The sequence below is a fragment of the Tenrec ecaudatus genome, chromosome 11 (genome assembly GCF_050624435.1).
Source record: "Tenrec ecaudatus isolate mTenEca1 chromosome 11, mTenEca1.hap1, whole genome shotgun sequence".
In the NCBI taxonomy this organism is placed as follows: domain Eukaryota; kingdom Metazoa; phylum Chordata; class Mammalia; order Afrosoricida; family Tenrecidae; genus Tenrec; species Tenrec ecaudatus.
This window is the reverse complement of record NC_134540.1, coordinates 57088768-57377125: the sequence shown is the minus strand read 5'-3', so window position 1 is coordinate 57377125 and position 288358 is coordinate 57088768. Positions and strand designations below refer to the sequence as shown.

General features: G+C 39.6%; 1 non-coding gene and 1 pseudogene across 1 annotated transcript; both read right to left on the bottom strand.

Moving 5' to 3' along the window:
• Positions 1-86523: 86523 nt before the first annotated feature.
• On the bottom strand, positions 86524-88430 carry LOC142460724 (eukaryotic translation initiation factor 4B pseudogene; annotated as a pseudogene).
• A 453-nt stretch (positions 88431-88883) lies between these two features.
• LOC142461850 (U2 spliceosomal RNA) lies at positions 88884-89074 on the bottom strand. The gene has a single exon (XR_012787030.1). It is a non-coding gene; the product is annotated as a U2 spliceosomal RNA (small nuclear RNA).
• Positions 89075-288358: the final 199284 nt, after the last annotated feature.

Sequence of the window (288358 nt, the reverse complement as noted above, 5' to 3'; positions counted from 1 at the left end):
CTTTTGATACATCTAAGAGTAGGTGTTGAAATAAAACCTAAATAGTGCAAAGTAAAATATAACCTTTTATGAAAACAAATAATACAGAACTGATTTTTTTCACTTTCTGATGATGAATGGTCTCAAAGCTAATTCAACTTTTCCATTGGTGTAAACCCAAACACCTTCGCACAATATGGTTTTCCTACCATCCGATAAGGAGGATGAGAAGAGATACGGATATTTGATTGATTGCAGAAAATGCGATCAAAACGGCGTATTTACAAGCCTGTGGAGAAGAAAAACCTCTTTTCGCCCCAAACTGTCTAACCATGAACCTCCTTCAGAAGTTAACCCATGATGAACAAAAGTATCTCACTGCCACGCTTCAGCTTCCTATCTTCCGAACCAATGTTTTGTATGCAGATGAAAACATTCCAAAACCAATGGAGGTGCACATTCATTAAAGTTTACCGAGTTTCTGCCTGAGAGGTGGTGGTTAGAGGCCAAGGACACGGGGGTTCAAATGCAAGCCCAATATTAGGCGGGTGGTTTGAAAATGTCAATCCGGAGAGGCCTAGAGAAAAAGGACAGCAGCTTCCACTGCCACCACCCTCCAGTCCCTTCCCTCTTTCTCTCCTGTTCCCTTTCTCGCTCACTCTTTTCCCAGTGGTTTCTCCTGGAAACCATCAAAGCAAAGAAAGCAGGATTTTACATTAGTGTGGCACACGCTGGGGATATGCAATACCCTGGAGAGAAAAAAGAAACTGCTTGGTGGAGAGGGGTGAGGGGGGTTGCTGGCAACATGTCTAAGTGACAACCCTCCCCCACCCCCACCCTAATACAACACAAATCCATAGCTTCTTCCTCATCCTTCATCGCCCAGGTCTGAGCACTCTATTCAACTTGACCCTTAATCTCAATAATTTAGGAACCTGGAGGGCGTCCGCTGTGCAAGAGCGTCTCTAAGTCTGTGTGCCCAATTTCGGGAAGACCCCGAATCCGGATAGTAGTAGCAGGCAAGAGATGCTCCCACCACGGAAGGGGTGCATAAAACAGGGAGGGGTGGGGGGCCGGCAGATAGAGACAAGAGGAAAGGGATGCGCTCTGGGGCGAGTGACAAAAAAGAAGAGGAAGAAAGAAAGATGGGAAGGAAGTGTGCCTGGGAGAGAGGAAGAAAGGGATGAAAGAAAGGCTGGAAGGGAGAAAGGAGGGGAGAGGAGAGAGGAATGTTGGGAAGGATGAGGGCGGGAGGGTTCGGGAGCCGAGAGGGCGGGAGGATGGAGAGGATGGGAGGGAGGGAGGAGGGTGGCAAGCAAGGATGGAGGATGCTCTGCCCGGCACTCACCTCTGTGGGTCGGTGGGAGTTTCTCGCCTCCTCCTCTTTCCCGTCCGTTCCCAGCAGCTGGAAGGGTAATCAGAGAAGGGACTGGCCGGGCGGTGGCAGGCACGAGGGCAGCAACTGCTGCAGCCGCCTCTGGCCGAGGTGCGGTGCCGCCTGCTCCGCCCGCCTGCCCGGGTCTCCGCCTCACTCAGGGCTGGAAGCGAAGCCGCTCCCCCGTCCCCCCGCCCGCCCCGCGTCCTGCCCAAGCGCGAGCGGCAGCGGCCCGGATCGCCGCTAGGGGAGGCGGCCAGTGCGCAGGCGCGGCCGCTCGCTGGCTCGCGCGCCCCCGCGGCCCCCACCGCTCCAAGGGGCTGACAGAGGCAAAGCAGGGGCGCGGACGCGCGCGGACGGGGAGCGTCTGAGCGGGCGGGGCGGGGGCGGGGCTGGGGAAACGCCGCCGGCACCGCGCCGCAGGTGGGGGGAGGGGACGGCGGCAAAGGGGCACCGCCGAAGGGCGCAGGTGCCGTGTCCATGACAACCGCGTTCCCTGGCGGGCCCGGGACCAGGAGCCCAGCCTTAGGCAGTGGGGAAGGCCAACTGGGAGAGATGGAGTGGGGATGGGTCGTCTGGAGAGAGAGAAGGGGATGGAGACGCAAAGTAGAGGGAAAGGTGAACCCAGATTGGATGCAGACTCGTTCCAGGAGCTGGACAAGATCTTTCTGCAGTGAAGATTGTAATTGACCTGCGAGAAATGTATGTTGGGACCTGGAGCCCTGCTAGAAGGGATTGGCTGGGCCTCAAAAGGACCTGGGAGAGGATGAAATTATTAAATCGAACATTTGCTCATCCAACAAGCCTTTGTTCACTGCTGTCTCTTCAGATAGCATTGCGATTCTTTTGTTAAATCAAAGAATATTATTGAGACTTGTGATTCTTTTGTTAATTCAAAGAATATTATTGAGACTCTCATTTGCACGCAGCACTCTACTTAGGGACTTTGCGATATCGGAAGTGTTTAAGCCAGATATTTGCCCTCGTGGAGTTTACACTCTCTTTGGGAAATTTACATGGCCGGAGCAGGGAATCGATGCCCTGCCCACAAGCAGCAAGTAAGGCTTGATGGCGATGCAGTGTCACTGTCACTGAAGCGCTATAGGACCCAAATGAGATACAGGGTTACATAAAACGTGAACCACAGCTAAGCTACCTTTGTTCTCCCACGGTGTGAGAAAAGAAGAAAGAAAATAAAAGCAAACAATAACAACGCTGGCATTTTGGCATGACTCACTTAGGCCGCATTCCCAATGACTACCTGTTTGCCCTTCCCTCAACCATCAGCATTAATATGTTTAGTCATGTCAACGTTTCACGGGTTTCTATTACTTGACGCACTTTTTTTTTTACTCTCTTTCTTCATTGTGTATCTCAACTTTCTTAGCTGCCCCCAACTTTTTGGCAAGTGAGTCTCTGCCATTGATTGAAAAATGCCAAACCTTGGTGTCTTTATTTCATCCCAGCTAGTTACTTGAAAATACTGAACGCAGTAGATTACTTAGTTTTTAATCTACCAATAGCGTCTTGCCGTTCTTTTATCTTGCCTCCCTCACTTCAGCAATTTAACAATTCCTGGGAAAGTGGACAGGAGTCACCTAGAGAAAGGATTACGCAGTCAGTGGTAGTTCAGGACCACGGACAGTAACACCCTTGCTCTTCCCACCAAATGTTTTCCTTGGCGCTCCCTATAGAAAAAAGCAGACTTAAGGTACCGCACGTGTATTTCAAGAAGTATATTGAGCAGCAAACGATTTTTTCCAAAAGATATTAACAGAATGAAAACAATGAACTGGTAGATTATGGGCTGGAACTGATAAAAATCAATTAAGTCTTCAGTGAGACTTTAAAGAAAAACTAGGTAAGACAGAGAGGCATAGTTGAGCCTTGAAAATTGTAAAAGAGGGGTCGTTTAGCAAGCAAGGAACTCCAATACAAGCTCTCTCTCTAATGTCTTCCAGGATACGTAGAGAAGAAACCTCTGATTTTAGAAGGTCCAAAAGTTTGGGGATGGCAAAGTAGCCTAAATTAAGTAGGGTAGAAAACTCACCTAAGAATTGGCTGTTGAATTATTTTACTGTTAATTTTCTTATCTAGTCAGGCTGGCCCAAAAATAGAACAAAGCAGAAAAATACAGGCCAAACAGTTATGGGGAAAATGTGTCTCTATTAATATCAAAAAAAGTAAATTTAACTATATGCAATGTTTTTAATTTGGGTTGAATTTGCCATTTAAATTTAATGTTTGCATTTTCATTGGCAGCAGATTGCCAAAAAAATGTAGAAAAAAAGTGATGTGCTATCAAATGAGATCCTCCTGTTTCTGTTTTGTAGTGATTTTCAAGCATATGCGGTATTATTGAGATATATTTTAAATCATTTGTAAAATATTTGTAAGGTTTTTTTCCTCTGTGCATTTTGTTTAACTTAGAGTTAATAAATAACAGTATAAAAGATATGCTCCTTTTTCTCAGAACCTTGAACACCCTCACTCTCATCAAAATTCACTAAACTGGTTTTTGTCGGTCAGGTAGTGATAAGAAAGTGCTCAGGCAATTCATTTGAGTTCCCAGCAGGTGATTAGCAGCTAACATTTTTGTTCCGTGCTTTCAAGGAATGCATTAATTATTTTATGTCTTAAATAAAATGAAATCATACCCCTGCCTGCTCTATACCCATTACCAGTTACCACAGATTCTGTCTCATAGTGACCTGGAACACTGCAGAATGACCGCCATAGAGTTTCCTTTTAAGAAAGCAGACTGCTGCATCTTTCTTACCTCTAGAAACTGGCAAGATCAAGCTCCCAACCTTTTGGTTAGCAGGAAAGCACTTTATACCTACTCCATTAGTGCTCTCTTTTTACTCTATAAATATATTCAACTTTATTATTTTAGCCATGTATATTTCTCTCTGATAAAACTCTAGATATCCTTGTGTAACTAATGTTTATAATAGCTATCATTTTATTTGTCTCATTCTAATCCAAGGGAATAAATTTTAACTTTATTTCTTTTGTTTTGAGATTGCTGGTGAATCTTTTCAATTTTCTTGACTTAAGCAGTGTCCTTCATTTCAGTGCAATAAAAATACTTACACTTGGAAAAATAGTGTTCTCCTTCCTATACTCCTACATGTTAAAGATTTATACCAAAGTAAATAATATACAAAAATAGTATTGTTAACAGTATAATGTCTTCAAAATAGAAAATATGTATTTAATTGTATAGACCTCAGACAAATACTGAAATACTTAAGTAGAATTATGCTGAGTGCATATATGTATATGTCAGATCTGTACACACAGGGTTCCTCAGTTATTCTACCAGCCACAAATTTATTTTTCAAGCTCTCCAAAGCAATTTCCTTTTGTAAGAACCCCCTCAATATGCCAAGTTCTGTCCTGATATTAGTAGCATATTAGTAGTGCTACCATATTTCTACTTACATATATCAACTTGTCTTTTTGCAAATCCAACATTGGGTCTCTTCTCATTTCTAAAAAAAAAAGAAGCAAGTGTAAGCCAATGAAACCCTAATTTTTCATTCTTTTTCAGTACTCTTTGCCACATTAAAACACTCCCCCCCTCCACATACACATAAATAACTTAGGGTATCATTTTTTTCTCCCTACTCCATCAGCTCTTGTTTGTTCCTACATCTCTAGCATTTATAGTCCCAGGTAATAAAATTTATTTTGCCACAGTTTAAGAGGCTTGAAATCTGACTTAGGGAAAAACCTTTATCCTTTTCAACATCTGAAGTTACTGTTACTTGGAGAACTCATGTGTTTTGACATCAAGCTTCCTGTGGGCTTAAGGGGTTCTCAGCAGAGGAACTCTGAGTCCAAAGGATGTTCTCTACTCTCGAATATTCTTTCTACGTCCACCTCCCTAATCTTGTCTCCCTTTTTATCTCTTGTAAGATAATGGATGTGACCGAAGCAAGGATTTTATCTGTTTATTAAGGGTGTTGACGTATATAGACCTTAAAATTAAATAAAGGTGGAACTTACATCTTGCATCTCAAGGCATACCACTGATGATCTCTCTCAGTAACATATATAGGTTAGGATTTACAACACATCACAAATGAAGAATGATCAAACATTAATGGAGACCACAACCTTGTCAAATTGACACATATAGGGGGTACACACAATTTAATACATGAAAAATGGTGTGTGTGTGTGTGTAAATGTAAAGAAATACATTTGTTTATTTATTTATTTGTTCATTTTTTAAGGAGCCCTGGTGAGTTAGAGGTGATGCATGGGGCTGCTAAATGCAAACTGAGGAACTCAAAGCCACCTGTAGGTCTACAGGAGAAAGACAGGGCTGGCTCTGACCCTCAGAGAGGTGCACTCTCAAAATGCAAGGGGTTGTTTTACCCTGTCCTACAGGGTCACTGTGGGCTGGCATCAACATGATGGCACTGAGTTTCATGTTTTCAAGTAAACTTAATAGATGATTTAGGAATCTTTTGTGTAAAATGCCATCCTTTTGCTTTCTGAAACATTTCAACTACAGCTTTTTATAGGCAGAGTATAGCTGGTCGAATAAACTCTTCCTAAAGAACTCCTATCACTAGAGTTGTAAGGAACATTCATTACAGAAACCTCATGGTGTTAGTCTGGGTAGACTAGAGAAACAAATCCATGGACATACATATGTGTATAAGAAATAAATTTATATAAAAGATCAATTGAACATTGAGAAAACATCCCAGTCTAGTCTCGATCAAGTCCATAAGTCCGATATTAGCCCATATGTCTGATACTAATCTATAAAGCCCTCTTCAGACTCATGAAACACATGCAATGATGCTGAACGCAGGATGATCACTGGCCAGTGGTTAGAAAGTCTTTGGATCCAGTGGTGTTATGAACATCTTAGCTTCTCCAGCTTTAGAGGTCTGGTTGCATCAGGGTAGGTCCATGTGGCTTCTCCAACTTAGGGCACTAGCTAGGTTCCATCTGTCTTGTCAGCTACTATGTCTCCCAGGATATGATACTGAGAGTCTCCCACCTCCAAGAAGGAAATACTGGAATTTCTCAGAATCCTTAGAGGAAGGCCGCACCGTGATCTCATTGGCCATATCCTGATTGACAGCCTAAACTCCACCCCTACATTCTTAATCCTCAAATTTACCCTAGATTATGTAACCACCACACTGATCTTAGTTTTTATCTTTCTCTGCTGCTCTTTATTCTCACACCTCATTAATAAGGTTTTTCTTCTCATTAATTAAAAAAAAAAAGATGCTCTGGTCCTTACCACAAGTTTTATACTTATCAAAAAATATATAATTCTGAAACTCAAGGAGACCTTAGTGGTAATTTTTTCCTAGCCAGTAGCCATACTTTACAGATAGAGAAAATGAAACTCAATATAATTTCCCCCCTTAATCACTGCCATTGAGTCGATGCAAACTCATAGCAATGCTGGAGGACTGGGCAGAACTACCAATGTGAGTTTCTGAGAAAGTTACTCTACTGGAGCAGACTACCCTGTCTTTCTCCTGCAAAGTGGTTAATAGTTTCAAACTGCTTACCTTTTAGATGGCAACCCAATGTGTAGCCATTATTCCACTATTGCTAGTCATGAAACTAGTCAAGTGTTAGGTGACTCCTGAGGACTAGATCATGGTGAGATTTAAAAAAAAATAGCCCCGCTTTTCATAGAATTTAGCCAAAGAAGATGGTGAATTGAGGGTAAGCATGTAGCTCTATTTTTCAAGATCCTCTTTTTGTCCCAAGCTAAGTCTACCACCATGACATGAAATCTAAATCATTGCCCTTGCGCAAGGAAAGAAAGTAATTAATTGGCCTGGTCCACTTGTGTAATCAGACCAAACTAGTCACCTAATTAGCCCATCGAAGTACATGGGCCTTTGAAGTGTGAAATTACCATGTGCCTGCAAGGCAAAATACCAAAAATATTTGGCAAACAGTCCTAACAACCACAGTGATGAAAGTTGGTACAAAATCTCCTGGCTTGCACTTTATAGCATTTTCCTTCACCACTTTTAATTGCCAAATATGATTTGATGCTGAATGCTAATAACATGCATTCTGTGCAGAGCATTTCTTTGTGCTGTAGATTATATCAAGAGTGTCCAAAAGATTAATTTATGAAGAAGATGAATAATATTACTCACATGTTTATGATGAGGAATTTGAAGCACAGTATTTGTCAATCATGGGTGCCCTCAGACTAAAGGTACCTTAAAGCTCTACTAGGTCATAGAGTTGGCAGGTAGTCTAAGTGGGTGCTTATGCCAGGCAGTTTGGCTCCAGGGAGAAATGACTTGCAAACAAGAGGAGGGGAAATCATAGCCAGTTTTATCAACTGACTTAGGTAAAACAGACTGATCCCCACTACCTTCCCGTACCCCATTCTAACACATTCACCAAAGAATTTTACAAAGCATCTTTCCAGATCAAATCAAATCTATTGTCATTGAACAAATTATTACCCTAAGAGACAAGGTAGGACTACATCATATGAATTTCAAGGCTGAAAATCTTCCTGAAAGCAGACTGTCAAAATTCTCTTCTGTGAAGCAGCTCCTGGAATCAAATTGCAGACCTTTCAGTTAGCAGCTGAGTGCTTAACCACTGCACCACCAAAGCTCATTAAAGATACCTTGAAACCAAGCCCAGTGTCATTGATCAATTTGGACTCATTGAAAGCCGATAGTGAGTTTCTGAAACTGTAAGTGCTGTGAAAGACAGCCTTTCCTTTCTCCCACAGAGTGACCGTGGGTTCACAGCCCAGACCTGTAGGTCAGGAGCCCACCACAGCAGCACCAGGAATCCCTAAAGAAGCATAAGGGGCTTTAAAATGAAAATAACAAATGATTTGTCAACATTTCAACTATCTGAATTTTAAACTACCAGAGTAATGTCTATATTTTTATTTGCTACATACACATGTAAATGAAAACATTCTTCTCTGTAATATTTTGTTTGACAAAGTTCCCGATGATTAAAAAACATAAAACCCACTTAGCAATCAGATCAGTTTCTCAGTCGACAATACAGTTGTCCCTAATTCCAGTTTCCATTGTACTCTCATAGAATCCTTATCCTTATTCAAAAGCCCTGGCACATTCATTCATTCATAAATTTAAGAAACTTTGGACACTTGCCTATTAGGTGACAGTCCCAATTCTCAAAGTTGAAGACAGATAAAAGACATAGTGGGTGTCATCAATGAGCTCATAATTTAGTGAGGCAAACTGACAAGTAAAAAGCTAAGTGCAATGTCATGAAATGAAAGACACTGTTACTTATCCAGTATCCAATCTTTCCTACTCTTTCTTAATAACTACCTACCTCTCCAGCATGCAGTTCAATAAACTTAAAGATACAATAACAATATTTCTTTCTCTAGGACTCTTCTGTGTAGAAGATCATACACCATTTAACAGGGATTGGTCCATGACCTCAGACATAAGGTTATTATTACATTCCATCCCTTGAAAATAGGACTTGATTTAGAAATTGACATATAGTTGAATTTTGTTACATAGCACAGAAAAGAAAATTTGCAGCTTCTGAGAAATAACTTTCTTGTACAGAGAGATGACAGAATTAAAATAATATGAATAAAATATTAGGAAATTATATATTGATTCTGTGTAAGACTAGGTAAGAGAAAAGAAACTGCTACTGAGAGTTCAAAGAGATAGGATTTAATTGCCTACATACTGGAAAAGTTGACAAAATTAAAGAGATAATGGAGTAAGGGAAAGGTTAGAAATTTCATGATACATCTACTAATGTTGGATAGAGATAAAAAAGATAGAAGATGTCCATTACCAATATGAGGCAGGAGAGAAGCATATCCTCTGGACCAGACATCCCTGGATCCAGAACATCCTGAAGCAAGAAGAGAAGCAACTGAAGAATCAGGAGTCAGAACACGGAATAGAGTAGTGGACTTCCCAATCCACAGAGCAATTCATGCTGAGTGCTTTTGTGCAGGAGGCTGGCTTGTGAGGTGGGGTACCTCTGGCATTTCATTGGGGAAGCTGTGCCTACTGACCCAGTGAAGTGGAGCTTAGAGTTGTCAAGCAGCAGCTTACTGGAGTGGGATACCTCTGGGCACTCCATCCAAGGAGCTGAGTCACACTGACTTGAACTGAGTGCATTTAGGTTGAGGCTACTAGCAGAGGGTTGTGTCTCTTCCAGAACTTATTAGCAGCCTGAAAGAGCTTTGTAATCTGTCTTGATAACAATTCAATTGTGAGCATTTCTCATTGACCTTACAACCTGTTAACTTCTTTAATAAACCATTTAATCACGAAAAATAAGAGGAGATAGTCTTAACCATTTGGGGGAATGACACTAAGGAAGAACATTGTGGGTCAGTGCATGAACATTTTCTTTGAAGGCATTATTTTCTTCTAGCGGTGCTGCCAGAAAGAGAGACTAATAATAACTTTTTCCCATAGCTTGCCTTCTGATCTCTCATATTGTCTCCTCTAGACATAACTTAATAAAACACTTGTCAGAAATAGACTAGAGAAATTAATACACATATACCCCAGTCACAGAAACTATAAGAAAAGTAAAGAATGGTTTTTGAAGGTGAAAGAAAGCAGAAGTATAATCAACAGTCTACCTATTAGCTATTTAAAATTCACATATAACACATTTTATCTATGCTAAATTACTAATACAGCAATATGAAAAACATGCTCATATCCATTTTCTCATATCCTTTGTATAATGAGGGATACTCTTACCTGAATCCATTCAATAATAGCATGCTCAAAATGCCATCATTTACCATACTCATTTGTGAGTTCTTGCTGTCACAGGTCCATGTGGATATTTTCTTCTCTAAATTTATAATCTAATCTAGTTGGAGGGAGGGCAGGCCACATATAGGGAGGTACATGAGAGTCCAACATAAAGAAGGGGAAAGGGGGCAGGTGGAGGGAGAAGCGGGGTGGGGAGAAACTGACTGAGATGGCACGGGGGAAACAGGGCACTAACCCACCCAGGGGGAGAGTATTGGTTGTGTTCCCACAGAACTGGAACATGCATACGGACCCAACCATGACACACGCCAAACTAGGAGGGCAACGTAATATGCAGAGGAATCCACAAAGAGACTGGACCATACATCAGTCCTAACCAGAATTAGCCCAACCCTTACCATCAAAGGGAGTACCACAGAAAATGAAAAATAGATCGTCTGGTGATGGGCAGGAACTGACCTACCACACCAACCCAGAAGGAAGCTGAAGCAAAGGAAGGAGGAAGAACGGGGTGGAGCACACCTGGACCCACCAAGCTCAGAGGACAATAGCCCGGCTCAGCGGGCCCATTGTACAGAGAGGACCATATAGCCAGACCTATGGCGAGATGCGACATCCTGCACTGACCCATGGCCCTACATGGGACAGCACCTGAGACAGTGGGGGATGTGCGACTGAGCTGACCCCACCACACTGAAGTAAAACACTGAGAGCATGCAATGGAGTGGCAGGGGAAGCAGAGCAAGGAGGTCTTGAGGAAGTATAAAGGATGGACTTTGGGGCCAGCACATGGCACCCCATCAGACTTGTCTAGAAAACACTCCTAAAGGTCAACAAACAGACCTTGAACTACTAACAGGCTTTTTTGTTGTTGTTTGTTTGCTGTCTTTTTATTTTTTTTCTTCTTTTCTCTTCTTTAAAATTTTGTTTCTTTAAATTTCTCTTCTTTAAAATTTTGTTTGTCAGTGACTTTTTTGTTTATTAGCTTGTCGATGTTGCTGCCATTGATGCCATGTTCTTATGTGCCACTTTGGTGCTGTCAAAGTCATCCGCAATTTTATGCACATATTATTATATCTGCAGGTCCACCTAGAGAAGATAGGCTGGACCAACAATATGAGAAGAAAATAACGGAACCATTGGACCTGCAGGGACATGATAGTGTGGGAGGTTGGGGAAGGGAGGAGGTGTTGGCCAACCCAGGGGCAAGGGAACAACGAGTGGTTCAAAATCAGTGGAGGGAGGGGATGGGAGGATGGATAGGGAGTGATCAAGGGCAAGGTAGCTGAGAGGAATTACTGAAACCAGAATGAAGGCTGAACATGGTAGTGGGACAGGAGGAAAGCATAAGGAAATAGAGGAAAGGAGTAGGAGGCAAAGGGCATACAGATAAGCCTAAATACAGATATGAACATATTTATGATTATGGAGGAAATAGACCTATGTGCATATATTTATAGGTTCAGTAGTAGTGTAGCAGGTGGACATTGGGCCTCCTCATGCTCATTCCCTCAATACAAGAGCACCTTGCTCAGCTAAACTGTCATTTCATGATATACACCTTCCCGACATGATCACTGAAGACAGACGTGTGCATAAGCAAATGTGGTGAAGAAAGCTGATGGTGCCTGGCTATCAAAAGATATAGCACCTAGGGTCTTAAAGGCTTGAAGGAAAACAAGCAGCCACCTAGCTCAGAAGCAACAAAGCCCACAAAGAAGAAGCACACAAGTCTAAGTGAACAAGAGGTGTTGAAGGGATCAGGTAGCAGACACCAAAGAACAAAAACCATCATTGTGTGATCACCATCCCCACATAAACGCTAAAGACGAATATGTGTGCATAAGTAAGTATGGTGAAGAAGGCTGATGGTGCCCGGCTATCGAGAGATATAGTGTCTGGGGACTTAAAGGCTTGAAAGTAAATAAGCGGCCATCTAGCCCAGAAGCAAGAAAGCCCACATGGAAGCAGCACACCAACATGTGTGATCATGAAGGGCTGAGGGCACCAGGTTTCAAGCAACAAAGGCGGGGGGAGGGGTATAAAAATCATATCATCATGAATGAGGGGGTCGCATGATGGGGACCCAATGCCCATCTGTAGACAGCTTGACATCCTTTGCAGAGGAGTCGTGGGGAGGAGATGAGTCACTTGGGGTTCAGTGTAGCAATAATGAAACTCAAAACCGCCCTCTAGTTCTTAAATGCTTCCTCCCCACAACTATCATGATCCCAGTGCTACCTGGCAAACCTGGTTAGGCCAGAGGATGCATAGTGGTACAGATGGGATCTGGAAACACAGGGAATCTAGGACAGATGAACCCCTCAGGACCAACGGTGAGAGTGGCGATACCAGGAGGGAATGGGGGGGTAGAAAAGGGAAACCGATCTCGGGGATCTACATATAACCTCCTCTCTGGGGGATGGGCAACAGGAAAGTGGGTGAAGGGAGACACCGGCAGTGTAAGATAAGATAAAACAATAATTTATAAATTATTAAGGGTTCATGAGGGAGGGGGCAGCGGAGAGGGAGGGGGAGGGAAAAAGGAAAATGAGGAGCTGATTCCAGGAACCCAAGCAGAAGGCTAATTTTTAGAATGATGAGGGCAACGGATATGTAAGTGTGCTTTACAAAGTTGATGATTGTATGGATTGTGATAAGAGTTGTATGAGTCCCTATAAAATGATTTTTTAAATTTATAATCTAATCACTATCATCATTCAGTATAGTTAAAAGATAATGCAGGAAAGCTTACTTGTTGTTGATATTAAGCACCATCAAGTTGGCTCCCCCCATAGTGAGCCTGTGCACAACAGAATGAAACACTGCATAGTCCTGTGCCGTCCTTGAAATCTTTCCTATGCCTGAGCCCATTGTTGTGGTCACTGTGTAAATCCATTTCTTTGAGGGCCTTACACTTTTTAAACACCCTTCCACTTGGTCAAGTGGAAGGAAGGACATTCTTCTCCAGGAATTGGTCTCTTCCGACAATATTTCCAAAGGAATTGGTCTCTTCTAACAATATTTCTAAAGGATTTGGTCTCTTCTGACAATATTTCCAAAGAAGTCTTGCCATCCTTGCCACCAAGGACCCTCTGGCCTTACTTTTTCTAGGACAAATCAGCATGTCCTTTAGCAGTCCATGCCATTTTCAATATTCTTTTCAGCACCAAAATTCACATGCATCATTCTTCGTAGGTCTTCTTTAACCAATGTCCAACATTTATATGCATATAAAGCAATGGAAAAATACCATGGCTTAAGTCAAACGCAACCTAGTTATAAAAGTAACATGAATGCTTTTTATAATCTCTAAAGAGAGCTTATGCAGCAGATTTACCCAATGAAATGCATCCTTTGATCTCTTGACTGCTGCTTTCAGAAGCATTGATTGGGAATCTTACCAAGAGCAACTCCTCGATAACTTCAATCTTCTCCATTTATCGTGATGTTATCTCTGGTCCAGTTGTGAAGAGTTTAGTCGTCTTTACACTGAGTTTTAATTCATGCTGAAGGCTGCAATCCTTTGTCTGTATCAACAAGAGCTTCAAGTTCTCCTCACTTTCAGTAAGCAAATTTGTGTCATCTGCATAATTGAGGTTGATAATAAACCTTCCTTCAATCTTGAAGCCACATTCTTCTTCATATAAACTGATGATTTGCTCAGCATAAAAAGCTGATGATTTGCTCAGCATAAAGATTGAACAAGTATGGTGAGGGGATACAATTCGGATGCACACCTTTCTTGATTTTAAACCATGCAGTATGCCTTTGTTCTGTTAGCATGATTGCTTCATCCATGTACAATGAAGTCTTCTAAAATTCCCATTATTTTCAAGGTTGTTTGTTTTTATGAACACAGTCAAATGCCTTTGTATAGTCACTAAAACACAAGTAAACATAAACATACATTCAAGGTAAGGAAAAATCACTTCCCTCATCAAGCTGAAAGGAATCCAAAGCAATCAATCTGATTTCATTTTGTTGGCTCTTCTCCTCAAGGAATGAATGATGCCGCATCAGGGTGTAAATTTGACCTCTGCTGTTAAGTCTTGTGTACTCAGCAATGATGGTAGTGAAATATTGTTGCACCTTACTTAGAGAATCCCCAGATCTGTCACTGGGTTCACGTTGACGATGAGCCATTGACAAAGCACTGGAAAGATTGGAAAAGAGCTACCGGGATGGTATCAGTGAGCCATGTCACAGTGTAAACCCTTTTCCCTGGGAGCCAAGCACTTCCACCTGGTTTCTTTCACTCAGATAGACAATCATTCTTTGTCAAGGACTTGCACATAAGTTTTGTCATTCATGAAGTCTATTATTCCCATGGAAATAATGGAGACTATTTCAAGATAGGCTTCTCATGCCATCTCTATCCAAAAATATGTTTTATTTAAATTTTATTCTGATTATTCCAACACATTTAAAAGAGAAAAACTAATAAATTTATAAATTCACCATTCTGTATCAATCAACTTCACAAGTTTCAGTCCATATGCAATCTTCTGCCATCAATACTCATTGAACTTGTTCAGTCCATGAGTTTTTGAGGAATCTGGTACTTCCCTTACCAATGTATTTCTTAACGAAGGAGAAAGCTCTGGGTTCACTTGTGGTACCTACTTAGTTGTGGAGATAATCAAACTTCAAATAATAGATGTGCTCACTTTGTTGCTTTTGCCTCTCTATGACTTTGAATATTCTTTCAACTTTATGCTAAAGACATTGTGCACACTCAATGCCATTGACTACAGACTATGATAGAGTAGTGTAGAATCCACTGTTAAGTCAGTCCTAACTCCTCAAAATAGCTAACTACAAAGAGAATCTCTGAAAAGTGTCACATTTTTCACCAAACCTTTAGGATGCAATCCAACAAATAGTTTCCAAATTTAATTCCAGATTATTTGAAAAACATACTGTTATATTTTGGCTAGATGCCATGACACACTAAGTAAGACTTTGTTTATTTCCACAAGCTGTACACCAAAAGCTGACAAGCTATACATCTGGAGAAAAAGATACATCATTGGAGTAAGTCAGAATAGGTATCTACCTGCAAAGTAACTATTTTGGCAGATCTTATTAGAGGGTCTAGGAATAGACAAACAAAATAACAGCAACAAAAAATGCCCTTAGTTATGGGAAATTATTTTTGTCAAGCATGGAAGTTCCAAACGATTTGTGGTAGAACCTTTGGCAAGGTGGTGTATGATAGCCTTGTGAAATCAAATTTCAGAGGAAAGGATAGTAGAGTAAATTGAATACCCATTAGAACAAGAAGTTGAACAAAAGTGGTGAAAGGAAATGAATGGCATCAATAAACTATCAACTTCTTTGGCACAATCCAAGCATTCTGAACTTTGCAAGTAGCACTAAAACTGAACAGCAGCCTAATCACACAAACATCCATACTGGTAGCTGGAAACCTGAAAAATGTGATATTCTTCTTGTTCCCCATACACTCACGGTGATTAAAAACATGGCCAGACACTTACCTGCCTAGTGGCCATCGGCATGCTTCGCATTCCCACAAATATGGACACACACGTACAAAACACTTGCTACTACAGAAATTGAAGCTTAGTCCTGTTACATTGAGAGCCTGAAAAACAGTCCTCTGGACGCTCGTGAACTTTGCCCCATCGATTTAGCACATCACCACTGGGTGGGTAAGAACTCCTACATAATCAACCAGTCTGCCTTTCAGGTGCCTCTGGACTCCAGAGAATTCTTTCCATGAACAATCGTCCTGATTTTAGTCATTCTTTGAGCAAGCACAAACTATTTCTGGATTAGGTGCGCTGACCCTAGGCACAATCTAGGCCGGCAAGAACACCATCAAGATATCTTACATCCACACACCCGCCTACCTACCCACCCAGTGAATGCCAACTGATAGCAGCACCGATGGATACTAGATGTCTTGCCACCCACAATTAACCCCTTCTGGATTGTACCAATGCCATGTCTCTCCTTTCTTGTTGCTTTGTTTTATTTAATTTAATTCACTCCCTTGTTTTTATGCGTGCCTTCTTTGCTTTTCCTTTTTCTTTCTTTAATTCTGTTTCTACTTTCTTGTATCTACTGTCTCCTTTATTTTTCCTTAGTTTTTAAACTTTACTTGTCTGGTCCTTCCATTGTCCTTTCTTCATATTGCTCATTATAATTTGGCTTTGATTTTTCCCGTTTGTTTTTTTACTTATTTTTAATTAAAATATAATTTATTGGGAGCACTTGCAACTCTTGTAACAATCTATACATCAATTGTATCAAGCATATTTGCAACTATGTTGCCATCATTCTTTTCTAGACATTTATTTTCTATTGAGCCCTCTTTCCCCCTCCCCTTTGTACCATTTCATAAATTATTATCTTCAAATCTTACACCAACCACTGTCTCCCTTCCCCCGTGGTTTCTGGTGTTCCTCCCCCTGGAAGGAGTGGGGGTGGTTATGTGTTGAAAATCCCAATCAGTTCTCCTTTCCTCACCTTCTCTTCCCACATTCCCTGGTATCACTATTTCCATTCTTATTCTTGAATTCCAGGTGTCCTGAGCTCTTATTTCTTCGCTGTAGCTGTGCACATGCTCCGTTCTAGCCCACTGTGAAAGGCAGTACAGTGGTCATGATAGTGGGACGTGAGGAAGCCTCAAGGAACCAGAAGAATATTATGAGCTTCATCTGTGCTTTACTATGCCCTGGTTGACTAATCCCTTCCCTTTGACCCCTCTGTGAGGGGATGTCTGATTGTTAGTTTAGGGTTAGGGCTAGACCTAGGGTTAGGGTTAGGTTTAGGGTTAGATTTGAGTCAGGGTTATGGTTAGGGTTAGTTTAGGGTTAGGATTAGGGTTAGGGTTAGACCTTGGATTAGGGTTAGGGTTAGACATAGGGTTAGGGTTAAGGTTAAAGCTGGGTTAGAGTTAGGGTTAGACCTAGGGTTAGAGTTAGGGTTAGGGTTAGGGTTAGACATAGGGTTGGGGTTATGGTTAGGGTTAGTTTAGGGTTAGGATTAGGGTTAGGGTTAGGTTAGACCTAGGATTAGGGTTAGAGTTAGTGTTTGGTTTAGGGTTAGGCTTAGACATAGGGTTAGGGTTAAATTTAGGGCTGGGTTAGGGTTAAGGTTAGGGTTAGACCTAGGGTTAGGATTAGGGTTATGGTTATGGTTAGGGTTAGGGTTAGGGTTTGGGATAGACCAAGGGTTAGCATTTGCGTTAGGGTTAGAGTTAGACCTAGGGTTAGGATTAGGGTTAGACCTAGGGTTAGGGTTTGGGTTAGGATTAGGTTTAGGATTAGGTTTAGAATTAGGGTTAAGGATAGGGTGAGGATTAGGGTTAAGGTTAGGGTTATTTTTGGGTCTCTGGTCCATTCTCAACAATATGGTTTTGTTTGTTTATTTGTTTTGATTGTTCTGATACCTGTTACCTGGTCCCAATGACACCTCATGATCACCCAGGCTGGTGTGCTTCCAGGTTGTCCAGTTGCTTCTCTGCTAAATGGCTGCTTGTTTAACTTCAAGTCTTTAAGACCCCACTGTATGATAGCCAAGCACCATCAGCTTTCTTCACCACATTTGCTTTTGTACCCATTTTGTCTTCAGTGATTATTCTGGGAGGGTGAGCATCACAGAATGCCAGTTTGTTAGAACAAAGTGTTCTTGCATTGAGGGAGGGTATGAGCAAAGGCCGGATGTCAGTCCACTAACTCAGTGTATTGCCATATGCACCTAGGCCCAAGACCTCTATGCTTATGAATTAATGTATTTACATACATACACACCTATGCTTATACCTCCATCCATAGCTTTGCTTCCTAGATCATTGCTCTTTCCTTTTACCTTCTTTCTACCCCACCTTTATGCTCAACCTGCTTCTCCCTTTTAGTGTTCTTCTTGGGTATATTACCGTTGCCCCAGGATCTCTACATTCTCCTTGTTGTTGATTTTAATTCCCTAGTTCTTCCCATGTCTATGGCAGTTTGCTCACCGTTCCCTTCCCTAGGCTCCTCCTCCCCCAAGTCACTCCAGGATTGTTGGTCCCATAGCTTGCTTTCTATGCCTATCTTATCTAAGTAGGCAAACCAACAATAACAGAGACCAAACACAAAGAAAACAAAAGATTGAAAAAAAAAACAGAAAAAAAACATATATAATTCCAGGTCAATTCACTGATCTTTATGACTGTCTCCCCACTTGTCCTGGGAGAATTCCAGGAGCTTTCTTCCCTAGCCTGGTCTATTTTGGGGGCTTCTCAGGGCAGTGTGGCTTTGCTTTGCTCCAGTAGCTGATCTGCTATATTCCTTTCTTGGTTCACCCCACTGTGGGGGTTTAGACTGGACTTACTCCCGGATGTGTGTCCCTAGTACTGTCCTCTGATGCGATATGGTCCAATAAGGGGACAGCATATCTTGAGCTGGTGTCAGCCCTACTGTCCTCTCTGTGCCTTAGCAGCTCCATGCAGGGACTTGTTTGGATATAGGGTCTAGACCATCCCTTTCTCTTTTTCCTCCTTGGTTTGCTTCCGTATGGGCAATGTGCTGGCCCTCTCCCCAGCCTGCAGGTTTAGTGTTGTTCTCTGTCACACATACTTCTACACCACCAATAGCAGTGGAGAGGAGTTCCTATCTCACTACATCCCCTCAACATTTGTTGCTCTCTCATTTTCTGATTTGGCTTATCCTCAAGGGTGTTAGATGTTATCTCATGGTTGTTTTAATTTTCATTTCTCTGATGGCTATTGATTGAGACCAGCTTCTCACATGTTTATTGGCCATTTTGGTCTCCCACCTAGTGAAACTTATTTTCAGGTGTTTTGGCCACTTCCTCAGGAGGTTAACTGTTTTCTTCTTTTTTGCAGGTTAATGGGATATTGTAAATTTTAGTAATAAGCCCTTTGTCTGTTGTTGCATTGCTAAAAATACTCTCCCACTCTGTGGGTTCTGTTGTTACCTTCTTGGTGAAATCTTCTGATCCACGCAGGTGTTTTATCCTTAGTATATCCCACTTGTTGATTTCAGGTTCTCCTGTGTGTGTACACTTCCCTATTACAGTTATCCTATGTATTCCCTGAGCCAAGGTTCTTAGGATTGTCCTGATTCTTTCAATGAGGGTTCTGATAGTTTGGGGTTTTACTTCTCGGTTTGTGATCCACCTTGCGTTTGCTCTTGTGCGCGGGGGTGCGGAGGAGGGGAGGGGAATACACATCTTGTTTCATTTTTCTCCAGGTGAATATCCATTGCTTTCAGCACCACTTGTTAAAGAGGGCATCCTCCATCCACTTGATGCTTTTTGGGCCCTTGTCAAAATCAGTTGCCTACGTACTGATGGTTTTATTTCTGGGGGTTCTGTTTTTTTTCCATTGGTCTGAATATATGTTATTATACCAGTACAATGCTGTTTTGACCACTGTGGCTGTGTAGTAGGTGCCAAAGTCAGGTAAAGTGAGCCCTCTGACTTTGGCAGTCTTCTTAAGTTCTTTATTCATTCTTGGCTTCTTCCTTCTCCGTATCAAATTGGAGGTCAGTTTTTCCAATTATTTGAAGAAGGTTGTTGATATTTTAATCCAGACAGTGTTGAAATTATACAGTGCCATGGGTAATATTGACATCTTTACTACAATAAGTCTTCCAATCCATAAGCATGGGATATTATTCCATTTGTGGAGGTTACATTTTGTTTCCTGTAGTATGGTCCTGTAGTTATCCTTGTATACGTCTTTTGGTTTGGGGTTAAATATATCCTTAGATATTTACATTTACTCTTGGCTATTGTGAAGCGTACTGCTTGCTTTATTTCCTCTTCCATGGTGTTGTACCACATATATAGCAAACCAATAGACTTCTGCTTGTTGATCTTGTATACTGCCACTCTTCCATATTTCTCTATTGCTGTCAGTATTCCTATTGTGGAGTTTTGGGGATTTTCAATGTATAGAATCATGTTGTCTTCAAATAGCAATAGTTTCATCTTCTTTTCTCTCAGTTGGATACTTAAATGGACTTCCACTCTTGTATGTTGTTAGCTAAGACCTCCAGTACAATATTGAATAGAAGTGGGGACAAGGGGCATCCTTGTCTGGACCTCTTTTTCAATGGGATTATTTTGTCTTTTCTCCATTAACTATGATGCTGGCTATTGGCTTTTCATAGGTAGCTTCTCTTAAGAATTTTTTCTTCTATTCCTATCTTCTTTAGTGTCTTAATTAGAAATGGGTGTTGGATGTTGTCAAATACTTACTCAGTGTCTATTGATATCATCATGTGACTCATATACCTTTTCTTATCAATCTGGTGTATAATATTGATGGATTTTTGGATGTTAAACCATCCCTGCATCACTGGGATGAATCCCACTTAATCATGGAATGATATGTTTTAGATACTTTTGTATTCTATTGGCCAATATTTTGTTAAGGATTTTTGTATCTGTTTTCATTGAAGATTTTGTCTGTATTTATCTATTCAGTGGGATCCTTGCCCTGTTTGGATACCAAAGTTGTACTGGCTTTGTAGAATGAGTTTGAGAGTGTGCCAATCTTTGCTAGGCTCTGGCATAATTTGTGGAGGATTGGTGTCAGCTCTTCCCTGAATGCTTGGTAGAATTTGCTTTTAAAGCCATCTGGTCTTGGAGCTTTTTTTTTTTTTTTGCTGGTAGTTTTTTGATAGCCATATCTATTACTTCCTTTTCTGTAGGTCTGTTCTTGACCATTATTTGGATAATCTATGGAGGTGTGTTAGTCTGGGTAGACTAGATAAACAAATCCAGGTAAGCTCATATGTGTATAAAAAGAGCTTTATATAAAAGAACAGTTGAATACTGAGAAAACATCCGAGCCCAGTCCAGATAAAGTCCAATATTAGCACATATGTCCAATAACAATCTATAGTCCTTTTCAAACTCATGAAACACATGCAATGATGCCAAATGCAGGAAGATCACAGGCCAGTGGGTGGAAAGTCTTGTGGATCCATTGATGGTGTAAGCATCTCAGGGCTGGCAGGGGTTTCCACATGGCTCCTCAGGCTCAGGGTACTAGTGTAGATCCACATGACTTATCAGCTGAGATATCTTCCTGGGAGTGACCCTGTGTACCACCTCAAGTGTGCTTTTAACTCCTGAGCACCTCCAAATGAGGTCATCAAGCTTCTACCTAATTGACAGGCTAAACTCCACCCCTTCACTCTTAATCCTCTTAAATTGACAACAGATTACATAACTACCACAGGACGAATTGCTTTTCCAAGTATTTGTCCATGTCTTCTACAATGTTGGATTCATCTGAATAAAAGCTTTCATAGTATTTTGTGATTATCCTTTTTACCTCATTGGAGTCCATTGTGATTTCCCCTGTTTCTTCCCTCACCCTGGCTATTGTTGTTTGCTCTTTCCCTTTTTTTTTTAATGCTTGCCAGCAGTCTGTCGATTCTGTTGTTCCTTTCAAAGAGCCAGCTTTTTGCTTTATAGGTTTCTTTTTGCATTGCCCTCTTGTCTTCCCACTGGTTTAAATCTTCCCTTTTAGTTTTTCTTTTCTTTTGCTATTGGAGGAGTTGTTCTGTCAACTCTGTTCTAGTTGCCGGAGGTTTTTTAATAGTGTATCAGTCATAAGTCTCTCTGTCTTTTTCATATACACGCTTATGGCTATAAAGCTACATGTGATAACGATTCTGCGTATCTCATAGCTTTTGATACATGTATTCTCATACTCATTGGTTCCTAGAGATTTCCTAAACTCCTCTCTAATCTGGGCCAGTACACATTTGTGTCAGAGAAGATCATTATTTACCCTCCAATTGTTTACCTTTGTTTTTCTGGTTGTCCTTTTATTGTTCTATAGCTTTATGGCATAATGATCTTAAAAGGACATTTGAGTAATCTCGATGCATTTGAATTTACACAGGCTCAAGTTGTCACCAAGCATGTGGTCTATTTTAAAAACTGAGCCATGTGTATTTCAAAAGAATGTGAATTTTTTGCTATATATGTCTCTCAGGTCTAGTTGCCTAATTATAGAGTTTTGCTGTGTAGCCTTCTTCCTGGGCTCCCTTCCTGGTGATCGATCTTTCTCTGACAGTGCTGTATTAAAGTCACCCACCATGGTTGTTGGATCTTTTCTTTTTTTATCTTTTGAATAGTTTGTTTGATGAATTTCATGGGTCTTTCGTTAGGCACATATATATTTAGTATGCTCCCTGGTCCTGGTCTACTGATCCTTTGATCATTACATAGTACCCTTCCTTGTCACTGGTTATGGTTTGCATCTTGAGGTAAATTTCATCAGAGATTAGCATTGCAACCCGTGCTTTCTTTAAATTGATGTTTGCCTGGTGTATTTTCTGCCAGCCTTTTATTCTTATTTTTATCTGCAAGCTTAAGATGTGTCATTGAGTCCTTATTCTAAGTTGCTTCCCTCATGTATTATATTACTCCAAGCAGCCTTCTGAAGATTCCTTTTTGTGGAAGATCCATGTCTAATTTTTCTGATCATCATTAGCTCCTCTGTTGTGTTTTGTCTTTCTTCGTTTCTTGTTGAGGGTGTTGTTGTATGTTGCTGCTTGCATGTCATTTTGGTAGAACTGAGTTCCATGTTTCTGGGAGACCAAGGGGCCTTGAGCTCTTTCTCTGTGTGACTGGTAAGAGTGTTTTAAAGGCTGCTTGTGGGCTACTATGGTGGTGGGTCAGACTGCTATATAGACAGTTTCCTGTGGCAACTCAGTTTCCAACAGCAGTGGGGTGGCTCAGAAACTGTATGTATGCCCCTGGGCCAAGTTAGGGCAAGTCCGCAGCTTGGTAGCGAGTTTGGTATGGGCTGTCAAGCCATGATTTACAGACTTTCACAGAGTGGTAGGGCCTGTTGGCTTTTCCCATTTTGTGGTATTAAAAACCATATGCTGTGCTCTCCAGATTAGCCCTGGCCACCTTATTGTGTCAATGGATGCTAATGGGCAGAGCTCTTCAGGCATACATTCAAAGTTACACAAAGGACCACAGTCTGGACCTGAAAGTGTTTTTACAAAGAAAATTAAAATTTCCCCTTTTATAATGGGCTTGTGGGGTGCCCTGTTATTAGGTCTGTGCCACACTGTTACCTAGGGGAGGAGATCAGCTGAGCAGAGAGGGTTTGGGGGCCACTGGATCTGAATTCACTCCCAAAACTGTCATCCTGTGTCCCTCCCCTCTATCTGGTTGTGAAAATGAGTTCTGTCAGAGATAAATATCTCAGAAGCTCTTCATTTGCTGCAAATCATTGTCTTATATCTATCATTGTTATCCATGCTGGCCGATGTGGAGCTGGGGAAAAGCAGGAAGGGGATGGCCGATGTAGTCACTCCATTCCTTGCTAGGAAGGGCAGTTACACAGTGGTATTGGCATCCTTATCTCTTAATTTTCTTTCCTGGCACCAGGATCTCTGAATGGGTGATTCTACCTGGATGCCACATTGACTCCACTCCAGCACTTAAAAAAAAATTTAGTTATTAAGTTAATTTATCTCTTGTTGTTATTTATATGATTTTCCTTGCTTGTTCCAGTCTTTTAGTCTGTTTTCTTTTGCTATTGCTTGTTTTATTTCTTTCTCTTTTCCCCCCTCCTTTCTTTTACTATATTCTTGTATCTTTCCAATACCATCAGGTGTTAGAGTCTTGGAAACACACAGATGGTGTTTGACCCTGTCTTGTAGTGTTGCTATGTGTCACAATCAACTTAATGGCAGTGAGTTTGATTTTATTGTTGTTCAATTCGATGAGAGAGATTGTGTCCATATGACTTAGGCACATCTGTACCTCATGACACCACACCAACTGGGAAAAGACAATTACCCACTCCTGAATCACCTGATCATTGATATACAGTAACTGACATTAACCAAATCCATCCTCAAGAGCCCTGCATGAACAGTGGACAGAGAATGTTGCATGCACTCACATTCTCTATTACACTTACCACCAAGAAGACATGGGACTACTGCCAAAGAATATACCAAAATACAATCATCAATTAAAAGTAATTACATCACCACAATGTTTTAGGCACGAGACAATTTCGTTCACATGCAAACTAAAAAAGAGTAAATAAGATAAAATAAGATTTACAAGATAAAATAGTACAAACAGTTAATCAAAACACAGCAAACATTTCTGAGAAAGAAATTTTATTGGAACTACCTGAATAGGATTTCAAAAAACTATATAGGTACTTCATCCATGACAAATGGAGAAAAATGAGAGATGGAGAAAAGGTTGAAGTTGTCAAGAATTTTTTCTTACTTAGATCCATAATCAATGCAGATGGAAACAGCAGTCAAAAGATCAAAAAGACAATTTTCATTAGGTAAATCTGATTCACAAGACCTTTTTAGAGTATTGAAGAACATGGATATTTCTTTGAGGACTAAAGTGAGTTTGACCCAAGCTATGGTATTCTCCATTGCATCAGATGCATATCATAGTTGGATACTAAATAAGGGATACCACATAAGAATAGACACATTTTAATTTGTGATGCTAGAGAAGAATATTGAAAGTATCACAAACTGCTAAAAATCCAAACAGTTTTGTATTGAATAAATGCAGCCATAGTCCTACTTAGGGGCAAGGATGTCAAGATTTCATTTTACATATATTGGACATGTTACACGGAGAAATGAGTCCCTGGAGAAAGACATCATGTTTGGTAAAGTGGAGGGGTGACACAAAGAAGGCCTTGTCGAGATAAATTGACAGACTAGCTGCATGCAGGGGAAGAATTGTCAGGATAGACTAGGACGATGCTTTGATTTGTTTTGATGTACACAGGGTCCCAATGGGTGGGAGCCAACTCAATGGCACCTAACAATTATATGTAGATGCTATAACTGGCTTGAGCAAAAGAGCAAGTAGACTGTGAATGAAATATAGGATAATACAGAAAAATAGACAACAACAACAAAAGAATAATTGATAAAAACACTACAAAATGATGACATACAATGAAAAACTGGAAATAATTTATAAACTACAGATATAAATCTAGAAGATTAATATTAAGATTTCAGAAATGAATAATATATTAAAGGACAAAATAATAGACCCAAATCAATGGAAGACCAAACTAGTAAGTCTGGACTCAAATTTCTCATTACTAATAAGCTATAGGAAAAAACCAGGGGGGGTGGGAATAAACATAAGAATTTTTCTGGACACCATCAAAAGGAATTACATGTGTTCCAAATTCCAGAATGAAGAGAGTCAAAAACCAAAACCGAATAACAAAAATTCAGAAAGAAAATTGCTGAAGATGTGTTGAAAATAATATTCCCTGTCATCATGAAAGACATTAAGCAAGGAATTTAAGTAGCTGAACGAAAGTCAAACAGAATAGGACCCACAAGAAAACCACCAAGCTATATAATGCACAATATTTCCAAATCCCAAATGAAGGGACAAATCTTGAAAGCAGCTGGGAAATTTGAGAAGTTATCTCCAAAGAGAACCAATAAGACTAAGCTTTGATTCCCAGTAGAAACAAACCTCTGATTTCCCAGTAAAAACTATGCAGGAATTTGAGACAATGGATGCCATATATAAAACTCTAATAAAAATAATTGGCAATTAATAATCAGATATGCAGCACAAATTCAAATTCAATCATAAAGTTATATTTCAAGAAAAACAAAAATCAAGGAACTGATCACCTTTACAAGTAAATACTAAGGGAGTTCTATGACCACATAAACAAGTGCAGACAACTTGATAGTAACATAGCAACATTTTCCAAATTTTAAAAGACAGCAATTTCCAACTAAGAATCCTATATCTAGCACAGCTATCCATGATATATGGAGACATAAAAGAATGATCAAAATGTGAAATTTTTAGATAATTCATAAAAATAAAGCAGCATTAAAGAATATGTCAACTGGATCTCTGTGGTCATAAAATCAACAACTGCAGTGTGTAACACTACCCAGAAGTCAACACACTGAAAACAGTACCCAAACCACTACAGACCTATAGGGGAACCAAATACAGGATTATAACATGCCCACCCCTCCCCCACTGCCTGATGTCCCAGAAAAAATAAAAGTGAAAATAGCAAACACAAATAATATAAGATGATAGCAACTAAAGTACTTTTAGAATTGATAGCATTGCATGTCAATGTACTAAATGCACCAACCAAAAGACAAAGAGTGGCAGACATAATTAGGAAACAAGATCTATCAATCCAGTGCCTTCAAGAAACACACCTCAAACTCACAGACAAAAAATATTGAAAAATCAAAGGATGACAAAAAATTTACCAAGGTAATGGCAATAAAAATTAAAACAACAGGAGTGGCAATATCAATCTATGAGAAAATAGACTTCTCATGACATAATGAGAGAGAAGAGTGGACATTATATAAGGATCAAAGGATCAATAGACCAAGAAGACATAACCATAATAAACATATATGTACCCAAAGAAATATCCTTGAAATACATCAACCAAATCCTTAAAGATATGAATAAAAAACCACCAGATCAAAACTAATAATATGACACTTCAATACACCACTCTCAATGAAAGATATATCAACAAGAAAGAAGCTCAGCAATGAAACCAAAAGCTGAATAACATAATCAAACCACTTGACCTCCTGGTGAAAGGCTGCTAAGGCCTGAAAAGCTCATCTGTACCATTCCAGAGGAAAGAAAACCCCCAAACTAAGTTCATGCAGTCTATGCCTATTCACAGCGACCCTGTAGGGCAGGGTAGAACTGACCCACTGAATGTCCCAGAGTGCAACTCTTTACAGTAGTAGAATGCTCTTTTTTTCTCAGAGAAGCTGGTGCTTTCAAAATGCCGACCTTGAAGATCACAGCCCAACACATTATTACCATACTACTCAACCAGGGCATATGAAGAGTAAAGAAAATCAAGGATTTTAGACCATGAGAAAAATAAGGCCCTATGACCCTGAGATCAGAAAAATGATATGAGTAGCTATCAGCCTCCCAGAAAGATATTTATTTTTGCTTCATTAACTAAGCAAATTCACTTGATTTTGTGGATCATAGCAAACTATGGATAGCTTTGAGAAGAATGGGATTTCCATAACAATTCATTGGGCTCCTGAGAAACTTGTATACAGCTTAAAAGGCAGTTGTGCTAATAGAAGAGGGGCATAATGCATAGTTTAAAATTGGGGAGGTGTGTATCAGGGTGGTAACCTCCCACCATACTTGTTCAATCTTTATGCTGAGCAAATCACCAGAGAAGCTGGCTTCAGAAGAATGTGGCATCCAGTTTGGAGAAAGGCTTACTAACAACCTGCAATATGCAGATGACTCAACCTTTCTTGCTGAAAGTGAAGAGATCTTGAAGCACTTGTTGATGATTATCAAGGATTGCAGCCATCAGTACGGACTACAACTCAATGTAAAGAAAATAAAAATTCTCACAACTGGTCCAATAGGTAGCATGATTTTGGAGTTGTCAAAGATTTTGTCTTTCTGGGATCCACAACCAATGCTCCTGGATGCAGCAGTCAAAAGGTCAAAGAGTGCATTGCCCAAATATGCTGCACAAGACCTCTTTAAAATGTTTAAAAGCAAGGATGTTATTGTGAGGACTAAGTTGTGCCTAAACTAAGTCATGGTATTTTCCATTGTCTCATGCATGTGAATGATGTACATTGAATAAGGAAGAACATGGTAGAATCAATGCTTTTTGAATTATGTTGCTAGGAAAGAATTGTGACAGCATTATGTACTATCAAAAGAACAAACTAATCTGTCTTGAAAGACCTACCACCATAGAAACCAAGATGGTGTGACTTTGTCTCGTGTACTTTGGACATGTTGTTATAAGATGTTGACTGGAGATGTTGTTCTCCAGTCCTTGTAGAAGGATATTTTCCTTGGTTAAATAGTAGGTCAATGAAAAAGAGAAAGGCCCTTTAAAAGATGGCTTGATACAGTGGCCACAATAATGGACTCAAACATAAGAACAATTATGAGGATGTTGAAGTGTTTTGTTTTGTTTTTAATTTTTTCTGTTGTACCTTGGGCAGCTTTGAGTCAGAACTGACTTGATGGCCTGTGTTAGTCTGGGTAGATTAGAGAAACAAATTTATAGACACTTATATGTGTATAAAGAAGAGCTTTATATATAAGAGCAATCGAATAGTGAGAGAACATCCCAGCCCAGTCCAGAGCAAGTCCATAAATCTGATATTAGCCCATATGTCTGATATCAATCTACAAAGTCCTCTTCAGACTCATGAAACAGACAATGATGCCGAATGCAGGAAGTTCACAGGCCAGTGAGTAGGAAGTCTTGTGGATCCAGTGGTTTTGTAAGCATTTCAGCACTGGATGGGGTCTACATATGGCTCCTCTAGCTCAGGGCGCAAGCACAGCTCCATGTGTCTTGCCAGCTGTAATATCTCCCAGGGAATAAGCTTTGTCATTAGAGAGTCTTCAAGGAGTGAGCATGTGTCCCACCTCCAACGAGCTGTTTATCTCCTCCAAATGAGGTCATCAAGCTTATACCTGATTGACAGACTAAACTCCACCCCTGAACTCATAAATCTCAAATTGACAGTAGAGTATGTAACTACTCCAGACTCTTTTTGTCAATTTGACACTTTCACACAACTCTTTAGCCATATATAATTTTCAAGCAATAATAAAATCATATCTGTACCTAACAGGATAAAACTGAAATGCATTCAATTTAACACGTGTCACCCTCATTTAAATACAACATTCTAAAAGTGAAATTAACTAAAATATCCTATGCCTAACATTTGCAGTTAAGTAACACCTACACCTTAATCCTATAATTCTATGACTATATTCCCCCACCTATGAAAGTTTGTGAGTCAGCCACTTTATGCCTTTATCTGCCCAATTTTTGGTGTCCAGTTTCTAATCTGCCCAATTACATCAACCCAGTGCTCAGAGACGACAATCATATTCTTTGACATGAAGAATCTTTATTCCAATTGGAACCTTGTGAAGTCCACATCCATAAGTAAAATCAAATCAGGGCAGGGCATCCATAAAGTCTACAGCAATATGTGCCAGATCACAGGCTCAAAAATCTTCTCTTCATCTGGTTGGGTTATGGTCAACTCAATGTGACTGTCTCATTTAGTTTCACAAGAGTATCCATTGGTCACCTTTAGATCATGGGCACTGTCACAGATTTTCAACAAGCCTAGCCTCCTTGTGCTAGGTCATGAACTTCAAACCAGTCAACCCACTGTCTTCTTCTCTAGTTCCTGTAAACAAGGTCCAGGAGAGTCAGTGGCCTGACTCAACCCATCTCTTTATTGCTGCATTTCTCCCACTCCAGTCAACGAGTGGATCCAGGTGGTCACCCTAGTAAGCATTTCAACTTGCCCACAGGTTCCCTTTAACATTCAGTTCTAGATATTTTTTTCCAGCTTCTGACAAAACCACTAGTTCAAAATTCAAAAAGACAAACAGTTCCTATTTCATCAATCTGTCAATAGGCCCCACGTAAGTTTCTTGGAAGGCAAATGTCCTGAGTACTCCAAAGCACTGGGTGGGGCTTACCCTTTCAGAGGCTTCTTGGCAGGTGTGTCCTAAACCCATATAAAGATCAAATTTTAATGTCTCAAGGTAAGTGGGCTTACAAACTCTATTTTCATAATTCTCGATAATCATTTCTATCAATCATTATATCAACAAGTAGAATAACAGTATATACAAAGTAGAATCGGATCCTAAACTCATTTTTTAAGAGAGTCAAGTTCAATCCTTATCTAGCATATCTTAATACTTATCTAAACTATTCTATTGGGATTAAGTCTCTGACAGCATCAAGCTAGAACCAGCCATTCTGTCAGCCATTTTCTGTAAGTAGCTCTGAGAAATTTAAAGATGGATTGTGTCCCTTAAGCTCAAAATATATAACTACAACATTCATTTTCTCAATTTCAAACAGGAATAATCACAAATAAAATCACAAATAAAATATTGAAAATTTTAACTTCCCATATTCTTTCCAGAAAACAACCCAGAAAACCACACGGGCATATTTGACCTCTGACTAGCCAGAGACAAAACACTATCATGAGGTGGAAGTCAAATAAATATCTACTCTCCATCTTTATGATTTCTTTCTCTAGTACCCAACTCCCAGGTACCATAATGTGTTAGTCTGGGTAGACTAGAGAGACAAATTCATAGACACTCATTTGTGTATAAGAAAGAGTTTTACATACAAGAGTAATTGAATATTGAGAAAACATCCCAGCCCAGATCAAGTCCATAAGTCTGATATTAGCCCTTATATCTGATACCACTCTGTAAAGTCCTCTTCAGAATCTTGAAGCACAGGCAATGATGGTGAATCCAGGACGTTCACAGGGCAGTGGGTAGGAAATCTTGTGGATCCAGTGGCGTTGTAAGCATCTCAGCACTGGCATGCATTTCCATGTGGCCCCTTCAGCTCAAGGCACTAGCATAGCTTCATGTGTTTTGTCAGCTGCAATATCTCCAAGGGAGTGAGTGTGTGTCTCATATATAATGAGCTATTTATCTCTTTTGTAGTACTTCTAAATGAGGTCACAAAGCTTCTACCTGATTGACAGGCTAAATTCCATCCCATTCATTCATAAATCTCATATTGTCAACAGATTATGGAACTATCACTTGCCCTCTAACAACCGTTACTACTACCAATTGCTCTGAAAGGAATAACATTAGAAGGTCTTGAATGGAATAGTAGAACATGTGGAATAATACATAAAATCATTCAATATACAAAAGCAAAATTGCTAAGAAACTTACAAACAATAAAAAACTCCGCAGAGAAAATTAAGATGAACCTAAAGAACACACAAATAAGACAACAAAGCTATGCTTTTAGATAACAATGGTACATGTAAATGTCTCAAACTCACAAGTTAAGAAATAGTGAATGTCAGAAAGAACAAAAAATCTTAAATTGTAAATATTTTGCTTAAAAGAAACACACTTCACATGTTAAGTGAACAATCAATAAAATTCAAAAGATGGGAAAATTATATCAAGTTAATGCCAATCAAAAAGATCAGGAGTAGCAATAATTGTTTCTGATTAAATAGATTTCAAAGTAAGACAGCATGAGACACAAGAAAGACCAATATATATTGCTGAAATTCACAATTGAAAAGATAGATATAACCATAAGCATCTCAGCACTCAATGAAAGACCACAAAAATGCATTACACAAATTCTTAATGCATTGAAGAGGCAAACGGGCAACTTCATAATAATGGTAGACATAATACACCACTCTCAAGAGATGACAAAACAACTGTAGGGAGATCAATAAAGATACACTAAAACTAAACAATGCAATTAATCTAATTGATTTCTGATGCATATACACAACAATGCACCCCAAATCAACACAGTATACATTATTTTCCAGTTCACATGGAATGTACCCCAGAACAATGATATCATGAATTACATGCACACAAATGAAACACATAGTAATTGGACAACATCTTTCTTGAGAACCATTTTGTGATTGAAGAATTTTCTAAAATAAATGAGAGTAAAAATATAACATCTCAAAACGTTTGGGACACATCAGAGGTAAAATTCATAGCAATAATTGCATATATATAACTAAAATCAATACCTTAACTCAATGGCTTCCACAATTAGAACAAAAAATCAAAGCAAACTCTTAGCCAGAGGAAAATAAATAATAAAGATCATAGCAGAGTTAAATGAATTGGAAAACAGAAAAAAGGCATTAGTTTTATGAAATGATTAACAAAATTGCCAAACCACAGACAAATTTAATGAAGTAAAAGCAGGAAAATAAGCAATGATCATAAATATGAAATGGAATGAAGGGAATCACAGCAGAACCAGCAGAAATAAAAAGATAGTTTCAGAGTATTCAGAAAAATTTGAAGATTTAGAATATATGAACAAATTTCTAGAAGACATAAATTAATATGTACTGTTGTAGAAAATTTTAACACATATAGAAAATATAATACGAGAGGAAGTTTATCAGGATATTACAAAATGTTCCCTCTTATCCACCCCCAGAACCCCCCAAAAGAAAAAAATATCCAAATCTAGATAGTTTTGCTGAGGAATTCTATCAAACCTTCAGGGAAGAATTGGCACAAAAAGCATTACCCTTCTGAGTTGAAACCAGATAGGGATGCCATTTTATCAGAATTCTCATTTAATATAATTCTAAAAGTCTTAGAGCTATTAGACATCAAAAGGAAATCAAAAGCATCCATATTGTTAAGGAGATTTAAAACTCTCTGTTTGCAGACATTGTGATCTTGCTCTCCTGGGACCAATTAAAAAATGTCACAATGTGGAAATCTGTAAGATCAACATTCAAAAATCAATAAGATTCTTGAATATCAATTCTGAAAAGGGAATTAAAAAAACTAATTCATAATAATCATCCCCAAAATGAAATTCTTCGGAATAAATCTATGCAGAGTAAAAAAAAACTTGTACAATGAAACTACTAATACAGGAAACCAAAGTGACAAATAAATGTAAGATTTTCCTGTGTTCATTAACAAGAAAGACAATATTGAGAAAATACCAATACTACCTCTGTTACTCTAGGTACTTTAGAGAAACAAATCCACAGAAACTCATGTATAAGAGAGAGTTTTATATAAAGGGTAAGTGTTTGTCAAGAAAACATCTCAACCCAGTGCTACCCAAGACCACAATTCCAACATTAACCATATGTCCAAAATTAATCCACAAAGTCCTCCCCTATCTCAAAAAGCACACTCAATGATGCCTACCACAGGAGGGAAGCCTACTCAGTGAATGTTTAAACATCTCAGCCCTGGTAGGGGTTTCCAGAGGGGTTCTCCAGCACCCAGGGCTGCATTGGGGTAGGTCCATGTGGCTTTTCCTCTGGGATGTCTTGCAGGAAGTGAGCCTTGCCAGTTAAAACAGGGAACTGGCTAAGGCAGCTGCACGCTAGTCCAACCATCACAAAGCAAGACACCTGAGAACTAGAAGGGCGAGGCTCACTAAGTTATTTATCTCTCAGCCCTTTAATTAACTCAACATGTGTTTATCAGCCAGGTTGGCACAATAAACTAACTACCTCACTACCTGAAGCAATATATAAATATAACACAATCCTCATCCAAATTCCAGCATAATTCTCTAAAGGGACAGTGAAAGTCATAAAATTTACATGGAAAAGAAAGAAACCCTGGACACCGAATTTGCTACCGAAAAATAAAAACCAAAATCCAAAGCTTCTCATTCACTGATTTCAAAATTTATTACATAGTTGCATTAGTCCAAATAGTTTTGTATTGGTATTGGTTGAATTGATATGGGCCGATGGATCAGAATTGAGAAACTAGAAATAAACCCAAGTACATATGGACATTTTGATAAGGGACTGTATCGTGTTAAATGGGAGAGAGTGTTTGCAACAGCGATGCTGGCCAAATTGAATCTCCACTTGCAGAAGAATGAAACAGGACTCATATCCCACCAGATATAAAATTGGACTCTCAAGACCAATGAAAAATCTAGATATAAATTCTAGAACTTCAGAGAGTATTAATGAAAAAATAGGGACACACTTAAAGACCCTCTACAAGAGTCTTTTAAGACATAACATGCTACCAAACAAAATAACACTTGCATAAAAAATAAAAAACAATTGCCTTATTAGTTGGATAGAAATTGGTAGATCTCTAGAGATTGTGGCCCTTATTTACCCTCCAAATGTGCAATGAATTCATTCCCATTTATCAATTTTTCAGCCAGATAATACACAAATCTATAAGGGGAACAATAACTGTAGGGAGATAGACACACTTTAGAAGAACCATTTCATTTAAAGAGTAAAAGGACAAAGTCAGACAGCTTAGGAAAGACACAACAATAACAACAAGAAACAGAGAGAAGCAGTGAAATATGTGAAGTTACCTTGTGAGAGCTGCAATCAAATAGTAAAAAGGAAATAATACACAGATTTATACATCTGTGTATTATTTTCTTTTTACTGTTTAGTTAGTTTGTTTTATGAAGCAGAGAAGGAATAGATAGATGCATCACGACAATAATGACTGCAATGGATTTTCAGGTCGGGGCTGGGGGGGAGGGGGATTGTGGAGGAAACAATGAAAGCAGGAAGGAGCACTAGACCGGATTGTGATGATGCACATACCATTATTTTAAGAAGTAATTTAACTATTAGAATCTATGACAGCTGAATATTACATCAAGAAAACTACTAAAAAAAAACCCAAAAAACTAAACTTGAAGAATGGTTATCATGGGTAAAGGAAAAAGAGTGTTTGCTTAGTCTTTGCTTAAATTTGATTTGAATGGTGGTGGGATAATGTGGAAAAGGATGCCAATAATAATACAACATGAAGAGTATATTTAATGACACTGCGTTATACATGTAGGAATTGTTGAGCTGCAGAATGTTTTAATGTGTATATTTTTGCCACAATAATATCTTAAAAATTAATAGCCCACTAAAATTTATTTGTGGTACAACTCTTCTTGATAGAATTGAATGATTGAATTATATGATATGTGGATGAAATGCCAATAACTATTAAAAATAGTGTTGGAATTGTCTAATGGAAAAGTAATCTTCTCTGTAAACCTTCAACCAATTCACAATAAAAAGTGAGAAAAAAAGTTTGTGAAGCTAAGATCCTGAGATTCATCTATAACTAACAAATGTCCCCATTTTACATGTCAGGGTTGTATTCTTCCCAATAAATACAGTAACTTCTACTGAAAATCTTGTGGTCTCAATTTTACATAAGATTTTTGGTGAGGCTGTGAATTTAATTTTCATTATAATCCTAGAATTTTTACTTTTCTAATTGAGAATTGATTTGGAATCTCCCTGCATCTATAGTGAATGAGACAATCTTTAGAGCTTTAATAAAACTACCCAAGGCTTCTGATTTGGCGAAACCCAATAGTTTAAAAGCCTAGCCTTGTCCAATTATCTCCATATTCCACCCAGAAAGGTCTTAAACAGACAAAAACTATTATAGCAATTGTATCCAGTAACCACTTCACTTCTCACAGCTTTATTTTTTCCCCGAATTTGATGTAAATAAAAAACAGGAAACAATTTAAGTGCATTTGATACTACTGCCAACTATGGATTAGCAGTAATCTTTCTTCAAATGTAATGAGCTCATTGATATAAACTGAGAATTCCATTGTTGAAGTTTATTTCTTGGAAATCAGTAATACCTGAAACACCCAAATATTTCAAACACTGAGTTTTAATTTGGAGACTCTAATTCAGGTAAGTATTGCTTAATTAGAAGATTAGATGGAAATTAAAAAAGAAAAGAAGAAACACATGAGGGTAGGAACATCAGAGTTTGGTAATTACTGAAAGCCACTACTTCATATAGTTCTTAGAGAGCAACACAAGTGAGATCATGTAATCAGAACCCGGAAAGCACTTCTTACCTGTCTAAAGATGGCATGGAAGCCATGAGGAAAGAGACCTTGAAAGGAGGGCCAGTAAAATGGACACTGGGTTGACGATGGATGCACAGGGCACAACTAGCGTCAGAAATGTTCTAAGAGAAGAAGAAAAAAGAAAATTACCTGTGCTACTATTTCAACTTTTAAGTCCCCACCAATCTTCTCTCTTGCAAGAATCCATAATGAAGCCATCTTGCAAAATGAGAAATGCAGTTACAAGCTGTCATTCTTAGCGCTTCAGAGCAGAAAATGTATGGGAGGAGAGAATAGACAAATAATACCGTGCAACTGATATGATTCAGAAAATATAAGTATATTTTACAAATATATCTAAGTGTAAGCGATCTCCTTCTGGGTATGACTTAGTAGTACTTGTCTGCAGGTGGATATTAAAATTTTACCCAAGGTTGTTAAGCACCTTCTATATGTGTATAAAAGACATGGTTTATATATTCTATATATACTGTGATAAACAATGATAATACTTATATTCTAGAAACAGAATAAATAAGATATATATATGTGAATTTATAAAATATATTTTTAAGTGGGACAAAGGGTTAGAGATAACAGAAGGCAGATAGTACAATCTTTTTGGAAGGGCTGGAAAAGTTTTGTCTAAGGGTAATATTTGAATTAGATATATGAGTAATACTTAGAAGGCATTCTGGGCATATGCTGTAGTAAGTGTCAAGGTATGAAAGTTTTAAGGGAGGAACTAGCTTGTCACATTGAAATAACATAAAAGGGGCATGATATAGCTGGAGTTAGAGAACAGAAATAGGAGATGAAACTGGAGAATTCTAGAGGTCCCCTATGACACAGAGGCTCCAAGATGATTGGAAGATTTAGAATTTTACTCTTACTATTACAAGAGTCAATTTGATCATTCTTTTTAGGTGACTGGCATAATCTGCTTTCAATTTTCAATAGCACACTGAGATAGATTTATATGGAAAATTGATTTAGAAGACCTGCTTTGAAATATAGAGACAAGGGAGCAGCTAATTGCAACAGACCAGCTAAGCAAGACATACATCATGGTAGCCTTTTGACCCTGCACCCCGCCGATCTCTGTATTCCAGTAATGTAGGACAATTTTTTATCACCATTTAATATTTCCTATTACTTGAAGTTACACTTGTCTTAGCTATCGCAAAATTTGATACCAAGTGTGTGGCATTGAAGCAAGACTGAAGGAGGTCAGTGAAATGGATCTTTTTCTCCTGATCTGTGATACTTTGGCAGTTGTAGATAAGTTGGTTGATAAGTGACACCCTTACTACATTAGGAACTGAACCAGGTACTTATAGACTGTAAAGTATTAAGTGAAATTGAGTATGTCACACTGCGTTAGATCAGTCTCCCAGACTTTAATGAGATCTAAAGAAAATTAAAAAAACACTTGCTTGTCTTACATTGAACTTTATTAACACAGGGAAGAGGGAGAAGGAAGGGAAAACTTAACCGTTGCTTTTTCACCACTCAAATATTTGGGTACATGAAAAAGTATCATTACAAAATCATAAAAATATTCAATAAACAAAACATCAAGATGTGAATCTACTGTTTCTCAAGATATACTCCATCTAGGTTTATCATGATCAAACTTTTCTGAAGGCAGTGTTTCCCTCTCTGGAGCCCTTCTGCAAGGTCTGTAGTTCAAAACTACCATCTACCCCTTGGGAGAAAGAAGAGACTTTCCACTCTCACACAGAGTTGGAACACCCACAGGGGAAATTCTACTTTATGCTTTAGGGTAGCTATAATTCAGAATCTATTTAATGGCAATGAGATTGAATTGTGCTTAGTTTAGCCCTTCTAGGAAGAATTCTTAGTTCTTTCTACAGCTATTCACTTATCTGAGAGATATGCTTAAATACAATCTATTTGGAATAAATCCACACATGTATGAACTTGGACAAAAATAGAAATATTTTTGACATCACCATACAAATTATTTCAAATATAGTAAAATGAACAGTTTTTTAAATGATATGCATCGGTTTCTTTTTTAAAAATCATTTTATTATGGGCTTGTACTATTCTTATCACAATCAATACATCCATCCAATGTGTCAAGCACATTTGTACATTTATTGCCACCATCATTCTCAAAACTTTTGCTTTCTACTTGAGCCCTTTATATCAGCTCCTCATTTCCCCCCTCCCTCATAGCTTCCCCCCTTCCTCAGGAATCCTTCATAATTCATAAATTATTATTATTTTGTCATATCTTACACTGTCTGACATCTCCTTTCACCGACTTTTCTGTTGTCCATTCCCCAGGGAGGAGGTTCTATGTAGATCCTTGTAATCAGTTCTCCCTTTGTACCCCACCTCCCCTCCACCCTTCAGATATCGCCACTCTCACCACTGGTCCTGAAGGGGTCATCTGTCCTGGATTCCCTGTGTTTTCAGTTCCTATCTTTACCAATGTACATCCTCTGGTCTAGCCAGATTCGTAGGGTAGAATTGCAATCATGATAGTGGGGGAAGGAAGCATTTAAGAACTAGAGGAAAGTTGTATGTTTCCTTGTTGCTACCCTGTACCCTAAATGGTTAATATCCTAACCACAATCCTTTAATAAGGGGATGTCCAGTTGCCTACAGATTAGCTTTGGGTCTCCATTCTGCACTCACCTTCATTTACAATGGTATGAGTTTTTGCTCTTTGATGCCTGATACCTGATCTCTTCGACACCTCATGATCTCACAGGTTGGTGTACTTCTTCCATGTGGGCTTTGTTGCTACAGCTAGATGGCCACTTGTTTATCTTCAAGCCTTTAAGACCCTAGACTCTGTATCTTTTCATAGCTAGGTACCATCAGCTTTCTTCAATACATTTGCTTATGCAAATATTTGTCTTCAATGATTATATCGGGAAGGTGGCCACCCACTGATATGACTTTTTGTTTTTCAATGTCTGATGCCTGGTCTCTTCTACTCCTCATGATCACGCAGGCTGGTTTGCCTTTTCCATGTGAGCTTTGATGCTTCTCTAGATGGCCACTTGTTTATTTTCAAGCCTTTCAGACCCCAGACAGCCGGGCACCATCAGTTTTCTTCACCACATTTGCTTATGCACACATTTGACTTCAGAAATCGTGTAGGGAAGGTGTTATGATTCTGTTTCTAAGTCAAATTTTTGTCACCAATGGAAAGCAATCTAGATCTAGAATAAGGCAAGAATGGACTCAAGTTGAGCTTAATGCTTACATCAAAAGTGATGAAATGAAACCACACCTTTAAGAAAGTGACGTTATGGTCCAGTCATCATGAAAGCTCTTTTACCTAAGGGTTTGTTTTTGCTTTTATTGTTTCACTAATTTATCTGAGATGATATCAAAGTGAAAGTAGATGCTACTGGACCAAAATATAATGGATATTCAGTGTTTAAAACATTTGGTTTTGAGTATAAAATGATCAAAACTAAGCTATGTTCAGGTAAACTAATAAGGCTATTCTGCATCCAAATTATTAAAAGGAAAAGCCTACTAAGTTTCTTTTACATTAGGCTTCTTATCTTTTAAAAATTATTAAAATGTATATATGTTGGCATCATTCTTTTCTAGACTTTTAATTTCTATTGAACCCTTGGTATGAGCTCCTTTATTTTTCCCCTGCTCTCCCCCACAACCTCATGGCCCATTGATAGATTATAAATTATTATTATATCTCACACTGACCACTGTCTTCCTTCCCCCATGGTTTCTGTTGTTCTTCCCCCTGGAGGGGTGCGTGCAGTTATGTGTCAATCATTGTGATTGGTTCCCCCTTCCTCCTCTCCTATCTCCCATCATCCCCCTACCCTTTTGGAATCACTTTTCCAATTCCTGTCCCTGGATTCCATGTGTCGTGAGCATTATCTCTTATCTATACCTGTGTATCTGTTCTTGTCTAGTCTAGAGGGAGAAACAGCACTGGGGTCATGACAGTGGGGAGTGAGGAAGCCTCAAGGAACCAGAGGAATATTGTGTGATCCCTCAGTGCTCTATTGTACCCTGGTTGACTCATGTCTCCTCTGCCATCCCTCTGTGGGGGGATGTTCCATTGTCTACAGATGGGCTTTGGGTGTCTGCTCTGACCCCCCTCATTCTCAACAGTTTTTTGTTTGTTATGAATCTTTTGATGCCTGTTACCAGGTCGTAATGCCGCCTCATGATTGCGCCACCTGGTGGGCTTCTTCCTCGTTGGTTTGTGAAGTCACTGTTGGATGGCTGCTTGTTTACCTTCAAGCCTTTAAGACCCCAGATGCTACATCTTTTCATATCCAGACACCATCTGCTTTCTTCACCACATTTGCTTATACACCCATAAGCCTACTACATTTTTAAGGTTGCTAGTTCACCAACATTTTCTTGTTTGATAAGAAATATATCTGCTCAGACCCAGGGCCAGCTAGAGAACCTCAATTTTACACCAACTGGAATTTCAAAAGCCACTCTGCCACTAGAAAGGATACATCCTTCAATATCCACCTTATATGTTGTTATGGAAGCATATGGACAGAAGACACTCACCTCACAGTAGAATTAGGAAGGGATAACTTGGTTGACAAAAAGAGCTTACTGTTCCAGAGGATTTGATATATGCTACTGCCCTGTGACTCTTTGGATTTTTATCTCACTTTTCTTTTCTTTTGTTTTATTCTTAACTAGTATAATTGTTTCATTAAAGGCTTACAATTCTCCTCCTACCGCACAATGCTAACCTGCAATAACAGATGGGTCTACAGGTTGTCTCTTTTGGGCATAGATACTTTTTAAAGTACACATATAGGAGGAAGGGTATGTATAAAAATTTGGTGGCTAAAACTTTGAATATGTTAAGCATTGAGTATTTACTGTATACAAATCTTTCTCCCTCCTTCTGAACAGCATGCCAATGTTAATTCAGTTCTCCATCTTTTTCCACCTAATCTGTGTGCTCGAGGTAACTTTTCCACCCCCTAATCCATTATCGCCCAAAGAAGAGGAGTTAAGAATCCCTTACTTGAACAACTGATATAAGTAGGTAGGCCTAAAAGTACATAATGTGGCATTCCTCAAATCTGAGAACTTTGTTCCTTAGTTAGTTGCCTTCACGCAGGGTATGATGAGACTGAGAAAAAGTGGAGAATTACTGCAGACTTTTTCTTTAGAAATAAGATTTCTGATGTTTAAAATGATCTGTCTTACCATTCTCTTCATAGTTATAATGGTATAATGAGGTAAAATGAGAAACTTCCACAGAAATTTTGCCACCATGCACAATATCCAGGAAAAAAATCAAAAAATTAAAAAGGAAACATAGTTTAAAGAACTAAACAACAACAAACAACTAAACAAAAGTAGAACTGAAGACACATTTCTTTTTTCTTTAAGCAAGTTTAAAGTGGGTTTTATATTTCTTATAGGCAAATTCACCTTGAAAGCAAAACAGGATGACATGCAATTTTAGATATGAGAGTGATTCTTAGAGGATGAACTATCCGAGATAAATGTAGAAGATAAAAGGAGATTAGTCATTTGCCAATGACAAGGCAGTGGTACAGTAGACAAGGAAGAGGCATAGGAGACAGACTAAGTGGTGTGGGGCGAGTTAGTCCATGTGGGGTCTTCTAGTGGAGGGTCGGGCAGAGTCTACTCGTGTAAAAGAGCAGTCAGTGGCATGATGCATGGAGGTTCACTGTCCCCCACTGACATGAGAACACTCAGAATGCATGGAGGAATTTAACGGCATGCGGAGACTGGCTGACATAACTGATGAACCATTCTTCTGTATAAAGTAGAGAAATGGAAGTGCAGCGACTAAAAAGCCAGACGATGACTCGATAATAGGTGATACAGAGGCCGCCGCAACAAGAAGTACTAAGAACAAGTGGAGCAGTAACAACATGGCGAGAAGAAGCCCACATTTGAGCCCACAACTGTGGAAACAAAATAAAAAATGAGAGGTAATTGAATCAAGAAGACCAGAATGTACAAAACAATCAACACCAACAACTGACACCTAACATCCAGCATTGGTGTTGGGAAACCAGGCTGAGCTTGAGGCCATGCTGAACAAGGAACACGTGCATCCTCAGCCCCCACAGGCTCACGCCATGTCTGACTGCAGGTGGTGCTGCCAGAGCTGCTGATTGATGACTGACTCAGCAACAGCAACATTTTTTAAGGAAACTTCCTATTTTAAAAATGGTGACAACTAATTCAAATTTAAGACACTATGTAGGCCTATGCTGGGCCAATGAAAAACAAAACAAAACAAAACCACCTGTAACGACAAACTGGCCTTGGCCCCAAGGCCATCAGTTTTCAAGGAAACAGATGACTAAGGAAAACTTGCTTCGAGGGTCTTTTTCTCACTGTGAAGAGATTATTTTCTGAAGTTCAGCAAGTCTTCCAGCTTTATTTACTTCTTGTGTTGCCCTTAAATTGCAGGAGATTTAAGTTTAATGGTTTTCCTTTAAGATTTTAGGTTGAATTTGAAGCATTTTAAGTAAAATTGTATGTCTTCACATAGATGGATAGATATGTAGATGTAGCTAGATCTATGAGATACATGATCTGCACATATCTATGAGGGGGAACTTCCAAAAAATTCTATTTTTCCCCAAAGCTTTATACTTATTTATTTTTGACAAAACAACCTTATCACCTTCAAAGTACTCTCCATGATACTTAGTCATACATTAGTCAAATCTGCAATTCCATTCTTGGAATTTGTTTAGATGGCTGACAGCACCTTTCTTGTTTTTTTCCCCTTCACCACTTACACATCATCAAATTGCTGTCCTTTCATGTTTCTCTTCATTCACAGAAACTAAAAGAAGTCAGGCCAAGTGAGTCATGTGCATGGGGCAAGAGAGGAATGCTGTTTATTTGCTAAAAACTGGTGCCCTGAGTTGGCTATGTGAGCCGGTGCATTGTTGTGGTGGCAAAACTAGTCCCCCTTCTGCCACAAATGAGGCCTCTTTTTGTCACACACTGTTACACAATCATTTCAGAACCTCTAAATAGAAAATTTGATTAACAGTTTGCCTTGGTGTAATGAACCTCAATTGCACTTTGAGTCGACATTTATTTGTTCCAACTTGGGAAGTTGATGGACATCTAGAATATAATCTATCATCAATCAACATTTTATCTTTTGTTCAATGAGAAAGTCAGCATACTTGATGTTTTCCCCATTGTGCTGTACTTGTAAGCTGTGTTCAACATCACAACCATTTCTGCAGCATTTTTCCTGAGCAGGAAACAAACTTTCAGCCACCACAATAAAACAAGTTCCGAGAGAAGAGCTTTTATGACAAATTTCAATGTGACCAGAGCGAACCTTCCAAGAGACCCGCTGAGTGCACTACATCAAGGGAGTTGCATGATATTTGCTTAGTGGTTGAAATGCACACTATGAAAGCTCTGTTCCACCCAGTGTGAAGGGTGGTTCCCCTTCACATGCAAAATAAACTATAAAATATATGCTAATTAGAATACAATCTTGAAGATGGAACTTATTTTATAAACAAAAAGATGAGACTTGTGCTCAAATAGGGTAAATTAAAAAAATTCCTGCAAAATCATAGAAAGTTTTATTAAAATATTGAAAATGTGAAGCTATTGTGTCTTCACTTATTCTCCATCTGGATCTATATACTTTTAAAGGGGTGTTTTCATCGATGTAACCGTTCTGAGGACAATTCTGCATTTGGGAATTTGCATTACATTAACACAACAGTCAGGGAATCCTCAGGGACTCAAATTCAAGTTCTTTTTAAATATTCTGAAAACTGGGAACCAAAATGTCTGCAGGGGCATACCGCCTACAGAGTGAGTCTTCTAACAGGACAACCCTTGGTACTGCGTATGGTGAGAGGCCACAACCCTGCCCTATACCTCTCATGATTTCAAACCATGCAGTACTCTTGCTCCTTTCATCCACTGCCTCGGAATCCATGTGCAAGTTCCCCAAGAAGACAATGAAGCGTTCCAGAGTTCTCATTCTTCTCAAGTTTGTTATGATTCACACAATCAAACAAAACACAAGTAAATATCTTTCAATCTACTTAGATGTCTAAATATCTTTCTGGTATTCTCTGTGCTCAGCCAAGATTCATCTGACGTCAGCAATAATATCCCTTGTTCCATGTGCTCTTCTGAATCCAGCCTGGACCTCTGGCAGTTCCCTGTCAATGCAACTGTTGTCCAATGATCGTCAGTAAAATGTTGCTTGCATGTGATACCACTGGTATTGTTCTACAATTTGAGCATTCTGTTGGGTCACTTTTCTTTAGATTGGATACAAATACAGACTTTTCTAGTCAGTTTGCCAAATTGCTCTCTTCCAAAGTTTCTGGCATAGAAGAGTGAGTGCTTCCAGTGCTCCATCTGCTTGCTGAAACATTTCAATTAATATTTCATTATTTCCTGGAGCCTTATTTTTGCCTAATGCTTTCTTTCCATGGAGCTTGGACTTCTTCCTTCAGTGCTGTAGATTCTTCCTTATATGATACCTCCTGGAAGGATGGAATGTTGACTAATTCTTTTTGGGACAGTGACTCTGTTTTCTTACCATCTTCCTTTGATGCTTCCTGCATCATTCAATAATTTGATCATAGATTTTTTTCAATATTGCAACTCAAGCTTGAATCCTTTTGAGTTCTTTCAGTCTGAGGTTTGTTGAACATGTTTTTGCCTTTTGGGTTACTAAGCCTAGGTTTTTGCCCATTTCATTACACTATCTGGCTTTCTCCTCTCACGCTGCCCTTTGAAATTTTCTGCTCAGATTTTTGACTTCATCCTTTCTTCCATCTGCTCCAGTGACCCCACTGTTATGAGCAAATTTGAGAGTCTCTTAATCTAACATCCACTTTGATCTTTTCTTCTTTTCCTATCTTTCAAATGACCCATCCTTTTATTGCTTTGCGGATGATGTTCTTCAGCAGCTCCTGGGTTCTCTCTCATTCGCGTTCAGTGCTGCAAGTTCTTTATTCAGAACTTCGATATGAGCAGTTGATGATCTGTTCACAGGCAGACCCTGGTCTACTTTTAGCTGCTGATATTGAGCTTCTCCATCATCTCTTCCCACCGATTTAATCAGTTTTTTCCTATGTCTTCCATTTGGGAAAGTCCACATTTATTTCTATGAACAATTTGTTGATTTTTCAAAATTCTATCATGCAATCTCCAGCATGATTTCTATTACCAAGGCCATATATTCCAACTACTGTTCCTTTCTCTTTATATCCACATTTTGTATTCCAAACGTCAACAATTATCAATGCATTTTGATTGCATGTTTGATCAATTTAGGACTGAAAATGTGGGTGGCATTTTAAAATTCCTTCCTCATTAGCTTTTTTGGCTGGTGCATAAATTTGAATAATAGTTGCATTAGTTAGCTTTCCTTGAAAGTTGATAGATATAATACCGCCACACTCAGAATTGCACTTTGCCCTGTCCTTTAGAAATTCCTCCTTAATATGCTATTCCTGGCATAGTAAACCATGTGCTTTTCTGATTCAGAATGGTAAATACCAGTCCAACTAACACCTAAGATTCGGACCTCTTTGCATTCCATTTCATTTTTGATTACTTCTAATTTTCCTACATTCATACTTCATTCATTCCAAGTTCTCATAACTTTGGATTTTTTTCTGAGTAATTGTAGTGGCTAGTGGACTAGCTATAAGTTCAGGCAAGTGAGCACTGGAAAAACACACTGTTAAAGGAACATGTGTGGGGCAAGCATCTACGGAAAGGTCTATGGGGATAAAGGGACCCACAGTCTAGGCATGCAGATGCCCATCAGAAGAAGCCCTGCTTGGATCAGAAGGCAAGTGGAATCAGTAAGTGGGCATCTTGCATGCTTTCTTGAAGTGGCCGGCTGGGTCCATGAGATGAGTGCACATGGGAATGTTGCAACAATGCATAGATGGACTAATATAGACACATCCCTCTTACATCCTCTGAGTTACAAAATGCCAATAAGGAACACCCTGTCTGCCATTTGCAAATGGAAATAGGACAGATTTTCCAGAGGGAGGGCCCTGAGCATAGTTGGCAAATCAATGACACCTTCCCGATACCAGTGGCACCAGGTGGCTGCAGGTGGATCCTCAGTGGAATAATAGATACTTCCATTGTACTGATTGGCAGTTCGAGATTACCATCGGTTCTGCAAGAGAAAGGCAGCTATAGCAGTTTCCTCTCATAAACAGCTGTGATCTTGGAAACCCATCGTAGTTGCTATGTCAGTAGTAACTCAATGGCAGTGAGTGTGTTCGTCTGAGCTGGGGTGGGGACACTGCACTGGGCCTTGACTATCCAGGAACACATAAAGATGCTAACAACACAATCAAAGGCTTAGAACAAAAGATCCTGTACCAATTTTGAATACCACGTCACATCTTCTCACACTAAGACACACACTTTATAGCCATAGCATGTAGCAGTGGTCAGGAAGCATCATGTTAGATGGACATACCAGGTTGCATGCCGCCCTCACAGTAATGGTTTGGAATGGGCAGTTTAAACATTTGTAATCCACCCTGGGGGAAGATAAAGGCACTCGTGACTAACTTACAAGCCTATATGAGTGTGTCCCCACACTCAACCCGAGGAGGACAAAGGGAGGACCACCACCAGAGAGATTCAAATGTTTCTCAGGAGAGTCTGAGGAAGAAGGAATATGCAAGGATGCTGGTGTCCTGTACAGTTTTCCCATTATTACCTGAATTTTCCTTTCTGCTGAATGCTGGGAGCTCCGAATCAAGAGTGCACCCGTGTCAGAAGCAAGGGTGATCTCTTAGCAAGAGGCTACAGCTATACCCCAGAGTCTGTGTGCCAGAATTCCCATGGGCCAAATCACCCCTTCATCTGGAAACTCTGGAGTTGAATAGTATCATGTTGCTTAAGGGAAGAGATAATTCACTAATCTTGAACCTATGTAAGCTCATCAAACAAGAAAGGGAATGGTTTGAGAAGGAAGCACTTTGAGCAATCTAGATGGGCACCGCAGCTGAGCCAGGTATTCATTCCCAAGGAGGGGGAAACAGTGCAAACATACATGACAAATGGAAGCATGGGGAAATAATAATTAAAGATAAAAAACGAGTAAATGAATTATGCAGAGGGGAAATCTAATATTATATTTATTCCATGAAAGAGACTCAGAACAAGGGAATACTCTTGTCTCAGCTGAATTATGAATGGGTTAAAAACTGGAGGAGCTAGGGAGTGGCTTGAGGTAGTTGATAACTTAATATGTTCTTTTATCCACATTCTCATTTGCCATAATCCATGTTGTGAAGTGTTGTAGATTCTAGCCTTTATGCTTGTGGTTACGATCCATTCTCTCTTATAGGATTAGGGTGGATGCATCTAGTCACCATCCATGGTTTCCCTTATCAGTGTACTTGGCTAAAAGATAAATGCCACCTTCCCTTTTGTGAGTCTTCCCTTTTGTGACCTCTGTTTCTTCACTGGTAAAGATCCCTGGTGACAGAGTGGGGATGCACTGGGCTGGAACCCACAGGGCCAGCAGTCTGAAACCAGCAGCAGCTCCTCTGAAGAAAGCATGGGGTTTCTACTTCAGTAAACAGTTACAGGCTCAGAAATCCACAGGGAGGTGCTGGGAGTCAGCCATAGCTTGGTAGCAGGGGACTTGGTTGTTCTGGTTTGGTTTCTTGATTGAGATTTCATAGCAGCAAAAGGACCAACTATGACTTTAGGACCTTTTTGTTTCTAGCTCTGGATCCCACATTTGGAGCACCTTGGCCACCTACCCTTTGAATTTGAGATCTAACCGCACTGACAGTCACAGCAGACAACCCCTTAAAGTTTCCTGAGTTTCCGTGAGATGTTGCAGTGAATGGAATAATCCAGGGACGTGAAGAAGTACACTCAAGGGAGGAGTAAGGGAAAAATAGAACATAATAATATTTTGGAAGTGTTGAACATTTGAGGCATCTTTAATCTCCAACTGCTTGTGACTAGACTGGTAGTAAATTTTCCAGACAACGTCATTACCATACTTACAAGAGTTCCTAAGTCGCCTAGTTCTGCAATTCTTTTTCTCTTTTTTCTAAGGGATCATAAAATCTTCTCCAAACTAAATGGAAAATCAGAGACTGTGAATAAACATTTCACCTTCAGCATGCATTATTTCCAGTACAAATTTTAAAGGCTAAGGCCTGAATCTGAGAAGTTTTAAAGCCCAAATTTTGAACCTCAAAAGTTAAGAGCCAAGAATTCTACTCCTCGCCGCCCCCGCGCCCCCAAATTCTGTGATAATAGCTCTCTCATGAGATGACAGATGCTTCATTTTTTTAGATGCCTGCATGGTAGATGACCAGGCTGTCAGCATAAAATACAGGGAATGGGAGAGGGACATAAAGTGAAGTCTCAAAGCACTAAATGTTTAACATAGTGATGCAACATTTCATTGGGAATCCCCAGAGCCCTGTGGACTCATATTGAGTTTGTCATCAGATGCGGCACTAGATCCAAAGCATCCAATGACTAGTGATAGAGATGAACATCAGAGGCAGCCTCACTAGGGGAATTAAGAATGCAATCTATGGATAGTTACCTACAGAAAGAGTAGATAAGTTACTTAATGTGGGGTCCAAAGAATATACTATAATTTTGCACTTTAAGAATATTCTATAATTTGGCAAGTCTGAATAAATTCTGCTTTTATAAGTAGAACAGTATTATATGAAGTTGTGTTGTGTACTTTTGTATATGAGTATATAGTATCTATAGAGAGGGCGAGGTTGAGGGAAAGAGATCTGGGGCTATCATGGCATGTTTCCAGAGAGTGATCAGAAATATTGGAGATATGATACATTATACTTTAATGACAAATTTGGCAAGAATTGGCCCACCAGATGAGTAATCTGGGCTCCAGTCCTAGAATATTCAGGAAACTAACAGCTGAGTGTTGAGTAGAAATCATTGGATAAATTGAAGAGTATGCTCATGATAAGATGGGAAGCATGGGCATTCCCTACAGAGGAAAGATCTTACTCTCTTTTTCATGCCCGATATCTACCTACCCTCAATTCTTGAGTCCAGGGAATGCTGATAAGATCGGGTCATATCATAAGATAATAAACCTCTGGAGTCATAATGGGCTGTGAGTTGGACCGCTAACCACAGGGTTAGTAATGTGAACTCCTACATTGCATCTCAGGAGAAAGATGAAGCTTTTGGCTCTCCTAAGATTTACAGCCTTGGAAGCCCAAAGTGACAGTCTACTATGTTCTATAGGGTTGCTGTAAGTCAGAACTGAATTGAAGGCAGTAAATGAGATATAAGGTAATGATATAGCACAATTACTTATAAATTGAGTCACAGTGAATTAAAAGGTCATATACATAGTTTGATGGTTCCCCCCTTTTCTCTAATTCTGTGGCCTTTCATTATGCATATGCAACGGGAGCAGCGATCTGAATCAGCGTGAGCCCTTGAGATCAATGATATTTCCTTTCTTTGACGTATTGGAAACATTTCTTAAAAGGTGCTGTTGTTTGATGTTAAGAGTTTCCTGGGACTTTGAAGCCATACTGATTGTAGAGCTTAGCATTGACTATAGACACTCCCCTTGTCCTTGAGTGAATACAACTTCCCTTCAAGACTCTTGACTCGCAAAAATTTGTTATAGCTGGTTGTTATTGAGTCATCTCCTACTCATGGCGACCTTGTATATAGCAGAGGGCACCACTGCAGAGTCCTGAATCATCTTCATGATCATTGAAGAAGTATGACTGGGGTAAAATCAGATTCAGACATCTTAGTTTCCCATTACTGCATAAATGGAAGAATGATGAGTCAGTCTGCCCCGTTAAAATGTACAGTTTTAGACACCCTATATAGCGTTACTATAAATTGGAATTGCCTCCTTGACAGTGGGTTTTGTTTGGTTGATTTAGGATTCAGAGAAGATCACAGAGCAGAGGTAGGCAGAGTAATACAAAGAGGACCTAAAGTGCCTGGGAGGCCCCTAAGGAAAAACAGATGAAGAACTAGGGAACCCTCCACATGGTTAAAGGCTACACAGAGAAAAAGAAGAATGCAAGAGAAAACTAATTAAATATAGAAACTACATTATTATGAATATGTTTGAATATGCAATCTCAGGCTAACAGTGAAGACAAAAACAATGGATCAGAAACATAATGGGTAGGTTCCATTCACTGGTTGGCAAACTGGGTTGAAGTCTGGTCCCTCTCTCCCACTCTGGTGGAGATATAAACAATATCCTCCCCTTGGGTGGGTTATTGTCCTGTGTTTCCCCGCTACCCATGCGCCCCCCCTTTCAAAGCAGAGAACTAATAGAGAGGTCTGCAGGACCGGCCCCAATCCCAACTACATGCACCCCATCTCCCCTCACCACCTCCCCCCAAAAAAAGAATGCACTTCAGAGAAGCTCTGGATGAGGGGCTACAGTTGTGGGTGAGGGGCATGTCTGATCAGAGCACACAGGAGTAAACTAAGAGGGAAGGAGAGAGAGACAAAGTAGACCACATCCTGGCCGACCAAGCACCTATGGTAATATTCCTGCTCAGAGCAGCCAATGCACAGAGAGGACTATAAGTCCAGCATGAGACAGGACGTCTCTCACTGACCCATAGCACTATGGGGGACAACACTGGAGACACAGTGTGGGAATTGTGCTTAATCTGGCCCCATCACCCAGGGTAAAGCATGAAGGGTATGCCACAGAGCAGCAAGGGGAGCAAAGCAATGGCGTCTTCAAGGAATACCAAAAATAGACTTTAAGGCCAAGGCATGGCACCAGTCAGACTCGATCAGAAAACAATCCTAAAGGTCAACACACAGACTTGGAACTATTTACAGGCTTTTCTTTGTTGTTGTCCTTGTTGTTGTTTGCTTTGTTTTGTTATTTTACTTTGCCTTGTTTTTGCATGTATTATCGTCTCTGCATGTCTATGTAAACAAGATAGGCAGGGCAATCTGGAGGAGAAAAGAACAGGACTGACAGCAGGGGATGGGAGAGAGGGACAACCAGTGATCTGAAATCGATGGCGAGGAGGGCATAGGGTGCCTGGTGGGGCTTGATCAAAGGCAATGTAACAGAGAGGAATTATTGAAACCTGAATGAAGGCCGAACATGATAGTGGGACAAGAGAAACATAAAAGGAAATAGAGGAAAGAACTAGAAGGCAAAGGATATTTCTAGAGGTCTAAATACAGGCATGTATATATGTAAATATAGTTATATATAATGATAGGGACATATATATGTATATTTATATGTTAGTAGTAAGATAACAGATGGACTTTGGGCCTCTGCTCAAGTACTTAGTGCAAGAACACTTTGTTCTAGTAACTTAGCATTCTGTGAAGCTCACCTTTCCTGACACAATTGCTGAAGACAAATGGATGCATAAGCAAATGTGGTGAAGAAAGCTGATGGTGCCTGGTTATCAAAAGATATAAAGCCTGGGGTTTCAAAGGCATGAAGATAAACAAGTGCCCATCTAACTAAGAAACAACAAAGTCCACGTGGAAGAAGCACACCAGCCTGCTTGATCATGAAGTCGTGATTGGATCAGGTGTAAGGCATTAAAACCCAGAACAAAATATCCTATTGATATGAATGAGAGGGAGGGCAGAGTGGAGATCCAAAACCTATCTGTAGACAATTGGATATCCCCTTACAGAAGAATCACAAAGAAGAGACAAGAAAGTCAGCGTGCAGCATAGCACCAATGAGACATACAACTTTCCTCTAGCTCTTTAATGCTTCCCCCCCCCCACTATCATGACCCCAATTCTACTTTACCAATCCAGCTAGACTAGAGCATGTACACTGGTACAGATAAGAGCTCATAATACAGGAAATCCAGGACAGATAAACCCCTCAGGACCAATATTGAGAGAAGTGATACCAGGAGGGTAGGGGGAAGTTGGGGGAAGAAAGTGGGAACCAATCACAATGATCAACATAAAAGACCCTCCCAGGGGGACAGACAAAATAAAAATGGATGAAGGCAGGCAGCGGTCCTTGTAAGACATGGAAAAGGCAATAATTTATCGATTATCAAGGGTTAATGAAGAAGGGAGGGTGTGGGAGGAGGAAAAATGAATAGCTGATACCAAGGGTTCAAGTAGCAAGAAAATGCTTTGAAAATGATGATGGCAACAAATGTACAAATGTGCTTGACACAATGGATGTATGTATGGATTATAATAAGAGTTGTAAGAGCCCCCAATAAAATGGTTTATTAAAAAGAAAGACACATGGGAATAAAGAAGTGGAGGTCAAAAAGCAGAGGAGTGGGGTGGTGAAAATGTATTTTTGAGGAACTATGAAAATTTTATGAAGCTAATAGGATGAAAGTGTGAAATGTCTTTAAGCAATTAAAAATGATTTCAAGAAATTGTTGAGAAAGAAGAGCTCAGTGCATAAACTGGTAGATGAATTTGAATAATAGTTGTGCTGATTCTATTTACTTGAATGTGAGTAGATATAATCCTATCATAGACAGCACTGTACTTCAATCTAACACGCGAATGCCCTTGGTGACAATGAATGCAAACCATTCCTCTGGATTGTTTCATTCTCAGCACAGGAAACCTTAGGATTTTCTGATTCAAAATAACTACTACTTATCAATTTCTGCTCACTAATGTTTATAATGTTTATTTTATATGTTCCATTTCATTTTCTCAACGTTCATTTCATATTTCACAATTTCCCAGGTTATTATCTTTATATTCTAAGCTCTGATAATTTATTATCTTTACATTCTAAGTTCTGATGATTTTCAGTTTCTTATTCTCATTTTGAGGTATGCTTCATCAGAAAATAAAGGTCCCAAAGGCTTTAGTCTTTAAGATTTTGCTCCAGTCACATGATTAGGGTGCACTCTACTATGGGTCGGTTGCTATTCCAAAGTCATATTCTGAGTGCCTTCTGACCAGAGTGACTCCAATATTCTGCTTCATTTCATGAGGTTTTCAGTACCTGACAATGCTTCAATTCTGCCTGTAAGGTTTTGTGGGGCTAATTCCTCAGAACTGGATAGCCAGCATCGTAGCAACACTTGAACTACCAAAGTATGACAAATGGACAGACAAGTGGTACAAAGTGATATTTAACAGTTTCAAATCAGGAAATGTATTGCACCATCTTAAGACCTGTGTCTGAATAAAAAACTAAGAAGGTTATGAGATATATGAAAAAGAACACGAGGACAGCTTATTAATAGTTTTGATAAGCAGATGGTACAACTTTGCTTACTGAAACTGGAGAGAACTTGAAGCCTTGCTAATGAAGATTAAAGTCTGCAGCCTTCAGTATGAATTACAACTCAATATCAAAAAATACAGCTCACAACTAGACCCATGAGGACATCAAGGTTGCTTTGGATGGAATTCATAAGGAATTTCTGCTTACTCGAATACTCAATCAACACCCCTAGATGCAAAAATCTATGAATCATGAAGGAATAAAATGGTGACTGAGAAAATCTTTTGAACAAGACCGCTTTAACGTTCTACAAACCCAGCACACCACTTTAAGGACTGAGGAGCCCCCGAAGTAAGCTATAATATTTCAATCACCCCGTGTACATTTGAAAACTGGATTAAAAATAAAGAAAACTGGAGAACAATTGCTGCATTTGAATCACGATGTTGGCAAAACCACTCTGACGGCCAGAAGAACAGCTTTTCCTTGGAGGAAGGGCAGCTGAAACGCTCCACAGAGATATGTCCCGACGCTGAGACTTCCTCTCCCATACTCCGCGCGCTCCCAGAAGAAGCCCAGTCGCTGAAGAAGGACATCAGACTTGCTGAGGGGGAAACTCAGTTACAAAAGATGGTGCTGTCTTATGAGATGGATAGACACAGTGACTGTAACATTGAGATCAAGTAGAAATAAATTGAGAATGTTAAACCAGGGTCAAATTATGTTCTATTGCATATAGTGTCACGAGTTGAGACTGGCTCGATGCCATCTCACAACAAAAGTCACCCTTGCTTATGTGAGGAGCATCATGTGCAAATAGGGGGGAAAATTACTGGAGCCTATTTTTGGCTACTGTTTACCTAATTCTTTTGCAATTAAGGGAATGGATGTAGTCATTTTGCAATTTAAAGATGATCTCCACACTATGTTTCTCCTAGACTTGCTGAACTGAAAGCTGTCCTTTTTTAAACAGTGGGTGAGCCTTGACAAGTTATTGAGCCTAGACAAGCATATCGGACAGTTCCGCTCTCTCCTTCAGGGTTTCTGTGAGTCAGGACAGACTAGAAGGCACACAGAAATGACATCAAACAATACATGAATGACTGCTTTCCATATGAACTCCGTGACTCAAAGCTGCCCTAAAGTGGCTGGAGTTATGTGAACGTCCTAATGTGGGAGTCATGAGGCCTGGAGAGTCCGGCAGACTTCCTGGCAGTACACACAGGCTATACAAACTAACGTAGTCTTAACTAAGAGGAAGTGTTGTACGTGGCAGGTGAATCCTGGAAACGGAACAGGTAAGGAAGCTGAGATTTCCCTCGCCCTGCTTGATACCACACATTCTTGTCAACATAAGTAGGATCCAATCCATGTCTCCTAACTCAAGCAAACAAGTCATTTTGGGGATAAACAAGTGAAGAATTCTGGATAGTTATTAGATCTTTCATACCTGGATTGTTATTTTGAGTTTTGATTTTTAAAAGATGGTGTTTTTCCCCCTATAGTTTTTATGCCTCATGTGTGCAAGTTAATTTGACTAGATGGATGTAGAGCACACGTAGTGATTAATGCCGCTGGGGAAAATCCACATCCTAGGAGTCTTGTGGTTATCTGAGATTATAGGTCTGCCTCTGCAACAACTTGTATGTGTCAAGCATCAATGCAAAAATAGTTATTTTAAAACATTTTGTTTCAGAAAATGAATCTTAATGATTCTACTTTCATCCTTCTACTTTCCATGCCCTCCTCAACTCCATTTCCACCCTCCATTTGAAATATGGTCACCAAAAAGAATTCATTTGATTTTCTGAGTTCTGTTATTTTTTTTCCTTCCTGAGAATTAGTAATTTATGAGATGCACAGAACAAACAAAACTGTTAACTTCATATTTGGGGGTAAATGACTGTATGACTCTTTGCCTAAGAGATATTACATTTCAGAACCCGAAAAGAGATCCACAGGCATGAATGAAGATGAGACTGTGCTGTCTGTACTGAGGGGTGAGACTCTACTTAAGATCCCAGTGAATCCTTTCTCCCCTACTGACACTGTCAATGATGCACAAGAGAAAAGTCAGGGTCATAAAGGGAAATGAACAATGACTTAAAAGTCCAGAGTTCTAGATCTGCCCTATCCATGTCGTTCCTTAAATTTTCTGTATTTGTTTCCTTCGTTCAAGTAGAGTTAATAAAATCTGACTTTAAATACATACCTTCTTTGGGATCCTCAAATGAAATCAGATGCCATAGCTATTTGCAAATGCAAAGGCACATTTAAATATACTTTATTTAGACTGTCCCCAAATAAGAACGGACGGTACACAATGTATAGTACTTTCACTTGGTAGGTAGAAGCAGTTTTGTTAAGCATGAGTGGCAAGACTTTAAAGTGACTCATCAAAGCTGCTGACTTCCTGTAGTTCTCTTATTTTGAAATGATCCTCTATTAGATGTACATTCCCCAGAAACATTGCATGCTGTGATTCTATTATTTCTTTAAATTAGAAGACAAAATTTATAGTTTTCCCCTCATTATAAAAGCAATATATGGCCATAATAGGAAAATTTAAATATAATAATAAATGAAAAAGTGTTTCATTCCACTATACAAAGTTACAGCTACTAACCTCTGTAAATGTAGCTATAAGCATCCATCTATAATATTTGAAAAGTTAAATATGCAGAAAGAGAAGGCGATATAACAGAGTCTAAGAAAGAAAGGGAGTGGTCTAAAACAAAGCTTAGGTGTTTCTGCTTTCTGACATTCCTTTTAAGATCATCCAGGTAATGGAGAGAGACATTTGTCTTCATTAATAAAAACCAAAGAGGGTTCCAACCAAGTAACAAAAATCTCACTTTTCAAGGAAAAGGGAAAGAAGGGGAGGAAATGTGCCACAGGCTCATCTTGGCCTGCCAATCTCCTAGAAAAGTTAGATGAGGGCACTCTGCTTAGGGCATCAAAAAGAGGAAGCTCCCTCCCAAGATGGATTGCCTCAGGGCTGCCACAGTGGTATGAAACATTACCATGTGGAGGCGGTGCAGGATTCGGCATTGGTTCATTCTGTTGGATGTAGGGTCTCTATGGGATAGAACTGATTCTATGGCTTGTACAACAGTGTGCTTAGGAGAGCCCGTAGTCACCAGCCAGACTCAAGAGAGCTCATCTGTAGAAGAAATTCTGTCCATCTGGGAAGAAACTTTTCCATCTAATGTCTTAGGAAACTTCTCCAAGGTGTTATAAAAAAGGCAGACTGACTATATGAAACCAGATGTATGACATGGATTATTGTTTCTATCTACACACAGGGAAGGATCCTACGTCTAGTTTCTATCAATTTTGTAGGTTAGAGGTGGAAGGCGCCGATTTCAAATCAGCATGTTCTAATATTAAGCTGAGATTTGCAAAGAGGGGTCTATAATATGCATAAATGCTGTTACAAAGTCATACCGGCTACCATTTCTAAACAATTGGGTATGCATTTTTTAATGTATGAGTCCTTTGCTTGCTTTCCTTGTCATTATCATATTTTATGTTGACATTTCTCAAAATAACTCCTATGAAGAATGCATTAGCATTCCATTCAATGAGCTTCCATATGATTTTCACATGGCTCAGGGCTTTAATTCCCTTAGGGAGGTCTTTCTTCATACCTATCACCTCCATCTTCCTGTTTTTCTTAACTCCATAAAACATGCCACCATCTTGAACATTGCATGCTTAAATTATTTATTTTATGATATATTATTTCCCCAATTTGACATAATTTCCACAAAATCCCCGATGAAATATATGAGGACAGACTCCACCTCCCCCTTTCACTTGACTAGTTCCAGGTCTAGGATAATATGGCACAAAATAGGTAATCAAGACAAAGTTGCTGAAATAAATGAAGAATTGACAAGTGGGATATAATGTAACTTTCCCTTTCTTCTGCATTTATATTTCTTTTGCAAAGCTAATTTTCATCAAGAAACTTTGCTGGCGTAATAGGTTATGCATCGGACTGCCTACTACAAAGCCTGCTGGCCCAAACCCCCGGCCACTGTGTGGAAGAGAGATGAGATGTTCTACTCCAATAAAGGTGTGCAGTCTTGTAACTCCTCAGAGTTCTACTCTGCTATAGTGCTGCAGTGAATTAGTACTGACGCAATGGAAGTGAGTTTGTTTGTTTTTAATCATTTTATGGGGTCTCTTACAGCTTTTATAACATTCCATACTCCAATTGTATCAAACACATTTGTACATATGTTGTCATCATCATTTCCAAACATTTTCTACTTGAGTCCTTGGTATAAGCTCCTCTTTATTCCCCCCTCCCTCCCCTAACCTCCAACCTTTGTGAACACTTGATCAATTGTATATTGTTATTATTATTTTTATTTTAGTCTTTTCTTTTTTGTATTTCGATTTATTTAATCATTTTATCAGGGGCTCATACAACTCTTATCACAATCCATACATATATCAACTCTGTAAAGCACATTTGTACATTTATTGCCCTCATCATTCTCAAAATATTTGCTCTCCACTTAAGCCCCTGGCATCAGGTCCTCATTTTTCCCCTCCCTTCCTGTTCCCCCATCCTTCATGAATTTATAAATTATTTTGTCATATCTTTCCCTGTCCGACGACTCCCTTCACACACTTTTCTGTTGTCCATTCCCCAAGGAGGTCACATGTAGACCCTTGCAATAGGTTATCCCTTTCCATTATTTTGTATTTTACACTGCCTCTTGTCTCCCTTCATCCACATTTATGTTATTTGTCCCTTTTGGGGTGTGTGGGGCTATATATCCTAAGTGTTTCAGTTGTCACCCTAATTGTGGGTGAAATAGGGTGGAATCCCATCTGATTGCTTAGGTAGTACAGGTAATTTAGGACTTTACCCTATGTATTTGACCTACATAAATTACACTTAAGTCAGAAACCCCCCCTTCCATGCTCTGGTATATCTTGGCCTTAGTAATATGTATGTGTCTATGCATTATGATATAAAGGGGCTTCAAAAGTTTTGTGGAAAAATTCCATTATTTTTTAATTCCCCTTCACATATTAGTAAGTTTCTAAGTACAGCTTCCAACCCCAGAGACAAATAAAGATTAGATTTATCAAGGTACTGATTGTTGTTTTCTCTTCCTTTGCTTTGGTTCTCGCAGTGATCCTATGCACAGTCAAATGAAACACAGCCCCATGAGTACGAGCCCTACACACATGGTTCCCTTTGAAATTAGGGCTGTGCTCATGGTGTCAATTAATCTCACTGAGGATTTTTTTTATTACTAAATCTCTAATAAGCATAATATTCACCTCCCGTGATTGGGCTTTCCTATAAGCATGTCCATAGTGCACTATGATCACTTCTAAGGAGAACTATGAATGAACCTGTGTTAGTCTGGGTAGACTAGAGAAACAAATCCATGGACAGGCACATGTGTATAAGAAAGAAATTTATATACAAGAGGAATTGAACATTGAGAAACATCCCAACCAAATCCAGTCCAAATCCATAAATCTGATATTAGTCTATATGTCTGATACCAATTTATAAAGTCCTCTTCAGATTCACGATACACATGCAAAGTCAATGAAGCCAAATGCAGGATGATTACAAGCCAGTGGGTAGAAAGTCTTTGGGTCCAGTGGTGTTGTAAGCATCTCAGCGCCACCAGGGATCTCTGGCTTCCGAGGTCTGGTTGCGCCCATGTGGCTTGTCTTCTGCAATATCTCCCAGGGAGTAGCAGGGAAAAAAAGGTGTCTTCTGCCTCCAAGGAGGAAGTACCAGATTTCCCAGAATTCTCAGGAGAAGGCCACGCCCACACAGAAGTCTCATCTGCTAGCTCCAGATTGACAGCCTAGACTTCACCGCTGCACTCTTAATCCTTCAATTGACATCAGATTAGGTGACTCCCACACAGAACCAAAATAGATTTGTTCATTCTTCTGGCAGTCCATTGTCAATGTTCAAAAACACCAACTCTTCCCTCATTCAAATGCATGACTTCTTTCTTCATTGCATACATCAAAGTTATTGAAAACACCATGGTGCACCGAAGTTCTCTAAGTACATGTTTGCTTTTCACACTTGAAGTAAATCTTTTGCATCAGAATTTTTCCAACGCTATTTCCATAGGGGTAGATTGTGGATTGAAGCAAAATGAAATTCTTGAACACTTCAAATGTTTCCCATTTTATCATAATGTTGATTATGATAAATGGCGGGTCTTTGTCTTTTATTATTTTGAGGTTTAATGTGTATTAAGGCTGCAGTCTTTGATCTTCATCAATAAGTGCTTCAAATCCTCTTGACTTCCATTGAGCATGACTGTGTCATCTGTATAATACAATCCTGGTGTTACATTCATCTTGATATAGTCCTGTGTTTCCGATTCTTTCCTCATGACACTGATTGGATACATATGATGGAAGGATACAACCTTGACGGATTCCTTTCCTGAAGGTGACCCTGCAGCGTCTCCTTGTTCCCTGTGAAGATTGCCTGTGACCTATGTACGGGCTCTGCATGGGCTCAGGTAAGTGTTCCGGGATCCCGCGTTTGGAGCAATGTTATGCATAATTTGTTATGTTACACACATCTTTCTGATATTATTTTCTTAAAACAGAGATCCACTCTACAACATGTACATCCATATTTCCATATGCTCTTTTCAATGTGGGTTGACTTTCTGGCAGTTCCCTGCTAATGTACAGTCGCAACAATTTTTGACTTATCTTCAGTAAACTTTTTGTTTGTATGATATTAATGATATTGTTCTATAATTTCCACATTCTGGTAAATTTTCTTTCAGATGGAAACAGATAAGGATATTTTCCTGTCCATTGGCCAGGTAGCTGACTCCCAAAATTATTGACATAGACAAGAGAACTTTCCAGCACTATTGAAACATCTGAAATGGTACTCTGGCGTATCCGCAAGTCTTTTTTTTTTTTTTGTCATTATCTTCAGCAAAACTTGGATTTCTTTCTTAAGAATCATCAGTTCTTGAATATTGATGAATTATTTTTGGTAAAGTGACTGTCAACTCTTTCCATGCTTTCTGTGCTACTTAATAATTTATTCCTACAATCTGTAATCTTTTCTTCAGTTCGTTCAACTTGAAGTACATTGTGCAGACTCTTCCCTTGTGGTTTTCTAATGCCTGGTCTTTGGACACTTATTTCATTGTAATACTTTGTCTTCCTCAGCTGCACTTTGAAATCTTCCCTTCGTTCTTTCGCATCATCATTTAGTTCCCTGGTTTTAGTCACTCTACGTAAGAGCCAGTTTCACAGTCGCCCGTCCTTCTGACATTTACTTTCTTTCCTTCCCTAACCTCCTTTTTTCTAAATTTTAAGAGTTTTATTGGCTTGTAATTCACATGTCATGCAGTTCATTAGTTCAATCGCATCAAGAAGAGTTGTACAATCATCACCACAATCAACTTTAAAACATTTTCATTTTTATACTCACTGTTATTAGCTCTCCATTTTCTGTGTCATGCACCACCCACTTACCCCCACCCAGCCCCACAAGCTTCCCCTACTCTTAATGCCCTTTGATTCCTTTTGAAAATAATATCCTTGATGTCCTATTGTAACTGGTCTTTAGTCATTCGTGTTTAATAAGTCAAAACCATTCTTGCGATGGTCTGTAAATATACATGGGATATACTCATGGTTCTACTTTGGCTATTCTGAAATTATTTTAATTTTTGTTAACATGAACTTGAATTTGCATATAAGTGATTGATAGTTTGCTAGGCAATCAGTCTCTGGCCTTGTTCTGATGTATTATACTGTGATTCTCCATTGTGTCTTCCCACAGATGTAGCAGATTTCTGTACTTTCCGTCCTGCATTGCCCATGTTGTTAAAAAATATCTTTGCTGTGAACAAATCACTGGTTTTGCAAAATTTTATTATAGAATATCTGACATTGATTCTTTCACTGAGACCGTGATTTTCAATTATTGATCCTTCTTTGTTTCCAATGTTCTCATTTCAATCACCAGCCATTCTCAATATTTTTATTACATATTTGATAAATTTCAAACTATGAAAGTTGGTAAAGATCTTCAAATTCTTCATCTTTAGCATTAGTAGTTGTTGTGTAAATTTGAACAAAAATGTATTAATAATTTTTCTAATCAAAATAGTCCATTTCAGTTGACTTCAGCTCACTAATATCTATTCTAGGATATAGCTCTTTCTATGCTAGATTTCATTTTGACAATTTTAAATATTCCAATTTTTACACTTCATACATTCCAGGTTCTAATTATAAATGGATGTTTGTGGCCATTTTCTTCTTAGTTTGAGTCAGACTATCTAAAAAAATGAACTTTCTGAAAGTTTTGCCTCATCCGCACCATCAACGCCTGATCTACTTGATGAGGCAGTCCTTGCCCAGTCAAATGTATGGTGACTTCCAACTTGAAGACTTCATCTTCTTTTATTACATCTGATCAAGCTTCAATGTTATTCATGAGGATTTCTTTGAATTTTTTTCTCATTTTAATATTATATCACCAGAGTTTTATTTCCAGCATGTTTTGGTTCAGAGATGACTGAAAACTCCCCACCAAGGATGATCCTGCCAGTTTCTCAAATACGAGTGAGTTCGTTTCCAGGATCATAAAAACATACAAGTCATCACAGTACGTCAAACTGACAAAATAGAGGTGTAATTATCCTTTAATATTCAACTCCTACTCCTTTCAAAGCCGCACTGTCACCTAGTAATTAAAACATTCAAAATGTTTTCTTCCCCTACTTGCTTTACAAATCCTTCATGAATTTTCATTTGGAATATAATTTCTAGTTTTTTGAAATATCATTAATTTCCATATTGACACTAAAGCTTCCCAATCTATGCTACTCTAGCTCACTCAATCTGATTGAAAACCTCACTTTCACTTTGGATTTAATGTAGTATTGTTTTAAGAGTATTCTTTCCTTAACAACAAATTTTTCTAAGTAACATATTGTCATGTCGTGAGTTCAGCGAACAGAGAGAAATGGCAGAGGAACTTCAGAATTCTGCTTTCACCTGGTCTTTGTCATCTTTCACAACAACTCAGGAAAAGGAATGGTTCTCATTGTTTCTACTTACTGCCTTAGTGCAAAGTCTGATCTAACCTGTTTGTGATTTATCAAATATATCCTCTTCTGGATTACTTTAATTTCTAAAGTGAGAGAGCAAACAAGAGGAGGAAAGAGAATGAGAATGAAAGATAGAGTGATGTGTTTTCTTCTCAGTAATATGCAATTAGAGTAAACAGACTTTTAGGATAAATTTACTAATGGGAAAATTCAGAGGCACTTAATCCAGAAGGATTTTGTGTGGCCTATTTTTTTGTTAAATAGTTATAATTATATTTTAATCACTGGATGGTGGTCTTAAATTGAAATTACTCTTTAGTATTCACTTTATTCATAATTAAGATTTTTAAAGAAAATGTTTTATTCATGGAAAAACTAATGTGATCTTTACAGTTCTAGGAATTCATTATAATATTTCCATTGAACAATAATGGCTACTTCACATTGGGCATGCTTTAAAATTTTAAAATAAAATGCATTGGAGGCGTTAATTTGTAGGTATGTTAATAGACAATAAAATGTTTATCACAACACTTTCACAAAGGCACATAAGCTGAAAGCAAGTGAGCAATTGTGGGAGATCAAGTGCCCTATGCCAAACCAAAATGAATGCAGCAAACTAGGCAGATTTCAAGAGTACCAGAATTCAAATTATAAATACAATTTAAAAGGTTACAGTATGTGACCCTAAACAAATGAAGAATCAAAGAATAACAGTACTTAGTATAAAACATTGCTCCTGAAATTAACCAGAAGCAGGTACATACAGCTAACACAATCTACATCTCTAATAAATTGACTAGCAAATGAATTGGGGAGATTATCTAAGATTTCAAAGGAATAACAATACCTTTTAAAAATTAGTAAACAAGATAAGAAGCATAGAATATGTCCCATAATATTGATATCTACCTACTAGGATTTCTAGATAAATAGTGCAAGGCAAGTATAATAAATCCAATGATTTAAGGAATGATAGATGGTAATCTCTTGAATTAGATTGTAGAACTCCTAAATATATTTATAAAGCATCATATAATTTTTATTTTCTTAATTGTCTGAGTAAGAAAAAGAAAATAAGGAAAGAAAAAGAGAGGGAGCGAGAAAATGAGAAAGTAATCAACTTGAAACATGGAAAGTTTGCAATATGAAATTCAATGGTGTATTGAAAGTTCTTTGAGAATATTACTGATAGTCTATAATATCTATAGATAAGTATAGTGTTCTACCTTTCAAGTTTCTCCAAAAACAGTAGTAAACCCACTGCTATCCAGTTGATGCTGATTCATAGCAGTCTCCTATAGGAAAAGAAAGACCAGCCTCTTTTGAGTTTCTGAGAATGTGTAGGCAAGGAGAGCTCTGTCTTTTTCCTGTGGACGAGCTGGTGGACATGACCTGCCGATCTCTAACCGAAGCCCAATTTATAACCACTGTACTATAAGGGCCCCTTCAAGTCTCTTCAAGGTCATAAATTACAGTTGTAATTAATTACAAGGTCATAAATTACAGTATCCCAATGGAAGATGGCAGATGAAAAAATATTCAAAGGATTTGGCTAGAAAACTGTCCAATTTTTGAAACCTACTGACCACTGAGGCACCCTGCTGCCAATGCGGTCCCTTCATGGAGTGCATCGCCAATTCTAAGACTCAGAAGCTGAACTCCCACCTAGGCAAGTGTAAGGGGCAGACTATCTCTGTCTAGGAAAGTGGTGACAAACCTCCATCAGCACTGTCATCTGAGCCGACACACCTGCACTATTGAAAATGCCATTTTGTGTGATGTCCGTGACTGTGATCAGAAATTCAGCACAAAGTAAAACCAAAGGAACATTTTGAGAATAAATGTTAAAAGTATGTGTGTGAGTTTAAAGGTTGTAAGGTGACCTTTAAGAAACATCTGCAGCTGAAAGTCCATCAGCTCCAGCATGTCAATGAACCAGTGTAACCATGAAGGACATAGAAAACAATGTATCATGAGCAGGTTGAAGCCACATGAAAGGTCACGAAGACTATATATGCTAAATGGGATGTTCTTTTGTGGCAAAAACATGAACAGAGCTTCTGAAGATATAATGAAGATATCAGGTACAAGGTATGTGGGAAAGTATCCACATGCACATATTTTCTTAAGCAATCTACTGAAGTGCATATTCAAGGAAGAGATGGGTGTGTATGTCCACAGAAAGGTTATAGAAGTACCAGCATCCCAGTGTTTCACATCCAGAACTAGCTTCTTTCTATTTGTGAGAAAATCACTCATTTCTGTGTGAACAGTTGACTGTGGCAAACATTTTGCAATGGGACACAGTATCGCAAGGCAAGCCATTGAATGTCATCTTGACAGAATAAAATGAAGATCAAAGTAAAGTCAGCTTGTGAAAAATGAAGTTTGGCCTCTCATCTCAGTGGATATATCCCTACTACAAAGAAACAACAAGACTCTTCTCTACTTAAAACAGAGTCACTGAGCTGCAGTGGGCGAAAGATGCTTTTGACAGTTGCAGCCCCCAGCCTCAGTTCAAGGTCAGATAGACTGGTAGACCAGATAGAATGAACATAGGTTTGTTTTTCTCTTAGAACACATTCATTTTTATTAAACTTACTGATGCATAAAAAGGATGATAATATTGATATGAGTAGGAAATAATGAAAAAAGGAGAAATTGAAAACTACATACTCCCAGTCAAAAAAAAAAAGGACAAAATAAAGCAAACTCGCATATATGCATACCCAGAGAATTGAAGTTTCTCCTTCAGTAAGGTGAATCAGTTGACAAATGTCTGACTCTTGGGAAATCTAAAAGGCAACATAGGCTAGAAAGTTTCTCCGATGGTGTGATGGTGGGGCTGATGAGGCTGAAGGTGAGCTTTTCTTCTTTGCTCTCACACTTTTCTAGGTCCACGTCTCCAATGAATGAGAAATGCGTTATTCATGAAACGGCTGTCTTAGATATCCAGGCAAGAATTAGAAGCTAAATACAACCCCAAGTTCCAACATGCTGTAGGAGTGAGTCATTAGTATGTGGAGTCTACATTATCTGATTCAAGAGAAATTTTAGTGGAAGTTTGAAGCAATATTCAGGAATTTTCCATCCAAATGGGAAATACCAGTTCATTTCCACTCAGAATTGTTGATCTTTGTGTTTCATGTCTGTTTCTTTTTTTTTTTTTTGATGACTTCCAATTATCCTAGATTCATGCATTATATATTTGGGTCACCAGTGGATATTTTATAGATTATATCAAGGTCTATATATTATATATAACCTGTTTTTCATAGGCTCACAAAGCAGTATGTTTTGCAAAGAGACAGGAGTTGAGAATACAGAATGGCTATCGGAAATGTAAGCAAAATGGCTATTGGATCATGTAGTATTCTTTTTGATGACGAATGTGTCACCCTAAGTCTTCCCCAAAATATTATGTAATACCCTGTCAGGTTCATAATGATAAAGAGGAATAGGTCTCTAGATTTTTTAACTTCCTTCTTCACTTACCAGAGATCTTGAGTTTGTGTGAATATGTGTGCGTGTGAGTGCACATGGGAGAGAGAGAGAGACTAAGTGAGAGAGAAGACTAAGAATGGCAAAAGGTTATGCTGTGCTTTTTGATCCCTCTAGGTGCCTTGGCCATCCCAGAAATGATGAGTCTCTTATCTCTGATCATTAGCCTGTGAACTGACAACTCCCTCCGGAGTTAACAGAGATCCAGAACCTCTAGATAGGAGTGGAAGTTGCCCCAGGAGAGGAATATTCCAATATTTGCCACATAATTTATATAACCAGTATATTATATAATTTTTATGTAACCACTATATTAAACCAATCCAAAATCGACTCTAATCCATAATGACCTTCTGCACTACAGAACGAAACACTACACAGTCCTGCACCAGCCTGACAACAGTTCCTGTGCCTGAGCCCCTTGGTGCAGCTACTGTGTCAATCCATCTGGTCAAGGTCCCTCCTCTTTTTTGCTGCCCCTCCACTTTACCAAGGATGATGTTTTTCTCCAGGGCCTGGTTTCTCCTGACAGTATGTCCAAAGTATGTAAGATGAGGCCTTGCAACGCTGGCATCCACGGAGCCCTCTGGCCTAACTTATTTCAATACACATCTGTTTGTCCCTAAAACCATGCCAGGTGCTTTTAGTGTTCTCCAGCACCACAACACATGTGCATCTGTTCTCCAGCCTTCCTAAGTCCACATCCAACTTTCACATCCTTATGCGGTAATGGGGAATACGATCTCTTGGGTCGGACACACCTGAGTTCTCAAAGAAACATCCTTGCTCTTCAATGCTCTAAAGAGGACTTGTGCAGCAGAATTACCCAATGTCATACTTCTTTGGGGCTCTTGACTGCTGCTAACCTAAGCATTGATTTTAGATCAAAGTAGGACAAAATCATTGAAAACGTCAACCTTTTCTTCATTTATGATGCTGTTATCTGCTGGTCCAGTTGTGAGGATTTTCTTGTGGTAGTTATATCATTTCAGGTTCATTTGAAGATATGTAAAAGTGGAGGGGTGGAGGTTAAACTGTCAAACAGATCATAACCTGATGGTGAATCCTAATGGGAGTGGCCTTCTCATAAGCACTCCCTCACCTTCACCTTCCTGCTGGCGAGCCACTCTGAGACCTAACAGGGCCCTGTTATGCTTCCACCTTCATTGAATCTGCACCATTTAGCCCCACCGACCTGTGATCTTCCTGCATTCGGTATCACTGCTTGTGACTACTGTGAGTCTAAAGACGGACTTAAGGGCTAGTATTGGATTTAGGAATTTGAGTAGAAGTAGGCTGGGATGTTTTCTTGATATATAATTACTTCTTGATATAAAGCTCTTTCTTACATATATATGAGTTTCTCTTGATTTGTTCTCTGGTCAATCTGGCCTAACAAGATCTTCCTTTACATGGAGTTGAAATCCACACTGAAGGCAGCAATCCCTGAACTTCATCTGCAAATGCTTCAAGTCCTCCTCAATTTTAGCGAGTTGTGTCATTTAATTAGTATACATTAGAATTAAGATGCAGTTTGTTTATTTTATAACCTTTGATTTTAAATTTTAAAATACTAATATATGAATAAGACACAGAAAATTTCACCCCTCAGTGAATTCTCCTTTGTCCCTTGTAGTCGTCATCCCTACACCCTTTCTTAGGCAAGCACAGATCTATTCTCTACACCAAACTCACTGCTAGCAAGCCAACGCTCACTGATAGCGACCCCTGTGGGTTTCTGACACTGTAACTCTTTATGGGAGTAGAAAGTCCAGTCCTTTTCCCTCGGAGCTGCTGGTGGTTTTGAATTGCTGATCATGTAGATCACAGCCCAACGTGTAATCACTACACCACTAAGTCTCCCTTCTATCTTTTTCAGAAAATAATGAAAATGGAAACACAAAGTATGTAATATTTTTGTTCCACTTAACCTTTTATTTTTTAAGGCAACCTGGTCATGCAATGATTGAAATATTTATTTCTTTGCTTACCTAAAAGTCAGCAATTCAAATCCGTCAGCCCCTAGGGGAAGAAAGATGTGAAAATCTGCTTCCATGAAGATTGAAAACCTTGAAGATAATGTGGCTGGAATGGGTTTTAAGTTCCCACTTCATTCTTCGTTAATCTTTCACACCTTTATTGTGAGGAACTCTATCTTGGAGGGAGAGCAGGTAAAACCCTAGGGGACAGCTCTCATCTTTCCTACGGGGTCGCTGTAAGTGCACATCAACTCTAAGACATGGAGCGAGCAATCTTTATTAATGAAAAAGGAATGTATAGGTGTGTATATAATTAACACTTTTAAAGCATAATTAACCATTCATACACTGTGAGTGAAACAACGGCCTCTTTCTGGCTTTTAACTGTTTTATCACTACAGCAAACCACATTACATTCCTAAGCAATCACCTTCTGTTGACTGGCTGCCAGTCATCTGCTTTCTATCTCTATCAATTGACCTTTTCTGAATTTTCATACAAAAGGAATCATATAAATGTGACCTTTTTTTGGGCTTCATTTGCTTAGCATAACATTGGTATTCTTTTTGGGTCCAGGCAGAGTGTAGCATGTACTAAAACTCTATTCCCATTTCTTATTCCAATTGAGTAATATTCTATAGTAAAGATATGAGATATCTGTTTATCAATTCATCAGTTGATGCACTTAGATTATTTCTACCTCTTGGCAATTATGAATAATACTAGTAAGACTATTCATAAAATACCTACTTCCTCTTCATTTCCAGTGGAATTGCTAACTCTTACGGTGATTCTAAGGAGCCATTGTTATGTGAATGTTTAAGTATTGGCTTGTTTATCGAAAAGTCTAAGACTCCGAACAACATCAAGAATATGATAATACTCCATTACTTTCTGAGAAACTACAAAATAGTTTAACATAGTGGTATGGGCAGTTTACATAGCCACCAGCAATGTACAAGAATTCCTATTATCTCATATTACCCAGGGGCCCTGGTGGGAAAGTGGTTATACACTGGGCTGCTAGCCACAGGTCAGCATTTTGGAGCCAGCAGCCACTCTGCAGGAGAAAGACGGGACTTGCTACTGCCCGAACCAGTCACAGTCTCTGAAACTCACAGGTGCAATTCTACCCCGTCCTGTTGTGACACTGAGTCCGCATTGACTAGAGTTTGATTTTTGTCTTATCATTACCATTACTTGCTATTTTTGTATTTGTCTTTCTTTCTTTTCATGTTATACCAATTTTAGTTGGGGTAAAGTGGTATCTCACTGCTTGGATCTGCATTTTTTTATGGCCATTGAATAGCCATTCTCCTGTTCTTGGCCATTTGCTTCTTTTTTTGGAGAAATGCTAACTGGTGTCCTTCGCTCACTTTTCAAATTGGATATTTGGTTTGTCTGGTATATGTGTTTGTTTATTTGTTTCAGTGTTAAATGACAGCTTTAAAAAGCTTATCATATGTACAATTTACAAATATACCCACTCTTTAGTTAAGACATGGTTGGGTTCCAAAGATCAGTGTATTATGTGAAAATTGATGTTATGTGAAAATACAGAATGACATCATCAAATCATAAGATGGAGAATAATTATATCATCATAAGATCAAAACAGATTGCTACATAATTACAAAATTCTATCATTACATAAATTGCAAAATTTTATCACTGTATAACTTCCAAATTCAGCATTAAATAACTGTCAAAAGACTGAAAATCATGACCCAGTGAAGTTGATACATAACCTTAACCACCAGTTTTTTGTCTCACACCTTGGTGTAAATTATTGCTCAACATTTATTGTCAATGAACAAAATCTCCTAATAATATATTTTTTCTATTGTTATAAATGCATAATGTTGAATAACCAGATTGTTGATAAATGAGAAGTAGGCATATTTTTGTCTTGTCTTTTATGCTTTGAGAGTTATTTTTAAGTTTTATAATGAAATGTTATATATAAATGTATTTAATTTTTATAAAGTTCCATCATTCTTACTTTTTTATTGTTATTGCTCATTCTTTTGGTATCTCATTTAAGATTCCATCGCTAACCTCAATATCATGAATATTTACCCTTATATTTTCATCTAATATTTTTGTAATTTAAGCACTTATGCTGCATTATTACTACACTTCTATTAACTTTTGCACAATGGTACTTCAAAAGATTAACAGGAAAATAGATTAGAAGGACACTGAATATTTGGGGAGGAACTTTTTGCAGCCCCCTCATCTAAAGCTTTTGGTCAAAATCCAAGTTCATAATTTTGCATTTTTTAATCAAATATTCCTGCATCTGTTAATAAAATATTTTTATTAAGTAATAGTTGCCTCCTTGGATGGACTTGGCACATACATCAGTAAATAAGTAGCCCAAAGCTGTATGGGTTTACTTGTGAACTTTCCATTATATTCTACACATATTTCCGGTGGCGCTCTGGGGATGTTGTAGTTACGCACCGAGCTCATGGTCCAGAGTTTGAATCCACCAGTGGCACCGGGACAAAGATGAGGCTTTCTCCTCCTGGAAAGACCTAGTCTCCGTCTCAGAAACGCACAGGAGCAGTTCCGCTATGTCCCATTGAGTAACTATGGGTCAGCATTGACTCCATGACAGTGAGTTTGGTTTGGCTTGGTTTTTATATGTCTCTCTTTATGCCAATATCACAGTTTGTATTACTGTACATAATGTACCCATCACCCACTTTCATGAAGCCAATTCTGACTCATGTCAATGTTGCATAGGATTTTGGAGGCTCTAAATCTTTATGATAGCAGAGAGACTCATCTTGCTCCATTTATATGGAGCCCTGGTGTTGTAGTGCCATCTGGACAACTTCTAATTTTCCTAGATTCGTACTCATACATTATAAGTTCTGATTATTAATGGATGTTTCAATAGCTTCTTCTTAGTTTTATGAGTTCTCCATCAGCAGATGAAGGTTCTGCAGGCTTTGCTTCCAGACTCACTCCCATGTCATTATGGTCGACTCTACTGGGAGCAGACAGCCCTTCCTCAGTCATAGTTTGAGAGCCTTCTGACTTGGGGAGCTTGTCTTTGGCATTCTGACACTGCTGTGCTTCCTCTCCTGAGGTTTTCAGTATCTGACAATATTTCCGTGCTATTCACGAGGCTTTGAGAGGCTCGTTCCTCCAAAGGGGACCTCCTGTTCCTTCTTCATACTCTGTTCTTATCTTAGAAGCTCTGCTAAACCCGATCCCTTTGGGTGGCCCTGCTGGTGTTTGAAACTGCAGTGAAGAAGCTTCCAGCATCAAAGCCACACACAAGCCATGTCACAAAAGACAGAACTAGTGGATTAGTGCTGGATTTCTGGGTTTTTTTTTTACATTTTATTAGGGGCTCATACAACTCTTATTACAATCCATACATATACATACATCAATCATGTAAAGCACATTTGTACATTCTTTGTCCTAATCATTTTCTTTTTCTTCTTCTTCTTTTTTTTTTTTTTACAATGTCAGTACTGGATTTCATGGGTGATAATGCTGTGTTTTTTTAAAACTTTTTAGCACCAAGATTTTAAAAATTTGACACACTATATTCACACTTTACATTTCTACCCAATAGGACTTTTATAACACACACACACACACACACACACACGCACACGTGCACGCGCGTGGTTTTTAACCAAAATCTTTTTGCCTCTTGCATATCTGCATGTTGAATTCTGTCTTTCTTTACTTCAAGTCATCTTCTTCCTCACCCCCCACTATCATGACCCCAGCCCTGCCTTCCACTATGGCTAGACCAGAGCCTGTACACTGGTACAGAAGAGAGGCCACAACACACGGAATCCAGATCAGATAAACCCCGTAGGAACAGAAATGTGAGTAGCAATACCAGGAGGGTAGGGGTAAGGTGGGGAGAAAAGGGGATGAAGAGGGAACTGATCACAATGATTGACACACAGTCACATACCTAGCCCCACCCCACACCTCGGACATGGAGAAAAACAGAAACCATGGGGAAAGAGAGACTGTGGTTGGTGTAAGATATGAAAATAATAATAATTTATAATTTATTAAAGGATCATGAAGGTGGGAAGGTGGGGGATGGGGAGAGGTGCTGATACCAAGGGCGCAAATAGAAAGTAAATGTTTACAAAATAATGATGGATATGCTGGATAAGATTGATGTATGGATTTTTATAAGATCTAGGAGAGCCCCCCCAATAAAATGATCTTTTAAAAAATACTTTTTCTTATTTTCCTTAAATTCACATTTTAATAGTTTCCCTCTATTATGTTTATCCTATATATCACAAGCTGATCTTCTGCTATCTACTGTTTTCAGGGTGAATTTAAATTTAGTATCTGCATTTTCCTATTTCATGATTATCATATTTATTTGTGGCAATTAATAAATACCAAAAAAATAGAATTCCTTGTTCTTCTTGTCAGAAAGGTGTGTTAATCTCAATGAAAACATTTCTGGTAGGCATTTGTTTCTCCTCTGATCTTCATTACGGTAAATGAGCATCAGAGTGATGTAGTGCTGCTGCAATAGAAATAACACAAGCGAGCGGCTTTCACAGACAGAAATTTTCTTTCTGACGATTTAGAAGTCTGCAAATCTGAAGACAAGCTGCCAGGACCAGGGGAAGGCTTTCTCTCTGTGTCAGCTCTGGGGGAACTTCCTTGATATCCATCTTCTCCTGGGCCTGGGAATATCTCAACTCTGGGACTGTGTGTTCAAAGCACAGCCTCTGCTCCTGGATTTCTTTCTTGATCACGTGGTGCCTGTTCTCCTCTGCTGGCTTCTGTTGATCTTTCCTAAGCGAAAGATGATGCAGGCTGCTCCCTTACCTCGTCTCAGGTGTGTGGCCTGGTTACGGGTGCTGGATCCCATCCTAATACCAGTGGTGCGATCATTAAAATTGTTTAGCAACCTGTACAGTGTCCTAATGATCATTTAAAAAAATATATATGTATATATATGCCACAAGGTAACATTATTTTATACAGTTAATAATTAATAAGAACAATTGAAGAGGTACACTAAACTAAAAACAAAATAAAACAAAATCAAACTCACTGCCATGAGTTGATGGTGACTCAGAGCAAACCCCTGTGAGGAGTAGAAAGCCCAGTCTTGTTCCTGAGGAGTTGCTGGTGGTTTCGAACTGCTGACCATGCGGATAGAAACCCAACGCATAACCACAATACCACCAGAACTAGATTATATTATCAGAAAGAGTTTTAAAATGATAATGAAAACTATTAACTAATATTTGACAAAAGCAATAAATCATTTATTTAAGTTATTTCCATATTGCTTCTTGATTGGCATCTCTACTTGCAACATTCTTTGATTTTTTCCAAGCATCATCAGCTGTGTGATTTGTCCTTCATCGTCTATTCACTGTAGGAGTTGGCCACATTATTTTAGAAGTAGGCCAATTAGATAAGAATCATTGTGTTTGATATATTAGAAACTGTTAAGTAATTTCTCTTCTTTGAACACATTATGTTTTTCTTTGAAACCCCCTTTTACATTTGCTGAACTGACAGCAGTTGTCCTGACAATATTTTAGCTCTTTGGACACGTTAATAAATTTCATAATCACTCCATTATCGTGTGGGAATTTGGGGTGTACCCCAAAGCTGAAGCAATAGTGTGTCATTACCCTCTAGCTGTTTGGCCTTTTTTTCTCTTTATGTTATCTGTTGGATTACTGAAGTAACAAATACAAGAGGAAAACTATAGCAATTCATCAACAGTAGAACAAGTTTTATAAAATGAACAAATAAATCTTCCAAGCAGAGTTCCCTCTAATTTTTATACCTATGGAGAGAATGATCGTTGCAACAGGTACTCTGTTGGAGACACTCCTACTGCTTCTTGAACTACTTCCAAGCATGACATCACTGGAAACAGTATCTCAATTTTCCTGCCATATACTCATAAAAACATTTCAGGGCTATAACTGATAGCAGTTAGATAAGAAAAGTGATTCTACAGAAACATAGCATATACGTTCACATGTTGTTGTTAGGTGAAATCAAATTCATAGAAACTCTGTGCCCAGCAGAAGGAAACACCGCCCAGTCCTCTGCCAGCTTCACCATTGTGAAATCGTCATCTGTCGAGGATTTTCCTCTTTGTCACAGACCCTACACTTTATCAAGTGCAAGGTCCTGCTCCATATAACAAGTCCAAAGTCTGAGACGCAATCTCACCATCCTGGCTTCCAATACCATTCTGGTTGTACTTATTCCAGGACAGATTTATTTTTCTGGCAGGACATGGTACTCCCAATATTCTACTCTTAGCTAGTACCATCATTCAAATATAACCATTCTTCTCCATCTTCCTTATTCAGTGTCCAACATTAATATGGCTATGAGGCTATTGAAGATATCATGACTTTCATATGATTCTAAACAAAACTTCATCTAATCTATCTGAGTGACAAGCAACGCATGTGGGAGATTCTTAAATCTATAGTCACCTTTGAGAACCACTGTTTATTTCATTGTTAATCAGTTAATCATAGACAATTTTTGTATTGCTTTAAATTATTCACATAAAAGTCATAGGGTCATTTTAAAGATAATTCAGGAAGTTATAAAAATATATTTTCTCTCTGTAATTGTAGTTTTTACTTATTGCTAGCTCATAAGACAAAGGAAATGTTGGGGGAAACATAAGATACTGCAGCTTGAGTGCCTGGTGCATGAAGTGTATGGATATACAAAGGTACGTAAAACAGTAATGCTATTGGGGTACAAACCCGTAATTGGATGGGTGTATTCAAACCAAAATCTGTTTAAACAAGTTCTTTCAGTAATACACTTTTCTTAATTTCATTATACTTCCATGTTTAAAATATCTGGCAACTGGACTAAAAATAACACCATGATAAAAATAGAAAAAAGAATTGAAGTTGTCGAGGATTTCATTTGCTTGAATCCACAAGTGATGCCCATACAAGTAGTAATCAAGAAATAAAACAAGGTATTGTACTGGGTAACTCTTTGGCAAAATTGTTCTTTAAAAGTATTAAAGAGAAAAATGTCTCTTTGGGGATGAAGTTTCATCTGCTCTAAGGTATGGTATTTTCAATTGTCTCATCAGCCTATGAAATATAAACAACGAATAAAGAAGATCAAAGATGAATTGGTGCTTTGGGATTATGATGCTGGCAAAGAATAGTGAAAGTACCACGAACCAGCAGAAGAGCAAACACATCTGTCTGGGGAGAAGTACAGCCAGAATGCTCCTGAGAAGCAAGAGGGCAAGGCTTTGTCTCACTCACTTTGGACATGTTATCAGGTGGTTCCCGTCCTTGGGGAAGGTCATCATGCTCGGAAAAGTAGAGGGTAATCAAAAAGAGGAACCCTTTCAAGGAGATGAATTGACACAGAGGGTCCAATAATGGGCCCCAACGTAACAATTGTGAGGATGGCGCAGGATTGGACAGGGTTTTGTTATGTTGTATATGGGTGTTAGGAATCAAAACTAATTCCTTGATTTTTACCAATAATAGCAGGATGTCATTATGGTGCTTTCCAAAAAGGATATTGTTTTTGTGCGCCATGGGGAAAAAGGAAATCAACAAAAGGATTTTGAATTCAGTGGGGTGTGTTAATTTTTAACAAAACCCAAGTGGACATCTTCTGAGATCATTGAAACTTTGCAGCAAGTTTACGGGAATGCTGCCCACAAAACGGCTTTCAGATGAATCCAGGAATATAAGGGAATATTAGGGTGGGGAAGACCCTAAAAATGAATTTAAGTCATAGACGTCAGCTCAGAAATTATAGCCACTGATCTTTGGTGTTCTACTGGGGTAATCTTGACAGATTTTCTAGGACATTAGATGGTACCGAGGGTTTATTATGAAGAAAATTAAGAAGCAGGTTGCTTCGGAAAAAAACCCAGGAAAGTTGCAACACAGAATTTTTTTCATCGCGGCAAAGTAGCTTCTCCTTCTATGAGGGCAGGAAGTGCTGTCCTATAAAAATTACAGCGGGATTTTATCCATCCTTCAGTTGGGTGAAGTAGGGAGGGATTTGTAGTCTGCTCGTCAAATTTGTAGTCCGCTCTAGACCAAATGTACAGAGGGTAGAGAATGGGGAACTCCTCTAGTGATGGTGTGGAGAGCAGAAGTAATGGCAGAAGAGCAGGGACATAAACCTTATTTACGAAGCAGAAATATAAACAATGTTCTGGTCTATTGTGGTGTCCGTGTGGACAGAGACGAGAATGCTACTCATTTATCAATCAATTGACTTTAAAAGAAATAGGTTCTAGTTTCTGGCCAAAGTCACAGAGGAGATGGTAAGATCAAAAAGGCTATAGGACAAAAGAACACTTTGAAAAGAAAAAGTTAAGGGGGAGCTGAGGTAGATGGCAAGCAATAAATTCACTTTAGCACATAATGAGGTCAAGACAAAAACACATGATTTCTAAGTAATGCTATCTAATAACATATTAAATATATGGTTCTAGAGTTTCAGAGGAGGATTTAAATGAAGCATTGATTCGGAGGCCGTCGGTATAATTCATTGTACAAAGGCTGGGAGAGGGACTAAGGGAGGATAAGAGGCATTGCCATGGGCACATGGAATATAGAGTTGAATGAAAAGCAGGATATACTCCGGGAGGATTACTTTTACTGGAGGAAAAAAGCAACAATCAAATAGACAAACTTATAGGTAATATAATTTAGACTATTACTTGAAAGACTAGGAAGAGACTCCTGAAAGATGTTAAATTTTAAGAATTGATTGAAATGAATGAATGAATGAATGAATACATACACACATAAATAAGAGAATTAAATGAAAGGAAAAAAAATGTTTGCAAGGCACAGAGAAGAAAAGATTTGAATGAGGGAAAAAAATCAAGAGGCCAGAGAAGTCAGAGTTTCAAAGAGGAGTGTTAAAAAGTTGGACGCTAAAGCCATTGAACAGAGCATTTCATTTGGGGGCTTATCAAGGTGCTATGGCTCTGCCTTTGAAATCAGATAGGTCACAAGGAGCGGAGGGGCTCCTACATTTGCCATTCTCATAGCAGATTTTCAAATCTTACACTTTAAATCTCTCATCTCTAACCGTTTTCAATGAGTGAAATGGATTATCCCTACACAAATGGAAAACTCCTAGATGCTTTGTTCCAGCTAATTACTATTTGCTTCAGCAGGTTAGGGAGATAATTGGTATATTTTGCTGCTGTCTTTGATTAATGAAAATAAATTTCTGTCAATACTTACGTACTTTTTTCTCTCAAGCATTTTTATTTTGAGAATAATATTTGTGTACACACGTGCAATGATCTTAAAAGTAAATGAGATCACAGTGTTCTTACAAGCATGCGTAGGAGTTTATAATACAACCTTGTTTAACTATGCAATTGCTTGTTCTTTAAGGTGAACATAATATAGTGAAGAAAGGTTCTTCTGAGGTTTACGAACCTGTGCCTCAAATTCATTATTCGGTTGCTTTTCCCTGTTGCTTAGAAAAGATTCAATGTGAGAAGTTTTCATTTTGAATGCACTTGAGATGCAATTATATTCCAAGTTCTGTCAGGTTTTACTAGTACTGTTAATGCATTTAAGTGTGCATAAAATCTTAGTCTTCTTCCTCCATTTCTTTCTCATAGGCAAGAATCATAATTTCAGAATAGTTATTTTCTGAGTTAGCTCTATGACAAACAGAACTTTCTGTGACACGCACTTTTTCGAAATGGCAGGGGAACACGTTTCACAGTGGGAAGCATCACTTTGAAAACATGATTATTAATTCTTTTCTAAGAAAAAGTGCCATAGGTAAGGAAATCTGTTCAGTAGGAAAAGAATCTAAATGTTTTTGCGTTTGTTGCGTGGTGTGAGATTGAAAATAAAATCGGAAAGTTACAGTGAAATTCATTTTCTGTAGAAGTTATGACTCGATAGTAAGGGTAAATATATAAGCGACTGTATTCATGTCTCTGAATTTGAGGTGACACCAGCTGTTCACATTGCCAAGGAGAGGGAAAAGAAAAATGGGGTTCGATGGACTAGCGCCGGGCTGCATTGGAAAATACCCACATCTTTATTAACAACCTTACTAAAAAAAGACTCTCAGAGCTGTGAGAGAGCCCAGTCTGTCTAACAAAAAAATTCATTAATATCAGAGAACCCTCAGAAACAGAATCATGCCTAAGCGAATGCTTGGGCAAGTCCCACTCGCTCGCTCTGATCATGTCTATTATTAATTTTCTAGGGCTGCATTCGGGAATGATTTTACTTTTCCTCAAACTTATTCAAGTAATCAGCGTAGAAGACTATTCTGTAAAGAAATAAGATGATGCTATTTGGGTATATTTCCAGAAGACAGCAAGCTTTAAATCTTGTGAAGGCATGAGAAACTACATCCACATCCATAAGTTCAAGTATTGATAAGAAATTTGTCTTATGGGTCGTGTAATATTGTATTTTCTAATGACATTTTTAACTCCCAGCTTCAAAAGGAATCCCTACCATGCTGGCTGACCTCTGAGAGGAGGTTCTTTTCATACTTGGGGTAAACACGGGTTACCGTGGTGACCAGGCTGAGACAGAATCCAGGCTGCTTTCCAAAGTGAGGGAAGCCCAGTGATGCCACAGAAAAGCCCATCTGCCAGCATGATCCAATGGAAATGCTATGCTTCCAATGCACCAGACCTTTCAACCGAGGTGATAGCTCTTGGGCTCAGAGTGAAAAAATAAGAAAGACAAAAGATAAAATAAAAGAGGGAAAATTGAAAAGGAGGCAATAAAAAAAGAGGGAAGGGCTTATCATTGAATTTATGATCTTTAAATTTTGCATTGCGAATTCCTTCTCTAACTAAATCTATTGCACTATTTACTTTTGAAGAGACACATCAAGGTGCCTTAAAGGGATAGTTAGAAAATCCTCTTTCTTTCTTTCTTTCTTTCTTTCTTTCTTTCTTTCTTTCTTTCTTTCTTTCTTTCTTTCTTCCTCCTTTTATTTCTTGAGAGGCTAAGTTTCAACATGTATGTATTCATACTAATCTTTGAATTGAATTTTAATTTAGTAGCACAAAAAAGTAATATACAAGTTGTTGACCAACATATTGGAGATTCAAGCAGACCCAGACGTGTCTAGGGGAACAAAGGCCTGGCTGTCTACTTGTGGAAAAGCAGCCACTGAAGATGCTGTGGTGCATAGTTCCACTCTCGTGTACGGATTCAGTATGCGTTCACGTCAACTCTATGGCCCATTTATTTGGTTTGGAGTTAGTTTTACTGGAAAGATGCCTCAAGATTTGGTAGCATTCTATATACAGATGAACTATATAAAGAATATTTTTTCTGTGACTTCGGGTTATTTTTTTTAATAGTCACCTGAATGTTAGGCTTGGAAAGCAAGAATGTACTCATTTTATATAAAGAAAAATATCTCAGATATTTCTTCAAAAGTTTAAGAATTGAAATACCTGTCCCTTGCTTGGTATTTGTTGACATCTCCAAGAAGGACAAAATTAAATGCTATATCTATTTTTCCCCTCACTCAAGCAAATCAATTTGTTTTTTGAAAATAAATTCCACTACATGCTGTGGATTAAAACTATTTAACCTTCTGAAACTGTCCATCTGCTCGCAGTGGGCTCCTCTACAGACTCATATGTTTACACTTTTTTTCCTTCCCTTCCTTCTACAGAAAAGCATAAATAAATAAACTAACCAGCAAACAAAACAACACAAAAGAAAATGCTACCTTTCGTAGACAGAGCTGTGTTGCTGATATTACAGGCTTAGCAATTACAGTACCCTAAGTATGCTCTTTGGCTTCTCAGATTATAATTGTGCAAGAGTAGCCAAAATAATAATTTTTTTCAGAAACTTTGGTGAAAATTCAAGAAAATTGGAGTCCTATATTGTAAAGGTCGCATAACATACACATTATAAATTGATATTAATTTGCCTTGTAGAGACTTGGAAAAGTCAATTCTTCCCCAAATAGAACCAATACACAGTGTGACTATTTTACTAAAGCAGAAGTAAGATGTAATTTTAATTACTTATTTATTTATATTTAAGATATAATTTTTAAAGTGTCTAACAAAGATAACCACATGAACTATCACAATGATTTCATGTAGATTCTTTTTAATGTTTATGTGCTTGTTTGTTATAAAAATAGTTTTGCTTTGTTTTAAGGAATCTGTTGTTAAGGAGAGAAATTGAAATATCATCAGTAGTAAAAAAATAAACAACAAGCCTAGTTTTATGCTCGATATTGGATGCTAGATTTTCCTTAGTCATTAAGGGACATCGAATTTTAATAAGAAGATTACATCTGAGATGATTATATAATCAGACAGATTTGACTCATTCACCTTGAAAGGAAAAAAGAACAACATTTTTATTGAAATCACTTATGAAGAAATTTTTTTTCTTTGGCCAGGCATTTCTGAGCCCGGTGTTTTATATTTTAAGCAACTTCCTGAGGCTTATCTCTAACAAATGTTTGATACAAATCAATTTTTAACCTTGTTTTACATTTCAAAATTTAATAGTGAGATGATCGGCCATGAAATCTCAGCATACGAAATAATGTACATGGCAAAGCTATCCCTGAAATTATGTCCAGTTAAGTATATAGGTAGTCATAATGATCATTATCTACATGTAAACCTTATGGTGTGCATTGTTTCTTTGACCCTCAATGGGACAGGACACCAGCAGGAAATAGCACACGAAGTCATGATTCCTTGAAAGGAGCTTATTAAAACAGTCCATTTGAAAGTGTGTATGCAGCTTATAGTGGAAAGGAAAGAAGATGAAAGTCCTGTGGAACAGGTCAGGAAGGCTTGATGTGGGGTCTACATAGGAACGGAGATCATATCTGCTCAAACCCAGAAAGGAGGAAGAGAATAAAAGTGACAAGACGGGAGCTGAGATCATTGGCTGTAAAACAGTGCCCTCCTAGCTCCCTGCAGAGAGGAAGCTGAGGAATAAATCCGTTGGCCTCCCTCTTCTCTCTCCCTCCAACTGCAGTCCAGTTCTCTAGATTCCTACATGAAACGGGTGCAGTGCACCAGAGAATAGATGTGTGGGAGCATAGAGAAGAAATCCAGCACATCCCAATCTAAATATGCAGGGGTCTCTGGTGGACAAGATCTTGACTATAAATATGGAGTCAATATGTTTAAAGGATATCTTAGATTGAGGAATTCTTAGTTTCTTAGATATATAATAAATAAGCATAATTACTTTTATGTTTACTCTTCCACTTATTCTAACAGTGCTTTTATTCCTAAGTGTTTTATCTCTCAAGTGTACTCTTCCACAATAAATTCATCCCAGAAAATGTACTGAACACCGTCGAACTGAGGCATTCTAATCGGTACTGTAGCTCCAGAAATGGACATGACCATCTCTGTCACTGGAAAGCTGCCTGTAGAGCAGATTAGATAAATATGTGTATTGAATCTTCCAATACTGTGGAGCAATAACACAGTTATGAACAAATTATGCACATGTCTGGATCTATGGAGGTCTGATTTTACATAAGAAATAAGGAATGAATCTCCTTCAGACAATTTTGTTTATCCCTATTTAAGTGAATTTAACGGCAACCTGATCATAATTTAGACCCTTCCTATGAGTCTGAAATATAGATTTGAGAAGCCATAGGATTCAATTATTAAAACACCATGTTAAAATATTTTTAAATTAAATTACATTAATTCTTAGTTTGGTTAATGTGAATTTACACTGGAAAAATAGATTCAAAGGTAATATGTTAATAGTTTGAAACTTTATAACTGTGTCAGGATTCTGCAGTGGGGAAATTTCAATAGGATTATATAGCTATTTTCAGAGACATTTTAGTTTAACAAAAAAGGTGAACTTTCCAAATAAGAGCTTATCTACTCCCATATTGTAGCACATTTATATCTTCCTAAAATTATTATGCTCTCAGCACCATATGATAAAGAAGTCTTGGTGGTGCAGTGGTTAAGCTGGTGAGAGGTTTAAATTTACCAGCCAATTCCACAGCAGGAAGGACCTCATAGGATCACAACCTAAGAAGCCCTATGGAGGTAACAGTTCGATACCACTTTATGGAGTCACTACAAGTTGGAATCAACTTGAAAGCACACATCAACAACAATGAAATAAACATGGAGGAAGGATTACAGAACTGAAAGATGAGTGTTGACAAAATTTTGTGTTTGTGTAAATTATGAGAGAGAAAATGTGATAAAGTAGTCATGATATTACAAAATCAAATGCATTAATTATGAGTCGTAATCCAGAGTTCAATATATTTCCATTATAACATTCACAATGAATCATAGGATAAAATAGAAAAATATGCTGTAGACAGCGTGAGAATTTGCCCAGAAAAGACTATCGCCTTGGACCGCTGGTGTTTTAGTGGTTTTTTTTTCTTTTTTGAAACATTTTTAGGGGCTCATACAACTCTTATCATAATCCACACATATACATACATCAATTGTATAAAGCACATCTGTACATTCTTTAACTGCTAACTCAAAGCCAGGGCTTTGACACCATAAGTTGGTCCACTGAGAAAGATGAGGAGGTTTGCTCTGGCGAAGCTTTCAAAAGTCTTGGAAATCCAAGGGGCAGCTCTACTCTGTCCTAGAGGGTCATGATGCGTAGGACTGGAATCAGTGGCAGTGGGTTTGTGTGTGTGTTTGGTTGGTTTTGGTTTTGGTAGGAGCTGAAGGAACAATCTAGCAAGTGAAAGCTCAGATACGTGGAGAGCACATGGACCTTCTCCTTGCGTGGTCATCCTGATCTTCAGTTTCCAATTCTGCCCTTGAGAGCTTATTAGGTTTTGTGAAACTTTGTTTCTCTAGATATGAGAGTTTTATATATGAGTGAAAAGTGGATCTGTATATTTTAGTCTAAAAAATTTCAGGAGGAAAGCAGGAGTCACCAGAATGTATGGTCAGCTTGTCTCTACTCCTCGGACAATACAAGCTCCCCCACTCATTTGAAAACAGTGTTTATAACCAGTCACACATGGGGAAAGGAAGCAGCCATCCCAACTACTTATAGGGAACCAGCCACATTTCATATGCTAAAGAGTCTCAGATGACTTAGGCTGAGCAGATTTGCTACCTGGTTAAGTAAATACTCTTCTGCAGTATTACATAGGAGTGATCATTTTTAACTTATCTGACTGTACATATTTTTAGGAGCTTGTAAATTTGTATTGCTCTCATTTGCCCATTTAAGTACCACATTCATGGCATGTCAATTACTTGAATTAAATTACCAGGAGCAAAAGTCATATTTGAATTTTCCATTCATAAAAGTACTACCACCCGCATAATCATATCTTTTCAGAATAGCATTATTTATTTTTGTCCCCTGAATCATTTAGGATTAATACAGTTGCCTAAAAAACAACACTATATCTTAGGAAAATGCCTATATAACAAAGTACAAATTGTTTTTATATAGGGCATTAATTTCTAAAGCAAGCATTCTCATTGATGTATCATAAAGCAACAGCTACTCCTGAAACTTAGCTGATATACAAGAAAGATGAGAATTAACCTCAAATAATGACAGTGGAATACTCCGTAAAACAATCATTGTGTCAGGTATACATTGCTAAATTCCCTTCAATTTCCAAATTTTAATATTTCAGGAAGCTAATTCCTTAATCAATTACACATTTATTTGTATGTGGTAGGGGATGTTGGCCATTTTATTCCTACTTAAATGATTTCAAGTGACAGTGGTTATCCTTAAAAAACTACTTAATTACTTCTTTGTCTCCTTCCTTGATGCCTTCTGAAAATAGAATCAATATGTTATAATGGAACTCAATGAGTGACTAGAATCATGATGAAGAACGCATTAGGAATCTTTATAAATGGGACATGAATGCCGAGTTCAATCTAGTGAAGCCTCACTGTACTGCCCTTCAGATGTTTGAAGGCTCTATATTATTTAGCAGGACCATTAAATATGGCTTATCTTTTCAAAAAAGCTACAGAGATGAATGAAATACACCAAATGGCTGATGTAAATGATGATGTGCACTTTTATAAAATTGGTTCCAAATAGTTTCATGGAGCTAAATATATTGGGACAAGATGGTGATTTTCATTTTGAAACAAAAAAAAAAAATTCCCTTCTACCTGCCACATTTGGGTAATTATCTTAATGACACAAATAAATGTTGCACTATATTTACATTTTACCAACATACAAGTACTTTGGCAGTAAACCCTAATTTTTTAAAAACTCAATTATTACTTTGGCAGATAAGTTTATTTTCTTCATTCAGATATCCTGGATCCTGGAACAGTTATAATTGTGATGTTTTATTTGAGAACATGTTTAGTGGATGAGCTATGGAGAAATCCTGTGTACATGTTTTCAAAAAGAGTGGTTGTTGGTTTTAGAAAGTGACAGGAGCAGGGGCCAGGGAGAGGGGAGTTTTGAGGGGAGCTGTGAATTGAAAATTCTGCTATCTATTCACCTCTTCAGAGAATATAAAAATTTTACATTTTAAAACTCTGTGTTACCAACCAGTCAGGAAAAGAAAGGAAGGTGAAACAGTTTGAAGCACTCCCCGAGTGCTAGGCTGCCTCTCTGGAATAAGCCCAGAGAACGTTCAAAATACTTCCATACTGGGTGGATCAAAGAACATTTTGAAAGGCTGACGTTTTATTCATGAACTAGTGGACCATGATTGTGGTATTTTGATATATAGATAGATCCAAAATGTGATGTTTAAAGATATAAGAATGCAGTGGTTTGCAAGATATAATTTGATTCAGATAGAAAAGGCACCAACGGCTACCGTTGCCCAGCAAATTGAATTCTGGTCTGTGTCTTCCATGGACAAGTAAGATTCTTGTTCTTAAAATAATCACTCAGTTCTTTTGACTCCACTTCCTTTATCTGTGAAATGAAGTGGCGTAAAAAAGGGTGATTACGACCTTGTGAGCTACCAACTCCTGGAGATTGCAGACTTATTTTCAGGAATTCTCAATTCACAGAAACACATGTTCTCAATTCATAGAAACATCTGTCAATGGTTCAATGATTCCCATACTTAAGCACAACACCATTGATTATGATGAAACACCTAATAGCCATTCTCAGAATCACAGGAGCCATTTGCTCTACTGTAATTTCTGAACCAAAAGAAACCACTGCACGTCCAGGAGGTTATGTTGACCTTAGGAAAGCATCCTCAGAAAGGACACATTTGACAATCACTTCAACGAACTTCCTGTTATTCTGTGATTCCTTAATCATGTCACCATGTATATCATAGCTTTCTTTAAATAAACCTGGAAATGATGCACTTGAGGTAAATAAGCCTGGAAAATTGAAGTGTATCTTTTGAAATAACTTTTCCCTCTTTTATCTCTCTCTCTAAAATATATCCTCTGACATTAAAAATGTGACCCTGTTCTTATTCCTTATGAATGACCATGTTACACCGTGCCCTGAAATGTTAAATTTATAATGCCAGACATGAAGTACAATGATGCTTGTATTGGAAGCCTGAGAAGAGTGGCCCTACTAAATCTAGAGCATCCCTTTGGATATGCCTGATACACAGGAGTATTTCCTGTCACCATTCTTTAATGTTGAATCTGATACTTGTCCCCTATTTGGACTTTTATTATCCAAATAATAATCTGATTTTTCCAAGACCAGTATAAAGATTCTCTTCTGAAACTCAGGAAAATTTTGTTGTGGCCTTTCTCTGTTCTCACGCTCCACCTTTGTGGCTTGCGGTTTTCAGCGGTCATTGTTCTAAAATTCATAAACACATCACAATACGTGGTCAGCCACATAATATCTCCCACAAAATTGAAAAGCACGGCAATTCTTCCTACTCAATTATTTTTTCTCAACTAATTCTGGAAGGAACTCGATGCAGGAAATATCTGTGTGGTGAATCCTTTTTGCAATATCTGTACTCACAATGTCCATATTTCTAAGAACTATCCTTGCTCTGTACCTGCATCCTTGTATTTGTACTTGTGATGGATGGCCCAAATGCATCCTTATAGTACATTCTACCCGGGAAGACGAGAGCGCCTGATGCAGACTTGTCCCTTCTAGGGTTTCACTTGGAGCACCGAGATATTGGTGAGTTGGTTGCTCTGGAGCTGGACATTCACGTGAAGCAAGAAGATTGTGCTCACCCTTCCTTCCTTCCTTCCTTCCTTCCTTCCTTCCTTCCTTCCTTCCTTCCTTCCTTCCTTCCTTCCTTCCTTCCCATAATACTCCATAAAACATGAAGACTCCGAAGTGAGAATGACTTCAAAGTGTGGTGTGAGAAACAAAACAAAGCAATAAAGAGGAAAGCCATTTTCTAAATTCTTTTCTTTCCTTGATCCAGCACTTCTAATGGTTGTGGTCATGCTTTGAGTTTCACAAGCTATTTTTATATGTCAATGAACGTCTGTGTCACTTGCAATGAAAAAAGTAAAAAAAAGAACTGACCAGCACAGACTCTCATATGCTACAGGACAAGCAAGTCTCGGGCCTGTAGTGCTGCCTCCGTGTTGTTGCTTGCTTTCAGTGTCGCTTTGTGGTTCATTACCTCCAATTTCCTTAGGGAAAACTTTCCACCTGGGTACACAAGGTCTTCTCTCATTGTCTTCAATCTGCCTAGGGAAAGACTTCCATGTTCATGTACAGATCTCTGCCTTTTCTTTCTTTCTTTCTTTCTTTCTTTCTTTCTTTCTTTCTTTCTTTCTTTCTTTCTTTCTTTCTTTCTTTCTTTCTTCCTTCAATCCCTAAGGGAGCCACACATTCAAAGTTCCCTTCCTTCTGCTCATATTAAGGTAAGAAAAACTATTTCCCTTTCCCCTCGAGTAAAACATTTACAAAATCCTGATGTCTGGTACTATCAATTTCTTGTGGAGAATTTTATGTACTAGATCTTTCCATTTGAAATGATATTTTCATGCTTCCTTATTCTGACAGCAGATGATTCTTAAAACTCTGATGAATGAGTCACAGTAACTATAGTGAGCCAAAGTAAGGACTATGTATCATGCATTCTCAAAATAGACTTTTGGCATCAAACCGAATCCATTGACGGCGAATTAAATGTTTTTTTGTTTTTTTTTCAGGAGACGTCGCGTTTTATTGTGTGTGTGTGTGTGTGTCTGGGTAGAGGTTTGATTTGCCCCTCAGTGTCCTGGGTCGCGAGACGAGGAGGAAGCCCAGGATACGAGGTCTACGCGGTGTCATCCTCCCCCTCAGTTTCCTCGTCACCGTCCACAGAGAGGGCAGCGTTCTTTCTTGCAGAACTGAACTGGGAGGCTGGATTTTCTTCGGCTTTCTTTGGCTCAGGTGCAGATCCGGAGTCTTGATCCTTTTCGCCATCTGTCCTGTCCGACTCCTCCCTGTGTTCTCTGTTCCCTCCGTCTGCTGGGCCACGGCTCGAGCTCCCACTTTGGCCTCTTGGGAGACTCACCCCATCGACTTTTTCATTTTTCCTTGCTGGCCTTTCTTCCGATGGTGGAACTGGAGCCTCCAACACTTGTCCAACACTTGTCGGGGACTGCTGCTCGGTATCTGAGCTCGGAGACCGAGCAGGAGGGTTTGCACTTCGCTTCATCCAGGCATTCTCCTTTGGCAGAGGGGCGGCATGACTTTTAGAGGCTGATCCAGTTTGGGAGGCTTGGAAGTTGGAGAGTGACAGTCTTCCTCCTTACTGAAGGCTTCATTTTTCCAGAGACTTTTCACTCTCTCTCCTTCGTGTATTTCTGCCAGAAGTGGCCGAGGTCTCGGTCTGTGACGACTCACTTCCTGTTCTTGACCTTTCCCGTCCCTGAGTTTCTTCACGTCTCCAGCTTGGGCGTCTCTCCCGAGGCCGCCGTTCTAGTTTGGGCTCGTCCAGCTGCCGCTGCAACTTCTCCTGCTCCTTGTGCAGCCGCTCCTCCACTTCGCGCTCTCGAGCAGCCGTGTCCACAGGCTTGGCTCCTCCAAAGCTGGAAGCTGCTCGGCTGGACTGGGAGGTGCTAGCGGAGGAATCATCCTCCTTAGGAGCGCTCCGAGGCTTTAGATTCGGTTTGGGTCTTTGGGGGGGACCTCGGTCATCACGCCGATACTCCTGTCGAGAGTAGTCATCTCGGGAGCCCCACGACCGGTCGTCCCGTCTCTCGTAGCGGTCCCCACCTCCTCTGTAGTCGTCATCCCTTCGGTATCCTCTACCAAATGCTCTCTGCCGCTGCCTATCCTGGAGTCGTAGCCTCTCTCATAGTCTCTGCTACCTCGGTCGTCGTATCGATCCCGCCCCCCATATCGATCCATATCCCGGCGTGGGCCGTCACGGTAGCCATCACGAAACTGGTCGGAATCAAAGCGGTCCCGGTACTTGTCTCCAAAGCTGTCGTCACCTCTCCTGGACGGGTAGTCGTCAAAGCTGTCCGTGGTGGGACGGACCCTCCAGTCTGTGTCAGTTTTGTCAGAATCCCGATTTCTGTCTAGGCCAAAAGAACGATCATCCCTGTCTTTATCCTGTGCTTGATCAGCAACTTCCACTCGAATTCTCCTGTTACCTAGAGACTCTTCGTTGAGGCTCAGGGCGCTGAGCAGGGAGTCCAGGTCCTCAAACTCGGCATAGCAAAACCTTTTAATCTCTCTGGATTGCTGGGTTCCCGAGGTAAGCGCACAGCACTGATATTCAGTCCTCTGAAGAATTCCTTAATTGACTCTTCTGTCACATCGTAGGGCAGATTCCCTAGAAAAGCAGTGTAGGGAGGCGATTTGGGAAGACGGCTCCGGTCGATATTGGGTTCCCGAGCAGCCCGTGGAGCAGTGGGCAGGATGGAACGGTCAATCGGAGGGGCCCTATACGCGTCGTCGTCATTACTGTGCCAAGTGGTGGAAACATCTCCTTCCAGGTCATCTATCTCATCAGCCCAGGTGACTGGCTTGGGGACATAGGTGCTTCCTCCACCGTTCCCCGCCCCCCCAGTCCTCAGCCAGGAAGTCCATGAGGGAGATTGTCTCCCCCTTCTTGTTCTTTTTTGCTGAGGCCGCCATGTTGGGAGAGGGAGAGAGAACGCAAAAGTAAATGTGTTTTTTTGTTTGTTTATTTTTTACTATTTTCACCCAAGAAAACTTATTTTCCAAAAGTTACTTCTATTTTCCATGTACATATGTAGATTTCTTGTGGGCTCCTTTAAACATATTTTCAAAACATGCTCAGACAAACGTGGATTCACAAAGTCTATAGTCAGAAAGTGCACAAGCTTTGCCTTCCACTGAGTATATAAACACTTCATGACATAAGTTAGCCATATGTATCTTTAAGAGGCCAGAATAATTGTTATATGAACTAAAGCTGCCAACCGCTGCCCACTTCCAGTTATGAAGACTGTCCAGTTTTCGTGTACATATGAGGCACTTGAAAATACTTCGGGTGGGGTGAAATGTACCTTAGTCCTCAAAATATATTTTCACTCTGGATAACTTTTTTTTTTTTTTACTCCCCGAAGGGAGTGCACCGTTCCTGGAAGTACTGCAATACCAGGTCGATGCGTGGAGTGGACGGAGCAAGCTCCTATTCCATCTCCTAATTCCAAAAATCCATTTAATATATCGTCCTCGGATAGAGGACGTATTAGATATTAAACTGATAAGAACAGATACTACACTTGATCTTAACCAAAAGGCTGAGAAGCGATCACTCGGGATAACTTTTAAAAAGTCTTTCAAGGCAGATTTTCTCAACATAGTAAACTGTGTGCTCTCTTGGCTGCTGCTTCCATGAGCATTGATTGTGGGTTCCAGTAAAAGAAGTGTTGTCCATATCGGTTTTCTGCCGTAAATCAGAATGTGACTTATCGTTCAGTGGTGAGAATCTGGATTTTCTTTATGTTGAGGTACAGTCCGTACTACAGTATTTGATCTTAGTCAATTCTCTTCGCTTTCAGCAGCAACATTGTGTCATCTGTATATGGCAGGCCACTAGTCTTCCTCCAATCTAGATAGTTTTCATATAACCCAGCTTCTCATATTATTTGTGCAGCTATAAGATTGAATAAGTATGGTGAAAGGGTACAATCTTCACACATCTCTTTCCTGATTTCAAGCCATGCAGTAACCAACCCCTTGTCTATTTGAAATATGCTCTCTGAACCTGGCTTTCATTTCTGGCAGTGTCCTGTGCTACGATCATTGTTGAAACATCTTCAGCAAAATTTTACTTCCATATGACATTAATGATATTGTTTGATAATTTTTGCATTCTGTTGGAACATCTCTCATGGTAATATGCAGTAATTTGGATCTCTTCTAATCAATTAGCCAGAGAACTAATTTAGAAATTTCTTAGCATAACAAGTGAGCACTTCCAGCTTTGCATCAAACTATTGAAATATCTCAGTTGCCACTCTGCTTATTCCTAGAGACTTGTTTTTAATCAGTTCTTTCAATGCAGCTTAAACTTCTTCAATAGCTTCAGTTCTTGATAATATACTGTCTCCTCAAAGTTGACTGATTTTTTTGTTTCAGTAATAGTATATTTCTTCACTCTTACCTTGATGACTCTTCTCATGTCAAACAATATTTTACCCATATCACCATAAAACAGTGGTTCTCAACCTTCCTAATGCCGCGACCCTTTAGTATGGTTCCTCATGTTGTGGTGACCCCCCCCCCCCCCCGAAGCATAAAGTTATTTTCATTGCTACTTCATCACTGTAATTTTGCTATTGTTATTAATCAGGTGAACCGCTGTGAAAAGGTCGTTTGACCTCCAAAAGGGTCATAACCCAAGGTTGAGAATCGCTGGGGAAACTTCCCGTATGGATTATTTTCAACCAGTTTCTTAGTTTGGAAAACGTGGAGTGTGGCCTCCTTTCCAACACCAGGTCTTCGCAGATTCATCATACTGCTTTGTCTCCTCCGGCCACCCTTGGGCTCCTTTGTCCAGCTCCTTTACGTGATCATTTCCACCCAATCTCCAAGGGCAGGTTTCTGAGCCTCTTGACGTTCCTTTGGACCTTTTCTTTCTGTTCTGTCTTTGCAGTGACCATTTCCTTTATGCTTTTCTCCTGTTCCTGTTATGACAGCCTGGAGAGGATCCCACGACTTACCTGGGGTTTGGTCATCGGTGTTTGATATGTCACAATTGCTCTGCAATGGTTTATAAATACAAGGGAATATGACAAAAGTGTATTTTGGCTCTCACGGACTAGTTTTTTTCTTCTTCAGTTTTTGCTTGAACTTTAAGGCTTTGCACAATAAAAGAATTCACATTGAAGCCCGTTTTGTAACACAAGTGGGTTTGTATAAAGGACAGGACAAGTCACAGATTTTAAAGTCTCAAGGGGTTCACAACTAGGCATGAGAAACCTCGTGGAAAAGAACACCCACACGTGCAAAACTGTGGGGGTCCAGGGGTTTGCGGGGGAGTCCCAGACACTGAGGGGTTGAGGGAGCAAAGGATAAGAGGGTGCTGGGGCCAGAGCATAGGGCAAGAGCACAGGGGCAAGAGAGGTAGTGGGCCCCAAGTAGACCCAGAGTAGACCCTGAAGGTGGCTCACTCAGGCAGCCTGTGTGTGCACCCACCCTCTGACCTGCCACTTACCAGGAGCAGGTTACAAAGAGAATGGACTTCACACAACCAGGATATTTCAAGCTTCTGCCTGCAGAGGGGTGGCTGATGGTATTGATTGACGCCATTGGCTCATTGGCTGGGTTGAGCTCACTTGGGTGATGTCATGAGTGTGGGCCTAATTTGGACCGCCATAGACTTTTACCTGTCTCAGGGGTTTGGGTATGAGCATGCTCAGTTTGGGGTCTTTCACATTGACAATTAAGAATCTGTTCTGCAGTAACCCTTGGAATTTTTTTTGACAGGTGGTATTGAGTATCTCCCTACAGACATGGTAGATTTGAAAATAAGTGATGTTCCCTGATGAGATTCACATGCACAGTCACCATTTATGTTAGTGGGGAAAAAATAGGTTTTTTTAATGAATAAGCCAGACATTAGGCTTATCACATATTACCTAGAAGAAAATACAGTGGGGTACCCCTGGCCCCAATTTTTTGAAATTTGACATCAGTTAATTGAGATTTCAGAACTACTTTCCCCTTCTTACCCACCCACTTAGTGCAAATTTACCCTAAACTTGATGGGCTGGAAGATAATTTAGAAGGCTTTACATAAAGATTTAGTTTCATAGGCATTCTCAGAATAGATCAATGCTGCCAAAAAGACATATGGTAATGGAAATAGCGTTGCTTTAATTTACATTAAACAACATGGGTCTCCAGTGACCTGAGTACTCCTGTGTACACTGTGTAAGTTCGTAGATGACATGTGATACCAGCCCTCCTGGAACCCTGTGGGGTAGATTCCCTGCTCTCTTTTGAAGTGAAGCCATACAGCTGGATAGTGCCAATCGAGTTACTGAAACCCAGCATCTTGCGGGTCTACTCAGCTACTATTCAGAAGAAACATAATGCACAGCTGGTGGTAGGCTGCTGGAGAAACTCTGTAGGAGGCACTAAATCTTTAAGGAGTCAATGTTACGTCCAGTGGGTTAAGTGTTGGGTTACTAACAGAAAGTTCAGTTACTCTAGGGGAGCAAGCTGAGGCAGGCTGCTGCCATAGACTTTTACAGCTTTGGAAATATTGTAAGGCAGTTCTGATCTTTGCTTTCGCACAACTATGAGTTATAACAACTAGACAACAATACATTTTTAGGGGTTTCTTAAGCTTTGGAATCTGTGGGTGGTACAAAGTATTAAGTACCTAAATACTAACTAGGTTAGTTAATTAATAAGATCAAGTAACTAGATGAATTAATTAATTGAAAATTTAAGAGTTGGAGCCCATCCAGAGATACCTCAGAAGAAAGGCCTGGTATGTGGTTACTAAAGGTCACAGCATTGAAAATTTTATGGCACATAATTCCATTCGGCAACACACGGAATGGCTGTAATTGAAATCATCTGCTGACAATAGCTTGCTATTGCATTTGGTACTTAACCTGTGGTCCCCATTTGGAATCTCCTGATAACTGAAATATTGGCACTTTGGTTCTTCCCAGCATGGTTCAATTTTATACACATTGGGTCACCATGAATTGGAGCTGACTCAATGACAAGAGTTCATTCTTAAAAGATGAACCGATGGACAAAGAGCATCACACATTTTTTTGCTGGCTAGATCCTTCACACATGATTTAGGGTTCTTTCATTAGTTTTCCCCATCCTTCCTTTCTTCTTCATAGTCTGTAAGGCATCAGGATAACATTCTTAAAGTTGAAGAAACAAGATGTAATGTGAACTTGTATGAAAATAAATTTTTTTTTAGGCTGTGAAGGTTCAGTTTGTGTGTGAATGTGGCTGAACTACAACTTTTGGAAGCATGGCAGTAATGACGTAATCATCCCCCATGATTAGATTTGATATAATGCCATCACCTCCATGATTTTGGATTCAAGCAGGCCATCAATTAAAAAGGCATTTAATCCAATATATGTGGATGCCTTGTACAGACATGTTTTGCAATGTATCTGGATCCTTCACCTGGGCCATCATCTGACCTCTTGTTTTTTGAACTTGAGTCAGGAACCTGCCATATAATCTGTTGATCCTGGAAATCATTGGCAGACTGCCTCCTTACATGCCTTAGATTTCTTTTCCCTCAGCAGCCAGATATCTGATCTTGGGCTTGTCAGACCCTGTAGTTACCTTAGTCAGGAGAAGCCTCCAGCCTGACATCTAACCACAGATTTAGAACTTATTAGCTTCTAGAACTCTATGAGCCATTTCCTTGATCTATCTCCATCTGTCATCTATATTTATCTATAGATATACACACATCTCTATATTTATATCATCTACATCTATATCTACATATGGGTTTTATTGTTTTTGTTTCTTTAGAAGACCAGCCTAAGACAGAGATTGAAGGTTTGCAGGAAAGACTTGGGGAGAATAATTGTGGTAATCTGGTTAATACAAATTACAGTTAGTACAGCCTTTTAATTTTTCCTAGGGAAGAACACAGACCCAAAGCCTAGGAATGCACTTCCCAAAGTCACTTGTCTAAGAATGAAAATGTCACGAATGAACCCCTAATATCCAAACTGTCCTTCCAGACTTCTTATCTTTATTTTCCTTTGCTATTTTATGTGTTTGGGGCTAATGTACTGAATGAATTAGACATGACAATGATCCAGAAATTGATAAATTCCAATTGAAATGTTTCAGCAAGCTGAAGAAGCACTTTAAGCACTCATTCAATTACGAGGGGGTACCCTCAAAAAACCAGAATTGCACTGGGTGGAGTGGAAATTTCATGGTATACATTTTTGTCTCACTAGGCGAGCATCCACCAACTTGCTCTGTGTCAGTGCACACAGTGGCATCACCTAACACCTAAGAAGGTTCTCTCTGGTTGCAGTGAAATATTTTATAAAAGCAGAATCTGGTGTCCTTCATTGGAGACAGGAGAGACACTCTCTCTGCTGCTCCCTAGGAAACATTGCAGCTGACAAGACACATGGAACTACACTAGTGCCCTAGATTGGAGAAGCCACATGGACTTTCCCTGAAGCTGGAGAAGCCATGTAGAGACCCCTGCCAGTGCTGAGATGCTTACAACACAACTGGATCCAAAGACATTCTACCCACTGACCTGTGATTGTCCTGCATTTGGCATCATTGCATGTGTTTCTTATAAAGAATACAGACCAGCACATACACATGAGAACACATGAAGACTTACCCTGCTGAGAGAGAAACACCGTTGTGACTGCCGCCATAGAAGAAGCTTCCAGTTTGTAACCTCATCCACAGACTTGAACCAGATTGGGCTTAGCCTCTTTTAGCATGGTAGGAGCCATTTCTCTATCTATATGGACTTCCGGGAAAATGGCGACAGAATGACACATACCAGAGGGACATCGCGGAATCCAGCCCAAGAGAGTTGCTTAGAGGGAACTTTAACACAGCTGGAACTCAGGAGGAGCATCATAAAGATAAGTAGGCACAGACCCATGGGGTTTGGGGGGATGGTGGTGGGGACTTTTGGCTTACCCCAGTGGAAGCCAGCTGGGGCTTGACCTTGGCCTCGACACTGTCTCTGCCAGAGCTGGACCATTTGGAGCTCGTAGGGGTGCTGGTTCTCAATATAGCCACAGTTTACTACAGTTTACCTCAAACAATTGGAGAATGAATAACACTCTACAGACAAAGGAGGGCGTACTGGCAAAGATCAGAGATGAAACTGGGAAATTTGTAGAAAGCAATGAGAATGAGCACATGACGTACCAAAACACAGCAAAGGCAGTCATCAGAGGAAGTTTCAGAGCAATACATGCACACCTGAGAAAGGAAGAGAGACTCATGATTGACATGCTGGCACAAAATTTACAACAACTAGAGCAGAGTCAGCGGGACAATCCTACTAACAGCAAAAGAAAATAAATTATAAAAATCAGGGCTGAGATTCAGGAGAGGAAAAAAGAAAACTATGGAAAAAATTAATACTGCTAAAAATGGATTCTTTTGAAAGAATAAATAGAATTGATAGGTCACTGGCTAACCTAACCAAAGAAAGGAGAGAACACATTTCAATAGCAGGAATAAGGGATGAAAGGGGACATTACCCTAATGCACATATGCAAATATATGTATATATGAGGATGGGGAAATAGATCTATGTACTTATGTTTATAGGTTTAGTATTAAGGTAGCAGAAGGTCCTTGGGCCTCCACTCAAGTACTCCCTCAATGCACAAATACATTATTTTATTAAACTGGCATTCTATGATGCTCATCTTCCCGACACAACCGCTGAAGACAAAATGTGTGAAAAAGCAAATGTGTTGAAGAAAGCTGATGGTGCCCGGCTATCAAAAGATATAGCTTCTGGGGTCTTAAAAGCTTGAGGGTAAACAAGTGGCCACCTAGCTCAGAGGCAACAAAGCCCACATGGATGAACACACCAGCCTGTGTAATCATGAGATACCGAAGGGATCAGTTATCAGGCATCAAAGAACAAAAAAAAAAAATCATATCGTTTGGTGCACACATCTACTATAAGATATCTGAAGACAAATGGGTGAATAATGAGGTTTTGAAGGGATCAGGTATAATTTCATCATCAGAACAACAAATATCTTACCATAGTGAATGAGGGAGGCAAGTACGGAGTGGAGACCCAAAGCCCATTTGTCGGCCACTGGAGATCCCCTTGCAGAGGGGTTTAGGGGAGGAGACGAGCCAGTCAAGGTGCGATATAGCAATGATGAAAAATACAACTTTCCTCTAGTTCCTAAATGCTTCCCCCGTGCCCCCAGTATCATGATCCAAATTGTACTTAGCAAGTCTGGTTAGATCAGAGGATGTACACTGGTACAGATAGAAACCGGAAACACAGGGACGATCCCTTCAGGACCAGTGGCGTGAGTGGCGAAACTGGGAGGGTAGAGGGAGAGTGGGTTTGAAAAGGGGAACCAATTACAAGGATCTACATGTGACCTGCTACCTTGGGTACCGACAACAGAAAAGTGGGTGAAGGGAGACATCGGTCAGACAGGGAAAGATATGACAAAATAATAATTTATAAATTATCAAGGATTTATGAGGAAGGGGGAAGCGAAGTGAAAATAAGAGGACTGATGCCAAGGTCTTAAGTGGAGAGCAAATGTTTAGAGAATGATGAGGGCAATGAATGTACAAAAGTGCATTACACAATTAATGTATGTATAGATTGTGATAAGAATTGTATGAGCCCCTAATAAAATGATTAAAAATAATCCACATAAATAAATAAATATCTCTAATTGTTCGTAGGCACACGCGCACACACACAAACAAAGCAGTTTCACACAGACCTTGTTTTTTTTATGGTCAATGTAAGATAACAACATGCAACTATGAAATTTTGTTTCCTGCTTCCAAAACCTGCCATTGAAAGTGTTGTGATGTTGAACACAGTTTACAAGGACAGCACTATAGGAAAACCTTCAAGTGTACAAGTGGTTTTCTCATTTCAATAAGGTTAAATGTTGATTGATGACAAACCTAATCTGGACATCAGTCAACTTCTTGAACAGACAAAAATGTCAACCTGTAGTGCATTTGGAGTTGGTTCCACCAGGTCAGACTGTTAATCAAGAATTCTATTTAGAGATTCTGAAAAAATTCCATAACAGTGTGGGACAAAAAATGCCTGATTAAAAAAAGAGGCCTGGTTTATGGCAGAAGGGGGAATGGTTTTGCCACGTGACAATGCCCCTGCTCATGTTGTCATTTCAGTGCACGGCAAAAATAAAAGGATGCCTCAGGACTTTCAGCAAGATGGTGACAAAGTAACACATACAAGAGGTACTACACAGAAATCAGTGCAGGAGAGCCACTGAGAGGAAATTTCCAATTTGCTGGGTCACAGGAGGAGCATCATGAAGATCAGTAGACACAGATCAGCTAGGTTTTGAGAGCTGTGGACTTCTGGCTTACCACTGTGGAGGCGAGCTAAGGCTTACTTAACCTTAGCCCACCACAGTCACCGCCAGAGCCAGGCTCCTTCGGCCACCTCCTTCAACACAGCCACAGCTTGCCACCACCCCTGGGCAGGGTTTAAACACCTCCAGCACCATCGTCAGGTGATAGGGCTCAGCTATTTGTTTACTTTTGTTTCTCTCTCTTCTCTCTTTCTCCCCATAGTCTCAGCAGGCTCAGTCCTTCTTCTTCCCCCCCCCCCCTCTTCTCTTTCCTCTCACACACCACTGCCAGCCCCCAGGCCACTCTCCTTCACTTAGGGCAACTACACCCATGCTCCACACTCACCTGCCTGTTCTCTGCAGTGTAACACTGGCCTGGGGAAATCCAGCCTGCCTTCTGCTTCAGGTGAACTACCACCTACCCTTCAAGGCCCTTTAAGCAGCTGGGGGAATGCCCTCTGCCCTTTGGTGGCATGCTTAACTTGCTTGGGGGAACCTCGGCCCACCTTCAGTGCTCCATGTGGCTGAGCAAAGCCTCTGCCCCACCCTCCACAGCCCCACATGGCTGAGGGAACTTCCTCCCGCCTGCTGTAGTGCTTCACACCAAAGGCAGTTCTGTCTACCCTCTAAGCACTCCATGCTGCTGGGGGAACCTCTGCCTGACCTACCCGGTCATCTTGCTGACTAGGGCAATTCCACCCACCATCTACCGTGCTCTACAGCAAAGCGAGCACACCCTCCCGCCCTCCATGGTGAGCTTAGAGGAAGGATCACAGCAAGCCCTCAAATGGCGCTGTGGGTGAAAATTATAGGGATAGCACTGAGAAACAAACCTTAGCATGCTGGGATTCTATGTCTAGCACCTGCTTCCACAGTATTGGCCTCCTTACCTCTTAAGTTTTTGATATAACTATGGAAGCATCTGGTGTGTCATTCTACCTGGATGCCATCTTGAGATTAGACATTACTTCTTAAAGTGATTGCAGAGACATAGTGCAAATGGCATAAAACAATTTTTCAGATAAGTTATTGCTTATATTGATAAGTTAATGGGATTGTAAAAAATGAAACAATAGGTTAAAAGATGGAGGGAGGCAATTTAACATCATTGTCCAATTCTTGGTAAAGGACTGATATAGTTATAGTTTATTGTGCCAACCTGGGTGATAAACACATGTGGGATTAATTGAAGGACGGAGAGATAAATGGCTCTGTGAGCCTCGCCTTTCTAGTTCTCGGGTCTCTTGTTTTCTGATGGTCAGACCAGGGTGCAGCTGCCTTAACCAGTTCCTTGCTTCAACTGACAAGGCTCACTTCCAGCAAGACATCCCCAAGGAGAAGTCACATGGACTTACACTGATGCAGTGCTGAGTGCTGGAACAGCCATGTGTTCTCCCATGCCAGCACTGAGAAGCTTATACATTCACTGACTCGGCTTTCCTCCTGCAGTCAACACCACTGCGTGTGTTTTGTGAGATGGAGGAGGACTTTGTGTTGGACATATGGGTTAAGGTTGGACTTGTGGGTTTGCGAAGCTCTGGGTTGGGATGTTTTCTTGATGCGCACACTTTACTTTTATATAAAACTCTTTCTTATACATGAGTTTCTGTGGATTTGTTTATCTAAAGTACCCAGAGTAACACAGAACTATTTTGGGATTAGAGTTCTTTGTACGTGCCTCAATATTTTTTGGAAAATGTTTTCCTATTACTTTGACAATAATATACTTTTGTCAGATTTATTGTCTATGTGGCACTCTCTGTTTCCATGAAGCGTATTCTCTGGTCTTCTACTCAGTGTTGCTATTTTTTTTGAAAACTGAAAGCCAACCAGTGTACATCTATTACATCAGCATTATTGACACATTACTTTTTTTCTCCTCCATCCAAGGAACAGACCACCATAAGTCTCCAGACAAATGCTTAGCTTCTTGTGACACTGAGAACAATGGCTCATATTCTTCCTCTGCACAAGCTGATGTGTACTTCTCTAAACAAACTAACTTTAAAGGACCTACTGTGGTGTCTTCTAAGAGGGCACATGGCATCTTTACCAGCAATTCTGCATCTATTGCTTTGTTTTCTTTGTAGAGATGCCTTCTGATTCCAGTTGAATAAAAATCCTCAGAAAAATGTGTTGTGAATTTTGGAAACAATATAAAAAATCTGTAGGAAAGACATCTTTTCCATCGTTCAACTTTTCACCATGGTTCACTTCTTGGGGTAAAAAGTGTCCACTTTTTTCAAGATATATTTTGATGCAGCACAAGCCTTAATCAGTCAACTTAGTTGATCCCACCAATCATTGTCAAGCCCAAAGTATGCAGATAGCAAGTGTTTCAGATCGAACAGCAACAAGTCATGGTCTCTGGCCTCACGAAACTCTTTATAGAAGAAAACAGGGGACACTAAGAGTTCTCTTTGTCCCATAACACACTGCCAGCAACGGACTCATCTGATATTTGAACTCAAGCTGAGTCTAACTCTACAGCTTAACTGCCGTGCTAGAATGCCCTGAAGTGAGGCATGGCAGAACTGTGAGTTTCTCTCTAAGCCCTTTCCAGCCCCTTTGTGGATTTCTCTGTGGGTTGCTTTCTGGCATTCAAAAAAATTACTTGAATTACCAGGAAGTGATTATTTAACACTCTAAATAAAACAATTACTTGAAGAGAAATTGCTAATAGAAACATTACTGTTCTTGTCTTTTATGTTGTTCATGGAAATTTCAAAACAAATACTCTGCAATTGTCCCAAAGCAATGACATCACAGAGGGAAGAATATGTTAAATTGCCATTGAACTTCCTACCTGGACTCCCATCTTCTTGGAAAACAGGAAAGGCACCACGGAGGAGAGTGTCATCAAAAGCTAGATTTCCTCTTAAGCAACCCTCCTATCTGAATTTTCATTGTGGTCATTTATATCTGCAGTTTCAGATATCCCACAAGTGATATTTTAGAGCCATTAACTAACAAGTGACAAGATCAAAACTGAAGTCTGATAGATTTGAATTTTCACTTAAATGAAAAATTGCATAACATTTGACAGAAGCTAGTAGGAAAACTCATCACTTTGCCTCTTCAAAGGGCTTTAAACTATTATTTAATTCCCTGCAAGTCACTTTGAGGCTGAGAATTTTCATCTCCATTTCACAGATAAGAAAGAGAGGAAACCATGGGAGGTTCATCTGGCCTGGACCATGTAACAGATCAATATCAGAGTGGAGATCAGAACTTGGATCCCTTTGACATTTTTGCTTTGAGGACAATCCACTCTGGGAACTGAGCATCTCTAAAAAGCCAGACTTCATAGTACAGTCCCTGTGCCCTTTGCAAGTCAAACATCTTTTGACATTTACTTCAGGCTCTTTGGAAGCTCTCTGCTCTCCAAAAGACATCAACAAACAAACAAATCCCCCCACACCAGCCCCACAAAAACCCCACCAATGGCTCATTGTGGAGATTAAAGGGATACAAATCCCATGCATTATTTTCATTTACTAAACATGCCTCTAGTATTTTCAAAACCAATTTACTCTTATATTTGGTAGAGTTTTCAAACTGTATTTTAGGGTGCTTTCAGTTGAAGTGTGAGAAGGACTGAGTCAGAGAACTCATCAAACTAGATCCTTTCTGAGAAAATACGGTTATTTATTTTCTCTTTGCTAACGTAGCTACTCGGAGGCCAGGGTGAGTGAACAACTGTGACTCGCGGAACAAAGACACATTTAAGGCTGGTCATCAAGGTCGTGACCCGATTCCCTTTATCTCCCTTGGAGACACATACCTGCTCCGCTCCCTCATATTTGAACCAAATGCAGACCATGTGTATAAAACCTCATCGTTTGGACAGGGTCACGTTTGGAGTGACTGGGAAACAAAAGGGCACTATGACTAATTAGAGCAGAGAATACTGCTTGGAAATCACCAGGTTGTTCATGAGATAGGAGATGGCATGGAGAGCCAGGATAGGCAAAGTAGGCAGAAGGAGATAGAAAAAGGGACTTGTCGAGAATATGAATTGGCCCTTACTGAACACCTGAGGGAAAATTCCTCTTTAGCAGTACTCTGTCTGTCCCTGTGTCTACCACGCTTTATGTTCCATTTTATCTTGTCACATCAATTCTACCTACTTTATTGAATTGCATATGTTGTTATGGAATACTAAAACACATCAAGTCAACGTACATGTTTGACATTTTCCTACTGCATATTGATAAGATTTATTTCCTTTATTTTAAAAATTCCAAACACTCCACTGTTTATATACATATGCAGGCATTTAAAAAAGTGGAGTTAAAAAATCACGGACTTTAAAGAGAATTGTATTTTCAGGATGTTTTGAGGCCCTCTGATATAAGTTATCAACCCCAGCAGCCAGTCTATTGGAGGAAGATGAGGCCATCTACTCCAAGATGGACAGTTTGGGAAACACAGAAGGGCAGCTTGGCCAGAATCATTGTCCAGTACAATCAGTGTGGTTGGCTGATGCAATGGCAGTGGGCAGTATTACTTACCAATTGTTGTAGAACCTGATATTGTCAGATTCAGCAGCTTTAGATAGCACCAACTTATTATCTCACGGTTTTGTGGGTCAGGACTCTGAGAATAACTTTTTGAGTCTTTTATTAAGAGGAGTTGTCTATTCCTGTAAAGAGCTACAGTTTTGGAAACTCACAGGGGAAGGCTCTACCCTGTTTTTTAGGTCACCATGAGTCGGCACTGAGTCACTAGCAGTGAGTTTGAATGTTTGTGGCGTCAAGATAGTATTGGGTGCAACTATCGCCTCCTCTAGAGAAAGAATCCACTTAGAACCGGACTGGGTTTCCTCAGAGCGGGTGGAATGAGCGTTGTACTTCCATATTCATTGCAAAGTTCACGCCCTCGCCACCGGAGCCACTCCCCCTTGCTTCATCTGAGCAAGCACAGGAGAGGAGCCAAAGAGCAAGAAGAAGGGAGGGGAGACAGAGCAAACAAGTGGAAGGTCATGGTACTTTTTATATTCAGTTATGTAAGTAATGCATTGTAATTCGAATTAGGGTCTTGCTTTAAGCCAAGACATTTACTCTGACTAGATGTAGAGGCAACACTGGAGAAGTTTATTAGAGGCTGCTGGGAGGAAGAGTGCCACATCAACCCAGACAACAAAGTATATTTCTTGCCCAGGCATGCAGATCATGGCCTTTTTAAGGGTTCCCATGGACAAGATTCCTGGAACTTCAGTCCAGGCATATTCTGTTCCCCCTAGATGAAATCAGGTGTAAGGGGATATGGAGTGCCCAGGGAGAGGCGTCGTCCACAGGGTAGTGCCAGTTTTATTTAGACTCGCTTCAGGATTTGGGTCAGAAAGAAAGCACATATGAGGAAACAGCTCTTGCCTCTGTCTCTGACCGAGGTCTCGCCATTTGCTTGCCTGACTGGTCTCAAAGGCATTGCCTCAAGGGTTTCTATCCACTACAGGCAAACTCCTGGTTCTAGTCCACTCGCAAGAGTAGGATTGCTTGCAACAAACAAACAAAACACCAAACAAAAAAAACTTGTTACATGACACTTAAATAAGTTTGGGGTTAGGCAATGTTGAATATGGTTCCAATAATCCCTGCTTCCTCATGAAGTCTCAAATTCTCATTTGCAAAATAAATTAAACCTGAATTAATATCACATATGTCTTTGTAGCTGTCACCTGCCATAGAGGAAGCTTCAGCTCATGGTGATCTTGAAGCACAACAGAAAATAATATTGTCTGCTAATTTGTGATATTCAACTGTCAACATTTTCAAGTACATAATTGCAGATTTTTCACCAATTCTTCTCAACACAAGCCTCCCACAGCTTCCCTGATTTTACACTTTACCAAACATGATGCCTTCCTCCAGGGATTGATCCCTCCTGATGAGATGTTTAAAGAAAGTAGGTCAGATATTATTCTGTTATAATTAATAAGGTTTTTGATGACTAATTTTTAGAAATATATTGCCAGGCTTTTCTTTCTAGTTTGTGTTAGTCTGGAAGTTCTACTTTGGATATTTTTAGTCTGGAAGTTCTGCTGAAACCTATCCACTTTGGGTATTTTTGTTTCTTTGAAATTTATTATTAATTGAGAGTTAATAATACATATATCATTCCATAGTTATATCACGTCAAGTAGTAGTGTATAATTGCTACCTCAATCAGTTTCCATACATTATTTTCCTCCCTGGACTCCTTGACATGACCTCTTTTTTTCCTCCCTAGCCAACCATCATCATGGCAGCTCTGCTCCCCAAAACCATTATTCTACTTGCTGTCCCTATAGATTCATCAATCTTAGGTTTCATATACCGAGAAACAGAAAAATATATAACTCAACTTCAAGATGGTAACCCCAAGGACATACATATCTGAAACACACCCTAATATGAACAAACAAAAACAAAACAAAAAAGAGTACAGAAAATGTGGAAAACTAGATCAGTTTCAGCTTGCATCATAGCGGTGTGTTAGTCTGGGTAGACTAGAGAAACAAATTCATAAACATATATATACATATATACACATATAGGAGAGGTTTATATACAAGAGGAATGGAACATTGATAAAACATCCCAAGCCAGTCCAGTCCAAGGTCATAAACCTGATATTAGCCCATATGTCAGATACCAATTTATAAAGTCCTCTTCAGACTCATGAAACACATGCAATGAAGCCAAATGCAGGACGATCACAAGCCAGTGAGTAGAAAGTATTTGGGTCCAGTGGTGTTGTAAGCATCTCAGTGCTGGCAGGTGTGTCTCTGTGGCTTCTCCGGCTTCGAGGTCTGGTTGCGTCCACATGGCTTGTCTTCTGCAATGTCTCCCAGGGAGTAGCAGAGATAGAGAGAAGTGTTTCCTTCCTCCAAGGAGGAAGTACCAGATTTCCTAGAATTCTCAGAAGGCCATGCCCACACAGGAGCTTCATTGGCTATCTCCAGATTGACAGCCTAGACTCCACCTCTACACTCTTAATCCTTGAATTGACACTAGATTAGGTGACTGCCACAATGGGGGAGCAACTGACAAAGTTTTAACTGTTTAAGTGATCTATCCCTTTGATCTTCTATACTCATCTCTCCAGTGCACTCTGTTTAGTAACCACTTTCCTCTTATCCCTCAATTACAGAGGAGAGAGAGAGAGAGAGAGAGAGAGAGAGAGAGAGAGAGAGAGAGAGAGAGAGAGAGATCGCTGGAACTTTATTTCTTACAGAGTTCCCAGAAATGAATCTTGGGCTCCCACTGCTATCCATAGGCTTCTGCAAACTGGAGTCTCATAATTTAGGCTCTGACACTAATCCCTAATTCAACTTCAATTATATGATTCACAATCCTTTTGTGACTGATGATGGTGTGCTTCTTCATCTCACTTAGATGGCTGCTTGTTTAGAGACAAGCATTTAAGACCGCAGACGCTATTTTATTGGGTAGTCACGCACTATAAAATTTCTTCCCCATATTTTGATACTGATGGCACAGATTCCAACCTGAGAGTAATACACAATCCACGAGAGTACAACAAAATGAAACAAGGCTGGCGTCTAGTAAATGCAACCTCCCCCCAAACCTATTAGAGGGACTTCTGGTGAAATAAGAAAAAATAGAGCAAGGTCTCACTTCAGATATAGTAACATGATGAGAAAGGACCAGTGAAGAATCATGCATTTGATCATGATTGTCAGTGAGTATGCGAAGGGTAAAAGTTGAACTTCCTCAGGAGGATGATAGGAAAGTATCACAGTAAGATCAAACCTCTCAGTAGACATGACTACACAGCTTTGAGATCTAACACTACCTCTCACATCTGCCCCACAAATCTAAACATATCAATCAAATAGGGTCCAAAGGAATTTGCAATCATCACGCATAAAGCTGGCCATGAAAGTTACCACTTTTAAAATTTAACCCTGAGGTAGTTATTTTATTGTTCCAGCCTGGCCGGTAAACACATGTGGGATAAATTGAAGAGTGGAGAGATAAGTGGCTTGGCAAGCCTCATCTTTCTTGTCTCTTGTTCTTTGATCATCAGACCAGTGTGCAGCGACCTTGCTTGTTCTGTGCCTCAATTTGCAAGGTACACTACCTGTGAGACACCTAACCTGTGGACTGTGTCGCTATAATTTGAGGTTCCATCAAGACCTGCCACACAATTGGAATTTATATCTCTTAAGCTGGGGACTGACTGTTGGTGACCTGGCTGACAGTTGGTGGCCTGCCTTGATGTTTTCTAACCTGTGCTGGGAAAGCCTGAATCTCTCTACAGAGGACCACCTGGCAGCCCTCAAGACTTGAAGGAATGCCAGTGTCTCACAACTCTCAGAGAAGTGAGTTGCACCGAGTCATTTGTACTGCTTTATAATTTAACTCTTCATTTCTTGAATTATATATATATATGTTTGTAATTTAACAGTTCATTTCTTGTGCTATATACTTATCTGTGTAAATATATATATAAAATTTTTAGCAATCTGGTTTTGTCTCTATAGAGAACCCTGTCTAACACAAACTCCAAGTGATACCTCCTTGTTCTGTTTGCAAGACTGCTTGTTGATCTCTGTATAAGTACAGCTTGATCACAATGATTGTTCCAGAATTCCCATTCATTAAAATCTTATCCATAATTGGTTATTATTCACCCAGTTGAGTGAATTTATATACTACATAAAGCACCAAGAAAACATCTTTCTGGTATTCTCTGCTCAGAATCATCTGAGGTCAGTAATGGCACACCTTGTTTTACTTTCTCTTTTACATCCAGGTTAAACTAATTATAGTTTCCTGTTGATGACTTGCTGTAACTGCTTTTGGATTATCTTTAGAAAAATTTTACTTGTGTGTGATGTTAATAATGCTGTTTGACAATTCCTAAACTCTGGAGATGCACTATTTCTTGGAATGTGAAAAAATACAAATTATTTTTATCAGTATGGTGTCCAGGCTCATGTCTTCATATAAATGAGTGAGTGTCTCTGTCCTGCATCCCTTTCCTTTAATATTGCCATTGGCATTCCAAGAATTAATGAAGTCTTGGTTTTCACTGATACCTTCAGTCCAACTGGGATTTCTTCCTTCTATACCATCAGTTCCTAAAATGACTAAAGGTTGTTCAATTCTTTTCAGTACAGTGATTGTGTAATCTTTCCACTTTTGATGCTTTCTATATCGTCCAATAGTTTGCCCATAATATTTTCCAAAAATATTGAAATTTAAGGATTGAATTATTTTTTCGGTATGTTCAGGTTGTGAATATTAAGTGTATTATTAAGAGGTCTAAACAAAGGAATGTACATATGTAAATATATTTATATATGAAGATGTGGAAATAGATCTATGTACATGTATTTATAGGTTTAGTATTAAGGTAGTAGATAGACATTGGGCCTCCACTCAAGTACTCCCTCAATGCAATAATACTTTGTTCTATTAAATTGGCATTCCATGATGCTGACTTTCCCAGCACAATCGCTGAAGACAAAGCGGATGCCTAAGCAAACGTGGTGAAGAAAGCTGATGGTGCCCGGCTATCAAAAGATATAGCATCTGGCATCTTAAAGGTTTGAAGGTAAACAGGCAGCCATCTATCTCAGAAGCAACAAAGCCCACATGACAGAAGTACACCAGACTGCGTGATCATGAGGTGCTGAAGGGGTCAATTATCAGGCATCAAAAAACAAAAAAAAAAACATATCATTGTGTGCAATATGATTGCTGAAAACATATGGGTGCATAAGAAAATGTGTGAAGAAAGCTGATGGTGCCTGGCTATCACAAGATATAGAGTCTGGGGTCTTAAAGGCTTGAAGGTAAACAAGCAGCCATCTAGCTCAGAAGCAACAAAGCCCACATGGACGAAGCACACCAGCCTGCACACTCACGATATGTTGAAGGGATCAGGTATCAGGCATCATCATAATCAACCATCATCATAACAAACAATCATATCATTGTGAATGAGGGGGGAGTGCAGAGTGGAGACACAAAGCCCATATGTAGGCAATAGGACATCCCCTTACAGAAGGATTGTGAGGAGGAGACGAGCCTGTCAGGGTACAGTGTAGAAATGATGAAACATACAACTTTCCTCTGATTTTTAAATGCTTCCTCTCCCCCCACTGTCATGATCCCAATTCTACCTTACAAATCTGGTTAGACCAGAGGATTTTACTGGTACAGATTGGAACTGGAAACACAGAAAATCCAGGGCAGATGATCCCTTCAGGACCAGTGGTGTGAGTGGCAATACTAGGAGGGTGGAGGGAGGGTGGGTTGGAAAGGGGGGACCGATGACAAGGATCTATATGTGACCACCTCCCTGGGGGGTGGAAAACAGAAAAATGGGTGAAGGGAGATTTCAGACAGTACAAGATATGAAAAAATAATAGTTTATAAATTATCTAGGGTTCATGAGAAAAGGGGGATGACGGAGGCTGGGAAAAATGAGGAGCTAATGGCAAGGCCCTAAGTGCTGAGCAAATGTTTTGAGAATGCTGAGGGCAATGAATGCACAAATGTGTTGTGCACAATTGATGTGTGCATGGATTGTGATATAAGAGTTGTATGTGCCCCTAATCAAATGATTAAAAAAACAAAGAGTTGACATGTTGAATGATTAGGTGTTTTTTAACTTAATATTCCAGATGGAGATAGGCTTAAGGTAACATTCTGGAGGAGGAGGGGGATGTCTCACAGAGAGCAAGATAAACAGCCTTCCTCATGTGAGTCTTTATACTCAAAACTCTATATTCAAAATCTTTCTAGTTAAAACTCAGCTATCTCCTGGAACTCGGAAGCTTTGCTCAGAGAGAAAACAAGTGCATTCTTGGGTTTGTCAATACTTTTACTATGGCCAATGCCATAGACTCTTCTCCTGCCGAGATGGTCTGGGAAGGAGAATGTTGTCTAAAATTGATCTTGCCAAAACATCTACACATGATTTAGCCGAATGAATGAAATTAGACAGCTTCTACTTGGTAATAGAAGAAATTATGAAAATCTAAGTGGTGTTTCAAATGCCACGAGGATAGGAGGAAGGAAATTGGAGTTCTATCAGTGTTAAATGTTTAAATACCAACCTCTATGCCCATGTTTCTAACCCTATTTAGTAATAGGTTGTCTTGTTATGTTAAACAATGGGAATAGATATAAAGGAAAAGAGATGTCAAGTCACATTGAGATTGTCCAGGGGAAAAAGCTCAGAAATAATAAGGAACTAGCTCCAATGCCAATAGAGAGAGGATATCTTCCCCTAGGGCTGGGTTCCTGAATCTAGACTTCTGGCATTCTAAACAATGACAAAATAAATTTCTGTTTGTTAAAACCTCCTCCTACATGTGGCATTTTCGCTATACCAGCACAAGATAATTAAGACAATCAAATTCATGGGGTTCCCAGAGCCTTCTCAAACCCTTTCTGACGATAACTTAGGGAGGCAGGAGAGCACATTCCCTCTTCAGAGCAGGAGCAGCCTCGTTAGTGAATAAAGGACCTTGGATGGTGTAATGAAGTGCACCTTTAATTTAGACTGCGAGGGTACTCGGGTGTATAGATGGCTGTTATTGAGCCTCCAGGTGTGTTAATAGCTGTAGGAATGAATCCCCAAGGACTAGTGCTTTGTATTTCAGACTTAATCTTCTACAGAGAAACCGAAAAAAACAATCTATCAAAACCTTTTCCCTCTCTCTTTCCACAATTAAACCAACAGTGTACCTAGCATTAAACATAGGCATTATCTTTTACTCCCAAAAAAGAGATGTCAAATACAGAGCTACCACAAAAAAAGCCAGGAGATAAGATTATCCAAGTCACTGGTTCCTGAGCTTGTAATATATCCTGCCAGTTCTAGTCACTGCTCATTTTGCTTTCTCTGTAATCCAGTCTCTCTCGCTCGCTCTCTCTCTCTCTGTCTCCCTCTCTGTCCCTTCAAATCTGCAAATGTGGACCACAATTCAGAATTATAAGACTGATGTGAGAAGCCCTTAGTTATCACTCAGGTCTAGAAAGGAACTCACGTCCACTGTCAATTTTCAGCAAAGTAATATTTGTATAAGAGAAACAATAACATAAAGGAAGTATGAATGATCCACTGTGTTAACTTGACTGGATTATAGAAAAAAATTCATAGAGACATGTGTATAAGAAAGAGCTTTATATACAAGAGCAGTAGAATATTGAGAAAACATCTCAACCCAGTCCAGATCAAGTCCATAAGTCCGATATCAGCCCATATGTCTGATACCAATCTGTAAAGTCTTCTTCAGACTCATGAAACACATGCAATGACTCCAAATGCAGAAAGATCACCGGCCAGTGGGTGGGTAGTCTTGTGGATTCAGTGGCGTTGTAAGCATCTCAGCACTGGCAGGGGTTTCCATGTAACTTCTCCAGCTCCCGAGGTATGACTTCATCAGCCTTTCTCCACGTGTCTTCTCCATCGGGAGGTCTCTCAGGAATGAGCAGAGAGAGATTGGCTCCAGCCTTCATGGAAGAAATACCAGAGTTTCCAGAATCATCAGGAGAAAGCCATGGTTACACAGAGGCCTCATTGGCCATGACTTGATTGACAGGTAAACCCCACCCCTTCACTAGTAATCCTCTCAAATTGACAACAGATTGTGTAACTACCACATCCACCATTTGAAATCAGAAGAATAGCATTTACCCCAGGACACAGTTCAGAAAAGTTCAAGAAGGAGGAATGGAAAAGGATAACACATGAAGGAAGTGGGATATGTGATGCTACATTATGGTGATTGCAACCAATGGCATAAAACAAAATATATATGAGTAATTCCATGTAAAACTGATAATCTGCTAGTAAAGAGTCTTGAAAGAGATCAAAGTCAATAGGCATAACATGACCCACAAAGGCAATGTTCTACATCCGACTTTTGTGAGTGAAAATTGGGATCTTGAAAACCCATAAGCAGTGTCTATGGTGTCTGTGTTAGGCAGAGTTTTCTAGAGAAACAAAACCAGGTTCAGTACAATTTATTTCCATGGCGTAGTTAATATACTAGGCACCCTTCAACCCATGAGGGCTACTGGGTCTAAGGTCAAGGAAGCAGCCAGCTGAGTCTTCCCTTGGGCAATGCAGGCAGTCTGACCACAGGCAGCAAACAGGGTGGGTCACCAACAGTCAGCAGCTCAGGAGCTTAGTGAAACATGCTAGGATGGGATATCGAACTAAAGCAATACAAGATGACAGGATCTTCCAGCCTCAAGGTCAAGTGATGTATACACCAGTATCGTGGTGAAGCAGGTCTCAAAGGAACATCAAGCTCTAGCAACACAATCCATGGATTGGCTGTCCCACAGGCAATGTAGCACACAAGTTGAGGCAGAGAACTAGCTCCGATCACCAGAGAGCAAGAGACAGAGGGACCAGCTTTGCTGAGTCATTTATCTCTTTGCTCTCCAATCATACTGTGACCTTATTAATGTTACATGTTTCTATTGGCCAAATTGGCAAAATATACCTACCTATCACAGTGTCATTATTGATCTTTCTCTGTGCAGAGGAAAGAAGTGTGATAGAAATCAAAAGACATTTGTAAACAGTTAATATAATAGACTAAGGGACCACACAAATATCAGTCTCCACCCTTGAGACCAGAAGAACTAGTTAGCCCAGTTACCACTACCAACTGCTCCAAAAAGAGTAACAATAAAAGGTTCTGGTACAGAGCGGGAGAAAGATGTTGACCAAAACTGAAAATTAAAACAAAACCCAAACCCAAATCAAGCACTACTGATTGGGTAGAGACTAGTGAAACCCAAAAGACTATGGCCTTTCATTTCCATTCAGGTCTGGAAATAAGCTCATGCCCATGGCTCAGTTTTCAGCCAAACAATAAACAGGTCCATAAAGGAAGCAATGGCACTATTGTGCTATGCACATCTTAGTTGATGAGATCAAAAGCAGCATTTACCTAAGGATAAACTTAAACTTTAGAAAAGTTAAGAAAGAAGGCAGAAAGAAATAAGAAACAGCGGAAGTGGGTTAAATGATGTTACCTGGTGAGAGGAGATTGAAGTTAATGATATAAAACAAAATGTCCATGGATAGTTGAGTGGGAAATGGGTTTTCTCTGTAAACATGGACCTGATTCACCATGAAAACATTTTTTACAAGTGTGATTATCAGAAACACAGGCTTCACCTCAAATTTAAAATTTTTTATCTGTTTTTCAACAAGATAAACAATAATAAAAAAGAATTTTGGATATAACTCACATTACAAAATTCACCCCATTAGAGTGTAAATTTTGCTATTATTTAGTATAAAATTACAGAGGTATGAAGCCATCACCACTATCTAATCTCAGGACATTTTCATCTCCTAGACCCCAATTGTTTTTCAGCTTTTGATTCATCTTTCTATGAAGCCAATGATGTATTTTCTGTTTTGACAAGTTTGTCTGTTTTTAAATGGACTCATATATTTCTGTCTCCCTTCTTTCAATGTGACCCATGGACTCTTATGCATGTAGACTCACATATGTGTGGTGTTTTCTCTCTGACTTCTTTTACTTAGCATGCACTTTCAAGTTCATCTATGTAGTAGCTGCATGTCAGTATTTTATCCATTTTAGTGTTCAATTATATTATATTGTATGATTATAGTGCATTTATTTATCCATATCTTCAGTTGACAAGACATGTGTTTTTAAAATTTTCTTAACTAGTATGCATAATACTGCTTTAAACAGATGTGTGAACACACATGCTTTTGTGTGAACATTTTTCCCATTTATGTTTGCTTGTCTCTGTGACTATATTGCTCCTTATAACCCAGAAGCTGCTAGCTTTAGAACATATGGGTATGAAATCTTCAGTATAACAACAACAACAACAAAATATTGATTTCCAAAGAAGGGTCAGCATTTCAATACCTTTTAAAAAAATAGAGAGTTCACTTTAGCAGCATTTTTGTTGTATAGGACAACAGTGCTACTAAGTTTGATATGACACATTTGACATTTTTCTATAACAAAAAGGCATACAGAAGAAAGCATCAAATGTTTGCCTTAGGAATCCCCAATGTTGCATGACTGACCATCTCATTTGCCAGGTATTGATGGATTACCAGAATGCAAGACTTTCAGAACTGGTACTTGGTTCTTCAGAGGAAATTGGTAAAGCTAATACAATTACTTTTCCAGAGCTGTATGCCTACCCTAGACTCTCAGATTTGAAAACTCGTGGTTGAGAGTGGACAGTTTGAAACAAACACCGAGGAAATGAAAAGGCATTTTCGGAGAGACTCCCCCACATTTCTCTCTGTGACCTTCCGGGTACCTCTGGCCCACCAAGGCCCCCATGGAATCCATTTTCCTGCTGGCTTCTGCCTCTGCATTTTTGTGCACGTGAGAGAGTCCAACAGTGGGTGGTTATTGACTTTATAAGAACGGAATGACTGCTGCCCAGAATCTGAGGCTTATTGATGTCATTGCACACTGTTTTTTCTTTGTAGAAGGTGTAACAATAGCAGCAGTATGTGCTAAGTAGAGTCTAGGGACAGGGCCACAAAACCTTTCTGGTTGGTGAGAGGTGGGTTAACAGATTATCAGAAGCCTAGAGTAAGCAGGAAAAGCATACAACCTCTTCTTTTTATGGAGGCTTTGTGGTTTAGTGTTTGAATAAAGAGCAGTGAGCTGGATTCATTACCATTTGGGAACCATGTGGGAAAAATGGTCATTTAATTGTCAAGATAGAAAAAGAGAACCAAAAATTACCTTTTTAAATTCTAGAAGCCCGATAGAGAAAGGCTCAGCCCCATTCAGAGAAAAAAGTGCTCATGACCAAGCTCAGCCCCATGAAATACTGACAGATGGTTATTTTGTGAAGCGTGCCAGAAACTTTCAAATTGGAGCATACGTCAGAAGCACTTACAGATTTTGTTCAACACAGAATCTCCCCCTAAGCTCTTTGGTTTGATAGCTCTAGCACAGAATCTGAGATTTTGCATTTCAAGTTCCTAGCTATTCAAAGTGTGGTGAAAGGACCAGAGACACTAGGAACTCCTGGGAGAAATGCAGACTCTCAGGCCAACCCCAACCGACTTTGTTCTCTGACAAGATTCTGCACTGTGGAATTGCCTCGATCAAGATTATTTAATCAGGGTGCTTATGCTGTTGCTGATCTTTGAAATCAGAATTTATCAACCTCGACTGCACATTAGAATCTTTTGAAGAACTTGAGAAATCTCCTGCCTAGAACCTAGCCAAAGCCAATTAAATTCAGAAACTTTGGGGAGCAGTTTTCAGTGCTTTGAAATTTCCCAAATGAATTCAATATGAGAATTTCTGTTTTAAACACAGCCAGTTTTCATGTTGTTAGCTTAGCAAAATAAGTCAAAGCAAACTGATGGAAAGAACATCCCAGGCTTTAAGTGCTATACCAAAAAAAAAAAGAAAGAAAGAAAGAAAAAAGAAAAATCTGTTTACCTGCTCCACTTACTATATTAAGATTGAAATTTTGAATTATCTTGTATTGCTCCACTTAAATATTGTAAGAATATTTCCAAATTTCCAGAGATTTGCTTTCAATATTCACTATAACCATTTGCCTTTCTCTTGTTAATGGTCTGATCTGAGGCTTATGACTCCCCGGCTTGTGCTCTTACTTTAAATGCATGGAGGCATGTTATTATTTCTCATATTCATGAATAAAACCAGAAAAACTCATAAAAACCAAAAAGGAAAACATGCTGAGCACAGCTTACACTGAAAGAACTCAAGAACAAATTCATGCTTAAAGTTGCAATACTGAAAGGTTCTATGGACAAATGGTGAATGATCAGAAAGCATCAAAAGTAGCTGAAAAGAGCACACAGAGTCACTTTATCAAGAAGAACGAGCAGGCATTCCTTCATTTCAGGGGCAGCACGTGAACAAGCACCAATTGTGCTGAAAGAGAAGCTCAAGCTGCAATGGAAGCACTGGCTAAAAACAAGGCTCCTGGACTTGATGGAACACCAACTGAAGTGCTTCCATAAGACGACGAAGCCCTGAAAGCACACACTTCTCTGGGCCAGGACATTTGGATGATAACTGCTACTTGACCAACTGACTGGAAAAGATCCATATTTGTACCACTCCAAAGAAAGGTGACTCAACAGACACACAATGATAGAGCCATAACATTGATATCACATGCAAACGACATTTTACTGAAGAATGCCTCCTAAAAGATTGCAGCCATCCATTGAGGGGAGCTTCCAGAGATTCAAGGCCAGGTTCAGAAGAGGACATGAAACAAGTGATTTCATTAATGATGTCATAGATATCTTGGCTGTAAGCAGAAAATACACAAAAGGTGCTAATTTGTGTTTTGTTGACTATACAAAGGCATTCAACTCTGTGGATCCTAACAAACTACGAGTAACCTTGAGAGGAATGGGAATTCCAGAACACTTGACTGTCGTTATTCAGATCTTGTACATTGGTTGGGGGGAAGTTGTGTAAACAGAAAAAGGGAATACCATATGGTTTAAGAACAGGAAAGGTGTGCATCAGGGTGTCATGTTCACTCTGTATGCTGAGCATGTAATCAGAGAAGCTGGGTTGTACAAAGAAGAATGTGACATCGGAATTGGAGGAAGACGATTTCACCACCTTCTACGCAGATGACACACCTTGCTTGCTGTAAGTAAGGACTTGAAGCACTTGCTCATGAAAGCCAAGAATTGTAGCCTTCAATGTGGTTGCAGCTCACAACTGAACCGATAAGTAACATCATGATCAATGAAGAACAAGTTGAAGTCGTCAAGGATCTCTTTCTTGATGGATCCACAAGCAATGCTCCTGGTATCAGCAGTTATGGTTTCAAAAGATGTTTTCCTTTGAGAGCTAAGGTGTGTCTGCCACAAGCCATGGGATTTTCGATTGCTTTATAAGGACTCATAAATGAAAGTTTGACATAGATTAAGGAAAAGAAGAAATGCATTTGAATTGTGGTGCTAAGTATGAATATTGGAAGTCCGTTGACAGCTAAAAGGACAAAGCAATCTGTCTTGCAAAGAAGTGCAACCAGAATGCTATTTGGAGGCAAGGATGACAAGACTTGTCCTCTATACTTTGGAGATATTCTCAGGAGAAACCAGTCCCTGGAGAAGGACATAATATTTGGTAAAATAGATGGGCAGCGAAAAAGAGGAAGTCCTTCAAGGAGATGGATTGACACAGTGGCTGCAACACTGGGCTCAAGCATAAGAATATTTGTGAAGATGGTGCCGGACCAGGCAGTGTTTCCTTCAGTTGTGCATAATGCTGCTATTGGTTGGAATTTCCTTGATGGAACCTAACACCAGCAATAATAATATTTATTATCAGGGTTAATCAATCTTGATAGTACACAACCTGTATCAGAACCCCTTGTGGATCTTTTTAAAATTGTGGATTCCTCAAGACAACTCAGACTTACAGAGTCAGAACCTTTTGGTTCTGTCCATGGGCCTGTGTTATTTAACAAATAATCTAGATGATTTTGATGCATAATATAGTCAGGGAACTTCTGACTTAAAAATGCTGTTACATCCCCCTCACCAGCTTAGTTTAATTGCTATTAAACATAGTATATAAGAAATGTTTACTTCCGTCCCAAAATAAATAACATCTCAATGAATGAGCATTCAGCTCATGCTGGGGAATGAAATCCAGGCCCATATCAAGACCTATGTCAATACAAGACCATAGCTGCTCAGTCTTTCCCAGGCTCTGAGACACTGAACTGCTAACTGGAAGATCAGCCATTCAGCTGTTCAAACCTGCCAGTCATTCTCCAGGAAAAAGAATATCATGATCTTATACCAAATTTCAGCCTGGGAAACCTGGAGTGGTTCTCAACCTTCCTAATGACGTGACTCTTTAATACAGTTCCTCATGTTGTGGTGACCCCCCCAACCATAAAGTTATTTTCATTGATACTTTAGAACTGTAATTTTGCACTGTTATGAATTGGGCGACCCCTGTCAGAGGGTCACTCGACCTCAAAAGGGGTCGCAACCCACAGGTTGAGAATGGCTGCTGGGGACACCATGAATTGGAATCAACTTAGTGGCCCTGGGTTTGGAGTTGTTCAGACTTGGGCTTCTTGCCATCTCTGTAGTTAAGTCCATGGGGAAATAGGCCGTGTTATTTATCTTTCCTTTGATATGGGAGGGAAAACCCTAGAGAGCTCTATCTTTACAATTTATGTAGATTCTTGAGCTGTGTAATTTTTCCTCTTAGGGAAAAAAAGAGAGCCCCATTTTTGAAAGAAAATTTCCCCCCTTCACTGACCCCCAGTGCTAAAGGGGGTAGCATTGGACAAACAGTGCAGGAATTGTGTCCACTCTGATCCCCCGCACCCCCGACACACACACACACACACACACACACACACACACACACGGAGCAAAGCGACAAAGTTCCCAAGGAATCCTGAAAATGGACTTCAGACTCAGAGGGCAGGGCTCGGCACCTCATCAGACTCAAACAGAAAACAGACATAAGGGTCAGCAGACAGGTCTGGAGCTATTTATAAGCCCTTTTCTCTTTTTCTTCTTTTTCTTTCATGTCTACCTATGCAAGATAGGCAAGATGAACAATCCCAAGGATTGTTCAATGGGACCAACGGTGCAGAGAGGAAACAGGGCAGAGGGGAAAGTGGTGGAAAGGGAGGTGGGAGCTAAAAAAAACCAGGGATAAGGAAACAACAAAAGATCTCAAATCAATGGTGATGAGGGTATAAAATGCCTGGTGGTGTTCAATCAAGAGCAATGTAGTCGTGAGGAATTACTGAGAGATGAACGGTCGAACATGATAGTGGGACAGGAAGAAAGTAAAAGGAAATAGAGAAAAGAACTAGGAGACAGAAGACATTCATTGAGGTATAAATCTAGGAATGCATATATGTAAATGTATTAATATATAAAGATATGGATATAGGCATGTATAAATATATCTCAGTTTTAAGGTAGAAGACGGATATTGGGCGTCTAACTCAAGTCCTACTCCACGCAAGAACACATTGTTCTAATAACCTGATATTCTGTGATGCTCACCTTCCCGACGCAATCACTGAACAAAAAATGGGTGCATAAACTAAGGTGGTGAATAAAGCTGATGGTGCCTGACTATTAAAAGATATAGCATCTGGGGTCTTAACTTAAATGCTTGATGTGAACAAGTGGCCATCTAGTGGGGAAGCAACAAAGTCCACATGGAAGAAGTACCCCAGTCTGTGTAAACATGAGGTGTCAAAGGGATCAGGTATCAGGCATTAGAAAACCCAAAACAATCATACCAATACAAATGAGGGGGGTTGGGAGTAGAGATACAAAGCCCATCTGTTGACAATGGACAGCCCCTCATAGAAGATCACAAGGAAGGGATGAGTCAGCCAGGGTGCAGTAGAGCATCAACAAAACCCACAACATTCCTTTAGTTTTTTAATGCTTCCTCTCGGCTACTATTATGATCCCAGTTCTATCTTACAAATCAGGCTAGACAGTATCTACACTGGTATAGATAAAGGCTCTTGACACATGGAATCCAGATAACAAAACCCCACCCCCACCCCCCGGAACAGTAGTGGGAGTAGTGATACCGTGAGGGTAGGGAGAAGGAGGAGGAGAAGAGGGAGAAAGGGGAAATGATTGCAAGGTTCAATGTCTTCCCCACTCCATTCCCCCATCCCCACTCCAGGGGGATGAACAACAGGAACGTGGGTGAAGGGAGACAGTGAACAGTGTAAGACATGAAAACAATAATTTATAATTTAGCACGGGTTCTCCTGGGAGTGGGGGGATGGAAAGAAAGAGGAGTTGATACCAAGGGCTCAAGTAGAAAGACAAAGTTGATGGCAACATATGTACAAATGTGCTTGATACAATTAATGTGCAGATTGTTATAAGCTGTAAGAGCCCCCAATAAATCAATTTATTAAGCAAGCAAGAAAGAAAGACAATTTCACAGTAATTAGAAAAGAAACAAGCCACACAAATACAAAATTTGCTTCTTTTTTCACACATTTCGTAGGGGAGATTTTTTAATATAGCCCTGAAGTTTCAAATTAGCTCATCAGCAGTTGCAAGTAGTGACAGCACCCAACCACTTTTGTGCCTTCACATGGAAAGGTTCCCACTCTGGCTGTTGCCTTTGTCCTACTCCCTGTAGAGCAAGCTCCATGTGGAGCACAGGAGGCCTTCATCGCTCTGTCTGTGTCCCTTATTATAAAATGATCTAGCTTCACTAAGGACAGGTTCCTCTGTGAAACCCCAAACATGGCTTTGATAGGACTTTTCATTCTGCAAATGCCGTCAATGTGCGAAATCAGAGTAAGTTTGTATGAAAACATCAGGCGGCTGCTGAGGAGAGTGAGCTGTGAACTGGAGGATGGAATCCAGCCATTGGAACACTCTCAGGAAAGCTGGCTCCGTTTCCATCACACCACGTGCTGGTGGCAGCTTCTGTGGAAGCAGCAGCTGAAGCATTTGCTCCAGTTGCTATTTGAAAACAAGCCTGCTGACAAACAGGGACAGTCCAGTTTGCCTTTCTACAACTTTGACATTCAGCCAGTTAAGTTTGGCTAGGGGCCCATTTAAATAGTGATACAAATTTCACTGGAAGATTTAAGAGAACCTCTAATAAAGACCAAAAAGTGAGCCTCTGCTAACTAGGGAGATATACATAGCTATAGATATCAGAGACTAAAGCTCTGGCGGTCGAATGTTTGAGCTTTTAACAGTTAACTGAAGGGCGAACAGTTTGGCGTGGAGAGCAGTTCATACCCACCAACCACTCTGTGAGATTAAAACAACAATAAAAACATAACAAAATTCCCAGAGTCAGTGACTACTCATAGCGATGCTGTAGTAATTTCCCTGTGAGTTTCCGAGACCTCTTTAAGGTAGGAAAAACCCTGTCTTTCTCCTCCGTGGGATAAAGGTACAGCTATTTGCTTCTGTAAAGACTGACAGACTTAGAAAAACATTCTAGTTTGTCCTTTAAGTTTTCTCTGATGCCAAATTTACTACTCAAGGCCAATTGGCTTTTGGTTTGGGTTATTGGAGAGATGTGAGTGAGACAAGAGCTGGCCCCTGATAAAAGGTGACAGAAGATAAGGTTCTCTTAGACACTTTCCTGGCAATACCACACGCACCCGGAGGGAAATTTTCAAAGAATAACACTAAGAGCCAGAAGTAGAATAAAGGAGTAATAGTACCAATCTATATTATTGCAACTAACATTGCCCATGGGTCAATATCCAATATGTAGTTAAGCCCTGAGGACTCTAGGAAACTTTGGCCTTCATCTCCACTTGTTTTTCTCTATATAGTTGAGGGTTGAATCATTATGTAGTGAATGAACACATATTTTGGAATCAAATTTGGGTTGGACTCCTGCTTCTACCTACCTAAATGTGAAGGTGGCTGCTAACTTTTGTGTGTCACAATACCCTAAGCTATTAAATGGTCACAATAATGCTATCCACTCTATTTTAGTTGTAATAAATGGCATTGTGGTCTGTACATAGCCCATCTGGACTTCCATTCCACAATCGCTGATATTATTGAGCTTTGGAAATTTGAAATCATTATCCCTGAGCATAACTCAGTCTATGCTAACTAATACAGACAATGATATCCGAAGTTGGGGGCAATTATAAACAAAAACGAAAATACTGGAGTATTGATTACATATTAATAACACTTCCTACTTACAGTTTAGGGGCCTATCTTCCAAGTAAGATTTCAAGATTGATATGCAGCTCCGTGACAGATACAGAGCAAGTGCTCGGCTGCTAACCGTAGGGTCTACAGTTTGAATGCACCAACTATACTGCAGGAGGAGGTTGCAATCCATGTAAAGACTTACAACCTTAGCAAATCTATAGGCAGTTCAACTCTCACCTATAGGGGCACTATGAGTTGGAGTGGGCGTAACCTGGGTAGCAATGTGTTTGGGTTTGGGATTTTATTCACCTTATATTTTCTACCCATTTTTGTTTTGATAACCATATTATATTTGTTCTCTCTTTTTATACCACTGCATGCTTTGCATACTGGGTATATGAATAATAACTCCTCATAATTTCATCCGTTGAGGGGTAGCATGCAGCTTTACAGTGAGGAAAATCGCCCCGTTTTGACATTCTGTTGTGTAGAAAGAGACTGAATGGACTTCGGTCTGTCTGCCTTAGCTGGTGGTATGGACTGACTATTTCGTGAGTTGTCGCTTGTATTGCCTTTCACTGATTTTCTCTGCAGGAGGGTTATACACCATACAGTACTGAGGGTGAACATGTGCGTGACATTTGAGCTGAGTAATGCATGTTCTGCCTGAACAAAGCCAACAGATCACTGTCTATATCTCTATTCCCTCTACTATGTTCCAGCTAGACGGTTCCCTTTAAATCAAAATTCTGGAATGACTTAATATGCAGAAGATCCATAGATCACCTACACATTATCTATAACATAAGCAAAAAATATTTGTACCTAACAAAGCTTTGGTTCTTTTACTACTTCAGTGTTGCCTAGATTGTAATCATATAGCAGTTGAGGTAATTATGAATATTAAATACAATATTTAGCAGTACGGGTTCAATACATTTTATTAGGATCAAATGGTTGTTGTTAGGTGCCTTTGAGTCTGTTTTCATTCCTAATGACCCATGCATGACAGAATAAAACACTGCCTGTTTCCGTGGCATCCCCACAATTGTTCTTATGTTTGAGCTCATTGTAGTCACACCCACGGTGGCAATCCATCTTGTCAAAGGTCTTTCTCCTTTTTTGCTTACACTCTACTTTACCAAGTATGATCTTTCCTGATAGCATTCCCAAAGTACATGAGACAAAATCTCACCATCCTTGCCTCTAAGGAGCATTCTGGTGTTACCTCTTCCAAGACAGATGTGTTGATTCTTTTGGCCGTCCACGGTACTTTCACTAGACTTCCCCAGCACCATTGTTCAAGTGCACCAGGTCCTTCTTCAGTCTTCATAATCCAGTGTCCATTTTCAGATGCATCTGAGATGATTGGAAACACCATGGCTTAGATCAGACACACCTTAGTCCTCAAAGTAACATCCTTGCTTTTTGTGTTAGTCTGGGTTGACAAGAGAAACAAATTCATAAACATACAAATCTGTACAAGAAAGAGTTTTATATAAAGGTTAATTGTACATTGAGAAAGGATCCCAACCCAGTCTAGTACAAGGCCATAAGTCTGATATTAGCCCATATGTCTGATACCAATCTGTAAAGCCCTTTTCAGACTCACGAAACACATGCAATGTCACTGAATACAGGAGGATCACAGGCCAGTAGGTAGAAAGTCTTTGGATCCAGTGGCGTTGTAAGCATTTCAGCACTGGCAGGGGTCTTCATGTGGCTCATCAGTTCCGAGGCCATGGGGTCTTTCAGCATAGGGCCAAGTGTCTTGTCAGTGGTGTCTCCAAGGGATTGAGCAGAGAGAGTGAGAGAGAACCAGTCTCCTACCATCGAGGAGGAAATCCAGGAATTCTCAGAATTTTCAGGAGAAGGCCATGCCCACACCGATGCCTCACTGACTATGATCCGATTGACAGACTAGATTTCACCCCTTCACTCTTAATCCTATCAAGTCCCCAACTGACATCAGATTATGTAACTACCACACTTTTCAACCATTTAAAGAGGTCTTGCGCAGATTTACCCAATGAAATGTGTTGTTGGATCTCTTGACGCTGCTTCATGAGCATTGATTGTGGTTTCAAGCAAGATGAAATCCTTAACACTTTTTTTTTTGCTTATCGTTATCTTGGTTTCATTGTAAGACTTTTGGTTTTCTTCACATTGAGTTGTCATCCACATTGAAGGCAACCATCCCTGATCTTCATCAGCAAGGGCTTTAAGCCTCTCTCGCTTTCATCGGCATGTCCAATCCAGATGCCACATTCTTCTTCACATAATTCAGCTTCTCTGATGATTTGCTCAGCATACAGATTGAATAAGTATGATAAGAGGGCACAACCCTGATGCACACTTTTCCTAATTTTAATCCTTATAGTATTCCCTTGGTCTCTTTGAACAACTCCCTCCTGATACACATAGAAGTTCCACATGAATGCAATGAATTGTTCTAGAATTCCCATTTTTCTCAACATTGTCCACAGTTTGTTATGATCCACAGAATTGGATGTCTTTGCACAGTCAATAAAACACCAGTATCCATCTTTCGGGTATTATCTGCTTTCAGCCGAGAGCCATATGTCATCAGCAATGATATCACTTGTTCCATGTTCTCTTCTGAAATTGGCCTTCAATTCTAGTAATCCATGTTAATGTGCTGCTACAAACATTGTGGGATGATCTTCGGCAACATTTTACTTACATGCGATCTTAATTATGTTCTATAATTTTAAAATACTGTTAGGTCACTTCTCTTTGAAATGGATATAAATATGGATCTTTCCCTGTCAGTTGGCCATGTATCTGTCTTCCAATTTTCTAGAATGTATGCCTTCACTCATGTATGAGTGAAAGTTTCCAGTGTTTCATCAGCTGGTTGAAACATTTCAGTTAGTATCCCATCAATTCCTGGAGCCTTGTTTTGGCTAATGCTCTCAGTGCACCTTGAACTTATTCCTTTAGTACCACTAATTATTGATCATATACTGCCTCTTGAAAGGGTGGAATGCTGGCTAATGCATTTTGATACAGTAACTGCATTCTTTTCATCTTTAGATGCTTCCTGCATCATTCAATATTTTTCCCATAGAATATTTCATATTATAACTTGAGGCTTGAAAGTTTTCACTAGTTATTTCAGTTTAAAATGCTCTGAGAATATTCTTCCCTTTTGGTTTTCTAACCCTAGATTTGCACCTTTTACTATTATATTTTATTTTGTCTCCTCAAGCTGCCGTTAGAAAATTTCAGTCTCTGCTGACATCCACTCGATCTTTTCTTTTGTTCTCTCTTTTTAATGACTGTATGTTTCCTTCATGAATGATGTTCTTAATGTCATCCCACACCTCATCTGATCTTCCATCATGTGTATTCTACATGTCATCTATTCTTGAGATGGCCATGAAATTCAGGTGGGCTAGGCTCAGGGTTGTACTTTGGCTCTCATGGACATGCTTTCTTTCAGCCTCAACCTGAACTTACATAGAGAATTGATGGTCTGTTCCACAGTCATTCTTGAGCTGCTGCCATTGAGCTTCTCCACATTCTCTTCTCACAAATGTAGTCAGTTTGATTTCTGTGCATCCCGTCTGGAGAAGTCCACAGATTTTGTATTGTCGAGATGAAGACGTAGTAGATCTTGCAAAATTTTATCATGGGTGATTTCTGTCACTCGGGTCATATTTTCCAAACATAATCCAAATATAACCTTCATTTTCATTCCAAATGTCAATAATTAGTAATGTATCTTGATTATATGTTTGATCAATTTTAGATTGAAGATATTGATAGTCTTCTTTAATTTATTGCACTAGCTTTAGGGGTTAGTGCATAAACTTGGATAGTAATTGTATTGTTGGTTTCCTTGTAGATAGATAGGTAATATCCTATCACAGAGATCATTGTGCCTCCAGATTGATCTTGAAATGTCCTTTTTTGAAAATGAATGTTATGTCATTCTCTTGAATATTTCATTCATGGAATAGTAAAGTATGTAATTTTATGATTCAAAATGTCAATACCCATCCATTTGAGCTCACTAACACTTAGAATATAGATCTTTATGTGTTCTATTTAATTTTTAAACATCTATTTAATTTTTGACACCTTCAAATTTTCCTAGATTTATAGTTTGTTCATTATAAGTTCCAACTGTTAATTGATGTATGCTGTTTTTCCTCATGTTGAATCAGGCCTCATCAGCAAATGAAAGTCCCCCAAAGCTTTTTTCCACAAGTCACTCAAGCCACATCATTATGGTCAACTCTACTCTAGAATGCAACTCTTAGTCACATTCCGCGTGCCTTTTTACTTGGGAGTTCATCATCTGGCACTATCTGTGACAATGTTCTGCATTTATTCATGATGTTTCCTGTATCTGTCAATGTTTTGATATTATCTATATGGTATTCAGTGACTAATTCCTTTGAAATGAGCAGTCTATTCCTTCTTCATAGTCTGTTCTTAGCCTGAATAGAATTTAGTGCTGAAACCTGCTCACTTTGAATGACCCTCCTGATATCTGAGATACCAGTGACATAGCTTCCTGGATCACAGTTACAGTAATCAGCACAGTTCAAACTGACAGATAAGTGGGGGGAATAAATTGGAGGTGTCACTTTTAACCAGTCATGAGTGAGTATAAATCTATGTCATCTAAGCTTCTCAAATCCTCTTCATAATTTGCTTCTTATCTAAGACCTAAAAACAAATACACCCTTGGTAATTCATATTGAGAATATATGTATTCTTCAAGCAAAGTTTGGGTTATTTTTTTCAATCATGTTGGAAACAATGAAAATTTCATGGAAATGATAAAAACTATAGTAATGAATCATGGCGATTTTGCCTTATAATTTTAATGTACTAAACTAGGTGCATGAAATATCATGTACGTATAGCAAAAAGAAAATAATAATAAAATAAAAAAATTATAGGCTTTCCTCTGGAACATTAGTTTTTCTTTGAAATTTGGAAACTATCATGGATACAATTAGGTAAGTACCTGAGAATGGTTAATACGATTTAGAGGTATTTCTACATTAGGGGATCCCTAAGACCTTGACCAAACTGAATAGATTTCACATTCCTAATTGTCTCCATATCTAAAATGACAGTTAATGTATTGCTACTGGCAGAAATGTGATAAATAAGTGAGAATCTGTGTAAAGGGTCTAACAAAACAATTGGCATATAGTTAACACTCAATTAGACTATAAATTTTTAAACAACAAAAATAAATTTCTTATGTTGAATTGATAAATATTTTTGTTGCTGTTTTATTTATTTGTTGTGTCATTTATTTATTTAGCTTTGTTTTTTAATGTAAACCAATAATGAGCTCATTCTCCTTGCTCTGAAGGTCAGCCCTACTAGGGATTATAACATTTTCTCAAGACAAACTGTCCTGGATTTCTACAACTAAAAACAGCCTACCCTATAAAAATGAGAGTTTGTAAATGATTGGGTAATGATAAGAAGGCTTGATGTGTGATATTTCAATTTCAGGAAAAAAATTATTTTCACGTTGTCCCCTGGGTCTTTGAAGCAAGCATATTTGGACAACCTACCTGAGTTATAGCCCTTTTGATATAGTTTAAATCATCATCACTCACAAAGCCAGAAACCATGACTTACAGGATTCAGACTTGGACAAATAATGTCCCATTAAATTTGAAATGTTTGGCCTCCCTCATGCTCTGTGATCCTATATATGTCATTTAACTTCAGGATACTTTTATTTTATATATTTATTTTTTGCATCATCGGCTTTTCTTCCTCTCACATTTGTGTTTGGAAACAAAAGTAAGCAGGGAAAAAAAAGAACACAAAACATCTTGCAAAATCTTTAGTGAGTATTGACATTATTAAATACTTTAAATAATTCTTTAAAGAAACAGGATAATTAGTGTTCTAAATAGATGTAAAAATTAGTTTACTAAAAGGATGTGTACTTTTAAGGCACACAAATAGGAGTGTAGGTTGTGCAATGCTAGTTTGGTTGGACATTATAAATGTTCCATTATATTTTTACTTCTCCAGCCTGATTTTTGGATTATTATTTAATTATTTTTTCAGGTCCTCTTCTGGAGTATAAAACCACTTTATCTTCTGGCTTGATAAGATCTGTCTCATCACACCTTGCCTTTTGTTATTCTGTTTGATTTAGAGCCTTTGTGCCATTGCAGAGTGAATTTGGACTTTTCAGAGTTCACCGGGAATGGCCACGGATGGCTAGTTAAATTAAATGAAGGTTTCAGAGTTATGATATGATGATAATAATTCTGATGGTTGCTAATAGTTAATGACTGTAGATGATATATCAGCTCTGAACTGGCTCCAAGTTTATCTATTTCACTGAATTTCAAAAAGAAACTCTAAGATTGGTTTTGGATGAGATATTGTTGCAACAAACAGGGAAACTAGGGTCATAGAGTTTCTCACAGTTGGAGAAACCAGACTGTACAGCACATTTCTGGATTTAAAAATGGCCATTGGCCTGCAATAGTTTTTGCTTGAAATAATCAAGGAATATCCTCCCTCTCTCTCTCTTTTTAAGAAAAAGCAAAAATTTTGCTTCAATGTTACACACAATGACATTCTTTGTTGTCTTAAAATTGAATAGTTGCTCAACTCAGAGTCTACTGTGATAGGAATAATAAATAAGGGAGTTGGAGGCAAGTAAATGAAAATAGCTGAAATAATTAGACACTTGAGGTTGGAAGCACTGTCATAGGAATTGTGTTCACTACAGCCAGTCTTTGTCCCTGTCTGCCCAAGCTCTTCCCAGGCTGCTTAATGGGAGCACATTGCTCTCTACAAGAGGCCTGGCTTCTCTCTTTGACTAATGATAGGATATACTATACCAAATAAAATATTGGAGATGGTCTTTGTCATCAACATACCCCAAAATTATTGTTACATTTATTGGTACTTTGTCCATCATACCTAAAGATTACTATTATGTTTATCAGTACTAAAATTAGTCAACCACAAAAGGACAAAAATTGTATGAGACTGCTATTGCAAAAAGCCAAAAATATGTTTACACTAACGAACTATTCTTTGATTTTACTAGAGAGAAAAGTACATTGGAGCTAAATTTCAGACTGGAGGGTAGATGCATGTTAATAATGAAGGGCAGGGCAATGACTATACAATAAGAGGCAGATAAGCAAACATGATAGAAGCAAGGCACTTTGAAGAGCGCAAGAATAAAAGCTAACAGAGATAAATGTTGCTTTACACACAACCCTGCAAGTAGACACATGGACGTATGCAATAGAACATACAGTGGCAAATTCATAAAAATGTTTTAGACATAAGCAAACATTTTGAACAATGAGTAACTGGGTCTTGAGGACCAGAACATGTCTAGTCAAATAGCAGGTCAAAGTGGCATAATGTCGTCCTCAGAGACAATATTCTGTATCCTGCTTTGGTGAGTCGGATATAGCTCATGAGTGGCCATTCAAGGTGCAGTGATTGATCGCTCTCTTTTCCAAGTTAAGAAGAGTAAAGGAAGCTGAAGACCCATGCATATGTGTTCAACGGACTGGATTAATTAACCATGAGAACACCACACTCTATAGACCTAAACCCAGAAGAACTAGATGATAACCAGGTACCACTCTGAATTGCTCTGAAAGGAATCATTATCTTAAACTGTCCGGGATAAAGTGGGAGAACAAAGTGGGTAACAAAAACCAGGCTTACTAGTTTGGATAGAGACCTGTGCAAATGTAGAAGACGATGTCCCTTAATCATTCTTCATGTCTGGAAATGAACTAATCCCCTGCATCAGCTTTTAGCTAAACAATCATTCTATAAATGGAACAATAACATCAGGGAGGTCCACATTCCTTAGAAGAATCAACTTTAAAGATCAAAAGAACAACATTTATCCAGGGTTATTAAAGAAGGAGGAATAAAAACAGGAAACACGAAGGAAGTGGTATGAGATCAATGACATGCATTAAGATGTGTATGAATGTTTGATGGAAAGCAGATCTGATGTGGAAATTTTCACCAAATCACAATAAACAGTTTTAAATAAATAAATAACCCCACTATTGCACAATTTGAGGAAGAGTGCATTTATAAGGGCTGGGTCTTAGAAAAGTTATACCTTGTGTCTAATAAAATTTTGAATTGCTAGTGTCCTTCTCTATAATTCCCTTTTACCTTACCTTTTAAATATGCAGCAAATTATTCTTAGGCAATAATAATATTGAGATTGGGTTACTACTGCCTTTAGAAATTAAAAAGAGGATTCTATTTTGTGGGAATCCTTGCAGAGAGTTCTGGAGATTTGGAGACGAGGCAAAGAGATGGTGAGGAAATCTTGCAGGAGTCACACATGAACTCCCCTGGCTACACAAAGAGTGAGACTCCCCTTCCTTACCAACTCAAGGCCAATCGCCACAAGGCAGAGATCAGGCATGCCTTCAGCCTCCACCCCTCTCCAGGCTCTTTTCTTCTCTGCTGGGCTCCGTCAGTTGTGGCAAAGGCCACACAATTCAGATAATACTCCTGATGATGGGGATTTTTCCAGGGAAGCCCACAGGTACTGTTCTTTTGCCTGAAGCATCTCTTTGCTGCTATGCAAGGAAGCATGCCTCTCATGATTCTCAACTTGTCCTGGGGAAGAGAAGCCCATCACTCTTCCTCATGTCTCACTTATCCTCTGCTTGGCTTCATGACCTCAGCTCTGTTCGTTCTTGATTTAAATCATTTTATTGGGAGCTCATATAACATCAAAATACATACATAATCCATTGTGTCAAGCACATTTGTACATTTGTTTCCCTCCTCATTCTCAAAACATTTGCTTTCTGCTTGAGCCCTTGGTATCAGCTCCTCATTTCCCCCCTCCCTTCCCGCTCTCCCATAAACCCTTGATAATTTATAAATTATTATTTTGTCATATCTTATACCATCTGATGTCACCCTTCATTCACTTCTCCCCTGTCTGTCCCCCAGGGAGGTTATATGTAGATCCATGGAATCTGTTTCCCCTTTCTCCCTCATTTTCCCTCCACCCTCCCGGTATCGCTGCTCTCATCACTGGTCCTGAGGGATTCTGTCCTGGATTCCCTGTGTTTCCAGTTGCTATCTGTACCAGTGTACATCCTCTGCTCCAGCCAGTTTTGTAAGGTAGAATTGGGATCATGATAGTGGGGAGGGGGAGGAAGCATTCAAGAACTACAGGAAAATTGCATATTTCATCGTTACTACACTGCACTCTGACTGGCTCATCTCCCCCACCCTCCCGCACCCTTTCTGCAAGGGGATGTCCAATTGCCCACAGATGGGCCCCGGGTCCCCACTGTGTACTCTCCCTCCTTCACAATGATATGATTTTTTTTTTGTCTTCGATACTTGATACCTTATCCCTTCAACCCCTCATGATCTCACAGACTGGTGTGCTCCTTCCATGTGGGCTTTGTAGTTTCTGAGCTAGATTGTCACTTGTTCTGCCCCAGGATCTCAGTGTGATGCCCTCTAGTGCCTATGATGTTCCTCCCACTTCACCTGTGCATCACTGATTTCCATTCTTTCTTTATGGTAACAAGATTCCGCCCTCGCTTTTTGAAATGGCTCTCTTAAACCCAGAGGAATAGCAAAGTGAAAGAGAAAAAAATTCCTTTTATTATTGTTTTACATACCTTACATGCATGGTCCCATCCCACCATTTGAGAGGAGTTACAAAGACATTGATGGAAGAGTCACATTTAAACAATTTCACATTACCACAGGTGTGAAAAAGTGGATGAGAAGACACAGGAGCTGGAGCTTAGAGCATGAGTTGTCAGATGAACACCAAGATATATAAATCTTGGATCAGAAATTCCCAGAGAAACTGAATATATAAAGGTAAGTAAAAAAAACATTACTATAAAATTATAGAATCCTTTATTAAAAATATTTAAATGTGAAGCAATTGTTCCTTCAAATATTTTCTGTCCGGATTTCTCTACTTCTGAAGGTGGTGTTTCCATCTCTCCGAACCAGTGGTTCTCAACTTCCCTAATGCTGTGACTCTTTAATATAGTTCCTCATATGTGGTGACCCACAACCATAAAACTATTTTTGTTGCTACTTCATAACTGTCATTTTTCTACTGTTAATAATGATAATGTAAATATCTGACTTGCAGGATGTATTTTTTTGTTCTTTTTTTTAATTTTAACAATTTATTGGGGCTCATACAATTCTTTTCACAGTTCATACATATACATACATCAATTGTATAAAGCACATCTGTACAGTCTTTGCCCTAATCATTTTTTTCTCTTTTCTTCTTTTACATTTTATTAGTGACTCATACAACTCTTACCACAATCCATACATATACATACATCAATTGTATAAAGCACATCCATACATTCCCTGCCCCAATCATTCTCAAGGCATTTGCTCTCCACTTAAGCCCCTTGCATCCGGTCCTCTTTTTTTCCCCCCCTCCCTCCCCAGTCCCCCCTCCCTCATATGCCCTTGGTAATTTATACATCGTTATTTTGTCATATCTTGCCCTATCCGGAGTCTCCCTTCCCCCCTTCTCTGCTGTCCCTCTCCCAGGGAAGAGGTCACATGTGGATCCTTGTAATCAGTTCCCCCTTTCCAACCCACTCACCCTCCACTCTCCCAGCATCGTCCCTCACACCCTTGGTCCTGAAGGTATCATCCACCCTGGATTCCCTGTACCTCCAACCCTCATATGCACCAGTGTACAGCCTCTGTCCTATCCAGCCCTGCAAGGTAGAATTCGGATCATGGTAGTTGGGGGGAGGAAGCATCCAGGATCTGGGGGAAAGCTGCAGGATGTATTTTCATATTTACAAATTGAACATCATTAAACATAATTAAAGCATAGTGATTAATCACAAAACATTATATAATTATATATTGTGAAGTATTTATGTGTTTTCCGATAGTCTTAGGAGACTCTTGTGAAAGGTTGCGACCCACAGGTTGAGAACTGCTGCTCTAAACCTTCCTTTAAAAAATCTGTGCACCTTGATTGACACTAAATCAAACTATCCGGTTGGCATCATGTGGTAGTTGGTAGGTGCTGTTGAGTTGGTTCTGGCTCACAGTAACCGTGTGTACAACAAAATGAAATGGGACCCCACACCTGCTCACAGGGTTCACATCCTGCAGAGACTCCAAGTGTTCCTTTCAAAAGGTTGTTTGAGATTTGGGAGCAAAAAGAAGTCAGGGGGACAGGGCTGTAATGTGGATTGGGGGGGGGGGGGGTTTCAATGAACTTGTCAGAATGACCCTGGCTACCCTGGAAGAAGGAGCAGGTACATTGTGATGGGGGAAAAAAACTACTTGAAGCAACACTTTCCTGGTCTTTTTCTCACCAATACAGTTTTCAATTTTCTTAAAACCTTAAGCCCTTGTCATTGCCATGCTCTGAGTCCTTACAAAAAAATCTATCATGATTAATACTTTGGCCTCATCCCCAAAAAACAGCTGCCATAAACTTCTGAGCTAACTTCTCTGCCTTCAATTTAACTGGCTCCGCAAATCCCACAGAAGCCACCATTTTGATTGACTGTTTGCTGGAAGGTCCCTCACGAGATTAGGATGAGTGTATCACCGAATTTGTCTGCAGCCATCCACTGATCACAGAGATGTGTTTACATGTTATCAGTTTGGTATACTTTCTTGCATATATAAACCGGATCCCTAATAGAAATCCTTTATTACTTACCTTCAGATATAGTTTTCTCCTGCATATTATTTATATATTTTAACAAGTTGTGTATATACACATATTTCCCAACATTTCATATTAACAAATACATATTTTCTATAAATATTAATTGACTTGAATGAATGAAGTTAGAATTTTAAACAAAGTGTAGACCTTAAGCATGTTACTGTTATTTTATAGACATAATGACACATAGCGATGTTATAAACAGAAAGTGGAAAATTATTATACCACATATAAATATTATATTGAGATATATAATTTGGCACCAAGATTTATAATGCAATGGTTTATGCATTGAGCATAGTCTAAGCTAATGAATGGGTGACATATTACTTGTTTTTATTGATCTATGCCATCTGGCATGATAATATTTTCAATAGAGCTATATGGATTGGGTTCTAGCAATTATGAATCTGGAGTACTTAAGAAAATGCTAAAAAATAATGGGGATTTAAAAAAATTCACAATGGAGCCATATAAACTAACTTAATCCACCAAAGCAGTTCACATGCAGAGGATGTTTTTATTTGAGCATTTTTGACCTGCCTTTAGAATCAGCTGAAGAGTCACAGAGAAAAATACACTTCAGTAATTGTATCCTATGATTCTGACTCCAATTACCACCACTCAAGGCGATAGACTCTGTAATTTACCAAAAATCAACTCTAAAGGCTTTTGGGCCCTTTAAAGCATGTAATAAATGCCAAGACATTTCAGAAAATGTTTCAAGAGATGGTAGCATCATTGAATACAATTGGTAACATAAAAAGTTTAATAATGGACTTAAAGTATTTACTTTTAATGTCTGCTAAATGACTAATGTCACAACTTCATTAGCCATGAGTTAAACTAGCTCACATGATCAGTGAGCCCATTCATAAGTTGTGCCTGTATCCATACCCCCATGTCAACCCATTGATGTTTTGTTCATTAAAGACCTAGATATCCATTAGGAATTACATTATGATTATAACTATTGTAATAACTATTGTGATAACTGAAAGTGGTTTTCCCATCTCTCTAAAACATCCTGAAATATTTACAATTATTTTTTATTTCTTTGGCAATAGTTGCTTGTTAGCTCATTACATTACTTTATGAGGGAAAGTAAAAATTATTTCTACAAAAAATAGAAAATGTAATTAAATAAAAATATCAAAATATAAAACTATAGTTTCTCCCAACATAGTTTCCACCTTGTCTTCCAGCTTCTGCAGAAGGTGTTTGCATCTCTCTAACCCAGCCCCACAGAGTTCTGAGCTCTTCCAAGCAGCGGTTTGAGCAGGCTCAAGGAGCTCAAAGCGTGTTTCGGCCCCATTTCGACAGTTTGCTTAGATGTTTGGTTGCCAGTGAACATCAATTAATGGACATACCCACAAAACGTACTCACACCACACAGTAAATTGTCTTTTGTGTCTTCTACCAAGTGAGTATTGATTGGAACTTTTTCAGAAACAGCTAATCACCTATTTTTAGGAGAGCTAAACTTTTACTTTAAAATTTTCTCTCTTCTTTGGTCATGGAGTGAAAGCAGTAACAACAGGGTTTCTTGCCCTTTTTCTTCAGAAAAAAAATGAATAAGTGCCCGCCCACCCCCAGTAGAATTAAATTAGACAATAGAAAAAGACTTCATTTTTCTACCAGCTTCCCACTCCATTAAAGGCAAAAGGTGCTCATTTGCATGCATGCAAATCTCCTGATATTTACAAACCATACATGCCACTGTTTATTTTTTCTGAAAATTAAACCTTCACAAATAAACAATATTTTCTTTTTTATCACGTTTATTTATTAATGAATCAACTTTGAAAAATAACTATTGTTCCTCTGGATTTATTTTTTTCCCCGTATATTTAGATATTCCCTTAAATTTAAGACATCCATAAACCCTAATTTTCTTTCTCTTTCGAACTGTCTTTTTCTTGCTTTATCTCACTGTGAAGTCCTGGATCTGAAGACCTGCTCTCCTACCTGTCTCGTTGGTGCTCCCTCAGAGGCGTGCGTCGATGGCGGGCCCTGCTTTGCACGGTCCCAAGCCAGCTCTGATTGCCGAACAGGGTCCTCGGGACAGTTTTTTCACTTATCCAGATATGTTTTCAGATTTCTATATGCCTAATGGGAAACATACAAAGAATATAAAAGTACAAGGTAGCTTTCACTAATTATAGTTTTATAGCATGCACATTAAAAAAATGCCCAGGAAGTGCTGTGCATTAGAAGAGGAATCGTCAGGAAAGTTGTAGGCAATGACTCTGCTTTGTTGTCTACTGGTAGGCTCACTCCTGGAGTCTCACTTAGAAGAAAACCTGTCTTACCAGAAAGGAATCACCGTAATGTGAAAGATCTTAAAAGAATAACTCAACAGCTTGAGGGGTCTTAGAGAAGATAAATTCCGAGACTGGAGGAAAGAGGGTGGCCCGAGGGGCCAGTCCAAGCAACCTGAGTGTGACTGCAGTTTCCCCCAAAGCCTTCCTGAAGCTTCCGATTCTAGAGACTCTTCACCAGTAACTACCCTGTTGGGGGTTGAAGAAAATCATACATCCTTGCAAATGTTATCCGCTGAGCCCCTCCTCAGAGAAGGTCCTGGACAAGCAGGCCTGGAAGAACCCGTCCCAGAACTGCCCCAGTTCCAGCAAACTTCTACCTGTGATCTGAAACACGTACAAACTTCAGATTTCTTTTTAAATGAGTCCAGAGGCATACAATCTGAAGATTGTATGAAGGCAGACATTTAGCTCCATGCTCAACTGGGCAGTGACTGCGTGCCTCGCTTTTCTGCAGGACTTCTTGTTTTAGAACCCTCTGGCCTTGGTAACCTGGTTTTCCTTGCTCCCATTATAGGGGCTGGTGGGGGGAGGGTGAAGATTGTGGTTGCTATTTGACCGCAGGTTCAATAATACCCTTCTGACAGTGTGCCTTTGCACAGTGTATAAGCGATGTCCTTGTCTGTAAATAATTATATAGAATACTACCTTTAATCTATCCTCAATAGTAGAACCTAAAAGTAGAAAGGTGTGGGGAAGGATTATTTGTAATGTATCGAATTGGGAGTCTTCTGACTAAACAATTTACCGACGGGGGAAGGTTAAACCATAAGACACTTCATTGATTTCCTCTACCCTTCTGCTTTGTTTGAACTCTAAACCCTAGCTTGTTTCTTATTTGTATTCTGTTATTTTGTATTTTGCTGTGTCATCATCATAACTGTTCCAACATCACTGGTTGACTTCCAAATATTGGCACAACAAATAAAAAGAATATCCATTTTCCCATTAAAAAACCCTCAGACTATCTTCTGAATATTTACTAATTAGAAGTAAGCATACACTTTCTCTCCAGTTGAAAAGTATGAAGTTGTCAAAAGTTTGTCTTGCGTGGCTCCACAATCAACACTAATGGAAGCAGCAGTGAAGAGATCAACAATGCGTTGCATTAGGTAAATCCAGTGCATAAGACTTCTAAAGCAGTACTGAGATCCAAGGAATGTTACTTTGAGGACGAAGGTGTGCCTCACCCAAGCCATGGGGTTTTCCATCGCCTCATCCATGTGTGACAGGTGGACACTGAATATGGAGGGTCTTAGAAGAATAGATACTTCTAATGATGGAGTCCATTGCCTAATGGAATAAAAGTCAAAGACGATTGCAGCTATCTTTATTTCCCAGAGGCCTAAATGTGGAAATCGATAGGAAAATAAGCAAAGTTAAGATTTTCTTCAAAGTTATGAGCTACAGGGTACATTCTTGTCTCTGTCTTTGAAAGAACTGATGGTGATCTAGTCGGTTTTGTGTCTTTTCTTGCATTGTTAAATTTTTCAAATTTTCTGTCCCTTGCAGTACTTACTTCACACCTGCTTCTTATGCAATGTCCATTTATATCACAATGCATTTACTTTCAGACGGCTGTAATATCCCTTTACCTTTACTATACTTTTGAGGAGACATGTTTTTCCCATATATTCGATGAAATGCTGCTAGCTTCAAAATCCACTTCATTGAAGCTCTTTATAGTTGTGGGCTATTAACTTGGTGTTGTCGGAGGTTCTTTGCCAGGCAATTGCATGGAGGTGGTCAGGAATGCCATTGTTGGTTGATAGGTGCTCTCAAGTAGGTTCTCACACTGACCTCACCTACAGCAGAACAAAAGCACTGCCCTGATCCTGCATCCTTCTCACAACCATCCCTAGATTGGAGTCATTGTTGCCGCCACTGTATAGACAAGTCTCATGGAGGGCCTTCCCCTCTTTTTTTGTTTTTTTTGCCTTCTGAGGCCTAAGCATGATCTCCTTCTCCAGGGGACTTGATTAAGCTCTACTGTTTCCATCGGGTGCTCTGGAATACCCATCCTTTTCAGTATTAGCCAGAATTTGTTATGGTCTACATGGTAAAATGCTTTTGGACAGTCAACAAAGCACAGGCAAACTTCTTATTGGTGCTCTCTGCCTTCATCTAAGATTTACCTGACATCAATAATTATTTCATGTTTTATATTCTCTTGAAAATCTGGCTAGAATTCTGGGCACTTTTCACTCAGGGCAGCGCTGAAATGGCTTTTCAGTTATCTTCAGCAAACTTTACTTGTGTGTTGTAGCTATAGTGTAAGTATCAAATATGTGCTAATTATGCAGCCCGGTGAATCCCCTCACTTGGGAATGGGCGCCAATCGGGATCTTGTCCAGTGTGTTGCTTGGCCAGGTAGCTCTGCCCCAACTTACTTGTCAGACAAGTGAACACGTGCAGCATGGGCTCTGATGCTGACATGTTTTCACTGGTATTCCATCAGCTCTTGGAACCTTGTTTTTTGCCAGTTTTTTTTAGTGAAGTTGAGCTCTTTCCTTTCAGTACCATCAGACTGTGATCATATGCTACCTCGTTAAATGGCTGACTGTCAATCCATATTTTTGGGTCATCCCCCGAGTTCCTTCTTTCTACATTTTATGTGACCTATGCTATTCACTACTGTGGCCCTGAACACTTTGAACATTACAACTCCAGACTTTCATTTTTACCTTCAGTTCGCACAGGTTGAGTAATCCCAAGAGTGCTCTTCTTTTTTGCTTTCTAACTCCATTTCATTGCGCACATTACTATTACTGACTTTCGTCTTCTCCGTTTGGCCCTTGAACTGCATTTAGCTCTTTTATTTCATTATTTATTTTTGTGCCGTAACTATTACATATTGCGCAGCAAGTTTAAGAGTTTTGTCCAGCATCCACTTTGGTCCATCTTTCTGTCCTGTCTGCAGTAGGCTGGGTTCTCTAGAGAAGCAAAACCAGAACATTTATGAAAGTTATAACGGTAAATAAACCATTACTGCGGAGAGATGGCTAAGTTTGATTCACTTTCATGAGTCTTTCCAACTCATGTGGCTACCAGTCCCATGGACCAAAGAAGCAGGAGGGTGGAGGTGGATGTGCGCAGAGGTGATTGAAAATATCACCACTTTCCAAAATTCTAAGGAGTTCTTCTGCAGCAGATGTGCTCAAGGCAACGTGTCATTTGATCTCTTGACTGCTGCTTCCATGAGCCTTGATTGTGGATCCAAGGAAGATAAAATATGTATCAACTTCAATCATTTCTCCATTTAGAAAAGGAACACAGGAAGACAGAACATGATGCATGCAGCATTAGACAACAGGCCACATGGCTATACACTACAGCAGCCTTCCAGGTATGCGATATATGGTCAACTTTACAGAGAATAGAAATTATTTTGATTTACATTATGCTCAGGGTTGTGTCATCTCACGAACTTATTCAATCTGCATGCTGAACAGATAATAAGAGAAGTTGGATTATATGAAAAAGAATGGGCCCCTAGGATTACAGGAAGGATTCTTAGCAATATGAAATAGGCAGGTGACACAACTTTCTTCCTGAAAATGGGGTGGAGTTGAAGAACTTGCTGATGCAGATCAAGGATTTTAGCCTTCAGTAAGGATTGCAACTCAATGTAAATAAAACATAGTCACCTCATATGCATGTGAAAGTTGGAAATGAATAAAGAAAGCCAAATAATGCATTTGAATGATGTTGCTGCTGGAAAAGACTGCAAGTACCATGTACTGCTCACAGAACACACAGATCGGCCTTGGAAGAAGAATAACGGCTACTCCTGAGAAGCAACGATGGCAAGACTGCATCTCAAGTACTTTGATCATGTTGCCAGGAGAGCCTGTCCTCTAGAAAATTACAGCCAGTTTGGTAAAGTAGAGGGGCTGCAAACAAAGAGGAAAATTCTAAATAAAGAGACTAGACAGAGTGGATGCAACAATGGGCTCAAAAGTACGGACTACGGGTCGGATGGTGCGGGAACAGGCAGTGCTTCCATCTGTGGTCCATCAGGTTGCTATGGGTCAGGACAGGCTCGATGGTAACAAACAAAAGCCACATGCATAATGTAACACGTTTCTTACTGCTCTTTTACATGTGGTAGAGGAAAAAAGAACAACTTGCATCAAAATTATGTGCATAGGCTATGATCAACACTGTAAGGTATTTGACTGAGACCTTGCTTACATTGAAGTCCTGGTAAAGAACCATATGGGATTGAGTGGAAAACCAGCACCATGAGTTGAAACCACCTGCCCAGAGTACCAACTATGAGCCTACCTAAGTCCACATTTATCATCAATATGTTGCCCTCTATTTGTAATCCGGAAGAGAGTATTTCCTAAAACCAAAAGGCACTTGTGCTGTCCAAATTTGCATCCTGCAAACAGAGCTTTGTTTCCATCCTATCTCCTGACCCAGTCCCAAACCGCCTTGAGTATTCCACATATATTTCTAACCACTAAACTACAAAGGTAAGCTGGACACACCTTGGAGAAACAGGGAGAAATTGCATGCTTATAGCAAAAGACAGATAAGGCTACGTCAAAGAATTAAAGCGTACGCGCGCACGCACGCGCGGGAACACACACACAATTTGGAAGCATTTTAGATCTAGGACATGAAGGGGAAAAAGGTCATCTTTGTCCTTTTATTCTGGCCTGTTAGATAAACCAACAGACCCTTTCTGGACTGTAACTGTAGTCAAGATGACATTAAGAATGTCGAAATGACATTAAGCATCTTCGGAGGGGGAGAGAGGGAGCTTAGTCTGATGTACGGCTAGCCTTGGACTGTTCTGGGGCACATACAATGTCAAGGGGGCGTCAATCTGTTTCCTCTCCATCGTTTCTTTAGTCTCATTCTGACAGCGGTGAGGATTTTCTCCTGCGACAAGCTTCCGTGTGACTGTTGCCGGATTTTCTGAAGCAAAGAGCCATTCAAGCCGGAGGAACAGAGTCTGCAGAGCAGAAGCTGGCGAAAGAGAACATTTCCCCGGACCCCCACATATTTACACTCTATTTGCTTAGCTGAAACCTATAGGCATGAACAGGTCTCTCTCTGTCCACGAACAAAGGACAGCCTCAGTCCAAGCATCTCTTTACCTGGAAGAGTCCACTCCCCTTAATGTAGAGCACCCCAGGAAAGGTTTGTACTCACCTAGGTAGGGCGATGCTTCACTCCATATAAACAGGAAGCAGCCACAAAATGAGAGACTCTGCTCCTCATTCCATAAATCATTATGGATATGAACGAAATATTTCAAAGGGGAATGAAACTGAGTATAGGAGCAAAAGTAGAGGCCCAGACCAGAAACAGATGCTGGAGTGGTTCTCTTGTGGGACGAGAGCTCAGGGAGGCCACACCAGAGTGTGTGTGTATATATATATATATACACACTCGTGTTTATACATGGTGTTTATTATGTTATATATGTTTTGCTTTGTTTTCATAATGACAACTTTAAGCAATTTTACAGAGATACTGCCTCAGAGATTGAGAACTGGTGCCATCTTGTGGACTACATTTTGCTCCAGGACTACATTTCCCAGAATCCTGTGTACCCAATGTCATCTAGTGGGAACAGAGCATTTTTGAACTGCGGTTCCCTAAATGTTGTGTACTATAGGGGAAATTCTTGAAAAGCCTCCACATGCATATTCTTTGAGAGAAGTCAATATGTCAATGGCCCTAGCTATTACTTCTCCTTCCTGGAAGCCTCTAATAAAATTCCCCAGCATTGCCTCTAAAATAAAGTAGAAGAATGAAGAATCAGCCTAGTCCTAAATAGACATTACACGTTCAAGGTCTCATTGACATTTCATTTAAAAAAAACTAATTAATAGAGACTTTACATACACATTCTCCCCAAAATATCAGTACTTGTTATTGTTGCTAGGTGTCGTGGAGTTAGTGCTGTCCCACAGAGACCTTATGCACAGCACGAGGAGACGTTGAGGGGTCCCGCACCAACCTCGCAGCGGCTCCTAGGCTTGACCCCATTGTTGCCATCACTGGGTCCGTCCATCTCAGTGAGGGCCTTCTTTCCCACCGCCACGCTACTTGACCAAGCATGATGCTGGTCACCAGGGAGGAGTCTCTCCTGACAACATGTCCAAATGATGGTTACATATTTGCCTCTAAGGAACGCTCTGACAGCACTTCCTCCACGACAAATTTGTTTGTCTGTGTGGCAGTCTGTGGTATTTCAAGATTCTTCTCCAGAACCACAATTCAAACACAGCAATTCTTCACTTATTCGTGCTTTTGTAGTATGAAATGCTATTCTAAGTCACTCTTTCAACTATTTAATGCTACCACTAAATGCACAATTAATTGCTGTATTTTTTATTCAGAATCATAGAAGCTTCATGTTTTTGAAGTAGACTTGTGTGTCAAGCTTTTTTTCCTCTGAGGTACTTCTATATGGATTTGAACCATTAGGCTTTGGATTAGTAGCCAAATATGTAACCATCTGTGCCACAATAAAGCCACTACCACCCCCAAATCATCATTTAAATGGAACATCCTGAAGAACAAACATATCACAATTATTCCTATAAGAACCTTGCGTGGCAGTTAAGACAATATTTCCTTTGTGTTTGTGTGTTCTCTATGAGAGTTCTGAAGTGTGCAGACAGATTGTCTATCAACACCAAACTTATAACTAAAAAATACACTAAAATTTTCTGGGAAAATGGAATGAAGCAATAATGGAAAATGTCCATGAATTTTTTAATACTGGTATAATACTTCTAACATGACTTAAGTGTTTATTATGTGCCAAATTCTTTACTTCATTATTGTGTAATCCATAATTGACTCTAAGAGAGGTACTCTTCATTTTAGACAAAAATGAAGGCTCAGAGAGATTAAGGCATTGAGATTTTTCCAATGTCAATATCTAATAATTATAAAATCAGGATTTTGTTTAACATCAAAATTATACCTTTAATTTCTGTACTGTACTATCAATTCACCATGACATTGTTTTAGGCTGGGTGGACTAGAGAAACAAATCCAGTAACACTCATATATGGATAAGAAAGAGCTTTATATTAAAGAGTAATTATATATTAAGAAACCATCCCAGCCCAGTTCAGATCAATCCCATAAGTCCAATATTATCTCATAAATCCAATACTAGTCCATAAATTCTTCTTCAGACTCAAGGAACACATGCAATGATGCCAAATGCAGTAAGATCACAGGCTGTTGGTTGAAAAAATCTGGTGGATCCAGTGGCGGTGGAAGCAGCTCAGCACTGGTGAGTCTCCATGTGGCTCCTCCAGCTCTGAGTGTGGCTTTTCATCAGGAAGGTGATGCAGAGGGAGGGACTCCTTGCAAGGCCTCAACTAGTCTCCCTGGCTTTTCAAGAGGAAGATGAAGGCAGAAGTTCCTAGAATCTTCATGAGAAGGCCACACCCACAAGGAGGCATCCTGAGTCTGTGACCTGATTGACAGGCTAGACTCCACCCCTATACTTATTTATCAACTTGACATTAAATTATGTAACTACCACACGCACAGAATCTAGAAATAAGTTATCTCATGCATATTAACACTTTCTGTTTTATCAGTCTACTTTTATTTGACAACTATGGTGCTTATTTTGTCTTTTATCAAATGTCTGATATTAGTTTGGTCTTCTTGCAGACTCTTCCTAAGATTTGATTTTACATAGTTAGCATTAAATAATTGGGCAACCAACTGATTTTAGGTCCAGTCCAATTGGTGCCTGTATAGAGGTCTAGGTCCATGATAGTTTCCCCGGGAAAACAAAATTGTTGGTGACTATAGACACAGGGCAAGAAGAAAGATCAGTAGAAGAATAATGTACTTCATAGTCCTTTGAACTCTTGGGTCTTGCTCTCTTTTCCCCCTATTACAAGGCATGAACTCAGTGGTTTGCTAAGACTCTGATTCACATTTTAGGCTGGGTGGTAAGCCAGTAAGGAAGCGGAAGCTGGGAATGGGTTTCTGGGATGTCAGTCCCAACAGCATAAACCAAAATGAGAGGCAAGCCAGGCCCCACCCAGGAATTCATATCTAGTAAAAGCAAGTGCTGTTACAAGTGCCGCAGGCTCACTTCCAGCTGAGAGGCAGAGCGAAAACAATTTTAAAATAGTGATTCTTTATACTAGTATATTGCTTTGCAGTTCACAAAGTGCATTTATGATGTAAGTTGCCACATTTTATATTACAATAAGTTTAAACAACCTCACACATATGGTTATATATATGATGAAGCTATTGCTTTGAAATGGTAAATATCATCAATATCACACAGCTTATGAATCCAGGGGCAGGTTCAACTCTAGAAACACTGATGCAGAAGGAAGGAGAAGCTACTCCAGGCTGTCTGGGCTACAAGTTAGAGGAAAATACTTGAAAAGAAAATTAAGACAAGGACACTCAACCTCCTCCCTGTGGATTTCCTTGCTTATGCCAATTTGTCAGACACTCTTAGTTACCTTCACTCTGTGGTGATCTCACAAGTAAATGCTTTTTTATGTTTACATGATATGCTCTGGGGAATTCTCGTTTGAGATAGGAAGCCACATCTTTGATAGAAAAATAAATTACACAAATTTACACAGTTAGTAAGAGACCCAGCAAGTAGGGACTAGGGAGCAAGAAGCATACAGTAAGTCTGGGTGTAGAAAGTAATTGATAGTAAAGGGGGATTTCCTGTTGCATGAAGCTCTTGAAGTATAAGTACAATTCCACTCTAGTGTTCCCTCTGAGTGAGGATGGGGATTGTGAATAGTGTCCAGTTCTCTTGCCTAGGACTGAATATCCAATATTGTTCACTGTGTCATTAATGGCCTGTGTGTTATTAATCAGTCTTAATAATAACTGATGAATACTGATAAGCTTAATGGCTCAATATAATCTGTTCAGCATTAACATGTAATTTACATATAAAGTATCATTCCAGGGAGCAACAAGATTCCTCCACCAATCTTTTCGTAACTTCTTGGCATCTGACCTGCAAACAACACCTTCATCATGCAAATGCCTTATAGTTCATGAAGTAATTTTCACTCAAAATGTGATCCTTATGAGAAACTAGTGCAGGCAGAGAGCAGGGTTTCTGCTCATATTTTATGGAGGCCGAAATGGAAACAGACAGTTGGATTGGCCTGACTAAGTACACACAGGGGTTGTGTGGCAGTGAGGGGGCTTAAGCCCACACCGTCTGATGCCTGCACAATGGGCCCATTTCAACACACAATGAGTCTAGTGCACAGGGCATGTGCATACACACACACACACACACACACACACTAATGTAGACATGCAACATCTAGCTCATAACCACAGGATTGCTCATCCCAAGAGATGGGACTCGGGATATAAAACCCTTAATCCTGGGAATCACCAAAATGGGGTAGAAGAAGCACGGACTATGTGGGAATTGAGAGGAAAGAGGCCTGGATCAAGTTGAACTAAATGTTCACAGAAAACATTGTCCTGATGATTGCACTTGAAATAAAATGTGAAAGATTGACATCATTTGGATAGAGGACAGAGAACAAATCATTCCAGTAAACTAGGCTGCAGATGATCTTTCAATGTGTCCCAGTGGACTCTTTGGGAGAACTTTCTGATTCCTACCCCCCATGTGAACACTGAATGCTTCTCCTAGATCATTTACAGCCCCTTTTAATGCAATTACATCAATGAAAAATATAAAACTCCAACCTTATGGAGAAAAAGCTATATTTGCCTTTACACCCTTATTTTTAATCTCACAAAAGGATTTGCTTCCAATTGTGGTAATGTGTTATTTCTAGGCTCGTGGACTGAGCTGAGAACTTCTGTCTGTAGCACACAATCCAAATCCTACACTTACTTAGAAAGAGAACGCCAAGCTTTATTCTCATCTTCCCTACAAATCCTACACTTACTTAGAAAGAGAACGCCAAGCTTTATTCTCATCTTCCCTACAAATCCTACACTTACTTAGAAAGAGAACACCAAGCTTTATTCATTCTCATCTTCCCTAAGCACAAAATTGTAGCAGAAAATATTGTTTACACTTACAAGTTCATATTCTTCAAGTTTTCCTCCATGTTTTCATGATATCCAACACAAAATATTTTATAGCGTTTTGTCTAAAGCTTCTGGAACTTATTTACAGCAGAAACTTGGGTGATAAAAAGTGAACACGTGTGGATGTGTGTGCTTTGGACACAAAGTTCCACACTTGTGCCATCATCAGAGTTCGTATCAGAACTGCTTTCTGCTTAGGGCATATTTATTTTATAGTCTACTGTGAGGTCAGTTAGTGTGTGGTGGCAGAGTAGCTAAAGAATCCAGCAGCTGCTCCTTCAAGGAGCAATGCGGCAGTCTGCTTCCCTGAAGATGACAACCTTGTAAACACTATCTAACTGCCATGCAATCAGTCTAAAAAATACTTTTATTGTGGTCTTTTACATCTCTTATCACAATTCATATTCATCCAGTGTGCCAAGCGCATTTGCACATATGCCGCCATCATCATTTTCAAAGAATTCTCTTCTCACTTGAACCCCTGATATCAGCTCCCCATTTCTTCTCCCTCCCTACCTCCCCCACACTCCCTCATGAACCCTTGATAAATTATAGATTATTGTTTTCATATCGGACATCCTCCTCTGTCACCCCTCACCCACTTTTCCGTTATTCATCCTCCTGGGAGGGGATTCAAGGTTGATCCTTGTGATAAATTGCCCCCTTTTTACCCCATCCTCCCCTAATCCTCCTGGTATCTCTACTCTCCTTGTTGGCCCTGAGGGGTTTATCTATCCTGGATTCCCTGTGTTGTGGGCTCTTATCTGTAGCAGTGTGCTCTGGTCTAATCCAACTTGTAAAGTAGAATTGAGGTCATGATAATGGGGGAAGGAAGCACCAAAGAACTAGAGGAAAGTTGTGTGTTTCACCAGTGCTATACTGAATTCTGACGGGCTCATCTCTTCTCTCTGACCCCTCTGTCCAATTGTCTACAGATGGGCATTGGCTCTCCACTCTCTGCCCCTACACCATTCACATGGGGTATGATTTTGTTCTGAGTCTTAGATGCTTGATACCTGATCCCTAGAATCAGTTTTTGACTTATACTAAACTTGCTCCCTCACTCCCTCGCTCACTTGCTCACTCACTGTCATTGAGTTGATTTTGACTCATATTGACACTATAAGACAAAGCATTACCACCCCTGTGGTTTGCTGAGAAAGCCTCATACTTCACCCGCGGAGGAGCTGGTGGTTTTGAATTGCCGACCTTATGTTAAGCAGCTCGACTCTTAACCACTACCAAAGCTCTTAGCTAACCCTAGAAGGCAGTTTTATTCTGTTCTATAGGGTCATTCTGAGTCACAACTGATACGATGGTACGCAGTTTTGGCTTAGAGTTATGTAGAACTCTATTTAAGAATTCACATTTTAGGACACACTGGATAAGTTTTCAAGTAATATATGAATAAGAGGGCTGGGGTCAAGCAAAGAGGAATTGAGCTTCCTTAAAAAATCACTGGAAAAAAAAGATCTATGAGATTTTGTATTATGTATAACCTCTTCCTATCTGTGTTTTATTCCTAGAAACCTTTAATCTCTAGTGATTAGCAAATGCCTCCTTAGAGGTTAATCCAGGTGTTGGTTAACAATGATAAATCTCATCCAGTGGTAAACTTAAAGAACACATAGCCTTAAGCTTACCACTGTTACATTAAGCTTAAAGAACACAAAGCCTTACATTCCAATGAATGAGTCTCTGATGCCTAGAGTTACAGTGGGGTAGTACTGAGGTTTGGAAGCATCTTGCCCAGTGCCATATCAAATAATATTATTGAGATGGACAAATATACTGCTGATCTTTCCTGCCAGTCATGCTACAGAGATATTGACATGGTAAATTCATGTAAGTAGCAGTCTTACATTTGGAGAGATGAAGTAAAACTTTACAGTAAGACTTGAAATAAGCTTAGACTTTGGATTTGAAATGGAATACAAAATTATTGTTTTGAATTGGAAATTCCCCTAATTTGAAAGTATTCCTTTCTGTGGTCCAATAAAAGAAAAGAGGAAATATGGGAGACCAGGATATATCCATGTATATCCTTGCTCTTGATATGAAGAGAAATGACCAGGACAGTAGGAGACAGAAAATGTCAGTGCATAAGAGAAAGTGTCAATTAAATACAAAGCACTCCTGGAGAGCATGTTAATATCATCTGGGAGAGTGACTGTTCAAGCGTTGAATTAATAGCTGTCATACATATGAAACTCTCCCAATCACTCACTCAGGGCCTTCAAGCAGGAGCCCTGGTGGTGCAGTGGTTAAGCTCCTGACTGTTCAAACTCACCAGCCACTTGGCAAGAGGAGGGGGCGCAGCCTGTTTGTGGAGGGACTCCTCGCATTGACCTCGCTCTTGGGCAGCTCTTCTTTGTATGACAATGCTGATGTGCTTACAGATGACTCATTTCAGTGATTAACAATTTAAATTTTATCTAATTTAATGATGAATCACTTTTGATTATTGATAAAAATCAAATAAGATTTGAGCTTTATGACTTTTTAGTTGCTTACCATTTTGTAGTTCAGCAAATTGGGCTAGAGCTGCTGGTCTGTTCCATGGCTGGTCTTGTCTATGGCCACTTGTGTGGTCCATTCATTTGGAGCCTTGATTAAAGGTGGGTTTTCTAAGAAAGTCTCATGCACATAGCTAGTTCTCATCAGGAGTGCTCTTTCCATGGGGTCCCTCAAGTTTAAAGAGACTATCTGAATTCCTTCACTTAGTAACAAAGGTCAAAGGTCATGAGAGGAGAAGCTAAGCATGAAGTCATAGTTGTAAGTTTCATCTCTTTGGAATATGGAAGGTAAAGTTGGGATATAAAGTGTCCATTAGCCTTAGAGTTTTTCTCTTGGTCCAATAATTCATATAATATTAACAGAAAGACTTCAGGAAAGTATACCACATTTTAAATAAATAAGAACCTGACTGCCATAGTTAATGTTATATAGATAAAACAGAACATATGAAATATATTTTTGTGTATACGTATATGTATATGGCGTGTGGTATTCTATATATATAAATGCATACATATATACCATATATACTTGTGTATAAGCCGAGTGTTCCAGCACATTTAAAAAATCATTTTATTAGGGACTCATACAACTCTTATCACAATCCATACACCCATCAACTGTGCAAAGCACATATGTGCATTCATTGCCCTCATAATTCTCTAAACATTTGCTCTCCACTTCACTTAAGCCCCTGGCATCAGCTCCTCATTTTTCCCCTCCCTCCCCACTCCCCACTCCATGAACCCTTGATAATTTATAAATTATTATTTTGTCATCACATGCTCTGTCTGATGTCTCCCTTTACCGACTTTCCTGTTTTCCGTCCCCTAGGGAGGAGGTCACATGTAGATCCCTGTAATCGGTTGCCCCTTTCCAACCCACCCTCAGTCTACCCTCCCAGTATCGCCACTCAGACCACTGGTCCTGAAGGGATCATCCGTCTTGGATTCCCTGTGTTTCCAGTTCCTATCTGTACCTGGGTATATCCTCTGGTCTAGCCAGACTTGCAAGGTAGAATTGGGATGATGATAGTGGGGGGTGGAGAGGAAGCATTTAGGAACCAGAGGAAAGTTGTATATTTCATCATTGCTACATCGCACCCTGACTGGCTCATCTCCTCTCTGACACCCTTCTGTAAGGGGATGTCCAGTGGCCTACAAATGGGCTTGGGGTCTCCACTCCGGACTTCCCCCTTCATTCACTATGGTAAGATTTTTTGTTCTAATGATGCCTGATACCTGATCCCTTCAACACCCCATAATTGCATAGGCTGGTGCACTTCTTCCATGTGGGCTTTGCTGCTTCTGAGCTAGATGGCTGCTTGTTTATCTTCAAGCCTTTAAGACCCCAGATGCTATATCTTTTGATAGCCAGGCACCATCAGCTTTCTTCATCACATTTGCTTATTCACATTTGAATAGTACATGTGGTGAAGGAAGCTGATGGTGTCCAGCACATTTTTTAATGCAGTTTTTGTGGTAAAATTAGGTGCATCCGCTGATATTTGGTTAGCTTATACTGAAGTATATAGGTGTCAGTAATTAAAAGAAAAAATGTTGAGACATTATCTCAGGCACTTTTGACACATTATCAGGAGAGGCAAGTCCGTGGAAAATGACGTCATGCTTGGTAGAGTAGAGGCTTAGGGGAAGGGAAGGGCAGGCACTTACAGAAAGGGATTGATTTGATGCAGTGGCTGCAACAATGAGCTCAAACACAGCTAGTCTGATGATCGTTCCGGATCAGCGAGGGTTTTGTTCTGTTGTACACAGGGTCGCTATGCGTTGGCACCGTCTGGACAGCTCCTATGAATTCAAATGCATCTCCCTTCTTTGGCATTCATTGGGTGCTTCCAGCCAGCATACGTCTATGGGGTATTTGAAAATCCGGTGACTTGGATTAAGTGGATACTGTAGTCCTCCAAGTGACATTTTTGCTCTTTAACACTTTGAAGACATCTTGTGCAGTTTTGCCCAGTAAAATGTTTGATTTCTATGAACATTGTGGATGCAAATGAAATAAAACCCTTGCTACCTTAAATCTTTTCCCTATTCTTTGCAATATTTACCACTGGTTCAACTTAAGGGCATTTGTTTTTCACACTGAGTTGCAATCCACCCTGAAGGCTGTAGTCTTTGACCTTCATTAGTAATGCTTCAAGACATCTTTGCTTTTAGCACAGAGCCACTCATTACTGCGTTTCCTCCAGTTCTGATGCCTTGTTCTTCTTCACTTAGTCTAATTTCTCCAATGTGCTCAGCGTACAGATTGACTGACTACAGTGAAAAGATATAACCCTACTGCACAGCTTTGAATGTTCTAAAACATACAGTTTCCTCTTGCTCCATTCCAAGAACTCTTGTTTTTATACAGGTTTTCCATAAGCACAATCAAGTGTTCTGGAATTCCAAGCCTTTGAAATGTCATTCATAATTTCTTAAGATTCAGTATAGTTGGATGCATTTGCATAGTCAATAGTACACAAGTAAACTCTTTCTGGTATTTTCTGAGTTTACAAAGGTTTCAACTCAGATCAGCAATGATATCTATCATTTCAATTTTTTTTTCTGAATCAAATTTAAATTTCTGGCATACCCCTGCAAATATATTGCTGTAACAAATGTTCAATTATATTCTGGGAATGTTATTTTTGTGTTACATTAGTGATGTAGTTAGACAATTTCCAGATTCTATCAGATCACCTATGGAATGGAGGCAAATATTGACCTCTTCAAGTGGATTGGACAGGAGGCCGTTTCTCAAATGTCTTGGTTTCCAGGAGCACATCTATTTGTTAAACTATTTCAGTTGGTATTCTTGGAGCCTTATTTTTGCTAATCCCTTTGCTGTACCATGGACTTCTCCTTTAGTCTATCACCTCTTGGTCATATGTTATCTCTGAGGAGGGTTGCATTCCCCTTATTAATGATTATAAATAACCGTGTATCTTTGGTTCAGTGTCTATTCATTCCTTCACTCTGCTTTTGGTAATTCCTGCATTATTCATTACTTTGCCCAAAGAATCCTTCAATAATATTGTTATTAGAGGCTTAAGGTTTTTCTCCAGTTCTTTCAGTTTGTGAAATGTAGAGCATGTTTTCCCCCTTTGCTTTTCTGACTTTAAATCTTTATGTATTTCATGTGAATGTTTTGATTTGTCTTCTTGAGATGCATCTTAAAATTTTCTGTTCAGCAATTTTAACTCATAATTTCTTCCAATAGCTTTGGCTATTTGACACTTAAGGACACATAACAGAGTCTCTTCTATCAACTGACCTTTCCTTTCTTTCCTGTCCTTTTAATGACCGTTTGCTTTCTTCATGTAAGGCGTCCTTATGTCATCTCACAGTCCTCAGTTCTTCTTTAATTAATATGTAACTTTGTGTTTCTTGATTATACCCAACTTCCTTCAATGTTCATACTTTCAACAATTCTTTTCAGGACAGTGATTCCTCTTGTGACTCTTTTGATGTTACATCTTGTTCCACCCGATATTGGTGGTGGTGGTGTTAGTTCCCACTAATAGCAACTCCAGTAACCACCACCCTGTCTGCATTACCCTCACCACTGTTAGTTTGAGCTCACTCTTGCAGACACAGTATCAATCTATCTTGTTGAAGGACTTCCTCTTTTTCTCTGTCCCTCTACCAAGCGTGAGATTCTTTTCCAAGGAACTCTTCTCTCCTGATAACATGCTCAAAATGCTCACATTGAAGTCTCCCTATTTTTGCTTCTAAAGAACATGGCTGTACTTCTTCCAGGACATATTTGTTGTTGTTTTGGGAGTCCAAATTTTTTGGCTTGCACCATAATTCACCCAGTCCAATGCATTCTTTGATCTGTTGATTGCTTTTTCCATGAGCATTGATTGTAGATCCCAGGAAGACACATCCTTGATAATATCAACCCTTTCTCCATTTTTCATGGTGTTACCTATTGATCCAGGTGTAAGGATTTTTATTTTCTTTATATTGAGTTGTAATTTGTCCCATCCCGTGGGAACTTCAACGTGGATCCTGGAGGAGAGAGTGGGAATTGGGTACAAGAGGCACAGAGAATGAAGACAAGACAGTATCCTGATCAAGTCTTGTTTTAATGAACAAAGAGTAACAGTTTATATAGGCCAGCAAGGGGGAAGCATCCACCACACATGCAAATTAGGCTACTTTGGCAACAGGCCAATCAGGGAGTCCAGAGAAGTGTGCCCTGCCCATGAGTCACTAAGGGCTTACAGTCTTCAATTAGGTACCCTGCGGAGTGGCATGTTTATGCAAATCAAGCACTGGGAGGACAATCTTTTACCCAGTCAAGGGGCTGCAGGACACAGGTGCTTATCTAAAGAGCATCACACCTTGTTAGCTCAAGCTTTACAGCTGCAGTGCTGCAGGCTGGGGTGGAAGAATACCCAGAGCTCAGGCTAATGAATTCCAAGGAATGGCCGGGCCTCATGGCTCCGGACAGTAATTCATACTAAAGTCTGAAATCCTTGATCTTCATCAGCAAGTGCTTCAGGTCGGGCACATTCTCAGGCTATATTATGCTCAATAGTATACAAGAATCTGATTGATTTTTCTATATTAATCTTGTATCCTGCCACACTGCCAAATCTCTTATTTACCCCCAAATTTTATGTTGTGTCCTTAATAGTGTTAACTGTTAGGTTTGGGAGACTTCTTGGTCATGTGTGGGTACTTGTCTCTAACAAGTGGTGTTGGTTGTGGGTGCTTTTAAGTTACAAGGCTAATGTTCAGAAGTCTGCCTGGAAGATCCTCCTCATCCACAAGGCTACAGAATCTCATGAAATAAATTATGACAGACCAAAAATCAGATCCCAAGAACTGGAATCCAAGAAGAGGCAAGCCAAAATGACTCCAGGGTCAAGAGCCAGAAGTTCAAAATGTCCAAAAGTCAAAGCAAGTCTGCTCACATCTCTATCGTTGATTATCTTGACTAAGAGAGGAATTGATAAGGCATATAATAACTGTATGTTTAAAAGTCGAGAGAATGCAGACTGTTCCACAGTGATTCAAAATTTTGCAATCCAACTAGCATTAGTTGAAATTTCTAATTTCTCCACATCTTTTCCAGAACTTAATATTATTCAGCATTCAGCTTTTAGCTATTCTACTGAACTTGCGGCACACCGATGGTGCTGCCAAGTAAGCAGTGGACTGCTGTCTACAAGGTCAGCGATCCAAATCCATCAGCTTCTTCAAAGGAGAAAAGATAAGACTCTTTATTTCTGCAAATTGGAAACCTATATAGGGTCAGTATGAGTCAGAATAGACTGGACAGAGGAGGCTTGTGTGTGTGTGTGTACTTATGAACTATTATATGCAGAAAAGAGGGAGAAAAGACAAAAATAAATCTTAAAAGACACTCTAAAGCTAGCCCTTTAACATAGAATAGCTAAAGAAAATGGGAGAAATGATGAAGCAAAGCTGAAAAAAGATAGTCAATGGTAATTACAGAAGACAACATCAATATGAGAATGATTTGTGCAAAGCACTGGAGTTAGAAAAACAAAAGGGTAGAGCACACTGGACACTTCTCAAGTTGAAGGACTGAAGGAAACCCCCCACGCCTCAAGTGGCAATATTGAATTATACTACACAAGAACACAAAAAAAAGAGGGGGGGGATATGCACAGTCACTGCACCAAAAGTAATGATTTGCTCTTCAGCTAATTCAGGAAGTAGCAAGAACTAATAGTATTGAAACGAGAAGCTACACTGAGGACACAGAGAAAACATGGATAGGGCACTAATTGAGATTTTTTTAACAAATGGATACAATGCTGAACACACCCACTTATTTATGCCTAGTCCTTTGGAAGAATATTTCATGGCTAATAAGTGAAAGATATCTTTGTTAGTCCAGGTGAACTAGAAAAATAAATCTGGAGACACCTATATGTAGAGAAAAGAGCTTTTATCAAAGAGCAGTTGTACATTAAGAAACCACCCTAGCCCCATCCAGATCAAGTCCATAGGTCTGATATTAATCCATATGTCAATACTAGTCCATAAATTAGTCCATAGATTCCTTTTTAGACTCACACAACACAAGCAATAAGGCCAAATACAGGAAGATCACTAACCAGTGGGGGGAAAGGTTTGGGGATCCAGTGGTGTGTAAACACCTTAGCGCTGGTGTGGGTCTCCACGTGGGTTCTCCAAGTCCAAGGTTCTGGCTGCCATCAGCATAGCTCCATGTGGCTTGTCCACAGGAATGTCTCAAAGGGAGACAAGCAGAGGGAAGGTGTTCTAACCCCAAGAAGGAAGACATCAGTTCCCAAGAGACTCAGGAGAAGGCCCTGCCCACCCAGAGGTCTCATTGGCTGTGGCCTGATTGACAGGCTGTCCTCTACCCCTTCACAATTTGACAGATTCTGTAACCACCACATGCCCATTCAAGAGAAAGGTGATTAAATACTATTCATAAATTACTTAGCAATATAATTAATGTCACATAGAAGTGCAATTGCACTGGAGATAACTTAAAAAGTATACAGGAGCATACCAGTAGGCCAATGACAAAATTTGAGTTAAATAAGAAGATGCAGACTGAAGTTTATTATTGTTGATGTCTGATGGATTTAAATTTTCTTAGTATTGTCTCTTGAAACAGGTTTCTTTTCTAAATTTTGAAGAAGTACAGTATATCTATTTTATTCCTTTGTCATTTGGTGGTTAAACTATGGCTAAATTGAAGGTTATGAAGATTCATATTCTTTGCTCCTAAAAATTTCAAAATTGAAAACAATAAACAATACTATTCCAATACCCTTCTTTGTAATGGAGATTCAGTTTTCTCAGAACCATTTGTTGATGATTCTTTTTGATCAAATCATATTGATCCCTAGTCAAAAATTAATTGATCATAAATATGAGGGTTTATTTCTAGATCCTCAGTATTTTTATTATTTATTCTTGATATCATAACATTCCATAGTTCAATCACATCTAGCAGTATTGTAAAATTGCTACCACAGTCAGTTTCAAAATGTTTTCTCTCTTCTCGAGCTCCTTGATATCCCCTTCAGCCCCTCCCCGCCAAAGAGCACATGTATTTATTTGTTGTTGCATCTTACACGCTACAATATATACTTTCATTTACAATTCTGTTGTTCACGCCCCTCAAGTGGGATTATATTGTCATCTGTGCTATCAGCTCCTCATTTCCCCTACCTCACTTCTGTTCCCTCAGGGAATCATTGCTCCTGTTACTGTTTCTGAAGGGTTAGCTAACCTGGCTTTCATGTATCCAACAATCTTAATTATACAAATGAACATACACAAGTCTAACATGATTAATGAGGAAAAACATGGTAGTAGTGAGAGGAAACTTTAAAGAAGTAGAGGTTAATTACGTGTTTCATCAGACCTGGGTTTATCACTCCCTGGGTTTATCAGACCTTCTGTGTGGCCCTTCTGAAAGAGATTATCTAATTAGCTTGCACATGGGTTTTGGGTTTCCACTACATCCCCATCCATTCACATTAATTTGGTTGCTTGTTTTTGAACTTCTGATACCTTTTCCTGTCAGTCAGCACCTCATGATCACACAGGCTGGTGTGCATCTTCCACATGGACTTCGTGGCTTCCCTGCTACATGGCTGTTTGTTTAACTATAAGTCTTTAAGACCCCAGACACTATATCTTTTAATAGCTGGGCACCATTCTTCACCACATTCGCTTATGCACCCATTTTGTCAGTTATTGATATAAATGTAGTTTTTTGAGTATTGTATATTTGTAATAAGTTTTGAATAGTGAAGTGAGAGTTACTTAGCTTTATTCTTATTCTTCAAGTTCTATTTTTGGCTATTCTATTGCTACACACATTTTAGGAGCAAGTTAGCAATTTCACACACACACAAAACTGAAATTTTATTAAATTTGTAGATTAATTTGGAGAGTATTGTCATCTAGACTATAATGAATCTAATTTGTTTTTGTCTGGGTTGTCTAGAGAAACAAATTCATGACCCTCATCTATTCCCCAGAAAGAACCTTATATCAAGAAGCAACTTTGCATCAAGAAGGCACATGAGCCCAGTCTAAATCAAGTCCATCCTTCAGATGTTAGCACGGGCCCTTTTCTGACTCATTTAGCTGCAAGTGATGGCACACAAAGGTGAAGAAGGAAGCTGGGGAATCACAGGTTGGTGAGTACAGAGTCAGATGAATCCAAGATATATGGAAATATGAGAGTGTGCTGATAGCTCTCAGGGTTTGACAGGTCACTTAATTTTGCCCACGGAGACCAGTAGAAAGAAAGGGGCAGAGAGAAAAAGTAGCCAGATTCTCCCTTATAAAAAGGCTACACTCCCAAGGAGGCATAATCAGTCTTTGACTTGATTGACAAATTAGCCTCTAATACTACACTTTCATACAAATTCAAGTTGATAAAATCTAATTTTGAGGGGGAGGGCAGAGTGGAGACCCAAAGCCCATCTGTATACAATTGGACATGCCCTCACAGAGGATCATAAGGAAGAGATGGTCCAGCGAGGGTTCAGCTGAACATTGATGAACCATACAACTTTCTTCTAGTTCTTTAATGCTTCTTCCCCCACCCCCTGCCACTATCATGACCCCAATTCTACCTTACAAATCTGACTAGACCAGAGCATGTGCATTGGTACAGATAATAGCTCGCAAAACAGGGAATCCAAGACATATAAACCCCTCAGGCCTAATAATGAGAGTAGCAATACCAGGAGGGTAAGATCAAGTTGGGGGTAAAGGGGGAACCAATCACAATGATCTACATTTTAACACCCCACACTCTCCCAGGGAAATGAACAACAGAAAAGTGGGTGAATAGAGACAGTGTTTGGTGTAAGACATGAAAAACTTTATAATTTATAAATTATCAATGGAGGGAGGCTTGGGAAGGGAGGGGGGAAATGAGGAGCTGATATCAAGGGCTCAAGTAGAAAGAAAATGTTTGGAAAACGTTGATGGCAACATATGCACAAATGTGCTCGACACAATGGATGGATATATGGATTGCGATAAGAGTTGTAAGAGCCCCTAAGAAAATGATTTAAAAATCTAATTACCATAAAATCCGTGACTATAGAATATGTATATTTATATAAATCTTCTTTAATTTCTCTTTTCTGTTTTGTAATTCAGAAAGCACAAGTTTTATACTCCTTTTATTAAAGTTGTTCCTAAACATTTGATTCTTTTTGAGGATTTTATGACTATTTCTTTGTTTCATGTTTCTATTGTTCATTCTTAATGTATTAAAATAAAGTTGAGTTTCCAATAATCTCTGTCCTGTAAAATTCTTGGATTCAAATGTGCTTATTATAGTTTGCATATCGTCTGCACTCCTCCAATCTGGATCTTTGTTTCCTGTTTCTTATTCTCTTACCTTGGCTATATAAAATGTGAGCAGCAAGAGGAAATACCACATTTTTGTTTTTTACTTTAGGCAAAAAATCCTATCCCCTTCAAGTATGAGGTTAAGTGTGAGTACCCACATGCGACCTTTATAAAGTTGAGTATTCCCTTTCCTATTTCTAGATTGTTAAAAAATCTTCATTACAAAAATATATTGGACTTCATCAATTTTATTTCTTGAATTGATTGGTATGATCATAAGAATGTAGTTCATTTTATTAATATGATTGAATTTTAATAATTGACAGTAAACATTTGTCATTTAAATAAGCTCCAGATATATAGTTCAGTGATATTAATTATGATCATGTTATGGTAAACTAGCCATTTCATTTAACCATAGCAATTTGTAAAAACCATTTCTTAGCCATTCCTGAGTTGTTCCTAAGATTTTTCAGATTATCAGTGTTCACTAAGCATTGCTTCCTTCTTTTCTTTCCCCCTCCCCCTGGCTCTATGCACATGCCTATCGGAGACATTTCATGCAAATCAGATTATACAATATTTGTCATAAGTGATTGATTTATTTCACTTACTATAATTGTTTCTAGGTTTATCTATGCTATGCCATACATGCACTTTTATCTTAATGGCTGAGTAATAGTACATTGTATGGATGCACCAACATTTGTCCATTCATTTATCTACTGACAGCAATTTCCAATATTTCCATCTTTTGGTTCTTGTAAATAGAACTAGAATGCACAGTATTAGTTATTTGGGTATGTGCTTGGACTTGAATTGTTGGAGCACATGCTAATTCTATGTTTAACATTTCAAGAAACAATCAACTTCTTTTCCCCAGCGGTGTAATAGTTCAGATCCCACCAGCAACGGATGGATGCTCCAGTCCCTCCCTCTCTTCTTCAACACCTGCTATTTTCCATTGTTGCTGTTGTATTTAATCATAAACATGTGCTTGGATTTATTTTGATTTGCATTTCACTTATAACCAATGATGTCGAACATCTTTTGATGGCATTTAGGCTACTAGAATTTATTATTTGGAGAAATGTCTATTGGCTTATTGTGCCCATTTTTAAAATGTGTTGTTTATCTTTAAACTGAAAGTATTAGTAACACAAGGAAGAGAAAAACAGATACATTAGATTCATCAAAATTAAAACAGCAAAGAGAATGAAGAGATAACATAAAAACTAGCAGAAATGTGGGGAAACCTGTTAGATTAACATACTGAATATATAAGTAACTTTTAAAACATTGGTTACTTAAAATATTAAGCCCAAATTACATTCCAGATCTAAATCACGCTTGATGGTTGTATATTATAAATTTTTATGGTGTATAATTCTACTTGGCAATATTTTCTAGAGGAATTTTGCCTTCATATTTTATCATTTATTTTGGTCTTTATTGTGATACATTTGGTTTGATGTCAAAGCAATATGGAACTCACAAAGCAGGTTCTTGGCAGATTCGGAAAGCTACAGTGTCTATTACTGTTTAAATGTTTGAGAGAATTTGCCCTTCAAAAAGCCCAGCCTGAGTTTTAGTTAGATAAAGAATTCCAGTTATTCAACCCCTTTATAGGTTATATCAATATTTTGAATTTCTATTTTTCTCTTTTCAGGTAATTTCTTCTTAGGAGTTTGCCCATTTCTTCTTAGGATTTATCACAATCATCTAATTTGTTGACTGAATTTTTCAGAGTAATCTATTTTTAAAAAATTTTAAAGAAAAACTTGTGAAGATTTCTATTTCATTCATATTTTAGCAATCTGATATCTTTCTCTCTGTCATAACGTTGTCAGTTTTCTTTTACTTTAAAAAGTTACTTTGGTTTTGTTGCTTTTCTTCATTTTCTTTATTTATTTTTACCTTTATGAATTCTTTGAATTATAACTTCTTCCTTTATGATTTCTTTGAGTTATGCTTACTTCTCTATTTACTGTTTTATTAGGTGGATCATTAAATTCTTAATTTGAGTTAGTTTTACTTTTTAGTATAGATAGTTTTAGCTATAAATTATTTTTATACCATCATTTTGACTGTTTTTGATACATATTTAATTTTATTCATCTAAAAGTATTTTTAATTAAAATATTATTTTATTTGAGTCTGTTTTAAAATACTTCTATGGTAATAATAATCAGTATATTAAATATTATTATGTATGGAACATATTTAATATGACCAACAAAGCTAAGCTATATTTTAAGAATTCTGCATTTGGGTACCTTGCTTATTTTTAAAAATAATTTAGCTTGTGATTTTTCCCCCTATGATCTTGTTGTAATTTTGGAAAGGGTTACATAAATTTACATACCTTTTTACTTTGCCTGTTTTCTTGTGTTATTATTACTTAAGCTTATCCCACTGTGGTCAAGAATACACTTTTCTGATTTCAGTACAGTGAAATTTAGTATTTGTTACACTTGCTACTGTTCCATTCTCTGTCTTTATCTCAAAAGTCCTAGTTATCTTTCAATGTCAAAGCTTAGTTTCTTTTAAGACTAAAATTTCTATTTTGACAGTGTCTATCATTATGTTGCTTCCAGGAGAGGTATATCATCAGTCCTCATTCCTTTATACTATTCTTCTGCCTTCAGCCTTCTTTTTTACTCTGCAAAGAATACCATAACTCTTCAAAGATATGCTCTGCAAAGAATATCAGAATGAATCATTCTTTTAACATCAAATTAAAAATTCATCTTACACATTTTTGTGTGTGTATGTGTTCCTGCACCTTCATCAATATTGATGACATAAACAAGCCTACATTCTCCCATGGATTTTAAGGCACTTTGTCTCCGACTCCCCATCATACAGTCATTTTTGTAGGCTAGCCAATGACATAATTTTAAATGATTCTCATTGTCTTCTAATGGTGATATACCTTATCCTCTTCCTCCTTTTCGTGTTTCATTCTTTCCTGTCCTCTATATAGATTGAGATTCTGATGATTTTTCAAAGGTTCACTATCTATTCAGCCTTTCCCAAGAGCTACTCTAACATTTCTGGTCCATACACTCTCTTCCTCCTGTGAATGCTTATAAAGTTATAAATCATTATAACCCCTTTTTGACCCGTAATTGTGTTTAATTTTGTATTGTTTCTTTACTTCAGGTAGATTGAAAACTCTTTGAGTGTGCAGTTTGAATTTGTGCCACACCTACACGCGTGCGGTTTGATGATGTAAATTGAAAGTATAAACTATGAGCTTGTTTGAAAACTAGACCTTGTTCTTTAAACCACCAGAAGGATGGAGAGACGAAAGAACTGAGAGAAGAATCTATGGTTCTTGGGCCAGCGCAGATGCAATTATTCATCCATTTATTTTTGTTCGCAGTGTACATTTAGAAAAAATGTGCTAAGTTATAGATTTGGATTTTGAAGAAATGAAAGAATTAGAAATAGGAGTTGAAGAATTGATTGCATAGAGTTGAGCAATGCCGATGGAAATTGCCCTGTGAGACTGAGCAGAAGTAAAAAAAAAATGGCTTAAAAATGAGTATCAGTGAAAGTTCAGCATTAGTAGAATAAAAATTCTATAAAAACACACATCCCTGATTGTTACAAACTTGATGTCCCTGTGCACCACTTTGAGACCCTCCTCTGTGACAGCCTCACCTTGTAGAGCTGGTGATGTCCTAAGAGCCTGGACCCTGGGCCAGCAGTATCAGCCCTATTTGGAAGCATTTTCAAAATATGAAGTCTAACCACTTCCTAGTGAATAAGATTCCGGGTAAGGAGAATCCCAGACATATGTTTTAAGCAAGATTTCCAGGTTATTCTGATGCACAAGCAAGCTTCAGGACCACTGCTCTAATGAGCTACTTTTCCTGATCTATGAAGGGAATCCATGGGAATTAGCATGCTGATTGGGGATGAGATGACTAGTTTGACTCATAATTTAGTCATGTATTCTGAATGTTCTATTAATTTACTAATTGAGAGGAGTATCAATCTAAAGTAGGAGTTCTTCCATGCATAGATTATTTTTAATGTTATTATACATTATAATATTAGGATAGCCTAATACATAGAAAAACTCCTTAAATATCTGCTAAATTAGTACAAAATGGGAAAAAGTCAACTCTGAGATTTTAACCAGAAAAACAAATTTGAAATTTTATAAGCCTAACCATCTCTATCCTAATATGCAACAATAAAAAATAAGGAGGCTCAGATAAAAACTCCAAACACACTGCCTTCGATCCAATTCTGACTCATAGTGATCTCATAAAACAGGAAGAATTGCCCCTGTAGTTTCCTGAGGCTGAAAGTCTTGACCAGAGTAGAAAACCTCATCTTTCCCCCTGATGTCTTGTGATAAGCTCAGATAAAAAAAATATTTAATTATGTATTGCAATCATCATGCCAGAAAAAGAGTTCAAATATTTTAGGATAATCCTAAAAACAAAACAAACCCAAAATAATAAATAAATACACTAGAAAAGTAAAATCAAACAAGCAAAACAAAAATCACTTATCTTGTGAAGCCAGAAATTTGCACACACTCAAGGAGGATTTTTAAGGTTCATGGAAAGTGGATGAAAAAATAATATCTTTCTTCCACATAATTTAAACCACTTGTATTTTAGAAAATGAGAAAGAAATAATGTTAAAGTATACTGATCATGTGAAGTATACTAACTCACAATGGCGATGATTTAATGCATGGACACTCCGTGCTGGGTTTCATGTTCAGATATCTACATGTGGTTTCATGAGGACACCTGTCCTCATGTTTCATGATAACATCTGTCTGAAGATATTCACATATCCAATTTACAGAGAGGAAACTGGACAGTCAGGGAAATTAAGGGGATGCCCAAAGTCACTGAGATAATGAGCAATGTTATGATGCAAACAAATTATGAATCTAGTGACAAATCAAACCATACATAATTTACTATTTCAATATACTCTCGGGAATTTTGAAACATCAGAATCCTGACACTCTCTATACCTATTCTTTTAAATTTCTTGATATGTGTAGATAGTATGCCACCTGCATGGGCAGCAGCCCATGCCCGCTGCTCCACCCGGTAGATGCTCCTGGGAGAACACACTCCACCGTCCCTCCCTCAGGGAGCTGTACTGCAACTTGTCTGGAACTGATGGGATTTCCCCTTCCGATACCTATTTATTATTAGTAACCATGCAGTGGGAGAGATGGAAGGGACTCCCCTCTCTAAGTCTTATTCTTGATCTACTCATACAATTGAAATGTAAATAAAAAGTGTAGAAGTACATATCTGAAGTTTTATAGCATGCTGAGACAACATTGGAAAATCTCTTTTCCAGATATCTTAAATGAAAAAGTCAATATTATTGCTATAAAAGAAAGCCCCGGTTTATTTTTCTAAATCAATATAACCAAGTCCTCAGACACTCTTCAGTGTTCATTCCTCCTTTTATCCTCTATCACGATGTATTATTTTATTGCTAAATCCTGGTCATCTTGTCACTACTTAAGAAGTCTTGCAGTATAAAGGTAAAGTGCCTGCAACTAACACAGTGGTCAGCAGTTTGAATCCACCAGCTGTGTCACAGGATAAAGATGTGGAATTTTGCTTTCATAAAGCTCGCTGCCTTTGAAACCCAGTGGGGGCAGTGATACCCTGTCCTACATGGTCACTAGAATTCAGATGGACTTGATGGCTCACCACAATGTTTTATTCATGGAATTGCCTTGCTTTTACAGGCTTATTCTTTTGGTCCACAGACATTCACTGTTGATGCGCAACATCACATGACCATGCTGCCTGGAAGAAGTAGGTCCCTTGCCCAAGGCTTCCCTCTGGTCACAGCGAGTAAACAGAGAATAAGCTCAATGTTTGTCAGAGCGAAATGAAGAAAGAATGAATCATTATAGCTGTCCGGAGACTAGCCCTAAAGGCAGATTGTATTCCGCATTCACGGTCTGTTCAACCCCCATGTTAATCAGTTCAAAACCGGGTGCTTATACCTAAAGACCAAAATGGGACATTTGGATCTCAGAATTCCTAATCGCAATGATGCAGATCAGTGGTTTTCCTTTGTCAAATAGGTGCCTGGAGAAGGCTGACTGACCCAGAGCTGGGGAGGTGGCACCTGGAAGTCTAGTGGTCCTGCAGAGCTAGAGAGAAATCAGGAAAATAAAGGGGAACAAATTACCTGGAGGTGAACCTTCAAAAAGCAGGACTCGATGATAATGCATACAAACTTCTGATATCAAACTACCAGTCCGCGATTGAGGGCTGAGAGGGAGAACAAGTGAGCGGTCAAGACTATTAGCAAAGGACACATACACAGCTTGTTCATCACCTTCAGTCCGTTATAGGAAATGTTGGGTTTGGGAGAGCACCTTTTTGTTTGTAAGTATCTTTTATTCTCCCATTTTTACTGATTCGTGTATCTGATATAACTGGAAGTGTCTATTATAGATGAGAGGCCAGACAACTTTTTCTGTGAAAGGCTAGATAGTAAATATTTAAGGTTTTCTTTTTAGGTTAAACAGGCTCACTGTGAGAATTCAATTCTGCCATGGACAATGAAAAATCAAATGAACATGATTATGCAACCCATTTGCAATAGTTTGCGAACCTCTGACCTAGATACTGGTTTCATTTACCATGCATTTTTAGTGGTAAAAATAGAGCATTACTACTATGAGGTTGCTATGAGTTAGAGTTGACTTGGTGGCACCAAGGAAAAACAACAGCACGTAAATGAGCTCCCAAACCAAAAATCCCCTGCCATCAAGTTATTTCTGACTCATGGCAACCCTGAAGAACAGTGTGTAAGTACTTGTTAGGGTTCCTGAAACTGTACCTTTTGTGTGGTCAGACAGTCTCACCTTTCTCCCACAGAGTGGCTGATGGGCTAGCAATGACCCTGAGGTTAGCAGCCCAATGCACAATTCTCTACACAACTAGGGTGCTTTCAAAGAGCGCCAGATGGTGTAAATGGTTAACACATCCAGTTGAAAACCCCAAGATTGGAGATTATAGTTCACCAGCAAGCATCACCTGCAGAGAAAGGCCTGGTGCTCTATTTGTGTAAAATTAGTGATTGAAAAATCAATGAAACAGTTCTGCTCTGACACATACATGGTCACTATAAATTACACTCCACTCGACAGCAGCTGCTTTTATGTTAACCTTTAAGAATCCCTGATGCTTTTTGATGTTGCCGCTGCAACCTGGTCCCTTGGTCTCATAGGTGAGCTCTCTGATACACCTTAAGGAGAGCTGGGAGAATGTAATGTAGACTAATGACAATCTGCTTTCTCATTGATTCCAAGTTTAAATGTGAACTTTTGGCTCCTGCTGAGGCTTCTCCAATTTCTTATCAAATCCTTATGCAATACTCCCTCTTATAGTTCAAAGGACAGACTTGGATAAAGCCAAAGCAATATGTTCAAAACAGGTGATGTAGTCAGCTATGTGGAGATACCTCAAAATGACATGTCAGTAAGAAATATGTGCTTGGAGAAAACTTGATTTGTGATACTGATAATCTCATCTTTCCGAAGACCAGGGAAAGGAAGTCCAGAATTCACAGGTTACCAATAAAGGTAATATGGCAGAGTACACTGACCATGTGAGTGAGGGGAAAGGTGAGATGTGAATGGCATCTTAGACACCTGTGTGTTCAAGGAGAGCTCACCAGAGTCAATGCGATACATTGTGGAGCCAGATTTCTTCCTAAAGGGAAAAGTCTAGCCTTCCTGGAAAGAGAAGCTGAAATTTGGGGAAAATGCAGATAGTGAAAGATTTCCATTATTAAAATAAAGATATGAAAGATCAAGAAAAGTAACAAACAAAACAAAAGGCCTTATGTTTGATAGAAAGATGAAAGATCACTTAAAACCCAATCACTCTTTCTCAGCTTACTCAAATAAACATCACATAATTCAAGAAATATTAAGCCTGCCATTAAGTTATTCAAATTGTGCAAGAACTTTCACTGCCCTTTTCTGAATGGTCTCTTCCTCATTAACATAATTGCTGCGAACCCAGTGCTATTGCTGCTCTTCGTGTCTAGTGCATCCATCCCTCACCACACGAGGCCATGGCCCTTCGTCCATATAAAACTTCAAAGACATTAATTCCTACAAGTTTACTTGTAGTATAACATTCAATGAATACAACTAGTATTATATCTTCAGATGTAATATTTCTTAATTTAAATGAAAACTAACAATAACAAAAGAAATATTTTTCTGTTTCATTGACTATTCAAAGGCTGTATAAACCATAACAAACTATGGATATCCTTGAGAAGTAGAATTCCAAAACACTTCATTGTGTTCATGAAGAACTTGTGCAAGGGTCAAGAGGCCGTTGTACATCAGAACAAGGGAGTATTGCATGGTTTAAAATTTTAAAAGGTGTATAGTAGGGCTGTATCGGGTTCACCACACTTGGTCAACCTGTATGCAGAGCATACCCTCAGAGCGGCTGGCTTATATGAAGAAGAATGTGGCATCACGAGTGGAGGAATGCTTATTAAATACCATTGATGTGCAGATAACATCCTGCTGAAGGGGAACAGGGATGGGAGCACTTGCTGATGACGAACCAGGATTGCAGCCTTCAGTTTGGATCACAATTCAATGTAAGGAAGACGAAAACCCTTATCAATGGACAAATAGGTAACACCATGATAGAGAAAAGATAGGAGTTGTCAAGGATTTTGTCTTGCTTGGATCCACAATCAATTCTCGTGGAAGCAGCAGTGGAGATAAAAAGACGAGTTGCTTTGGGTGAATCTTCTGCAAAAGACCTCTTTAGGGATTTGACAAGCAAGGAGGTTACTGGGAGGACTAAGGGGCGCCTGACCCAAAGCCATGGTTCTTTCCGTTGCCTCATATGCATGCGAAGTTGGACAGACAATGGAGAAGGAAAGGTGAGGAAGAATCAAGCATTTCAATTGTGGTACTCGCCAAGAATATTGAAAGTACCCTGGACTGCCAACAAGACAAACAATCTGTCCTGTAAAAAGTACGGCCAGCGTGCCCCTGTGCTCCTTAGAGGCCAGGATGGAGAGCTTTGTTTTACATCTTATAGAGTTTGGACATGTTGTCTGGAGAGACCAGTTCCTGGAGAAGGACGCCATGCTTGGTGAGAAAAGGGGCAGAGGGAACTGGAGGGCCCTCAAGGAGATGGACTGACACAGTGGCTGCGACCATGAGCTCAAGCACGGGACCACTGCGAGGATGGCACAGGACTGAGCAGTGTTTCACGCTGTGCACACGGTCACTTTGCTTTGGACCAATTCGATGGCAACTGACAACAACATTATTTTGTGAAGTACTTGGTCTTTAAATTACAACACTCTTGGTTACAATATTGTTAGCAACTGAGAAGCCTTAGAGAACAAAACAAACACTTTCTCCTGTTTTAGAGATTATACCTCCTCAAAAAATTAGTGATATAGATTCACAAGTACTAATTGACACAATATTATACCCAATACAGTAGGAAAATTGACAAAATAAATGACTATAAACCACAAAATGTACTTATATCAAGTGCAAATGAAACCACATGCATCCGGGCAATTGAGTAATACTGATATATCTGACCAGAACACATTAGAAGGTTCAAAAGCAAATTAGTATAGAGTTCTAGCTTTGTGGGTATACTGGTACATCTAAGCTATGTTCATAAAAATTGCTCTTGCTGCTTTAATACGTACGCGGGGTTTTTTATTAAAAGAATATTTTTTTGATGAAACACTGCACAAATATTTTATAGTCAGGTTGGGATAACCTTCTCTGACAGTGGTACCTGGTACAGTATTGACCCCTTGACCCTCCCCACCACCTGTACTGACACCACCATCGAAGCTACATATCTAATCATTTGAGTTGTCAATTTGATTACATCTAGATAGTTCCATTAAAAAGTGCAATGCTTAATGAAGAAATTCTTAACTGATTAAGCTTTAGGACCAGGTGGTACTGGGAGATAACTCTTAGATGGCTGAGCACTAGATCGCGGACCAGCAAGATGGTCACACCACCGACCACCCTGAAGGAGAAGGATGAAGCTATCTCTTCCTGAAAGGTGACAGACCTAGATCCCTTTGTAGGACTTTCATATGTCAGCTTCACCTTAACAGGAACGTGCTTGCTTTGCTTTGGTATTGTTTGGTTTAAAGAAGGCTTCAAGAGATATACCGGGTTCAAAGTTTAAAGATTCACATATTTGTGCTTTTGATCAGGATCATTAGCTACAGAACTTGAATAATGTAATCAATGTCAACCAATGGCACACATGTAATTAGGTGAATTGGTGTATGCACTGCCATGTATTTTCAACAATTAGAAGCAAATGATTTAAAAAAAATCATAAGCCTGCATTTGGGGCAAGCAGTGTGAGCGTTTTTAGGTTTCATCTATGCTATATTTTAGGGTTTTTGGAGAGGACGGTTTGGTGATTTAAAAAAGATTCACTGCTTTGGGTACCAACAATTTATGAATTTTGTCCTTCACTGGAAATATACTAAGCTGGAATTTCTTGGGGTGGGATCATGGGTAGCCATAATATGAACATACACACAATATGAATCTTAGTGAGTTAAGCCAGGTCTAGAGAAACAAATCTAGTGACACTCACCCAGCTGTTACCTGGGTGCTGGGCCCACGTCATCACGAGCAGGGAATTCTTCTAGGATGCCCTAAGGATTTCTGGAGACGTAGCCATTTGAGGGGGTGTCAAATGTATTGCCACAAAATCATAGCCATCTCTACTGAACAAAAATAAAAATGCAAAGCTATCATTGCTTGCCATAGCATCCAGCTAGGTTGACACCGTTCTGAGGGAGTGTTTCTATTTCCCCAAGAATGTTTTTACGATGACATCCATCCCACTTCATGACAACAGTTTTCACATCATGAGGGATGCCAGTCATGCTCATTGTGGTTAGGGAACAAAACCAAGATGGGGGCAATGTCAAGGACGTATGATGGATAGGGTAAGCACTTCCAACAAAACTCTAAGAGGACAGCTATTGCTACCTTCAGACTCATGAGAAGGTGCATTATCCTGGCAGATGAAAAATAAATGCTTGGAGCAATTTTCCTGTCCTTTTCCTCAATAATACAGCTTTCAGTTTTCTTTAAATTTCATAAATCCCCCTGATAATCTTGTGGCCCTTGAGAAAGTCATCAACCCCATGGTTTGGGCCCTCTAAGACAGTTACCCTAGCTTTCGGAATTGACTTTTCAGTAGATGTCCTTGGAAATCCCTGTTTGGGTTGGACTCTGGGCAGTCTATTACTGAGAAAACTTCTGCAGCTATTCACTCTTTACAGAGACATTTTAAAACCGTTTTAAAAGAATTAATCCATGCTCATATGAACGGAGACCCTACTATGGCAGGGTGTAAACAGTCTGCAGAAAGTTCATGGTGACTGTAAATAATAACATCCAAATCTGTAGGAGGGAACAGTAGTCGAACTTAAATTCTGAACACCGGATTTGCAGAAGGCGAGGGATGACAGTGAACGTCCCAGCCCATTTGTAGGGTCCTCCAAGGGGATTAACCTTCTGCTGGATTCTTTCCGACTGAGACCCCGCCCGGCATGGGAAGAGCCTCGTTATCAGACGGAGGCATCATTGTAGTTGGATAATTGAGGTGTGGTTACGCTGAGATGTGACAACTTCTCATTTGATCTCTCTTTTGATCCAAGCTATACTGGTTGCCCTTTTGACAATTTTCTGGTTTCTTTTCTATTGAGATTTTTCTCTTTTAGTCTATCATTGTTATTGGTTTATTTATTTGTCTTTGTTTGGATTTTGTATATATTTTTTTGTATGTGAAATCAGGATAGGTAAATCTCTGGAGACATCAGCTGGGTTAAGAGTTTTTTGTGGGACAAGGTGAGGGAAGTTGTTTGGAACTGGAGCACTAACCACAATAAGGACAAGTAAGAGGTGTCCTCAAATTTATTATGGTGATTATTACATAAGTATTTTGAATATGATTGAACTATGAAAACATGTGATATATGAAATATCCGCCAATAAAACTGTAAAAAAGATAATGGAATTTTTCCAAGACATTTTTGAAATTATTTTGTCCTTTTGACTTACTGGATGATATGAAATATGAAAATTCTTATTGGAAGGGAAGAAAATTCTTTGGTTCTCTTATCTGAAAAATACAAATATTCCAAGTCTAAAGCTTGAATTAAAATACAAATTACATGAAAAACTAGACAAGTGATTGCTCAATGTATACATAATCATGTATTCTATTGCTGATAAATTGATAAAATTCAATACAATTATCAGCCAGGTTCTTCTTGGTTGGTTGTTTATTGCTATTTAGACAATCAGGTTTTAAATAAAACATGAAAAGAAAAATGCAAAGTGCTGCAAAAAAGAAATAAATCAGACTAAATTAGTTTCCAGGTACACATCTGTCATTCCAGGCCCCAGTAGGCCTCTCTTCTTGTCCCTGTCCACTTGAAGAACAAGGAGTAACCAAGTTAATGCAGAGATGCAGAGGGAAAAACCAAACAATTGTATGTCTTGGGAGCTGAGTGAAGAAAAGGAAGGTCCTGCAGATGGTTTGTAAAACCCGAGTTTGTGCATCTCGAGAGTGTGTGCGCAGTTTCCTCGAAGGCTTATTCTCAAGTAATCATAAAAATAATTAGCCACTTTACATAATCATTGTCACTTGATGATATAATTGTGTTCTAGTAAAACACACATTATTGGTTATTATCCTGTAGATAAAAAAACACATTTTTCTCTAAATTAGTCTCATTCAAAGCAGAAGAAAACTCAACATACATAGCTGAATCATGATGCAATTTAAAAAACATTTTAGACCATGCTGCTTTTTCTTTGATCTTTCAAAATTCTCACTCACCTATTCACCCTGCCTAATTATGGTGGCAGATCTCTACCAGCTTCCTCATCTTTGTCAGTGACACACATAAGTTTGGGAGCAAAGAAAACTTCATTGAATACGTGAGACCTTGTTACTTTCTCTATGAACTGAAGATGACAAGAATTCACCTTTAACAAAACATATACTTACTCGGCATAAATATGTTTTTAATTTGTAAAATGTGCAAAAGTCTTTCTTTTGTCTCATTTGTTTCTGAACATTGCTTAGAGCTGCAGATTTCCCTCCATCGTTTTTATCTGGGAATTGCAGTTGCTCATTTGCATACTTCCAGTCTCATTAACATTTAAGGGTACAAGACCTGAGTGACTGATGTTCCATTCTACTTGACATTCAGGATGCAAATTGCTCTTGAATCTATCAAATTAAAATTTTAATTTTTATCATATGATGGAACAAAATCATGTATCCAGTAGGAATACTTTATTACATGTTCTATTTGTATTAAAGAAAAATTATGCTGTCTGTCATGGCGATTTTTTAAAACAACATACAGTGTTGTTTCTTTTATTCTATTAATATCTTCTTCCAGACTCCTTTTTAAAATTGCATGACTTTATGACTGTTCTTTTTAATACAAACTGGAGGATTTCCAAGTGAGATTTTCCTTTGGTTCTGGGGTTTCTATGGATCTGTGAAACACATAATCCCAAACAATCAACCAGGTAAAGTGTGGTCATATCCAGGGAAGCTGGATTATAATTTAATACAGGTGGATTCTTATTCTGCAGGGAGAAGTGTTCTTGAGACAGAACTGCTTGGTGAGGTCTTTGTGTGAGAGTGTTTTCGGGTGGAGGATATGGCAGCATAATGAGGAAAGAGGAGGGCAGGATGGCTGTGTCCTAGGACAGAAAGCGCAGTCGGAAAGGTCAAGGAAGGAAGTAGCTATAGTATCTCCTCCACCTTTCCTGGATGTTTGCCTATTCCAGCACCCATCAATATGGGTAGCAGCGGCGTGGGCCTAGAGAAGCCTCCGGGGTTTGCTCTTCGGACACCACATGCTATGAGGCTATAGGTACATTGACATGATAATGAAAAGTGCAGTGTAAAACTTTATAAATGTGTTTGTCTTTGAAGCCTTGCATTTGTATTCCCTATTACTATTAATATATAAGAAATGTAAATAAATAGAGACTCAGATAGGTATCAATGCTATTCACTAAAGAGTTCTGATTCTGCGTCTTGCGGGAACATTGGGGTTTCCTGTGGCTGTTCTGGGGACACGCCCTGTAGGAGTTCTGCATGAACTCTAGGACGGACTATTAATTGCCAGCTCCTGACCTTCCGGGCACCTTTGACACAGGCGCCTGTTCTGTAAGCCTGATTCTGGAGAGGTTGCCAGTGTCCTTCCAGTATGTGACGAACACCTAATTTGTGTGACAAATCAGTCTTTGCTGGTATAAGCTATTGACACCATAGGGTTGCTTTCTAGCCATATAATCTCCTTAATCCTGATCTCACCCCACCAAAAAAAATCCCCTCAATTATGTTTTTATAGATTTTCCTCATTCTGATTTAGTTCTGATTGAGATAAGCTATACTCCAAGAAAATAATTATTCTCTCCAATAGTATTAAAGCTAAATTTGGGGTCAAAATGAAGAGTTTATATTCTTTTATCTCCCAGAGTATGACGTGACCATGTCGTGCATTACCGATATGGCTTTTCTATCCCAAATAGGGATAGGGAAGACTGTGCTTATGGTATAAGAAATTGATTGCCGGGCCAAGTACCTAGAAATATCACGAGATTTCAGATGTCTAGAAAACATAGGTCAGTCTGGTCCTCAAAATAAATGAATGAGACATGACTTTGTCCCAGGACCCTGAATCAAACAGGAGAAGAGTACAGTACATTATGAAATAAGTTGACATGGCTTTAGCAAATATGTATCTATGTGACTGCTTTCAATAGATATGAGAAAATAACTTCCAGAAGCATGTCTCATCCTATGGTTTTTAATTGGCCATACACACACAAAGTGCCCTGGAGTCCGTTCAGACTCATAGTGACCCGAAGGGTAACCGGAAAAAGCACGGCCCCATCCTGGGATATCCTCACAATTAATATTTTCTTCTCAAAGTCCACGATACTTTCAACATTCTTCACCAGCATTGTAATTCAAAGGCATCAATTCTTCGACCTTCCTTAATCATGGTCCAAATTTCAAATGCATATGAGATGATTGAAAATACCAGCACCTGGGTCAGTCCTTAAAGTGGTGCATTTGCTCCTTGAGATACTTGGAAGAGCTCGCATGCAACAGATTTTCCCAATGCAATGTGCTGTCGATTTCTTGACTGCTGCTTCAGTGAACATTGCCTGGGTCTCCAAACTATATGAAATTCTTAACAACTTCAATCCTTTCTCCACTAATCATTATGTCATCTATTGGTTCCATTGTGAGGGCTTTGGTTTACCTTGAAGGTTGATCCATACTGAAGGCTGCAGTCCTTGATCTTCATCGGCAAGACTTTGAAAAATCGGAAGGGTAACTTTTGTGAATACGCAGGCAGGGATATTTTAGAGAGAAGGGAATACTTTATGTTTATAGTAAGGAGGAAATGCAAGTTTGTGAGTTTTTTAGAGGAGAATATTGAGAGAAGGAAGTTTACAGTGGAGAAAAGATTATAATTAAAGACACCAATCACTAACCAGTAAAACCTGCAGCCATGGAGTAACTACGGACTCATAGCAAGCATCCATAGGCTTTTCAAGGATGACAAGACTGTCATCTTCTGCAGGAACAAACAGTCTCATCCTTCTTCCTTGGGGCCGCGAATTGGGTTGCGTTGCTGAGCATCTTGTGAGCAGCAGCACTTAAATCACCGCTTCACTGGGATTCGTAATTAAAAGCACAAATGTGTCGTGTTCTTAACCAAACCTAACTGAGTAGAACACCTTAAATAAATGAAAAATACAAATCAACTGCCATCTAGTCCATCCGGACTCATCGCCACCTTATTGGACAGAAGAGAAGATTACATGCTCGGATTTCTGAGGCTGTGAATCGTCACCCGAGGGAAGAGTTTGCCTTCCTGGGACAGCAGACGGAGCTGCGAACACTGCAGTTTCCAGCCCAACACACAGCTCATTAGGGCTCGCCATCTTAATTGGTGGATCCAGAAACTTGCCTTGTCGTGTTATGTCAGGCTTCTTTCTGACAGGTAGTTTATTAAAACATTCCTGGGTTCCGGGTGTGAGAATTTTGGCTTGGTAGTTGAAGTGAACCACACGGAATGGCTATTTTGAAGAGATCCTTGTATCTATCAGGGCTCTTTATTACAAGCAAGAGAAACAATTCCATAGGCTTTAAAATGGAATGTATTAAAAAGCCTTGGCCCATAGCAGCATCATTCATAGAAATCTAAAATTGGAAACAATATAAGTTGCCATCCCTCATAACTATTACATGAATAGACGAAAGACAGGAAGGCTATGCAATGGACTATATCTATCAATAAAGACCTGTAGTCCTAACATCCTGATACATGCTACAACATGAATAATCAACAAACTATTACGCTTAGTAAAAAAAAAGACAGGTGCAACAAACCATATATTTTTTTATTCCACTTACACAAAACATACACAAAAGGAAATCAATAGAGATGCAAAGATTGCTTGGAGCTGGGGAGGAAGAGAGGCAAGGTTTTCTACTCCCATAAAGAGCTACCATTCCAGAAATCCACAGGGCAGCTCTTCCCTGTCCTATATGGTCTCTGTGAGTTTGAATCTACTGGATGGCAGTGAGTTTTTTGAGGGATGGAAAGCAGATTTCATTGTAAATAGCCACAAGAGGTGTTTTGGGCGATGGAAATGCTCTAGCACTGGATTGCATAACAGGTTGTATAACTAAATGCAACCCCCCAGAAATTCCAATTGTATATTCAAAAAAAGGTTAATATTACGAAAGGTTACCCCTCAAGAGTGGCTTTACTCTGATGACACGCACAGCATCCCTCTGCTTCCTTGGGCTTCCTCACCCACAGCTATCATGACCCCAGTCCTGCCTTTCACTCAGGCTAAACCTGAGCATGTGTAGGTGCAGATAAGAGTTAAGAGCTCAGGACACATGGAGTTCAGAGACAGGGATGGGAGTAGCAAGATCAGGAGGGCTGGCAGAGTATGGGAAGAGGAGGGCAGGAAGGGGAAACTGATCACAATGATGGACAGATAACCACACATCCCTACCTACCAGGGGCCAAACAACAGAAACTGGGGGAAGGAAGACAGCTATCATTGTAAGATACGAAAATAATAATAATTATTACTTATCAAGGGGTCGCGAGGGTGGGGTGGGGGAGGGAAGGACAAAAGAGGAGCCGAATCCAAAGGCTCAATAAAAAAATAAATGTTTAGAAAATAATGATGGCAACATATGTACAAATGTTTAATATAATTGATGTATGGATTGTAAGAGCTGTAAGGGTCCCCAATAAAATGATCTTTGAATTAAAAATGAGTGGCTTTATAAAAGATACACTGTATATTAACAACAGTGGGGCTCAGAGAAGATCTCACAGCACAGTACTGCAGCCGCCACTGCCTCGCCCTGGACCCGGCAGTAGCACTGCCACTATGTCGTTCGTTGCCACTTGGAGCAGTCCACACGGACCTCACTTGTTTAACTCTGTGGCCCTGATTTAGCGTTTGGAGTGCTTCTGTTGATTGATATTGCCTGGGTTTGTGACCATGTTCGAGCAGCAAGGGAAGCTGGGAAAATGAACCCCTTGCTTTGCCCGCATCAGGCTGTCAAACCGTGTCTGTGTCGGGGTCAGCTCATCCATAGGAAGTAGGGAGGAACATAGTAGAAAAAAAATCTTAAAGTTTCTGAGGCTGTCTTTATGAAAGCAAACTGCTACATATTTTTTTCCTGCAGAGTGGCTGAGGGGTCATAACTGCTGAATGTCTCAGTTAGCAGCCCAGGATTTAATCACAGTGCCACCAGAGCTCCTTCAAACCTGATACTTTTAGGGATCCATTGATAATATTGCAGGCTCCTTCAGAGTTATCTTTTACTGTTTGGGTTTCCCATGCCAGCAGCTTGGTGTATTTAGAAAATGAATTCAAAAGGACATTTCACAGAGTGGATCCAAAAAAAAGGAAGAAAATAATTTATACACAAGAAGACTAAGGAATTCTATTAATAATTCAGTACTTGCTTTCCTCACCTGTTTATCGTTCATGAAGCCCTGACTCAGGCTTATGAGGACAATGCCTAACATACTACATACATGACTTGTCTGAATACTCCTTTCTCTTGAAGGCTACCACTCAGGATGATAGAAACAGGTGACACATTTAAGAAAGAGATAATAGAAGATCTCAGTAAAAAAGTATAATGTAAACTGATAACAAAAATCATCTGCATGTGTGAAGTAGACTCGGTTTTATACTAAATGCCATAGTTCATTCATGAAGACTTAATTATAAATGTTCCAAAGCAAACAAACAAATCTAAAAAGCCTAGATCTCAAGAGATGGGATCACTGTCTGGGTCCTGCTATCATCACTTTTTTTTTTTTAATATCGACTGGTGTCCTTAGCTGTGACTTTCTTCTGACCCTAGAACACATTTGTAGAACAAACATTTTTGTTGGGTCCTCTGGGTTTATCTTTAATAAGTAGTGAAACTTGGGATCATAGAGATGTACCTGGACTTAGGAAGTAGGTAGGAATTTTGACAAAGAAGAGTAGAGAAATAAGATTTTCAAGCAAAAAGAGGTGTTTACACTAAGGCCCCAAGGCAGTGCACAGCAAGTCAAGAAATGGGAAAGCAGCCTTGCTGTCCTATTTCTTCTGCCATGTAAGGACATCAGAGTAGTGTCCTCAAAGCCATCTCGAGTGCTTCACATCCTAAGTGCCTTTTAATGCACCCATTGTTTCTATTTATTCCACTTCATTCTAGCAGAGCCATTGTCACTTAGAGTTCTTATAACCTTTATTTCAAAGTACATGCCACCCTTGTTGGTTTCAAATATCAGAAAGAGCATGAAGTACTCTGAAGTGGAGACAGAAAGAGAAAAATATTCAAATGACTAGGGAATGTATATGAAATGCTTCCCTTGTACAGTCTGGGAATGAAAGCCAAATTTTCCTGACTACAAATGTGAAAGCATTAGAATATTCAACAGTTACTTTAAGACTAAGACAAGAGACATTTTACACTGGAAATGATGAAAGCCTTTTTAATTAAAGCAGCGTGAGCGATGGCCCTGCAATTACTCTGATTGTTTTCTGTCTTTCTTTCCTTAAGCATACACTCTTTTCCCCACGTCAGTAAATCCCGGGAGGCTTTGATGCTGAGGGCTGTGTTCCCTCTGCCTGCCTGGGTGGCTAAACGTTTCCCATTTGTTAAGATGCATCCCCTGTGAGGGTTCGCCAATGTCTCCATGTCCTTGCCACTCTTTGGATCACAGTGATTACGAATGGGCCTGCATGACAGTGCCTGTGCTCCTCTCAGACTGTGTCCTACTTTCAAAGATAACCATTTCTAGCCACCACTGTGAATAGGAATGCCATGCAAACCCCAGAAGGACTTTCTCAGGAACCATTTATTCTGATCTAGAAAAGTGGACAGCACCTTCGCACCCAATTTCAGCGACGAACTGGTAGTATTTGACAAGAAGCAACTTTCCAAATCACACAATTTAGGAAATGGCTCCCAATGTCAAATTGGGTATGATGCCATTATGGATGTTAAAACCCAGTTTATTTTCACTGCATAATAAAACCCCAATCAGCACCGGCAGCTTTCTTCACTGCATTTGCTTATGCACCCGCTTTGTTTTCAGCCTTTGTGTCAGGGTAGGCAGGTGTGCTTCTTCCATGTGGGCTTTGCTGTTTCTTAGCTAGACGGCTGCCTGTTTATCTTCAGTCCTTCAGGACCCCAGACATTACATCTTTTGATAGCTGGGCACCATCAGTTTTCCTTACCATCTCTGCTCATGCACCCACTTTGTCCTCAGCAATCAAGTTGGGACAGGCTGGTGTGCTTTATTCATGTAGGTTTTGTTGTTTCTCAGCTAGATGGCTGCTTGTTTATCTTCAGGTCTTTAAGACTTCAGATGCAATATCTTTTGGTAGCCAGACACCATCAGCTTTCTTCACTACATTAGCTTGTGTGCCCATTGTCTTCAGTGATCATGCCAGGAAGGTGAGCATCTCAGACTGCCGAATTGTTAAAACAAAGTACTCTGTGTTGAAGGAGTATTTGAGCAGGGGCCCACTATCTGTTTTCTTAATACTCAACCTATAAATATTTGTACATAGATCTGTTTCCCCCTTGTCATACATGAATATATTTACATCTGTATATGCCTGTACTTAAATCTCTATGACTACCCTTTGCCTCCTAGTTCTTTCCTCTATTTCTTTTTATTTTTCTCTTATCCCACTATCATGTTTGGCCTTCATTTGGGTTTTAGGAATTCATTGCAGGCATCAAAGACATCAACATCAACAAAAAGGTAATCATAGCACTGTGAATGAGGTGGAGTATGGAGTGGGTACCCAGGGCCCATCTTTGGAAAATTGGACATGCCTTTGCAAAAGGGCTGTGGGGAGGAGACAAGTCAGTTAGAGTGCAGTGTAGCAATGATGAAATATACAAATATTCTCTAGTTCTTGAATGCTTCCTACCCCCACTATCATGATCCCCATTCTACCTTATATATCTAGCTGGACCGGAGGATGTACACTGGCACAGATAGGAACTGAAAATACAGGGAATCCGGGACAGATGAACCCCTTAGGACCAGTGGTGAGGGTGGCGATACCAGGAGGGTAGAGGGAAGGTGAGGGAGAAAGGGGAAACAGATGACAAGGTCTAAATATAACCATCTCCTTGGGGGATGGACAGCGGAGAAGTGGGTGAGGGGAGACATAAGATATGACAAAATAATAATTTATAAATTATCAAGGGTTCATGGGGGAGGAGTGAGTGGGGAGGGAGGGAAAAATTGAGGAGCTGATACCAAGGGTTCAAGTAGAAAGCAGATTTTTGAGAATGATGATGGCAACATATGTACAAATGTGCTTGACCCAATTGATGTATGTATGGATTGTGATAAGAGTTGTATAAGCCCCTAATAAAATTAGTAAAAAAAATAACCCCAAAGGGTGAAAATCTGGTTCTTCCAACAAGTTAATAGAAGCAAACCAGGTTTAGAATGAGTTTGTTAACCTCTAATTACTTATGCACCATGCTAAATCAGGAAGCAAAGTTGTGAAAATTCTAAATGCATGCATATTCTAGAATATATGTAATAGTTCATCCCCGCGTGCTGTCCCCGCCCCTGCCCCCACTCCTTGTATGTCCTTCTTTCAGCATCATGCTACTACACTCCCTTCACATCAGGTTCATCCTAAAACCCAACTCTTTTCCAGGTATGCGCCTTCCTCCCCAGTATGCTAAATAATCTATTGCCCATTGCTATTGAACTGATTCTGATGCATTGCAACTCCGCAGAGCAGTCAAGTGTTCCATTGGGTTTTCAGGACTATAAATCTCTATAAGAGCTGACAACCCAATTTTTATCCCATGATGTGGCTAATAAGTTTGAACCATTCACTTTGTGGTTAGCAACTCAACTTTAACCCACAATGCAGCGAATCTGTTCATATGTTGATTATGGTATTATTAAGAACTTTTGTCTCCTTATCCTCAATGAAACCTCCACTGGGGGAGTAACTCTTGGAGGCTTTCACATCTAATCCCTATAACTGGGTTCACCAAGGGAGCTCCTCAAATACTTTAGCTACACTTCGTCCTTAACTTTTAAAAATATGAAATCTCGTCAAACATTAACAAATTAGCCTTGGGTAGTTGAAAGAAAACTCTCAATGAAGGGATCCTCCCTTTTGATCTCTACCGCATTCTCAACACATGGTCCTCCAGGCTCACCTGGAACATTCCCGGTGACTACAACGTCATTCAATTTCCAGACAGTCTGTTTCCTTTTTTGACAGTTTTAAATTTTATGGAACTCTGCCTAATGATGGCCTATAGTCCTCCTTCAGAAATTTCCCTTTGTTGGTCTACTCCAGCTTTCTGGTTGTTATAGATATCGCAGCCTTGTTTCCTCGGTGTAGCCTTTTAGATATCTGAGCACAAGCAAACCTGACCTGCAGGAATCAACCAACAGAGGGAGGTGCAATCATTTTTAAAACGAGGCAATGCCAACTCAAGATCCCCAACAAGCAGAGACCTCTGATCAGACAAAAAGATGCTTTTTGAACAATCTGTTGGTCCCAGAAGTCCGCAAATCCTGGTTGTTTACGTGTTGACAGGGAGAGAAGTTTTGCAGTGTTAAAAATTAAAAACAGAAACAAAGAAAAATGCATCAGGAAGTCTCATTCTATTTCTCAACCAAGGCATGAACTTCTTTGAACAAAACGGCCTCTTCTGCCCCACTTCGAAATCTTCACTGATGCAGGAAAATAGCTTTGATTTAACAATGAACCAATCACCTTAAAAGATTAGATTAAACTCAAATATATTAGCCATTGACTAGATACTTTTTGATAAATGAATCAAGTCTATGAAGACATAAATGCATGTATCAATGCCAATTACAAGGCAAATTATAATTCAAATCTTATCAGACATATTTTTTTTCATTGTCTAGGTGATTAGATGTGTTGAACGACTGCTAGCTTGTCACCCAGGGGATGTAGAATCTAGATTTTATTTTTGATTAACTGACCCGAATTCTTAGATCTCAATTTGTTGATATTGTCAGGTGCCAGCAAGTCAGTTCTGACACACACCGATCCTGTGCACAACGGAATGAAACACGGCTCAGCCCTGCGCCATTCTCACCATTGCTCTTCGGTTGGAGCCCACTGGGGTAGCCGCTGGGCCAATCCTTTCCTGCAGGCCCTTCCGCTCGTTCACTGCCCTTCCACTGTGTCTTCTCAGGTCCAAGTTGGCATGCCACACTTGTGTGTGCCAAAGCCATAGAATTTTCCATTTTCCTTAAGCGGAAGAGGCAAAAGCATAAATGGCAGAGACATGCTGCTGCTTTCAGGGTTATTGTGCTGAAGCCTCTCATCCCTGAATGACCTTGGTCTTGCTCATTCCCAGTCATGAGGGGTAAAAGAATGTAGCACACAATTCCAAGTCCTGTGGCAACATCATTTCCTGTGAGCCCCGACTTTCTCTACTGGACTGTGAGGCATAAGTGCCTGGGAGGTGCTTTCCAACCCCTCCACTGTGTCATTTCGCAACACGTTTTCTGTCGATTTCTGAGATTATGAGAAGTTGTTTGGTTCTTTCCCTGTGGGCAGAGAAAGCGATGCCATAATGATGAAGCAGGACATATGTACGAGCCACCTCAGCAACTGTCCTGACTGCCGAAATGACGGGATGCTGGGGATTCCAGGAGGTCGCTAGGTAGCATACATGGTGCCACACTGAACTGTTCATTGCAGGCCGACGAGTCCATTCAGGGACACCTAGAAAGAAAAGCCTGGAAATCTGCTTTTAAAAAGCAGGCTCTAAAATCCTGTGGAACACAGTTGTCACGCACATGGGGTTGCAATGAATCGGAACGAACTCAGTGACTACTAGTTGACTAGTTTTGCTGGAGTACCGAGATTTGACAGGTGGGTCCGGAAAGGCTCCAAACCCAAACCAAATCCACTGCCATCCAGTCGATTCAGACTTCTAATGACCCCATGGGATAGAGCAGAACAACTTCTGTGAGTTTCTGAGACCAGAACTCTTTCCAGGGGTCTAAAGCCCCATCTTTCTCCCCAACAGTTGCTGGTGGTTTGGAGCGGATGACCTTGTAAATAGCAGTCTACTGTTTAACCACTATGACACCTGTCTACCAATTTGACCTTGAGTTCTAAATTCACTTGGACGATTCAGCTGAGAAGGGGATTGAAGAAAGCTTCTGCTTCCTCACTCAGATCCATCCTTCTGAGCTTCCACATTCCTTTTTGACTTCATTGAATATTAAGGACAACAAATATAAAAAGAAAAGAAAGATAAAAAACCAAGCTGTGTGTGTTTCTCCCATTTCACTGAACAAATTTCGCTCCAGTGAATTGTTACACAAGATTGAAGACATGCATGCGGAAGACTCTTAATCATAATGGTTTTATGCAGTTCAGTTCAATAAAGACTTTAGAAAACATGTTATGTATCAGTAACTGGTTAGGTAGAATTTAAGAAAATCAAAGTACACAGGGGTAAACCCAAAAGGAACAGGTACTTATAATGAGTGATAAATGCTATGTTAGAAGCCCGTTAGCTACTACAAAGGCTTTAATCTAATGTAGATAAAAGGTGAATGTATGTATACTAAAGGTTTGTGTGTGTGTGTGTATCTATCTATCTATCTATCTATCTATCTATCTATCTATCTATTTATATATGATACTGGGAGGAGACATTATCTTTTATTTTTGTGATACTAGATAGCAAACCGATCTGCCATTTTCTCAGAAGAGGAATATTATTTCTGCCTCCCAACACTATCTGTGTACAAACATTCCCTAGTAAGCACAATTGGAAGATAATCATCTTGCTTGCAAGATCGCACTCTTTTTTCAGCATCTTTGCGTCTCTTCGGGTATTTGCTACATCTTCTTACATCAGACTGGCTTCTTTATCTCCTATGCCCATCTCTGTTTCATCTTCCACCCTCCTGACTCACAGATTTTGCTTCTTTCTAAGTGCAGGTCACTCAGAGACAAGCAGAGTCTCAAATCTCCTATAGGACGGCTCTTCCAAACATCCCATCAAGTTCAGGTTCTGATGTGAACTATTTCCCATCATTTCTCTTGATAGAATACTTAGCTTAGCTTTCATGAAAACTTTTGTTATGGGCTACAGGTAAGACAGCTTTTCAGCATTTTTGAAATATATTTGCTTCAAGGGATCACGCTGCCTCTACCATAGTATTTATGCCTTTATTTTGTATATTTCTTCTACTTGTTTCTTAAATTCCATGAGGCTGTAAGGCACTATGAAACAGTAACAGGCATTTCTATTTACAATCCATGTTTGGCACAGTAAATAGAACAATGCTGTGCAGCAGAAATATAATATGGATCACATACAAATTTCTATATATAATTTAAAATTTCCTCACATTAAATATGAAAAACATTAATTCGAATAATATACTGTGTTTAATGTATCATAAAGAAAACATTACCATGTCAGCATTCAACTAATATTCTAAAATTTTAATGCTATATTGAAATTCTCTTTTTATGCAAATCCTTCAAATTTAGTGGGTATTTCACATTTATTGCACATGGTAATTTTAGCAAGCCACATTTATTTATTTTTATTTATTTATTTATTAGTCTTTTTTTTTAATTTTAACAATTTATTGGGGCTCTTTTCACAGTTCATGCATATACATACATCAATTGTATAAAGCACATCTGTACAGTCTTTGCCCTAATCATTTTTTTCTCTTTTCTTCTTTTACATTTTATTAGGGACTCATACAACTCTTACCACAATCCATACATATACATACATCAATTGTATAAAGCACATCCATACATTCCCTGCCCCAATCATTCTCAAGGCATTTGCTCTCCACTTAAGCCCCTTGCATCAGGTCCTCTTTTTTTCCCCCCCTCCCTCCCCATTCCCCCCTCCCTCATATGCCCTTGGTAATTTATACATCGTTGTTTTGTCATATCTTGCCCTATCCGGAGTCTCCCTTCCCCCCTTCTCTGCTGTCCCTCTCCCAGGGAAGAGGTCACATGTGGATCCTTGTAATCAGTTCCCCCTTTCCAACCCACTCACCCTCCACTCTCCCAGCATCATCCCTCACACCCTTGGTCCTGAAGGTATCATCCACTCTGGATTCCCTGTACCTCCAACCCTCATATGCACCAGTGTACAGCCTCTGTCCTATCCAGCCCTGCAAGGTAGAATTCGGATCATGGTAGTTGGGGGGAGGAAGCATCCAGGATCCGGGGGAAAGCTGTGTTCTTCATCGATACTACCTCACACCCTAATTAACCCATCTCCTCTCCTAAACCCCTCTATGAGGGGATCTCCATTGGTCGACACTTGGGCCTTGGGTCTCCACTCTGTACTTCCCCCTTCATTTAATATGATATATATATATATACATATATATACATACATATATACATATACACATATATACACATGCATACACACACTTATATCTTTTTTTTTTGCATGATGCCTTATACCTGGTCCCTTGGGCACCTTGTGATCGCACTGGCCGGTGTGCTTCTTCCATGTGGGCTTATTTGCTTCTGAGCTAGATGGCCGCTTGTTCACCTTCAAGCCTTTAAGACCCCAGACACTATCTCTTTTGATAGCCGGGCACCATCAGCTTTCTTCACCACATTTGCTTATGCACCCATTTGTCTTCAGCGATCCTATCATGGAGGTGTGCAGTCAATGATATGATTTTTTGTTCTTTGATGCCTGGTAACTGATCCCTTTGGGACCACTCGATCACACAGGCTGGTGTGTTCTTCCATGTGGACTTTGTTGCTTCTGAGCTAGATGGCCGCTTGTTTATCTTCAAGCCTTTAAGACCCTAGTCACTATCTCTTTTGATAGCCGGGCACCATCAGCTTTCTTCACCACATTTACTTGTTCACCCACTTTAGCTCCAGCTGTTGTGTCGGGATATTTATTTTTATTTTTAATTAAAAATTAATTTTATTGGGGGCCCTTACATTTCTTATCACAATCTATACATTCATCCAGTGTGTCAAGCACATTTGCACATATGCTGCCATCATCATTTTCAGAGCATTCTCTTCCCACTTGAGCCTGAAATCAGCTCCCCATTTCTTCGCCCTCCCTCCCCATACACCATCCTCACAAACCTTTGATAACTTATAGACTATTATTTCCATATCTTACATCATCCAGCAAATCACATTTTAAAGGCAACAATAGCTACACGTAGTCAGTGAATTCTACTTTGGGCACTGCAGGTGATGCATGAATAGTGTAACGAAGTAATGTGTGCATTTGGGGGAAATGTTACGTGATTTGGCCCCTTTGAAAAGGCTGTAGACATGGCATGACTGATGTGCTCTATGCAGTTTTGCTAATCTCATTTCCAAAAGGCAGAACTGCAGACACTCAAAGGGTTTAGGTACAACACTCAAAAACACAAATAAAATACCTTATTGCTTTTTTAAAATTGCCTTCATAACCTGATTAGTAATATCATAATATCATTGTGTAGCAATATGAGTCTGTTTTCTTCTCTAGCCCATATTTTTTGTTTAGGCCTTGCTATTTTTTCAGACTCTTCCCGTGGAATTACCAGGCCCAGGGCAGCCACTTGGAGAAATGGTAGCTGATTGATCAATCAAATGATGGATTGCATTAAGTAATGCATGCCAACTGATCAAAATGTGCTCTCTTATCTAGATTATGTTTGGGGAAAGGGTAGAAAAAGGGAGACTAAAGAAGGAATGTGAAACCTATTAATTAGGAACTATTATATCCTAGGCTCTTTTAGAAAAAAAGACAGCCAACGTGCTCCTAAGGAACAAGACTTCCTCTCATGTCAGGAGAGACCCGTCTTTGTAGAAGCACATCATTCTTGGTAAACAGAGGGGCAGCTAAGGCCCTTGACAAGATGACAGGAGCCGAACAATGGACACAAACTTAAGAACAATTATGAGGATGGTGTCAGATTGGGCAGTGTTTCGTTCTATTGTTCAAAAGGTTGCTATGCACTCAGCAACAACAACATATGATTTGCTAGGCACTGCCAGAAGTATTTTCCCTTACAAAAAATCTGTCAAGGTAGCCACTCCTGACCTGCTCGAACAAGGTGAAATCCCTCCACAGCGATCACAATTCAAGTAAAGAAATCAGCATTTACATCCAGATAAGTCTGACTGTATAGCTAAAGTTGGTTTAGTAGTTTTGCTTGTCTGCTTTTTGGATTCTTTGTTTATTATTAAACTGCATCTCTATCCACAGCTGTCCTGACTGCTGATGCAGATGAGAATGAAATAGTAAAGAGAATTCAAAATAAGCCCAGGGAACACACAATTTGCAAGCTATAAAAGTGGTGCGGAATATGTATCTAGGATGTTCCAAAAATGAGTAACTCAGTTATGCTGGGAATCGTCACCTCATTATACATGTTTCCATTTTAATCTCCATCCCTCGCTCTCCGTTAATAATTCAAGCATTTCAAATTTTATTCGATTGCAAATTGGCACACAAGTCGTGAGCCTGACTACACAACTGTCACATTTAAAATTGAAGTGAAATAAATCTTTTTCTGCTCGCGGTCAGGTCACCCATTTGCTCTGCCCTAATGTGCCTAATGGGAAGGAGACACACACTGGTGGGAGGAAGTCTCATGACGCTAACATTGGCAGTGCAGTCAGATGAAATTTCCATCGGATCTGTTTAAAATCATGTTTGGCCGGCTGCTCCTGCTGCATCATCCTCTGAATTTCTACTTAACGGTATCAATGAAGATCCACAACCCCAAAATACAAAAATGTGTCTTACCCCCAGAAATGAACATTTGAAGGGAGCCTGTTGCCTGATCTTGGGAACTGTTGGATCAAGTTAGGGTCAAGTAAGGAGCGCAGGGAACTGCCATGTGTAGCCTAGTGATGCTGAGTCCCAGGAGACCAAGGCACTCATTTCTCTTGGAAAGAGCTCTCAACCATTTAATCCTGACAATCTGCACTGTCAGTCTGTGCGTCAGAACCTCCGACTGTGTGTCCACCAGCGTAAGCACGAAGCTACCTCCACGCAAGGTGTGCACTGCTTTAGATTAAGCAGTCCAAATGTGGAATGGCTGACTCCTTTATGGAGCCCCGGTGGCTCCGGCAACTCAGCCGTGGACTACTAAGCACCAGGTCCTGGATTCAGATTCACCAGCTGCTCTGCAGAAGAAAGATGAGGCTGTCTGCTCTCGTTAAAGTTTCACAGACTAGGGTTTCCTATAGGGTCGCTAGGAGACAGAATCAACTTGTTGGCAACGGGCTTAGTACCTCCTTCTGTATTCTTTTAGAAATGTGAATTCCAGAAGCAATCGCATCAGTAAATGGGAACAGTGGAAAATAATATATACTGGGATTCCATGTGATATTTTATTTGAACAAGAACTTTTACACATATTTGGCTGCTGCTATTGATGCTTATGATGATAAATATCAAGGACTTGGCAGACAGGGAAAATGGCAGATCCTTTCATGAGAATTAGGTAAAAGCAAGTAGAGTTAGTAAGAGAGAATGAAGAAAAGGGTTTAATAAAATGATGGTCGTGAAGTGTTGTGTTGTGGACAGGCTGTGTCTAAAGATGCTCTGGACTCCACACGCGCACTTCTGTGGACACTGATGCTGAGGCTGAAAACTGGGGACCCAGGCAAACTGCTCAGCTTCTCCGAGGCACATTTTCCTAATCTGCAGCACTCGCCTCAACAGATTATTGTAAGGAATCAACTACAATAATGGATAAGGGGAAACAGTAGAGCAAATGTAAGAATAATTATTATTATGCAAGTCTTCTCTTTAAAAATTCACTGGCATAGTTCCCTTTATATCTCAGCCTCATCTTGGGGAGTGTGCCTTCCTCCATACTCCCATAGCAACTAGGGTCTCACAGTAGTACAGGACTCAAAAAAAAAATGCTCCCATGACGTATTCACAGATCTTTTGGGATAGGTTCATGGCAACCTCCAGCCCCCAGAAGACTGTGTTTATTTCAAGCAGAGACCAATTTGCACACCACATGGAACCAAAACGTGTTGAATACCTGGCCCATATATATTAAAATAATTCTGTTTGGAAACGTAGCTTTCCCCTTTGATATAAAGAGATTGTGTTAGTATAGAAAGGATCCTAAACCTATTCAAATCCAAGTTAGAAGATGGCAAAAATGGACAGAGGCGATCAAGTTCCCTTCGGATTAAAGTATGACACTGGGCAGAAGAGTTGATGTACCCCTGGGGGAGAGTTGTGAAATTGTATTGCTGCCCTTGTCAACTGAAGGCAAACTGCTTCTGGTGGTCCTTCGAGACTGGTATTGAGAAGAAGGCATTGGCCAGATCAATAGCTGCATACCAAGTACCAGGAGAAGCATTAACTTGCTCAAGCAATGAAATCACATCAGGTACGGCAGCTGCAATTGGAGTCACCACCTGGTTAAGTTTACGATAATCCACTGTCCTTCTCCAGGATCCATCTGCCTTCCTTACAGGTCAAATAGGTGAGTTAAATGGGAATGTTGTAGGAATCACTACCCCTGCACTCTACAAGTCTTTGATGGTGGCACTGATCTCTGCAATCCCTCCAGGAATGTGGTACTGCTTTTGGTTTACTATTTTCCTAGGTGATGGCAGCTCTAATGGTGTCTGTCCACTTGGCCTTTCCTACCATGATAGCCCTTATTCCACATTTCAGGCATTCAATATAGGTTTCTGCCAGTTACTTAGTATGTCTATTTCACTGATGCATCTGGAACTGGGGAAATAACCACAGGATGGGTTTGATGTTCCACTAGACCCACGGAAAGGGGTACCTGAGCTAAACTCCATTGATAACTTGACCTCGCTAAGCCCCCACTCTCACTGGTGAACCTTTGAAACACTTTGGGTCTCCTGAGATTAGTGTCAGTTCTGAGCCAGTGTCCAGTGAACCCTCCCAAGTTTGATTATTTCCTATCCCCCCAAAAATAGTGACTCGTGTGAAAGGCTGCAGGTCCCTTTGGGGAAGGCTGGGAAAAGACTAACAGTACAGACCTTCAGTGATGTAGCAGGGTCCTTCTTCAAAGGTACCCGGCCTCCCCCTCATTCCAGGGGTTGTGGGTCTGTAAAATGACTCAGGTCTGGGAATTGATTGAGTGGTCACGAATCTCTATTCTGCTGTTCACCTGATCTAGCATGCTTCTGCCTACATAGATCATGTAAATATTTAGTAGGTTTCCCATCTGTTTCACTCCTAAGGACATCGTGGCTAAGTAGCCAATGCCATAAGTCCACACGAGACAGGTTACTTTGATTAGTATGGAAACCTTGTTGTCTATTATAACCATGCCCACCCTCTCTCTGTTGAGTCAGTACTGACACCTGCCTTCTACCATCACAGGGACCAGTCAGCCCCATTGTGGGCAAATGTCAGAGTTTGCTTAGGGCAGTGCCCACTGTTAAACCTAGTGCACATAAAATAGCAATTAGAGGAGTCTTAAGAGATACTGGGGCCCACTTCACAAACTTGCTTCTTATGGTTATTATGAAGGGTATGTCCTCAGAACACCCCCCTTTTGGGTCTATGGGAATATCCTGATAGATCCATTCCAACATACCAATTTCCCTAAGCTTTTGCATGCCTCCTTCTATAGTGAACCAAGGTAGATCAGGCAGCTCAAGTTGGTCTAATTTAGGCCATCTGGAAGCTCATGCTTCAGTGAATCAACCAAATAAGCAATTAGTTCCCTTGCTGGGACATTGAAGGAAAAACTGTGGTTAGGGGCCCTATATCAAGAAACTCAGACTGATCTAAAGTTACTTTCCTTGCACCAGTGGCCCAACCCCCCCCCCCCTTAGTAACCATTTCCATGGCTAACCACCGGGCTTCTGCTTGTATGTAGTAGAAACCTCAAGAAGATCTTTATAAGTATAGCACACATCTTCCTGAGTCATCATCTGAACCTCACCTTTAGGAGCTTTCTGAGCCTTAATTTTAGTTACAGGTCTAGATGAAATAATAGGTGGTGGGGTGTTTCCTGGTGCTCTCAGCAATATCATGTAAGACATCTGCCCCAGGCAATATTACAGAAGTAGCTCCACCATTTTAGCTGAAAGAGTTTGGTTAGTTTGCTCAGATGAGGGTTGTTTTTCTGAAAGTGGACTAATTCCCTCAGCTGAGAGGGGTGGATCTATTGATTAGGGTGGCTCAATCATTTCCAGGGGCTCAATATTCTCCTCTTTTGGATCATCAGTCCATATGGTCTCATCTCATGTTTCAGGGTCCCAATTCTTTCCAATGAATGCCCTTGCTTTAATATCAGACATTGTTCTAGACCTGCAATTCAGCTGACACTGTAATTCAGTGACTCATACGAGGAGACTCTGGATTTGGTTTTCGGCATTGTCAGCTCTATTACTGGAGGAGAGAAGACTCTCCCCTGTTATCTGGCACTTGAGACGTGCTTCTGTGGTTCTGAGATTGTCCCTTTCCTTGATCACATTTTCTGTTGTAAGGAGGACCAGCCAACCAGCCTCCCTATACTTCTCATCCTGACAAACCTGCTGGAAAATATCAAACACACGATCACCCAGAGCCTCTCCTCTCACCAGCACTTCATCTATTGGTGGTGGTACTGTAGATATTAGCTTTGCTACTTCACACCATGGATTAGCATGAGTGGCAGACTGATCCATGCCTTTAGGGGTAAGGATGGAATTATCAGAGCTGTTAAGCCTAATCAGGCTGGAAAGCCCAATTTACATAGCCCATATTTATGATCTTGATTCTCTAGAACCACTGTACTCTCAGCACCAATTTGTTTTAGAGAGGGTTCTTTAGAGAAACAAAGCCAGGACACTTACAGAGATAGATATAGATGATATAGGTATAGATAGAGATGATATAGCTACAGCATAAAAAATAAAATAGCTAATTAATCCACAGAACAGTACTCACTTCTGTGAGGTAGTTAATGCACTGGAAGTCCTTCAATTCATGAGGGCTGCTGGGTGCAAGTCAAGGAAGCAGACAGCTGAGCCTTCTGTAGAGCAATACAGGCCGTCTGGTCACAGGCAGCAAACAGCAGGACAGGTCACCAACAGTCAGCCAGATGGCAGGGTGCGACAGTTCCCAGCTCAAGCAATATATACACCAGCAGTGCTGCGAAGCTGGTCTCAAAGAAACCTCAAACTATAGGGACATGATCCGTGGGTTTGGTGTCCCACAGGTAGTGTAGCTTACAAGTTGAGGCAGAGAACTACTTAAGGCAGTTGTGCCCTGGTCCAATTATTAGAGAGCAAGACACAGAAAGGTGAGGCTTCACGAGTCATTTATCTCTTTGCCCTTCAATTAAACTGCAACCTTATTAATCCCACATGTGTTTATTGGCCAGGTTGCCACAGTAAACCTACCGATCACATTGGCTTACTGAATAAATTAGATAGAAATTACTTTGGTGATGAAGAAGACATTTTTATCAGGGAAGTGCCACACAAGCCTCAACTCTATTTAGTGCTTGTATTATGATAGCTTAAAAATCAAATAAGCACTCTATAACTATTTACTATTCTAATCAAAGTGCTGCCCCATGTGGTAACTCATAATAAAAATACTTTAATATTGCTATCTATTCTACCAAGGATGCCACTATCCTTTATATTAATCTGGTTATATTTTATTGGCTTTCTACACAATGTTGACATCTATTTTCAAGGAGCTGCATTTCCCAATTGCATAAACTGTGGTGTCATTTGTCCTCAGAAGGACAATTGTTAGTGAGAAGAAAGTAAAGCTTTGAGAAATGTTGGCAAACTTGCCCATCCTGATATGTTTTTTAAGAAGATGGTAAAATTTTGCAAGGTTCCTACCAACTTAACATACAATGACCTCACAACATTTTGCCATATTTGGCACCACAAAACATGTCCCTTCATTTTAGGCAAAATATCTCTTTTTGTCAATCTCTGCTGTTTTTCCTGTGAGTTTCTCTCTAAGGCTGGGTTTCTAGTAAGCTCCAATGTTTTGTGTATTAATACTGCCACCACAGCCATGGATAGACAATGCCTTCTTTACTCACAGAGGTGGAGTTATCACTGCCTTGAACGCTAATCAGACTTCAGAACTAATTGAGAAACCATTTCCTCACAATTTTGGTTCTCTAGAACCCTTTTGGTACCAAATGTTTTAAGCTGAGTTCTCTAGAAAAACAAAACCAGCAGACTTTATTATGGTAGATATATATTCGTTTTCCAATTTAAGAATTAAGAGTGTAGGGGTGGAGTCTAGCTTGTCAATCAGACCATAGTCAATGAGGCCTTTGTGTGGGCATGGCCTTTTCCTGAGAATTCTGAGAAAATTGGTACTCCCTCCTTGGAGGTGGGAGACACTTCTCTCTCTCTCTCTCTCTCTCTCTCTCTCTCTCTCTCTCTCTCTCTCTCTGCTGTCCCCCTGGGAGACATAGCAGCTGACAAGACACACAGACCCACCCTGAAGCAGCCCTGGAAAGCCATGCAGAGACCCCTGCCAGTGCCGAGATGTTTCCAGTGCCACTGAATCCAAAGATCGTCTACCCACTGACCTGTGATCTATATTTGTCATCATTGCATGCATTTCGTGAGTCTGAGGAGGACTTTATGGATTGGTGTCGGACATATGTGCTAATATCGGACTTACAGACTTGATCTGGACTGGGCTGGGGTGTTTTCTCAATGTTCAGTTGCTCTTGCTTTTAAACCTCTTTCTTGTATACATATGTGTGTCCATGGATTTGTTTCTCTAGTCTACCCAGACTAACACACTTCTGTATATAAATGTAGAGGTAAATGTATATTAAAAAAATAGCTCACATATTTGTAGACTCTGACAGGCCCAAGCCCATGACCAAGCTCAAATCCAAGTCCAAGCCCATACCCAAGTTGGTTACAAAGGTGTGGGTCAGATGTTGGGTTGAAGGCTTTCCTGTACAATTATATCTATGGAGCTGGACGAGCAGCATGGTTGGGTGGCTGTAGAGGCAAATGAATCCAAGGTCGACAGGTCAGGATGCAATGGTGAGTCGATCCTGACTGGCAGACCACTGGTGGTGACTCTCAGGATTGACAGGAAATATGGAAGGGAGTTGGTTCAAGTCCAAAGAACTTGATGAACTAGATGGCAAACTCAGAACAAAAAGCAAACAAGTTTCCCCAGCTCCCACACATCTTGGATGCAAGCCACACTTCAAGGAAACATCCTTTCAATGGATTACCTCAAGTCTATGATCTGAGTAAAGGCATTTCATTCTATCTTTATCATAGCTTACTATGGAGGCTTACCACCGATTGACTGTGATTACATTGTGTTAGGTCAGGGCATCAGGATTACCAGGTGTCAACTGCCAAACTTCTGAGTATCCTGGCCCGGTCAAGCTGATGCCAATTCTTAACTCTAGATTACAAACTAGTCTTGATACAGAGGCTTGGACTGAATAAGAGCTTTCTGTTGTATCGATGCCCCCTCCCTTTCTCTTCCTTTCCTTGCCATTGTCCCCCAATTTATTTCCCCTTTTCTTTCTTTTCTGAACTATTGTTTGTCTCTTTCTTACGAGCCAAAGGACAGAAAGCAGTAGACGTCTGTCCATTCATGTTTTCCTCCACAGCGTTGGTTGACACTGAAAAAGCCATGGCCTGTGCGTATGTTTGGCATCAAGAGAACCTTTTCCTACTCTCTGTAGAGCTTTATAAGGGGCTCCATTTTCTGCACTTCCTGAAGAGAACGATCAAATGTGAGTAGCTCCCCACCCTGCTGTCTGAGGCAGTCTGTCTCACTCCACAGCTTCTTTCCAAAAAAAAAAACCGCCTTTCTCCCATCAGACTGAGGGCCAGTGCTATTGGGTCCTGGTGTGGCCACTCAATCGTTCTCCTTGGCTTTGAGCTGCCTGGCACCAGATGTCATCACCCAAGCAATCAAGAATTTTCACTCCGGACAGTACTCAAGCCAACACTGACAGAACTGGATTCCACTGTGCAAGTGTGCTGCCAGTCACCCGCAGTTTTAATACCAGCCCATACGTTTCAAGAGGTTGAGGACACCAGGTATAGAAATGTTAGAAATCATCAACTCCATCCGTGTTACTTCACCATTGTTGTTTTTCTCTTCTGCAGGCTTCTTTGGCAAGTTGTACATGGGATTAAATGTGCAGTGATTTTATGGGTCACAATGTCTCTGTAGCTGAGCATTAGAATCACCTAGGGGTGCTGAAGCTAGAAGCAGATTTCCACATTCCACCTCATATTATGGGATCAGTCACTAGGAATATCATAATTCACAAGACAACTCACAGCCACTTGCATCAATTCTGACTCATAGCAACTCTCTATATTGTTGTTATGAGCCTCTAGTCGATTCTGACTCATAATGGCCCTATTTTCCACAGGACGGAGTACTTCCTGATCCTGTGCCATTCTCACAAGTGATCTCAGGTTTGAGGCCATCAATGCAGCTACAATTTCCACCATCTTGTCAAAGGCCTTTATCTCTTTCGCTGCTCTGCTACTCTACCATGCATGGCAGCTTTCTTTAGGGACCAGTTTTGAGACAAAGTCTCTCCCTCATTGCTTCTAAGCAGCATTCTGGTTATACTTCTTCCAAAATAGATCTGTCTATTCTTTTGGCAGTACATGGTTAGGCCTACACTAGAGAAACAAATCTATTTACTCATATAGAAATCTACACTCATAAGAAAGAGCTTCATATCAAGGAGTAATTATACATCAAGAAAGCATCCCAGCCCAGGGTAATTTAAGTCCATAAGTCTGTTATAAGTGCAGTAAGTCCCTTTTCAGACTCTGTGTTAGGCAGGGTTCTCTAGAGCAGTGGTTCTCAACCTTCCTAATAATGCCTCAACCCTTTAATGCAGTTCCTCATATTGTGGTGATCCCCAGCCATAAAATTATTTTTGTTGCTACTTCATAGCTATAATTTTGCTACTGTTATGAATCATAATGTAAATATCTGATATTCAGGATGCATTTTCATTGTTACAAATTGAATATAATTCAAGCATAGTGATTAATTACAAAACAATATGTTATTGTATATTGTGAAATATGTGTTTTCTGGTCTTAGGTGACCCCTGTGAAAGGGTTGTTTGAACCCCAAAAGGGTGGTGACCTACAGGTTGAGAACCACTGCTCTAGGGAAATGAAACATGTACAGTGATTAGATCTATATATCTAGATATAGATATATAGTTATATCTATATATACAGCGAGAAGAGATATAAGCGCTTATTAGTCCACACAGCAGTACGGAGGGTTCAGTTTAACTCACTTCCTTGGAAACGTTACTATACTGGAGGTCGTTTAACTCACGTGGGCTGCGAGGAAGCAGACAGCTGAGTCCTCCCTGGGGCAAAGCAAGCAGAGTCTGCCCACAGGCAGTGGGCAGCAGGGCGGGTCAGCAACAGTCAGTAGCTCAGGACCTTAGTGAAGCAGTCCCTGATGGGATAACAAACTCAAGCAATGTAAGGTGACAGAATCTGCCAGCCTCATACTTCATGGATTCTACACTCTATTAATTATGAAAATTGCAAAAGACCAGGCAATATTTTGCTCCATTGTATGTAACAGGGTCAGCACTGACTACAAAGTGACTTAACAATGGTCGAATCCACTTTGTCTTAGGGGACTCAGTGTGTGTCAGAGTATAACTGTGCTCTATTGGTTTTTCAATAGCTGATTTTCCAGATGTAGATTTACCAGGATTTTTGTTTTGTTTTTTCCCTTAACGATGCCTCTGGGTAGATTAGAATGTTCAAATTTTTTGTTAACATCTGGGTGTGGTGACCATTTACACCACACAAGGATTCCCCCAAGACTACTGTCCTAACTTCTTTCAGGTCAACTAATTCACCTTGGTGATGAAAGGAGTCTCTAGCAGACTCATCAGGTGGGGGAGTCTCTTGTTTCTGGGGTACAGAAACCGGTGCTTAGCTTCTGTGTCTTTGGCCTCCTCCCACGACGTTCCATACGCAGGCTGCAGAATGCCGGGCTCATCCCCTCTGGCTGCTGCTTTCCATGACTTCTCCAGCCTCCTCACACCCTCCCACTCAAGCTGAGTCCCCGTGGTGCATTTGCCTGTTCATCTCCATCTGTTTCCCACTTTTTTCCTGTCTGGAGCAGCTTCATGATATATGGCTACTGAGAGAAGTGCTTCTTCCATCGCATCGTTCATTCCAGAGTCACCACTTAAAACACCCCAAGGGCTTTGCTTCAGTGTGATCTATGGGCCATCCCCTCCCTCCCCCTCCCAATCTGCCAGCATAGAATGATATTATAACTGATTCTGCTCTCAGGCGCTCTAATGGGAGTGTGGATTTTCCAAACAGGCAGCGAGGCAAGGAAGAGTCTCTAGGTGGCAAGGGCAAGGCTCCGGAAAGCTGATCAGTGGGGTGTATGACCTGGGCCCTGCTGAGTCCGAAATGAACCATTCATGCGCTGTGACATCTGGAGCAGTGGAGTTGTGGCACCGGGAAGGGCTTATTTATTTAGGGAAGAGATGAGCCAGGATTGCAGGCTTCCCTCCAGTCACGTAAGAAGGAGGAGGGAAAGGGGAGGGATTGATTCTGGGGGATATAAATTATAAAACTCTAGCTCTATTTTCATAGCTGCTGAGAGATATCATTCCAAGGTTTCTGAAAAAGGGCTATAACCTAGGGGTCCAGGAGTTCTGCAGAACCCTAAAATTATACACAGTGTTTTGTTTGTGTGCATATACATTTTCCCTAGTCTATAACTTTAATTAGATTCTCAGTGGGTTCTATGACTCAGAAAATAAGAACATTGTCAAGAAGAAAGTAATGAGATTCTGAGGCCTTGAATGCAAACATGGGCTCATTTGATTTTTATAGTCTATTTTATAGCAAGGAATCCTAGTGGGACAGTTGGTTAAGTACTGGGCTGGTATCCTCAATGTCAACAGTTCGAATTCACCAGTCATTCTGAGGGAGAAAGATGAGACTTTCTGCTTCCATTAAGATTTTCAGCCTGAAAAACCCTATGCTATGCCCTATGCTGCCACTAGGATTTAGAGTCAACTTGATGGCAGTAGTTGGGTTCCTTCATGGCCCCAGAAGTACTGTCCCAGGAACATGGGCGAAGAAAATACTCAAAAAGAGCCTGTTGCATGATTACGAGTACCGGCATCTATAACCCCAAACACAGGATGTGAGGATTGGCTCCAGAATGGAATGCGGGGGTTCATAAATCTTTGGATCTGGTGCTACTTCTACCATCAATCTAGGCTGGTTCGAGGAAAGAAAAAAATGTGGGTTCTACTTCTGTGTATGGATGGAATCATCTCTAAGATACCTTTCAGTTCTTAAAGTTGAACCGTCCATCCTTATTCAGAAATGTATTGGAATTACGCCAGTAGTTTTAGCAAATCAAAATTCTAAACCAACCCAACCCAACCCAATCCACTGCCGTTGAGTCAATTCTGACACACAACCACATGGTGTAGAGGGTCTGATGCAAATCTTTATAGGGGAAAAAAGTCGTGTCTTTCTCTCAAAATCAAGGGGTGGGTTTAAACTGCTGACTTGACAGTTAGCAGTCCAATACTTACCCAACAAAGTGAGTGCCTAATGACTCCTTTCTGTGTGAAGAAATATGATTTTTGTTAGATTATGATATTCCCTGATAACTAAATGACACAAAATTGATCCCGACTCACTGAGATTTCCTATTTGTTAGAGTAAAACTGTGCTATGTAGGATTACCAATGGATGATATTTAGAAATAGATTTCTGTGCGTGTTTTTCTACAATACCTCTGGGTGGAATCAAAACCCCCACCCTTTAGTTAGCAGTTGAGCTCATTAACTTTTTCTAATCTCCCCAGGAATCAATATTCCCTGATATTGAGGTTAAATCTCTAGCCTCTTTTTTTGTTTTATGTAATAATTGTAGCCATATTATTTTGATAAAGTGTGTGAGTTCTCTCTGCCCACAACTAGGGTGATTGGTATTTTAGATCCATATATCTATTAAATATCTTGCCATGTTGTGTACATGATTCCGAAATGTAAATAGCGATGATAATTTTTCAAGGTAACAATTATAATTGTAATACACCCCACTTCCCCCAGGAATGGAATGATCACAGGTGTTTCATGGAGGACATGAGCTTTGAGTTGGGTCTTAAATGTAGAAGAAAATTTAAATAAGTAGCAAATGGAAGATGCTCACTTCTATTTGGTGGTGAATGAGAAGTCTATGAACAAAGGGTGGAATTGAAGTTAAAATAATAAGAGGAAAAGTAATTGGCTTACTTGACAAAAGCCAAAGTTGCTCTTGGGAAAATGTGATTGTATTTGTGTCTTTTGTGATATGTGTGAAATATGATGCCCACCTAATTTTCTCCCTTTCTACAATTTCAGGCTTCGTGGAAAGTTGCCAATCACACTTAGGGCCTACTACCATTTGGTGAGGGGCTGTGCTGTAGGGACCTGAAGAGATGCACTTACTCCCACCAACTCCAGCACCAGAGACACCAATGTTCTCATGTGTCTCACTAATTGCTTCAACAGTCCAAACAATTTTTAAAAAATGTTGTTTAAAAAAATCTTACTGTTGCAAACACCTGGTTTAAACAACAAATGTAAAGAAGAAACAGGTTTAGTCTTGATAGGGTAAAGTTAGGTTGTTCTTAACAATTTATAAGGAAGTTTGGGCCATATGACTATCTCGGGGGCTGGGGGGGGGGGGAGGAGTGCTCTCAGAGTTGGCCGAGAAGGCTATTCAAGAGAAAAGACACTGGGGTTGTCTCCGTTGCGAGTGTGAATTGATAGTGTCCAAGACAATACTTGCAGAACCTCCTTGTGTGTCTGCAAGCTTACACCCAGGGGTCCCAGCCAGGGAATGGAGCTTGGTGTGGATGTAACTTAGATTTCAGGCTATGATGTGCCTTACAGGACCCACAGTGTACTCTGAAATCTGGTTGGGGTGGTTTTGTTATCCCTAGGAGAATTTGAAATCTATAAATGCTTATATGAGGACCTTTCCCCAGGGAGTCCACTGCACACATGGCAATCCCTTGTGTGCAGGGCAGAGCCGCCCCCAGGACATGCCATGTGGCCTGTCTGCCCAGGTGCATTGGGTGGGCTCAGACCTCTAACTGAGAGTAGTTGAGAGCATTAGCTGTACCACCCAGTATTTCCAAATTGCTAATGATGTCAGTCTTCATTTCATTTGTCAGGCCAATATTACAGAGTAGAGGGAATAGCCTGGTCAGAGCCAGCCAGTCTTCCTTTCCACTCGCTGATTCCCAGCAGCCAACACCTGAGGCACACTGGGGCAGAGTGGGGGATGACGTGACCACGCTAGAGTTTGGTTTAGGTGGATTAGAGCCCATTCTCTATCCCAAGATTAGAGAAGAGTCTGTCAGACAGAATTTTTTCCATGTTTAATAAAATTATTTAGGGGAAAATGCTATTGTCTTTAGATGATTCAAATCTTATATAAAGCGATTGTCTGAATTACTTATTACCTGTATCATGCAGCGAGACATTAGTACTACATTTTGTTTTTCCTTTTGGCATGGTTATTTTATTTTTAATAGTGTTATTGGCATATGATTCATACATCATATAATTTAATCATTCAATCCGATTAAAAAGAGTTGCGCAATCATCACCACATCCAATTCGGCACATTTTCCTATTCCTCGTTCTCATGGTTGCTAGCTCCTCATTTCCCTACAACCCCACCCCCATGCCTTTAGATAACTATTAATCCATTTACTGACCCTATAGATTTACCTATCCTGGATTGCATATACAAAAATTTATACAAAACTCAAACAGGAAGCAAACAAAAAAAGCCAACAACAATGACAAAAGAAAATAGAGTAAAAAAGCTCATTTGAATAGAAATCAGAAAATATGAAAAACTGAATACACTTTAAAATAGGTCAAAACAAAGGTCATGTGATCAGGAGTTAGATTTTTACCAAATTCTACCTGCCATAATCGCCTATACAATGCTCTCTGCCTGACAACGAGGCTATTCACATGCCTGAATTATGATCAGAGGGGACTCACCAGAGCCTTATCCATGGGGGACCCTGCAAATGGATTTTGGGGCTTCCACTGTCATCGACAGCCTTCTGCAAACCAGGTGTTCAAATTTAAGCTTTGGTACTGTTCCCCCATATAGGTTTGGATTTTATTATTTACAATAATTGTATCACACCAGCTGGGATGTCCTTCCATGTGGATTTAGTTGGTTTCCATGTTTGATACATTTGCTGACACAAAGTTCTGTAAGGAGTCCAATAGAGGTCAATGTTATTTTTTTAATTATTACCCCAGAACTCGTGATTTCTCATGACTGGTACAAACGCCTACCGTGATAGTTGGGTTTTTATCAACTTGGTCAGGCTAGGATTCTCAGTGGTTTGGCATTTGAGATCATGTAGTCCCCTATGATCTGACCTAATGCAATGGAATCCACTCTATGAAAGAATAGACTGTGTGCTGTCAAGAAGTTGTAAGATTAGGATGGATGCAACTTCCTTACTCAGGTCACAGTCCTGATTCAATTGCAAGGAGGTTTCTTCTGGTATGTGGTTTACTTCCTATATAAATAGTTGATGTGGAAAGCTTCCTTGCTTTTGGCTGGATATGGATCCTGCATCTGAATCATTTTTTTTTTTTTACTTTAGCCGATATCCTGCCATGTTACCCAATGATCCTGGGAGCTATCACCAGGCTGCCAGCTGACTCACTCACCTTGGATTCACTAACTTCTGTCATAAGCCTCAGTTGCTAATCTTGAATTCATCTACCTCTGAAGTCTGTGCTGTACCTAAAGATTCTGGGTTCATCAGCCTCCAAGACTATGTGAGTTAGGAAAATCCTCCAGCATAACATCTGACCCATAGCCTTGAAAAAATATTGAACTTTCCCACAGCTACAACTGTTGGCCATTTTCTTTATATAAGTTTATGTATATAAAACAGTACTGCTTTGTTTCTCTAGAGAACCTAGCCTAACTCCCTTATCCTATCCTTTTGTCAATAAAGTCCATACATATGTCTCCCTTTAAAAAAGTCTTCCAAGTCTTTTGCTTCCTTTTGGATACTCCAGTCCAATGACTGGAGCAGTTAGGAGATCAGCTCTTGGAATTTCCTCTCCAGGAACTTGGCAGGGGTCTCACCAAAAATAAATTCATTTCCATCAATTCCATTCTGATGTTTAATGACCTTATAAGACAGACTAGAACCGACACTTTGAGCTGCAGAGGCTGTAAATCTTTTGAGAGTGAAAAGACTTATCTTTCTCCCATGGAGCAGTGGGTGGTTTTGAACTGATGATCCATGGAGGAACAGGCCAGTGCTATAACCTACTATGCTGTAAGGAAAGAGTTTGTTCTTTCTTCTCAGGAGTGACTGGTGGTTTCAAACTGCTAACCTTGAGGTTAGCAGCAGAACGTATAATCCACCATACTACCACCAGGCCTAGTGGGTTACAAGGTCTCAAATCAACTCTTCTCTCCATTTAGATATCACTGTCATCTCCTAGTACTGGACTCAGTGCTTAATGGGCTCCATCCACACAGAGCTTCTCATTGTACTTAAAAATGAGAGCCACGGTCATCTTGGAGTCTCTTTCCTGGTTATTTTCTTTGCCAGGAATACTTTCTCCTTTATTTGTTCTTCTTCTTTCTTTTCTCCCTTATCTCCTTCATGCCCTTATGCTTTATGGGCTCAGTGAAACCTAGCCATGCCGCCTCTATAAAATTGCACTGCATGCTCCATCAATGCTCCGTATCCCCACTTATAGACCTCCTTATGTCTAGAGACATCCTCCTCTCTGTATTTGATAGACTGTATTTCCTTGATAGTACAATGGCCAAATGTCGTGTTGATATCTGGAAGACTGGTGGTGTGCACCCAGCAGGCACTCTGTGGACAGAAGATGAGGACGGCTGTGCTGGTAAAGATGACAGGCTTGCAAACCATCTCCAGAAGCTCTGCCCTGAGGTGCCCTGGGGTTGAATGGACTCAGCAGCAGTGGGTTTATGAGCACATCTCTTGTGTATCTTTCCCAACAAAAACGGAACCTTCCTGAAAATAGAACACATCTCTCTGCATCTGGCACTGATTAGGTCCTCAGTTCATTCATTGAATGCTGGATGAATGAACTCTTATACCTGTTGTGATCTATCCTGAACTCAAAGACCAAATATTACTCTGATAAAACTTTCCTTGTTTAAAATGGCCCACCTTGTCCTACTATGCATAGTCACTAAGTCAGCTACATGCTTCGTACTCAAAGACATTACTTCCAGTTTTCCTCCCCAAACCCTCCTCAAATTAAACAAACCAGAATTAGTGCCCTGGGTTAGGGTCTAACCCATTACACCACCATCAGACCAAGCTGCTAGCTGCAAGGTTAGCAGCATGGAAACCACTGGCTAGTCCGCTTGGGAAAGATGAAGCTTTCTACTCCCATAAAGAGTTACAGTCTCAGAAACTATAGGGTCATGATGAATGAGTCAACTCAATGGCAATGAGTTTATTTGATTTTGTGACCCAAATGGGAGAAGATTAAAAGCCCAATTCCACTGAGAGGGGGGGGGGGTGTCCATTTTGTTTCTCCTTTGGGCATCACTCGGCCTGGCAGAGAGAAGCTCAATAAAAGAACATAATTAGGAAAAGACAGCACACATCAAAAATATAAAAGCTTCATAAAAACAGAAAACTAGGTCATTGCTCCTAACACAAGGAAGAAGATCTTGGTTTCCAGCCAGTCTGTGTGCCATTTGTGTGAAAGCATAATTAATCAGATCAATTTAATTCAGAGTGTAGTGGAAGATTTGTGCTTCTTAGAAATCTTTCCTTTTTTTTAAGATGGCCTATCTTGTTCCACTACTCATAACTACTAACTGAGCTCAATGTCTCTGGGACTCTCAAAAGGAGGCCCCCACGAGGCCCTTCAGGAGCCATATACTCAGCAGGATCTACTAACTATATTCAAAATGTAGCCCTGGCCTTCCAGCCACTGACACTAAGATTCTGAGAGCACAGATTTTAGCTTCTAATATTTAGTTAACACTTTAGAATACCTAATGGATATTTATTCTTCTACCTCATGAGTACTTTGAGTGAACTGAATATCAACCCTCACAGTGGGTAACCTTGGAACAGCCCTCTAAATATGCGGCAGTCATAATGCATCATACTTGTCAGGGCCCCAGGGCACAGCAAGGTGTGAGGTACAATGCCCACTACCGGAGCAGCGCACAATCTAGAACATGCTGCCTTCCTGGACCACTCTTGGCAGGGGACAAAGGGTGCAAAGCAGAACGAAGCGACGGCTGAAAGAACCACAAAGGAGTTTTCGCTTTTATTCCCAGTCACCAAGGGAACTGCACTCATCACCTCACTTCCTGAATTCTAAGGTGCAGATTGCAGCCCTTCATTCCAACGTTGTACACATGGAATTGGACCGTGTCAATACGACACCAGAGTCAAGAAACTGGGGTAATTTTTAAAGGCCAATTTTGAAATAGTGTATTTTATAATCCGTGAAACAAACAAAAAGGAACAAAAATACAAAATTTAAGTAAAAGTTAAGAATTGCTTCGTACTCCTCTTTAATCTAACCTTTGCTCACATCCCCCTTTCAAAAGCTCATTTCTTAGTTCACATGTTAAAACTACTTTTGATGTAAAGCTGAGTCTCTTGCAATGACTATACCTCCTTAGCCTCCCTGGTGGTCTAATCATGTCAGTAATTTTGTACCCAAAGCGGTACATTGTTTTGCATAAAATTTGTTGTTTTATATTGTAGGCCTGTAATTCTTAAGAAATTACTCATTTTAATCTCTCTAGTAGACATTCCAGGTATGATAAACTTCTTCTGACAGTTAACATTTACCCCAGCCACACTTGAGATTACCGCCACGGAGGTTAAGGGTTTTAGCTGAGCTTCTGTGACGTCTGATGCCGTTCATTGTTCAACTTGAAACCTGTAAGCATTCTCCAGCATCACTGACACAAAGCAAAGTCACACTAAGATTCTGAAACCGTTTGGTATATTACCAGCTGGATTTGGGTGAAAAGAATAATATTTCCCTCAAATAAACTAACATTAGACTCTTTAACAAAAGATAATTTTCTTAGTACACTATATTTTCTCAGAATTCTATAAATCTCAGTGTCCGTGGGTCTCCAAAATTTAAAGTGGCAGGTAGTGACACTAGGATTAAAGCAAACATGTTCATTGTTACAGCTCATTGAAACTGTACAGAGGAAGAAAACCAGCTTCTCATCAGTCAATCTATAAACCTAAGGGGATAAATAGTTATGGATCTTCACCAATACTGTCTTCGTGAGATTTCAGTTCTAATTGTCTTGCCAGGGGATAAGCTAAGGGCACTCCTACTTGGTTTCTGTCATCATAAATTAACTTAGCTCCTCTGCCTGCCCTTCAAAGTGCTTGATGGTTGTGTGTGTGCTCAAAACCTGACCTCTGACAGATTTTAAAACCCATGAGCTGTTATGGAGAGCTGGCACCCCATGCAGCATGGTTGGTACCTTCAGGTTTAATGCTTCCCTTCGTGTTCCAAGTCACCTTAGGAACTGAAACTCTAAGAGGAGAACTGTGTCAGTCAGGAGTCAGTACTTCTCAATCACTTTCCCAGTAACATTCAATGTCCTTTGGCCTGCCCTTGGCCTTTAATATGCATGCAATCCTAGTCCAAAGAGAATGATTGCTTGTCCAGGATTGCTTCTCACACAATATTGGTTTAGTCTTAACAGTGTATTGTATAATTCATCTTCTTCTGGGCCAAAAATGGCTTGACTCATGTAGTGTGCACAGTTTAATAGCAACCTAGGGATTTGACCCTTGGGTATTATGAATAACAAAGGCAGTCTAGCTTCAGTAATGGCCTCCAGTCCTTTCTAGGATGGAAAGTTCTATCAATATTTTGATATGTCACATATAAAACCTAACTGTTATTACCAGTTGGCTGTTACACACAACAGAGGGAAAGCCAGTTTGCTCTTTGGTGTGCTCTTGAAAGGGCAAATGAAAGGGATGAAAATAATGCAATAAATACCGACACTTTAATAAGCCGTGAAACTAGAACCTTGCAGATGCCAATGTATTACTCCAAATAAATGGTGAGAAAACAGATTCTCCAGAGAAGTTAACTTCCCCGAGGTCACAGAGCTAGGAAGTGGCCAAGAAGATGGAACTCAAGTCTAGCAGATGCCAAGGCCTGTTTTGTCCAGCTTGATCTTAACCATTCCTTCTTTGTTTTTCCACTTCATTATTTATGTGTCCATAATTCATATAATTTAATTTATTTTGAGCTAACAAACAGCTTCCAAATCTCAATGGCTTAAACGAAAACTTTCATTTCTCTCACCGCTTACTGTCAGTTTGGGTCTGCCGAAGGCACTGCTTAGTCATGGGTGGACAAAAGATGATAGAGCTGCTGCTATCTGGAATATTGTAGTCAGCACAGCAGATGGGAAAGAGCTGTTGAAAAATATGTAGTGTACAATGAAAACCTCTGCCCCCCATCGGCCCATCTCTGTTCTGCTGACATTTCATGACCCTTCCTAACTTCCAAGGTCCCAGAAAGTCTAATCTCAGCATGCACATGAAAAGCAAATTGAAACTATTTGATGAAAAATAATTATTATTTCCACACTTGATAAGAAAATTGAAAACGCAAATTTTTAGCCAACTATTGAATGTCAAATATGAATGTACCTATTACCAGGGGTGGTTGTGAGATTCTGTGTCAACTTGGTAGTGGTTACAATGTGGGCAGCTATCTACACGGTAGGTACTTTGAAACCACCAGCTGCTCTTCAGAAGAAAGACCCAGGTTTCTGCTAAAATTCACTCACTACCATCTATTACTGGTCTACGAGCTCCCTGCTTCCTCCCATTCCATTCTTTTTCCTTGGCTTGTAGCTGCATGAGAGGGAAGAGCGCCCCAGCTAGCCCTGGGCTCAAGGTTTGTGTTGAACTGGGATGGGATGCCTTCTGTTATAAAATGACTGCTTGATGTAAAGTTCTTTTTTATACCTATATGAGTCCCACTGTGGTGTTCATCTGTACAACCCCACTCCAAATAGCAGGCGAGCCCCTTGGCCCACTCATTGATATTTGGGCAAAGATTTATCAGAATAAATACTTGGATGGTTTAAGTACTTATAAGTGTAGGGGAATTTGTGAAGAAGTGTTGATGATGAAATTATTTGCCAAGGATGGACAACTGCGTTTTACATAGGCAGCTTTGGATCCTTTAATGTACTCTTGATTACCGAGGGAAGACCTGGAGGATAAACAGTAACTTCTTTGCTAATCCCAGCTAACGTGAGACCTGGTACAAAGGCAGCAAGTCCTCATCTGATTCAGGCCCATGGTTAGAATATGGGAAGCATCATGGGGCCCTGATCCATGCTTCCTTTTCTAGTTCCTACTCCTTCCTGTGATCCCGGGCAGCACGGTCATTAAGGAAAACCTTCAACTGCTAGCCAAAAGATCAGTAGATTAAATTTACCAGATGCTCTAACGGAGAAAGATGTAAAAGGCTACTTTTGTAAAAATTGCAACCTTGAAAATCTTTTGGGGCAATTCTACTTTGTTATGCTCTGAGGGGGAATAAATTCATGGGCAACCTGGACCTGATTTTCTCCTCTGGTGTGGCCTCTGCCTTTCTGCCCAACCGAAAACTCTGCAGTGGCGTGTTGCCTCTATGATGAACATGTTCTCTAACCAGTTACATGATTCCTGAAATTAAAACTATTTCAAACTATTTAATCTCTTAATTTACTTATGCAGACTTTCAATATGTGTCTACATTTATGTGAAGAAAACAAGATATTCAGAGATGTTGCTTTATTCTTTTCGATGGACCAGCACAAAGCGACCTGTGGTTCCTCAGCATGTGCATCCTTAGACCCTTTGAGTTAGATCAATATCTTTCGTTGATGTTGGCAACACCGGCCTTGGAAACAAAATCTCTTATACATATTTATATGTCACTTTATAATCTTCAAGGAATGGCTACTTTTCATTTGCTAATTTTATTTTCAAAGAAACTTTGAGAAGTAGTTCACTTTTAGGTTTTCCTGCCCCTGCTGATATTCAGACCCAGGAAAGGTATTTGCTTAAGAGCAAACAGCTGCTCAGAACCAGGGATGGATCATGACAGGGTTTTGACTCATTTTTGCATGTCATCTAAATTTCTCTTTAGCTTTTTACACATGTTCTTCATGATCTCTACCTAGACTTTAAACTGGTCCTACACCTGAAAAAAGCACCAAAAAGTGCCTTGTTAGTAATTTCTAATTTGCATTATATGAAGTATATTATTCTTAATCTATCATTTGCTTAATGAACTATCAAGAAAAAAATAAGTCCAAACTCCTTAGTCTGGGCTCAAAGTTCCTTATATCCTACCTTATTTTCTTGTTTTCACCTATTAATTCTTCCTCTTATGCACTTGATACTTGTGCCAAAGTGAAATTGTTATCTGAGTATGATCTTGGATCTTCTGACTTGGAACATTTTCTTCTGACTTGGAAATCCTCTGCCTCCAGATTTACTGCCTGTTAGACTCCTCACCCTTCTACACCTATGACTTGAAATTGTATGAATGAGTTATTGACTATAAACATATTTAGTTTTTCCCACTTAGGATGACTCCAACTTTAATGACATGGAAGCTTTTCTTTTGTGGGTAAAAAAAGTGTTAGCGTTATGTGTTCATTGAAAGAACATCTTAATATGATTTACTGAGATATAACGGTGGTTCTCAACTATGTTGATCTCTGGAGCTTTGACATTATTAAAATAACTAAAGAGCCCCCAATTTATAGAAAGATAGATAGATGATAGATTATATATGCCAAGATTTACCATATTAGCAATCAAATCTGGAAAATTTCAAAATACATCCTTCTCTTTCTGAAGTTTTCTGTTTAGTTGTACTTCCAGTTTAATGTGGCATGTCCTACTTTCTCTCACACACAACAGCAAAAAAGAACAAAGTAAACTTCTGTTGATTTTTTTTCCTTTTTCTCACATTATTATGTACATGTACACAGCCACTAGAAGGTCTATGATGTGATTAGAGGTGAAAAAAGAACATAAAAGATGAAAGAATTTGGGGGGGGGGAGAAAATTCGCTATCACAAGCGCACTATGTAACCATTTCCCTGGGCTTCAGCCATCTTTTTAACTGTAGCACCTTCTGATCCCATGATGATTCACACCATCATCCTTTCCTGTCACTTACCCCCAAGTCTCTGCTGTCCTTCAACTTTAGCTTCTTGTTGATTATTGGTCAGGTTGATTATAGATGGCACGGCCATGGGTAGAAAATCATGGGATAAGTTTACGGTATAAGAGTTTTGAAGTACAGGAAGGTAGAATTTAAGACAATTTTTGCAATAACATTTCTCTCTCCACCAGTGGCATGCTAAGGTGGTGTGTTGAGTTCTAAACAGATTAGATTATATCACATATGCAGTTACCGGGGTGGATGGGGGTAAGAGATATGAAAAGTATATAAAGTGCATGAAATTTCTTCCAGAACCAATTTCTAGGCTCTTTAATTTCCCTTTAAATGTCACACACACACACACACACACACACACACACACACACACACACACACACCTCCCAGAAACTTCATGCTTGGCCCTATAGTGTAAACCCTTTCTAATCTCGCATCAGACTTTTATACAGCTTGATTTTTCCAGAGCTTTTTTCTTATCCAATAAAGTCTATCTGCCTTTATGTCTCATCTGATGAAGCCATTGTCAAAGGCTGAACTGTAATTTAGGAAATGGATGATTGTTGTATGTTACTGGAGTGTAATAAACTAGCTGATTACACTTCTTAGTTGAAACTGTGGCCTTTACTAGATACCATATTGTTTAAAAAATGTACTTAACTCAATTTGTGTTATACTAAACATTCTGTGGAGATATTCATCAGGGGTAGGGAACTTTCAGCATCTCGAATCGCACGCTCTAGGAACCTCAGAGTAGAGGCATAAGAAGGATGTGGAATATGGGTTCGGTTCTTGCCTCCACTTCTGAAGGGTTGAATGACCTGGAGCAAACTGTGTAAACTCTCTGAGCTTCTGTTCATTCATCTGTCAAATGAAATTATTTATAGGTACAAACCTAGGATATTTAGGCTTAAATCTTGCTGCTGCTTTGACTTCATGGTGTGAATGCTTTGGGGCTGGTCTCTCCAAGGCTTACTGCTTGTTACCCTTTGAGCTGTATGGAAAGCACTTAGTTGAGTGTTTTTGTTTTTCTTCTACACTCAATGTCTACCTAAAATGAAATAATATTCAACGTTGGCATTTTGGTGCAGAACTGACAGCCTCACAGATGTTCCTTTAACAAGAAAGATGTATTAGGTCTTCATTCAATTTAATTTTGTTTGTGTTCTCTTTCAGAGCAGTGGATTTCATGCTAGTGATGGCAAATGAGGAATAAATCCAAGGATTGTTCTGACCTAGACATGAGTAGGCAGCAAAAGAAAGTGAGTGGAGGCAAAGAAAAGTTAAAACTGATCACCACAGAAAGGAAGAAATTATATTTATGGATCTACTTCCAGGAGATCTTTATATATTCTTCTTCACTTAAATTAAGCTGATATTTTTGTTGAGAATATACATAACAAAAACAAGCAACAATCAATTCAACAGTTTCTGCATTCACAATTAAGTGAATTTGGTACTTTTTGAAAAGATGTGCAGCCATTCTCTGCCTCCCGGTCTAAGCTATTCCTCCTTTGTGAACATCAGCTCACTGCCCCCAAGAGGCCTATCTTTTGAGATGGTATTGTCAACTTATTCCCCTATATATCTTTCTTAAAAAAGCTTTTCTGGAAATGGATATAGCATATTCATTTTTAAAATTCCTTCCATATCCATTATCTCTAAAACATTAACAGTGATCTGATTGACTTAAAATAAGAGACAAAGTAAAATTGAAATGGTCTTGGAGTCTTTAGTGAGAAACAATTTCATCTCAAACAAAAAGCAAACAAATTAAAAGCATAATTTTCAAGGCCACTTCAAAAAACTAATTAAGCTATACTGTGATTTCATCCCACAGCTCATCAGGTCTTCTATTATTAATTTTTAGTTCATCAAATCTGTCCTTCATATGTTCTTGAAATTCAGTCAGATATACATAAGGCCTTATTTTGGATCTTGTGGACTTGTTTTAGTTTTCTTTAACTCCAACCTGAACTTATATATGATCAATTGATGATCTGTTCCTCAGTCAGCCCCCGGCCTGGTTTCAGCTGCTACTATTGAGCTGTTCCGTGGTCTCTTCTCAGATGTGTAATCAATTTGATTTGTGCGTATGTCTTGAGGAACAGGTATTTGCTATAAACAAGTTGTTGGTTTTGCAAAGCTCTGTCATGTGATCTCCAGCTTTGTTTCAATCATGAAGACCCGATCTTCCAATCATGGCTCCTTTCTCTTTGTGTCCAACTTTTGTATGCCAATCACTAATAATTATCAATGCATCATGATTACACATTTGATCAATTTCAGACTGAAGATGTTGGTAGAATTCATTTTCTTCATCACATACTCTAGTGCAAAAGGTTGCATAATAGCTGTGTTGACTGGATTCACTTGTATACAGATAGATGTTATCCTACCACAGAATTCTACTTCATGATAGACCAAGAAAGAGCCTTGTCTGACTGTGAATGCAATGTCATTACCAGCAGAGTAAAGCACATGATTTTCTAATGTAAAATGGCCAATCCCAGTCCATTTCAGATCACTAATGCCTAGGATAACAATCTTGATGTGTTCCATTTCATTTGTGACAACTTCCAATATTTTTAGATTCATACTTCCAATTTCCAATTATTAATTAATATTTATGGCTATTTCTTCTCATTGTGAGTCATTCCCCATTAGCAAATGAAGGTGCCGAAGGCTTTACCCTCACAGGCTTTGCTCCATCCATGTCCCTAAGTAGACTATATTTTGAGAAGTCATCTCTTTTTCTGTCATATTTTGAGTACCTTCTGACCTGAGGGGACCCTCTTCTGGCACGATCTCTGACAATGCTCTGTTTCTGTTAGAACTTAGATTTCAGATTTCCAGTCACTCGACAATGTTTGAAGGCAATCCATAAGATTTTAAGTGGATAATTCCTGTGAACTAACAACCTACTCTGAAATGGACCGCATATGAAGTGAACATGTGAACATATGAAGAAATCAAAAGGTCATTTAAAAGAAAAGAACAAAAAGATCAAAGTGGTCAAAAGAGACAGAAATTTTCTCTTAATTGTAGAATAGTGCAGTATTCAGATGATTTTATGTCAACCAGACACTACTGGCTATGGGTGAAGTAAAGAAGGTCACACCCGGATGCTGTGGCCTTGGGGTGTGGCTTTCTTCTAAACGGAGGCCTTGGGGTCCCACCTTCTCAGTAGCTCTTCCTTCACCCTCCTACTTGCCGGCTACCCTGCAAGCCGCCAGCCCTGCCATTTGCACACTGACCTTGAATCCATAGGACTCTGCATCTGCAGGCCTGTGATCTTCCTGCGTTCTGCATCACTACACATGGCCTCATGAATCTGAAGAGGGACTTGTGGGCTAGTTTTGGATTTACGGGTTTGAGGTGGACTGGGCCAGAAGGCTTTCTTGATGTGTAATTACCTCTTGATATAAAGCTCTTTCTTATAAATCTATGAATGTCAGTGGATTTGTTTCTCTAGTCAACCCAGCCTAACAATTATCTAAGGCAAATGGAAGAAATGACAAGTCAAAATGCTGAACAGAAAATTTACTAGTGTCAGTTCTAGAAAACACCTGCAACCGTATAAGGACATGTGCAATAAACAAAACAAAAAATGAGTTAGAAAAACAAAAGAGGACACACTTAGCATCTCTTAAACTGAAAGAACCAACAAACAATTCAAGCCTCAATTTTCAATATTGAAAATTGAATCGGGAAAATATTGAAGAGATTAATATTTTTACCATTCCAAAGATTCATAATTTTACCATTCCAAATATTGAAGAGATTCCTATTTTTACTGTTCCAACAGAATACACAAATTATAGAACAATTTCATGGCTAGCAACATTGCAGCAGTATTTTGACAGGGAGCTTTCAGAAGTTCAGACTAGATTCAGAAGAGGTCGAACATTGTTGATATCAGATGAATCTTAACTGAAAACAGAAAATATCAGCGATATGTTTACTTGTGTTTCATTGACTATGAAAAGCCATTTGACTGTGTGGGTGGTGATAACAAACTATGGATAGCCTTGAGAAGAATGGGAATTCTGATATACTTCATTGTGCTCATGCAGAATCTGTGAATGGATCGAGAAGAAGCTGTGGTAACAGAGCAAGGGGGTAACGCATGGTTTGAAATCAGGAATGTGTACTTCCCGGTTGTAACCTCTCACAATATTTATTCAGTATGTATGCTGAAGTAATAATCAGAGAATTTGGGTTATAATATAGAATTCATATCAGAACTGGAAGAATTTTTATTAAGGACTTGCAATATGCAGATGACACACCCTTACTAGCTGAAAGTAAGGAGGATTTGAGGCACTTACTGATTGAAAAAGAGATTGCACCCTTTAGGATGGGTTACCACTCTATATAAAGAAAATAGGAATCCTCCCAGCTGTACCAGTCAGTAACTTCATGATAAATGGAGAATATGTTTAAGTTGTCAAGCACTGCATTTCGATCTTGCTAGGATCCATAACACACACACATGGAAGCGGCAAAGGATCAAATGACACTTGCATTGAGTAGATCTCCTGCATAACAACTCTATAAAGTTTTGCAAAGCAAAGATCTTCCTTTGAGAATTAGGTTGTGCCTGACGCAAGCAATGGTATTTTCAGTTACCATATATATGCAAGTATAAGCCGACCTGGCTATCAGTCGAGGCACCTAATTTTAACACAAAAGCGGCATAAAATTGTGCTGAAAAACTCGGCTTATCCATGAGTACACACGGTACCTCACGTGCAAGTGAAAATTGAACATTAAATAAGAGAGCTGGAAGAAGAATCAATGTATTTGATTTATGATGCCGGTGAAGAATATGCAATGTACCAGGGACTAACAAAAAAACAAACAAACCTGCCTTGGAAAAGAAGTGCAGTCCGAATGCTCCTTGGATGTAAGGGTGGGGAGACTGCCTCACACACTTTGGAAAAGTTATCAGGAGAGACCGGTTCTTAGGGGAGGACGTCATGCTTGGCAGAGTGGAGGGACAGTAAAAAAGAGGAAGGACTTCGATGAGATGGATGGACACAGTGGCTGCCAGAGTGGGCTCCAGCCTAAGAACGATTTGAGCCTGGCGCAGGAGCTGGCAGTGTTTGTGCACAGCATCAGTTGCGGACACCTACCCCCCAAACCACGAAAACAACAAATCTTCTTTGACTTGACGAAGACTTCAGGAGACGTCTTTGGTATATGGTTTAAAGACACTCCAGGTAATAATTTCAGATGTTCATCTGCCTCCATGGCTCCAGAAAGTCTGGAATTTATGTGAATTTTCCATCACCTTAAACGGAACCTCAATGCTCTATAGGATTAATCCTATATTTTCCACCTTTTGGTCAAGATTCTTTAGAATTATTGGGGGGAAAATTCATGAACAGAAACTTGAGAGCATTCTGTTATTTCAGCCTCATGGAAAGAGTGGCCCTTTTTCTTGGAGGCAATTAGCCACACATTCATTTGGTCCTCCTATCTGACACGCCTTTGTTGTTCACATTCATAGAGACATCTTGCTGTGTTCTGGATGACTACTTGCAAACTTTTAAGATGCCAAGAAATATGAAATTAACTAGGAGGCAGAGCAGAAGCCCTAAAAGCAGGGATTAGGCTAATTAACAGAATTTTTCCGCCAACCTGCGGAACACAATTCCATGAGTTGTGCTGGCACATAATGAGTTCAGTAGCTTCTCTCTCATCATATTATGTCTATCACACAAGTTTTTATGAGTGTACAATTCATTGACATTATGTATCATTGGCTATGAAACCCTTAATCAATGTGAATTTTCTATCACCTTAAATTGTAGATCAGTACTGCACAAGTTATAAAAACTGCTTCCCCATTCCCTCCTTTCCCTTTTCTCTTCACTTTTAAAAGAAAATGTTCTTTATTATAGATTTCCCATTTTAATATTGCTGATGCTGTTAGGTGCTGGTGAGTCAGTTCCAACCCATAGCAGCCTTTTGTACAACTGAACGAAATACTCATGTCCTTCACTCATGGTTCAGATTTGAGCCCAATTATAAAGATATTACTCCCATCCAACGTCCATTATTTATCTTTAGAATTTATCTATTTGTCTTACTATTCCTTAGTCAAATATGTTGTGCCTGATATGTTTTTCAATTGCATTTTACCACAAACTTTTTGAAGGCCCCTCACACTCCATACCTGCTTTTTATAACGTGCTTTGTCGGAAGTTTGTTATGGCATGCTTATGTGTGCAATTCTCAGTTTATGTAGTTTTCACTTTAGACTGCAAACACCTATGCCAACCGTTCAAAACCACCAGCTGCTCTTCGGGAGAAAGAGGAGGCTTTCTACACCCACAGCAGTTAGTCTCAGCAACCCACAGGGCAGTTCTACCCTGTCCTATAGGGTTGCTATGAGTCTGCATAAACTCAATGGCAGTGAATTGGAAGGTTTATAATATTTCTGAACCTATTGCTTGATGTCTTTCATTTCAGGGGAATTTCTTTTTCATTGTTTCCGAACAGGTCTTGTACCTCATCCATACTCGGTTGCTTCTGAGACTCAAATTACACTTGTCAGGTTGCTTTACCTTTGTAACATATCTTCCTTATCCCCCCCCCCCCTGTATTTTAACTTTCTTCACACCAGTCTCAGTGTTTTCTACTAATTCACCTTCAAGTTCACTTATCATGCAAAGTTAAAAAAAAAAAGTGTTTCTCAGGATCAGGAATGAGGAATTAGAAGACCCCAAACAAAACAATCATATCGATGTGAACACGGTGGGTTGGAGTTGAGAAATGAGACCCAAAGCTCATCTGTAGACAAATGGACATCTCCTCACAGAAGGGACACAGGAAGGGCCGAGACAGCTAGGGTGAAGTATAACTGATGAAACACACTACATTCATCTAGTTCTTGAATGCTTCCTCCCCCACACCCCACTATCATGACCCCAGTTATACCTTACAAATCCAGCTACACTGGAGCATGTACACTGGTATAGATAAGAGTTCTTAACACAGGGAACCCAAGACAGATACACCCCTCAGGAACAATAATGGGATTAGTGATACCATGAGGGTAGGGGGAAGGTGGGGGGAGAAGGAGCAGAAAGGTAGAACCATAAACAATAAAGATGTTTCTAGTAGCCTCTGCTTTTAGCCAAGATCCATCTGACATCAGCAGTGATATTCTGCGTTCCATATTCTCTTCTGAATCCAGCCTGAACCTGTGAACGCCCTGTCAATGGGCTTCTGCAACTTGTGTTGGAAGATCTTCATTATTATTTCACTAGCCTGTGATGTTAATAATATTTTTATATAATTTGTGCAGTATGTTGGGCCATCTTTCTTTGCAATCAGTACAAACATGAATCTCCTCCAGTTAGGTGGCTAAACAGCTGACTTCCGAATTTCTTGGCATAGATGAGTGAGTGCTTCCAGTGCTTCTTCAGCTTGTTGAAACATTCCCATTGGTCTTCCATCTATTTCAGAAGCTTCATTTTTGGCAAATGCTTTAGTTCATCTTGGACTTCTTCCTTCAGTACCATTGACTGTTGCTCATATGTTTCCTCTCAGAATGATTGAATATCAACTAGTCCTTTTTGTTACAGGACTCCGTGCTTTTTCCTTCTATTTTTAACGCTTCTTTCATCATTCAATATTTTGCCTATAGACTTTTTCAATATTGCAACTAGAAGCTTGATTTTGTTGTTGGTGAGTTCTTTCAGTTTAAACGATACTGAATGTTTTTTTGGGGGGTTTCCTAATTCTATTTCTTTCCTCATTTCATTGTGTCCTATAGCTACCTTTGTAATTTTCTTTTCAGCTCTTTTACTTCATAATTTCTTCTATTTTATGATCACAGCAAATTTCAGAGTCTCTTCAAACATCCATCTGATATTTTCTCTTTCCTGTCTTTTTAATGACATGTTACATACTTCATGAATGTTTTGGTTTTTTTTCTTACCCACACCTCATATGGTCTTCCCTCCTTAGTGTTTGATGCAGCAAATCTGTTCTTGAAATGTTCTCAAAATTCATGTGGGATATACTCAAGGTTGCATTTGGGCTCTCAAGGACTTGTTTTAATTTTTTTCAGCTTTATCCTGAACTTACATATGTGCAATCGATGGTCTGTTCCACAATTGCCCCCTTGGTTGGTTTTAGCTCCTGATATTTAACTTCTCTGTAATATCTTCCCACAGATGTAATCAATTTGATTTGTTTTTATTACATCTGGAGAAGTTCACTTATACAGTCCCTTTTTGTGCTGTTGTAAAAAGGTATTTTCCATGAAGAAATCTTTGGTCTTGTAAAATTCTATCATAAGATCTCAAGTTTAATTTCTATTACCAAGGTCATATTTTCTGACCTCTGCTCCTCTTTCTTTGTTTCCAACTTTTGCATTACAATGATCAATAGTCATTGAAGCACCTTGACATGTTTGATCAATTTCAATCTGAAAATATTGGTAAAATTATTCAATATCTTCATTAGCTTTTGAAGTTGGTGCATAAATTAGAATAATAATTATATTCATTGGATTCTCTTTTATAGATAGCTACAGTTTTAACATAGACTGAATTTTACTTCAAGAGAGATCTTGAAATGTTATTTTTGATGATGCCTACCACATAAGTTCTCTTGATGATGTCATCCTCTGCATAGTCAACTGTGGTAGTTACATAATCTCGTGTCAATTTGAGGGTATTAAGAGCTAAAGGGTGGAGTCTAGCCTGTTAATTAGGTCACAACCTGATGATGCCTCCTTGTGGGCATGGCATTTTCCTGAGGATTCTGGGCACTTCCTCTCTATCTCCCAGGAGGTAAGGCACTCTCTATGCTTAGTCTTCCTGTTGACAAGCCATATAGAGACTTGCTGAGCCCTGTGATAACACTCTCTGCCTCACCACACTGCTGGCAAGACCCTTGGGGAGTTGGGGGATTCACATGGAGACCTGCACCAGCGCCGAGATGCTTCCACTACCATTGGATCCACAAGACTTTGCACCCACCAGCCTGTGATCTTTCTGTATTCTGCATCACTCCTTGTGGCTATGTGAGTGTGAAAAGGGAGTTATGGGCTAGTGTAGGACTTATGGGCAATTGTCAGACTTAAGGACTTTATCTGGACTCGGTCGGGATATTTTCTTAATATGCAATTACTCTTTGATATGAAGCTCTTTCTTATACATATCCGAGTGTCCTTAGATTTGTTTCTCTAGTCAACACGGTCTAACATATAAACCATATGATTTCATGATTGAAAATGATCAATACCAGTCTATTTCAGTTTACTAACATCTAGCATCTAGAACATCATGTGCTACATTTTATGTTTGACAACTTCTCCCTCTCCTAGTTTCATTCTTTGTACATACCAAATTCTGATTACTAATTGATGTCTGCAGCTGTTTTTTTCCCTCTCATTTTGAGTTTTGCGCCATCATCAATGAAGTCCTGAAGGCTTTACTCCACAGGCTTTTCTCCATCCACATCATTATAGTTGAATCTACTTTGAAAAGGCAGCTCTTCCTCTGCACTATTTTGAATGTCTTCTGACCTGAGGGACTCATCATCTGGCATTATCCCTGATAATATTCTACATCTGTTCTTGAGGTTTGCAGTGTCTGACAATGTTACTATTCTATCCATACAATGTCCTGAGGCCAATTCCTCTGCAGTGACAGCTTCCACCTTCTTCATAATGTGTTCTTAGTCTGGAAGGTCTACTGAAACCTGTTCTCTTCGAGAGACCCTACTGGTATTTACACCAGTGACAGTGCTTCCAGTGTCACAGGAACACACAAAACACCACCACACAACAGACTAATATGGCTATACTCATTAGAAAGTGCACCCCCAAGAAAAATTTCCATCAAGCCTATGGCTAATATGTACGCCTGTAAGACCAATTAAATTCATGACAGATTATTTAAAGAGACACTAATGACCTTTTGTGGGATCATATAAGGATTATCTTTATGGATTTCTCAAAAGTCACGGGATGAACATGAGTGCATAGTATGAAGCAGTTTTAAGAAAAGGGAAAGCTCCATGTGTGAGAAACATACTAGGAAAGTTTCACCAAGGGATTGTCTGTCAGGGAGCGCTACCTACTCACGCTTCAAGGGCAGCAAGGCCTGTCCTATGAGAATTTTATTTTTAAAAAACAGTACCAAATCCATCCTACAGGTGATCTTTCCCCTTTCGCCTTAAAATCGAAGGAGCATTAGAAAGGCAAATTTGAGGCCCTCGAGGATGACAGAAACGGTCATTTTCAAGCAGTGCACGCCAAGACCACTGAGTGTTAAAGGGAAGGATTCCCAGCCACCACCAAACCCACTGCCACCAAGGTGACTCCAACTCACAGGGACTCTGTGCAGGGTTTTCCAAACTTTCTATGTTTCTAAAAGTCAATCATTTAATCTTCCCAGGTGGAGCAACTGGTGAGATTGAATAACTTACCTTGTGTTTCGCACCATAACACCTCAACCATGTGCCATCAGGGATTCTAGGGAAGAATTAGAGAGATGGAAAGACCACCTTCAGAAGAATATAACACTAGATGGAAGACATGTGGAGACACAATAGTTTCATTTTTTGATATTTTGTTTTATAAAGTTTCTATTTTACTTGATAAAGATTTTTATTAAAACTTTCATTTATTATAAGTCTATTGATATTCAATCATCTATTATACTTCTCTATTGCGTTTTTAATTTCTCTTATATTTTTTCATTCTAAGGATTTATCCTGATGCTCTTTCTTAAGCTTTTCATTGTGAATTGGGTGAAGATTTTCCCAGCTGATGAGCAGCTTGCCATTGAGTGATTTTTACCCTTTTTCTTTAATGTCATTCGTTGTGATTTCACTGTAAAGTCACCCAGTCCACCTCTTTCCTGTGTTTACTCTCTCCATTCCTTCTTTCCTATCCCTTCTGAACATTGTCCTTTAGTAAATGGTATCTTTTTGATCCCAAAGGCTGATTATTCTAAGTGGTTACTGTTTCCTTTATAGATCTGCCTATTGTTTGGCTAAACTTTGAGTCATCCTGGGAAGTTGTTTTAGATCTGAAGGTTGATGAAGGGCCATAGTCTTAGGGGTTTTTTTCTGTCTCTATTTGACCGGTAACTCTGATCTCTTTAATGCTTTTGAGTTTTGATTTTTATTTCTCCAACCCCATTCAGAATGTCCTAATACAATTACTTTCAGAGTCATTTGTAGTCGGAGCCAAACTCCATCTAGTTATACTGATCTCAGGACCATGGAGCCTAATGTTAACATGCCCAGGGGTTCATTGGACTAGTTTCCACATGTCTTCAATTTTAAATAATCTTCTATTTTCCAGACAGGGAAAGACCAATAGTGGTACCTTAAAATGCCCCTCATGAACTTTTAAGACCCTAGTCACTATTCAATGGAGAACAAAGTCTTTGTAAACTAGGACAATGGAACGTGCTGTCCCTTACAGCTGTGGTCTTGGGCATTAAGCCCCAGTGACTCCTTGCCTCAGGATGCTTGCTTATGCCTGAGGACTTTTCATAACTTCCTTCCTCCCACGTGCCACCATGTTCATGGACATCAGTACAGCCAAGGACATTATCCATGTACAAATATCCTCTTTCAAGCCCTATCTATATTTTCATAGGTACACCCTTCCTCTGTTACACTCATTTAGTCTCCATTTATTCATGCATCTACTTATAGATAACTGTTACTGCGGGATTGTGCCATTTTAAAACAGGTTCATTTTTCTAGTAAAACTAGCCATCCCATCATCCCTTTTCTTGAATGTATAAGCCACAGTTATGTCAAATTTCTCAATCCCCAGCACTGTAGCTTTTGTGCATCGGGCTGTTACCTGCAGGGTCTGCAGTTCCAACCTAGCAGGCGCCCACCCAGAGAAATCTGACATTTGCTGCTCCCAGAAATCTCTACAACCTCAGAAACCACAGAGTCACCTTCCCTTTGTCCTACTGGCTGGCTAGGAGTCAGAATTGACTACAATGACAATGAGTTTGGGGAGCTAAGTAGCTCTTACCTAGAATATCCAACCGCCAGTTTGATTGTATTTATTTCCTGGCTGTGTTCTTGGTCTGCATGGTTATTCTTTCATTGGTCCATATGTGATATTGTTCTCACTGTGTATGAAGTTATCCTATGGACACGGCTATCTTTCTATACAGTTTACCTTTTAATTGGGAGCATAGACGCACTCCATCTTGGAAAATCAAGAACTGAGCTTAATAGAGGTTAGGTTTGTGTATTCTTATGACTCAATCTAATCCTAGCTTTCCCAAACTAAGAGCCCTCTTACAGGGGTTCTGCTTCTCTCATAAGAATGATGAGAATGCTAAAAATCTCAACTTTGCTTTTTCCTGATTATTCTTGACATCTGAGAGCTTTGGCTCCTTTTAAAAGTGAGCCAGTACCATATATCCTCACGTATAAGTTGAGTTTTTCAGCACATTTTAAAATGCATTTTTTTGTGTGGAAAAATTAGGTGCCTTGGCTGATATTTGGGTTGCCTTATACTTGGGTATATATGATAAATAACATCAAGAATCACAAATTACAAAAGAAAGAAAGAAATTAAGTTGTCCTTTGTCAAAATTAAACATTTCTGTGCATCAAAAGACACTATCAGAAGTGAGACAGAGAAAAAAAAACTACATGATGCGAGAAAATGATCCACTCTTACGTATTATAATAATTAGTAGTCAGAATATATAAAGAATGTAGGAACTCAGCAACAAAAGATAAAGAAACCAGTGAAAAACATGGAGTTTGTGGTAAGGGATTATGTCAACTAGACACTTCACACTAGGAGTGGAATCAAACCCTTCAATCAAGCTGCAGCTTGATGACATCACCTTTATGTCTTACCCTTTTTCATAACAGAGAGGGAATCTGGGTACTTCTCTTTCTGCCACTTTGTCTTCCTGCCTGCTGGCACAGTGCCATTGACAATGAGAGCTGGAAGCACCCTGCCATGATTCTAACAACGTTGGGTTCACCCGACTCTGTACTAACCAACTGTGATCTTCCTGCTTCCCATTCATCAATCTCCTTCACTGGCATGTGGCTATCGGAGTCTGAAGAGGGACTTATGGACTAACATTGCACTTACAGACTTCCTTTGAACTGAGCTGGGTAGCTTCTTGATAGATAATTACTTTTTGATAAAAAGCTCTTTACACACACACACACACACACACACACACACACACACACACACGCACGGCCCGTCTTTCTTATATGTATAGATGAGGATCATGGGATTTGTTTCTCTAGACAACCTGGTTTAATACAAACTCGATTAGACATTTCTTCAAAGAAAATATGCAAAAGGTCAAAAAACATATGAAAAGATACTCAATAATATTATTCAGAATAGAAATGCAAATCAAAGCCACATTGATAGACAACCCAGTAGCATGACAGCAGTGTTGTTGAGGATGTGTAAAATTGGAGCTGTGTGCATTTCTGGTGGGATTGCAAATGATGTACCTGCGTTGGCAGGTCTTCAGACCTATAAATGTAGAATTACTAGACAATTCAGCACGTTCAGCTGTAGGGAGGCACTCGCAGGAGAAACGGGCTTGGTGAGGCTAAGGATAATTACATTCTGTCTTACACTAGTTACTTCAGCACACTGATTCACGCTTATGGAACACATTCTGGGGGGCTTTGGAGTTCCCAGATCACTGTAAGGAGACACCTCCCACCCCCACCCCCCACTCCCTCCGAGGTTTCAAAAGCTCCTTTCTAATCAGGGTGACAGGAGTGCTAGCCTTGCCATCAGGCAGGGCTGGCTTTATAGAAGTAAGCCTTTTAAACTCTGGGATTGCAGTCCTGGAGCTACCAGTCTCATTCTTCAGTGTCAGCTCCTTAAAATTGGAGGCAAACATTTAGAATTTCTGATCTCAGTTGAGACAATTGGCGAGCCAGACAGGGGATCAATGATATGATGAACAGGAGCGACAGCTGTCTGTGAGGAAAAATCCCCAGGCCAGCAGCCGCTCTATGGGGATATTTGGCCTTTATGCAGCTGTTGAGAGGAAATCACAGGCTTGTATAGACAGTAGCATGAGTGCTAGGAGACCTGAAGACGCTAATCTGCATAGCTGTGGAAACTCTGTGCCTTCGTGACAGTGTGAAAATGTTCAGGAGATGCAGCACCTTAAAAATTGGTGGCTGATGTGGGTAGTTTGACTGGCACCAATGCCGAGTTAGCCATGACAGCAGGGGGAACAGAGGTAGAAAGGCCCGTGACCATTTTATACCTCCAGAACTCAGAACTCACGTTCAAATTAGTCACCTCAGTCTTTACCGAAAAGAAAAAAATTAAACGTTAAAAGTAACAAATAGTTATTTTTGAAATTTTATCCCAGCTATCTCTCTTGCTCAGGCTGTGGGGGCAATGAGAGGGAGAGAGGGAGATTGCACACAGTAGGGGGCCACAAGACCTAGCAAGCCTCGTGATGTGGTGCCTTCTCTAGTCACTACTGCTTCCAGCTCCCGCTACCACTGAGATGATAAAGCTCCATAGGAAATTGGAGTAAAAAGGCAAAGACAGTACCCCTAGGCTACTACTACACCTGTTGGCTCCCTTCACCCTCTGATGACAGGGCTGGAGGGCAGCGGTGTGAGCTATGGGAAGAGAGGGCATAAGAGAGCCGACGGCCTCATGAAAATGCCCAGAGGACAGCTTCAGGGAAATTCAGGGCACATGTGGATGGTCCAAGTGGTTTCCAGTGCCTCACAAAGGAAGCTTCTAGGCCTTTGGATAATGACTGTTCTTAAATACAGAAAGGTATGCCTTGGAAATGGAAGCTCCTCCCAGAACTGATGGAGTAGCTCTGGGAGACATGCGGAGGTCTCTTCAAACCCCAGTAATTAAGTAGGAGATAACAGTAAAAGGGGATACAACATCACTTTTTCTAGACTCCAAATGCCATGGAAGCTCGTAGTTTCCTGGTAAGAAACTCCTAAATCTTGAGGGTGAAGCCATAGAAGAGTGTTTAGGCTGGGGAAATCTGCCTCAGCTGTTCTGAGCCATTTAGGCGCTAATCAATTCTCTTGTATCCCTGCAACCTCTATCCTGCAAAAGAACACAGAGGACCATGCACCCCTGCCAAAAGGTGACAAGACCCAAAGCCACTCATGGTTGCAGTTTAAGTATCCTCACATGATTAAAGGAGCGTATCTTGCTTCTAACTGCACCTGGTGGATAGATTGCTCCTTCCTGTAGCTGTGATGACTGGATGGCTGAACAGGGGTTGCCCTGTGCTGTAGAAACTGCTAGAAAATCTATATCCATGGGGGACTAAACTGTTTTCCACAGGTACGATTACTTGTGTTTCCCCCCACTTCCATTGGCTCTTCAAAATTAAGAAACAAATTGAAGCTCTAACCAATTACAGCAAGGAAACTTTTATCTACTGATGACCGAAGCAATTCAGATGAGGAAGAGACTCTTCTAGAACTGATTGGAAGTCTAATCACTGTTCAAGGCAGGTATGTGTTATTGCAAAAACTGAATGCTGTACCTATACACCAGACTACAAGCAGAATAGCATTGCTTTGTGAGCCTCATGAAGAAACAGAGAGCGGCTTGGGCACACCTACTGCCTTGTCTGCCATGGCTGTCTGCCTTTTCTCTTTCCGTGCTAGCTGACTAGTGTGTTTACCGGGTCTTGGCCTTTTCCTTGGCATAAGATTGTTCTCTTATATTTGCCTAGATTGCTACTGTGGTGTGCTGGCAGCTGCATCAACACTGTTTATCACTGTTTACATAGTGATGATGCCTCCCCCCCCCACCCACCCACCCAGAGTCTTCAAGGACACTGGGAAAGAGGGAGGTTGTGATGGATTGTAAAATCGAGTCCCCAGAGTTGGCCTGAATGAGTAACCAGATTTGCAAAGCTACATAAGTTTACAAACTTGCTGTGAGCCAAACTTGCTTGTAAACTCACTCGTATGTAACACTCACTGTGGTAGCCTGGGAAGCCCAAAGCCCTTGTTTGGAGCCGTCTTTGTTCCTCAAAAGGAGGCACCATCTCAAATGTCCATCTAGTTCCAAATTATTTTTAAAGTTCTCTATCCATGTAGCAAAATAGCATTTAGCTCTAAAAAAAAATGAAGCCATGATAAAGCCTACAACATGGATAAATCTTAAAAACATAAAGGTCACACACAAAAGGCCACATCATATGCTTGTTTTCTTTTGAAATATCTAGAATTAGAAAATTCATGAAGAAAAAACAGATTGGTAGCACCAGGGACCATGGTAGGGATAAGTGTACTGTGACTGTTTAATTAGTGTGTGTTCTTTTCGGTGAGTGATGAAATGTTAATTAACTAGATGAAGGTTTGAATTCTACAATGTTTTGAATATATTAATTTCCCCTGAATTACACATTTTAGAAGAATTAGTTTGTTGTATCAGAATTTTACCACCATTAGCTAATAATGACAAAAGATAAATATCTAAATTCTTTAAGGATAAAAGCAACATGAATACTGTTGGATACTGTGATAGGTAGGTTTATTGTGCCCACCTGGCCAATGAACACATGTGGGATTAATTGGAGGGCAGAGAAATAAATGGCTTGATGAGAGTCACGTTTCTAGTCTCTGGTTCTTTGATGATCGGACCAGTGTGAAGCTACCTTAGCTTGTTTTCTGCCTCAATTTTCAAGCTACACTACCTGTGGGACGTCTAACCCATAGACTGTGTCACTATAGTTTGAAGTTCCTTCAAGACCTGCTTTACTCCCGGCACCAATTATGTTAGGGTTCTCTAGAGAAACAAAACCAAGACACTTATAATTTTATATATAATGTGAGAAATAAATAGCTAGTTAATCTATAGAGCAGTACAAATGACTCAGTGCAACTCACTTCCACCAGACAGCTAATCCACTGGCAGTTCTTCAAGTGTCAAAGGCTGCCAGGTGCAAATCAAGGAAGCAGACAGCTGAGTCCTCTGTAGGCCAATTCAGGCTATCCAGCCACAGGCAGCAAAGAGCAAGGCGGGTCACCAACAATTAGCCAGTGCAACAGTCCCCGGCGCAAATGATATATACTCCAATGGTGTGGCAAGGCAGGTCTTGAAGGACCCTCCAATTGTAGGGACACAGTCCATGGGTTAGGGTTCCACAGGCATTGTAGCTTTCAAATTGAAGCAGAGAACAAGCTAAGGCAGCCGCACTCTGGTAAGATCATCAAAGAGCAAGAAATACGAGGCTTCTCTAGCCAGTTAGCTCTCTGTTCTTCAATTAATCACACATGTGTTCGTTGTCCTGGTTGGCACATTAAACCTACCTATCACAGGTCATATCAAATGCTCCCCTTGTCTTCCAAAGTCTTGATCCCTCCATTCTTTGTTCCTTCATTATCTTTCTCATGTCTTCAAACAGACTTTTTATATGTTATCCAGATTGGATCTTCTCTTAATTCATTAAACCTCATTCACTCTCCTCCCAAGAGCATTATTGACTATTCCACTCATAACTTTAGAATATTCTTTAGCTTACATCTTATACATGATGTGTGTCCTCCACTAGTCTAAATCCTCCCTTGTAATCAGAATAGTTGTTTTTCTTATCTACATATTACAGCACAATAGTTTTCAAATTTTAGAGTGAGTAACTCACCTGGGAGAAATTCATTGGCTCTAACACCAGGTATTTTTTAAACAAAATGCTGGGCAGAAACAAAGAGAGACAATCACGGTGTATCTGAAACTAGTGAACTACCGAACTTTACTGGTAAACTACAGCTAATAAACACACATGAACAAATAAGCCCCCTTTGAATGTTTTTCCCCCATCCCATTAACCCTTGATAGTGCTATGCTATATCCATTACTTGCCTTTCACTTGCTTGTGTGTCTACCTACTGGGCAATCGGAATGCACAGAAGGCTAAAATATTGGTATATCTAATCTGCCAAATTATGGACAAAGAGGAATTTACAGTGTGCATATGACTTTTATCTTAATGTTGTATTAATTTCAGGTGATTTTTTGCTAGTAAGTTGAATATGCAGATTGCAAGTTTTTACGCTGGTTTGTAAGGAGGTTAGATATCAGCAATAATAACCATAACCAATATAAGAAGTTTCAGAAGAGAGTTGATGAGAATCTGAGGGAAGTGAGACCTTGGCAGAAAGAGATTCTCCCCAAAGACATAGGTAAGACCTATGTTTGGACAAGACAAGGGAAGAAGCAAGTAAAAATCATGATCAGATTTCTCACTTAAGTATTTTGCTTCAGTTATCTCAATATTTAAATAAGTATATACTGGCATCCTCTATTTTTTACTCTAGATTTCTTTTTGTGAAAACATTGGGAGCCATGGGCTTTAGTTCAGGGAGTGGCATTTCAATGACAAAGGCACAGTTGGGGGAGGAAGTGCATCCTTCAGGGGCTCTGGGGCTGGTGTCTTCCCAAGCTGTAGCTTCCCACCCCACCATGACCAAGGTCAAGTCCTGGTGGATAGCTCTTCCTTCTCTGAAAGGTCGGTTCCAAGACAGTTCTGCACCAACTCTTACCCTCTCATCTTGCTCCCCTATAGTCTTGAACCAGACTCTGAAATAAAGAAACTGCAGTTCCATAGCAATTCAGCCACTTCAGAACTCTGCAAAATTTTATCCGATTATTCAACCTTTCTAAGTCTCGGTTCCCTTATGTACAAAATAGATCAATAGCTGTCAGGAAAGATTACTATAAAGTAAATGATATAATACAAGTAAAACCATCAACATAGTGCCTAAAAACCCTGGCCACTCATTAATATAGCATCTATTTTTATAGTATACAACAAGAGTTTTACATTCTGCTAATTTGTTTTAGAAATGTCTTTTCTACAACGTGACTTCTGATATCTTAACCTTCTTGAAAGTTTCTTGGATTGGTCGTGAGCATGGGCTATGCACACTATATTTCCGGCGGGCACTATTCTGTGTCTATGGTTTAAGTGGGCTATGGCAACTATTATGATCTTCCTGACAACCACATGCCTAATGGGGTCACCCTGTACACTTGATAGTCTTTCTCAATCATATTTTCTAGACTCTAAGCTTTCCTACTGTCTGCATCATTTACTGACAATCTATTTTTTTTTCCATATTACCACCCTCAACAAAGGTGAAGGCTGGGAATGTTAAAAAAAATAATAATAATTTTCCAAGTCTTATGAAAAAGCAATTGAAATGTCAGATCACAGCATATTTCACAGTTCTCAATTTTCTCACTGAATATATCACTAATTTGGAATTCCTTTCAGGATCTCATTCCTGCTAACTTGGAGAAAGAATCTAAACCCTAATCCATGCCTGAGATGTCTTAATACCATTGAAGTATTGAATTGTATAGATTGTGAATTACGAATCAAAGTAAAAAGAAATATGTTATGAATTGCTTAAGGAATAATAGTAGCATAAAATTTTATGCTTTTTTTGGTGCCATGAAGTCAGTTACAACCCAAGCAACCCTATGCACAACAGAATGCAACACTGCACGGCCCCGTGCCATCCTCACACCTGTTCTTAGGCCTGAGCCCATTGTTGCAGCCACGGTGTCGATCCACCTCCTTGAAGGCTTTCATATACTTCACTGGCCCTCCACTTTAACAAGCACATTCCTCCTCTGGACTGGTATCTCCTGACAATATGTCCAAAATGTGTAAGACGAAAGCTTGCCATCTTTTCCTCTAAGAAGCACACTGGCTGTACTTCTTCCAAGACAGATTTGTTTGTCTTTTTAGCAGTCCATGGTACTTTCAATCATCTTCTCCAGGGCACACTTTAAATGCATTACAGTATCAAACACATATTTAGAATATGCTAGAAACTTCTGTGTCTTTGTTACCTAGTGCTGCTATCGCGGAAATATCATGCACCGATGTCTTTAACAAACAAATGTGTTATTTCCCAGTTGAGGAAACTAGAAGTCCAAATTCAGGGCAAGACCCTAGATAACAGATCTCATAAATGCCAAAACGTGGGTACAAACACTTCTATTTCTAGTTGTGAGCTCTCAGTTGGTCTTTCTATTTGTTTCCCATCAATCTGTCACTCATTCCAACACAGCCCACCTGTCGCACAGGGGGTTGGAGGGTTGTCATCAGAGTTCCCTGAGGAGAGTCCTTGGACCCGGAGGACATTCTAGAAGGCATTAACCGCAACCTTCTACGATACCTTCGCACTTTGAGAGTCCCCCCAGCCTGCCGGGGGAGGGGGGTGAGTTGGATGTGTGTGACTGGGAAAGTTCCTTCCAGGTGTCCGTGAGGTTGAGCCATCGGAATCATTGATTAATTGATGTGTTATGAAATATCAGACAGGAAAATGTTCCTATAACTGAAAAGGGGAGTTGGAAAACTCCTGCTCCTTCTTTCTAGCTAAGGAAAACTTTTCAAGAATAAAGTGATTTCTCAGGGAAATGCCTAGAGATAGGCCACAGGGAGTAATTTTCCTTTGGAATAATTTGCCTTCTAAGAAGCAGCCTATATTCTTCTAAAGCAGCTGTTTGCAACCTGTGGGTCATGACCCCTTTGGGGGAGGGAGGGGCGTTGAACGAGCTTACACAGGGGTTTCCCAATTTATAGCAGTAGCAAAATTACAGTTATGAAGTAGCAATGAAAATAATTTTATGGTTGGGGCGATCACCACAACTTGAGGAACTGTATGAAAGTGTTGAGGCATTAGGAAGTTTGAGAACCACTGTTCTAAAGGGTCAAATGTTGCTTGGACACCGAGTTTCTCATGCTGTTGAAAGTCCCTGGAACTTCAATAGTAGAGCCATTTACTATAGAAGGGAGTAGAGAATACGTCCTACAAGGGAAACGAAATGAAACAAAACAGAGTCTATATTCAGTCTTGGTTTTGCCTCCCTAACTTCTGAAAGTCTGTCTATCTCCAAGAAACCCAACGGGGGTAAAAGGCCTCTCCTAACGTATCCATCTTGAAAGGAAGTTTCTAGTGAGGATGGACAGCCTGGGAAAGCCCAGGGCACTTCTACTCTGTCCTCGAGGGGGTCTCTGAGTTGAATTGACTCAATAGCCCTGATTTTTCGTGAGAACATATACAGGCCAATATTCAAAATCTTGAAATTTTCTCTATATCATTGTATTTCATCTTTTATCATTATCACTATACTTTAATTTTATTTATATTTTAATTTGCCTGTTTCTAAATGCCTTCAAAAATAATTAAGGTTTGTTTTACATATACAGTCGAATGTGACTAATAATTCTTTCCTCAGAGTAGGTTTTGAAAGAAATAGGAGAGGAAGATGAAACACAGGAAAAAATTGAGTGGGTGAGAGGGAAAGGAGCCAGAGTGATCAATTCCTCCAAGCCCGCACTGCTCGTGGCTAGACAATGAGTCACCACACTGTTACTGCCGAGATTTTATTCCTCAAGAAACAGAAGTCAGTAGTCTAGTCTGTGAGAAAAAATAGAAATGGCACAATCAAATGGACGAGACATGCTAAAGAAGACTGCAAAAATATAGAACTAGAAAGTGGAATTGTGATTGCTATTTAATAATTAGTTAATGTACAGGGAAGCATTATAGTCATTGTAGTATAGTTAGAGATACAAAATAAAACAGTTAAGATATTTTCTTTCTGCTCTGGAATGGCATTGTAATATTATAATATTTTTATATTTGCTTTGTTTTTTAAAATATGACAATGCACACATAGCAAAGTACAAACAATAATAAGTCAATACACCTTGTATAAGGTGAATATATTACATAGGGACAAGAAATAAAATAGGAAACATGGAATAAAAGTTATGATTATTTAATATTTAGTACACATTTTTCCATATCAGGCACTTATAAACAAGTAAATAAGTAAAACAGTTGCCAAAATGATTTTCCCTCCTGGCAGCCCATGGATGTTCAAGTAGAACTGGCCATCCTAGGGTTTTCTTTGGCTAGTTTTTCACCAAGCCTTTCTTTCTGCGGTGCCTGGGGTTGGGTTTGAACTGCCAACCTTTTGGGTGGCACCGGAGCACATTAATAATTTGCATGACCCAGGGCCATTAGGAAATTTACACACATTAAAATGATTTCATCTTCATCAAAATTAATGTAGGTTTTTTAAAGTTCATAGGAAAATTCCATTATCTTTTAACTCCAGTTTTCATGAACTTTTTGAATTTTCATTATATATATGTATATATATATATGTAAATTATTACACACTGCCATTGAGTTGGTGCTGATGATAGAAAACCCATATATCAATTAAATACATAGATACCCACTACAATCCATATCACTATCACTTTACATAGGGTTCCAGAGCTACAAATCTTTACGACAACAAAAAGTTTCATTTTTTCCTCAAGGAGCAGTTAGTGGCCTTAACACACTGTCTTTAAGGCTAGAAGAGTAATTCATAATCAATTTTGCCACCAGGCTTCATGTATATATACAGATATACCGCCGAGATATTGCAGGTTTGGTTCCAGAACACTAAATAAAGGAAATATTTTTAAAATCACGTAAATATTTGGGTTCCCCAATATTTATGGTACATCATAGAGTATTAAGTGTACAATAGTCACATGACAAGTTTGAAATAATGTAAGAATTACCAAAATGTGACACAGAAACACAGATGGACACAAACTACTGGCAAACACAGTGCCGATAGACGTGCCTGCCTTAAGGTTGCTGTAAACTTTTATTAAGAGAAAAATGCATTCCTTTCTGTCAGTTTGTCATACTGTGGTGGCTCATGTGTTGCCGTGATAGAAACTATGTCACTGGTATTTCAAATATCAGCAGGGTCACTCAAAGCGAATAGGATCGGAGGAAGGCTTATTAACAACCTCCAATATGCAGATGACACAGCCTTGCATGCTGAAAGTGAGGAGGAACTGAAGCAATTTCTGGTGGAGAGAAAGGATTGTAACAGCCTTCAGGATGGATGACCCCTCAATATGGAGAAGCCCAAGATCCTCACAACTGGACCAATAGGTAACATCATAATAAGTGGAGAAAAAGTCGAAGTTATATAGGAATTTGTCTTGCTTGGATCCACAGTCAAGGCTCAAGGAAGCAGCAGCCAAGAGATCAAAAGACAGGTTGCAATGAGCAGATGTGCTGCAGAGGCCACTTCGGGGCGTTGAGAAGAAAGGATGTTTCTGTGAGGATCTAGGTGCCCCTGACCCAAACCATGATATTTTCAATTTCCTCATAGGCATGTGAAATGTCGACATTGAGTAAAGAGGGCTGAGGAAGAATCAATGCATCTGAACTAAGGTTCTAGAGATTATTGAAAGTACCATGGACTGCTAAAAGGGAAATCAAATCGGTCTTAGAAAAAAATATGGCCAGAGTGCTCCGTAGAGGCAAGGATGGTGAGACTTCATCACATACTCTGCACATATGTACTGTTAGGAGACATCAGTCCCTGGATAAGGGCATCCAACTACTATCTAACACAGTGTGGTCAACTCCATGCTGGGATCTTCTGTGAAACAGCCAAGAAATTATGGGGAGTGAGTTAGTTCAAATTTATTGCGCCAACCTGACTGATAAACACATGTGGGGTTAATTGAAGGTTAGAGAGAAATGGCTCGGTGAGCTTCGCCTTTCTATTTCTTGGGTCTCTTGCTTTGTGATGGTCAGACTAGGGGGCAGCTGCCTTGGCCAGTTCCCTGCTTCAGCTTGCAAGGCTTACATCCTGTAAGTAATCCCTGAGGAGAAGCCGCATGGACCTACCCCGATGCAGCCCTGGGTGCTTGAGCACCCATGTGGAGACCCCTGCCAGCACTGAGATGCTTACATGTTCACTGATTTGGCTTTGCTCCAGCAGTCGGCATCATAGTGTGTGTTTTGTGAGATGGAGGCAGACTCTGTGGATTGTGTCGGATATATGGGTTAATGTTGGACTTGTGGGCTTGGTCAGCACTGGGTTGGGATGTTTTCTTGATGTGCACTTAACCTTTATATAAAACTCTCTCTTATACATGAGTTCCTGTGAATTTGTTTCTCTAAAGTACAAAGACGAATACAAAGACTAATACTAACACAAAGAATAGACAGTCTTTATATGATGGAGGGAGATTTCATTCAGGGTGTGGCCTCTTCATAGCACAGTATAAATTGACAGATTATGGAAGGTAGCTTGTCAGAGTCCAGCTCCGGGAGGGTTGAACTGGCTACCTGAAGGAGGCGTGGAGTTGGCGAACACAGATGAGACAGACAAGAGAGATGTTCTGGTGGAGCAATCTCTGCTGAGTTCTTCCAAGTAGCTTGATTTATATCATAAAAAGTTTTGCAGACCACTACATAAAAACAATGCTTTATGATTAACTCCAAAGCCACCCTTATTGTTTCCACTAAAACCTGATAAAAGGCCAGTATAAGGTCTGTACTTTTTTCTCTCACGTTCTGTCCTCTTCCTGGTTCTTTCCCCCCGTGCTGCTGGTCTTATACGTCACACACTGTTCTTGCTTGAGGTGCGCAGGAAATGTTGTTGTCCTCTTTCCTACTCACTGGCCTATTTTTCGCTCATAATGCTTCTTTCCTGGTTGACTAACTTAACGTAATGAAACTACCTCATGTGCTACTTCAAAGCCGAATATCTACAGAGTTAAATGCTTCCCAGAGTTAAATATTTTCCTTTACAAACTCTCCATGGTAACTGTTCCATTGTCTACCTGTGTCTCCTTTATTTTTTATACTCCTGAGGCACTATGGGGAGCCGAACCATCTGATTCTTTGCCAAAAATTTAATGATTCCCCTTATATGTGTTCTCTTTTAACATTAATCATTCTCTCTCCTTCTATGTAAGCCCCTGTCTAAGGTAAAGGGGCGTCAGTTGGGGGAGGCAGTCTACGAAGTCCACTATATCAAGGAGGCCAAAAGAGTCTCCCACTCCCCAATCTGAATGGAACCCAGGGTTTTTTGGTGGGTTTCATTTTCTCCTCTGACCTCAACTTTGGGGTTTCTTCCTCACTCAATCCCCACATATTCTTCTCAGAATTCCCAAAGATGTCTCGCTGTCTAAGTCTCTCAATGCCTCAGTTAAGGAAACCCCATCATATTGAAGCAAGTTTTACATCTGGTTTTCTTCATACTTCTTAAGACTGCCCTCGCATCCACTCCAGGTGTGGTAAACATGACAATGCACAAAATCCTCAGAGATGGATTTAACAACAGCAAATATTTGAGGAATGTTGGAAACCCTCTCTGGGAAGCTCTGCTCTGCAGAAGCTCCTTCCACCAGACTGTAGCTTTGCTAGACAGCATGGTTGGGATGGCTCCCAACAGTAGCTCACTTCTTCAGCTGGATTTAGATCCGTTATCCAATTTGTAGACCTCGGCCATCAGCAGACTACCAATGTTGGATTCCTTAGGCTGCTCATTCATTCAGCATTGCATTCACCAGTCTCTTGTTTCTTTTTTCCCCTTCATCTTTCTGCTTCTTGTTCATCAGCCCCAGCAGAAGCCTCCAGCTAACATCTGACCCAAGGACTTGAATCAAACTAGATGTATCCATTTCTGCAATGGTGTGAGCCATTTCTTAATATAAATCTTTTCTATATACATACACTTACAGCTATTACTAGTTTTGCTTCTATAGCTAACTCAGCTATCTATAGATAAATCTTTTTTCCAAATACATACACCTATAACCATTACTGGTTTTGCTTGTATAGATAGCTCAGCTTAACACAAATACCACAGGTACCATTGACCAAAGGGCAGGTTCTGGTCAAGGACTACCTCTTTGGGCAGCATACCTTCTGAAAAACAGGTGAGAGGCACCAAAGTTTCAAAATATCAGAACTGGCAGCTCTTAAACAAGAAGATGGGATACAGGGATAAGGGAGGTCACAAACATGAGTGAATATGTGACTTATTGATCTTGAAGCTAGGATACCAATCATATAAATAGTGCATAAGGACTTTATTAATTTCTGTGCATTGGTTATAAAATATAAAAGCTACCTCTGGCTAATTGCGACAAAAACATACTTATCATAAGGTTAAAGGGTAGGTCAAGAATTGCAGGAAAAACTTAAGGATCAGTAATTTTTAAAGATATAGGAATACTAAGCAAGGTTCTTAGTAGCAGAATGGAGTGGTCAATCGGTGTGATAGGGAGTAATGCACTATGAACATTTGGATGCCTCATGTCCACAGTCCAGATTTTTTGAGAGAGATTTCCATCAACCCAAATGTGGTCTAGTTTCTGCCATCTTGACCAGAGTAAATAGGATATATTGCCCTATTATCCTACGACCAGTACTGCCCATTGCAAGGTAGGTATAATTGACAAGGAACTGTGTTATTTCTAGAAGAAAGTGAAAGAATGAAGAGCTCATGAAACAATCCATGCAGGATTTAAAATAGTTTTTTTTTCTAAATATGCATTTCAAATAGCCAAAGCAAGGACATCATGCTTGGTAAAGTGGAAGGGCTGTGTAAAAGAGGAAGGCCCTCAAGGAAATGGATTCATGCAATGGCTGCACCAGTGGACTCACGCACAGGAACAAGGGTGAGGATGGCGCAGGGCTGTGGAGTGTTTCATTCTGCTGTGCACAGGGTCGCTATGGGTCAGGATTGACTTGATGACTTCTACCAACAACAGCAATATGTTTGGCACTTCTTGAACTGTAGAATAGAATCCATCCTACAGAGTTTCTTTGTATTATAATAAAAAAAGTTACCATCCCCCCCACATACTCATCTCATTTATGGACATTTTATATTTTTATATTAAACTATTCATTTGCTTGAATATCTCTCATTTTTCCTTAATCCTATTATATAAGAATATTTTTGATCATTAAATGTATCCAAATAGGTGATTTTAGTAATCCATATGTTATTTTGGATTGTCATAATGTATTCATTCTCTCTTAAATTTCAAGAAAGTCAAGGTTTGTTTTTCTTTTAAATATTAAAACCTACCACAATTACACATATCCTTATAAAATAATGTGCTTATCTCAAATCTCCTCCAAACAAATTCCTAGACATAGAAGGGATAAGGAAATATTGTTAGGATAAACACGGACACAATTTTCTTTGTAAGGATATTTAAGTCATAGAAGAGACTGCCCTCAAAGGGCTGTTTGAGGTAAAGGTGGTAGCACAGGCCCCAGCCCTCTGAGGGCGAGGACGTACAGAATATCTATTTACAGAGTATCTACTTACAGGATATATATCTCTAAGCACGTGGTGTATTCTCAGCTCCCACGGTAGAGTGGATCTAAACTTTCAAGTTAATTTTTTTTCCAATGAACACACAACATGAGAGTCTCCTTGCTACAGATGTGTTTGTAATTGTTATCACCAGAATGACTATAAACCAATCTTAATAAAATATTCACAGCATGTCTAATTCCAAGCACTACATCATCCTGATAAAATAGTCAAGATAAACTAATTGCAAATGTAGCCCAAGGTAATTAAGGGAGATGGTTAAATCATTGTGTTTCTTCTTCCAGGATAATTTGCATTTGATGTCTTCTTTCACAGATGGAAGGCTGTGGTACCCACAGAATCAAATGCAGAGAGGGAAGACTCATTAAACAACATCTTGCCACAAGAGACAGATATACATGACATGTATTAACGTTCTCCTAGCCACTAGCCACAGTAAATATAACCAGTCTGCATGTCAGTCATTTCTACCCATGTCATTCAGCTGATTCTCATTTCTAGCCACCCTGTGGGATGGACTGGACTCCTGCGTCGAGTTCTATGGCTGAATCTTAATGAAAGCAACTGCCAAATATTTTTCTCTCAGAGCAGCTGCTGAGTTCAAACTACTGAATTTTCCATTAGCAGCTGAGCATTTAACTGCTGTGCCATGAGGACTCCTTCAATCTTTATACTTCCGTCGAAATTCTGAATCAGAATCTTTCCTATCGCTGAAATCCAGGCAGATAATAGTGATCAATTGGTCTGAACACATAACTCATAATCAATTTGAGTCTCTGACATCAAAATACCCCCTGTTTGGTCAGCAGCTCATCTCGGAATGCCTGCACACGCCATCTCTGCCTGTGGCTCCCACAAAATATTAAGTGATATTGATACAACGTGGCAGATATTGGATGACGAGCTATACACATGTCCCTTCCTTTCAGCTGTATGATGTTGGGAATCACCATTTACCATTTTCTGGCTTAAAAGAGAAATTAAATATCTTGCCCCACAAATCCCTGACTAATAAGTGTCAAGAACCGTGAAGGACCCAATATCCTCTAGAGCAAATTATATGTCAACTGGATCACAAATTGCTGAATGTGAGCAGAACACATGAACTCCTGGGTCAGATGAATAACAGCTTATTATCCACAGCAATCTTAGTAGCTAGGATATCAGCATTTTGTAAATCCCAAAGCCCTAAATTGCTTGGGCTACACAAAAACTTCCAAGGGAATTTTGCACATGTAGTGGGTTGTATTGTAAATGGACAACCTTGATTTTCTGCTGCTCTTCATAGTGAGATCCCACTAAGTCTGCTCTGACTTCTAAGCACCATATGAACAACAAAATGGAGCTCCATCTGGGCCTGCCCAGTGCCCGTGGCATTTTTAGGTGAGGGCGCACTGCTGCAGCCATGGTGGCAGTCCATCTCACCGAGGCGCTTCCTCTTTTTCTTCTGGCCTTCAACCGAGCTTGAAGGGTTTTTTTTTAAAGGGATTGGAGCTTGCTGATAACTTTCCAAAGTATGTGAGATAAAGTTATACTCTCTCCACGTCTAAGGAGGATTTGGCTGCACTTCTTCCAAGACAAATTTGCTTGTGCTTTTGGAAATTGATGGAATAGATCATATTCTTTACCAAACACCGTAATTCAAATGCATCCATTCTTCTTCCACCTTTTCTATTCACTCTTCAGCTGTGAAATGCACCTGAGGTGATTGTTGTTGAAACATTTCAATTGATAATTTGCCAGATGAGTGTGGGCTTCAGTGTGGACTGGACTACTTTTATTGAATTAGGAAACCCAATCCCCGCCCCCCGCCGTTTTATTAGGAACTCTTAAAGGTAGCATAACAATCCATAGTTCAAGTACACACGATTATACCATGTTGCCGCCATCATTTTCAAAACATTTTCTTTCTTTTTGCACTCCTTGATATCTGTTCCCCTTTATCCCAGTCCTCCCCTGCTCACCCAAGTACCTTTGCTATTATATTAAATATTGCTATTCCTTATTTTTCCTCCCATATCTTAGACCATCTAATGTATCCATTCAACTGCCATCTGTTAGTCATTCTCCTCACTCGGGATATATAGTCTTCATTGCTCAGTTCCCCTTCCCCCTCAGCCCCATCTTTCTGTACCCTCAGGAAATCATTACCCCTGTTACAATTCCTGAGCGGTTTATCTATGTTGGATTTTAATTATACACATAAACATATGCAGGTCTAGCAGAATTAATTAGGTAAAACTACGAATATAATAATAGGCAGAGGAAATATTAAATAATTAGAGGATAGTTATGTGTTTCAACAGTACTATATTGCACCCTTGATATATATAACCCCTTCCATGTGGCCCTTCTGTGAGGGACTACCCAATTATCTACAGGTGCTTTGAGGTCTCCATTTTGTCTATTAAAAAATATGGTGTCTGGGGTCCTAAAGACTTGAAGCTAAACAAGTGGCCATCTAGCAGGGAAGCAACAAAGTCCACATGCAAGAAGAAGACCCGCCTGTGTGGTCATGAGCTATCAATGGGAATAGGTATCAGTAGTTCACAAAAAGCAACTGTGATAGTTAATCTGGTGTCAATTTGAGGATTAAGAGTGAAGGATTTTAATCTAGTTTGTCAAGCAGGTCCTAGTCAATGAGGCGTCTGTGTGGGCATGGCCTTCTTCTGAGGATTCTCTGAACTGTATTCCTCCTTGTGGATGGGACACACACACTCTCTCTCTCTCTCCCCCCCTCACTCCCAAGCAGACATTGCAGCTGACAAAACACATGGAATTATGCTAGTGCCGTGTATTGGAGAAGCCACGTGGAGACCCCTGCCATAAAATTTCTCTTGTGTGAACTCTTTATTATACACATATGAGCGTCTATGAATTGTTGCATTTGAAATATGTTGCTGGTAAAGGGTATGGACTTTATCTTGGACTCCCCCCAAAAAAGTACAGCCAGAATGCTCCCTAGAAGCGATGATGGCTAGATTTCACCTCACATACTTTGTCAGGAAGAGCAATGCTCTGGAAAAGAACGCCGTGCTTGGTAACGTACAGGTCAAGAGAAAAGAGCAAGAGCTTTAAGATGTACTGACACAGACAATACAACAGTGGACACAAATATGGCTACAATTAGGAACATGGCTCTGACCATGGGAGTCAGTATAAGCCAGAACCTACTCTAAGGCACCACGCAACAACAACACAGCAATGCATGGCCTTTCCTGCAGGAGGAAGCAGTGCCTAGTTCTTCAGCTGTTCAATATAGAAACATTACTGAAAGAAGAGATTAGAACAAACTCTGTTGTGCTCAAAATGGACCAAAACAGAAGGGATATGTGGAGATTTATTCCCCAATATTGAGTCAAAGAATCGGAATCTAACTTGGGCCAGTATAAATACAAAGTTACCATTTGAAGTCAGCATACCTTATGTTTCCCTACCCACTTTTCTGCTCTTCAGATTACCAAGATTCAGGGTTCCATCAGAAAGAGCAGCTAGCTGATAGCAATGATTACTGCACCACCCCACTCAAAGGGAACAGATAACAGAATTCCAGGTGACTGGATATATTGGATCGAATAAGATATGGAAAAAATATATAATTGTATTGTATTACATTATGTGATATGATAATCTTATATCTTATCATATAATATAATAATAAGGGTTTGTGGAGGGCACAGAGGGGATAAAGGAGAGCTGATATCAAAGAGTCCAAGAAAAATATATTTCAAAATTGATGGTGGTAGCAATTGTGCAATGATGCTTGATATAACTAAATCATAGATTATTACACGATTTCTAAGATCTTCCAGTAAAATGATTAATTGAAAAAAAGAAAGAAAAAACAGTTACAACATTTGAACTTGAGAAATGTTCCTCAGTCAGTAATCAATTATTGTGAACACACAGTATTTTAATTACTTTAATTGCTTTCAATTCTGTATTTTTTCCAAATTGCAAGAACTCTAAGGACTGTTTTATTTACTTTAATATTCTCAGTATATTTCTCAGTAGATGTATAAATACAGCTTAAAGATAGCAATACCTAAATTAGAATGCTAATTGAGGTGTTGCTCAGCTATTGTGTGAGAAATCTAAGCCTGACTTTTTTTCATTTGTAAAATGAGATTGATAATACTTACTTTTCCAGGTTTTAGATCAAGAAGCTATTGCATGAACAGAACAAGAGAATATTGCATGGCTTAAAATCAGGAAAGTGTGCAATAGGATTGTATTCTCTATCATACTTATTCAATCTGTCTACTGTACCAATAATCAGAGAACTGGGCTTTAGGAAGAAGAATGTGGCAACAGGATTGGAGGCAGATTTGCTAAGAGCCTGAGCTATGCAGATGACACAGCCCTGCCAGCTGAAAGGGAGGAGGACTCCAGGCATCTGCTGGTGAAGATGAAGGACTGCAGCTTTCGGTATGCACTGCAACTCAGCGTAAAAAAGACAAAAAGTCTCACAGCTGGGTCAGTGGGCATCATGGTAAATGGAGAAAATACTGAAGGTGTCGAAGATTTTTGTCTTGCTTGGTCCACAATCAATGCTCATGGAAGCGGCAGTCAAAAGATCCAAAGATGTGTTGAATTCGGTAAATCTGCTGCATAATAACTTTTTAGATTATTGAAGAGCAAGGATGTTACTTTGAGGATTAAGACATGCCTGATTCAAGTCATGGTATTTTCAATTGCCTCGTATGCCCGTCAAAGTTTGACATTGAAACAGGAAGACCACGGAACTGATGGATTGGAATTGTGGTGCTGGCAAAGATTATTGAGGGAAGGATGGGAAGACGTTGACTTACATATTTTGGATTTATAGACAGGAGAGTCCAGCCCCTGGAGAAGTAGATCATGCTTGGTGAAGTGGAGAGGCAGCAACAAAGAGGAAAGCCCTCAACCAGATGGATGGACACAGTGGCTGCAGCAAGGAGCTCAAGCATTAAAACCATTGTGCGGCGAGCACAGGATTGTGCAGGTTTTCATTCTGTTGTGTTATGGATCAGAAGCTACTCTACGGCGTCTAACAAAAACAACAACACTTACCCAGTTTCACGGTGAAGAATAAATCAAGTGACCTATATGTCGTATTTGAAATAGTTATTGCACATAGTCCACAACCATCACTCATACTGCAGTTTGTGATACTGTGGTGACTTGTGTGTTTCTTGCTTCTAGAAGCTATGTCAACAGTGCATCTAGTGCCAGCAGGGTTACACATGGTGAACCCATTTCAATGGAGCCTATAGGCGAAGAACAGTCTAAGAAGTTGGAATCAACTACCAAATTCTAAGAGATAAATGGCAGGAGAACATTGTACAATATAGTCTGTCAAGATGAGCCCCTCGGGTTGGAAAATGCTGAAAGTATGTCTGCGGTTAAGTCCTTAAACTAGAGTCCACCTTAACGGGGAGACGGAAGGACACTGTTGAAACTCTCATCTGATGCTGGGGCAGGGCTCAAACTTAGAAGAAAAAGCCGAGAGAGCCATTAATATTCGGAATGCGTGTGGTATGAGTCTAATTAAAAGCTATGAAAAAACAACATGGAATGTGTAAAGGTCAATTTCTTAGGTTTTAGTGAACTGGAATGAACAATAATTAGACAATGTTTGTTATACAAACATATGGTTTACTAGGTTGAACATGACAAATTCAGGAGAAATAGAGTCCCATTCGTGAGAAAAGATAATATTTTAAGATAGTATCTTTTGAAGTACAATGTTAGCTGTGATAAAATAATGTCTTTCTCAGTGAAAACCAAGCTCACTGTCCTGGAGTCAGTTCTAACTCTTAGAGGCTATGTGTCGGCTGCTAAACACAAGGTCAACTAGGGAAACTGCTACCTGCTCCACAAGAGAAAGCCAAGGCTTTCTCCCGGCAAGATTTTTCAGACTCAGCAAACCACAGGGACAGTTCTACTCTGTCCTGGAAGGTTGCTATGATGATGAATACCCTCACTCCTATACGGAGAGTCCAGTTAGAACAAATATAAGCATCCATCATTTAATGATGTTTCCAGTCTGAAATTGATCAAATATTTCATAAAGATGTGCTGATAGTTACTGGTGATTGAAATGTTAAACACAGAGGAAGCACTGCTGGTTGAAAAAGCCACCTTGATATGACTACAGGTGATCACACAATAGAATTTTGCAAAACCAACGACTTCTTCACAGCAAACATCTTTTCCCAACAACATAAATGGCGATTATCCACATGGACAAATGAAATACACAAGGATAAAATTGACTACATTTGCGGGAAGAAAAGGAGACCTGGTGGCTCGGTGTTTAAGTGTTGGGCTGCTAACCCCAGTGTCAGACGCTCCTTGAGAGAAAAATGAGGCTTTCTACTTCCACAGAGAGTTACAGTCTTAAAAACCCACGGGGGAAGTTCATAGCATCGCTATGAGTTACAATCGACTCAGTGAATGGGATTTGGTTTTGCTTTGGTGGGAAGAAATGATGGAGAAGTGCAATATGATCAGATGAATCAAGGCTGGGGCCCAACTGTGGAACAGACCATCAATTTCTCCTATGAAATTTTGGATTTGTGCTGAAGAATACTAAAACAAGCCAACAAGAGTCACAGTACAACTCCTGGCATACACCAAATGAATTTAGAAATCATCTCATAAGAGGACTGGACACATTGAACCTTCAAGACGGAAGGTTTGATGAGCTGTTGGATTGTATCACGAACATAATTCATGAAGAAAGAGAAAGGACAAAGAAAAGACAGGAAAGAAGAAACCAAAATAAATGTCAGCTGAGATTCTGAAATTTGCTTTTGAAAGTAGAGTGACTAATGCAAATGGAAGAAATGATTAATTAAAAGACATGAACAGAAAATTCCAAAAGACAGCAAGCCAAGGAGACAAGTATTACAATGAAATGTACAAATACCTGGAGTTAGAAAGCCAAGATGATGTATATCTCAAGTTGATTTAACTACAGAGAAACTCCACGCTTTCCGTATCAATATTATTGAAGGATTCTATTGGCAAAATGTTGAATGATGCAGGAAGCATCAAAATATGATGGAAAGAATACACGGTCTCTGAACCAAGAAGAACTGGTAGACATTCAACCATTTCAAAAATCAGCATATGATGGAGATAATGATATCGAAGGAAGAAGTTCAAGCTCCATCAAAGGCCTAAGGAAAGAGCAAGGCTCCAGAAACTACTAGAATACCAATTGAAATGTTTCAGTAAATTGATGCTGTGTTGTAAGCACTCATTAAGTTATGTCCAGAAAGTTGGAAACAGCTATATGGTCAATTAACTTAAAAGTTCCATAATTGTGCCCATTCTGAAAAAGATGAACCAATTGACTTCAGAAACTATCCAAAAATACCTTTCATATCATATGCAAGGAAAACTGGTTGAAGATAATTTAAACATGGGTCAGGAGTACATCGAGAGCTCACTGCCAGAAGTTCAAAGCTGAATCACAAGAAGAAATGGAACAAAGTAGAGCATGGCTGGTCATCACATGCACCTAAACTGAAAGCAAAGACTGTCAGGAGAATTGAGCTTTGTTTTATTGACTAGTCAAGGGCTATTGATTGTGTGCATGATAACAATTCTGTATAACATTGTGAAGAATACAAATTACATAGCACTCACTGTGCTCGTGTAGAATCTATACATAGACAAAGAGGCAGCCATTCAAACAGAACAAAAGAATACTGTGTGGCTTGGAATCAGGAAAGGTGTGCATCAGAAATGTATTCTTTCACCATACTTACTCAGTTTTCAGGTTCAGGAAATCCTCTGAGAAACTGACCTATATGAAAATGAAAAGGCATTACAATTTAAAGAAAACTCATTAACCATCTATATGCAGATAGCACAACCTTGCTTGCTAAAAGCAAGGAGGATGAGAAACACTGATGAGGACCAAGGACTACAGCCTTCGGCATAGATTACAACTCAACCTGAAGGAAACAAAAATGCAGCGTGTACACTACACAACATCCTGACAGATGGATAAAATATTAACACCAGGTATTTTACTTAACTTGGGTCCATAATCAATGTTCATGGAAGCAGCAGCCAAGAAATAAAACCATGTATTGGGAAATTCAGCCACACAAGACTTCTTAAAAATGTTAAAGAGCAAGGATATCATTTTGATGAATAATATGTGCCTGAATCAAGTCATAGTAGTTTTAATCACCTCAGATGCAAATAAAATCTGGAGAGTGAATAGAGAAGACTGAAGAAGTATGAATGCATTTGAATTACGGTATTGGAGAAGAATATTGGAAGTACTCAGAAGAACAACCAAATATGTCTGGGAAGAAGCAGAGCCACATGCTCCTGAGTAGCTGGGAGGGCACAATATCACCGCACGTATTTTGCACACGTTATCAAGAGAGAAAAATTCCAGGAAGAGGACATTATGGTTGGTAAAGTCGAGGGTCAGAGGAAAGGACCCTCAGTTAGATGGACTGACACAACTGCTGCAACAATGGATGTCAATATAACAGTTGTGAGGAAGGGACAGGACCTGGTATTATTTTATCTGTTGTACATGCAGTCACTATAAATGGGATCCAACTTGATAACACCAATCAACAACACTATACACAGTAAATATTGCACACAACAATAATCACAACACATATGTGTTGAATGTTAAAAGACCTGTATTTTTATCAACTCGATCTCTTTGCCCACCAAAACACTAGATTTTTTGTTTTGTTTTGTTTCTAATTCCTGATTTCCCAATAAATAAGACGTGGTTTCACTGAAAACAAGCAAAACTATTCACTACAATTTTGTAACAGAGTTAAGCCCAAATTTACCTTAATTTGTTGGTATTCTGTGCTTTTTGGGAAGCGTAATTTGAAAAGAGGCTTTGATTCTGTAGGGAAGTTGTATGATCTTGGAAATAGATGCCAGTCCTACCTTGAATCAGAGTCTTCTGTGTGGTGAAATTTGTGAAATTGTTCAATACAGATAAATAAGCACAAATATTCCTAAGCCTATGTTGCTTATTAGGTAATCTGTCACTGCATTTATTTCATTTCCTGTTATCCACCCTTGATAGCTAGGTAGCATTTCCTTCATAATTGGGCTCATTTTCCTTGCAGCAGTCAAAAATACTAGAATTGCTTCTTGGTATTTCTATTTCTCCTAAATTAGTTTACTGCTCTGACTAACTTCCTGGAATGAATACCTTCTCCTGTCTGTGGTCAGAGTTGTTGTTGTTACGTCCCATCAAGTCAGTTCTGTCTCTTAGCAACCCCATGTACTTGGCCCTGCACCAACCTCACAATTAATGTCATGTTTGAACCCATTGTCGCCGCAACTACGTCAACTCATGTCATTGAGGGTCATCTTCTTGGTTACTGACCTTCAACTTTACTCACCATGGTGTCCTTTCCAGAGCTGTGGCTCTTGATAACATGTCCATACTAGTCAGCACAGATAATCGATATGTCTATCTTGCTTCTCCTAGAGTACCTCTAGTCACGGGGAGCACATGATTTCCAAAGTCCTCATGTGGCATCCTTGAATGCCTCTTGTAGCCAGAAGTTTCTCTATAATCAAATTGCTTTGTTGCCTAGTTAAATTGGATATCTATACATTTATATATCTATATATATCCTTGTCCATCTATCTTCTCTCTATATACATATTCATCATAAGCATTAACATATATCTAAGTAAACCCACTACCATTGCATTGATTCTAACTCATAGGAACCCTAATAGGACAGAGTAAAACACCTGATACACATTCTAATTCTGTAAATATTAATGTTTAATGGAAGTAGATTGTCATATGTCTCTCCCATGGATCAGCTGATAGACAGACAAGAATTTCAACCATTGCTCCACCAGGCATCCTAAACATATGAGATTTCTCAACCTGGAGTATCCTCCCATCAGCACTGACTCATGATAGATAGAGCACTCTCAATTATATATTTAAGAAATTGAAAACAATGATTAGGATACTTTGGTACTTTTCTCTCATTTCTTCCACCGTCCTATGCTTACCTTGTAGTTTATCCATTTCTTATGAAAATGTAATCCCAGACCCGAGCAAGAAGCTTTAGAAGACATCTGTCTGAAAAAATAAAGCAAGATTACCTGCAGACTTAGATGGCCACTGGGAACAACATTGCCAATGTCCTTGACTTGATAGTAAATGCATTATTATGAGCATATCTTTCCAGAAGCCTAAAATCTTTTGACATGAGTTTGGGCTCAACCTTCCAAGCAGGAAAATATGCTGTGAGTGGCATTGTTTTATTCCTTTCAAATATTTATTTATACACATCAAGCATCCTGACGCACTACTCTTTCTTCCTCCACAAGTGAAGTTGGAATAAGATGACACGGTCTGCATATAACCTCCTCCCTGGGGGACAGATAGTGGAGATGTGCCTGAGGTGAGATATCAGATGGTATAAAATATGACAAAATAATAATAATTTATAAATTATCAAGGGTTCCAGGGGAGAGAGGGGGAATGGAGAGGGTGGAGAAAAATGAGGAGCTGATACCAAGGGCTCAAGTAGAAAGCAGGTGTTTTAGAATGATGATGGCAACATATGTACAAATGTGCCTCACACAATTGATGTATGTCTGGATTGTGATGAATTGTATGAGCCCAAATAATTTTTTTAAAAGAATAACTGTACTTAAACTTTATTCCTGGGTTTATGAAGTGTGTAGAACTGGATACATCACTTAACATTTTCTGGTCAATGGTTCCATCAACAATAAAACAGAAATCATATGTGTAAAATGTTAGAGATGACTGCCAGCAATAAATATGTCACTTTGGATCATAAAACACTTATTAAACTGCAGAGCAACATAACAATATATGTAATTACCATTTTAAAAATCTTGCTTTCACTCTCGACTGAATATGACCTTGAATCTCTCCTAATACCAGTTGCCATCCCCGAATATAAACATTGCATCAAGCATTTTACTATAAAGTTATTGTTGTGATTTCCTTCCATTAGGTCCCTTCTAACTCTCCGAGTCCTGTGCTCAACAGAAGGAAACGTTCTGCTTTGGTCCTGCACCATCCCTACAATCCTGGTTAGCAGCTACTGTGTCAATTCACCTCATTGAGACTTTCCCTCTTTTTCACAGATTTTCAACTTTCCTTCATTGGTGTAGTTGTGAGAGGTTGGCTTTCCTTTATACTGAGTTGGAATCCATCCTCAAAAATGCAATCTTGGCTCTTCAGCAGCAAGTGCTTAAGTCCTCCTCAGGTTCAGCAAGGAAGGTTGTGTCATCTGCATATCAAGTGTCAATAATAAGCCTTCCTTTAATCCTGATATCCTGTTCTCCTTCATGTAATCAAGGCACACTGTTTATTTGCTCAGTATCCAGGAGGAAAGTATGGTGAGAGGTTATAACCCTGTCTCACACCTTCCCTAATTTTAAACAGAGACACATTCGCACAACTACCCCTTGATCCATGTACAGGTTCCACATTAGCACAACGGAGTGTTCTAGATCCTCATTCTTCTCATGGTGCTCCAAAGCTTGCCATGGGCCACACAGTCAAATGCCTTCGAATAATCAAGGGAACACAAGTGAACATCTTTCTGGTATTCTCTTCTTTCAGCCAAGATTCCATGAAAATCAGCACTGATATCCCAGCATTCCATTCTGGATCTGGCCTGAACCTCTGGCAGCTCCCTGTCAATGTATTGCTGCAACTGTTGTTGGATAATCTTCAGCAAAAGTCTTTATTCCATGTCATATTAGTGATATCATTCTATAGTTTTGTGCATTCAATTGGCTCACCTTTCTTTGATATGGGTACAAATACAGATCTCTTCCAGTTAGTTGACAAGTTGCTGGCTTCCAAATTTCCTGGCATGGGCAAGTGAGTTCTTCCAGTGATACAGTAGCTTGTTGAAACATTACAAATGGTATCTCATCAGTTTATAGAGCCTTGCTTTGGGCTGATGCCTAAGTGAAGCTTGGATTTCTTCCTTCAGTCCCATTGGTTCTTGTTCATCTGCTACCTCTTAAAATGGATGATAGCTCTTTAGATACAGTAACTTTGTCTTTTTCATCTTCTTTCCAAGCTTCCTGCACCATTCAATATTTTTCCCATATACTATTTTAATATTGCAATTCAAGGCTTGGATTTTTCTTGTGTTCTTTCAGTTTAAGATTTGCTGAATGTATTCTTCTTTGTGACTTTTCTAACCATTCCTTGTGATATTCTGCTTTATTTTCTTGAGCTGCCCTTTGCACTTTTCTGTTCAGCTCTTTGACTCCATCAATTCTTCAGTTTGCTGTGACTGCTCTGCAGCGCGCTTGAGCCAATAGCAGCGTAAAAAAGAAGAATTCACACGAGATGCACTGACCACCCGGTGGCGGCAACAGGAGAACAATTGTGAGGATGGCACGGGACTAGGTGATGTTTTGTTCTGTTGTGTGCGGCAGCATCTCAGGCCAACAGTTACTTTTAAAAGCGTATTGTCCTCCTCCTGGAATTGGTCCCTTGTGATAACTTGTATATGTCCTGGCTTCTAAGGAGCATATTAATTGGATTTCTTTCAACAGAGATTTTTTTTTCTGAGTTGAAAGTAGTGTAAATATTCTATGTCTTCCATGTTCATCTCTCCAAAGCACTAGCCACTTTTCTCCCCTCCCTCGGTTATGGAGAGAGGAAGATTCCTGGGGGACTATTTCCTATGTTGATCCCACAAATGGATCCTGGGCTCCCACTGTCACCCACAGCCTTCGGCAAACCAGATTCTCATAATTTAGGCGCTGATACTAATCTCTCCTTCAACTTTGGATTATGTTATTTACAATCCTTTGGTGACTGATGATAGTGTGATTCTTCCATGTGAACTCAGTTGACATTTCACTTAGATGGCTGCTTGTTTGGAGACAGGCTTTGAAAACCTCAGATGGTGTTTTATCTGATAGCTGAGCAACATAGAATTTATTCGCTATATTTTGCTATAGACCCATATTTTCTGTGTTCCCTTCCTGAGGGTGAGTGTCAAACAGGGTCATGATGTAAGAAATAATTGTTCCTGAGTTGGAGCTAGAACTTAGTCCAAGCCCAAATCACATGCCTGGATCCTTGTTTATTGTTTGCCTTCTAAATCTGTCTTTGGCTCCCTTTCAAACTTCCTTGTTAAATTATGGTAGAGAGTCTTATCAATCATCCCACTGGGTCATCATGATCTTCCATTAATATTGTCTTTGATTAGCTCCTGGTACTAATTTTATAAAGCCCTGTGGAGAGGGGGATATTGGGCTAATATAGGTTAATTACATATCATATTACCTGAATTATTCATTTGTACAGAATCAATGGCTGGGCATTATTTACACAAACAATGGGGATTAATTGTCAGTGGAATTTGCAATAATAATCACTGAAAATGTTAGTCACAGGATTTCTGGAATAATTCCTATCTTAATAAAACATGTAGGGCATTGTTGTCAATGTTTTATTCTTTCTTATTTCCACTGTACTTTTATTTTTCTTCAGTTAAAAAATACATACATAAAGATTAATTGAACTTCCAAATGGAGAGTGTTGCTGTCATTTCATTTTACACTGCCTGTTCTGGCTTCAAGGATCCCTGGTGGTATAGAGGATTAAACCCTGAGCTGCCAACTTTAAGGCAGTTGGTTCAAATCCACTAATTGGTCAGTGGGAGAAAGATGAGGCTGTCTGTGCCTATTAAACCAAGCAAAAAGAAGTCACTGTTTCAGAAACCCTGTGAAGCATGTCTACTTTGTCTTAGATGGTTTCTGTGTTTCTGAATTGATTTGACACAAGTAGGGGTTACTGAAAGCCACCTTTCACATAGCCAGCTCTTCATTATTAATTATCTTCTGTATTTCTTTAGTTCCTTAATATACCATGTTTCCTTTATCAATAGACCCTTTGGATATAAATCTCACTCTAATGCTAACTCTAACTCTAAACATAAATATGTTTTATACCTGAGCACATAACTATATAAAATATATATAAATCTATACATATATTTATATAAAATATTATACACACATATTTGATACCTGAAATTCTCTACCTTTGCCGTCTCTCTCCTCCCCTCACCATCACACAAATGTCATTCCTAGAACCCAGTTGCCAGGTGAGTGCCCTTGTTGTCTCAGCATAGTTGTAGCTTCTTTGGAAAACATCCTCTTACTACTACGAACACGTTAGAAAAGGGCCTGCTTGACAGGATCATCTACGAGAAGCTATTTTCTTAAAAAAAAAAACCAGAGATTAGAAGTAGGATCAGGAAAATTTGAGAATATCTTAGAAAGGTGATTTTTGGTAAGATAAGTAAAGAGGTGGTAGCCAAAGCTTGGAGGAGAAGGAAATGGTTACCATGAGCTAAGTCACGAATGGCATTATTTAAGCCATCCCAAGAGACTTAAACAATCCTGGGAGGCTCACTCTCACACATGCGCATAACGTATAGAAGGCTTTCAGTAATGGGTGTTCAGTCTTCTTAGTTTCTCTCAGAGTCCTCAGAAAACCGGCATCCAGGCTTGCTGTCACCCTTCTAGGCTACAGTCTTGTTTACATAGGACAGTCCTGCTTCGACTTGACCCAACAGTGCAGAGAGCCATCTCTGACCTCCTCTGACTCCACAAGGGAGAAGGGGTCTCCAAATCCTTACCAGCCTAAGATCTATTGCCACCAGGCAGAAGGCAGACATGCCGCCACTGTCCATCCTCCTGTACACTATCCACTAGTCTGGTGCCAATCGTCCCTGCCATGGAGCTCTACAGCTCTGTTGGGTTCCATCACCCCTTGCAATGATCACACAGAACTCACAGATCACACTGAAAAGCATGACGGCTGATTAGGGAAGTTCACAGGCTACCACAAATCACAGTTAACATTAAAGATACAATCATTTGGCCACAAAAACACCTCTCCTTAAGCAGCATCCAAGTCTCCTTTTGGTCTGGAACCTTTCAGTCACTTGGTCTCTTGGCCTCTGCATCCAGGAGACAGGAAGCCCACTTGTGGTTGGACCCCATATTCTCATTTGTTGGGAGTTGTGGATACAGGGATAGAAGCACTGTATCAAGAGATTTCCAATCACCACAGGCCTTTAGTGCTTTTCTGAAACACCCTTGTATTTCTGCCTTTAGGGTTTGCTTACCTATGCCTGAAAGCTGTGCCCTTATCATTTGCTTCTACCTGGCATCTACCCAAGAGTGGAGGGAGTCAGTCACAAGTGATAGGCATGTTTGTGAGAACTCTAGCGTGCTGCATGTATAAAGCATCACTCAGGAGGTCAAGTGTAGAGAGCAAACCCAAAACCAAACTCACTGCCATGGAACCAATAGTGACTCATAGCAAGGACCCCTCGTGGGTTTCCGATTCTGTAACTGTTTATGGAGTAGAAAGCGTAGTCTTACTCCCACAGAGCTGCTAGAGATTTCAAACTACCAACCATGTGGATCACAGCCTAACACACAACCTCTATACCATCAGTTCCCCTATTGTAGGGAGGAAAGAGGGAAGAATACATAAAGTCATGAGGTGAACTGAGTGACTCACTGCAAGCCTAAAGGACACACTAGGACTGACCCTGTCAGTTTCTGAGATGGTAACTCATTAAAGGAGTAGAAAGCCTTGTCTTTCTTCTTCAGAGCAGCTGGTGGTTTCAGGCTGCTGACTGAGGGTTAGTATTCCAATATGCAACCACGACACCACCCGGGGCTCCTTCAGCCACTGATCTAGATGTGACAATTTGGGTCATGAACAGTTTGATTAAATCTTCAGAAACAGGATTTTAGAGAAATATATTTTCAAAGAGTTAAGATTGAGCAACTAAAGGACCTGATGCTTTGACCCTCAGATTAGAGTCCCTTTAGAGTTTAGGATAAGGACTTCCCAGAAAAACTCTAATTCTCCTGCCAGATTACTTAGTCCACGAACCTCCTTTTATTAAGATTTATCTGTGCTGCTCTCTGGGGTCAGAGGTACAGTTGTGAGAGCCACACCTTCAAGACCCAGAGAAGTCAGGAGCTGCAGTCACCCAGTAGCCGGGGGCGGGGGGGTCCAAGTGCTGAGATTTCCTGTCCATAACTGCCAGGGTCACACCCTCTTCTTTCTCCCAGCTCGCCATTCTGTAAACCTCTGTTGACTTATGTTTTATGTTGTCCATAAACTGATTCATGAGTTGCTCTTACTCATGGTTCATGTTTCTAGTTTAGTTGACATATCTGTGACATATCATGATCTTGTTTCTCCTCTGTAGTTTAAATTAATTCTTTTGGCTTTCCTATACTGATTTGTTTTTAAGATTTGGATGCATTTATTGATTGAATTTTAAGCCTAAATAAGAAACAGAATGTGTTAGGTCAGGTTGACTAGAGAAGCAATTCCAGTGACTGATAGATGTGTAAAAGAGAGCTTTATATCTAGAAGTAGTTACATGTCAGTTACATATACATACATGGCACCCCAGCCAATCCGGCTCAAATCCATACGTCTGATAATAGTCCACAAGTCCCTCTTCAGACTCATGCCGTCACAAGCAAGGACCATCCCAGGATTATCCCAGGTTGGAAGGTGCAAAGTTGTGTGGATCTAATGGGGGTAGATGGATCACTGGGCTCTGGCAGCAACTAGGCTCCACTAGCAGGAAGGTGACGGCAGAGAGAGATGGAGAGGTTCCCAAGACCTTCCTTATGAGAAGGCGATGCCCCCAAGGAGGCACCATCGGCCTGTGGCTGGACTGACAGGTTGAATACAACCCGTACACGTTTGTTCATCTTCAAGGTGATGTGAAATTGTGCAGTTACCACACAGGGCTTTCTCTAAAGTTTATTTGTTGCTCTTGTTCAGCACTGTGAAGTTGGCTCCTACGGTCACACCCGTAGCAACCCTAAATCTGTACTGATCTTCTTAGTCCCTCTCGCCTACGTGTGGACAACGGTGGGACCTCAATCGGCTCTACACACAGGAGAATTCACGCAGATGGAAAGGAGCATGAAGCTATCACGGGCAGCGGCACTGCCTTAAGTCCGACGTTGTGACGTCTCATCATGCTACGCAGCCGTACACACAGAGGTCTCTGGGGACTGTTTACGACGGAGAGTTTGTACGTTATCTGACCTCTGACAAAGCTGGCCACCTTCTCCAGAGGAGATGTACTGCTACAGACGGGAAGCCCTACAGGAAAAGGGATGTCTATAGCGAGGCCATTTTAATTCAGAAGAAAGCCATCAGACGTGTGGTCTTCTTAGAGGACACTTTGGAAAACAGCACGGCCAAATTGCCATTCAAATCTTCGCTGTACCAATTAGGTACCACTTTCTTTGGCTTACCATGACGTTTGCTCTCTGTCTCTTTTCAGATCATAGAGACCATGGGGTGTGAAATACTTACGTTTATATCAATTAAGGATTCAACACTTAGCAGAAAGGGCTGACACCCAGGCTTTGGGAGAACAACCAAGACAGTTGTTAATATCCCGTCAGGAGTGCAGCGACAAGTCCTAAATCTCCAGGCAGGGATGCTGGCAGAAAACGTGGCTCGCTTGCAGATAGTCCACAGTCAGCCCTGCTCACGAGTGATCGCCTTTGCCTTGGTCCATGCTTTTCTCTGTCTCCCGCCCCGATTTCCAAGCTGCGGTTTGTATTCTGCATCCTTCTCTTGCACGCTTCAGTTATGAGGTTAAGTCAAAGCTATGTCTACAAACTCACAGACACCTGTACTAACACAGTCTCAGCCTGTGAAACTTCTGCTTCTCAACATATCTCTAAGTAGGTCCGCACAGTTCTAAAGGAGATGCTGCCATCTCTCGAGCCCTCACCCAAAGAATCCTGTGCCCTTTGATTTATACCAGGAGCAAGAGCAGCTTTGGCATTCTCAAAGGTCTCAAGTCCTATTCCTTCCAAATGTTCTTTCAGTTTGGGGGACAAAAATGAACCCCCAAAACAAACCATGTCTGAAGGACCATGATCCAGGTTGCAGGGTAGATAGGTTTCTCAACAAAAGTATTATAGGCCAGTCTTGGCTACCCTTCAGGAATCAGTGAGTGTATCGCTTTCAGTAAAGGAATGTGGGCACAACCTCCCCGAGAGTGTTCAATGTTCTTAAATCTCCTTCACAATAAGCCCTTGGGGTTATCTTTTGTCCTTTGAGAAAATCTATCAAGATCTCCAATTTGGAATTCCATAAAATAGTCATGATAAGATTCTGATTTAACCTCCCTGTCCTGACTTTCACCGACCCAGTTTATGGCCTCAGAAATCATTGTTTGGATTGGGCCTATTTTTTTTCAGGCACCATAAGCCAAGCGTAGCAGTGAGGGAACATATCTTCAGTCGTCCACTGGCCACTGAGTTTAAAAGCTTTCCTTTGGTTCAAACCTGAGTGTGTATGAGCATTTTCACTTACTCTTGAATGTACTTCCCCCAAAGGGAGACACAGATTGGTTGCCAGCCTGAGATGGTAAGAATGATGTCAGCCATGGAAGGGAGATATTATACACAGATAAGATGTGTAAGGCAGTAAGTAGTGTGCCTAATGTTTGGACATCCAGACATGTTTGTCATCCTACCACAAACTCACCTTTCCGACTGGCTATCCCTCCACTATCATATAAATGCACCATCCTGTGGTTATGTTTTGCTTTTTTGAGGGGTGTCTGATATGACTTTGTTCATGATCATCACTATCTTACTGACTAACATTACAAAAACAGACATTTATTTATTATTTAGTACAACCTGGGAATTTCGACTAATATTTTGTAAGAGTGGCCCCATTTCATACCTATATCATAGCAGGAATAGGAACTACTATACACATTATATCAACGAGGAACATGAGGGACGGGAAGTTCTACTGATCCTCAGAGTCACACATCTGCCCATCAGGAGATTCATTTTGAACCTGGCGATCTCCAATATACCAGTTGTCCTAGCCACTTGTCATTTCTACTTTCTTATTTTGCTTGTAAAGTCCTTCTCTTGGTTTATAGCATATACTCATTTGCTAAGCCTTCTAAGACACTCGGCTTCCTCTGTTTCCACTTGTGAAGGCATGCTTTCTCTCCTCCCTGTGCCGCCACATGCGTATGTTCCCTTCCCTGTGTCCCCATATCCCTTCTTTATAGGCTACACAATGCTTGCACGCAGCTCTCTTCCTAACAATGCCAGCACCCCCCCCCACCCTGCCCCCAATGCAACCTATGGATTTACTTTAAAGAGGCACGCATTTCATCTTTAGTAAACTAAAAGCAATGGAAATTAGCAACGTCCATACAATTCTGAAGCTGGAGTATTTTTATTTTGCTGCCCGTTTCTTCTCTCACTGCCCTGCTCTCACTCAAGGCTCCTCCTGCTGCTGCCAAAGCTCCCGTGGTGGGCCGGCCACCTTGGGCTGTGGGCCTAGGGCTCGGTTCCTTCTAGGCGTAAGGGTCTTCGGATTTCGCCGCATGTTTTAAGGAGATGGCTGCTTTTTGTGACAATCAGAATGCTAATGGGAAAGAGGCTTACCCCAAACCTCATCTGCCACCCCAGGTCTTCTCTTCATGGGATGTGTATGAACGATAGCAAGAAAAGATGATTTAACTAACAGCTGAAGTCATCAACAGACATTGAAGGGAAACATTCCCCACGTGGGGTAGTTGAGACACCTTCCACAAGTACCCCTGAGTGCTGCCACCTATTGGCACTTTGGGTATTGCTTCTGGTGCCTGCTGATAAATGAGAAGTAGTCCAAGAAAATACCAGAACTCTTTGCTACAGCCATAAATTGAAATTAACTGAGTTTAAGAATTGCGGAAATTATTGAAATAAAATCCTTCTCTGATTTTTTTCAATAGAATTAGACTGTGGGCTGGGATAAAGATGAAGGCCAATATTCGGGGTGGAGCTCTGCTTGTTTTTGTATTCTTGGGCTACTAGGACTTGCCAGGCTACCTTCAAATCCCACGACATTTACCCCTCACCCTTCTTGGATGTAAGGGTTATGGAAACTAATTTGATTTGGAAGTTTCCAGTTCAGTCAGAATCATACAGTAGTTAAATCACTCTTATTGGTCTAAGGGTCTTTATATAGAAATGCCAATATCAACAAAAGCTGATACAATATTATTGTTTTTTTTTTAATTTTAGGTTTTCCCAACATATGTTAATATATTAAGGCATGGCTCTAAAAGTGATAAAATCTTGAACATCAGAGACTAAAATAGAGCATAGTCAAGTTTCATTTCCTCCCCTGATCCATATTATGACCCAGGAACAAGACTGGTGGCATAGTGGCAATGTGCTGGCCTGTGAACCACAAGGTCAGCAGTTCGAAAACACCTGCCGCTTCTCAGGAGACAGATAGGTTTTCTGATCCAGAAAAGAGCTACTGTCTCAGAAACTCACATGGGGCAGTTCTACTGTCCTTCAGGGTCACTATGAGTGGACATCAACTTGAAGGCAGTGAGTTTGAGCTTGTGTGGGGGGGGGGGTGGCAGGGGGCTTTTTATTTATTTGTTTTATGTGAGACATGTACTATTCTATAGAGAAAAGAAGAGGAAACACATTATCATATGTATCCATTTCGTAATCTAGGAAACTAGAATCCAGAGAAATCACAGCTTTGAAATTATAGAGTTGACAAATTTCAGGGCCCGGTAGGCGCTCAGGTCACCTGGTGCCAACATTCTTCCATTAGTATCCAAATGTTCAGTCCAGGAAGGACAGGAGTTTGGAATCATTACGAAAACTTTAAGGAATTATGATGGCGTGCTGGCTTATCCATGGGCCTGCAAACCAAGCCCCGGTGGTTTGAAAACCGACTATACAATGCGGAAACGCTGGGCCATCTGCTGCGCTGAAAGCTTCCTATGGCACAGTTCTCCCTGAGCCCCTGAGAGCACCACGGCTCAATCTCAATCAACAGGGACTTTGTATTCATTTTGAATTTGGGGGAAGTGAGGGGATTAGGTGGGTTTGAAGCCTTCCCTGAGTAATAAAAAAGGAAGGTGCAAACTCAAAAACCAAACGCACTGCCGCTGAGTCATTCCAACTCCTATCAACCCTATAGGACAGGCTAGAGCTCCCCTGTGGCTTTCTAAGTTAATTTATGAGAGCCGCTGGTGGTTTCAAACTGCTAACCTTGTCAGTAGCCCCAGGCATTTTCCAGAAGAGTGCCTTTTTAGACTGCCCTGTCTTTGCTAACTTTCAAAAATTAAACAGAAGACAAAATAGAAGACTAACTCTAAAGTCTTATTGCCTCCTTCTTCTTCTTCTACTTTAAAATAATACATATATTTACATCCTATTTTAATATTTTACTTATTATTTTAATAATTTGTTGTTCAATATTCATAAATATGGCCTTCACACACCACTTACACTATTTTTTACCTTTACATGTCATCTGCCATACTTGTTATTTGTCAACTATCAAGGCAGACATTGCTATATTGTATGATCCATAAAGGGACGGTCACATTGTACTCAGGCTGACTTAGCATAGACTGGCGAATGATTCTAATCCTTCATGAGATTGTGGAAACATGTCAGTTGGTTTTCTGACACTTTCTGGAGACTTGTTTTTGATGAATACCTTCAGTGGTGCTCGGACTTCGGTGTGATCAGTTCTTGATCATATGCTACCTCTTGAAATGGTTGAATATCAACTTCCTTTTTTGGTACAGTTACTATAGGAATTCCTGTCATCTTATTTTGTTGCTTTGTCATCACTCAATACGTTGTCTGTGGAATCCTTCCACATTGCAACTCAAAGCTTAAATATTTCTTAATACGTTCAGCTTGAGATATACTGAGCCATGCTCTTCCTTTGTCACTCATTAACACTTACCTTTGCACAATTCATTATAATACGCTGTTTTCTTGGACTGCTCTTTGGAATGTCTTTTCAGATTTTTACATCATTGTTTCTTTCATTTTCTTTAGCTACTCTGTGTTCAAGAGAAACTTTCCGTCATTTCTGGTGTCCACTTTGTTCTTTCCTTTCCTCTATGATTTTTAATGATGCTTGGCTTTCTTCAGGATCCCTGGTGCCATAGTGGGTTACTCCTTTGCTGCTAAGTGCAAGGTAAGCAGTTTGAAGACTTTTTACTCATACATGCTACAGTGTCAGGAACCAAATTTGTCCTATAGTGTCCCTCTGAGATGGAATTAACGCTATCACAGTGATTTTGCTTTCTTCATGTATGATGTTTTTGATGTCCTACCAGAACTTGCCAGGTCGTCTTTCATTGGTGGCCATTCAATATGTCAAATGTATTCTTAAGATATTCTCAAGGTTCAGATGGCTGTACTCCATATCATATTTTGACTCTATGTACTCATGTTAAACTTTTCAGTATTCATTTTTTGACTATAGACAATACATTTGGCATGTGACCTTGCTTTGGATCATGATCCTAAGCTTCTCTATCCTTTCTTCCAACAGATTTAGTGAGTGTAACTCATATGTATTTCATATGGTAAGGTGAAGTATACAGTCACCATTTATGTTGTTGAAAATAGTACGTGAATGTAGAAGTCACTGGTCTTGTGAAATTCTATCATGGGATCTCCTGCTTCATTTCTATCACAGAGGCTATATATTTTCAACTTCTGATCCTTACTTCTCAACTTCTCCTTTGTTTGATCAATGTGATACTGAAGAAGTTGATAAAATTGTTCAATTTCTTCACCATTGCTATTTAATGGTTGGGGTGCAAATTTGAATGGTAGTTGTGTTATGCATATTCTCGAGTATAAGCCGACCCGAACATCAGCTGAGGCACCTAATGTTACCACAAAACTGCATTAAAAATGTGCTAAAAAACAGCTTATAGATGAGTAGATATGGTAATTGGATTTCCTTGTAAGTATATAGTTAGAATTTTATCAAGAAATAGAAATTCAGAATAGAAATTGGATTGCTTTTCTTGATGATTTTTTGTGTGACATTTCTGTAGAATTTTTATTCCTAGACCAATAAGCCATATAAATGTCAAACTCAAAATATTTCAGCTTACTAGAGCCTAGGGTTTTAATCTATAGGATTGGGTGGAATTGTCCCTGTGAGTAGACCGGAAGTTTTTCCTGGAGAAGAAAACCTCATCTTTCTCCCAGGAGCTGGTGGTTTGGAACTGATGACCTTGTGGTCAACAGCTCAATGTGTGATCATTGAGTCAAAATCCACTCAATGATAGTCAAGGTACGGGAATGCCCAAGGGTATTGACCTTGACACATTCCATTTCATTTCTGACTGCTTCTAAGTTTCTTAGAGTCATATTTACTACGTTCCATATTTCAGTTACTAATGGATATTTGCAGCTGTTCTAATTTTGAGTCGTGCTTCACCATTAATTGAACTTTCTGTTAGCTTTACTCCATCTACATTATTGACGCCAACTCTAGTGAGAGGAGGCACTCTCCCCAGTTATATTTTCAATGTCTTCCAAGCGGTGGGCTCATCATTAAGCACCACATGTGTAATTTCCCACTGATATTCATAAAGTTTTCAGTGGCTAATCCTCCCATGTCTTCTACCTGGCTGCTTCTTACTCTAAAAGCTCCGCTGAAACCCGTTGACCCAGAGTGACCCTGTTGGTATATAAATTACCTGGCATAGTTTTCAGCATTGCCACACATGCAAGCTGCCACTCTATGACCAACTCCCTACTGAAAGCTGCATGTCGTTTTCCACCTAGGGCCATGTGCTGATATTCCTTCTTTCATATTAAAAAATATCACAAATACATGGTGATCAAAGACAACCTCCGCTTCAGGAGCTGTCTCGCCGTAGAAGGCACAGTTGTTAACTGCTGCCTCCACTTGTGACCTTGCTCTGCAGTACGCTGGGCAGCATTGCTTCACTGCGTTCCACTCCTGACGTGCTGCGCATGCACCCCCTACTGCCTTGGAATCAATTCTCACCCTTAGTGATGCACTTTCTCATTTTCAATAATTTCCCTGATCTTACCTGAAGTAGAAAAAGTTTTCTAAATAAATGACTTGAAAAAGGGACTTAGTTATCCTAATTGTCAGTGTGTTGGACCCAATCCACAATCTTATGCTAATTCTAAATCTTGGAAGAATGCAATGGCATTAACGATATTCTTCTTATTATATAAATTCTTCGTATCCCTGTGGGTACATGTTCCGCCTCTCATTGCTATCGAGCAGCCTGAATTGGAATGCTTTTTCTAATAGAACACATTTTTAAAATAGTCTCAAAAAGCAATCCCATAGCAATGAGATAAAACTTAGAAAGCTTTGGGGAGAACCATCCTTGATGTTTTCCCCCCATTGATCCATGTGTTCCTCTTTCTCACAGTTCAGTGCCCTTTCCCTTTGGTTCATTATCTCTCCTCCACGTCTGCACCTCCAGGAGATATTAGGGGATTTTGAACTTATCTCTTATCTTAATCTTCTAATAGAAATGAGACCATCCCTTGTGTTTCAGAAGATAACTTTGAATTGCAGCCTTTGAAAGCTGGGGATTTTAGATGCATTGGAGGGTGAATTATTTAAGTAGCTTAATTTTACCAGCAGTGCTATTTTCTGATGCTCATGTACTTATCTCCTCTTAATATCTGGTTGTATCATTTCTATGGTAATGTTAAGAATGATTTATCTTTGTACCACTTCCTAGCATGTGGTGGAACAGGCAGTGCATAACCAGTGTGTGTTTGTGTGCGTGTTGGTGCGGGAGGAGGGGAGGGGTTATATTCAATCTCTAATTTTTCTCTGGTCAAGAGGCGGGAGTGAGACATGCTTCCGTGCTCCATCCTTCTTCACCTACTCGGACACCAAGTCTTCCTCCCATGGCATTCTAAGTCTAGGTTGGGCTCAATTATTCATTTCAATGCCCACACAGAACCCAGAGAAAAGAATCACAATTAAGGTGTTTTATTAGGGAGCTTAACAGGTTACCACAAGTCAGGATAGGTAAACAGCAAGGATATAGTCCTCAGTCCAAAGTAGCACCTCTCCTCAGTGAGCAACCAAGGCTCTTTCTGGTCCTCAAGGGGTTAGTTACATGATTGTAACTTGCTCTCTGCTTCTGTGGACTAGGAAGCCCACTGTCTCACATTCCTGCAGTTACAATGCTGTTCCTCTTGCTGTTCCTCTTGTTCTTAACCAAGCTCTGGTGCCTCTGGTCTTGGTCTCTGCCACTACAGATAGCGATCTGAAATGTGCTCTTGTTATGGTGCACTCCTGCTTCAAAGCTGGCTCATCTTTACAGCCAGTTCTGGTGAGGGTAATTGCAAAACTGAACAATCCCCTCTACTGTTGAGATACACACCCTGCTTGCATGTGCCCACCCAATTATTTTGGTGGTAGCTTTAAAGACTTGTGTAGGAAACCTATATTAACAAATTTCTGAGCAATGAATGTACAAATGTGCTTTACACAATTGATGTATGTATGGATTGTGATAATAAGAGTTGTATGAGCCCCTAATAAAATGACTTAAAAAGAACTTCACAGTGCCACTGACAAGAAGCATCTGGTTGAATAGATACTGAAACTCCATTCTATAAACCCAGACAACATATCAACCAGCGCTTAGGCAGAAGCAAGCATTGGTGAGTACTTGTCGGATGAGCACATGCCTTTAAGGTATAGGCACTAGCAGCAGCAGACGAGCTGGGTATTGGGAGAGAGACGCAGTTGGCAGCAGCAGTTCACCAGGGTCTCTCCTCTGAATTTCTATCCACCTCGTACTGGGCCTTCCTCCCATCAAGCTGTACTCCAGGGCCTGAAACATGTCATTGAAAGTACTATGGAGCCTTGACTTTCAATCAACCATCTTTTCTCTCCTTCATGACTTTTTCTCCATGTAATGAGTTGAATATATATCTCTCTATATATCTATCTATAGCTATATATGAAATTTCTATTGATCAAACATGACTGGAAAAGCTATATCCTCCTCGCCATCCATTTTAGAAACCTTACTATTCCCCTCTACCCATCATTGATGACTCACCACTCTCCTCGACCCCCCCCCAATTCCTTCCCTCCTATCTCCCCAAGGAAGCATCATTCTTGTCACTGCCTCCATGGGATTGGCGACCTTGACTATCTTGTATAGATAAACACACACACATGCGCGCGCGCGGGAAAAGAGAGCATACAAGTAGTCACAAGTCTATTAAGGATCCTGATACAAAGCAGAGAGAGTAGGACATGTTATAACCCTCCAGTCCACTCCCCCTTTTCTTTCAGTGTTCCATATCCTGGGCCCTGCTTACTGAGCAACACATACACCCTTCTGGTCTTCGCAATTTGTGTCTGAAGTGTGCACATCCTAAAAGTCCCCACTGCCATTCTTCCCATCAGGGATTGAGTGGTCTGGTGTTCCCCCACTGCCCCCTTCACCGACTTTCAGGGTGACCCTCTTGTGAGTAACCCCCCAACCAGTTCAGATGGGTGTCGAGTGCTGCCTCCTGAGTCACATATCTACAATGGGGAGTCGTCGGGACTTGTGGCTTCACTCTCTTCACTGCTCTGTTGCACTCCCTCTTTTTCCACACCCCTGTGGAAGGGTCAGACCTACTTCTATCCCTGATGGACTAGTATCTGAGAGGAATGTCTGAGAGGTGAATGATGACTAAACATGATAATGGAGCAGTAGGAAAGAAAAAAAAGAAAGAGTGGAAAGATGGAAGAAACTATATATATATATATATATATATATATATATATACACACACATATGCACACACACCTATTTAAGTATAGGTATATTTACATATGAGTATATTTGTTTAATTATATTGAAATATTGAGATATAGGTATATATGCATATATGTATATATATATATATATATATATATATATATATGCAAATGCAACAAGGAAGCAGATGGACTTTGGCCCTAAAATTTGAATCTTATCTCAGTATGAGAACAGTTTGTTCTAAAACCATGTCGTTGTATGATACTCACCTTTCTGATACAATCGCTGAAGACAAAATGTGCATAATCAAAGTGGTGAAGAAAGCGGATGATGCCTGGCTATTGAAAGATATAGTGTCTGGAATCTTAAAGACCTGAAGTAAAACAAGCAGCCATCTAGTAGGGAAGCCACAAAGCCTACATGGAAGAAGCAGAGCAGCTTGTGTGATCAAGAGGTGTCAATGGGAAAAGATATCAGAAGTTCAAAAACAAGCAACCAAATCCATGTGAAGGGATGGGGATGTAGTGGAGACCTAAAATCCACCTGCAAGATCATTAGACAGTCCCTCTCAGATGGTCTGCATAGAATGGATGACAAATCCAGGTTGTAGCATGGCACTGATGAAACATATAACCACCCTCTCGTTCTTTATTATTTCCTTCCATTACTATTATGAGTTTTATTTATTTTACCTCATTATTCATGTTAGATTTGCATATGTTCATTTGTGTAATTAAGGTTGTTTGACACATGAAAGCCAAGACAGAAAACCACTCAGAAACAGTAGCAGGAGCAATGGTTCCTTGAGGGAACAGGACGTGAGGGGTGCCTGGGCAGGAAGGGAAGGGGGAGTTGATAGCAATGATAACTATGTAACCCCACTTGAGGGTGGGAGCAAATAACAGAATTGTATGTGAATGGATGTTTTGGATGGTGTATGATGTGGTGAAAGAAAGAAAGAAAGAAAGGAAGGAAGGAAGGAAGGAAGGAAGGAAGGAAGGAAGGAAGGAAGGAAGGAAGGAAGGAAGGAAAGAAGGAAGGAAAGAAGATGGATTCCTGGAGGGGTAGACTGGGGAAAGGAGGGGATAAGGGGAGCTGATATCAAGGAGTTCAAAAGAAAGAAGAAAGAAAATGTTTTGAAATAGCAAATGTACACTACTACTCCATGCAATTGAACTATGGACTGTTACGATACCTATAAAATTCCAGTAAAATGATAAAAAACAAAAACTAAAAAAAAAATTCATTCTGCCACAGGAAAGCAGGGAGTGGATTATAAACACTAACTTTTCAAAATGTTTTGTTTTTTTTCTGAAAAGTGACTGCCCCATGTGGAATGTGTCTGTCTGAACATGGGTGTGTCTATCTTCGGGCCATGCTCTTCAGGCTCCTCCTTGGGTTTTCTGTGGTGCTTGGGAAAATTTTCAAAGTTGATTTGGGAATTTTATCCAAAGAGGCTTTGGGAAAAGTGAGTACTACTGAATAGTTTGATTTTCAAGGATACTGTTTAATACCTCATTGCTGCCATCAGCTGAAAGCATGGATTCCACTAATTATAAATAAATGAATGAATGAATTACTCTTCTATCTACATAACAAGAACCCAAAAGAATAGTAGTCCCAGATATATATGATCAAGTCTCAACATCCATTTCTCTGTGACTCTCAGAGCACCACTCTTCTAAAACACTGGGCTCCTCTCCATGAAATTGGCACGATGGCTGCCACTTTCATACATTGTAATAGGGTAGGACCTCACTCCCCCTAAAAAATTACTGTATTTCTCCTTATCATCATTTTTGAGATTAAGGGGAATTATCTTAAATGTTTCCACTCTCTGTTCTCTAGTACATTTTCCCATAAATATCATTAGACAGAATTATAACTTATGCTCAATCCAAATCAGTCACTGAGAAGGTGCCACCATGATTAGATTGGATTAAATTGGATTGAGAATGGAGCCAATCTTTTTTGAAACACTTAGCAAAATAAAGAGGGTATATATAATATAATATAATATGATATGATATGATATGATATGATATGATATGATATGATATGATATGATATAATATAATATAATATATATGCACACATACATATTGATGATTTTGTTTGGTTTTAAAGGAAGAACATGGGAATGGATGTGAGTTCCAGAATACCTAATATCTGCTGCAAATAAAGAAATATTCTTATTTAACCCCATTCTTTAAACTCACTTTTAAACTATCAACTTTATAAGATTGGACAAGCCACTTAGAAATTGTAAGTTTGTATTTCCTTATCTAGCATATAATTTTAGTAAACATCCTTCATGAAGTACCTCATGCTTAGCATATAACCCCCAAACATAAAACAATGAATGGTTCATATATTTCTGACTTTGAGACACAAAAAAATAGTTTCCTAAGTGAGGAGTTGTTTAAAAATGCAGATTGTCTTTAGAATGGGGTGAGTTGATATTAGAGTTATTCATATGGATTCTGCCTTGGTGTCACGGTTGCCGGGTACACGAGGACATGAATAACCTTTAAGAAAATGGAAGGTCTGAAATTAGGAGAGGTCTCTCTCCTACTATCTACACTACATTTCTTACTCTTCCCAAAGGTAAAATGCCTCAATTTTAAGAACAAGAATGTTTAAGCATAGGGATGGTATTTGTTGAGAAATAGCTAGCCATGGAAATTGAGGGCGCTTCCCATCAACACAAGAGCGAAAGAAAGCTACAGGGTAGTAGGTGGGTAGAGACAAAGGGAGGGAAAAGAATGCTTGACGAGGTTAAAGGAAGCCAAGTTCTCGCTCAGTTTCACCGTTTGTTTTCAATTTCACCTTGAGTGAAGCCTGAGCCCATTGTATCCTTATTCTCCTTTTCTAGATAACCACAATCATGTCTCCCTTCCGAAGCTCTCACTCAGAGCCCTGGCAGCGCAATGGGTTACAATTTGGGCTCCTAAACCCTAAAGTCAAGAATTCAAACCATAAGCCTCTACTCCCATAATGAGTGACATTCTCAGAAACTCTTAGCGATTGACCTACCCTGTCTTATAGGGTCTCTATGAGTTAGTATCAGCTCGATGGCACTGGGTTTTCCCAAGCTCTTAAGGGCACCATGATTATTATATAAAACAATATATATTTCATTCTTTATACATTTGGACATGGATATGCCTTGTCTCTTTAAAGACACCTCAAATCCCACACCCTTTTTTCCTAGCCATTTCAACCAGAAAAATTAGCATTTAGAAATAAATATCTTGGCTGAAGCTATTTTCTAATGTTAGAGTTTTGGCAAAATGACAGTGTAAAATCCAATCTAGTCTACTCTACGAAATGGATGTAAGAAAACATTCAGGGAGAAGTCCTGGCAAATGGTTCCAATCTTAATAAGAGATACAAGTTGACGTCTGAGAATGGAGTACCCCTTTAAAAAATAAAAATGCCAAGCAAAGCTCTTTCAGGGCCTCGATGTGATAACACCAGGACAGTGAAATGACCCTGGAAGCCTTCCACGGTCCCTCCACACCTGCGAGGCTGCTCATCGAAACCTTAGAGACCGCTCTCGGAGAGTCTTCCAAGCTGATGTTCATGACAATTAGCTTTCTTCTTATAAAGGTAATCTCTTTTGGGAGGGTAATCTCAGACTTGGGAATTATTTTCCAGCTAGTTACTCATGATAAAACCGTTTCATTGCAATTTTGAATTATGAATTGTTCCTTAATTAGCTCCGTGACCAGATATGCCCTTTTATCTCTAATGATGCTATAACTATAATTTTTATGAATGAAAAGACTAAAGCCATAGTCTCCCGAAGCTTAGTGAATGAAGATATGTCTCCTGGGATGTTGTCTATGTTTGTCACAGGCTTGTGGCCAGCTGGAGTCTAGGGCAAAAACATGGGACCTTTTTGCAACTAATGACCTGAAACTATACCATATGAGCACCTGTGTATATGTTTGCTCATGTATGTGTGTGTCTGCTCATGCATCGATGTGAATGTACACATGCACAGGCATCGTGAGCTTAGGGAGAACTAGATGATCCCAAAGACCTGCATCTTGTGTCTAATTGCTGACTAGATAGGTCCCTACAGAGCCCATACAGAGTCACTGTCCTTTCCTGGTTTGGGGCTTTTTATTTGTAACACTAGTATAATAAAATTCCCTTTGCTCATTTCTGAGGCTTTTTGTGAGAATGGATTAAATAGTGGATCTTTTAGAAATTATTTGTAAAAATAGTGTCCTGTAAAGACCTTATTATACACACAGCAAACAAACTCTCACTAACTCCCAGAGGCTATGTATGTCCTTTCTTCCTGAAGCTTTTCAAAGTGCCATCAGCTAACACATTCCTCTCCTCTCAATTCATATGACACATCATTCAGGCCTGAATTATTCTTATCCATGTTTCTATGTGAATCTTATACCTCTGAGTGAGCTTAAGTTTCTTGCAGGCTAAGAACAATTCCTTATTTGAGAGTCAGTACACTATTTATGTGCAATGGTTTTGGAGGCAAGGACATTGGTGGAAATTCTACCTTTGCCTATAAAGTTTCATGACTTCTCAAAGGCTCATTTAGTCTAAAAAAAGGGAGGGGGATTTTAGAGTCTAACTCAAAAAGTAAGTATTATTAAATAAGGCAATACATCTAGAGAATTTAAGATGATTCATAGCAAATAATAAGTACTGAGCAAAGGGAGTTATAATTGCCTAGTAATAATAAAAATGAAATATCATATAACCTAATCTAGATTAATAAATGAGATATAGTAAGATCCTAAAGTATTTTCAAAATCAATAAAGAAAAAGTAAATGAAAAACAGAACTATAATTAATGTTTTAATAGAATTTTAGTTCAATAACTGCTATAAATTTCATTCCTTTTTGACATTTTAGGTATCTTTATTCTCAGAGAACAAAATTATTACTCCTGACTGTGAGTACCTCGGTGATGTTCTTTTTTTGATAGACTGGTCAAAATAGCTCTAGTGATCAAAAAACTTCTCTTCCAAGTCCATGGCTAACTCATTTGTAGATTGACCTACGTCTTGCAAATGGGAAACAGCATTTTCATGGCTGCCTTCTGCTTTGGGTACAAGAATTTGTTGGACCCATATACAACTTAACTCCAGAGAGAATCTTATGAGACACAATCAAAGTCCACTTTTTTTTATATCAAGATTACCACATATTTGAAAAATGGATAACATTTTCTCTGCCTAACACTAAACACCTGCATTGAGTTGTTGGCTAAGTAGTGGACTGATCACAATAAGGTCTGCCATCCAAAGGCACCTGCTGCTCCAAGGGGGGATGCTGAGGCCATCTGCTCCCTTAAAAAGGTACATCTTTGCAAACTCGGTGTAGGTTCACTATAAGTCAGAAGCAATTTGATGGTACTGTGTGGGTGTGTGTATGCCTAACAATAGTTTGTGTTGTTATTAGGTGTTAGGTATAGATGGAGATGACACAGATATACTCCCTTTGGCATTGAGATAACACAGACTCATCATAATCCCATATGTTTTAGGGTAGAAGTAGACCTTTTCTCCTAGGTTATCTGGGTGAATGCAAACTTCTAGCCTTTTGGTGAGAAGATACATTTGTTAGCTATTTGCAGTTGATACTGGATAAAGCATTGTGAGTCCATGGAGGGCAATTTTTGTAGCAGCATTGCATGAAGAGACTTCTCGAGCCAATTGTCATTTTTGTCACTTCCACTTGGTAGCAGAAGGATGCTGTGTTTATCTCACACAAGGATTAGCAGGATAAACAGCAATAATTCCCGAGGGGCAGTTCAGGTCACATGGCCATTTAGTGTTTCTATGCTTACTTGATAAGTAACAAAAGCTTTCTCAAAAGGAACAAACTTATCTGCAGAGAATGGTAGAGCTGGTCTCCCAAACCTAAAAGGTGTGCACTAGGATTACCTGGGGGCATCAAGAAAATGCAATTTATATCCTCTTTAAATAAAAATCTGTCTTTATGACCCTCGAGGCACCATGGGGGGCCTGTTGTAGAATCTTCTTTTATTCTAAGCTCCATCAGATGTTGTAGCTTTCTGGTTCACCCAATAAACTGGTCGGAGGAGCATACCCAAATGAGAAATGCGTTCCCTCTGACATCCAAAAGGGCACACCAGGCAGCATGATTCTTTTTTTGATTGAAAAGAGGCCAGATTCCACAATTTGTCCTTCACTTTAGAAGGGATATCTGAACATGAGTGACAAAACTTTATCCCTGCATTTTTCCCTGAGGTGAAAAGGATTCTTAGCTGGCTTCCTTCTCATGCTCTACGATGCAAATGGCTTCCCAACAGGTTGACAGAAGCAGCTACTTCTTGCTCTGCAGTTCCAATCAGCTTAATGTTATCAAGGTAGGGGCCGGTGTGATGGCTTCTGGCATGGAAAGGCAGTCAAGGTCCCTGCAGACTAAATTACAGACTAAATTAGATATTCTATTATAAATTCACATTGCACATTTAATGTTACATATTTACAATATATTCTTGTATTGTATGCTAGGTATTATAAATTATGTTATAAATTAAATTACAAACTAAGGCTGAAGTGTTTTTATAAACCTGATATAAATAGGTGGACATGTTAGCTTAAAGAAAACTGCTTCTAGTGGTCTTCATGAGCACAGAGTGGAGGGAAAAGACACCCTACCAAATGAGTCATTGAATATCAGCTACTACACGTGATCTTGGTCAAAAGGCCGAGAAGCGGCTCATTGAATATCAGGTCCCAGGAGATATGTTGTTACTCAAGAAATGAAACCACATTTGGAATGGTAGCTGTACTTGGAGCTCCCACCTGGTTAAATTTAAGGCCATCCCTAGTACTCACCCAAGAGCTCATTCATCTACACAGTCCAAGTAGGCGAGTTGCAGAGGATGCAGTGGGAATCGCCACCTCTGCATTTTTAAAGTACTCTCTGATGGCACTAATTTCTGAAATCCCTCCAAGAAATTCAGTAATACCTTAGGTTTACCATTTTCCTATAACCAAAGCCCTTAGTATTTTACTATTATATATATATAATTTTACTATAATAAAGGCCTCTAATCCAAAGCTCAAGAAACCAGTATGTGGATTCTATAATTTATTGAAGAGGTCTATTCCTATGATGCATGCTAAATCTTGTGCGACAACTACAGGATATATTTGTGGACCCACTAGACTTCCCTTGACAGGGCTTGCGTTAAACCTCTATTGATCACTTAACCACTGCAAACCAAATATAAGATTATAAGAATAACAAAAAAACATAGAAAAAGAAAAAAATAAAGTCTATTTTCAGGATTCCTTGGGGACTTGATTACGTTGCTCCCTTGCTGCCCAGTGGCAGTCCCTTCACATTTCACCCCACTGTGCATGGGGCAGACCATGCAGACTTTCTGCACATTGTCTCCAGTGCGGTTCCCCATAGTGCAATGATGCAATGTTGTGTCTCATGGTGGGGCAGGCCCTACGATCCTTCCTAGGCTTTAGCTGATCTGAACAGGGATGTTGTCCCCAGGGCTTGGTAGGCCATGATGAGGCCACTTTATCTCTCTCCCTTTCTTATTTCCTGCCAGTGCCTAAAAATAGACTTCTGACTTGGGAAATAGGACTTGCCATCTCATCAGACCTGATCAGAAAACATACATAAGGGTCAGCAGACAGACCTGGAACTATCTATTGATTTTTAATTTTTTAAATTGTTTTGTTTATTCTATTGTTTTTGTTTGCTTTTGTTTTTCTTTTTCCTTATAGATAGGCAGGAAGAACAATCCAGAGGAAAAAGCAATAGGACCTGGAGGGGGGTGGGAAGTCATGGGAGAGGTAGGGGTTGGGAGGGCAAGTGGGGAGCCAACAAACTCAGAAATAAGAGAATAAGAGGGCATATAATGCCAGGTGGGATTTGATCAATAGCAATGTATCCCAGAGGAACTACTGAGAGCTGAATTGAGGGTGAGCATGATTGTGGGACAGGAAGAAGATAGGATAGGAATTAGAGAAAAGAACATGAAGTGTGTTAGTCTGGGTAAACTAGGGAAACAAATCCACGGAAACTAATATGTATAAGAGAAAGTTTTATATAAAGGGTAAGTGTACATTCAGAAAGCATTCCATAAGTCCAACATTAGCCCATATGTCTGACACCAATCTATAAAGTCCTCCTCCATCTTACAAAACACATGCAATGATACCGACTGCAGGAAGAAAGGCAAATCAGTGAGTGCGTAAGCATCTCAGTGCTGGCAGGGATCCCTACACAGCTGCTCCAGCACCCAGTGATACATAAGGGTAGGTCCATGTGGCTTCTCCTCAGGGATGTCTTGCAGGAAGTGAGCCTTGCAAGCTGAAATAGGGAACTGGCACAATAAACCTTAACTATCCCAGGAGGAAAAAGCTATTTATAGAGGTATATATATAGGCATGTATATATGTAAATATATTAATATATAATGAAAAGGATAGTGGTAAATGTACAAGTATGAAGATAGCACAAAGACTGGGCCTCTACTCAAGGCCTCCTATCATGCAGGAACACTTTGTTCTAATAAGCCAGCATTCTGTGATGCTCACCTTCCCAACACGATAGCCAAAAACAAAATGGGTGCATAAGGAAATGTAGTGAAGAGAGCAGATGGTGCCCAGCTATCAAAAGATATAGTATCTGGGGTCTTAAATGCTTGGAGTTAAATAAGCGGCCATCTACACCAAATAAACTCACATTGAAGAAGCACATCAGGCTCTGTGATCATGAGGTGTTGATGGGATCAGGTATCAAAAGATTCAAAATAATCAATCATATATATGTGACAAAGGGCGGTGGAGTGGAGACCCAAAACCCATCTGTAGACAATTGGATCTCTCCCCACCAAAGGATTATAAGGAAGGATAATTCAACCAAGTTGGGCAGTGAGACAACAGTGTAAGATATGAATTAATGATAACATTATATACTTTATCAAGGAGTCACAAGAATAAGAGGGTAGGGGAGGAAGGAGGTTAAAAGAGGAGCTTATGTCAAGGGCTCAAGTAGAAAATGTTTTGGAAATGATGATTGCAACATATGTATAAATATGCTTGATACAGTGATGGATGGAATGTTATAAGAACTGTAAGAGCCCCCAATAAAGTGATTGTTTTAAAAGGAAAGAAAAAACAAAGCAGAACTTATATTTCACAGTTTCAAAATGTGCTGTTAAAAAAAAAAGGCAGTGTGGAACTGGCATAAGGATAGACCCAAACATCAGTAAAATAAATTTGAGAAGCCATAAATAAACTCTCACAATTATGGTCCATCACTTTTTAATAAGAATGCCAAGATGATTTAATGAAAAAGGATTATTTTTCAATAATTGGCACTAGGACAAAGTGTATATCCACAGTCAGACACATGAGTTTGATTCCTTTACTTGACAATACACAAAAAAAAATTAACTCAAAACGGTTAACCAAACTAAATGCTTGTCTCTTGAGCTCTTGTATTAAATGTTGGATGGAGCTCTCTTGGCTCTATGGTTGAGACACTGGACTGCTAGCCACAAAGTCAAACCTACCAAATACTCTGAGGGAAAAAGATGAGGCTGTGTGCTCCCACTGGCTAGCTCTACCCTGTCCTATAAGATCACTGTAATTCAGGATGGACTCGATGGTCGAGCAAAAACACATGCAAATAAATATTTGTGACCTTGACTAGGCAAAAGCTCCTTATGTACAACAACAAAAGTATGGGCAACAAAAACAACAGACACATCAGATTTTCTCAACATTTATATCTTCTATGCTTGAAAAGACATTAAGAAAGTAAAAATATAAGCAAGATAGTAGGAGAAAATATTTTCCACTCAAATAATTTATATATAATCAATTCGATAAGATATTTATAACCAGACTATATTTATATAACCTAACCAAGCTCACTGCCATTGAGTCCATTCTGACTCATTATCACCCTACAGGTCATGGCTGAACTGTGCCTGAGTTTCTGAAAAAGCAACTGTCTATGAGAATAGAAAACCTTGTCTTTCTCCTGCAGAACTGGCTGGTGGTTTTGAACTGTTGATCTTGATGTTAGTAGCTCTGTCTGCTTATATATCATGCAAATCAATAATAAAAATAAAATTTTAAACGGACATATGTAGACAAATGCCCAATAAACACATGCAAAGATGATAAACATAAATCTTCAGGGAAATGAAAGCAAACCACAATGCGAAACAACTTCACCCCCAATATGATTGTCCGAGTAAAAATTAGATGAATATGAAATGTTTAGAGAAAGCTCTCAAATCATAGAATGGAAAGATTAGTACAAACTACTACACCAATTCCTCAGCTCAGACTCGCGTACCTGCTCCGTAACACTCCCATCTCTGTCATGCAGTAAAATGGCGAGGGCCTAGAGTACAGCTCTTAACGTGCTTGAAGGTACGTTAAGGCACATTAATCAAAATCATCGAAGCATTTCTTTCTTAGACTTCATTGTTTTGGTCCTTTAGTTCCTTACGTGAGGTAAAAAAAATCATGGCTAATGCGGTAATCTAATTAATTGCTCTATGCACAAACATGAATTACGAAGAGGAAAAGGCTAATACTAGTTGTACATGGATTCTTAAGCAGCTAGCTAAGGTTTGAAAAGCAAACCAAAATGAGCTTGTTTCTTGGATGGGAGGGGGGCCGGAAAGGAGTGATTGGATTTGAGCTAGGCAAGTCCATCAGCACCAAACCGCCCCTTGCTCTGGCACCTTTGTGGTGATATAGTTGGGAGACTCTTGCTTAGCATCTCTGCAGGAATATTAGAATTATGACAAACAACCAACCCAATTATTTATATTATGAATAAGGATCAGAACGCTAGATGTGGAATACTTATTTTTTTTTAAAACTTTACCTATAGTATGTGAATACCATCACCCACTTTGGATTGATCTTTAAATGTTGACTTTTCAAAATTGATTATGAAATAATTTCTGCACTTTATTTTATAATAGTCACTTGTACAGTACTCCAAACAGATCCATATGGGTGCTAATAATTTGCATTTGACTGCTTGCCTAATTGTTGTGAGTTTGAGTCTGCTCAACAGAACTGTGTAAAATAGACCCATCAATCTACTGCTATACAAATCCCCATGAGGAGAGTCCGACGGCATGCATGTCCACTCTGCAATGCACGCATTCATCAAAAGTTAGAATGGGCTCTTTTTATATAATAAAACTCCAAACAGGTGCTTGCCATGGTTTCTGACACAAGATGTACTCAATAGCCACTTGAATGAGTACATGATTAAATGGGATCAAAAGGATATAGATGAATCAGACGACACGGAACTCACTGTAGAGAAAAGCAGAGTTTATGAGCTATAACATAGATGGCATAGTGTCAAAGGGTGGATTTCATATAAGTATGAAAGCCTAGTCCTCTTGAGTAAGCAAACAGGCATCAAGTACGTAATGTAATATGAAATTATTCAGAAGCACAACAGGATGTGCATACGTTTCTATCAATAGCCTATTTCTGTTGACTCAAGTTTTACATTTTGATGAAAATCTGTGTTTTGCTTTAATCAACCCTTGGGAGATAAAGTATGAACATGTTGTCAGGGCGAGCTATCTCTATGGAAAAATACGTATCAGATTCATCTGCATACTAAGGGTCTGAACGCTGTTTCTGAAACCTGAAAATGAGACGACTTAGTCATCAGCTCTGCTGGAGGAGTATGCTGTGAGATGCCTGTAAGGCATGCGAGGCTCACCTCCGGGACCACCATCATTTCAGGAGCCAGGTCCACGTAGAGGGAGATAAGGCAGGTAAGGGGGAGTGGCTGTCTTCTGAGCCCAGAAAGCAATAGCACATGTCTGCTCTTGTAGTTAAAGCTGCCGGCTACATAACGAAATGCCTTGTGCTAGTAAGAGATCATCTTACGATGGCACTATTATTGGGAGGATATAGTGGGGAACAATATTAATTATGAGAATGTGATTGGGACTCATCTCCAACTCACAAAGGTGAAGGCCTCCCTCCATCCCAGAAACCCAGCCTGCCAGGCTTCTTTTTTTTTATATATAATTGGAAATATACTGTTTATTTGCACATTTTTCAGGAAATTGAAGTACAAGTAGCTATTTCATCGTAAAGTCAGAAATATATTTTCAGTTGTGAGATAATAGTGGCAACAAGAGAATAACACTCTATCATTGTTATAAGGATTCAGATTACAGCAAGATTTGCAATAGCCCCTTGCTTTCAGAGTAAGCCTTCTGGTTCATTATAAATAAAAAAAAAAAACAAGAGGTGGAGGAAAGTGACTACTATTTAATGACACTCCCTAATTCATTAAATGATACATTCCTAGTGATTACGTTGCCCACAATTAATTGAGACTTTTTATTTTCTGCCATCAGTTGGCACCAGCTCACAGTGACCCCATGATCAACAGAATTAACTGTTGTCCAGTCCTATGCATATGCTCAATTGTTGGTATCATAGAGTCTGCGGTTGCAGTTACTGCTTGTTTTCAGTGCCTTCCAAACTAAGGGACTCACCTGCCATCAGCATGTTAGACAATATTCTGCTGTGACCCAACGGATTTTCATTGGTGGACTTGTGAAATTATATCCCCAGGCCTTTCTTCCTAGTGTGTTTTAGTCTGGCATCTTTGCTGAAGCCCGTTCACCATGGGTAACACTGCTGGTATTTGAAACACTGGTGGCATATCTTCCAGCATCATAGCAATGTGCAAGTTATCCATCACCTTATGACGAATTGACAGATAGATGGTGGACTTTAAATTCGCTTCCTCTTTATATGTGAACGTATGCCACCATGTTCTCTTATTCTTCTTCTTTTTTTAATTTTAACAATTTATTAGGGGCTCATAAAATTCTTATCACAGTTCATACATATACATACATCAATTGTATAAAGCACATCTGTACAGTCTTTGCCCTGATCATTTTTTCTCCTCTTTTCTTTTTTTAATATAAGAGCAAAACTGATTCATTCATACACACCCTCTTCCCAAAAGTACACAAGGGCAAGAAGCTGGGAAACATTTTAAATGTTCACCAGTTGAAGCTGTAAACAAAACTTGTGTGAATGACCACACCATTTTTATTTGAATCAGTCATGTTAAGTAGAATCAGTTTTGTTATTCATTAATTCATGGACGTTTTGACTATTTTCCAAGATTAAAAACGGGTTTGAAATACTAATTACTATATGAATTCTAGGAGTCTAACATCTCCATTTCTTTAAGTTATTGTATATGATTGATAAGATGCAGTCAATTGAAAAGTAGATGTCAGGATAATGAATCATGGGATTCTTATTTTATGTACCCACTATATGGTCGATATTTAGTCTGTTTTATGACATTGTTAGCCTGTAATATTTTTGTTTCTGATGCCCTTGAGTTGATTTGGTCTAGTAGCAACCTGACCTATGACAGAAGGAATCATTGCCAACTCCTATGCTATGCTCAGTGCATGATTTTTGAGGCAATTAGTGGAACCACTGTCTTCCACCGCCCTTGTTGAGGGGATTCCTCTCTTCCTCTGAGTCTGCTTTATCCAGCATGGTGTTCTTTCCAGGGACTTGGATCTCCGGGTAACATATACAAATGACACGAGATCAAGTCTTGCCATTCTCATCTCTAAGGAGCATTCTGGCTGTACTTTGTCTGAGATAACATTGTTCTTTCTCTGGAAGCCAATGACATTTTCAATATTCTTTACCAACACTAAGATACAAATGAATAATTCCTCTGCCATCTTTTTTATTCATTATCCAACTGTCACACACCTACGAGGTCATTGAACACACTAAGGTCTGAGTCAGGCTTACCTTAGTCCTCAAAGTGAATTCTTGCTTTTCAACCTTCACAAGAGGTCTAATTCAGTGATTTTCCGCAATGAACTGTCATTCGATCACTTCATTGATACTTCCATGAGCACCGGTTGTGGATGTAAGCAAAATAAACCCTTGACAACTTCAATCCTTTGTCCACTTTTCATGATGTTGCTTATTGATCCAGTTGTGAGGATTTTTGTTTTCTTTACATTGAATTGCAAACCATTCTGAAGGCTGCAGTACTTGATCTTCATCAGGAAGTAACTCAAGTCCATCTTGCTTTAAGCCAGCAAGGCTACGCCACCACATATGGCAGGTTGTTATGAAGCCTACGTCTAATTTTGATGCTATATCCCTCTTCATATTATCCAGCCTTTCAGATTATTGTCTCAGCATACAATTGAATAAAGATGGTCGAAGGATGCATACCCTTTCTGATTTTAAACCATGCACTATTCCCTTATTCTCTTCTAGGCACTATCGCTTGATCTATATGCATATTCTATATGAAGACATAACATTTTCTGGAATTTCTGCTTTCCTCAAATATATTTATAGTTTGTTATAGGTCACACAGTCAAATGTCTTTGCATATTCAATAAAAAACAAATACATCTATTTCTGGTATTCTCTGCTTTTAGTCAGGATCCACCTGACACCAGCAATGATGGCTCTCTTGGCATATCCTCTTCTGAATCTGGCTTGAATTTCTGCCAGCTCCCTGCCAATGTCGTGTTGCAACCATTTTGGAATGCTAATAAGCAATGTTTAATTTTATGTGACATTAGTGATATCATGAAACAATTTCTGCACTCTTTGGGGTTATCTTTTGTTGGAATGGAGACAAACATGAACCTCTTACAGTTGGTTGGCAAGATAGATTTCTTTTAAATTTCCTGTCATAGGCAAGTGAGTGCTTCCAGTGTTCATCAGCAGGCTGCAATATTTCAGTTGGTACTCCATCAATTCTTGGAGACTTTTTGATTGTTGGCTTTTGCTAATACCTTCACTACAGCTTATACTTCTTCCTTGAGTATTACTGATTCCTCATCATATTCTGCCTCTGAAAATGGTTGAACTTCAACTAGCTCTTTTATTTTATTTGGGATAGTAATTCTGTGTATTCCTTCCACTTTCTCTTGATGCTTTCTCTATCTTCAATATTTTTCCCAAAGAATTTTCAATATTACAACATAAGACTTGAGTTTTTCTTCAATTCTTTCAGCTTCAAATGTTATTCCTCGATGATGTTCTTATTCTTCCAGGTTTTGTCACATTTCATTATAATATTCTTTATTCTCTTTGCTTTTCCAAAACCTTTTTATGGGGAGGTAATTTAGATATCATATCATTCCATAGTTAATCACATGAGGCAGTATAGTCCATTTGCTACCATGATCCATTTCAAAGCATTCTCTTTCTTCTTTAACGTCTTGACATCAGCTCCCCTTTGCCCCCCCCCCCCCCGACCCCACTGTCCCTACCAGGAGACCTTATTCACTTGTGGTCTCTACAGTTTCCTCAGTACTGGGGTTCCTAAGCCAAAAAATAGTCGAAAAAAAACCAGTGAAAATTCAAGAGGGCTATCCCAATGACAAAATGCATCAGAGCTAAAAATACTCTGCAGTCTTAAGTGGCCCTTTGAAATATTCAGCTAAGGTTTTTTACTTCATCATTTCTTCCATTTTCTTCAGCTACTTTACATTCAAGGGAAAGTTTTAGAAGCTGTTGTGAAATGCATTTTGTGCCTTTCTTTACTTTTCTATCCTTTTTATATATGATGTTCTTTCTATTTTTTTTTCGTGTTTGATGTACTTAAAGTCATCCCACAGCTCATCAGGTCTTCTGTCAGTAGTGTTCAATATATTCAATCTGTTTTTTAGAAGTTCCCCTAGTTCAAATATACACAACGTTTTATTTTGGCTCTCGTGAACTTGTTTGAGTTTTCTTTAACTTAAATCTGAACTTACATATAAACAATTGGTGATGCGTTACACAGTCCATCCTGGGCCCTTATAGCTGCTAATAATGATCTTATCCATTGTCTCTTCCCACAGATGTAGTCCATTGCAAATCTGTGTATTCCTACATTCATATCTTAAGATTAACAATTAACATGTGTACAGAAAGTAATAGATAGTCATTAGAAAAGAATAAGGGAGATATGTATGATTTAAAATCAGGAAAGGTATATCTTAAGATACATAAGATATTATAGTTTACCTGCATCAGCACATGTTTAATATTTTAGAAGAAATCAGTATAAGCATCATTTAGAAATTAGGATAATTTGAACACTCACCTAACAGCCTTGTTCCTGCAGGATGCTTCATTGGCTCGCCTCATAACTAATAAATGGCTTTACTCTTTCTCTGATCCACTTCAAGAGTTATTAATTAGGCCAATTGCACCCAGGAATTGACTCAATATCTGCAACAACAGAAACAAAAGAAAGTGAAATCAGTTCGCATTTTGTACTCACTTGGAATAAAGTTTTAACCTTCAGCATTTATTTTCAATTTATCATGTCAGAGCACACTCATTTCCTCTCTTCTCTCTTTCTGCCCTTATTCTCTTTCAAACTCTTCTTTGAACTCAGACCAGTCTAGTTTTTAATAGCTAGATCTATCACTTTCTGCATTCATGTATATATTTAGAGGATTAACACAATTTCTTCTTTTTAAAATTTAATTGCACTATCTGAACATCATTAAATTTTTTCTTCACCATTGATTAGAAAATACAGCTTAAACAAGATAGGGTTTACAAAAATAATACATAGGCATTAACAATAAAGTATAAAAGAAATTTTATGCAATTTTTTTAATGTTTCAATAAGATATTGGTCAAAATAATAGTGAGACACCAAAGTTGTCTAAATCAAGATTACAATTTTTCCTAATCTAATTAAAAGAATTTGTGAATATTAATCAAAATCTGAGGAGGCTAGGGTCTAGAATTAGACCACCTCATTTTGAAATGCACATGAAAAAATGAAGACTGATGAAAAAGAAAGGTCTACTGACCTACCGCTAAGATGTTAGCCTTTGAGACCTCTTTGATATGTAGTTCTACACTGCAACCCCACAGGACACTGTGAGTGCGAATTTAACCTGGTTTGCTATGCTTTTTTATTCTTTCCATTACCGAAGCTATATAAACAGTCGACTTTCTTAGCTGTTAATAAAACGGATAGAGGTTTGAGTCTACTCAGAGGTGGCTCAAAATAAAAGTATGATTTCCTCCTTTGATAATTCAGCCACTGAAAATTACATATAAAATAGTACTATGGAAAATGATGAGGACAAAGAATGTACAGATGTGCTTTATACGACTGATGCATGTATGGATTGTGGTGAGTTGTATGAGTCCCTGAAAAAAATGTTTAAAAAAATAGTACTATGGACTTTCTTAGGCTAACCATGAGTCAGAATCAGGACTCAGTGGCAAAGCGTTTTAAGTATGCAATTGTCAGTTTGTCTTACCATACATGAGACAATCTGTACTTTTTTGCAAAGATGGGGTTTTCACTGAGTATTTTACTCCATGGTTTATTCATAAACCTGTAACTTGAAAATGGAATTCAGTGAAATCTGTCACTCATTCAGTAACTCATTTTTGAGTGCTTGTTACCCAGATTATTTATGAGCAGAGGAGCTACCTCACAAAGGTTCTTCAGCTGCTACACTTAGAATCCCTTCTACAATCTGAAATGCAAATCCATTCTAATGCAGAGTGCTTTCCAAATGGGGCTTTGCTCACACTTGGAGCTTTGTAACTACAACAGGTAGTGATTGATCCTCACATCTTTCTTAGCAGAGAAACAACCCTGTGGATTTTGCACCAACACTCAGGTTTTATTTGTCCCCCTGTGACAACCTGTGTTTCTGACTCTCCTCTGGGAGAGTCTCGTCTGAGAGAGGGAAGTTCAATTCTTTAAATGATGTGATGAATCACAGGGGAAACCGCATTTAAATTGCTTTCTTTTTACATCATTCAGCCACATTTAGATTACCAAAGCACTTCTTTTGGGTGACTTCACCAGTTTTCTTTGCTTTCTTTGGAACTACGCATAACTAAAGGGGGTGGAAAAAGCTGAAGTTGTCCCAAGATGTCCGTATAATGGTACTAAGTGATGCTCTCCTATCTCTCAGCTCACCATCAAATTACACCAAAGAAGACACAACCCACTGTCGGGACTTCTGCCCTCTCACCATGGCACACATCAAAGGACTTGAGCAGAGCATCAACAAGGCTAATTTTCAAATATGGCTTTTCCTCTGTTCTCCTACTGTGATATTTGACTGTAGAATGAAAATAATTACAAGTTCTAAATTTCATGGTAAAAATAACTGCCAATATAGCATAGTATTTATAAGCCTGAGCATTTATTCAATTGGCCCAAGAGTCATTTATAAGACCAGTTTTAGTAATTACAAATCCATGAAATAGTTGCTTAACTTCTTTAGTCTTATTCTTATCTTCAAAGCAAGAATAATTTAGAAGTATCTATAGCTTATGTGGTTTGTAAAACTGAAATTTGATAGTTCAAGTAAAGCTATTAAGAGAGGACCTGACAGATGCTTAGAGTTCAATAAATGTTAGCAAAAATTATTATTATGGTTGTTGTGGAAATGGAGATGATATCCATGTATGTAATTCACTTAATATTATGATGCCCTGTGCCAAATAGATCCTCAATTATCATTAGCACTTTTCTTTACTACACTATCAGCACATGTGACTCTAATTTGCATTGAAATTGAAACATTACTTTTTTCAGAAAACAGTCCTGTTGTAAAGAACAACGTAGTCACATTTCCTATAAGATTTTCTAGTCAGGCCTCTCATTTTTTAAAAATCATTTTACTGGGGGCTCATACAATTCTTATCACAATCCATACATCCATCCATGTGTCAAGCACATATGTACATTTCTTGCCATCATCATTCTCAAAATGTTTGCCTTCTACTTGAGTCACTAATACTGGCTCCTCATTTCCCCCCTCTTCCTCCCCACTCACTCCTTCCTCATCAATCCTTAATAATTCATAAATTATTATTATTTTGTCATATGTCACACTGTCCAACATCACCCCTGCCCTCTTCTCTGCTGTCCATCCCCCAGGGAGGAGGCTATACATAGATCCTTTTAATTGGTTCCCCTTTTCCACCCCAAATTCCCTCCACCCTCCAGGCATCGCCACTCTCATCACTGGTCCTGAAGGGATCAACTGTCCTGGATTCCCTTTGTTTCCAATTGCCATTGGTACCAATGTACATCCTTTGCTCTAGCCAGATTTATAAGGTAGAATTGGGATCATGATAGTGGGGGGTAGGAAGCATTTAAGAAACTAGAGGAAAATTATATGTTTCATCATTGCTACCCTGCACCCTAACTGGCTCATCTCCTTACCACAACCTTTCAGTAAGGGGGTGTCCAGTTGCCTACCGATGGGCTTTGAGTCTCGACTCTGCACTCACCCACATTTACAGTGATATGATTTTTGTTCTTTGATACTTGATACCTGATTCCTTTGACAGCTCGTGGTCATATAGGCTGGTGTGCTTCTTACATGTAGGCTTTGTTGCTTCTTAACTAGATGGCCACTTGTTTATCTTCAAGCCTTTAAGATCCTAGATCCTATATCTTTTGATTACCAGGCACCATCAGCTTTCTTCACATTTGCTCATGCACAGGTTTGTCTTCAGTGATCATATCAGGAAGGTGGGCACCCACTGATACAATTTTTAGCTCTTTGATGTCTGATAACTGGTCCCTTCTGCACCTTGTGGCCAAACAGGCTGGTGTGCTTCTTCCATGTGGGCTTTGATGCTTCTCAACTAGATGGAAGCCTTTAAGACCACAGATGCTATATCTTTTGATAATCAGACACCATCAGCTTTCTTCATCACATTTGATTATTCACCCGTTTTGTCTTCAGCGATTGTGTCAGGAGGGTGAGCATCATGGAATGTCAATTTAATAGAACAATGTGTTCTTGCATTGAGTAAGTACTTTAGTGGAGGCCCAATGTCCTTCTATTGCCTTAATACTAAACCTATAAATATATGCACGTAGATCTATTTCCCCAACCTCCTATATAAATATATTTACATATGTGCATTCCAGTCTTTAGACCTCTATAAATACCCTTTGTCACCTAGTTCTTCCCTCGCTTTCCTTTTACTTTCCTCTTGTCCCGCTATCATGCTCAGCCTTCATTTGGGTTTCAGTAACTTCTCTCGGTTACATTGCCCTTGCTGAATCCCTACCAGGCCTCTCACACCTTCCTTGCCATTGATTTTGGATCACTTATTGCTCCCCTATCCCTGGGTTGGCCAACAGCACCTCCTTACCCCAACCTCCCTCTCTCCCATGTCTTTCCCGGAACCATTGGTGCTATTGTTTTCACCTCCAGACTATTCATCCAGATCTAGCTAGATCTGTAGAGATAATGATATGCACCAAAAATCAAGCCATAGCAACATAGGCGATGAATAAGAACACAGCAATGACAACAAAAAAGAAAACCAATTACCCATAGAAGAATAAATTAATTAAAAGAAAAAAAAATTAAAAGAAAGAAAAACCTGTAAATAGATTAAGGTCTGACTTTTGATCTCTAGGCGTGCCCTTTAGTCAGGTCCAATGGGGTGCCACGCTCTGGCCCCAGAGTCTGTCTTTTGTACTCCCTTAGGGGGCTCCCTGTTCTGCTCCCAATGTTGCTCTGCCGCACACTTTTAGTTGTTTGCCTCGGTGTCATGGGGTCAGTCTAGGCCAGTCCCAACACTGAGTCTCCAATGTTGTCCCCCTTAGGGTCCTGCTCTTCAGAGCAGTGATAACCTCCTCCAGGCCTGGTGGGCCACAATGTCCTCCATTCTCTCTTCCTCCCTCTACATTTGCTCCAGTGTGCTCTGATCAGACTCATGCCCCTCTCCCTTAGCTGCAGCTTCAGTGCTGTCCTCTAAAGTAAATTCTTCTGGGTAGAGGGGCAGTTGTTCACATGGCTGGTATGGGAGCCAAGCCCTCAGCCCCTCCACTGGCTCTCCTCTCCATGCCGGCTCACTGCATTCACATCCCAGAACACTGACTTTAAGTCTGGTCCCTCTTTCCCTGTGGAGACACAAACAACACCTTTCCCTTGCATGGGTCAGTAACCTATTATCCCACCACACATCTTTTTTTTTTTTATTTCCCTTTTCCTCCCTAAACCCCCACCTCCACCTTTTAGTTGGCTACCATATATACCACTGGATTTGGTCTAAGCCTCTCATTAAGATTGCTCTATCTTGCTTAAGAGGGCAGTTGATATTTCCTGTCAAGAGAAAGATGAGCCAGGCTCCTCAAAGCAGGACTAAAATGATGCAATAAACACATCAGAATCCCCCTATTTACCTCAGGATTTCCTTTCCTTGTAGCAAAATGGCATGGGAAAGGAGCTCATACTGTGCTCCATAAATTGACAGAACTTGTCTAGCTTCACCTTGAACAGAGCATCGTAATGGTCTCTTCCAGAGGAGAAGGAGCTGCTCCTGCCCAGGATGGTCCATGAGATAATGAACAGGCAGAGCCAGAGGTGAGTGTGGAGAGGGGTGTGAAATTGGAGAGGCAGTAGCCGCATGATAACCTTCAAAGATATGGGTTAGAATTTGATCTCAATATGTCTTTTAAAATAAATTCTTCTTCAAGTCAAAGTTTTTATTTAATGAGAAATTCTCTCTCTCCTGTCTGACTCCCAAGGGAGCCAACCGATTCAAGTTGCCACCTGTGAACAGTTTCAAAGACCTTGAATTCTGACTTGAGAGAGTAGAAGTAGGCCCTTGAGGAAATATATATGTCATAGAGGCATGAAAAGAAAAATCATCTGTAGATGTTCAAAGGTATTAGCAGGAAACACATGATAACTCAGCATGTGATGGTTATTGTTGTATGTCAACTAAGTTGGAACATGATTTTTAATGGCTGGGCATTATGAAGTAGCCATCTTCTATAATGTGCTCAAACACTTTCATGATGAGATCTGTTATGAACAGACAATCAGTTGAAAGACATTTACTTGGAGGCCTCACCTGCCTCAGTGCACATGGACATTTCCAAGCTCCTTTACTTTTTGCTGAATCTGGATTGTTCATCTGGCTTGATCTCTTCTGACCTCAGGTTCATTGAATTTGAGTCAGTTATTTACTATATTGCCTGCTGATCCTGGATTCATGAGCCTTCACAAATTATGATCACAACCTGCTCTCTTACTTGTAGTACTTTGGTTCACTCAATTCTACAGTCAGCAGCCAATAGTTACACCAGATAGCCGTGCAATTACCAGGCCAGGGAGCTCTGTGAGTATTGAGAAATCTGCAGCCTTTACCTCTTACCCATAAATATGGAGACTTTCAAGCCTTAAAAAGAAGATGGAAGTAATACACAAAGCACTACACCAAAATGAACTCGTCAGCGTTCTACCATTTCAGAGGGAGTGTATGAGCCAATGGTGCTGAAGGAAGAAGCTCAAGCCACACTGAAGGCATGGGACAAGAACGAGGTTTTCATAAGTGATGGAATACCAACTGAAATGTTGCAAGCTGATGAAGTACTTGAAGTACTCTTTCATCTAGTCCAGAAAATTTGGAAGCCGACAACTTGGCCAACTGATTGAAAGCGATCCATATTTGTAAAAATTCCACAGAAAGATGTCCCAACAGAATTATGGAAGAGTATCATTGATATCGCATGAAAATAAAATTTTTCTTAAGGTCATCCAACAATGGTTGCAGCAGTACATTGACAGGGAGCTGCCAGAGGTTCAGGCCCAATTCAGAAGAGGACGTGGAACCAGGGATATCATCATTGCTGATGTCAGATGATCTTGGCTGAAGGTGGAGAAGACCAGAGAGATGCTTACCTTTGTTTTATTGACTGTGCAAAGGCATTGGACTATGTGGACCATCAAGAACTATAGATTGCCTGGAGAAGAACAGGGATTCCAGAACACTTACTTGTGCTGTGTGCACCCTGCACACAATTAAAGGGTGGTTGTGTCAACAGAAAAAGGCTTAAATGCTACATAGCTTAACATCATAAAAAGTGTGCATCAGACTTGTATCCTCTCAGCATGCATATTCAATGTGTAGCTGATCAAGCCATCAGAAAAAATGGGTTTATATTAAGAAGAATTTGGCATTAGGATTGAAGGAAGACCTTTGAAGAACCTGTTATCTGCAGGTGACATGATTTTGCTTGCTGAAATTAAGGAAGCTTGAAACATTTGTGGATAAAGATCAAGGATTGCACCCTTCAATATGGGTTACAACTCAATGTAAATGAAAACTAAAGTTCTCACAACTGGACCAACAGGCAATATTGTGATAAATGAAGAAAATATTGAGGTTATCAAGAGTTTCAACTTGCTTGTCTGCACAATAAATGCTCATGAAAGCTGCAATTAAGATTTCTGCTGCACACAACCTCTTTAAAGAATTGAAAAATGAGGAGGATTCTTTGAGAACTAAGGTGTAACTGATCGAGGTCACAAAAAATTCAGTGGCCTAAAATGCATGTGAAATTTGGACATTGAATAAGGAAGATTCAAGAAGAATATATGCATTCAAATTGTGGTACTGGTGAAGCATACTGGAAGTACTATGGACTTTCAAAAGAAAAAGCAAATAAGTTTTGATGGCAGTAAAGTCAGAGAGCTTTTTAGAAGAAAGGATGATGAGACTTCATCTCAGATACTTTGGACATATGACCAAGAGAGATCAGTCCCTGGAAAGGACATGATGTTTGTGAAGTTGGGGCAGCAAAGGATAAGATGACCTTTAATAAGATAGATTGACACAATAGCTACAACAATGGACTCAAGTATGACTGTCATAGGACAGAAGAGGGAAGTGTTTTATTCTGTTCTCCACAGATTTGCTAGAAGTTGGAACTTACTCCAAGGCACAGAACAGGAACAGCATCTGCATGCCATCTATGAGTGTCACTGGTTTTGCTTTTCCAGAGGCCCCAGTCTACAACATAGACTGTGATCACAATTAGGACTCTCTGTGGCTTGGGGCAACTGTAGTCATGTTTTTGGATAACCGAGGCAAAGTATGTTAAGCATAATAAATCTACCAGGTCATAATCCAGGAATAAGCATAGCCTTTGCCTTCTATACCTGGGGTGGTGAATTTAAAGGTGAAGGAGTTCATAACCTGGAGATTCTATTCATCTCATGGAGAAGTGAGATATGGAATTAGATTACCTATAAAATACACTAGGTACAAAACTAATGGTATGTGTGATGTATGATTGCAAAGATATTGCAATAAATAAATGCAATGATAAAATGATAAAGTCAGTCGGGTATACATAGAAGAGCAACAGAGGGAAACAATTTCAGGGAAGGTACCATCCAAAATGCTTTGACTCAGTAACACTTCAACTTAGAAGTCGCAGGAAGGTGATTGGGTGCCACATTCAAAATGGCATTTATGAAGAGAGTGAAATAGAATCACAAAATTCAAGGGGGGAAAGTGATGCACGAGAAGTGGAACTGCCAAAGGTAAAGTGTGATCTTGGCGTAGAAAACCATTAATCAAACATACAGAAACGGGCTTAACTTCATGCTAAGGAAACAAATAGTCTTGAATGTATTTTATTAGAAGAAGGATCGGATTAGTAGTTCAGAAAGTCCTTTCTGGCTGCAGCGAAGTCCCTAGATGGGTGCAGAACATGGCTGGAAAGACAGTAAATAAGAATAGAAGACAGTAGCCCACGGAGAAGCTGGTGAAGAGCTGAACTAGTTGGGTCTAGAGAACTTAAAAGAAGGTTTTAATTGAATACATTTAGAAAATGCAAACAGTGAATTATCTAGGTTTGAAATGATTTAAATGAAGCCAAATAACATTTGGCTGGCACATAAGGTGGAGTGTACAGGAAGAAATCTCCCAATCACATTCTGACATGGTTGCCATAGGATCCAGTCTTTCCTAAGGGAATGTGTTCCACACGATCCCTTCCCATCGGAGAAAGAAGAGAAGATTGTAACAACCTAGGAATTCCATCAGCTCTGAAAGATTGTATCATCTACTTTTCAAGTACATATGTCCTAATTTATGGATATTAGTGTAGAGCGTACTCAGCTCAATAACAGTGCTTCCTGGCTCTTTAGGATTGTGCTGCTTGGGAATGTGAAAAGCATACAACATTTGGGGTTATGTTTCATCTCTTGAAAAGTCCTTTAAAGCTTTATGTCAATAAATCTTCAATTCAGTTTATTACTTTATTTATTAATTATATCAGAAATGTGCCATGCATTGCGGTTGGTGTGCCCACACAACTCTAGAATTCTGTCATTTCTTTCTTCACTCTTCTCATATTTGTTGCTTGTGCATTATGATCCACAAGATGAAAGGAGGAACACTTTATTTAATTCAGGATTTCTAATTTCTCCCATCACCAACTTGGCAGTGGGCTCTGAAACAGAACAACACCCTAGAATCTTGGAACAGAATGAATCTATAAAAATTCAATTAACCTGTACAATGTGCATGGAGTCTTCCCAGAACTTAATCAGAGTTTTCTTAACTTATTAGCCGCTTCACCTATTTTACATCTTGTAGCCTGTGACAGTGGCACTAAACAATCAGAATAATGCTGACAGGCTAAACAAACTAATAGGGTAAATCCAAAGATTCGGTACCTCCATCACTTGCTAGAGACATCAAATCATACTCTTTACCTGTGAGTTCTAAAAGCAAGACTTAGAGTGCATTGAAGCTGTGCAGACAAGCCATTGTACCCGACCTGACAGAGGACTTGACCAAGCAGGTGTGCTGCAGATGATTCTATTATAACTACATCAGTGAAGCTCCTGACCATTCTTGACCCATTAGCTACAACCTGGAAAACTTTGTATTAAAAATATGTTTTATAACATTTTTTAACACAGCAGTGAAGAAGGATGGTGGCTTATTACCTCTTCTAAACTCATCAAATGATTCAAGTGGCAATATTTGTATGAGATCAAGAGCTATTAATTTGAATGTTACACAGTGGTTCCGATCTCAATTTCTTTTTTATTCATTCAAAATTATTTTTAACCATTGAGTATACATTGGGAACAGATTTTTCAAAAGGGAATTTGAAGGGAAACAAAGTGGGTTCAGTATTGGATATTTGGTATTAGAGATGCCTGGTGACAACCAAGTCGGATGACATCCACCAGGCAAATGAAAGGTGCCTGGGTGACATCCACCAGGAAGGTGAGATTCAAACTTTGAGGACAGGTTTAGGAAAACCAACACCTAAGGATACGTTTGGTCTTTGGATAGAAAGGGAGGATTTTTGACAAAGACAGGAGAGCAGTGGACTGAAAAGAAACACTTAGAACACCATCACTGGGAAGGTGGGCAAGAAAAAGAGCGCCCAAGAAGTTGAGATGGAGAAGTGATCAAATGAATAGACAAGTCATGTCAAATAATTTCAGCATGATGTGGGAAAAGGATGCCTAGCAAGAATTGGTGATGGGTGACCTTGGCGCAGCAGGTTAGTGAAATGATTGATCCTGAAAACAGACTGTGGAGATTTGGAAAGTAAATAGGAGCTGAGTGGCTACATGTCTCCAGAAAAGTATTTGTTTCCAACAGTGTGGGAAATATCTCTTTTAAATCTAACTTTAAGAGAGGGAGACAAAAGAGTGGCAGCAATAGCGAAGGGGTAGTTTCTAGCGATGAATAGAAAGATTGCATGGACAGGTAGGTAGACAGGTAAATAAGTAGGTTAAGTATCGTATGTACTTGAGTATCAGCTGACCCAAATATCAACCACAGCACCTAATTTTACCCCCAAAACTTCATTAAAAATGTGCTGAAAAACTCAGCTTATACACGAGCATATATGGTAAGTGGAAAGGTAGAGAAATTCAGAGAGATCAATTGTATTTTTGAAGACAAGATGAAAATTTAGTAGCAGAGGGGAACTGATAAAATTTGAAGAGTAAAGATCTTGATATAGTCAAAAATTGTGTTTTTAGGATTAGGGCTGTAACCTGAATAAGGGTGTTGATTGAAGTAGTGGTGATACATCCTGCCTGCAATAGTAAGATTTTGTGTCAATTGCTGAGCCAGGATTCTCCGTGATGCTATCTAACACAGTGAAATTACCTTCATAATGGGACCCGCTTTCAGCAACAAATTAGTTATTATAAGAAAATTAAGGTGAGTTGCAACACCCTTATTAAGATCACAGTCCTGATGCAATCAACTAAAGTGATGCTTTGGGGGCATTCGGCTTGCTTCTGATATAAGTGGATACTGTGGAAAAGCTTACTTGCTCTGGCTGGTGTTCCCAACTTTGCTTCTTTAGACTTAAGCTAGTGGCCTGCCATATTGTTAAAAAAAACAAAACAAAAAAAACCCCAAACTCACTGGAATTGAATCTATGCTGACTCATATCAACCACCTGTGAATTCTGGAGACTGTAACTGTTTATGGGACTAGAGAGCCCAGTCTTTCTCCCATGGAGATACTGGTGATTTTGAAGTGCCAAACATGTGCATCACAGCCCAACACATAACCACTACACCATCAAGTCATCTCAGACCCATAGCGACACTATGCATAACAGAGGGAAACACTGTTGTGTCATCTTGTGTCATCTTCACAATTCTTTCTATGCCTGAGCCAATCGACGCAGCCAATGTGTCAATCCTTTCATTTTTCATCTCTCTTTCTTCCTTTACTCAATGTAGCCTGCCATATTGCTTGTTTATCCTGAACTTACTCAGCACGCTGCCATCTCACTTGCCAATCCTGGATTAATTAACTTCAGTAGTCACAAATCTACCATCTTTATGCCAATCTTGAATTCTGCAACAACACCACCCAAAGATTTTCAAATCAGGAGAAGCATCTAGTCTAACATCTAACCCACTGACTTGAAACTTGTCCACTTCTGCAATTGGGTGAGTCATTTTCTTGATATGTTTCTTTCATGTATGTATACATGTATGTATTACTTCTCTAGAGAGCTAAGTCTAAGACACTGCCTAATTAACATTACACACCTAGCTCAATCATCTTTGACATAACTTCGTCCTAGTTCACTAAATATCGCAGAGGTTAGGGTCTACACCATAGCCCCGTATAACTGCACAATGCTAGGAACCCTGACTAGTTAAATTGATGCATACTTTGGAGAAATACTTCAATTCATTGCATAGAAGAAGAGCTGATTACCATATACCGGATGCCCAATTTCTCAGAGAGGCAAAGAGGAATAGAGAAGGCAACCTTGAATGGAGTACAACAATGGAGGAGTTCTAAGGGAGGTAAAACACTAGTTTGGAAGCGCCAAAGCAAAAAGAGGAGACTTTAAAGACCCTGGGTTTTGAGGTCTGTGGGAAGAGGAAGAGAGAACAAACACCACTTGAGAAGACAAGACTTTGAGGGTTACGTTTTTAACATGAAGAACATCAGTTGAGAATGTAAGGGGCTAAGATTTCAGTTTAGGGCAATCTGATCCTATGGTGTGAGTGGTTAGGAAGATACTATGAAGAAAGAAGGACTAACACTTGTCTTGGAGCTGGGTAAGGGTTAGTGGGATGCTCCTCTTTTCTAAATATGTGCTTCCTATTTTATCATTCAACTTTCTGATGCAGTGAGTTTTATAAAAAGAGGATCTTTGCCTGTCTTACTTAATGCAGTATGCACAGTGCCTAGCATGGTGCTTGACACATAGTAGGTACTTAGTGTGAAATTGCTCACCTCACTGATATGATCACTGAAGACAAATGAGTGCATAAACAAATGTGACGAAGAAAACTGATGGTGCCCGGCAATCAAAATATAAAGTGCCTGGGGCCTTAAAGGCTTGAAGGTAAACCAGCAGCCATCTAGTTCAGCAGCAACAAAGGCCACATGGAAGAAGCACACCAGACTGTGCGATCATGAGGTGTCAAAGGGATCAGGTATCAGGCATCATCAGAATAAAAAAAACATATCATTGTGAATGAGGGGGGGGATGCAGAGTGGAGACCCAAAGCCCATTTGTAGGCCACTGGAAATCCCCTTACAGAAGCATCTCGGGGAGGAGACAAGCTAATCAGGGTGTGATGTAGCAACAATGAAACATACAACTTTTCTCCTAAATGCTCCCCCCCCCACCCCACTATCATGATCCCAATTCTACCTTACAAATCTGG